General features: G+C 42.4%; 8 protein-coding genes across 12 annotated transcripts in view; 5 read left to right on the plus strand and 3 right to left on the minus strand.

Annotated features, from left to right (window-relative positions):
• Positions 1–2,036, minus strand: part of LOC140281890 (GTPase IMAP family member 7-like) — a 2,691-nt gene extending 655 nt beyond the window's left edge. Inside the window, exons 1-2 of the mRNA XM_072376392.1 lie at positions 1,950–2,036; positions 1–335 (exon numbers count right to left, since the gene is read on the minus strand). The exon at positions 1–335 is cut by the window's left edge and continues 655 nt beyond it. Coding sequence (XP_072232493.1) covers positions 1–335; positions 1,950–1,956 — 342 coding nt within the window. The 5' untranslated portion in view covers positions 1,957–2,036. The remainder of the gene's footprint in view (positions 336–1,949) is intronic.
• Positions 2,037–15,901: 13,865 nt separating this feature from the next.
• On the plus strand, positions 15,902–21,756 carry LOC140282042 (E3 ubiquitin-protein ligase TRIM39-like). The gene is made up of 8 exons (XM_072376588.1): positions 15,902–16,010; positions 18,315–18,905; positions 19,124–19,219; positions 19,764–19,997; positions 20,243–20,390; positions 20,565–20,591; positions 20,816–20,991; positions 21,086–21,756. Exons 2-8 carry the CDS (start codon positions 18,318–18,320, stop codon positions 21,461–21,463), a joined length of 1,647 nt encoding a protein of 548 aa, XP_072232689.1. The 5' UTR covers positions 15,902–16,010; positions 18,315–18,317; the 3' UTR covers positions 21,464–21,756.
• A 4,010-nt stretch (positions 21,757–25,766) lies between these two features.
• vbp1 (von Hippel-Lindau binding protein 1) lies at positions 25,767–32,425 on the plus strand. Its single transcript, XM_072376823.1, has 6 exons — positions 25,767–25,877; positions 27,129–27,253; positions 29,549–29,615; positions 29,992–30,090; positions 30,858–30,996; positions 31,512–32,425. Exons 1-6 carry the CDS (start codon positions 25,797–25,799, stop codon positions 31,586–31,588), a joined length of 588 nt encoding a protein of 195 aa, XP_072232924.1. The 5' UTR covers positions 25,767–25,796; the 3' UTR covers positions 31,589–32,425.
• Positions 32,426–41,360: 8,935 nt separating this feature from the next.
• Positions 41,361–52,580, minus strand: rab39bb (RAB39B, member RAS oncogene family b). Of its 2 annotated transcripts, none has more exons than XM_072376536.1 (4): positions 52,085–52,580; positions 47,540–47,817; positions 42,779–42,959; positions 41,361–42,196 (listed from the first exon to the last, which is right to left on the minus strand). In XM_072376536.1, exons 2-4 carry the CDS (start codon positions 47,752–47,754, stop codon positions 41,951–41,953), a joined length of 642 nt encoding a protein of 213 aa, XP_072232637.1. In that variant the 5' UTR covers positions 47,755–47,817; positions 52,085–52,580; the 3' UTR covers positions 41,361–41,950. The 2 variants fall into 2 exon arrangements, with proteins under 2 accessions (XP_072232637.1, XP_072232636.1); XM_072376535.1 differs by having other exon boundaries at positions 47,540–47,860.
• A 2,962-nt stretch (positions 52,581–55,542) lies between these two features.
• On the plus strand, positions 55,543–70,374 carry LOC140282002 (ras-related protein Rab-38). The gene is made up of 4 exons (XM_072376534.1): positions 55,543–56,340; positions 65,416–65,546; positions 67,468–67,617; positions 69,561–70,374. The coding sequence occupies exons 1-4, from the start codon at positions 56,148–56,150 to the stop codon at positions 69,768–69,770; spliced, it is 684 nt and encodes a 227-aa protein (XP_072232635.1). The 5' UTR covers positions 55,543–56,147; the 3' UTR covers positions 69,771–70,374.
• Positions 70,375–83,906: 13,532 nt separating this feature from the next.
• Positions 83,907–149,885, plus strand: LOC140281897 (phosphatidylinositol-binding clathrin assembly protein). 3 transcript variants are annotated; one of them, XM_072376402.1, is made up of 20 exons: positions 83,907–84,923; positions 85,042–85,204; positions 102,169–102,311; positions 118,590–118,665; positions 118,838–118,940; positions 119,327–119,420; positions 119,835–119,946; positions 122,403–122,509; positions 124,115–124,156; positions 127,826–127,911; positions 128,073–128,196; positions 130,521–130,654; positions 131,252–131,352; positions 133,084–133,191; positions 139,187–139,327; positions 139,725–139,752; positions 140,010–140,160; positions 146,537–146,593; positions 146,808–146,924; positions 148,135–149,885. In XM_072376402.1, the coding sequence occupies exons 2-20, from the start codon at positions 85,075–85,077 to the stop codon at positions 148,147–148,149; spliced, it is 1,869 nt and encodes a 622-aa protein (XP_072232503.1). In that variant the 5' UTR covers positions 83,907–84,923; positions 85,042–85,074; the 3' UTR covers positions 148,150–149,885. The 3 variants fall into 3 exon arrangements, with proteins under 3 accessions (XP_072232503.1, XP_072232504.1, XP_072232505.1); XM_072376403.1 differs by having other exon boundaries at positions 83,907–85,204; positions 140,028–140,160; XM_072376404.1 differs by lacking the exon at positions 133,084–133,191 and having other exon boundaries at positions 83,907–85,204.
• Positions 149,886–158,310: 8,425 nt separating this feature from the next.
• LOC140282179 (cysteine and histidine-rich domain-containing protein 1) lies at positions 158,311–166,663 on the plus strand. The gene is made up of 11 exons (XM_072376752.1): positions 158,311–158,593; positions 159,319–159,368; positions 159,446–159,502; positions 160,583–160,737; positions 161,040–161,143; positions 161,904–161,956; positions 163,625–163,695; positions 164,086–164,188; positions 164,414–164,533; positions 165,432–165,494; positions 166,008–166,663. Exons 1-11 carry the CDS (start codon positions 158,530–158,532, stop codon positions 166,464–166,466), a joined length of 1,299 nt encoding a protein of 432 aa, XP_072232853.1. The 5' UTR covers positions 158,311–158,529; the 3' UTR covers positions 166,467–166,663.
• A 2,866-nt stretch (positions 166,664–169,529) lies between these two features.
• LOC140281408 (diacylglycerol kinase delta) lies at positions 169,530–243,254 on the minus strand. Of its 2 annotated transcripts, XM_072375825.1 has the most exons (31): positions 242,876–243,254; positions 241,515–241,820; positions 239,140–239,244; positions 200,580–200,690; positions 200,340–200,420; positions 199,053–199,157; positions 198,232–198,364; positions 196,586–196,692; positions 196,242–196,367; positions 194,723–194,825; positions 190,823–190,982; positions 190,523–190,631; positions 188,026–188,165; positions 186,883–186,970; positions 186,068–186,159; positions 184,895–184,994; positions 182,306–182,371; positions 180,004–180,175; positions 179,795–179,893; positions 179,622–179,700; positions 179,438–179,545; positions 178,490–178,586; positions 178,269–178,376; positions 178,025–178,138; positions 177,497–177,631; positions 176,716–176,879; positions 174,806–174,911; positions 174,429–174,518; positions 173,715–173,828; positions 173,453–173,564; positions 169,530–173,178 (listed from the first exon to the last, which is right to left on the minus strand). In XM_072375825.1, the coding sequence occupies exons 2-31, from the start codon at positions 241,605–241,607 to the stop codon at positions 173,126–173,128; spliced, it is 3,270 nt and encodes a 1,089-aa protein (XP_072231926.1). In that variant the 5' UTR covers positions 241,608–241,820; positions 242,876–243,254; the 3' UTR covers positions 169,530–173,125. The 2 variants fall into 2 exon arrangements, with proteins under 2 accessions (XP_072231926.1, XP_072231927.1); XM_072375826.1 differs by lacking the exons at positions 239,140–239,244; positions 241,515–241,820; positions 242,876–243,254 and adding an exon at positions 205,907–206,171.
• Positions 243,255–243,793: the final 539 nt, after the last annotated feature.

Raw genomic sequence — 243,793 nt, forward strand, 5'->3', positions numbered from 1 at the left:
ATAGATTTTTTTGATGACGTCCTTCTCCTGGACTGTGTGTCGGCTCACTTCCAGCACAATGAGAAAAGCGTGAGGCCCAGGAGCGCACTCAACAATACACCTTGTGATCTCACGCTTCAGCTCTGTTTCGTGTATTTCAGTATCAAAGAAACCAGGAGTGTCGATCACTGTGGTTCGTATTCCATTGACAATTTTGGATTCTTTTTGACATGCACCTGTTTCAGATTTGGGAGACGATTTTACCTTCAACAGGCTGTCTCCCAATATGGTGTTTCCGAGGCTGCTCTTTCCACAACCTGTTTTTCCCAGCAGCACAATCCTCGTTTCATTTGACCCTAGGAAAGAGCACAAACATGTTTTCTTCAGATAATTATGGGTGACATTGCTGAAGCAAAGTTATCCTTTATAGTATACAGCCAATATGTAATATCACATACATTTTGAAGAATGTTCTCAGAGAAAAATACAATGTCTAGTGATTGTGAGAGCAACTACATCTGAACTGCAAAACTGGCATCCATGTCAATTTATTTTGGCCTAACCCATGATCATTTTCTAACGCTATCCAAGTAGTTTCAAAGACTAATCCTGGCAAAGTGATGTTTCTGCATAAACCTAAACAAGGAAGTTAGTAAAGTGCCTTATTAAAGTCATGTCATGTGATTGATTGAACCTAACAAAGTCGCAACAAAGCAATAGTTGGTGTTAAAAAGGTATCTTGAACACACAAATTATTAAAAGTGCCGCATGTAACTGTATTCAAGTCAAGCTCAAGGCCTACCACGTCATTATATGTGGCAGTCGGTGTCACGTTGTTGGCAACAAGCACTGGTCAACTAGCATTGACCTGAATTGACCTGAAAGTCTGTTGTTTCAAAGTATATGTTGCCCATAAACGGCCTCTCTCACAATGCTTGTCTAATTTGTGACCCACCATGTGAAAACATCCTCTACAATCACACAGATATCTGTTCTCTTTACAATATGGTGGTGGGGTGGTTAGCACTGTTATCCTCCCACCCAGCGACCCTGAATTGGATTGAGTGGATATTAAAAATTGATGGATGGAAAAAAAAAAGGGTTCATAGTTTGGGTTATGAGGCAGTGCCAGTGTTGAAGGAGTACAATATAGGTGAGTATTTTGACACCAAGTATGCTAAATTTTGTCTATGTGAAAAACAATTTGACTGTGAATTAAAAAGCAGACTGAAATCACAGCAGCTAAACAATAAATAAATGAATACAGAAACAGTAAATTACCAATATGTTATGGTGAAGTTACATATTTACAGTCTTACAGTTACAACTGGCCCTTTGAGAGCAACCATAATATTGCAGTGACCATAAGGGAAAATGACACCCTTAGTTTTAACAAACAACATGTTTGGTCACTTCAACTGGTGGACTTGATGGTGTTTTGAAGAAAATGTACCATTGCCCCTGTTTTATATATATAGAGAGAGAGTATATATATGTATATGTAACACACACACAGATACCAACATTTATTTGTTTGCGCGTAAGAATGCGAGAAAACTTATATACCAATAGTAGCTGCAGTTGCTTACATGGGCGGAAATCAGATTCTGGCAGACAATAACTTTTTGGCACGACATGTGCAAGACTTTAAAACAACTTCCACCCCTGACAACACACAATGTTTTTACGCAACGACGTCACCATGTCTGAAAGCATACGCATCCTCACTATTTTTTTTTTTTTACAAATAAGCAAGCTAAGATTAGGTTGCACACATCCAATACACAAAATGGAGGACCTGGGATCTGAAGTGTCAGTAGAAAATATCAATAAAAGCATGGCCATTTATTTTTGTTTCAAACTTCTCAAATTTGACCAGACGGGTGCTAAATTGATAAAGAGTAAATGTCTGTTTAAAGTTCAGTGTGAAGCGTTGACACAGAATGGTAAAATAAGTCAATGTAACTCACCGTTCATGATGAAGAAGAGCGCAACACAGAGTGAAGATTAGTCTGATAATTACCAAGTTTTTACAGCTTCGGTGCTGCGTCTGCTCCTGCAGTCTTCACGATTTAGTTTCACTTTCTACTTTGCAGCACACACCCTGCGCAATGCGCATTTCCACCAATGACGTACTGTCTTATCTAGATGTGAAATATTATGTTACAGAAACTGTAGACCAGAGTCAAAAGTAGTATATTTCACAGTAAAAGAAGCGGTACAGTCTTTTGGAGCGTGTAAAAGGTCTCATATGATGTAGTTGAAATTTAACCTCACCCCAGACACTCCCCATACATTCACACAGTTTTATTTTGGTTCAAAGAAAGAAGAGGAACCATCATGAAAGGTGGCATATACCAACAATTGAGGTAGCGAGGCAGATTTAATCACTCATTACAGTGTCTTTGTCTCAGTCAAAGTAGCTCCTATATAAAATAATAATGTAGTAAAGTAGCATTCAAGGCTTCTGTAACTTTAAAAATTTTCAACAGCAGAAATGAGATTTTTTGTCAGTGTCACATGCTCGATGGCATTCACGCATGTAGAAAATACATTTCCACGTATGCAGGTGTAATGTTGATACATTTTTATACATGTTGCAATCATGAAACGAAGAAGCTGAGTGGATGAACTCATGTTAGAAAATGAAGCCTGTGGTCATGCTGATAATAGACGTGTAAAATTGCGCAGCATTGCCAGAGCAGACAGCAGGATGAAAAAGTGATGCACAAGAACAAGCCTGGTGCCAACAATTGGGGCGGCTTGTTTGAAGATGATGTGGCCGAACAAGAGTTCAAAAGCTTCACTGAAGCAAAAATAGTAAACCAGTTATGTACAAATACTCTTTCACATGATATGCAATAAAAACTGCGACTCGTATATTTACTATAAAATACTATTAGATAAACTATAAAATGTATATCAAATTATTATATTTCATATTATATGTAAGGATGTAAATGTAATTCAATTCAATTCAATTTTATTTATATAGCGCCAAATTACGACAATTGTCACCTTAAGGTACTTAAATAATATAGTCCAATTCAAGCCAATTAGAGTTCAATTCATTGTAATCATAATCCAATGAAATCCAATTAATTAATTTCAAAATAATCCAATTAATTCATATAGAGCCAATTCAAAAGCAATTTCCTAGCTAAGGAAACCAACAGATTGCACCGAAACTTGTCTTCAGTCCAATCTCCCGCCCTTGAGCCCTTGAGTTCCTTGTAGGAACAACTCCCTTTTAACAGGAAGAAACCTCTGGCAGAACCAGACTCAGGAAGAAACCTCTGGCAGAACCAGACTCAGGAAGGGTGACCACCCGCCTCGACCAGCTGGGGTTTGAGAAGACAGAAAAGAGGGAAAAGAGGGGGGAAAAACACCATAACACCATTCAAAGGGTACCTGTTGGAACAGGGAAACACAAGTTAATAACGACAATGTCACATGTACATAAAATCATTTGAGAAATTAAACGGGAGGAAAAAGAGAGCAAAGTGAGGAAAGGTGTGACAGATGAGGTCCCCCAGCAGTCTAAGCCTATAGCAGCTTAACTATGGGATGTTTCAGGATCACCTGAGCCATCCCTAACTATAAGCTTTATCAAAAAGGAAAGTTTTAAGCCTAATCTTAAAAGTGTAAAGGGTGTCTGCTTCCCAGACATTTACTGGCAGCTTATTCCACAAGAGAGGGGCCTGATAACTGAAGGCTCTACCTCCCATTCTACTTTTAGAAACTCTGGGAACAACAAGTAAACCTGCAGTTTGGGAACAAATTGATCTGTTGGGAAAATATCTTACAATGAAATCTTTAAGATATGATGGAGCTCGGTCATTAAGAGCTTTATATGTGAGGAGAAGAATCTTAAATTCTATTCTGAATTTAACAGGGAGCCAATGAAGAGAAGCTAAAACTGGAGAAACATGATCTCTCCTGTTAGTTCTCATCAGAACTCTGGCTGCAGCATTTTGGATCAGCTGGAGGCTTTTCAGAGAATTTGTGGGACAGCCCAATAATGTGTGAGGAATCTCATGGCAGTAACAGAAATGTTTACGATTGTAATTATTCAGGCTTATCATTAATTACAGATTATTTTTTCAACTGATTGATTCAGAACTTCAGAAAATGATCTGAGCCAAGAGTGACCTCGTCAAAGTGTTTGATTTTTCCAAACCTTTAACTAAACAAAAGCGATCAAAGAAGTGTCGGCAAGTTCACATTTGAAAATGCGTTTCTGTCAAATTTATTTTTATTTTTACACACACATGCACAGCCACACACATACACGATTGACACAAATGAAGAGCGAATATGGTTTCTAAAAAAGGTGAAATACAACCAGCATGTTAGAGATTCTCTGTAAGCCATCATTTTGAGCAAATCCCACCTCATTTCATAGCCTCCATACATCCTCTATTATGTTATATCTGATTTCAGTAACTTAAGATCTCAGGTAAAAGAAGTAAGGTAAAGACTGCAATGTTTTCCTCTGAAATATAGTCGAATTGAAGAAATTATGGAAAACCACTGATAAAATGTTCTTTTCTTTACCCACTTAAAAGTAACTTTTTTTTTAATTCAAAACTCACTAAATCTTTAAGGAGTTTTTTTTAATTGAAAATGTAACTCTAATAGATGCTTGACAATCCACCTGAGACAGCAGAAGCCACTGCCTGAATTGTTTTCAAAATATATTTTTATTTGATGTATGATGAAATAAACAGATTTGAACTGTATAGCTTATGATAATTTAGAGCCACTGTCTTATTAACTGAGAAGAATTTCATAAGTTGTAATATGACCAGGACTTCTTAAAACAAAGTTTATTCATTTTCCAGATCTGCTTTATCCAAGCAAGTTTAGGAATGGTGAAGTCAGAGTACATAGCAAGAACCCACGTAATGAAATTAACTTTCATCTAGTCCCTGTGAAGTGTGAACCTGTATAACACTGCATTTTTTCAGAGCAGAATAATGAGACAGAACATGTGAGAGAAGAATCTCAGAATTTATTTCATGGTTTGAGCACTCATGTTAAAAGAAAACATCTCACAGTTTATTATGCAGCTCCTGTTAAAACAAAAGACTTAACCGCATTTACTATTAGTTTAGATGAGAATAGCACAGCTTGGCATCTCTTTTATATCTGACAGCGTGGAAAAATAAAGTTTTCAAGCAATCCAAGCTCCCATTAAAACAAAGATTTAACCGCATTTACTACAAAGTATATCAACACAGACCACCAGCCACTGAAATAAACTTGTTAACAGTATGAGATTGCAAACAATTTACATGATTTATTTGTTCCCTGAACCTAAACAATAAATGCTTGAAGTAAAAGTGAAATAATTAAATAGTATTTTACCTTTGCCTAGAACAGGGATCTCAGACTCTGGACCTCATGGGAGCAGTCCACTGTCCTGCAGCTTTTAGATGGTTCCCTGCTTCAACACACTCTTTCTTCAGAAGATTGTGAAATTCTACACAAACCAGCTAATGAGGCATCGATCTGAATTAAGGCTGTTGAAGCAGGGAAACATCTAAAACCTGCAGCACAGCAGCTCGCGAGGACCAAAGTTTGAGATCCCTGGACAACGATATAAACCTTAGAGACAGAACACACTTCAAGACACTCCCTAAATTCAGTTTGTGCTACATTTTGATTTGTAAATAGGAATCCATATCAAACATATGTTTGATTTTTCTTGTAGAAGATTTTATTGTCAGGCCTCTTCACCCATGTCATGTTAATCGCGTCAGTAATCCCCTTCTCTCTTAGCTTCTGATTCATCTGCAAAACAAAGACGATAACAAGGGAAAAATGAATATTTCCAAGATTTTGCCTTTTTTAAATTTGACTGCCTTGCCACACTTGCCAGAGTCAGGATGGCCTCCGTCACAACAGGGTCGTTCAGGTCAATCGTAGATTTCAGTGCCGTCAGCTTAATTCGAAACATCTGCTTTGGGCCTGCATGCAAAATAGAAATAACTTTACTTTGAAAGTCTGAATTCAACTGTGTCAAAGAGGGAAAATTAGTATGAGTTGGTGTGAAAAATAACTCACGTTCATAGCATATGAAGAAATGGGGTATGGGACAATTTTGGTTAAACAAAAATCCTTTGAAAAAAGTGTCGATCCTGGTGACTGCACAGTTGCCTGAGACTGAGGTTTTAGGGTATCCCTCTATCCATTGTTTGGAGGTGTGCACAGACCCATCTGACCACCACATCCAGGTGCGTCTGTACAAACCAATGAAAGTCTCCACCTCATCGATCACCACCTTCCTGATCTCCTCATCGTCTGCTTTCGTCTTCACGCTGGCTAGATCTGTGTGATGCAGCCTGCAGTAGGTCTGAGCTTCATGCCACGTCTTTGAATCATTTATCAAGAAATATCTCTTGGTGGAGGTGGTTTGCGAGCCTGAAAGGTTTTTTTTTAACTCATTTTCAATTTGACAAAACACAACAATACTACATCTGTTTCTTCCCACTTTTCTTTAGCATGCTTTGCAACATTCAGAAATATTTATTTTGCATAAATAACAAACTGTTTGCCATTTTAAAGGTCTTGCAAAGTCACAGGAAATAATGAAGGGCAAAAAGTTTGTATTTACTTTTGCATCTTATAAACTAATACAAATCTTTTACTCACCACCATCAGTGTTGTTGTAGCACACAAAGGGATTTGTAGAATTACAGTAAGCAGCACGCCAAGTGCCTTCATATAGAATGCCACATAACTCCCACTGAATCCTTAAAGGACCTGGTTCAATGTTTTGCCATAAAGTATTATAAGTTCCCTCTTGAAAGAGGTGACCCTCTGGCCACGTCCAGCTCTGCAGATTGTCATGCAGGCCTACCCATACAGTCCCTTCGAAGCTGCTGTTGATATCTGCCATCATCCTCTGTATGTCGTCAATGTTGTATAACGTGGCCAAGTCAGTGTACTTTTCTCTGCAGTAGCTTTGGGCTTCAAACCAAGTCATCAGCTCCTCAATTAAGATGAACCGATAGAAACATGAACCAAGCCCTGTAAACAAATACACACTAAATTTTACTATGTAAACAAAAAATTCTCCCCAATGAAGAACTACATCCGTCAAAGTACTGTTGTGTTATAATGATTTGCTTGGTTGCCATTAAGTTTAGCTTGAGAGGGTCCGCTCTGCCCTGATACACCTGTAGAGTACGATAGTAAGTGTGCGTGACTATAATAGTGTGTGTGAGAGAGTATGATAGTAAGTGTGCGTGATTATAGAAGTGTGTGTGAGAGAGTATGATAGTAAGTGTGTGTGACTATAGTAGTGTGTGTGAGAGAGTATGATAGTAAGTGTGCGTGACTATAGTAGTGTGTTTGAGAGAGTATGATAGTAAGTGTGCGTGACTATAGTAGTGTGTGTGAGAGAGTATGATAGTAAGTGTGTGTGACTATAGTAGTGTGTGTGAGAGAGTATGATAGTAAGTGTGCGTGAGAGAGTATGATAGTAAGTGTGCGTGACTATAGTAGTGTGTTTGAGAGAGTATGATAGTAAGTGTGCGTGACTATAGTAGTGTGTGTGAGAGAGTATGATAGTAAGTGTGCGTGACTATAGTAGTGTGTGTGAGAGAGTATGATAGTAAGTGTGTGTGACTATAGCAGTGTGTGTGAGAGAGTATGATAGTAAGTGTGTCTGACTATAGTAGCGTGTGTGAGAGAGTATGATAGTAAGTGTGTGTGACTATAGTAGTGTGTTTGAGAGAGTATGATAGTAAGTGTGTGTGACTATAGTAGTGTGTGTGAGAGAGTATGATAGTAAGTGTGCGTGACTATAGTAGTGTGTTTGAGAGAGTATGATAGTAAGTGTGCGTGACTATAGTAGTGTGTGTGAGAGAGTATGATAGTAAGTGTGTGTGACTATAGCAGTGTGTGTGAGAGAGTATGATAGTAAGTGTGTGTGACTATAGTAGTGTGTGTGAGAGAGTATGATAGTAAGTGTGTCTGACTATAGTAGCGTGTGTGAGAGAGTATGATAGTAAGTGTGCGTGACTATAGTAGTGTGTGTGAGAGAGTATGATAGTAAGTGTGTGTGACTATAGTAGTGTGTGTGAGAGAGTATGATAGTAAGTGTGCGTGACTATAGTAGTGTGTGTGAGAGAGTATGATAGTAAGTGTGTGTGACTATAGTAGTGTGTGTGAGAGAGTATGATAGTAAGTGTGTGTGACTATAGCAGTGTGTGTGAGAGAGTATGATAGTAAGTGTGCGTGACTATAGTAGTGTGTGTGAGAGAGTATGATAGTAAGTGTGTGTGACTATAGCAGTGTGTGTGAGAGAGTATGATAGTAAGTGTGTGTGACTATAGTAGTGTGTGTGAGAGAGTATGATAGTAAGTGTGTCTGACTATAGTAGCGTGTGTGAGAGAGTATGATAGTAAGTGTGCGTGACTATAGTAGTGTGTGTGAGAGAGTATGATAGTAAGTGTGTGTGACTATAGCAGTGTGTGTGAGAGAGTATGATAGTAAGTGTGTGTGACTATAGTAGTGTGTGTGAGAGAGTATGATAGTAAGTGTGCGTGACTATAGTAGTGTGTGTGAGAGAGTATGATAGTAAGTGTGTGTGACTATAGTAGTGTGTGTGAGAGAGTATGATAGTAAGTGTGCGTGACTATAGTAGTGTGTGTGAGAGAGTATGATAGTAAGTGTGTGTGACTATAGTAGTGTGTGTGGGAGAGTATGATAGTAAGTGTGCGTGACTATAGTAGTGTGTGTGAGAGAGTATGATAGTAAGTGTGCGTGACTATAGTAGTGTGTGTGAGAGAGTATGATAGTAAGTGTGTGTGACTATAGTAGTGTGTGTGGGAGAGTATGATAGTAAGTGTGCGTGACTATAGTAGTGTGTGTGAGAGAGTATGATAGTAAGTGTGTGTGACTATAGCAGTGTGTGTGAGAGAGTATGATAGTAAGTGTGTGTGACTATAGTAGTGTGTGTGAGAGAGTATGATAGTAAGTGTGCGTGACTATAGTAGTGTGTGTGAGAGAGTATGATAGTAAGTGTGCGTGACTATAGTAGTGTGTGTGAGAGAGTATGATAGTAAGTGTGTGTGACTATAGTAGTGTGTGTGGGAGAGTATGATAGTAAGTGTGCGTGACTATAGTAGTGTGTGTGAGAGAGTATGATAGTAAGTGTGTGTGACTATAGCAGTGTGTGTGAGAGAGTATGATAGTAAGTGTGTGTGACTATAGTAGTGTGTGTGAGAGAGTATGATAGTAAGTGTGTCTGACTATAGTAGCGTGTGTGAGAGAGTATGATAGTAAGTGTGCGTGACTATAGTAGTGTGTGTGAGAGAGTATGATAGTAAGTGTGTGTGACTATAGCAGTGTGTGTGAGAGAGTATGATAGTAAGTGTGTGTGACTATAGTAGTGTGTGTGAGAGAGTATGATAGTAAGTGTGTCTGACTATAGTAGCGTGTGTGAGAGAGTATGATAGTAAGTGTGTGTGACTATAGCAGTGTGTGTGAGAGAGTATGATAGTAAGTGTGTGTGACTATAGTAGTGTGTGTGAGAGAGTATGATAGTAAGTGTGCGTGACTATAGTAGTGTGTGTGAGAGAGTATGATAGTAAGTGTGCGTGACTATAGTAGTGTGTGTGAGAGAGTATGATAGTAAGTGTGCGTGACTATAGTAGCGTGTGTGAGAGAGTATGATAGTAAGTGTGTGTGACTATAGTAGTGTGTGTGACTATAGTAGTGTGTGTGAGAGAGTATGATAGTAAGTGTGTGTGACTATAGTAGTGTGTTTGAGAGAGTATGATAGTAAGTGTGTGTGACTATAGTAGTGTGTGTGAGAGGGTATGATAGTAAGTGTGTGTGACTATAGTAGTGTGTGTGAGAGAGTATGATAGTAAGTGTGTGTGACTATAGTAGTGTGTGTGAGAGAGTATGATAGTAAGTGTGCGTGACTATAGTAGCGTGTGTGAGAGAGTATGATAGTAAGTGTATGTGACTATAGTAGTGTGTGTGAGAGGGTATGACAGTAAGTCTGCGTGACTATAGTAGTGTGTGTGAGAGAGTATGATAGTAAGTGTGTGTGACTATAGTAGTGTGTGTGAGAGAGTATGATAGTAAGTGTGCGTGACTATAGTAGCGTGTGTGAGAGAGTATGATAGTAAGTGTGTGTGACTATAGTAGTGTGTGTGAGAGGGTATGACAGTATGTGTGAGAGCAAATATGAATAGTTTCCTAAAGGGCCTCTCATAAACAAATGCTTATATTGCAAATGTTGAAGCGCAGGCAGCAGAGAAGACATTTGCGGAGGTGGTCTGTACGACCACTGAACCGGTTGAGGCTGGGGACGAGTGATGTTACAACTCTGGTTCACCCTTTGAGGGACCTGGATGAACAAATGAACTTTCGATACTTTCGAATGTCAACGGGCCGATTTGACGAGCTTCTTTGGAAATCACGTTCTGAGCGGAACAATCACAGCCCTTGCGGTCCACGTCAATGCAACACGTAGTTTTTGGAGGTGCGCGTCAGGCTACGGCGTAGGGATCCGCGTCGATGTAGCTACGCCGTCGGTGTGACGCAGAAGGATAAACTAGGCTTTATGCTGCAGCTCCGCCTGGCTTGGGAATATACACTTCAATCAGATACTTTTTAAATTGTGTTAGTTAGGCTTACTTTTGATCTCTTTGTTGCCTCTTTCCTTCTTGTCCTCCTTGCCCCGTCTGTGAGTTCTGGTGGATCACCCTCTTAAAGGGGAACTCCAGTATTTTTAAACCTATATCTTTTTTCTGTTATGAAATACGTTTATCTACTCACCGAGAAAAGTTTGGTGAAAGTCGGCGTCCTTCGGGAAGATATTTAGATTCCTCGAGATCCATATAACGGAGTGAACGGGGGCGTAGAGGATGCAGCCTCTAAATAAGGCATTATCTGTCTTTATTTCACCAATACTTTAAGACGAATTAATGAATGAACGCGTACTATTGCACTGTTAGTTCATAGCTGCTGTGTTGTTGTTATTGGCGGCTATCGGGTTGCATATAGAGGGCTTTCTACACACTCGTCTACTGGGATGACGTGATTGATGCGCGCTGCAGCAGCACAGCTCATTTACTCCGTGCTCTGTGACAGTTGGCTAACTTCACACGTAGTTTGCTACAGACAGTTTTGTGCAACATGGCAGGATAGTTATCAAATTTTGACGACGTGGACAACAACTTTGAGTACGATGGACGTCCTTACCGGAGTGAATGAGCTGTGCTGCAGCGGCGGGCCTCGATGATGTCATCCCAGTAGACGAGTGTGTTTACAACCCGACCCTGATATGGACTTCTCCCCAGCTTTGTCCCTGAGCCGTTTGGAGAGTTTCTCAGTCTTCATGGTTTTGCTCGCTAAGCATTTAATAGTGTTGCAGACTCTGGGGCCTTTCAGAACAGGTGTACATATACTGAAGTTATGTAACACATGAATTGCACACAGGTGGGTGTGATTTCATTCATTTTGTGACTTCTCAAGGTAAACAGTTATTTAGGAGCTCCATAGCGAAGGAGGAACACTTTTTTTTCATTTTCCAGGAATCTTTCAAATCTTTGTTTTTTTCTTTCTATTTCATTTCACCAATTTCACGATATGATTATTACATATATTTTCTAATCTAACATAAAATCCCCGCCATAAAAATCTATTCAAACTGCAGGTTGTAACATGAAATGATGAGGGAAAATGCTGAGGGGGGTACGTCATTCGCAAACCACTCATGTAAACATTTTTTGATGCTCTCTGATGCCTTATTTATCATGTTGTATCTAGTTTTCATCAGATTTAATTGCATTATTTCAACCATCCATTGTAATATTTTATCCATATTGTATTTATTTACTGGAGGAATAATTGTTGTTTTATGTGGTGCTGGATATTTGACTTTCCCCTTGGAGATGAATAAAATATAAATCTATATATCTTTCTATGTAGTTAGTAGAAGTGGATCAAACAGATCATTTACTGATGAATGTGTGAAATATTGTTTCAGACGGATCATATAAAAACACGTTAACATTGATCGAGATTTCACTTATGGCACTACTACATTGGAGAGTCAGCGTCATCAACACTATTTGAATTTACTCCATTTCTCGCATGGAAAGATGCATTCAGTTTCAGTGACATTTCTCTGCAAATATTCGCCCCACATTTTTGATGCAAATGTGGAATAAAAATTCAAAGGTAGGAGAAGCATACACTCAAATTTGACTTTTTGCTTCCTGAAGTTAGCTATAACCCACGGAGGTCAGTTGTTTGCTGAAAAGCAGCATCTTGACCACAATAAAAGTATATTCCATTAAACTACCTAAATAAGTATACAGGGTAAAGAAGGTTGAAAAATAAAGCAGAATAAATAGAAAAAAAAATTACATCCCATTTGAAACGAATAATTGCGAAAACAATTACATTTACTGTTAAAAACAGGTAAGAAGACTTACCTGCTAAAAAGATAACACACAGTGTAGCACTTCCAGTGGCTGTGGATGAGAAATATTCACTATTAGCAGGTTAATCAATAGTCAATAGATTCTACATTTCATAGAAGTAAAACTAATTTGCTCTGCTATCCACTTATGTTGTAAACACAACATATACCTGAACATGCTAGCCTGCAGATGGGTGACATCTCCTAGCTCCCAAGTTTTCGATCTCAAGCTGAATCTGTCTTGAATTACTCTGGACAGAACTTGCAGTAATCAGCTTTTATTGACCCTTTGTGTTGTCGTAGCCTCCTGTTCTTGATCCCTTGATATGCAAAAAAGTGATGATCGCAGTTTTTATGAGACCATTTGCATCTTCTTTAGAGACAACTCCCTCGGGCTAAAAAAGCATCTGATGGTTCTGGTTCAGCCTTCTAGTAATCAAAAAAAGACAGAAAAGGAAAAAATATGTAGGAATTAACAAAAAAAAAGTTCAACTCATGGATGACTGCTGATGACTTTATGGTGTCAGGCCCCTCTCTTGTTCAGCTGAAAGAGTGATAAACATTGGTGTACAGTGTAGAAAGAGCGTTGGACAGAGCCTGTGGTCTGTCACTGGTTGAAATGAAGGTGACTTACTGTTATTTTCACCTTCTGATGTCGAAAACTAAACTGATCAAAGTTATAAATACAGTTCTTGACTGGCAGCTGTGAGAGAGTTGCCAGTCTTAACTGATAACTGTGACACCTTTGCCACATGAAGCTACATTAGAAGGTCATAGAGGTTTATTTGGTTTCGTGCTGTCTTCAGCAATGCAAAACTGATATAAAACCATGTCTTACCTGATGCAAGCAGCACACCAACATAAGGTGATGTATGATTCCCTGTTTGGTTAAGTCAGTGATTCCCTAAAAATATAGACTGTACATCTTCATATCTTTCTTCTATTTTTTTATATTGCGACCATAACCAAAGATTGTGGAAGGACCTGATTAAATTCATAATAGACCCTGATTCAAATTTGTACCAAGACAATTTTAAGTTTCATTTTAACAAAAGCAATGGTGATTGCAAGAGGTAGGGTACACCCTGGACAGGTCACCAGTCAATCACAGAGTCACACAAAGACACACAACCATTCCTCCTAAGGAGGAATGTAGAGTCACCAATTAACCTAACATGCATGTTTTTGGATGGTGGGAGGAAGTCAGAGTACCTGGAGATAACCCACTCATACACTGGGAGAACATGCAAACTCCACACAGAAATGCCCCAGGTGGGGATTCAACCTGGGACCCTCTCACTGTGAGGCAACAGTGCTAACCACCACAGCTAACCACTGTGCAGCTAAATATTATGATATATTTAAGGCGCTACACTAAGGATATGCTTGGCAGTGGAACTTTATTCCCTTCTCTTTTTTCAACATACTTTATTGATAAATGAATCAGTTTGGGTACCCCACTACATGCTTTATATTGTATATCTTATTTATACTTTGCATTTCAACCAATGAGGTCTGTCCGTTTCAAAAAGTGCACACTTATTCAGAAAATAGTTTTTTCAGAAAAACAGAACCTAAGCCAGTCTTGACTTTTAGCTTTTATCACACCAGCAAAGCCAGCACTGTACTGGTTTGTGCTCATAAAACTCCTACCACATGTCAGAGTGTCCTTGGGCAAAACACTGAAACCCACGTTGCCTACTGCCATTGGTGTGTAATTGTGTGACAGAGGAAAAAAGCACTGTGTAGCCTATAAAATTGAATAGACTCAGGCGGGCTGTATGAGTGTGTGTGTGTGTGTGTGTGAATGGATGAATGTGGCGTGTAGTGTTAAAGCACTTTGAGTAGTCAGTCTGACTAGAAAAGCACTATACAGTCCATTTCTAAGTACAATCCATTTACCATATCAGTTTGTTTTTGGTTTAAATTGCCCCCACATTTCCATGTACACTTGAGAAAAGCCAGAATTTTGATCACCTACTCAACTACTCAACTCTCTGAGCAACTGTTGCATGTAATGTCAAATTAAAAACAAGTCTGCAGACTTACTTGATAAAAGTACAGTAAAAATCATGGCCCCTCTAAACCCTGTTGATGAAAAATTTCTTTTCAGAAACTGTTCTAATGTTATCTGATTATATTTACTTAGTCTTAGTGATGTCAGACACTGATGTTGGACGAGAAGGCCTGGCTCGCAGTCTCCCCTCTAATTCATCCCAAAGGTGTTCTATCAGGTTGAGGTCAGGACTCTGTGCAGGCCAGTCAAGTTCTTCCACACCAAACTGGCTCATCCATGTCTTTATGGACCTTGCTTTGTGCACTGGTGCACAGTTATGTTGGAACAGCAAGGGGACTTCCCCAAAATGTTTCCACAAAGTTTGGAGCATGAAATTGTCTAAAATCTCTTGGTATGCTGAAGCATTCAGAGTCCCTTTCACTGGAACTAAGGGGCCAAGCCCAGCTCCTGAAGAACAAGTGAATACTTTTTGCTATATGGTGTATCTACTCTGCAGAAACGCCACTGAGTTTTCTGGGCATGAACTTATCTCAGATGGATAAAAAGAGAGTGGACACATTTCAACTTTCTCTGGGAAAAACTTAAATCTACTTCTTTGTGCCAAAGATGAGAAAGACCATCCAGGCTGAACACCCACACCATCACTGTGCATCGATGTCCATAGTATGGTTGGCTGGCAATAGTTGCACTATTTTATAACTTTATAATTTTATTTTTTAGATATCAAATCTTGAAATATTCTAAAATCCAAATCATGTAAACCATAGAGGAGTAAAAAGTTTCCTTCTGACATACAGTTGAGTAGAATCAGCGAGTGTTTCAAATTTGTTCTGTACTAAAAAGGAAGCAAACGTCTCCACCACTTGTAAAATGGTCCATCACGTGACTGCCTGTCACATGTGCTCCAAATTACAACTGGTGGGGTTCAAGATGTTATCTGATAGGCACAAAGAGTAAATAACAACTACTCTGACTTTATCAATAATAGTCTTTACTATACGCTAATGTGCATTGCCTTTATTCAAGTGTCAATAAGAAAGCTTTTAACATGTTGACCCTACTCTTATCTGGAGCTAAATGTGTCCCTTTAACCATGTAATGCACTGCAGCATTCCTCCAACCTGTCTGCTGTCTAAAGCAGATACTTCAGGTCTTTTGTAAGTGGAAAATGTTAACCATTGGACTCAAACGCCACACCCATGACGCAAACACACTCTTTCCCTGTATAAGGGCTATTATCAAGTATTTCCATGATCACATATACATGTTCACATCCATACACAAAATCTGTGCCACAACCTGCCAGTTCTGTTATGTTGATACGGCAACTAATGGTGGGTTGTGCTGTAAATGCTGCTATTTTAAGATTAGGTAGTTTAAGCGAAGTGGACAGAGAAACCGGTATGAGTGGCTTAGGAGAGGGAGGGCTTGGCTGATGAATAACTGTTGACGTTACATTTCCCTGTGTGACAGCTAAGCCTGTAATGTATTCATGCTAACTCATACAGCAGAGTCACCTGCTCTGCCGTCACACACAAGTGGCTGCTTCGACTGAAAGAAGTAAGTATGAGCAACATGCAGTATGAGCTAAGAATTATTTTAACAACAGAAATGTTTTACAGTGAAAAATGACTGAGCAAGTGATCAGTCCTCAGTTTTAAAGAGTCAGTCACAGATAGTTTAAAATAGGAACTGTGTATTAGCCAATTATGTCTGACCTGCTGCTCAGAAAAGCATAGAATGTTACAAATGCTAATATTTGTATTTACATGGGCTTATTTTTGTATTTCTTACTTTTATAGTTTTGAACAACAGTTTAGTGAATTTATGAGCTTAGTTAACCTTTTAATCACCTTTGGTGTCTTTGTGTTCATGTGTAAAAGGACGGTTCAATATGTGGCTGAAAACAGACTTGCTCTTAGTTAAGAGGACTGACAACATTCATTTGTATGCACGATGTAAATGAAGCTGCAGCTGCTTCAATCTAAAAGTCTGTATGAGTTTGGTCACTCAGCAGCCACATTGGAAACACCAGCGTGGACCTTTATACTTTGAATGCACAAGGATTTGCATACCAAGCTTATTCATGACTGAATACAGAGTGCCATAACGTGACCAAAGTGCTTAATATCAAATTCTTAGACTTCTTGGTAGCCCGTTGCATGCATGATGTCGTTTTCTTCCATACCAATTCCAAGCAATATCTGCAATGTCAAAATCTGCACCCTGCCACTAAAAACCACAGCTTTGATGTCAGGTCTCTCACTTTCTGTGACGTATAACGTAAACCACTTTTGAAAAGGAAAAAAGGACTAAAAAGTTTGTCTTGTTCTAGAAAACCACAAAATATTGTTCGAACACACTAGTTCATGGTGCTGATTAAACAAACAAGAAAGAATACTCGTTTAGAGTGAGGGAATAAAGAATTACTTTTGAATGTAATTGGTAGTATATGTGTACACTTTGATGGGAAATAAACAGAAAGATTTAGATTCCATTTCACAAAAATAACATGCAAAAATGTAAAGCAGTAAGATAAAAATAACTTGTAGTCTTAGTCTTAGCTAGATTAGCATGAAATAAATCCTGTTACTTAAGTCTCATTAAGTAACCTTTAAGTACTTAAGTAACCATTCCTAGAAATATTGTTACTGCTTATTTTCTATTGAGGACGTTATCCGGTGTTACATGCCTCTGAGTATACTTCTGAGTTAATGTACTGTAATATAAAGGGGTAGATAGTAATGTGTTTTCAGTCAGTGGAATGAGAGCTGGTTGTAACTAGGCACAATGTTTTTCCTACACTAAATGATCAAAGTTGAATCTTTACTGGCATAAACAAAGCTAATTTATGAGGAACTCAAATGAGCCATTGTGAAACAGTCTGTGACACACAAAGATACGTCTAAGCAGCAAAGGGCTGTTTATATGTTGGCTAGTGTTAATGTGTTAATGAGTCCACAACTGGAATAATACTGGAAAACAATCGAGTGCACAGCTGGACAGCAAAGACTGATATCCGCAAAGAACATATCACCATCTGCAATTTAACCAAGTTATGTTTGGGGAGAGGAAAACACTACGTTCCAGTATAGGGTGTGGAATAGGGTGGTGGTAAGTCTAAAGAAAATGCCAGGACAAATATTCTCAAAGTGAATTTTAAGAGATGGGTCGTCGTGCAGCAAGACAACGACTCTAAGCAAGCAGGATGTTCTGCCAGAGAATAGCTAACAGGAATAAAGTAAATGTTTTGGAATGACCAATTCAAAGTCTTGACTTCAGATGTGAGCAGTTAATGTGAGGAACACACCAATGTTGAGGAACCCAGGCTGTAATGTAAGGAAGAATTACTCCAAGTTGATGTGTAGGACTGATGTTACAGGACAGGTTTAGAGGAAGTAATTGCACACGAGTTGGTCACACATACTTTAAGTTCACAACTGGGAATGGTGTATTTACTTTTAGGATCAGATGTTTAGGTCATATTTATGTAGGACTGCAGGCATATAATTTCACGTCTGATAGTAGAGGTAGTTGTGTGTAAACAAGCAACTGTTGTTATGTTGTTATTATGACGAGGTATTATGTTAATCTGAATAAAGAATGGGTGGACCTTGTATGTGTGCTTTGTGGAGAAAGCTATGACTAATGCACTGATTAAACCAAACAGAGCTGGGTGTATGAATCCTGAATTTCAGGAAAAGTATATTGTACTATTGTTCACTAGTATCATTGTTACGTTTTAGAAAATTAGCAACATGGGTAAGCAGCTCTCTTTTTGCCCGTGTCAGTGATTTTTGTTTACTTCCTAGATTAAAGATCTTCCTCTTGCTGACCACAACTTCCTTATTTCTTGTCGTACAGATAATGGCCTCCTCAGGTAACATGCTGCCAGAAAAACAGTTCCAGTGCACCATCTGTCAGCACGTGTTTACCAACCCAGTGACCACTCCTTGTGGACACAACTTCTGCCAAGCCTGCATCCAGACTGTGTGGGACAGCAGTGATGTTTGCCAATGCCCCACCTGTAAGAAGTCTTTCACCTCCCGGCCTGAAATAAGCATCAACACCGCCTTCAAAGAGCTTGCTGACACATTTAAACAAATCATAGTCTGCTCGTCGGCTTCACCGCTGTCTGCAGCCAAACCAGGTGACGTGGTGTGTGACGTCTGTGCCGCTACATCCCAGCAAGTGAGGGCCCTAAAGTCCTGCCTGGTTTGTCTGACGTCATACTGTGAAACCCACTTGGAGCCACACCGGAGAGTCATCACCCTGAAGCTGCACAAGTTGATCGAGCCGGTGAAGAACCTGCAGGACAGGATGTGTAAGAAGCACGAGAGGTTGCTGGAGATGTTCTGCAGGGACGAACAGATGTGCGTGTGTCAGTTCTGCACCGAGACAGAGCACAAAGAGCACCAGACTGTTACTGTGGAGGACGAAAGCAAGGAGAGGAAGGTATATGGAGGACATTTCTGTATAATAAAAAAAAAGACTCAATCGTGTGAGATCATGTGAGACAGAAAGAATGCCCCATTTTAATTGTGAGAACTTACATATCAGGACATGATTTTAAAAATCAGGACTATGAATGCCCCACTGTAACTGAGTGACATTGTTATATATATATTATATGCTTTTTACATATAAAGTTTGCTCTTTTTTTTCCTGTTTAGGTCCAAATGAAGCAGACTGGGGCAGATTTACAACAGACAACCCAGGAGCGACTGAAGAAAGCAGGGGAGATTAAAAACTGTCTGAAGCTTAGCACAGTAAGTTATTTCGCCGATGCTCTCTATCAAGTTTCATGAGATTTGGTCAGGGTTTTTTTGGTAAGCTTGTGCTTTAAAACAAACAACACTGAAAACATACAGTATCTCCACATTAGCTTTCATGCTGGAGAAAGAAAGAAGCTCCTATTTCTCACTTTACGTTTAAGTTGTCATCATAAATGGGTTTAGAAAAACAGTTTAGGCTTTTGGAAGATGATGATGATCATGGCATCATTGTGTACTTGCTGTTCTTTACTCATATGAGCAGTATGCTGAGAAAGATGCCTGGTAAAGGCAGCAGGGATACAGATTTCTCCAACAGTATAGAATTCATTAAAGCATAATGCGGTGCAGTCAGTTCTCTTTGGTTCTTCAGATATACTAAATATTTCCAGCCCCTGCTATTTGGGTAAATAAAACAAGAGTGGACCCAGAAGTAGGCAAGTTTAATTGAAAGAAGTTCACTGAACTTAATGCATTGATCTGCACTGAAGTTGATACTCACGGTTACAGTTCAAACAGGCTTTCTAATATCTTTATCCAGCTGAGTGCAGAGAAGGAGATGACAGAGAGCGATCGTCTCTTTGCATCTCTAAGCCGCTCCATCGAGGAGATACGAGCTGAAGTTAACATAGAGATTAAGGAGAAGCAAGAGGCTACAGAAAGGAGGGCGGAGGAGCTCATCGGTGAGCTGCAGCAGGAAGTCACTGAGCTGCAGAGGAGAAACACTGAGCTGGAGGTGTTGGGGAACACTGAGGACCACCTGCATCTCCTACAGGTTAGCATCAACATCAGACTGTGTTGAGTGCGGGGTGTTTAACTCATGATTGACAAAAACAGGGAAGGAATATGATGTTTCCATCACATAGATTGTTTTTTAATCAGATGCAGGCAAGGTTTTGTGGTAAAAAAAAATCTATTTTGTAGTTTTGTGTCAGAAATAATTTTGGCCTTGATAGCACCCTTTTTTTTATGAAAATGTGACGCATTCATGCAAAATTTGAAATTTCTTCCCGGTGGCAGAGCTTACCCTCTCTCATGTCACCTCCACCCACCAAACAATGGATGGAAATCGGCATCTACCCTGAGCTCTGTGTGGGCACAGTGAGGAGAGCGCTGTCCAAACTGGATGTCACGCTAAAGAATGACCTGGACAGGTTGAAGAAAGAAGGTAAAGTGAGCTAAGACGTGTCCCTACCATCAAATTCAAGATGAACTAATATTTTTCATGAAATTAAAAAATTAATCTAACACTCTGTCATATACATACAAAGGTGTGTCCGTGTCCACATATTTAAACACATTTCAAAGCATTACTTCTTTTCTTTTTTTTTTCCTCTGACAGAGATGAGAAGGATGCAGAAATATGCAGGTATGAACATGTTTAACACTATTTTCTGAACTATTTAATCATTTAACTGGTCATTACCTTCTCAGTTATGCTGCAGGCTTTCCCATAAACTGGGAGATTCCTACTTGTGACCTTTGATACTGGTGGTTGTAGAGAGGGTGATCAATCCATGTAAAAGGCTGGCAGTGGAAAAAAAATGATGCCATTTGTGACAGTATTGTTTGAACAATGCCTTATCTCTGTAGTTGATGTGGTGTTGGACCCAAACACTGCCCATCCAAACATCGTCTTATCAGCTGATGGAAAGCAGGCGGGCCGAGGTGAGCTGCTGCACATCGTTCCTGACAACCCCCAACGCTTCGACCCCGTCATCTGCGTTCTGGGCAAGAAAGGCTTCCTGTCTGGGAGGTTCTACTTTCAGGTGGATTGCTTTTTCTTTCAACCATAGTCGCTATGACGCTGCACCAGTACTAATAGTGTCCCTAATTCTTAAAATTTGTTTGGCTTTGAATTAGGTTGCTGTGGGTCAGAAGACCTTCTGGGACCTGGGCGTGGTCAAAGAGTCTGTCAACAGGAAAGGTATGATCACCTCCACGCCAGAGAACGGCTTTTGGACGGTGCGTTTGAGGAATGGCAGTGAGTATCGAGCTCTGGACTCCCCCTCTGTCCTGCTCACTCTTCATGAAAAGCCACAGACTGTTGGAGTGTTTACAGATCATGAGGAAGGAACAGTGTCGTTCTTCGATGTGGATGCAGGCTCTCACATCTACACCTTTACTGGGTGTTTGTTCTCTGAGAGGATTTTCCCCTTCTTCAGTCCAGGAGTCTTTGATGAAGGGAAGAATGCAGAGCCATTGATTATCAAGGCTGTCAATGATGTGATGTCGACTTGAGAATGAGCCTCTAACTATATTTTGAAGATGGGATTGATATTTATACAGAGAGGATTCAGTGTTTATAAGTAATATGTTGTTTTTTTGCTATATGTGTTTTAATATAGAGTGTCAGCGATAGCCTCTAAAGCATGGCTTCAAAATTAAATGGCTCCAATGGACTCACGTTAACAAAATGTCTATTTGTTGAACTTCTGTCATGAAATACTATGTTTTTCCACAAGTCATTATGGTTTTAGTTTCCGTCCCTCCGATCAGAGTGCTTTAATGTGCTTAAAAACAATTTCATCCTTTATTTTCACTCTTCTCAGCTCCATCCTCTTTTCCAGTTTCAATGCTTTTGTTTGTTTTTTAAAAACAGGATGCGAACAAAGAATGACAAAGAATGGTGCCTGGTCTGTTTTGTTTTGTTGACAAATACTGACTCAAGATATGATAGAAATTACCAGAATTTATATGCACTAATCCTCTATATATGACGCACAGTTCACACATGGACTGTATGCAAAAGATGGATGTAGCCAATAGATCAACTTTTCCCGTGAATTCAGCAGTTAAATACTTTTTAGCCCTTGTGGAGGGTTATTTTTGTCCTCTTATGTGCAAAGTAGTATCACTGTCTAAATATTGTCATATTTTGCTCCAAAAAAGCTGACATGGCTAAACAAATCTCGCTGTCAAAAGGTTTCAAAAGGGCAGTTTATGAACCATTATAAAAGATCCTTAAACCTTTGCCCTCTGCCTAAACACAGCAACCTACTGACATTAAAAGTTGTAGTGTTTCCACTGAAGAACACATTAAGAGTGTATAAAAGAAGAACACTCAGTCTCAAAACGAGCTAGACTAATTTGACTCACTTTTTGTAGCTGATTTGATGAATGCATGTCACAAAGAGCCCTACAACTTTATCATATGAATGATATAGCTATACCATCAATTACACAACAGCTATCTCTATGTGCCTCTATATCTTATATTAGATCAATCAGACATCAGAGCAATATAAATTAGTATAGACTTTAAACCATCTGTAGTTTCTCCCTTAATTAACTTTGCACCCTATTTGATATTGTGTAGGATTGTTACACCGACACATATAGATACCAGCACGCACTGAGCCCCATTTTCAAGTCAAAACTTAATATTGTACTGCTGCGTCACAAGATATTTTTATAGCGCTGATTTAGGAAGGGTAAGTGGATTTAAATTTGATGACATGTCTTGGCTATCTGCTCTCATTGAGAGTTATTTAGATCAGGCCACTTAGGAGAAACTCAGAGGACATCAGGTGAAATCATAAAGAAGGAGCTTTTGATGTAGAAATTCAGCAGAGGAGAGACACAGTATAATTGGGGAGAAGGTCATATGTTCTGGCTGGACATCCTTCACTAAACTATTTATACCAAAATGTAAACTTTATGCAACATTCGCTCTGCACAAAGAAAGAGCTTTTGTTGTACAGCTATCAAGCCACCTGGTGCTCCTATGGTGCCCCTTCATCTCCCTCACATTAATCTATCCAAAATTGTGCAAGAATAATGCCATGATCCACCTGTTTTGATCAATGTTTCTATGGTGATTTTGTTTTTCAAATAAAGAAATTATTCTTTGCCCGGAAGGCTAATTTGGTTTGCAAGACTTTTGCATCAACTTTAAAAGACTATTTGTGTTTCCATGTGATTTGCATTTAAAAGGATTTGTGTTCCAAACCCATCGACTATCACTGCAGAAGAAAAGAACTATTTGGCACTTATTTGGAATATTAGTGCAAACTGTCTTGTAATGTTGATTCAACTTTAAATTAATCTTACTTTCCTGCCTCAAGAATGGTTCTGAAAGGTGATCAAATTACACGTGACATGTGACATAAAAAAAAGCTCATTTTAAGTGCTTACTTTAAGTTCTATTTATCAAGTCTTACGGTTATGCAAGATTTTGCAAACATGTTATAGCTAACAATTTTAGCCACGTTAACAACTTGATAAGCGCATTAAACCAACCAAATTGAAGGGACAGCAGTTCTCTGTTTTTGTGCATATCAAACAGACATGCTGTAAAAATACCTTTTAGTTTTTAGAGTCATGTTACTGGGAACCTGGTAAATCAAAGTCCAGCAACTCCTATGATACTTTTAGCTGGGTTACCCAGTGCTTTGCTAGCTAGTTAGCTTGCTGCTAATTTCAACATCTGTTTTCTGGATGAAAGACTTTTAGGGCTTTTTGTCTAGTTTGTCTTAATTTGTGGCTGAAACATGAGTTAATAGTGGTGGTGAAATTATAGGAAAGATTCAATTTTCCAACTCAAAGACACAAAAATAATCTGTGAAGCTGGAAAAAAAATACAGAGGACGATAATACATGTATCTCTTACGTCTTCAGTAGTAAACATAACTATTTTTATCCGTTATTAATATGAAATATTGATAAGTATAGCTTTATAAAATCTTGTGTACTACCATAAACCGTTTCTGAGTTTAAGCAAACATTACACTTGGAGGAACAGTGGATTTTTGTTAGACCAAGCAGGCCTTGTGCTCCTCATTTACATACATATAGGAAGACAAGACTACCCTCGGCTGCTCTCAATCGACCACCACCAAAGGTGGGTGTATAGCTATATGATGATTCTATTAATGATGCTTGAAATCTGGACTTTTTTTTACACTTTTTTTTTATCGAACTGAAACTTTCCACCATACAGAGGTGCTACTGAGGAGAGTCTGGGGTTGTTTTGTTTTACCCTGAGGGGAGTGGGTGTAACATGGATTTATGACATACTAATTTAATGAGATAATGTTAAAATTAAGCGTTGAATGGGCCAGTGCTGATGATGTCCCAATCGAGCATCTTGGTGTCAACTATTTAATTTACCAATTTATTTAGATTAAAAGTACTTTATGCTTAAGGAAACTATTATATTTGATTGCTGTGTTTTTGATAAAGTATCTAATCAAGAGAACTACACATGACCTCATGTTTTATATCAGCAATTTTGATGAACCGTGTTTCTAAAAATTGGCAAGAGGCTGCAAAAATGTATTTATAAAATGCTCTATAAATGTATTATACTTTTTTTTTTGTTACAAACAGCTAACTGCTGCCTCTTTTTCTAGGCCAGCACCTTTTAAGAATATTACTAATGTTCTATTGTTAGCCACATGTCAAACAGCTGTGGTTGAGACTATATACTTTATGACAACAGAAATATAATACAGTGTGACACTTTCCCATTTTGGACCTGAGGCAGCGATGTGTATAAAATTTGCAAACAGCAAAGAGCTGGAAACCTTTGAATATAAACCGCAGTCAAGGATGAATTCATACCCTCATCAACTTCAAAGAGAAACTTGGTGAGACTCAAGATAGATTTTATTTTTGTGTTTGTTTCAATTGTTTTTAAATCAATTCAACAATAGAGTGAAAAATGTAAAAAAGACTAAGACAGATCATTTTTGTTGTACAAAGATAAACAAAGAGGGAAGAAACACTCCAATCAAATTTGAAACTTTGCATCCTCTTTGCCTCATCAAGGAACAGTCATTTCAATGCGATTTGCATTCCAGGATGCTGCGATAAATTAAAAGATCGGTACAATTGACCATTTTAATAACAACAGCACGTCCAAGTTGGCCTTTTAACCATTTCATGTAAATATTTGCTCATCTTGAATTTGATGGCTGTGATACATTTAAAAAACAGAGGCAAAAAAGCGGTACTAATGTATACAGTTGGAGGAGCATGTTGAAACTAAGGAGGTGAATTGGCAACAGGTCAGTAACATGACTGGGTGTAAAAAAAGAGCACCATAGAAAGGCAGAATCTCTCAGGAGTAAAGATAGAAAATTGTAGAACAAATCATCAGAATAATGTTCCTTAACGTAAAATTGAGAAGACTTTGAATCATCTAAAGAACATAATGTCATCAGAGGATTCTGACAATCTGGAGAGCACATGGTACACAGCTGAAAATAAATATTGGAAGCCCTTTGCACCTTCGAGCAGCACTGTATTAAAAACAGGCATTATTTTACCATGGAAATCCCTGCAGGAGCTAAAAAAAATACTTCCAGAAATAACTGTATAGAAGTCCTCTCAAAACCTTATTTGGACCATGAAGCACAACATACACGATGAACAGCAGTGCCATCTGGTGGACAGAGTATCAAGGTTCATGTCCACTGTCCAGTAGGCCCAGGGAAACGAGTAAACGGGTAGCAATAGAAAGTGCAGTTCAGTCCATGACCACTAGAGGCAACCACGTCTGCGCTTTCCTCTTCAGACGACTTGTACGCATGATTTGAACGTCAGGAAGAAGGAGTATCCTCTCTTCAACATGGCGGCGACCATAGACAACAGCAATGCCGTCCAGGCGACAAAGAAAAAGCACCTCGGAATCCCCGAAGCAGTGTTTGTGGTGCGTTAAGCCTGACATTTCTCCGAGTGTCACTTGTCTGTTGTGGAATTGCACCGTTGAGTCGTGGCCGATGTTTACGTGCGTCATGCTTGCTACGAGCTAGTTAGCTAAGCTAGCGGTATAGCTAACATACTTAATCCTGCTGTGTGTGCATGTTGGGCGGCTGCTCCTGTCCATCTATGGGCATTGCTGTCTATGTGATAGCCGTTTCTTAGACTTAGTGTACATTTTCTCTTTTCTAAGCTTTAGAATATTATCTTGGTCAGTCTAACTCGCAGTTACAATGGGGTTAGCTTGCTATAATTTCCCCCTTTCATTGTTCTCTCAAAATATTACCAAATCCATGTATTTGAATGAGCAATTACATCTACGGAGGAGCAATGAATACAGTTTAGTCTCTTGGCTGTCAGCTCTCCTCTTTGGGGAAACTTTTCAGGTGCACTACCTTGCATTTTTTTTGTAGAAATAGATACTAGCAAAAACCTCACAAGGGACTACCTACAGTAAGAGTGGATTTTATTTTCCAACTGAATAAAAACTTTTCTCAGTTTGTACAAGTCCGCCAAAAATAAACGACAATATTTGTATAAATCTTCTGGTCACTACTTAAAGAGAGAATGGAAAGGAACGAGGATGCTGGAGGCAATTGTAACTTCAATTGTAATCGAAGCTTTAAAAAAAAAAAAGGAACATTTATCTGCCTTTCAGTACTTCATAAATGTGGAATATTTAGCCATTCAATACAGTGGAGTCCATTAACCAGTTGACAGAATGGTAATCATTTAAATGTCATTTTATTTTGGGAAGAACATCAACATTTGGAGACATTCCCAGCTTTTCACATTTAAGGAATGTCAACACTTCATTTGTAACAATCGGGCAAATTCAAGACGAATCGTTTTTATGTGTGGAGTCATTGCCAGTTTGGAAATTGGAAATTCCTTTTAAAAAAAAGCAGACAGTTGGCATTCATTGGTACCGGCTAATGTGGAGGAAGAAAAAAGCAATAAGATGTATAGTTGGTAAAGTCTTAATTATGAGCTTTTTCTTACAATCTCTTTATTACCGAATGTGTCCACCAGAGAGTGGACTGAGGATGTATCTTACCAAACATTCTTAACTGAGCAGTGTCTGCTTAAAATGCCACTCTAATCCAACCTGTCATTATTCTTAGGAATTCAGTTTAGTTTGATGTCCATTTGGGCTCACTCTTGGTGGATTTTTTCTTTTTTTTTTTTTTTTCTTGTATAGGAGGATGTTGACTCTTTTATGAAGCAGCCCGGTAATGAGACGGCAGATGCGGCGCTGAGGAGGCTGGACGAACAGTACCAGAAATATAAATACATGGAGCTCAATCTGTCTCAGAAGAAACTTAGGTAAGAACACTTGACCGTACGCACGGGTTCCGCGGTTCTTTACGCATGTCCAGGGCTTCTGACTCACTTTTTCTTATTATATCACTGGTACTCTGAATTGAATATTTTTGGTGCTACAAAATTTAAGAGCACTACCTAAAATCAACTTAAGTGTGACAATTTCATATTATCTGTCTTGACTGCCTTTCTCAAATGTCTTTGTAATGAACAAAAATATCAAACTACCATTTTTACTTTGAATTAAAAACCTTTCAGAGTGACATAAACCTGCAAGAGTAAAATATAAAGAAGTCTAACAGTGCATTATTAGAAAATAAATGTTAGCCCTTCCTTAAAAAAGGCAAACAAACAACAGTTTGGTGTTCCTGTAGATTGGAAAAGCATTTACCGTATTTTTTGGACTATAAGTCGCATTAGTCAAAAAATGCATCATGAAGAGGGGGAAAAAAACGTATATAAGTCGCATTTATTTAGAAAAAAACGTGTTCAGTTCTCACGAAAAGTGTCAACCTCGGCTTGGAGATCTGCTGGCAGGTTCTGACACACCGTTGTCCGTGCTCTGCTAGAGAGGCAGTTACGTTGCATGAAGTGGTAACGCCAAGAAGGGCCGCCTGCAAAGTTATTTATATTCCTCTCCCTGGCAAGTACCAGGGCGTGGAGACGTAACTTCACCGTTGACGAGCCTCTCTCGGCAGTACGTTGTTCAAGCTTAGCTTTCTTTGTTTTCTTCGTTGCAGTAAGGTTAACCTCTGCTTTTCACCAGTCCCTCACAAGTTTCTCACTCACTCCAAATGTTCTTTCTGCTGCTCGATTACCGTTTTCAGCGGCGTATTTTACTACAAGCAGTTTGTAATCTGCAGAATAAGATTTTAATTTTGGCTGCATTTTGTGTGTGTTCAATCTTTCTCAGTTGTTTTTAAGTTAATGTATCAGTTCATTTTTTCAGTGGCACAGGAGCAGCATATAGTTGCCACAAGCCTAGAGAGTCCTCTCTCGCGGCTGTAGAAAGCCATGCTTACTCCTTGGTTCATGTGAGTCAGTATGAATTAACATTTAAAAACATCCATCCATCCATTATCTACCGCTTCTCCGGGGGTCGGGTCGCGGGGGCAGCAGCAGCTTGAGCAGAGAAACCCAGACGTCCCTGTCCATTTAAAAACATGTTAAATTATATATATTTGATGTATAAGTCGCACCTGACTATAAGTCGCAGGACCAGCCAAACTATGGAAAAAAAAGTGCGACTTGTTGTCTGGAAAATACGGTAAATGGGATGTAGTCAAGATTTTTTTTTTAAATTAATCAATCAATGAATGTATTTTGTGTCATAGTGCTGTCTTTATGAGTTTCACGTCACAGTCAGCTAACTTGTCTCTCGCAAATCTTATTTAGAAGCACTACGTCTTCTGTGAAGATGAATTTTTTTTTTTTTTTAAACATGACACACTAGTTTCATCACAAATCTATAAAATGAAGCTAATTACTAACTCTTTTGCCACTTTTATTACCACGGAATTGGGTCCATATTCGGGCTGAGAACCAGGGCTTTTGCACACTTTTTAGCTGAGAGATAAATTGTCCCATCTCGAAGATTTATGCATCGTTCCAAAACTCGACACAAACCCAAAACTGAATTCGGGGGAATTATTAAAGAAAGCAGGTTGAATATAGCTGGCGTGTGGTGCATGTGCTGCTTCTAAAATCAGGATTTTATTAGAGCAGAGCGGCAGTCTGGAAATTGTTTGTGAGCACAGGTTGACGCAGTCTCAATGGGCTGATATTCAGTCACAAACTGTGATAGGCTTTGTTGTCTGACAGAAGAAACAGAAAACATGAATGAGTGCAGCTTCTTTGGATATTCATCTGGATTGATATACGCCACGCTGTTTTTACAAAAAAAAGGCAAAAAAGTTGGGAATTTGAAGCATTTACATGGCAGCTATGTACATTTGAGTCTGGCTGATTATATACATGCAGGAGTGGAATATCTGGGTGTGTCGGTGGAATTTAGAAAAGCTCGATTTCATCCAATTTTGGTCAGAGTAACACGCTTATGTGCATTTTAAAATCCAGTTTCGATGGGACTAACACAGTTAATTGTTTTTTTTTTCTTGTGTAATGTAAACATACTTACTGATTATAGTGTTCTATATTTTAATTATCTTCCTACAAGTATGCTGCTACTGGAATAGTACTCTTTAATTGGTTTAAGCAATAGAAGGTAGTTAGTTTTCCCCATTCCCTGAATGCCTTTCTTTCATTAGTCAAACTAATTTATTTCTCTTTTCTTTTTAGGTTGAAAAACCAGATCCCACAAATCACACAGACGCTAGAAATCCTACGACACATGCAGAAGAAAAAGGTAGCGCTCATGTGAACTAACTGTCCACTGCTTGTACAGATTCAAGTGTTTGGCAGCGGAGCTGGTGAATGTAACTCTTAGATTTGAGTTTACTTGCACAACATTACAAGCAAAGCAGGAAACTGGAACTGAGTCGCTGCTGGTTATGTTAATGTTAGCCGCTAATGTTAACGAAGGCTTCCAGAGGACGACAGAAATGTCCTAAAAATGAGTTTCATGATCTTCCTAAGCATGTTCATCAGATCCCGAGTGCAGTTAAACTTGTCCCATGCCCCACTTCTGGTCATATATTTTATCCAAAGTCATAAACAAATCGAACCAACCACATAATCTCCTTGACAGAAGTAATAAGAGCCTTTTTTTTTTGTTTCCACAGGAAACCACAGAACCCATGGAAACGCACTTCCTATTGGCTGACAACGTTTACTGTAAGGCCTCAGTGCCGCCCACCGACAAAGTGTGCCTATGGTTAGGGGTAAGTAACGATCAGGCAAAGGTTTTATTTCCACAAAGTGAAAGCAAGACTTCCCGATAACGTTGGAGTGAACGTCAGAGCAATGCCAGACGCGCCGCTCAGATATAACGTGGTGAAACCTGCGAATAGTTGCTGCTTATGAGGCAAACACAAATCAAACCTGTGACAGCCAGCGCTGATGAAGGCCTCGGTGCATCATCAGTCTATCATCTGCAAAATACTAGGATTTTAGAAGGAGAGAGCACGGGGGAATCTGTACTGTGTTTAGTACGGCACGGACACTCCTCCGGTGAGACCTCATGGCGCTAATACAGCGAGGACAAGTGTAATTACTGCATCCGTTGTCGAATTTATTGCCAAAAATGTACGATCTCGCATTGTGGTCGAGGGTGACGACTGTAGTGACGAGACACTGTACCGTGATCTGTATGAGATCTGTGGTAAAAGATGGCGAAAGAAGCTAGAAAGCATTTAACTTGTATATTAAAGTGAGACACTGACCACTTTTGTTGTGCAATATAAGGTACCAAAACATTTTTTTTATCATGTTAACTCTACATATATATATATATATATATATATATATAACAAGTGCATCAGGCTGCATTGAAGCTGCACAAGACAATTTCATTTCGGTGGATAATGCAGTCTTGATCTCATTTGAACCTTTCCAGTTGTTATGAGTGCTGTTGCAGGAATAAAAATGGCACCAGTAGAAAGTCCTTCTTATATCATTTGCTTCCGACCGCCCCACCTTTCCCTTAAAGGCCAACGTCATGTTAGAGTACGACATCGACGAAGCCCAGGCTCTCCTGGAGAAGAACCTGTCCACAGCATCTCGCAACCTGGAGACGCTCGAAGATGATCTGGATTTCCTGCGAGACCAGTTCACCACCACCGAAGTCAGTATCCTTCCACAGTGGGATGGTGATAGATGCTGCAGTTTTTCTTTTGCACACATACACTTATTGTTCAGCTTTTCCTGCTAAAGGGATCAACTAAACCGTGGTGAAAATGTCTTGTGGGCTTTGGTTGAGTTTTATGCAGCAGACAAATGGCGACACCTGCTGGGCAGATGTGTGAATGGAGCCGTGATCTCACAGTTAGTCATAGCAGAAGTCGTCCTCTTTACTCTTCTTTCTCTTCTTCTTTTTCTTTGATAAACACTGTGAAAATTCTTTTAAAGTCATTTGAAATAATTTGATAAACGTACTCCATATGAGAGCAGATGAGCGATATACTCAGTAAGCAGAAGTTTAATTAATCTGCTGTGGGGGAAAACAGATTGACACTTTAGAGAAGTTTCCATTCATTTGCCTTCTTCCAGCATTCATTCATTGTTACCTTTCAGTTGTTGCATGTGTGCGGTCTGCTCCTGAGGCCGCTGTTACTGTTTCTCCTTAACTCGCTGCTCCCCTCAGACATGGCACGTGTCTACAACTGGGACGTGAAGAGACGGAGCAAAGAAAACCTCCTGAAATCAGTTGAAAAGTCTTAATAACCACAGGACGCCAGTCCGCATCCACTTGTGCTTACTGTCTTTCCCCAGTCATTTAGAAATATATAATCCCCCCCTGAAGCCACGTGTATGGTCACCCCGGAGCTCGGCTCAGAGAGGACAGCTCTGGAATACTACTGGAAGTCTTGCTCGTGCTTGATTTGAACTCAGAGGTTATTTGGAGGTGCAGGTGCCATATGTGAGGTCGGAGGAAATCGAGCATACGTAATACTCCAGTTAGATTTTCAGTGTCCTCTTTGTCCAGCCAAGCTTTCCACCTTCCACCACCACCACTGTTTTCTGTTGATTTCTTACTTTTTAAAGTATTTTTTCAAGTAAAAACTAACAAAAAACAAAGGCAACGAAGCAGTTTTGTATTCTTTTTATTGACTTAGATATGTTCCTGTTGTTTTTTTTTTGTTTGTTTTGTTATTTTCTGGCAGATTCTGAGTGAGGGTTTTCTCACCCCATCTTTTCCTCCCTGCATTTTCCATCCTCACCTTCTCATCCTGCAACACGCTGTTGTTCCGAGTGGAGTCTGCTCAGCAAGTTGATGATTATCAACAGAAGACGAATACAGAATAAAATGGTTTTGCCTTTCAGCTTTGGTTTCCAGTTACTAAAGGACTTTTTGGGGGTTCACTTGGATCAACTTTGGTCCCGTTTCAAACCCGCTGCTCATCCTCCATCCCTTGACCTGCCACACTCCACCATCTCTTCTTCTCCTCCCTGTCTTCCTCTCCTCCTTGCTGCTGTTCTGTCTGTATTTATTTGTCTTTCACTGTACTCATTACATAATGAATGAAGTAAAAGATGAACATTTGGGCAAAGAAATGAGACCTTGAGGGGTGCTCTGTGTTTATTTCTCCGCTGATAGAAAAACACTTGATTTATTTTATTTTATTTTTTATTTTTCCTTAGGTGGATTGAAAGATCCACCTAAGGAAAAATTAGACTAAATACGATTAGGGTTATGTTGTGATTTGATCTCGGCTGAAAGAAATCCAAACATTATTTGCTAACGGGGTTTTGTGCAGTTCGTCTACTTTAGGAAGAATGATCCAAAAAGACAAATAACAAAGGTGGATGACTTGAGCAGCGCATGTTATTGGGAGCGCTCTGATGCCACGTAAGTAGGTGGTGAAAGTCTGGCATTGTGACAGTTTAGAGGACTCAAATGTCTTAGAGAAATATTTAAAGACCATTTGATTACATTTATAATGGCCTGGAAAATGTATATTTGCAAAAAAAAACCACTGAACTGCTAAAATAAGGTTAGATGTAGAATCTTAATGGCTTTCTGATGCGTCGTCCATTTATCTGAAATCGATCCTACCCCCCTGATGCTCCTGGACCCTCGTGCTCCAAACTTTTCCCTTTTTCCCCCAAAGGGTGCCTCCTTTCTTCCCCTCGTTCTCCTTCCTCCAGCATCAGAATGAAACAGTCCTGCACGCAGCTGACAGCTGCTCAGCTGACCTTGTGCACGTAGTTCAGTTAAAGTTGTCTGTCGGCTTTAAAGAGATCACTTAAGTTCAGTAACGATGAGATGGGGGGGTGTCTTCCTCTGATTAAGGGCGTTGACGTGTCATAACAGCTGAGAGGAAGCTTGCGTCTCCTTCAGCAACAGCATCCATGATTACTCTGCATGTGCCAGCAAAAGGGAAAAAAAACTCCCACTCAGATGAAATTAAACAGGATTTTTTTTTTCTTTCTGTAGACTGCAGCTCAGTAGCAGATGAAGGCATATTGCTATCTGCTGACGAAGGCATAAAAACGTAAAAAGTGCTCGTAGGGCAATAAAATCGTCCCTGTGACTGAGAGCAAAATAAACCAGAAGATGCTGTCCCTGCAAAACAGCGGCGTGAAGGCTGATTGCTAAATGGATGCACTTTAAGCTGCTGAAAAGCCTTTAAAAGTTCTTGCGTTTCATTTAAGTAGCTTTTTAAACAGGAAACCTGCTGCTAACTGTGAAGATGACTAAACGTGCAAAGTAGTGGCTTTCCTAGTCATCACAATCTTATCTATTGTTTTAAAGCAATTTCAAGAAGTGAACTCATTCAACAGCTGGCACACATGCACATTTCCCTCGTTATCATATGAATTATGCTTTTTGAAAGCTCCTCTTTCTGCAGATTTTAAACTTTAAACTGTTCCGCTCGTTGTGAAGATTTCTGCCAAGACAGCAGTGTAGGTGGCTCTTACTGTGGATGTCTCTGATGGTCAGGTGCACGAATCGAGGCTCGGCCAATCGTTTTCATGCTTTGCAGAAAAATAACAGGAGCTTGATATTTAAAGCACTTTGAAAGGCAGAAATTCCAAAAGCCACAGCATAAATCTCCAGATTTATCGAAACGTTTCGATGTCTGAATGGTTTAAGTCAATGGGTCAACTATGCAGGAGGAAGTAGGCTTTTAAAAGACATGCAAAACGAGACCAATTTTCCAAACTGCTTAGCGTGAATCCGTAGTCCAGGCAGTTAGAAAGATGGAGTGTAATGAGATGATTAATAGCTTTGTTCAGTGGACTCAAAAGAAAAATATATAGTGGAATTGCATAGATTTTGGAAGTTATACACGTGACTGGATTTGACTTCAGTCAACTACAGGTTAAATAGTCCTGATTTTGACTTCACGTAATAGTGAAATATCTACTTTTTCCAACATCCATATCGTGTTTAAATTTAAACCTTATCTTAACCTTTATCCTTTAAACCTTTTCTCGTTATTTAGTAGATTTAAAAAAAAAAAAAAAATACATTTCAGTTTGCTTGATGAGAACAGCCGATCAAGGTCAAAGGTTAAAATGTGAAGGACTGCCACTATATGATATTTGTCAACCTGGTTTGGTTGAGTCCCCAAACCTCCTGTCTGTGAGCAAAGTCGTGGATATGAAATGTCTAGTTGAAGTTTCAAGCTTCATTTTGGAGGTATCCTTTTTTTAATGTTGATAAATAACAGATGAAAATGTCTCAGAAACGGTGGACATTTTGGAGAGTTTGTTCATTCACTTCCTGCTGACTGATCGTTTGGATGTGAAGGACCGAGTGCCTTAAGTTACATGAAACTTCACCTCTAAAATACACATTAGTTTGTTCCATGTATCAGCATTTATAGGCGTCACCGTGCCAATGTAATGTCTTAGTTGTCCAAAAAAACAAACTAAAGGTCTTTTGTCAGTTACGATTTTAATGCAGTTTTGAAGGTCTTTTTTTTACAGAATCCTTAAAACCTGTCCCTATCCCTTAGATTAAACCACTTTCTGTTCACTGCATCATTTAAGCAGTTTTTTTTTTGCCATTTAGCCATCTGTGTCTCACTAAGTGCCTATAAGCTACCTGAAGAGTAAATATGTAAGATCCTCGTAATGTCCTCAGAGTAGGATCTTATTTAACAACCCTCGGGGGTTAAATGCAGGCTTAGTTCTGCAGCTTAATGGGACAATAACGCACGTGAAGCACAGACTGGAGGTTAATCGTTACCGCAGTTAGGACAACCCATTCAAAGTGTGTCAAATACTGCACTTCCATCAAGGCCCATAATGTCTCCGAGATGCACAAGGTGTCCTTTGGTGACAGGGACCTTACTTACGTCATTGTTGAGTCTCATGTGCAGCCAATCGGGTCCCTGTAAGCAACCGGAGGGGAAGTGAGAGAAAGGCACAGGACCAACAAATGGAACTACAGTTCTTCAGAAAGCATACTTTTCCACTTTCTTGTTGTAATAAGCAGTTGTTTGCATTCCATTTGCTGTTTGGTTAAGTGTCGGTATCACAACTTCTTGGTTTAGGAAACATCAACTTTAGGTAGTTTGACTTGTTTATCCTATGTTTAGAAGCATAAAGACTACTAAAACCAGCCACCACCTCAAAGAGGGGTGTTGATCCAAAATTGACAGTGTGGTTCTTTATTTTTTACTTTTTGTCTTCAGTTTAACTTTCTTCATCTACTACTGTAGCCCACTGCTTTATTGGGCATTAAAGAGTTCGGGTTAAGTATTAAAAGTATGAAAGTAAGTCTGTAATCCCCATAACTTGAGTCATTGGGCTATATAGAGGTGGGGACACAGATTTTGTCATCCTGAGAAATCCAGCTGGCCAGACTCTGTTTCCCCCTCCAACGTCAATAAAGATCGATTGAACTTACTCATATTTACTGGAGTTATTCAACATGATCTAAAGTATCAATACAATGAAATATCTGATGATAGGATATAATCTGGGCTACAGGGGACACACATTCTGACAGACTGAAAAGAATCTGCATCCCCCTTCAACTTCAAAGAAGAAAGATCAAACTTCCCTGTATTTACTGGAGTTATTGAGCATGATCTACAGTATATATGAAATAAATCTGATGACAGATTATGATCAAGGCTCTATGGACAGGGGATACAGATTCTGGCAGACTGAGAAATCCAGTCTGTCGGAAACTGTATCGCCAACTTAAAAAAAAAAAGATAAAACGTCCCCATATTTACTTGAGTAATGAAGCATGATCTGCAGTGTTTGCACAACAAAACACCTCATGTGTGAACATTGATTGGGGCACATAGAGGGAGGATATGACAGGCTGTATGTCCAGTATGTCCATATGCAAATGTCTGGTATCTTAAAAGTGCAATAAACGCATTAGCTCGTCATCGTTATAATAATTCCCATTTTCCCTTCTAAGAGGTGGTATTTTGTATCAGTAGCAGCATCTAAAAGCATGAAATTGTTTGCAATGGAAGCGTGGACTAACATGGAAAATGTTGCTTCTTGGTCCGTTGAAATGAATACAGTTTGATGCATGTACAGAAAAGTCAAAGCATGTATTTTGCTAAAAGCTACGAGTGACTTTGCAAGACCTCACTGTTAGAACATCAACGCTCAAACAGTTCATTAAAAATATCTACACAGGCTTTTTTTCCATTTACATAGGTGAAATCAAAGTGTAGTGATGTGGATCCAACTCTTCTGAGAGACTACACACTTCTCGGGGACACGCCTCCAGTCGGGGATAACTACCTCAGCACGACATTGGCATGGACTGCAAGGATTTAGTAGTTTTACAGGAGTGTGACATACCTATCACTGAAAATACTATTTATGACAATGTACTGGAGTGCACTCCTTCATGTGGACACTAGAACGGGAACAAGTAGGGTTTGTGCTGTATTTAGGCTTCCTCGAGCACATCGAAAACAGGATCTAACAGAAAGCTCGCCTTTCATTTATTCCTTTGATTGCAGCTGGAAAACAGATCTCATGGGAAAAGTCAAGGAACAACACGAGACACGCTTCCTGTTCTGTAACTCGGGGTCCTCGTGTATTATCATTAAACTGCTGAAATGACTTAATGTGATGTAAAAGTGGGAGTTTTTTCACAGACTTTTGAATGATTGCATTTAGACCATATTTCATTGGGTTTTACTGGGAGAAATAAAGAGATCGAACCATGTGCACCAATGTGCTAATTAAAATAAAAAATAAAAAAAACTCATTTTGGGCACACAACAGAATTGTGTTCATAGTTAGTCAAAGCTTAGCACTGTGCACTACCATGTGCGTTACCGTGGCGAGCACAATTTCAGTTTTAAAAGTCTTATTTTTTTCTTAGGCTGTCTGAAATATTCAGACTAAATATCCAACAGAAAATCTGAGTCTGAGTGTTCACTGGCTTGGAGCTAAATCCATAAATCCGTTTGTGGCTCTTGATTAAACACACCAGACTGCTGTTTGCTGCCTTTTTGCTCTTCTCCTTTGGTTATGCAGGCTCCCTGTCTGTATAACAGCATTTGTTGCTCTTCGTTATATGTACCAATTTCCAGTTTTCTGCTTTCGAGGTAAGTCTACATTGAATGCGCAATTTTACAACATTTCTTCTCTAAGCCAGATAGTTCAACACATAAACCTCCATGAAACTACTTTAGAAATTTTCACACTTGTCTAAAAGAAGCAAAGATGTCGGGTTTTTTCTCCCCCGAAATGTCAGACTTCTTTTAAATACAAGGTTGCAGCAAAGGGGCAACAGACTTTACTCAGAATCCCTTTTTCAGCTTGTGCAAGATTACAACTGCATTAATAACAACCGCTTTACTGACAGCTGAAATGAGTTCAGCGCTGTTTTGTATTCTTTGTGCGTGCGCAGCCTTGGTGAAACCAAACACTGCCAAGGATCCTGACAGAGTTCCCGTAAATCATCCTGTATGTGTTGTCCTGGAACTGCTTTCTATTGGGTGACTCCCCAAGGTCCCTTTCCTTGATCCATTCATGTGTCATGAGGTGACTTAGCCAGCAAATCTGAGACTTTGTACGCACAAGCGCTATTCAGATCAATTTCAGTTCAGATAGAGCTGCCTCTTTCAAGAACTGTGACTCTTCGGCATTTGGGAATTCACTTTACTCAAAAGTTCAAAGACTAAAAGATAAAGAGCCATTTCCAGAATGTAAGGCATAGACATGACGCTTAATGGATGACGGGCTAAGTGTTTTTGCTTATTTCACACACTGGAATTACTGGAATAAACTGACAGTTCTGTAAGCATCTAGAGCTAAGACCTGACTCAGATAATGCAAATGAAAATAGATTAGTACGTCACTGTCGGAAGAACAAGCCCACAATAAAAAAGTTAAACTATTCATCTGAGCTGCCCACTCAAAATGGCTAGTACTGGTCTACTGAGACTGATTTATCAACACCAAACCAATGGAGTGGATAAATCCCCCCCACCCACCCACCCCTCTATAAGTTTAGTTCAAACAAATGGTATCATCGGTAGTGGTCCACTTGAGCTACAAGCAGACTAAAAACGATACACAAAGGCAGACAAATTTAAGGTAGATGTAAGGTTAAACGTCAACTTTGCTTTCATTTCAAGTTTCAAAAAACACACAAGCATCAGTGAAAGACTTTTTTTTTTTTGTTTGTTTAATTCCCGGAAGGTCTTTTGAAGATCGATCTTCTCTGTCTGGCAACAGCATCTCACTCAATGAGAAATAATGCAGTGTGTACAGCCATGGAGATGGATTATTGTCATTAGGGTACTTTCCCATCAAGGCTTTTTGAGTGTTTTACTTCGACTGTAAATATTTCTAACACAACAAACTGTAAAACCTTCCTTCCCCGACAGATACATTCAAGTGAAAATGAAATCAACACAACTCAGCATCCTTCTCCCATACATGCAGTGTGGGAAAATGATACCGTTTCGTCATATGCCGTAACAGGAATGTAGAGCAGATTAATAGTTAAAGTGAGCAAGAAATAATCACATTTTCCAACATTTGCAGCAGCATCCCCATCAGACAAATTATTTCTTTATAATTAGGGAGGGAATATAAATAACCTACATGTAAATTCTGCAAATAATGTGTATGTATTGTTATCTAAAAACCAAAACTAACCAGGTGGCCAAACTTTGTAATTGTAGTTGCTAAGAATGCTACAAATCTACCGCGTTTGAATGATGTATTGATTTTTCTCAAATACAGCTAATATATAGGGCAAGATGAGCATGCTGTCATATTTAGTCCTGTATTGATACGTTGATTACTGGCATTGCACAAACAGCAGGCAAGCCACCCGATGAATTGGGATGTTTCTGATTTACTGCTGTCTTATTATTAAATTTTTCTTTTGTTTTCTGGCATTCGGAGGAGCACCGTGATGGGGATGATCTAAAATTCTAATAATACAAAGCAAAAGCAAAAACTCAAAGCAATATGACATTTTGGGACATATGTCTGTGCCTTTAGTTGAGAAGACAGACCAATAAGGCTACTTTAGCCGCTGTTAGCTTAGCACAAAAACTGACACAGAGAGTGGACAACTAGCCCTGCTCAGTCCAAAAATGAACAATGTTAACACATTGTATCCTGTTTATTTCATACAAAAAGTAATTGATTTTATATATGTGGATACCTTGTGGTTATTTCTTGACTAACAATTTCTGATGGCTCTCAGGCAGCTGCTCAGAAAGCCAAGCTAGCTGGGCTAGTCCTCTCCAAGCAGGACTTTCATATTAAAAGCCAACTCTGGCTTTCTTCATCGACAGGGGTACATCAAATATTAATCTTGTCGTCTGCCCAATTCTGTCAAGGCTTATTTGGGTTCCTCAGCTGACATACCCACACTTTTTGATTGTTCAGAAAGTTTACAAAGCAAGAGAGGCTGCTTGTTTTGGATAGGGGCTGTGTGAGATTTATTGTTATCAACACCTTTATAGTTCATCATCGAAAGGATACAAAGACACACAGGTGGCACTGAAGCTTAGGCAACGGCGTCAGACCCGAGATGACAGTGTATGAAAACCAGTACAGAGTTTGTGACTGATTTAATGAGACACAGATTGAAAGGGGTGCTAATATACTCCTTATTACAGCAGCCACTTTTTATCCAAGCGGCATCCACTTTGAATTTTCGGGGCTTTTGAGGTACTTCCGACTTTCATATTTGGAAATCTATTTTAATTTACACATGATTTTAAAACTGGAAACTTGGAAATTCAGACTTTTGAGTTAAAACAACACTACAAATGTAGCAGAGCAAGGCATACACTTATTCTGTTCGCAAATGGAACGCTGTGAGCCTCTGCTGTCCACGTTCAGTGTTCTACAAGTCTTCATCTGTCCGTGGACATGGAAACCACAAATTGGCCCTTAAAGCAAAGAGATTATCCTCAACTCAAACTGTTATTTCAAATATAACAATTATCAGAAAGCTATTGTTGAATCTATAGAGTATCTGACACTGGCACGCACTGATTTTTGGATGAAGGTGGAAACTATAATCAAAGTAGGCTAAATGTAGTTTTAAAAAAACTAACATTTTCTGCTCATATTCAATTTCAGTTTCAAAACCTTTATGATCATTTTAATTTCAGTGTCAGTTGGACTCTTGAGCTGTGCAAATCGAATTTAAGCTACCAAAAGGTTTGAAATCTGTAATCTTAAAAATCACATTTAAATCAGCTTTAACCCGCATGTCTGCTCTTATTGCCTCACACCACCATAATAACTTAGTTATCGTGGTATTAACATCCACCTGTAGAACTGGGGTGTACGAACTATAAATAAAAAGGTTGATGTGACTTGCGTGTGTTAAAATATTCAATGAAAACCACTTGCACTGAGCAGAAATGAACATTGTATATGACATAATAATGTGCCTTTATCTGTGCCGGGTGGATTGGTTTTCCAGTTGGACCTTTTTCACATGGTTTCATTGGGCTACATTTCTTACTGTCCAATGCGTGCATTGTGGGTAATGTGGTTCTTTTGTGGAGTCCATTCATCAAGAATCCTTCTGCCTGGTCGTTCTGTTGGTTTTGCCTTCAAGAAATAAAATATCCCAAGTTTGCTTATTTGCACTTTTCCAATGTCCCAAACGAGTCTCTGTAGTTCAGGCAGACTTGGCTGTTAAGGTGCTTTCTGGCTCCAACATTCCTATTAATCCAGTGTCCAGAAAAAGATAGAAGATTAGGAGTTCTGTTCTAGTCCACAAGTCCATCTGGTTCAGTTAAGCTGTACACATTTCTTCCTGCTGTAAAAGTCCATTAGGGTTGGATGGATGAAGCTGTTATGCTATAGTGTTATTTAACAGAATGATAGTGGATGTAATCACGTCAATGTCATTCAGCACACTGGAGGCCTGAATTTCTCCAAAGAGAAAATAGCAACAAATTCACAGGTCCAGAGAGTTAACAGTTCTTCCCTCGTTATATGTAGGACCTCCAGGACTCCTCCATTGACTTTTGGAATGTGGAGCAAGATATCAGCACAAGAGAGACACAACTTTACCAAGCAAGGGTTTAATTCGAGCGTGCTGAATATAAGTATATGAATAAAAATGCAACAAAAAAAAGATGTCTTCCCTTATGTGATCATGTCATTGCATATTGAGAGGCAGTTAATGGGAGGAGTGATGATGAAAAAAGAAAGGCAAAATAAGAGACTTGTCAAGTCTTGATAAAGAACCAAAGATGGATCCTCTTTCTAAGGCCTTTGCAAAACTTTCAGGGAGAGCTTTACAGATAAGAAGTCAAAGGTAAGAAGTCAAAACAAAGTTTAAATTGAATTCAATCATAGGTGCCTTCAAATGAGCATCTGCAAGCCCTCCCTTCTGAGCAAAATAACGTTTACAGAAGTGGAAACAAACTTCGGAGCCATTCACTCATGTTCGAGGTGTTTTTCGACACCACGTACCAGCGTTTTCACAGAAAATCCTCAAACATCCCATTTTGCATCCAGTTTGAAGGAAGATCTACAAAGGGTGACCAACAGTTTCAATCAGCTGACACCTCAGTCTGTCAGCCACCCACCCCCCCCCCTAATCCTTCACTCCCCTTAAAACCTTCAGTCCCAGCGTTCAAAACCCTTCCCAGATCAGCAAAGACAGCGGCGGTCACTCTTGGTCACCTCCTCTGACGAATGAACCACGTTGGGCACAAAGCCGCTCTTCACGCCCTCCCAGCCCTCCTGGATTGTGATTTCCCCGGACCGCACCAAGGCGAAGATGTCTCTGGTCAGCTCGGTGAAGGCATGCTCTACGTTGATGGCGTCACGGGCAGATGTCTCGATGTAGCGCATCCCGTATGCCCCCGCCAGCTTCTCGGCTTCTTGCCGGGTCACCTGCAAGATCGATTGTGTCTACATGAACCTCAACTAGGTGGAACCAATCGTGCTTTATTTGCTATGCATTGCCTGCAAAGAAACATTTATAATGGAAGCTGTACATGCAAATCACGTCTCCTCGATTGCAAAAAAACGTCTAAATTTTGCTTGTACTAAAAAGAAGGGAGACTTCACACTGCACTGAATAGCATCACTCCAGAATTTGATATGACAATAAAGCAGCTGATATATGAGCCTTCCAGTACTACATTAAATGATAGAAGTGAGCAGTTTTGTTTGGTTATAATCCTGCTACAATAACAGCAGTACATGAGTGCCTGCACACTGCTGTGCAGAGCGTTTTGCACTGTCATCTTGTAATATATTATTCCTAATTGTGATATTTTTGCTTTCTGGCTGCTTGCTGTTTTTCAAAAGACATTGACAACTCACCTCTGAGCCAAATGTGTGCTCCGCAAAAGGTTATTTTTAAAACAGCAGACTTTGGCAATGCTCAAAAGAGACACTGTTCCCCCAGAAAAGGACTTTTTGTCAAATTTGTGCTTTCGCATTTTTGTCCACTCCTTATGCTGTACACACCTGGCGCTGCGCCTCCAGGTCGCACTTGTGGCCCACCAATAGGAAGACGATGCTGTGGGGCTGGACGTGGCTGCGGGCCTCCTCCAGCCAGTCGTGGACATTCTGGAAGGAGCGGCGGTTGGTGATGTCAAAGAGAAGCAGCCCACCCACAGAGTTACGGTAGTAAGCCCTGGTAATGGACCTGCAGAGGACGTAAAATACATTTAATTCTCTTATTGCCACAAAGAAATATAAAAGAACAAATTATTTGTTACTATCAGTGTTTCCTTTAAGTTAACAGCTTGCACTCAACAACGCCCTGTTGTCTTTTCTTTGTTGTACTCATCTAACGTTATCAGAGCAGCTTCTGCCTTGCTTTGGATGGAAAATTGCTTTCCGGCTGTCAGAAGTAAAGTTTTAAAAAGTTGTGAGCTAACAAAGTGAGTCCTGGACTTCATTTTGGTTAGCAGTAATGCTAATGTTTGTGGCTTAGCTCTTACGGCGCCGAGAAAGACAGCGATCAGTTCAAGCTGCACATTTTCGCTCTTGGGTTTTGGCTTTGGAAAGTAAAATACTGTAAAAGGACAAAGTGCCATGACGGATAGAGGAGCAGTGGAGTTCATTCACTTAATAACTGTACATACAGTGAAACCTTTCATATAATATCAATATCAGCCATTAGGATGTGGTATAAGCTGAGCCTGAGGGGCAGCTAGAATCATGGTGTTACGTAACTGCTTCATCACTGTAGTCTGACTGGGAGTAGAAATGCTGTTAGAGTTTGCCACGATGTGACTCTTTCCATGCACACAAACATAAACCAGACCCCCCACGATGGATCTTGTGGATCTTCCCACAGAACCCTCAGAGACATGACGTGAGCATGAATATAATGAGAAGGACAATTATGGGCTTGAGGTAGAGTTGTATACAGACACGTGTCATGACAGACTAAGAGGGGGAGACTCTTCAGTGGAAAGAAGACTGTAAGAGAGGAGATTGTAAAAAAAAAAAAAAAAGTCAACCTTTTGAATGATTCATTTAATCTGACACACACATTCCTAATATATTTATGGAGGCAAGGACCACACAGATGAAACAACAATGACTAAAAGATCTGCATCACTGTTAGGGAGGAAGTGAAGAGAGGATATCTAAGTTAACCTTACACGACCTATTAGAGGATTATCTGGAGTTTTAAACTAGTTTGTGGTTCTAAATCAATACCACAGCAGGGATGGGATGGTGCACTTGTGGCAAACTGTAGAATTTTAATTAAAATATTATTAAGGCAGCACTATGGAACTATGGTTTATCAAATACTGCAAAAAAAAGAATAGAACAGAAATGGGCAAATGCAATATTTTTCTGTTGTATTAACCTGTTGCACGAGACTGACACAAAAAGTGAGTCATCACAGACAACAACATACTATAAATGCAGCTTGAGCTCCTTGTGAGATATCATGAGACATGATGCAGATCAGCCGCACATCACGATCATTATTGATTATTTTCTCAATGACCTTGCTTGTCTGGCACCAGTTCTCGCCTCAGTCACGTAGGAAGCTCATTCATGAGGTATTACATCTGATTTGAAGCATAAACTCAGAAACATACAGAGAAGAGATGAAGGGCTGCTCAATCACAGATTTTCTATTTTTTTCTCCCTATGAAACTCAAAATAGCATCTTGCGGTTTTTGCATTTGGGCTTAAAAAGCTTTGACGTGTCTTCTTCCGTTTTGGGACGTGACGCCGTTGCCATGAAAACACTTGTCCTACTTGCAGGTGAGATTCGTCTCCTTCTGTCACGATGACGAGTCAAATTGTGCGTGAATATGCAAGGTTGTGTTCTAACCTATGAGACACGCTTTCTTACGGCCACATCCTACCCACTGTGTGTTACGAGTTGTGTTCTGGTAGGCAACTATTTTAACTGCAGTCCATCAATGAATCAAACGGATAAAGGAACAGATGGCGATAGAGTAATTCAAATGAACTTGAAATTTCAGACTAAGTATGACCACAAGAGTGGTCATTTTACATAGATTGATAAAAAAAATTGATCTGGATTTTAAAAAGGAAAAAGAAAGATGAGAATAAGAAGATGACATACTGGGAAAACTGGGTTGGCAATGGAGGAAAACGTCAGAAATAACATCTTAGAGTAACAGCAGGCCAACGTGTTAGCATGAAATTGTGCTATTTTAACATATAACACACAGAGTTTTGCTGTTTGTAAAGATCACTTTTAAACTTTTCAGGGGTTTTTTTCCCATCTAAATCCAAAGTAGCCACATCTTCTTTGCCCTATCCCTCCAAAATGCTGCCAGCATTCAGATTTTTACATCAAATCCCATTTTCATTACTCCAACCAGCACATTTGGCTGTCTATCAAACAAGACAATGTATACAACAACCTGATCTCATGGCATTATGCATGATAGCTGCGTTGTAAGCTGTGCCATGGCCTGTACCAATGCTTCATTCTTTCCCTTCCCTTTGTCTCCACGAGGAAACGGCTCGTGTCATGACAACCCAGTCTGATGGCAAAACGTGAGATAGTCACATGGCAGAAAACGTTGCATTCGTGCCGATGAAGGTAGCGATCCCGTCAATCCAGCCTTGTTTTTAACATGTAACCCTCTGTCAACTGTCATTTTGCTTTTGCTTTCGTGACAATGCCCTCTCACCTGCCAGTGTTTGGGTTAAGACTTAACAGTAAATGGTTTGGGTTAGATTAAATGTATGTCGTATGGTTTACATGTTAGAAAAACTACAAGGATACATTGTCACATCTTCCAATCACTGCTACAGCTATCTACAGAATCTACTGCTTCGTTCTGGACGTATGGATAAACGTACCTATAGTAAATTTTCTAATGAGGCTTGACACCATTAAAGACTCCATTTTGAAAAAACTGAGAACTTCTTTTCACTTCAAAGCCACTTTGCTTGAGAGGCAGAATCGCCTGTGGTATCGCAAGTATGAATTTCAGGTTACACGAGTGCGGGCAGCTATATACGATCGACTGGATAGTGTAGTGGCAAGAATGCTGCCCTTCATGTGGGTGACCACAGTTTGAACCCTGACCTCCCTCGCTGCATATAAGGATCTGCCTCCAGTTGGGCTCCTTTGGCAAGACACCCTTACGGTACCGGCCTACCTGGGATATGAGTTTAAGTCACTTTGGATAAAACTGTCTCCAATGACCATCATGGGGCCATTTTCTAAAAAAAAGATGGATTCTGGTCTGAACCATGGAAATTTTCTACTCCTTCCCATGTGATGTTACTTCATAAAGCCAACCAGGAAGTGTCAGAGCTTGAAACTAAAGTTGAATTTACATTATAAGCAGCATTGTGAAAAATGTGGATATTAACCATAACCGCGACTGTTTTCTAACCTTAACTGAGCAATGTTGTGGCCAACCAGAAAGCGGGAAGTGAAAATAGTGTTTTAGCAAAGTGTTGTCATAGTACTGATGGAATGTATGTTGGTTTTGATCTAACATCACCCAAAGCCACATGGTTGAAAGTGCAGCTGCTCCATTCAGCTTTTTTTTTAAACTCCATTCTCAGGACTCCAGTGCATGTGTGAACCCAGCTTAGGAGCCCATTTAACTTCCCAAAGAGGTCCGAGGTCTGTTACAGTCTTCGCTGTGAAGGAAATCTTTGTGGTTCTCAGTTCTGAAAAAAAAAGGGAGGGGGGTCTGATTTTTTACTAGCCATATGCTATCATGTAATAATAAAAAAAGACACTTTCATGCTGGATGGTTGTTTCAGTTTCTAGATAAATCCAGATTCAAAGCTATAAACCACAAGTTCCTCATTCTCCTCCCTGCTGGGGACATGTGATGCTAAGTCGCTGCGATTCTACCGTTTTTCCCAGAAATCTTTTCTGTGAATCTTCTGCTGCTGAGGTTTGAGTTTCTCTTCTATGTGTGACACAGCTGCTCGTGTTTTCTACTCACTTTTCCATCCTGCATTAATTCCAATGAAAAGGCCTTTTAGAAGCTTATAACATGACAAATCCTACTGTGCAAGCCTGATGGATGGATATTCTGCTTGGAGTCTTCATTCCACTCATGGATCCAGATGCATACAGAGGTAGAAATGTGCAAACACAATGTTTTTGCCAGATTTATACAGCTGTGTACGTATGGGTCTCATTTAGCTATTACACTGCATGTGTTTACCTGAAACACTTTTATTATGCATATTATTTCTGTATTCAATAATTTAGAGAGAAATATTGAAGCCTCATTCTACCTATTCCTCATCTACTGTTGTTTACTTTTCACATTAAGATTACACACACACACAAAGCTGTTTTTCCCTTATAACATGCATGAGCTCCCTCAACCAGCACTGTTGATAAATGCATTCAACGCCAGTAACCATCCGGTATTATTCTAAGCAAGAATACACTGAACTTGAGGTCATGTTTGAATAGATTGTGCTCTTCTATTTACATGATAGGGCTTCTGTATTTGTTCTTAAAATGCAGAAGTGTTTACATGTGGGGTATTTTCACAGCAACTGATGGATATGCTCACCTCCACTCATGGCAAATAAATGCCATAAACTACAACGTTTAACCTCCCACTTGTATATTATCTTTGCAAACTGCTGATGTAAAACCTCTAACAGACTTGTTTTCTCCCTAAAATTATTTTAAAAGAAAACACATCCGCTTTTATCCTCTTTTTAGGGATCTGATCTGACGCTGCGGCGCACACACACACACACACACACACACACTTGGCTGCCTCTCCTCACCTGAAGCGCTCCTGACCCGCGGTGTCCCAGATCTGCAACTTGATCCTCTTGCCCGGCTCGATCTCCACCAGCCGGGAGAAGAAGTCCACGCCCACGGTGGGGTCGGACACTTGGGCGAAGCGGCCCTCCGTGAACCGCCGGATCAGACACGACTTGCCCACCGTGGAGTCCCCGATGACGATTAGCCGGAACTGATAGAGCCATATCGCCTCCATGACTAGGCTTTGCCTTTATGTTTGGTCCTCTCGCGCGTCTGTCGGTCTGCTGCCGGTCGAGCGCTGGAGAAGCGCGTGCGTCAGCACGAGCACGTATGATAGAGAGCTAGAGAGAGGGAGAGAGAGGAATTAGCACCGTTGGAGTATCCCAATTAAATCATTCGCAGTGTTTTCTTCGGTTTGGCTCAAGCATGGCTGCGTGACGCCGTGAATGTCACCACTGACCCGCACCCTACTGCTCCTTGCACAGTCTCCGTTTTTCTCGAGTTTAACCGTTTTATTGGTGCTATAAAACCTACAAGAAACTGTGAGGCTTAGGAAGAAGAGATTAGTATTCATATTCTCTGTTTTCCTGTGTACTGCAGTGGCTTTTTATGATCTTCAACGTGTTTATGATTTAGATAAGGTCTTAAATGGGAATGACAGAACTCACCTTCGCAATAAGGAAGTTGAGAAATAGTTTCTCCGACATGTAAAAATAATAATAATTATTGTTATACACATATATACACAAAGGTTGAGGGTGACTTACACGGGTCATGGTGGTGTGATTGGTGGCACCTTCGCCCCGTGGGCATGAAGGTACCTGGTTGGAATGTCCAATCTTGGTTGTCACTCTGGTTTCCTTCCGCAGTCCAAAAAACATGCATGTTAGGTTCATTTATGACTTTAAATCGACCGTGTGAGTGCGCATGTGAGTGCGCGTGTGAGTGCGCATGGACGTTGGCATGGGAAATGAATGAGGTTGGCTCATGCGCTGCTTTTTTTTTTAAGAGGAGTTGTGTGATGTACTTATGAGGAGTCAGTGTCTCATCTGCTGTAGGCAGTTGTAAGCTCTCTGTTTTTTTTTTTGTCATAAAGAATTTCAAGCTCTCACTTCTCAGATTCATTTATGTAACTAACCATCCGATGGTCCAGTTTACGCTTCAGCCTTCATACACAAAGATTCTCAAATGCCACTGCTGATATCATAGCCGACATCTGCATAATAGAAATGCTGTCGGCACACACGTGTTTGCTGTAAGTTCTCCAGACAATCCGCCGCCGTATTCGCACATGAACTCAGTCAGCTGTTACATGGACTCTGTGTGTGGTACCTGGCAGACGAGAGTCCATTTAATATCAGAAGCTAATGTCGTGGCCATCTGTGTTCTCTGATGTCGCTCCTCCGGGAATTGTTGAACTTGCAGTTGCTCGACCTTTTATCCCCCCCCCCCCCCCCCCCCCCGTCAGTGTCATACATCAATTATCTCAGGTATTAGATTATCGGTTATATCTATGAACACATCATTACTGATCCATCATGTAGCTGTCAAGGTTTAACATGTTTTACCTGTAGGTAACAGCTTCAATAACAGAGCATGAGCTGATCTGGCGTGTTCATGTTAGAATGTTGCTCCGCAGCGCTGTCAGATAAGCGCACTATATGGTATATTTGAAGGGAGAAAACCTCTGAAATGTTGTGCTGAATAAATATAAAGTGACATAAAACTGAGGCGACAGTTGAGAGGTCCTGTAATATCCAGAGTTTATAAACTTAACAGAATTTATGGAGATTGTAAGTCAGCACTCAATAATAACTTTATAGCTCATCTGATGTTGTTTTCACCCCCCTCCCCCCACTAATCCCTAATTCCAAAAACGAGCCTTTCTGCAATAGTGTGGACTTTGCTGCAGCCTAAAAGTCACAGCCAACAACAAACAGCAAAACAACACATGTTCTTAGATTGACTTGATTCAATTGAAATATATTAACCTTTTGTCCCTCATTGTATTCATTATGTGATTCAATTAAAACCACGAGGTATTAGAAAATCATCTTGTGCTTTTCTAGTCACTTGATGGCTTCCACTGATTATTTTTATATGAAAGGCTGCTTTTTGGATTATTGGCTGTAGCCTAATACCTTTTTTTTAATAAATTTTTTTATGAGGCTTTGGCATCTGAAGGTAAAACCCTCCAAATAATGAAACCGAACGTGTTTGGAGTACAGTAACAATATCCTGCTTTTATGTCAGGGTTTTGCTGCTATCGTTCACTTGAATGCTGTCCGTACAGACAGAGATCTATTAGTTAAAGTGCAACATCACATCCATTACCCTGTTTTCATTGACCTAGAGTCACATGAAAATGAGAATTGTCGTGTTTTTATGATCTTAAACAGGGTATCTATATCCAAAGATGCTACAGGTTCTACCATGCTGCTATAGTAGCCCAGAAAGGACAAACCAAAAGCATATGATATATTACACTGTGTCATTATTTAGTGAACAAAAACTAGGCCAAAATGCAGAGCCAGTGTGTGAAGAACTAAGTGCAATCTATGATTCAGCAGTTTGTAGAACCATCTTTAACCAACAGAACTTGAACTAATCTTTCTCTGTATGGCACTATCAGTCTGGCATTACTGCTGAGGAATATTCGGTTGAGGCCTGGGTGTTGACTATTGCAACACCTTGATTCTTTTCTCTTTCAGCCATTCATATGAGATGCGCTGCTGTGTTTGGGATCATTGTCCTGTTACGCGATTCAATCTAGTCTTAGTTCGAGTCACATTTGACGAGAATACTTTGGAAAACAGAGGACTTCTGGTTAACTCAACGACTGCAAGGTGTCCAGGTCCTGTGGCTGTAAAACAAGCCCAAATCATCAGCCCTCCACCACCGTGCTTGACAGTTGGTGTGAGACGTTTGTGCTGCGTTTGGTTTTCTCCAAACATGCTGCTGTTTGTTATGACCAAACATCTCCACGTTGGTCTCATGTGTTCAAAGGACGTTGTTCCAGAAGTCTTTGTTCGGATTAAACATCACAAGAAAGAAGAGGCTTTCTCCTGCAACCCTTCCAAACAAGCCATGACCTTTAACATTTAACATGCTAACTGAGGCCTGCAGAGTCTGAGATGTAGCTCTTAGGGATTTTTTTTTTGCTGTTTCTCTGAGCTTTGCACAATGTGACTTTGGGGTGAACTTGCCGGAACGTCCACTTCTGGAAAGATTTGCCGCTGTCTTTAATGTGTCTCTATATATTTCTCACTGTAATATGTAAAGTAAAATGTCATGTTGTGTTGTTAATCCGAGGCCTCATCTTAAGACAAAACAGTTGATCCAACATTCTATGATATTTGAGCCTTAGATTTGAAAAAGGTGAGAGTTTTGAGTGGCAGTGACATCAGCTTCTGCTTTATCATTTAAAAAGATATATATAGATATTTCTTCAATTGTAAGCTAATTTATAACCTGTCTGCTTTGATTTGATTTCATTACTGATGAACTTATACATCACCAGGGTAGATCCATCATAAACAGTATAGAGCAGCGAAAATGGCACTTCCTGCAAACATTTTTCAGAATATGTAGCCTATTTGGGCTAATGTAAACCCTCACTCGGACAGGCTGTTGGCTGCAGCTCCCTCTGTTCTATCAATTTTCTGTCTGTTTTTCAGTCAACTGTGAGAGCAAAGCTCTCTGGCACTTGGCAGGATTGGCAATCTGACCCTAATTTCAGATGCTGACAACACTTTGAGGTCATTACTGTGCGTTAAGAGAAAGATGCACAAGCTACGCTTGGTTAGCTCAGCGTTGAATTATTCAACATTTCCAGAGAGAATCCGAATAATACAAAGTGGTGATGAGAGGATGATATTTTAGTCTTAAATCAAGTAAGATGGCTCGTTAAATGTTTTAATCTAGGTGATTTTATGGCCTGCTCCTTATATTATAGTCTGTCTATTAGGGACAAGGCCATCAGGCGGGCAGAGAGCCAGACACATGCAGCCTCCCATCACCCCCTGCGCGCCTCTGTGGACTCCGGTTGCGTAGCTCAGTCGGTATGCAAACATAAGCGACCGAATCCCCGGTGAATAGCAGCCTGACAGGCTCTGACCCGGATGGGCAGTTTAGAGGTCCACCACGACAACGCGTGTCACGTGTCCGAAAACTGGAGTGCTCAAAACACGCATCAGTTCGTGCTGGGGTTGTGTCTTCCTGTTTTTATTTGGCCGTGTGAGGTGATTTCATGCGCCTATTATAACGGGCTGCTCAGGACACTGTGGAGTACAAATCCACCGTTTCATGGCACCAGATTATTTTGGGCTAATCCACATTCCTTCGGGTGGTTCTTTTATTCCAAGCATATGCACACAGAACACATTGTTTTCAGGGTGTCATAATGACTGGGATATAATATAAACACCTTTTCGGCTCACTTTAAAAAATAAAAAGTCCTATAGTTTTCTGTTGTGACAGAAGCTCACATGAGTGCAAACGGAGCGGTTAAACAGCGGCCTTAAACGGAGATATACTACGATTAGAGGGGAGGGGAAACAGCCTACTTGTAGCAGGAGTGGATTCCGCTTTAGGCCGGAGTTGTTGCTCTTCTCACGCTGCTCAGGACCAGGCTGATGAAGGCTCCATGGCACCGACGAGTCTGGCTGGATCGATGCTCGGAGCGCAGCTCTGTGAAAAGCAGCCACAAAGCCCCAGTTAGGTCGACGTTCGTCTCGAAACTCGATGACACAGGCTGGTGCGGCGACAGTAGGCCCTGGAGCCAAGGGCTGATTTCCCTGTTCACGTCGGGCCCGATGGAGAGCCGGAGAGGAAAAACGCATCCAGAGCAGGTGCAACAACAACCGGATCTTGCGCTTTTCTCGCGGAGCCACGAATAAACCGAGCGTCTGCTCTCTCTGTCGACAGCGCGGGTGTATTTGGGGGGGTGGGGGTGGGGGGAACAGGAAACAGGCTGTCAGAGGGGGGGACCCCGTTCAGTGTTTGCTGAGTGTTTGGAGGTTTTCGCCGCTGATGAAATGGCAGCAGTAGCAGCAGCATCATATAGCCTGACTCATCCCGCATCAGTACCACTACCGTAACGGAGTGTGTAAAGGCGCAACGCGAACGGAGCTCAGAGAGATGGCGGAGCGCGGAAAACACACTTTAACAACAAAACCTTCCAACAAGGAATCTGGTCTTTTTATTTATTCTTTATTAATGCTGTTAATTATTTAGAGGAACAAGTGAAAAAAAAAAAAAATGTCTTTATGTGACTACAGGACTTTCATTGTGGATAATGCACACACACATATATATAGTCTGTGGTAGATATATACATAGAGAGAGTAAAGCTTCAAACTGCAAACTCACTGCCCCTCAGCTCATCCAGCGCATGCGCAGTTAAAGAACCGTCGCAATTGTGCAATTGGGAATTGTAGTTTTGTACACCAACAATACGGAACAACGCCTTCACGTGCACAAATGTGTCGCATTGTGAGGATTTACGTTGTGACTTTTAGCATTTGGAGTATATACTCAATTCATCTTCAGTTTCGGGGCCGTGGTTTGGCCTTGACACACTGCTGTACAGTGCACAGGCTCAAGGACCCTAAAGAGACAGGGGTCTTTATCGAAAGGATGTGATATATGTCCAAAAAACAGAGGAGATGTAAATGAATAAATGTTAAAAGACTAGACTAGATTAGAAACTGCAAAAGTGAGGCATTTACAAATGAAAAAACTACAAAAAAGAGATGCAAAACAACCCAAATGAGACACATATAATACAAAACTACCTCAAAAACATATAAAAACAACACAAATTAGACACAAAGGGAGAAAAATGGGGCACAATTCAACCATAAAGAGATCAAAAATAAATGGTGACAAAATTAAGACACAAAACATTCAAAAGGACTAAAAGATACAGATTTACCAAAAAGAGAGACAAAACATCCCTAAAAAAAAGACAAACTGAGAAAACACCTCTGTATGTTGTTTTGCTGCCAGAACTGAGGCACAAAACCAAGTTGAGACAAAAAAATTTATCAAAATATTACAGTTACCAGAATAAAGACCAATGATAACATAACAAGATGTACAATGATGCAAAACACCCACAAGATACAGACACACAAGAGAAGAACCGTAAACATGTCTGTGTTGTTTGTGGCTCTTTTTCAGGTCTGCTTCATAATCCACCCATGTGGATGTAGGTGTAAGGCCACTGAAATTGAATGAATATAAGGTTGGCACTTTATTCTTAAATTTTTATTTTTTTTTAATCAAGAAAGTACTATAGTGCATATGGTGCTTCCCACTGTGGGAACCTTTTGCAATTCGTATAACCTTTTCAGGAATAGGGCCGTTTTTTCGCGCATACGGACATACAGGAACTCGGGACCACGGCCCTCAGTTCCTATAACCATTTTAGCTCCTTCTCTGAGGCAGGGTCTTTTCTGGGTAGGAACACATATGACGTAGGTGTTTGGTGGTTGGTAGCTACGTCCCTTGTCTGAAATGTTTACTCATACGACACGGACACACCCAGCGCATGTTTAATAAGCTTACAAGTCGTCTCCTTTGTCTGCGGCGCTCTGCTCTCTTTCTTTCCTTCATGAAACAAAGAAGTATCGCCCGCTACTCGACTCTTCGTCTCCTGACTCTCGCTGTGTGCTCTTCCAGCCTCGATCTTAGACGCCTGATGTGATCGTCCATGATTAATATTACCGTCATGCAGATCATGAACGCGGTGGCCTCCTCGCTCTCCACATTAGCTTCTTGGTGGTGTTGTTTTCTTCTATCCTTACTTTTCTCAGGTTTTGTTTTGTTGTTGACTGTGGCGCTAAAGTAACACGTCTGTCGCAGACGGTTGCATCACATCAGTTCTCATAATGAAATTTGAGGTTAACAGTTCTTAGAACTGCGTTCTTAGAATGTCTCTGTCTGAATGCGGCTAAATAGTCTTGAGCCACGCCTCATTTCTTTACATATTGCCAAGAAAAAGGCAAAATATGTACAATTACCTCTTGAAACATGTAAATCTGAATGGAAATACATAAAATGAGGCTAATGCAGAATTTGTACAATTCTAATGAGTTAAAAAGTCAATATTTTGTTTGAGCACCTTTATTCTTTAACACAGCCTGAATCCTGTTAGACAAGCTTTCTTGTATTTTCTTTCAGTAGTCCTCAGGAATAGTTCTCTCTTCTGTTCTCTGTCAAGATGAATCTCACACTGCTTCCATAAAGATGAGGTCCAGGTTGTGTTCTTGTGTTATTTGACATATCTCAGCCTTTTCTCCCCGTTTGACTACCATTTCTGATGAGGCTTCAGTGAACGATGGATGGATCAGCTAGTTGCATCTCTCAGGTCCTGGATTTTAACCCATGTCTCAAGGACATCCCTTTCAGGCATTGTCCAGGCCTGACAGTTCTGCTTTTGTCCTCCAATTGTCTAGTTTCCTCCATTTTTTTAAAGAACAAACAGCACAGCATCCTGAGATGTGTCAATTTTTTAGCTAATAGCTGTTTGGGAATATCTTTATTGATGCAGAAATACAACATTGTGTCTGTAAAACTGTAGTATATTTAGTGGTTTTCATAGATGCAACTAAAAAAACGGGAACAGATTATTTTTCTTTGCAACAGGCTTCTATTAACAAAGCGCCTAAAGATGCAACACACACACACACACACACACACAAACTTGTTTTTTCACCATTATGGTGGTTCATCATTGTTACGATGCCTTCCCGAAGCCCCAACCATCAAAGCTGAATGCCTAACCCCTAACCCTGACCATAAAACCAAGTTTTGACCTTCGCAGGTCCCTTTAAACATGTGAGGCCCACCATTTGGTCCCCACAAAACAGGTTGGACCGCACAAGTAAAGTGGACTCCTCCTTTTGAACCTCATGAGTGCAGAAAAACAAGTTCACAAACACACCAAGATGCGCAAACAGAGAACTTGTGGGCGTGGACGTCCGGAACAAAGTACTGACAGTCTGCGCTGTCACCGCAGGGTCCGCTCTGTGGACATGGCAGATGACCGAACTACAGGCGGAAAAGCGCACACGAACCGCAGACCGAACAGATAACGACACTTCGTTTTCTGCTGTCTGTCGCTATACTCTGCTATTGCAGCGTTTTGCATCGTGCAACTGCTTTTTCCTCTTTTGGCAAGTTTTGGAAGGAGCCGACTGCGATACCTAAGTACGTGAACGCAAATGCCTTGGCAAGAGAGAATCTGATCTAAAAACTGTAAGTTCTTGTTGCTTCGCAGACCCTTTTATTTGCATCTGCAGGAGTCAACAGATGCCTCATTTAGACTTTTTATAGTTTATTTACGCGGAAAGTTTCAAATCCTCGCGTTTTGTTTCAGTGTCTGTGCACAGTGGGGCTTCTGACGTGTGTAAAAACAGGATTTGAAATCTTATTTACAGGAAGACGTTCCTAGTTAATCACCCACTATTAGTGTTCAAGTTAATAGTCTGGGTTTCTTTCATGCCTGAACTCTTATCTGCCACCGGTCAAACGCTTCGCATTTTGCAACTCTTTCTCATGCGGAACCCATAATTGGAAACATCACTTTGCCATCAGTTTGCACGCGCGCCCTCAAACGGAGCAATGCAGCATGAGCGCCTGCTCAAAGTTTTGGTCATCGGCGATCTGGGAGTCGGCAAAACGTCCATCATAAAACGGTACGTCCACCAGGTCTTCTCCCAGCACTATCGAGCCACCATCGGAGTGGACTTCGCCCTCAAAGTGCTCAACTGGGATCACAAGACGGTGGTGCGGCTGCAGCTGTGGGACATCGCCGGTGAGTTCATGTGTGGCTGATTACATCGCGCCTGTGTGATAAGCCGGAGCACCATCTGTATTTGAAGAGTGGCTCGAGCTCGCTCCTTATCTGCATAGTCAAATATTACTCAACATGCTCAACAGGCGAGAAAAAGGCTACGAGCTCAGCCATTCTTTGCAAACAATGTCTGAATCACTTGAATTTGGGAAGCAAAACTTTGAAATATATTTCAAAGTCTTCACGTGCTCCTGACTTATATACATAACCAAACAATGTGCTCAAATGCGGCCAAATCACAAACTATTTTTAGGTTATTTACTAAATTAATTCCATTTTCTGCTGTTTTTCAAGTCAAAATTTTACCATTTAAATTGGACTGATAATAATAATAATAATAATAATAATAATAATAATAATAATAGAAATGGTTAACACATAAATTCTGAAGTGTTTCTCTAGATTGAGTCAACAGTAAATAGGATCAGTCCTGAAAACAGCTCTGATCAGTCAGGGCATGGACGTAGGAAGATATATCTTAGTGTGTTTAGGAGTGTTTGTTGCCAGGATTTTAGTAATAGATCCTTTGGGCCCTGTGCTTTGTGGCTTTTGAGATGAGATCCTGTCAGATTTATATCTGGGGATTGTTGAGGCTGGGTGAAAAGAAGCTTTCGAGTGACTTGTATAACATAAAATAACAGGGCCGCTGAACACAGAGTATTTTTCCGTGTTCATTGAAGCCTTCCTAAGCAGATTTTACAGGGGGGGGACCACTGAAATGTTTCGGTTGGTGGCAAATGTCAAAGTAACATCCAGGTAAATGTGAGCATGCAGGTTTTCCTAGCAGAACATTGTATTGTAACAAAATGGGCAGTCTTGCACACTTTACGTGTCAGTTGTTTTAATGACATGTCTGGGTATAATGCGCTGATAACTATAATTCTGTCATGGGCTACATGTTCAGCCCAGACTCTTATCAAAATGTGTAGCTATGTTTGTCCACAGAACCAAAGGTAATAGGCTCTAAAATTGTGAGATAGCTGTTTGTTTTGAGGATTTATCGTTGGAATGAGACTCATCACCGTGGCAACAACAGATATTTGAAAATGGAGCTTTGTAACATGCACTTTGCCTAAACTTTAATCTATTTTATTCTGAAAAGTAACAGCAGCACCACTAATACGAAACAAAGTTTGAAGCAGTAATTGTTCCAGATGGGACACAAACCTATGTTTCCTCAGAAAAAATCATGTGACTTACAACACCACCACACCCCCCTACATCCTTGTCCATTGTAATTTTTCTGCCAGTTAAGTAACTTCACAGTCATTTGACATCAACACAGGCCAGTAGAAAACAACCAGACCATAATGTAGCCATTTCCCATTTGCCAACCCTCATTGTGAAACTTTGACGTTATGCTCTTTCCTTTCACCAGTGTAGCTTTTCAATTGAATCGAGAGGCTGATATATGTCGAATGCAGATTTTGCTAACAACAGCATATTTCAACGATATTCATAGATTTACTGACTTAGTTAATGTTGAAACTACATTCAAGTGTTTTTTTTTAGTTAGTTCTACCTAATTCAAGAAAATTAAAAGAAAAAAAAGATGATGTACATTCAAACATTCATATAGTTTGTTGACAAGCTTGGTGCATTTCTGAATTTCATCACCTTTGCAAGACGTCAAGCTAAATGTATTCTATGCTTTATAACTACACAAATGACAAAACAGAATAAATGATCTCAAGATCATAGAAGATGAAAAACTGAGATGTAAAAGTCTTGCATTTAGAATGCTACTTCAGCAAAAGTAAAGAAGAAGAAGGACCGAAAATATTCATGCTGAATGTTAGCTTAATTTGAACTGTCATTGAATAGAATAAAGTTTCCTTTTAAGGTCGTAAGATAATTGTATTTCCTCTACATCAAATTGGGCAACATTTCATGCAGTTTACGAAAGAATAGGTATGAAGTTTCATTAAATGGGAGTGCTTAACAAAAGCCCTTGTGTCTTAGAATTGAGTACATAAATATGTTCTTTCATCATGCCTTTTTTTTTTGCAAAAGGTGGATGAAGCATAACACTTTGTAAAATCTGTTTGATAGTACTTCAAATCACACAGCATGTGATGCTGTCGTTCATGCATTCAGAAGTTTTTCTTTTAGTTATTATGATGAGGGTGCACTAACTTGCCATTTGCTTAAACATCTTTCTTTTGTTACTTTTGTTATCAGTCAGCATAACGCTTTCCCAACACAATGCGACAAAGACTCAAACCCTATAGTACACATTCGGTAAAATGTCACACTTGCTGGCTGCATATTGCTGACACATCCAACAATGATGATGCATGACATGACAAGTGACGGCCTTGAAAGTGTGGCAAACCGCCATTTCTGCAGATGCACACAACACTAAAAGCCCTTTGTATTCAGCTTATAAAACCACCGTGTCTCCATAATTGCAGGTAATTAGGTTTTTGGAAATTGCTTTCCTCCTGTCTCGCAGGCTCTCTTTGTCACATAGACACTGAAATACAGTCTCCTCTTTCCATGGGTGTTGAGTCAGGTGATAGCTGATAGAGGCCATCATTTGCATGAAGATGTGTGGCTGAGGCTGTTAGCCATGCGAACTTTAGACTGCCATGGATGATTTTGTCGAACTGCACACAAAGTTGTCACTTATCCTTATTAAGACATTAAAGGTTTTATCACAAAAAGTGTCAAGATAAAACTTAAAGCTAAAGTCCTTTTTGAAATTCATCACAATGTTTTGCCTATGGGCTACTATCAGGCTGTTTAGATGCTGTGTAAGATTAGGACACTTTTGTTCTTGGCTAATTTGGTAGATTTCCTGTGTGAGTTCCACATTGAATTAGTCACAAATAAAGATTATTTGCTCATAGCGGGTCTTTGCCATCTGGTTGATTCAGTAGCACATAACAGACTTCAAATAAAAACTTAACAAATATAGCTTATTCAAATTAAACTTTCCCAAGTTCTCTCACATAAGAAAACATAGTAAGCATGGAGCTTTCATAGTATATCACAGTGCCTCTCAAGTTAACACTACTAACTGTGTACAATCAAACAGAATGGACAGTCAGGACTACAATTGTTCTTTCAATTATAGTGCTTGTCTGTGTCGTTTCACATCGTATTCACCTCCGTGTGACACGGAAAAATGCTCCTGGCTGCAGACCTCCACTGTCAGGTCCCTACCTCCACTGTCAGGCCCGGAAATGCATGGGATACATTTCAAAATAAAATCACGAATGCACTTCCGGTTGAATCGTTTTCCTCACAAATGAATTAGTAAGTAAACAATATGACATAAAATCTATCAATTCCCAGTTTATTGTAGATATTGTTTTTATTTGTATAGTAAACTTGTTGTTTGGTCAATGCACACACCTAAGTACCACTAAATACTACCCTAACTCTTGATATCTACAGTATAATCCAAGTCAAATTATCAAGTGATCGATAAGAAAACAAAAAAAAACACACCAAGTCACAACATGATCAAATATTCTGTAGACCTTTACTCTCACACATAAACTCACTCAGTGCAACATTCACTAAAGGCCAAATAATTCTATTGTCCATTATTTCATCAAAAAATCTCCACATGCCGTCAGGGTTGTGAAATGTGAATTTGAATGGCTCCAGGATTGCTTCTCTTTAATTTTCGTTCAGTTCTTCATTCCACAACCTCCCATATTGTAAAGCGGCCTCTGCCTGTTCCTCTTCCCCCATGCCCACAACGTCAGGCAGGTCCACTTTGGCAGAGAACAGTGGTTTGTTGGCCTCAACCCACTCTGCTGCATGTCTGTAATTTGAAGAATGCAATCCTCAACCGAGTCCTATGGAAAAGACAGAAAGAAAGATGTCTGTACCATAGCTGCCACACCAACAGTATCTGACCAATAGATACTGTGAAAAAGCTTACGTCTTTCACTGGTGTGTCCACATCAGCAAGTCTGACTGAGACCTCTTAATGGCTGTACACGGCGAAACAGCTCGTCAAATCGGCCCGTTGACATTCGAAAGTATCGAAAGTGCATTTGTTCATCCAGGTCCCCCAGTGTTGTAAATTCACCCATTCCCAGCCTCGACCGGTTTAGTAGTCGTACAGACCACCTCCGTAAACGTCTTCTCTGTCGCATGCGCTGATATCAACATTTGCAATATAAGCATTTGTTCTTCAATATTGATGAGCTCCAACTGCAAATACAGCTGCTCCACCTCGGTTGCCATTGTTTACTGTTGTTAACTGTGACCGGAAGAAAAAGCAAGAATTCGTCTATAACCCCTGAAACCACCCCCCTAGTGGCATGGTGAATTGTAGAGCAACGCGATGCTGTCGACGTTACGGAGAAGCATAAACTAAGCGTTACTTTCACCCCTGGCAGGTGTACATATCCGCATGCCTTGTTATATCAAGTTTCACCATGTTTAGAGTGTTCAAGCCATAAAAGATAATATTAGTCACAAGTTTGAACAGAAAATGTATCTTGTACAGTTAAAGATTAAGTTTCAGCTAGCTTTTTGTTAGCTTAGCCTAGCATGGAGACTGAAAACAGAGAAAATTAGTTAGGCTCGCTCTGTCCAAAAGTATCAACAGACTGAATAACACATTCACCTACAGTTATTAACATATAACATGTTAATTAATGAGCTTTAAGTTATGCTATATTAATCTATTTTTCTGTCTTTAATTATTGTTAGATTTGGACAGAGCCAGCCTAGCAAACAGAGGATATCCCCTGGATGTCCATGTAACAACATTCCGAACAGAATGTTAGCGGGACGCTCTTGGCGAGTTCATGTTTGTCCTCTGTGTGATACTGTGAATGTGACATAAATTGAACCTTAAAGGAACATCCTATTTTTTCCCTCACAGTTAAGAATTTCTTTTTATAACCATGTGGGGGAACAATCAGGACTTTTCCGGGTTTCATTAGCTACACGTGCTGTGTAGGTGTTGTCAGGGCCTCAGGACACAGATGCAGGGTCGATTCAAAGAGTGTTTATTGATAATAACAAGGTCCAGACAGAACAAATCAAGAGGCTATGAAACTCCTGAAGCACTCTCATCAATGACTATGGTGGAGGTGAGTGCCGCTATGAAAATGAACAAAAACTCTCTCCACGCCAGGAGGAAAACAAAACAGACTATGAACGATTACACAATAAACTCAAGCTCCCCTACTGAGGCGGACTGAAAAAAAAAAACGCTCTCCCAATAACGGGGCAAAAATTTTCAAAGCAGAAAACTCCATGAAACTCCATGAAACTTAACACTTAACTATCAGCTCACCTTTAACGGCGGCGCAAAGATCTCTAAGAACAAAACACAAAATCGCTCTACTAGTGGAGGAACTATGAAATTTCATGTTCATGCTCCTCTAACGGAGGTGACTATGAAAAGATTACAAATCAAAATCACAAAATTTATTTCAAAATAAAAAAGGAAATGACGAGACAAGACATGAATCAAAGCATACATCGTGACAGGTGTTAGTGTTTTCACATGTACATACATCAAAATCACTGTAATAAGGATTTTTCGGTCAATGTGCATGAGAATATGAGTAGCAAAACTATTTCCCCAGATCTGCTAGCAAGTGATAAAATGCAGCTATGTAATTTTGTCCACCTAGGGGTATAGCCTTAACTTTCCGATTTTGCCTTCAAACAATGTCCTCGTTACGAAAAAGGAAAACGGTACATAGACGTATGGCGGATGTCCTATTCAACCAATTGTATCCTGGCTGTGGCTTCAGATTGTGCACAGTCACAAGAGTGATGTGAATCCACTTCTCTAAATTTCTCAAGAAAGCTTATATACTTCAGTGTAGGCCTTTTTACACTGTTTGACAAATCCACAGACATCTTTTTGGCTTTTTGGGTGCAAATGGAAAGGGTTTAATATGCTTCAGTCCTGTGTCAAATTGTGCAGTAGTTGCGGGTATTCACCAGCTCTGGCTCCAATTGACCAGAGTCAATAAATACTGGAAATCAGCATGTCTACATGGAAGTACATGCTAATTTCTAATGAATGTGCTGCACTGAGGGCTGTAAGAGTGGGCACAACTCAAATTTTCTTGACAAAAACCTGTTTGCCAACTGTAACTGACAATAACAACTTGAGGACAAAAAAAGATGAAATTGAATTTACCTGTCTGCAATACAGTTAGCGGCTCATTTTAAGTCTTACTATGCAGGTTGATGTCTGCAGTTGATGTCTTGCAATTATCTAACAAAGTTGTGATTACAGAACTTGCGGTCCTCCACTGCCTGCTGAATACGGTGTCATGCCATCTCTTTGTGTTGTTGTAGCTTCATGGTTTATCCCTTGGGGAGGCAGAAGTAGTTACTGGATTTATCTCTTATTTGGTATACATTGCAGCATTCAACAGAAAGAAGTTTACTGAACCAATTTCATTATTGAATATTGGTCTTGAGAGAATGTTAGCTCTGACTGAGTCCAGGAAAAGTCTCAACGTCTGTTAGTGGGTGAAAGAAACAAATAGCATCTGTTCTCAGGATATTATTCTCAGACAGCTTGTATTTTAAGTGTCTGGGTACACAAGTCCATCATCCACGAGTCTATGTCAACAGTTTGCTGTGCTGTGTAGGTCATGTGCAGCGTGTCTATCAGATGCTCACATGCTGATTCACCTCTATATTAGGATCATGTGGAGGAAGTTAGTAACCAGGATAGACTTATTCATGTATTCAGGTTGTGTGTGTGTGTGTGAGATGTGCAACACAAAATGCATCTTTCTGCATGCATACACTGAGGTTTTAACAAAATTTCAAAGTCAACAGTCTAATAAATAGAAGCCTTTTGGTCATTTTTACACCTTTTTGTGGTTATGTTGTTGTGCTGCTGACTTTTTGGACAAGCGTGCCAATAATTTCTACGTTTTTGTGTTTATTTGTTGCCATTATATCTTCTTGTGGTCATTCTGAGTCTTTGGATAGTTACTTTGTGTGTCACGTTGGCCATCTTTTATCTTGTATTGATTATCATATGTTTCATAATGGTCAGTTTGTGTTTCTTTTTGGTCACTCCACAAATTATCTGGTTTGTTTTGCTTTTTTCTTTTGGTACACACCTCAACTCTTCATGATCAGTTTAATTGTCTTGGATCTTTGTAACCAATTACAAACCTATTTGTAAATATCATCCATCCATCCATTTTCTATACCCGCTGGTTCCTAAGGACAATTTAGAGTCACCAATTAACCTAACATGCATGTTTTTGGATGGTGGGAGGAAGTCGGAGTACCCGGAGAGATGTAAATATCATATCTGTGCTAATTTGCATGCTGTTATATTTATTTTGTGTTTTATTTTTGGCAATTTTTGTGCTTAATTTGGTTAATTTAATCTCACATTTGAATCCTTTTTGCATTTTTGTAGTCATTCTGTGTGAATTAGTGCCAATGTCTGGCTGCACAATTGAATCATACAACTCCAATCAGATCCAATTAAACTGTTTTGGCTTAGTGGACAGGTTTGGGTTAGTGGGAAGAAAAAAATTTTCACAGACCAATATCTCATTGATGACCCAAACATACCAAGCCCAGGTAGAGCGCACCTTTTAGTAATCTAACCATTAACGAAACTCTGGATTTGATTTACTAAATGAATAGTCGCAGAGAAGACCAAAGAGGGCAGTCCTCGGAGCTAATTGAGTCATATTTTGTAAAAAGGAGAAGCTCAGTGTAGCAGAGTTGTGGCCTTTGTAAGTAGAGTTAAAAAATGGCACCATCACTTAGCTTTAATCCCAATTTTCCCAGTGGACATTCTCAACATTTCAATGAAAAAAAAATGCTGCTATTTTTGTTATTTTTTTCAATTAGAATTTTGAATCCACCGAGATCACAAATACACAAAACCTCTGCTGAACAGAAGAAAATAAAATTCTGTTTTTGTGATGTCACCCCAGTTTACAGGCTGAGTGAACACCAGAGTGTGTAACCAGCAGGGGGAAACACTAATGATCACGAGCAATGGGATGAACAACATGGACATAATCTTGGGAGCTTGAAACCTGCTATGGTCTTTGCACCAACAAAGGTCAGGAAGATATTTGCTTTTTTATCACATGTTGATCAAGGCAAGTTGCTCCATTATGGGCATAATTGTTCACACACTTGTCCCCACTCCGGTTCTCTGTGCAGGGATGTTTCCAAAATTGAACTGATCTCTCGCCAGCAATTTTCACAAGCATATTCGTGACTGCGCAGTCTATTGTAAAGATGCGGGTTATTGCAGACTTTCTCTATAAGTAGGTCTTCAAAACTTCAAAACCCTATGACCCTACATCCGCTTCAAACAGGTGCAGGATACGCCATGCAGCCATCATAAATACTTACTTAATATATTTCCTGGCCTAAGTGTTCACTTAGTAAAGGGCACCATTTCTAAGTTTGATTTACTTACTATGTCCAACATTTGTACATTCTGTATGACATAAAATAAGAAAAAACATAGGGGTCTGTCATTAGTATATGCTTTAAAACAAGAAGGCAACAATTACATTGCAATGAGAATCTTCAGATTTAAACTTTACTTAATCCTGAGCCATGTAAGTAAGTGGGATCACCTTTTTTTAACTAAACTGCGCCCACCGGCAAGAGGAGGTCAAGAAATGTGAAGATCTCTCACGAGAAAAACAGCCACAACTTTTCAGTCTGTGGTAGTTTTCATCTGTTATCCCATCATTCGTTGTAAGAAAAGAAAGACGAAATGTTTTTTGGAGCCTGAGGAATGAACTTAATTCAGTTGGAACATTCTTAAATTAAGTCATTCTGAGAGCCAGCCAGAATGAAAAATAGAAACTTGTCATGTGTTGAAAGAAGGCGCCTTTGTGCGATTAATTTTTTATCTTTTTTTACAAATTAAGTTAAGTTTGGATTAAGACCTAATTTCAGTTATGTAACCAATTTATTTTATGATGAACTTGGGTGTTGCAGATCACAAGGCTGATATTTCAGCTATCGTACGTGACAATGGTGGCAGGAAAACCACACAAAAAAGATAACACAGACCTCTTTTTTCCCTTTATTAAGGACAAGAACGCTATGGAAACATGACCCGAGTGTACTACAGAGAGGCGGTGGGGGCGCTCGTTGTCTTTGACATGACCAGGCTGTCCACATTTCAGGCTGTCTTAAAGTGGAAAGGTGATCTGGACTCAAAGGTAAGTTTGCCTAATGAGGTTGAGGATTGGGGAATGACAAAGGGGGGGGAGAGGTAAAAGAGAGAAGGACGAAATGAGCTAGAAGGCAACTACCAGAAGAAGTGAAAAGCAATTAAAAGATCAATCCTCCGCAAAAGGACCGCCACAAAGCAAAATACAAACGCCCCAAAGAAAGCAGTCTAACGTCACACACACAGATGATTTATGATGGTGTGTTTAGGGTGCCCTTCCACAACATGTCTAACTCAAATGGCCATTTCCAAAGAGTAACAGCTAACTAGGACAGGTTTTTATAAGACCTGGATTCACAGTATGAGATGAAACATTTGACAAATAGTCGGTCAGGTATTTAGGGTTATTGACTGAATTCACATGTTTCATGTTCTGTGAAGCTGTGAGGTCACAGTGACTGTTCACTCCCCTCTGAGATCTCTTTTGCTTTCACAATGTGTACAATGGTAGCTATTTAAAATCCCACTCCAGTAATTAATAATCACTTAAAAACTCATGTGTTCCTCAATATGGTCTATTTTGAAGTTTCCATTTTGCCACAAAGAAACTTCTGAATGGTCTTAAAATTTTATCGGGATACGACTCACCTATATCAGTAAATGGGAACCGGAGTCGTGCAAAGCCTCCTCCAGTGTTGGATATAACAGTGATGACGAGCCAGGGAAATTCAAAGGTAGCATCCTCAAACTGGAAGCACCGACAATACTTGTCGGGCAAGAATGTTTGTGTAACATGCACGCTATGCCCAGGAAAAAAGATTTTATCCACGTCGGCCTCAAGCAACTCGAATCTTATGAAGCACCTCACATCAACACATGCTAACATGACACTTGTTGCTACTGCTGCTAACCCAACCCCAAGCCCAAATATATAAATATAGTGTTCTGTTTATTGTGCAGCAGGCCTACAATAGAGTTAGAGATTTGCACGACTAAGATGACCATCACTGGTCTCTTCCAATTCTGCAAAGCTCATTTTGTATAAATCACAGGTTTGTATCTTTATACTTTGTATATAGCACAAAGACCAAACTGCAATAAAATAACAGCCAAGGCTGCTGACTTCCTGTCAGTGTGAGACTTCACTTGAGGAGCTGCTCCACTTGTGCTCACTTCATTTTAATTCATTACTAAGAGATTCGCAGTTTGAGCACCACAGTTGAGTGGCTGGTCATGTCGAAGACGACGAGCAGAGCACCCCCGCTGCCTCTCTGTAGTATCTGCGGGTCAAGTTTCCTTAGCATTCTTGTACTTGTTGAATGGGGAAAATTGTTTTCCTGCCACCATCATCATAGAGATAGTTAAAATATCAGCCGCAATTGTCGGCTGTGAGTTCTTGTCCACATTGTCTACTGAGAGACTTATCTGTCAATGCTGCGTATGCATTCATCAGCTACATTTGTTGCACCTTCCACTCTGCTCCACTTCAACTTTCTACATTTGTCCGCTGATTTGTATTTGATTTAATCTATCTATAAAAACGGCATATCTTTTATAATAGTTAATACGGCAGCAATATCATTTCCCTTCCGTAAAAGCAGCGGAAAACTTGTTAGAATTCAGTTGCCTGTTTGCGCATCTGGTAGTTAAACAGCTGCATGTTTTGTGCCAAACTTCACCCTCTTTCATGTTCGTTGTATGTCTCCATTAACTCTTTGTTCAAAAGATAGAGACTTACTTTGTTCATGGGTGCAATGTGGGTTTGATACTCTTCTCACAAGCTGCAGCTAAAACAGCAAGTAGAGCCAACTAAATAGGTACATTTCCAGATTGGCCACCTTAACAAGGACCTGAGCTGTAGATTCAGGTGACAGTTATTGGGAGATTTGGACAGTAGTGACCTGCTACAATGTATCATTTATATGTAGTGATTTTAATCGCATTTCATTATCTCTCTTCTGTTTTATCAGGTCGCCCTAAGCAACGGCAGGCCAGTTCCAACCGTTCTGTTGGCCAACAAATGTGACCAGCATCGCCTCGGTTTGTGCCCTAAACTGCCCAAGCTGGAGAACTTCACCCAAGAGTACGGGTTCGTGGGCTGGTACGAAACTTCCGCCAAGGCAAGATATGGTTTCATTCTCTTTTTGTTTCTGCCTTGCTGTCAGCGCAACATGACGTTGTCAGGAACTGTGGAGAGGTAGGACCCAGATGCAGCTCTTTGGATTCAAAAAAGGTTTATTCCAAAAACAGGGAGCAAAAGGCAAGAACGGAAAGCGCGGCAGAGCCGGATTCAAAAATATTTAAACGTTGACACAAAAATCAAGACTATGAAATACAAAACAAGACTATGATTAACTGTGGCTATGAATAAATAACTATGAACAGGACTTTGATAACAAGACTAGAGCTATGAAGCAGGAAACCAGACTTATCTTCACTGACTGAGGCATGAAGGGTTGGTGCGGATTCTGCAGTGAATGAAAGGAAACCAGGAGACTAAATACTGTGGAGGGAGTGATTAGTGAACGAGGTGCAGCTGTGAACAATGAAGCGGGTGACGTGAGTGAAACTAGGTGGCAGGGGAAAAACATGACCAGAACATAACCTGAAAACAAAACTATTAAAACATAAACTGTGACATGAACATAAACTGTGACAGAGAAAACCTAAACTGTGACAGACGTCGTCTTAGACAACACTCGATGCCCTGGATTTTCGATTAAAACAAACTCTTTCACAAATAAATTCCCGGCTCATGCAGTAACACATTTAGCTACTGCAAATGTGTACCAGGATTTTAATGTGGAGCCTCTATTCAATATGGTTGACCAGTTTTTTTTTATCGACTTATTAAAGCCACCCACCATCATGAGGAGTTCATCATAAAGAAACCTCATTGTCTCGTGTCTATTTTTTCCTCCTTTCATCACAGAAACGGCACACAAATGCTTTTTCTTGTTACCAGATAGAACATTTAGGCATTCTTCTGCTCATAATGCTGCACTACTGCACTCGTTTCCCCTCTGAACTGGCAGCTGTTGTCAGGAATCAAAGTTTTTTAAAAAGCACCATATTGTATTTGCCAACACAAAATGACAGTAACACGAGTTTAAAAACACGGTCTGCCCCTTACCAGGTCTTTGAATTATGTAAATTCCTCCTCTGATGAACATTACATGACATAATACATGGTTTCATTATTTATTTATTCTTTTACCACAACAATCCCAAAATGCAAAAGCTGTGTGTGGAAAAAGTCCACCTTTACTGCTTCCACAGGAATTAAGAGGGTAAAATGCACTTTATTAACTGATCATCAGCATGTTTGACAGTTTTGTGAGTTTGCCGGTCTGGGGCATTCAGATGCCAAAGAGGAAAGACATCAGCAAAGATCTTAGAGAAGCAATTGTTGCTGCCCATCAGTTTGAGAAGAGATATAAGGTCCATGGGCACCCTGTTGGTACACTGCCCCCAAGTGGCAGGATCATTAATGCTGCACAAATCTGAATATCAATGTTTTCCCCATTGTATTTGTTTCTTAATGCATCGGGACAAAAATCACTATTAAATTTCTTTTCAACATCTTTGGGTTAAGTGAAGATGGTCAGAGATGTTTAAGAAGATGTAAACTCTGCGTCTCTGTGTACATGTTGCACTATGATCACCAGCAGCTGTTTTTACTATGATTCATGTCTTTCCTGGAATACACAGACCAGCGTTTTCATTAAATTCATCTCAGGAATATTAATGTCCACTTTTTGATGTCATTACATAAGGTGTGGGCCTACAGGATGTCGTCTCATACTTCACAAGAAGAGAAAAGACAAATGTAAAATATTCAGCTAAACTGTAATCGTGTCTTCCCACGCTAATCCGGCTAAATTGAAAACTCATGCCCAGCTTCTTTTCAAGCCAAAAGAAAGAAGAAAAAGTTTAAATCAATTAAATTTCAATTCAAAACAACCTGAAAGTACTGGCCCACACTGCACACTCTTTGGTGTGTGCCTGCTCTGCCCCCCATCAACCATTTCTGACCTTTTTTATCTTCATCCTCTCTCTGCAGGACAACACCAACATCGATGCCGCCATCACATGCTTGGTGAAAAACATCATGTCAGTGGAGGAGGAGAGGGCCTTGAGCGACGCCGCAAGGAGCGAACCAGACGGCAGCATTCTTGTGCTGCCTCGCTTTGACTACAATGTGAAGGAGAAGGGACTCGGTGGATGTGCAGGATGCTCCTCATTTAAAACCAAACGTGGAGACAATGACTGAGGGAGGGAGGGAGGGATCTCAGCACGAGGCTGGAAGGAGGGTGAAGTTAACTTTGTTGAATAATGAATAGGCTGTAAACTGAAAGTTTCCCCCTTCTGTTTCACAATTTTTACAAATTTTTCGGTTTTCTCTTCAGAAAATCCAGTTGGAATCATCTTTTTAATCACAGACACCCATTAGAAGTAGGTCTATCTCCTTTGAAGGACTTTACTTAAAACATATTTCTTAACAGCTAATGAAAGTATTGTTTCCAGAGATGTTTTTTTTTTTTTTTTTAATGACTTCTTTGATCACAAAAACATTTTACGTGGGAAATGGAATAAGCAGTTTCTGGTTTTGACAGAAAAAAAATGAGAATCGTTAGAATCGTTGGAAAGACGATGACAGATATTTGATGTGGACACCGCTGCAATTTCAGGTTCCTCTCTGTCTTTGATTTGAACTTTTGTTGTGGTGTGTTTCAATTCGAAAAATTATTTTCCTGTCCACAACGGTTTTAAAAATAGAGGGTTTTGTGTCTAAAATGAGTGCTGATGACTTTGTGTATGTCAGAGGCGTTGCCATGATTTATTTATATTTTATTTAAGATAATCAATCATTTGAAACAGGCTTTTGTTGGTTTGTTGGTTCTTTATCAGTAAAAAGTTAAAGAAAAAATTAAACTTGTCCTCATTTTTTTAACCACTAGAGGCACTATAGATGTTTTCTGAGCTGGTTTGCAGTTGGTTCATTTTTCAAGATCTTCTGAAACGGAAGCATCTATATTGTGGTGCAAAAGTACTTTGCTTCCAAGCAGCAGTAGTCTTTGAAAGTGGTTTTAAGCAATAGTTCTCCATGATTTCTGAAGGTCTTTCACAGTTTTTCTTGGGGAATTTGGCTGCTTTTTTTAAAACTCATTTTCAGTCCAGTCCCTGACAATTTTCAGAAAAACGTGTTATTTATTTGTGGGGTGTGTGTGTGTGTTTGGATATTTTAGTCACGTAACACTGTCCAATGAATCCTTCAAACGTTAAAAAAGTGCAATTAACTCGGGGAATTGTGTCTACACATACGAGGCTTAACAAAGAACCAGTTTTAAATCGTGTCTTTAGGCACTCTGCTACCTGCAGCTTGTCACAAAGACAGACTTTCTTATTTGTTTTGTGGCTGTCAAGAAGCCATTCTTAAGGAAGGGAAACAGGTAGAATGTCACGTTTTGATTATGTTTTGTCTTGGTTAATTTCTTGTCACGTTTTTCTCCCTTGTCACCTTAAGTTTCACTCATGTCACCTGTTTCTGTTCCACAGCTGCACCTCATCACCAATCACCTCCCCACAGTACTTATTAGTTTCCAGGTTCCCTTATATCATAGCAGAATCCTCACCTTTCCTCTCATGCTCAAGCCACTTTGCTCACAGTTTTGTCAGGTCAGGTTTTTGCCTCATAGTTCCATAGTCTTGTCTTGCTGTCCCTAAATCCTCTTTTTTATGTCTAACTTTTCATACAACCATTTAATGTATCTAATATCTAATCAATTGAATTCGGTCATTCAATACCTGTTTTTAGGCATGACATAGCTAAATATTTGCACATTTATATTCAATCTCAAAATAGAACTTTTAGCGTGGCTGTTTGCTTTTAACCGTTGTTCTCCTTGAGACAATAAACGTCTCAAACGTCATAAAAATACCTTGTAATTAGTGTTTCATTGACTGAATTCTACATTATCATATAGAATCAGCCATTATCAGTCATTTGATTTTACGCCACTCTTAATCATAGCATCTGAAAATATTGTGTTTTGGTCTTTATTGCACATGCTTCTCAGTTAATGCAAATATCCTAAAAATAAGCAGGTAAATTGCAAATTCTGGTTTTAAAACACAATACTCTTTCCTATTCCCTGTGATGAAGGATTGTCAAAAGCAGCAATATGAGCCTTTTGGTGGACCCATCATTTTCTTGCTGTTCGCCTGATAGGTACTACAGTATAATTTTGCACTTTTTCACAGTAATAGTCGGTTTCTCTGAGGAGAGTGCTCCTTTGTGCCATCAGTAACGCTGTGCTGAGAAAGAAAGAAGTCACGTTTATGGCCACTGGTCACCCCATCTCTGTGTATGAAACACAGAGGACTACACGTGTCTCCACCAGATCGCACTCTGTAAGTCACGAGGCCAATACTCAGAAGAAATATGATGTTTTCAACCCCACTGTGATGTTACCTGATTTAACAATGAATTGTGAAGCAGTTTTTCCTTTTAAAATAATTTCGGTTTCTGCATAAGTAGATGTTGCTACAAGTTTCAATCAGTGAAAGAATCACAGATTGCTTTTAAAAAAAAAAATCTAATGGAAATATTTCAACAACCTGTGGACAGATTCAATGCAATGAAACATATTTGCAACAGCCAAACATCAATGAGCTATACCTTTTTTGGACTGATAAGAGCTTAATTAAGACATTGCACCATATCTCACTTCCTTTTTGTAGTTTCTGACATCAAATCAAAATTCCCACTGACATATGAAGCTATTTGATATGTTTATCCATCACATCACATGTACTGTAAATAGTTTTCATCATCATTACATCAGGGCACGCTACTGTCTTTGTGCTGTTTTTTTTATATATATCTGAAGCTGATAAAGGCACATTGTACTCCCTGGTGTAGGAATGTCTTCCTTTGTTTGTCCAGGGTGTACCCTGTACCCAATGACAGCTGGGATAGATTCCAACCGCCCCGCAACCCTAAATTGGATTAAGCGGGTATAGAAAATGAATGACTGAAAGATGATGATTTGGATGACGTCAGTTATTGTGTCAGTGTCTGTTGGTTTGTTGATTCGGTTTCAGGGTTTTGCTTTTCATTTTTGTTTGTTTACAATCAACTTTTCAGTTTATGACACCTTCCCACATAGTGCCTGTTTAGTGCTGAGTTTGAGTCCTCCTCTTCCCATTATGGACTGTGACACTAAAAGCTTTACAATCTTTTTTCAGTTCTATGGTTTATATGTCAGGACACACTGAAAATAATCAGATTCTTACCAGGTCTCAACGTTAGGAAAATACAAACTCATATGAATAGAAGCACATGACATATTATACTGTGTCATTATTTATTGAACAAAAACTACACTAAAGTGCAGAAACCGTGTGTGGAAAATTACTGTTTCCATCAAGGTGCAGATAATCAAATGCACTTTCTTAATTGATCATCAAATGTTAGCACCTCTATCTCTGAAAGCAAACATTTTCTTTAGTGCTCCGTGTCGTGACTAACAGGAAATACACGTCTCAACAGCAGCATATTCGTCTGTGTTCAGCAGATATTGAAACACAAGCTGTAACCTCATCGTCTCTTTCTCACAGACGAAGCCTCAGTTCTCTACCTCAGTTTAGTTTCTGACAAACTTGTAATTAGGTTCTTCTCAAGTAGCAATGTTTCATTTTTGCGCATTTCTCACCAGTTGTGGAATTTTGCAGTCTTTCAAAATGCAGCTGCTGTGTGCTGATAAGTGGCACTGTAATATATTCAATGAGGATTAAGTTGCACTTATGCTGATTTCATTGACTTCACAAAATGCAAATCAGAAAAAACAAACTACATTACAGATAACTAGAACTTTTGTTCGTTTTATCTTTTTGTCAGCATGCTTTTTCATCACATAGTATACAAAAAACATGCCCTCTTACTCTTGTTAGGTGTAACATATCTCGACCTTGTGTCTTGACATTTTTGTGGCTTCTGGAGGCGTCTTTTGCATGACAACAAATGCACTTGAATAGCTGTAGATGCGAAGGGCTCAGAAGGAGATTTGATTTTGCATCAGTGATGCAAAAAAAAAAAAAAAAGACATATATTTAAGTGTTGCTTTAAACGGACAAGGTATGGACAAGGTCACCCAAAGGTCAGACAAAATGCAAAAAGAGCGACATCTCAGACTCTACAGGCCTCATTTAGCATGTTAAATTAATGCATAAGACTGAATAAGTTTGGCTTTTTTTTGGATGGGTAGCCAGGACAAGGTCTCTTCTCTCTAAAAAGAACACGGCAGCTCAGCTTAGGTTTGCAAAGATGCATCTGAACACAAGACTTTTGGAACAATACCAAGTGTCAAGCAGGATGTTGGAGGGAGCTGATTTGGGCTTGTATTCCAGCCACAAATTGGGTCATCCTCCAGGATAATTCAGACCTCAATTTGATTGTAATGTTGTGTAATCACCCAGTGTAATGTGTCACGTGTTATTGTTCATCTGAGGTTGTATTTATGTCATTTTAAGACCCAATGAGGATCAGATCATTTTTTTTAAATGATAGCGTGATATATAATCCCTTACAACTAATGGAGTATACTTTTGATTCTTACCAAAGTGACTTAATTTTTTTTTTTAAAACAGTTTATATGCAGAAATGATCAGCTATAAACTGTGTTTGAAGGCAGAAAATGACCGCTTTTGATCTTTTGGGGTAGGCTCTATGTTGCAGACATTTCTTCAGCGTGGCATCTTCGACTCTCTCACTGCATCTCTCTCAGTCTCACTGCCGCTGATGGAGGAGGAAACGCACGTACCGCTTGTTCCTTGAAATGTACAGACTCTTCTTGCCTCATCTTTATCTCTTTATCACAGCATCACTCTTTTTCTCTGAGATGTTGATTCATATTATCACCTGGCTGCAAAGCAAAGCTGACTAAAATCTGTGAGAGAAGCAGGGAGGTGAGCATCAATGCAGAGTGAAAAAGGAGGGGGGGGGGTTAGTCACATCTCATCAGTGCATTTGTAATAGACTTTCTTTGTAATTCTTCTGGTGCAGAGGGGCAGTTGTCGACTGAGCAGCTGCAGGCTGGAAAATCTCCCTGACTGATTTGTTGTTTTTTTTCTTTGTCCTTGCGGAGGAAAAATGGATGGTGGGCATCTTTCCCTGTCTTTTTGTTGGGAAGCCTGTTGCAGCTTTGAAGGCTGACTACAGCAGAGGAAACATTTTCCACATTTTGTGCTGTGAGTTCAAACAGAATTATTATTTTTTTCTGTTAAAACAACCATTTCCTTCCTTGTTTCCTTGTTGCCCAGTAATGTAGGTTGTATATTTGTGGATGCTTCTTTGATTTGAATTTTATTTAGAAGCACAATATTCCTCAGAATAATTTCAAAATGCATAGTTCTTTTATTACACCTGTATGAATAAGGCAGCTTTTCTTGAATGCATTATGATATATCTGAGCTGAAACTCTGCCTCATGTTATATATGTATGATCACGTGGTTAATGGTGGTAGTTTTCAATAACACATTTATTGACATTCTGTTCACTGAAATTTGCTGCATCCATTCTCATTCTTTATGTTCTCTCTTTATTGAATCTATGGCAAAGCATTGATACAGTGTGATCATTTGAAATTAATTGTTTTCTCTCTAAGTTTCCAAATGTCTCTTGCACTCCCAGTAAACCCAATCCGCCATGAAGACGGCCGCTGCTGTTGGGACCGTCATCAGTTTGCTTCTAACTTTACACTTGAGTAGAGGTGAGTAAGCAGCTGCGTGTCCTCCAGGTTCTGACTTAGGTTGTTGCTAATATTCTCTACCCTGCAAGGGTCTTTCGTTCTGCTCTGCTTGTAGTTTGAAGAGAACTTCTTATAGTTAATCTACAAAGAAATGCAGATGCCCGGTTTCAAAGAAGTCCTTGAGGAAAACGTGCATTCGTGCTCTGCTTACACATGTCAGTGCATTCGGTATCATAGAAGTGCTCCATAAATGACTTTTTCTGAGAAAAGTGGTACTTCAGAGAGAAAAAGATGAAGGACTGCTCTCTGCGAATGATGGTCATTATTACTTTTTAAAAAGCCACCCATCTTGAGCATCGGCAGAGGCTCATTCCACCAACGCAGCACCACATAACAGAAAATTGCTACTCTCTGCCTGGCAGTGACAGAAGCAAATTAACTCACTTGCAGATGCTCATAAAGCTAATCTAGGAAACTGCAAAGGGTGGGCATTGTAACAGTCTGCATGCAACCGCTGGGGACTTGATTAAAGACCTCATATTATGCCTTTCAGTTTCACACTTTTCATCAGTATGGATATACAAATCTCTTATTGAGGTAAAAAAAAGATCTGCAAAGCCACAAAGCCCAAGTCCCCACTAAAGGGATTAATTATCTCCCGCATCAGACATTGCTCCTGACCTCCCTGACAGGGCTAATTTGTAGTCTGGGCTTTTCTTCTTTCTCTCCTCTACATCAGTGTGTGATACATTCGTTTATCGCCTGCTGTGTGGTTTCATGCCTAAATAAAGAGAGAAAGCAGCTGCCTTATACTCATTTTTGATCCACTGACTAATCGCAGTAGGTTGGCAATATTGGGAAAGGGACCCTTTAAGAGACAGAAGCTGCACTTGAGTGTTTCAGACATAAGGTGACAAGAGGCGCTGCCATATTGTACAGCAGAGGGAAAAAAATGTGTTTTTCCTTTTCTTTTATTTAACATTACAGGATCTAAAGCTACTGTAGCAGAACTCTATAGAAATCACCAACTGTTACACGAACATGAAATGTGCTCCTTAATGCAAGAGGAAGCAGCGATCCAATTGAAAATTGAAATGAGAGGAATGTGGCAGGTTTGAGAACACATCTGCTGCCTTTTGGATGAAAATATTCGGCAAATGAAAAGGTGTTGATGGCGCTAGATGAAACAGAAGGGACTGTTGCAATGTTTCAGTTTGGACCACAAAGTTATTTACCGCAGAGCCCAGAGCTAAACATTGACATTTTTCTGCAAACTGGTTTCTTCCGTCAGTTCGCTTAGAGACACACATTATTCATCCCTGCAGCCATGGGACAGTTAATTCTCAATGCTTCTACAAAGGCGATTAACAATAAGAGGACACTTAGCCATCTGAAACATCCGTTTTAAATTGTGTTATTGCCTCAGTAATGCGCCGTATTGAGTGGTACCAATTGGGTTTCCGCTGAATTGATGTACAAGCTAGGAACTCCAATTCAGTCTTGTGTCATGAAGTTATATGTGCCACTTGTGAGATGAGACCCTCTCTTATTCCTTTAAGCACTAACCACTTCATGTGTCCTTCAAGACTGTGAAATCAGACATAAAAGGAAGTCACTTGTGATGATCAGAGATCTGATGTTATGACAGTTAATCAAAAAATACATCTAATAGTTTGCTCTGACTTTTTATCCATATTTAGATACTGAAACTGAAATAAACCTTTAGTTAAAATGTGGATTTCAAGTTAACAGTTTCTTTTTGAATATATTGCTATGAAATGGGAGAGCCTGATTACTTCTGTGGTTTATGTACGCACTCTGTGCTCCTCAAATACCCTTCAAAGGCTGGGTGGAGGGTCTCAGAGCGGACTCACCAAGAATTTCAATCAGCCCTGACGAGGCGGTAGTGCATAAATCATATCTCTATTTATAGTTTGTTTTCCTCACTCCAAATCCATCTGATGGCCTTTATTGTTTCCATGCAACACCTCAGTAAACTGAGCTGCACGGTGGTCACTTTATCAATGGAAGTTCGCCTACTATCAACTATTGGTCAAAAGGCAATTAACATTGAGACATGGGGGGCTTTGATCAGCCTGAGTTTAGTGACCCCTGTACCCACAAAAGGGACAGCTAAAAAAATGGATGCTAACTGTGACCTAACCTGTGAAAGTGTGGTGATCTGACTTTTATTCTACTATTATAAGGCATAAAGTGCTCATCTATTTACTTATCTTGACTTAATTTCATGTCATTTTCAGCCTCTAAATTCAGTGGCTGTCAACTGTTCTCTTAAGAGTCTTTTAAACGTATTCATAGCCTCAACCTAAATGGTTTGCTTCTGTCACTTCCGTGTAGGCAATGGGAGATTTAGCTGTGAATAACAGTTTGTTCTGTGAAACAAAGCTGTGTCACCTTCAGTTGTCTGTGTGACATCAACATCCTATTTATAGGCCTTTCCACACACACACACATATATATATATATATATATATACACGTACATTTATAGTCTTCGGTTGTTTCAGGGGTTTATGTAGCTACAACATCACATGAACACTAGATGGAGATGTTTTTGTTTATTCAATACTGAAACATGAAGCTTCATGTTCATGTTCATGTTTTTGGACTAATATTTACAGCTTGGCTAAAGACTCACAGAGGCCAGCAGCTGGTATAATTTACCTCTATCCATAATAAAACTTATTATTGTCAGTGGTTTTTAATTTTTGCCTTTATTCTTTCAAATTTGTTCTAGCCCAGAAATCAACTGAGGACTCCACCATTGCCTCCCAAATCATTCTCAGCCCTCAGACACTCATCAGCCTTCTGCTGCTAGGCCTGACTGTCACCCTGTCCGGCAGCGTCTACCTGTGGATCCTCAGATACGTCTGCGTCGGCTGCTGCCAGCCAGTCGCTGTTGGCCCAGAGTCAGACGCTCTGACAGTGATGGTGTGAAGCCATATGTCTGTCTGAATTAGAGCACTGCTCTTTAACATCCTTACAATGGCACGGATTTTTCACAGGTAAAAATATGAACCGACCCCTTACTGAAGAGCTCAGACTGTGACACGATAAGGATGTGACCGTCAAGTCGTTTGCTGCTTTTGAAGGTCAAAGAATGTATTTTGGACAAATGGATATTTAATGTGAAAATGTATTAATTTGCAAAAAAACTTACTTCACTGAAATGTATGGTCCTTTCCAGAGTAGAAAGTATTAGTCAGTAAAAACTTTGTAGGTAACTTTGTGTACCCAAGTAAAAGAACTGTCATAAGTAAAAAAAATTACGCCAAAGAAAGCTGACAAGCATGATTGAGATCGACACACAGTAGTTGTACAGAATAAGTCAACGAAGAGAAAAATAATTAAATATTTCCATTTGTTTGATTTGAACTTGATTCTACAAGTATCGACTGAGGCTCAATGCTAGCTTTTGGGTGTGTGCTGAAAATGTTGCTGTATTTAGATGTATCATGAATAAGATGAAGTGTGGTGACTGAGTATGATTTTATTACACAAACTCAAACCAGTGTACTGTGAACTTGGACCAATATGGGGACACAGCATTTTGACCACCTGGGATATCACAACATCTGTGTCAACTGATTGTTGCTTTGGTTGTTTGCCAAATCATTTTTTAAAAAATTACAAACTCTGACGTCAGTCTTTTTAGCATTATGAGGACAATAGTAATATTGTCACCTTTAGCAAACAACTGCCTGTTTTTTTCAAACATCTAACTGACACAAGGGAATGTTAACATTCATGTTACCCTCTTTTAGCTCTAACTTTGTCTCCACCAGCTCTTGTTTAAAAGAATAAAAAAAACAATTTACTGCTAATGATGTGCTAGGATCTGGCTGTACTAGTTGATACCTGTTGTAAGGTTTGAAAACTGTACGTTAGCTACGTAGCTCAAATGGTCACTTTGAAATATGTGGAAAGCCCTGAATTCAAGGCCCCCTGCTTCATCTCCAGCCCTTATCTAAGATAAGAGAGGAGGACGAAAAGACCAGAACTGCCAATTTGAGTTCTAGAAAATCAAAACAATTAGCTGAAAGATGCTAAAATGCTTTGTAGCGGTAAAAGAAACTGAAACTTTCTGCTAATTTTCCATTGCATAAATACAAGTCATACATTTACATTGGTGGAAATGTCACTTGGAAATTAGAAAGGAGAAGGAGCATACAAAGAAAAAATATCTAGTTAAAAACTAAGTAGAAAGTTTGAATCTTCAGTGTCACATAGGTGGCTGTTTTTTTTACTTGGTTAGATCACCATAGTAATGCGCTGAAGTCATAACCTGCTCTGAAGCAGTTTATGTTCAGGGTTTCGGATTAAATGATTAAATCACAATTCCTGTCCTACACTATCTTCTCCACAGTCCTTTCGCTGTTCTACTTCAGCTTTACTTCTGCAATTAGCAACTTTTTTTTATTTGCTTCCCTCCACTAATGGTTAGGGTTAGGAGTCCAATGAGCAAGACTTAAGGACCAACAACAGCCCAATAACACAACCAAGAGCAGCACACAGCACAGATTATTTCTCATGTTTCTAATACTGCCCCCAAGTGGCAGCAAAAGGCTAAAACATGTAGACGTGTGCTGAGCTCCAGTGGAGGGAGCCCACTGAATCTTGTTTTAAGCTTGAAAGCAATTCAAGCCATTCTGAGAATACAAATTCAAAACCTTACAAAGCTTTGTTTTGTGTCTCTAATTACCACAAATACTTTCAATCCATATGATTCAAAATGACATCTTGTTAACCGTTAATGTCTCTTTAGTCGTGTCCCCATGATTTCTGCCACATATATACTTTACACAAGGTAATTTTATTTTTCAATAATGTATAGATATCAAAAGGTGCAGCATCATTGGTGCCAAAATAATTATTTGTGTATATAGTTTGAAATAAACAAGTGTGATAACCTAAGAATATTATTATGCAAATGTGGATTCGATATTGATAGTCATGGGGTATAGCTATAAGTTATAGCTGTTCTAATCAGGCTTCTTTCCATTTATTTAAAGATAAATCTCCTGTTACCACTTTATCTGACTGTCAGTACTCTCTGCATCTGTTCTTGAATGAATAAGAACGTAACAATTCAGATAAGCGAAGAGTCACCTCACAGACGGCGTGACTTATGGACTGAGCATATCTGCAAGACGACGACTATCAAGTTTGCATCTTAACAGATCCAATTAAACTTGGCCAGTCTCATCATTCATCAGCTCCCTGTCTCCAAAAGGCTGTCTGTATGAATAAGTGATCTGAGAGAATTTTGAGCAGCCCTCAAGCTCCACAGTGGCGGTGTGATATTTAGCGTGTAATTAGATATTCATACACAAACCCACAGCTTCTCCACCACATCTGTTTACTGAAGAATTTATCTAAGCGCTGAGGAGCAGTACATTCATAAGTTATGTTTTTGAAGTTTTGCATTGACAGTTTCTATTGATTAATACAGCTTTAAAGATTTATGGCTCAGACTGGTCTGAAACATACAGTTCTTCCTGACATAAGCCTGACAGGATGAGCACTGCATAGACAAATAGGAACCTTCTAGCAGTCAGTCTCTGCCAAAGTGGTGCAACTGGACAAAGATGCTGATAATTAGCAGTGTTGTTTTGTATTAGTATGCAGGTTGTGATTGTGTTGTTATTATCTTAGTGTCAGATCAGTTGAGACCAGCATATCTGTATCTCATCATCTGTCGTAGTGTAAATTTCTTACAAACTTCTACACACACTAATGGCCTTAAAATTAAAATATTTCAATTAAAACAATGATTTCATAATAACTATATGAGTTTTCTCTCTATGAAGTCAAACTTTGGATGTGTGAGTTTGCATCTTTTCTTTAGTAAAAAGGAAAACATGCTGAAATGTGTTAGCACATTTAGAGCCAAATGACCAACTGGACAAAAAGGGGCCCGTTTGTGTATGATGACCCCACACACTGCAGGAGCCCAAAGCACAGTAGGTGCTGAGGTACAGGGTACACCCCGGAGAGGTTGCCAGTCTATCGCAGGGGCCACATAGAGACAAACGAGACACACAACCTAACACGCATGTTTTTGGAGTACCCGGAGAGGACCCACGCATACACGGGGAGAACATGCAAAATCCACACAGAAGGGCCCCACACTAACATTTCAGACAAAACAGAAAATACTCAACAAAACATTATAATTAGGGATGGATTAACAAATAAGCCGGTGGGGCACAGACCCAGCCTGGAGCCTTAGAGACCCCTCAGCTGCAGGCTATGTTTAAAGTGACTGTTATAGACTCTGTTCTTTGAAGGAGAGCCAGAGAAGCCAGTCATTTTTATCAGAATATCTAATCTTAGTGCTGTGAGGTAAATGGTCTTGTCAATCTTGACATACTATCAGCCTCAGTGAGCACATGACTTTGTTACTGAAGCATAAAGGTCAAGACAACCCAGAGTGTTCATAACAGTATAGCTCTGTCGTTGCTGAGCTTCTCCATCGATCGTAGTCATTGTGATAACACTGTAAATTATCATCCCAGACATGCTAGAGTCCATTTACACATCATGAATGAGGTGTGTGTACCTTAGGGCCTCAGAGCTCTCCATCTTTCTCTCTGCCAATTCTGCCAAGTGACCCCATCCCTGTCACCTGCCCAGTAATGGATTTACTCCTATCTCTCAGAACACACTGGCCTTGGGCTAAGCATCGGCTCATCCTGTGATTGACAGCTGAGAGCCTGTTGCCAGGAGCTACAGGGAGGGTGCCTGCATCCACACATGCAGTTGCCATGGAAATAGGGAGTTCAGGCCTTCTGCCTGCAGATGGCAACACTGCACTCTGAGTCTAAAGGGATTGATGAGTTGAGTAGGAGGTCTGCAACTTCACCCTGGGCTTACCTCTGTCTCTTCTGAGTGCTGCAGTTGCTTTTGATTACATGCAAGTCAGGTGTAGATCCCCTGTAGGCATAGATGTTACTGTCAGACACCATGCTGCGCCACATTAATTCTGCATGTTGCAATGCTCGTTTTTACTTTATCCCATAAAGAACTGCTGTTCTTTGCTAAATCTTGTGAGATCTGAAGTAAAAATGAATTAAATGACTGCATCTGCTGCATGACCAAAGCAATGAGTACAGTAATCTACTGAAAAGCAACTAGTGTAGTTTCATACATGAAAGAGCTGAATCTGGGAACTGAACTCTGAGATCATTGCAGACTTAACCACTTCCATCCACCGCGGCATTTTTTGGTTTCCTTTTTTTTTTCTTCTGCAGCATTTACATTTGTCAGCACGCTTATCAGATCTGGCAGTAGAAATAAACCATATAAACAGAGTCTTGCTGATGGCGGCTCATACATAGATGCATACAGCATCAGCTTCCAATGCTAATAACGTTGTTTTTTTCACATTACCCGCTTTGACAGCTCGGTGGATCAGACATCAATATCTTCTAAAGTCTTTTTTCCTCCTGCTGGGAAGGAGTGTGGGCGTCAGAGAGGTCAGTGGATGCTGAAACCAGACCAGCGGTGGTTCCCAGGAATTCGCTACCTGGTGCTGCTGCTGGGTTCAGTTTGCAGTATTTCTCACCGTGGCGGGAAATACTGCAAACTACAGCTGGTTCTCTGAAACTGAAACTGACAAGAAGCTGCTTGACACCTCACAGGTAAATTACCCCACCGTGACCTGGCTCTCCATCTTTGAGGCGCATCACTACACTGCTGCCTGGGACTCTCAGGTTATGTGCAGCCAACTCTAAACTGAAAGGAGCCACCACCGAACAGACAGGCTGAGTTTATTGCATTAGGACACACTGCTTACATGAAAGCAGTTGTAATGAACTGCTTATGCTGGCTGAGAACAGCAGCCTGGCATTCAGTTACATCCTATGTGAAATTCAGTTATGTGCTGCCAGATATTTGATTTATTCAGCTGCTCAGATCCGGTGTGAGACCCGCTGGGCTGCGCGCTGATTTTTCTGCACACCGTGTTCCATATAGTCTGGAGTCAAACAAGGACACGGCGGATGAGGAATTATTTAATAAATTTCTATCAATGTGGCTCGAAAGGGGCGTTTTCAAAAGAGCGAACACTGAGTATAGAGTCGGTTTGTTTTATTAAAGCATGAAAAAGCACCACGATGTAAAAGGTTTTGAAATTTGATGACTTTGTCTCATAAATTCCTCTACAGTTGAAAGGTTTCACTCACTCGTTAGTTTCTGGCCAACAGACACGCGAGACGTTCAAAATCTGTCGAAAATATAGCAATTACACTTTGAACCCACATGTGGTGCGGAAACAAGAAACAAAACCGGCGATTTTTGTTTTAAAACTAATGTTGTCTCTCATTTTTGTTCTTATTTATCTTATTTTGAGACGTATTAACAATTTTACAGATATAAAGCTCTGGTCCCAGGGTCATTAAAAAAATTAAGCAAAGTAAATACTAAGTGCAAGTTTTCTGCATGGCTGCGGCAGGAAGCGTTTTTTTAACAGCATTTTAGCACACCAGCTCTGTATGAGAAACATTTGGAAACCGGAAAACCCAGTACTTGAACGCACAGGAACACGTAGATGTATGCAGATTTATGTAGATGTCTAAATTCTGAGGCGAAAACGAATGTTTGAATGCAGCGCAGTTGTGAGATCAGCTGATTTTTTTACGCTGCCATTTTGTCCGGCAGAGCAGCAGCCAGTCAGTCAGTTCGTAAAGGGAAACCACTGAAGTGACTTCACAGACATTGACACCGGACAGGACTTTCGGAGAAAAACCCTGCCGGTAATGTGGTGGCGTCAGACGGAGGACAACACCAACTGAGCCTGAGGACCGTCAGGGGAAACGAACGAGCAACTGGAGCTGTCATTTTCAACTTACCGGGTCTGCCGGCTGGGCTTGCTCTACTGCTGGCTGGCACGTTAGCTAATCCCGCTAGCTGCTCGGCTAACACCAATCCGCTCGTTGCATCTTTTCTTACCGTGAGAAACTGCGCCTGTCCTGGCTGTCAGTTTTACAGTCTCCTTGTTCAAACTTCAAACAATGTGCTGTCCAGTTCTGAGTGAGTTTTTACATCGGAACTGGGGTTTCGCACACACTTTGCCGAGCGAGCAGTGATAGCTTAAAAGCTCAAGCTAACAAGTTGACGTGGAGGAAGAAGTCAAGATTTTTTTTCTTTTCTTTGGATTGTTGCGTTTGTTCGTGGTGTTCTTCAAGCTGTGATTTCACAAGGATTACTCCTTTTTTTTCTTTCTTTTTTTTTTTCTAAACCGTAGGTGGACTTGTCTCTTTGGTGATACCAAATAAATTATTCAGGTTACAAACCAGCCAGTTAGCTATGTTAATTTCTGGCCATAAAGTCATTTCAAGTGTTTGCAAATTCCACAGTGGGACTCTTTCCTGGTTCGAGTACTGCAACGGAAACATTAGCTAACACAGACTAGCTCTGACTAGTGTCGTCGTGCTTTTTTTTTTTTTTTTTTCTTTCATTCTATAGTGAGACGGAAACAGTTGCCAAACAATTTAACTCCAAAGAAAAAGTGCAACCCGGCTGTTGATTGTAAAAAAATATATATATATTATAATAATAATAAGACGTTACTTTTCTACCACGACTTATCTGACGTTGCGGCAGACTGCACAGGTCTTTCCACGCACCTGGAAAAAGAACTTATCTGTGGGGTGTGTGAACCAGCCCTTTACCCCCCCCTCCACTTGACAGCGAGGTCACGTTGAGCTGTGTCCCCCCTGGGGAGTTTGATCCATTGATCGGATCGTCATTATTGTGCTATTTTGGCAGATTGAGGAAGAAGCGGAGGCAGGAACAGAAGCGATGTCTGGCCAATCTATCACGGATCGGATCGCGGCCGCGCAGCACAGCATGACTGGGTCTGCGATCAGCAAGGCTGTGTGCAAAGCCACCACGCATGAAATCAGCGGACCCAAGAAGAAACATCTTGACTGTGAGTATGTCCTCTTGCCGGGCGTTTTGCGCGTCGAACGCGGGCGCGCCGCTCTCTTTCCGGGCTGCGGCGCTCACATTCCTTCACTGTCGCTGTGCTGCTTGTGGACAGCACCAGCTGAACCCATCGGGGTCAAAACGGGCTGTAATGTGCACACAGGAAGACGAGCGTCATCGTTTTTCCCCTCACTTACAGCGAGTCAGCTGCGTTTAAAAGGTGACACAGCGTGGCGTTTTCAGCCGCTGTGAAGCAGGAGTCGAGTCTAAGAAGTCCTCTTTGAGTTTGAGCGATTTATTTCATTTTGTTATCCAGTTCTTAGCCAAGGTGGCAAGTGTCCAGTCCAAGTTTTAGCTATTGATCATCTTTATAAATGGGTTTATCAATGATATTTTCCTGGCTCCATCTGCTTATTTTAAAGGGTTTGAAATATATTTGAAAAGAAAAAAAGGGTCTATGTCACCTCCCAGTGCCCAAGGATATGGGATTATATTTCCCGAAGCATTGATTTGATGTGATTGGTTTCATTTCCAGAAGCCCTGGCAGATTTCTGTTGGCTTTGTGCGTCTGTGAGAACGGAAAAGCCCGTAAGACCCAAATATATATCCCAACCTGTCCCAGTTATCACAAAGTCGCCGTGCTGCACTTATTTTTAGCTGCCAGTGGTAATTTTGCATCATGTTCGGAAAGCTTGATGAAACCGGCAGAAATATCATAATGAGATGACACCTTCTGCCTCATCTTCTGCAAGGTGCCCCCCTCCCCTCCCCTCTTTTTTTTTTTTTTTTTTAATATCTCTCCCTCTAACGCTCAGCAGGTTAGTTGCAAAAGGTAAAGGCTGCATAAATCCTGTGGATACGTTTTCGTCGTTTAGTTTTGTATCTGAAAGCTGGTGGTGGTGGTCAGAGGTGCCAATACCTCTCATCTCAGACTAATAATGGTGTGGAAGTCGCTGATCAAGTGTCCATGTGCCAGGGACTTTGTTGTGATGGTGCCTGTTTGATTCATGCACTTAGTATCACTAACTTTAGACATCAGTCTATTGCATATGTGGTCCTCTGAGTGGAGACCAACATGAGACTGTGGTCCAGTTTAATCAGGCCCATAATACACAGCAGGCATCCATTAGCTTCATAAGCACCCACCCTACTGAAATGCAACCTTTAGCAGTGAAGCCTATGATGTCACTGCTCAGTCCAGGTTATCCGCCTCAGACCAGTTAATGAAAGCGTTAGCTTCACGTTTCTTTTGTTCAAACCGTTGTTTCAGATTTGCTGGTTAATGGGAACCCATCTGCTGCCTTTGATGAATCTTCCTACCTTGGTGAATGTTCAACCGATTATCCAAAACATTAAGAAATGCAGCGTCGGCTCTTTTCGGAGTCGCTTGTTTTTCAGAGCAACGTCAAAAAAGTGGAAAGGTGCTTGTTCTTAGATAAGGCAAAATGTCAGAAAGCTCTGAACTGAGACACAGAAATGAGCAAATGTTTGTCTTTTGTGCTGATTCTGAGGATGAAGTTGTTTGTTGTGGTTTTTTTCTATCTTTGGAGGCCGATGTTTTCAGGGCAGATTAGACCAATTTATCAGTCGGACTGATTGTTTGGTGCCATTCTGTCGTCATTATTTAGAATAACGTCAGCCTTTAGAAATCAAGGGCTTTAATTGCAATGTTGGTCCATCTACTGATTGTTTTCTTTGTTAATCACTGTGAAATGTTGTTATCGCTGTCAGGAAGTTATCAGTTAAAGTCATGGCCCAGGATGACATCCTCGAATATCTTGTTTTGTTTACAAGCCAAAAAACCAATCCGTTCATGTTCACAGAGGAGTCAAAAAATCAGAAACAAAGAAATCAGAAAACTTTCACTCCCTCAGAAATACTCAAACCCGATTAACTGATTATCAGAACAAGTGATGACAAATTCCAGTAATCATTTATTCGCTTAAGCTCTTAATAATTGTATGGAGATTGAAGCCGTGAACCAGCGATTGTCCACCTTTATGGGTTTTGTTCTGTTGCAAAGTCCTGGTAACAGGAGCAAGTTGGAGAAATAACAGAAAGCTGGCGTTTCAGCAGTCCAGGAAGGACAAAGTGTGGCTGAGCTCCTTTTCACAGGGAGACAGATGGACTCTCTCTCACAGATCATGTAAGGAAAATCATATTACCCCATTTGGTACCTTTATTCGTTGGGCAAACCTCTCACAAAACACTTACAGGTTTGTCAGCTGAGACCTGAATCAAATCTTTTCCGTCCAGCTGTGATAATGGAGTGGATTATTGTGTTCCATTGCCAGCGCAGCCCACTCAAATTCAACTTGAGTCACATTGAAGGTGGCATTGATGCAAATGGTTTAACAGGAAAAGCAGAGTGAATAGATGCATGAAAAATACGAGTGAGTCACACACGGTGGGCATGTGTGCGGCTTTGCTGGGACTAAATGTGCTGAAATTCGGTTTCTGGGAACTGCCTCTGACGGCACGGGACGCCGTCAGAGGTTTGATGGATGCTTGGGCTCAGCTGCCTCGCATCCGTCAACGCCTCCTCGCTCACAAGACTCAGCTGCTGACGTTCAACAAAAAGTCACGCATTGTCTCCGCTCCTTTGTGAACCTGGCCAGACCTTAACAACCAATCCACCATGTCAAGCTTAATCATTGCAGGTTATTGATTTCTTTGTGAGAGCAACAACCCCGGTGCCGTAGGGAGGGAACAGTCAGCAAAGGTCTGTTTGTCTCGCTCACAATCTTTACCGTAATCTCGGGAAGTAAAACCAGCAGACGGATTGAAAGGCAGGTCGTTTTTTTTTTGTTTTTTGCTCATAATATAGTCTGGCATGTTGTCAGTTTGTCCAGATTTGCTCATACAGAGACTAAAATGATCTGATCACACCTCGAACAGCTGTGAGTGGTACCTGAATGTTGCACTGGAAGTCAGAGAGGTTGGTTCACTTGGACTGTGGTTATATGGGGATTTGTCCGGCTGTGATATAGGGTGTTATATAGGTAGCCTGGTGTTATATATTGGTCTTTGTCTATTATTACATTGAGTGGACTGCTGGGGCCCCTCATCTCTGCACAGGAACCGTTCCGTTTGATGGAAAATACAACAGGGTGATGGAAATCCAGATTTCTAGAGAAGCTGCACTAAAATGCCAGGGATAGCGATGGAGAATGGCTGGCTGTGGCCAGGAGACCAATGACTCCATCTCTTTATGATGGTCCAAGTGGGAATGCTCCTAGGAGTGATGCTGCAGGCAAGCTTGGCTGCTAGATGTCTGATATCAAGGCTGAATGCTCTTGTTTTTATTGAGCATTTATGTGCACTGAATCATGAAGGAAAACGAAATGAACACTGAAGGGTGACAGTTGTCTGGCATCCGCTACGGTTGGTCTGTCAATACCGAAGTGCTACAAATAAGCGTTATTGTGACAAGGCTGCTAGTTGGTCCATGACTGAGGTCATCTTGAAATTACAGCCCAGCAGCCTTCCAGAGAAGCAAAATCCCTCCAAATACAGCCACGGCAACAGGGTCGAGGAATAAAAGGAGGCGCTTGGCCCCTCAGATAGCCACCTGCTAATAAGCTATCAAGTCCATCATGCGTGCCGAGTCATCTATCAGTGGAAAGAGAAACATGGAAACCTGACAGGCTTCACACTGGAAACTTCTGCTTTGTTTTTGTTTTTTTCTTTCCTCCTTTTTTGTTTTGTTTTTTTAATGTCTATTATTCACAAGGCCGAGCCGCTCACCTCTGCTCACACATGTAAACACCCAAGCATCACTTTCCATGACTCTTGGCAGAGATTCACCCCGAGCAGCTGCGGCTGTGTGACACCAAGCTGTATTTCTATTGAGACCTAATAACCGGATAAACCTGGCAGCAGGCTCCGAGAGCTGCCAGCAGCAGGCAGCGTGGAAGAGTTCGGGGGGGGGGGGGGGGGGGGGGTTTGCCGCAGCGGCCGTGACCTTCACGCGCCGCTGGTGAAAACGAGTGTCGTTTTAAAGCCATTTAGTGTCATGATTGGGACTGTCCACCTCTATTAACCCCACCAAGTGAGTCGTGCGGCAGGAATGCCAAATCCTTCCCATCAGGTTTGAAACGCTCTTCTATTTATGGAGACTGTTGTCATAAAAGCCAATGAGGGAGGATCACGGTATACGTTTCACCGTTTGCACACGTGCGTGAAGTTTGCTGGTCGTCGAGCTGAGAGATGCTGAGCGTTTGATCCAGCCTTTGGAAGCAGCCAAGCGGTTGCCACGGCACGTGTTCATTCTCACTCGGGAAGCCGTTTCTTCACTTTGGCAACCTGAAGACGGTGATTGTTTCACCATCTTTCTTTCATCTGTTAGAGAGAAGTTGTGATGATTGAACTTGAAGCCTGGTTCCCTCTTCACCTGCGCTCTGTTGTCAGGGGAGCAACCGGCTTCTCTTCTCTTACATTTCCCCAACCCACACTCAGTGATGGTTCCCAGTAATTCAGGTGATAGAACATGTAATAATCCCAACTTGGTGGCAACTAGAAGAATTACTTGGTCCTCTTGGCATTTATTAACTCTACCAGTTGCCTGGAGGATTTTTATTATTTTTTTTCTTTCCAGCACTTCACCTCGGAGAACAATTCACACCTTGATGTCACATAAGAGGCACTTGGTAGTCATGCGAGAGTCACTGGAGTTGAATAAATGGAGGTGTAAATGAATTCATAAGTAGCCGATAAGTTGAGCAGTTGTGGATACCTCTTCCAACTCCCAACTGATGTGCTGACAGCACGCACATTAGCATGACAGCAGAAAAAAATGAAAGGATTGCCTTAAGGTTTGTGAAGATGGAACTCTTTGTGTCGCCAGAGCTGATATTCCAAAACGGCACATCCTTGCACTGCAAGGTTGATGTCCAGCTGCTGGAAGATGGATTTAAAACCAACCAACCAGCAGAAACCTGATCAGTTGCGTTTGAAGCATTTTCGGTGGGTTTATGTAAACAAAAAACCTTATTTTTTTTATAGCCACCGTGAGAAATCATGTGAGAAAACCAGCTTTCAGGTAACTTTAAGACTACATCTGTGCGGTTAATTTGGCTTATCTTGCTTGTACAGTGATCTCTTCCAGATAAAGTTAGAAGCAGCAGAATGGCTTGAATGTTACTCAGGATATTGGTTCCAGAGTTGTAGTTGTTAAGACTGTAACGACAGTTGCCTACGTTTCCCAGCGTCGCTGCACAGAAATATTTTGTTGCCAGGATACAGTTGACATGCTGCGACGCTTTGGTTCGCTCTGTCAGCTATTACCAAGAGTCTTGTCCTTGTGTTAAAGAGTGCGTTTTCCCACTGTTCTGCTCAGGGGCCGCTCAGCACATGGTCGCATAACACAGAATGCCACATCATTTTTACCAGCTGGCTGAGCTGCTGGCCCACATGTCCTTAGTCATCATGTTGTGTTGGGCCATTTTTAGCCAAACCTTAAAACTAGCCTACACTTGCATGATGAATCGATGGGATGCTTGAGTTTGCTCCACATAAACACTAGCGCCGTCCGAGCAGTTTCTGGGTGCAGTGAGTTATTGAGCTCGGTGGGGGGGGACTCAGATTTTACAGCCCTAGTTCAGACCAAGCTGGCGGGTCACTTTGACGTTCATTGTGTAGGTGTGCACACATGGGGCTGTGTGTGTGGTGGGATGTGTGCACTTTCAGCTGGTAGTTAAGGAGTTGAAGAGCTGTTGTTTTGACTGATCTGATCACCTGAATTTGATCCCCGAACAAAGGGTGCACAGCTTGATTTTCCGTTGAAGTGAGACGCAATACCCCCCTTTTTTTTTTATTCTTTATTATTTAAACAACAAGTTGTCCTGGGTTTGTGGACTCTGTGTGTCAGGACACAGTGATACAGCGCTGATCCGCTTCTGTTTGGCACGGGTGAATTATGAGGAGGAACAGCGGCAGGTTAACAAAGACATCTTTTTGGGTGCCGTTAAGACTCAACCAATGTCTGAAGGAGGCTGCTGAGGAAGAGGCGAGCATAATGTGGAGAGTTCATCGGTGTGGGCTTCTATAGAAAGCATTGCCACGCAACATTGAGACAGAAATGTAAAGAAAACATGCCTCCAGGTGCAGTGATGGTTACCGACACTTTGAAATTTCCTGGTCAATAAAGCAGACTAAATACTTACTCAGAAATATAACCACAAGTTGAGGCCACAGTCATACGACTGTGATTGGTCCACTTGACATGCTGTATTTACGTGTGAGACATGCAAGGGGAGGGGCACGGCCCCCCCGTGCAGGTGGCCGTTTCATCACTGGACTCGTACCTGGAGAAAGCCAATCATTCATGCTCTCACCCCCAGGCAGTTTAGAATCGCCAAGCTTATTTTACACACCTTTCGATTTGACACTAGCCTGGAGAATTACCTGTTTTTCTTCTTTTTTTTTTCACTTTCACAAAGATTTTGTGCTATTGTTGATCACCATAATCCCTCAGCCTGACCTCGATGTAGTTCAGGGGCTGTAGTGTTTTCTGTGCTGCGAGCTGGTTCTTTAGCTTTTGGTGCAAGGAAGAAAAAAAAACCCCAAAACTAAATGGAGGTCATGCATTTGGCTCCGAACAAACGCTGGAAATGCCTTAATTAAAAAGCCATGAACCGGAATCGGTGCCAGCGTTAACCAGCGAGGCTAACTAGCTCCCTTTTGTTTGTCGAGGTTGCTCAATTCTATTTTCTGATGTTCCCTCGCATATGTTAAATGTTGTTAAAGGACACATGTTTTCAGTTACTTATTGTTGGTAGCCAGTGCTTTGTGGGCTTAAAAAGGAAGGAAAGGAGGGAAGAAACTTCAGACTGCAGTGCAGACTGAGGCTGAGGAGGAAAAAAAAACTGCACATCTGGCCTGAGGCTTGGAGACCGTCTCCACAAATATGTCCAAAATGGTTTTTATTCTCTTTTTGAAAACTGGTAACATATGTACGTAAGCTGCAGTATGATTACAGTTCGTCTTCTGCTCCCATAAAAGCTGTGAATAAGTGAAATTACAGTTTGACTTTCAAGCCCTCTCTGTCCTGCCATCACTCTGTCCCCGTATATACTTCCTTTTCATTACACCGCGTACACACACGGGGTGATTTATTGCCATCCAGAGTCTCACTATAGAATGTATTCGGTGGATTGAAGAGAGTTGAGGGCAGTTTCAGGACATATAAGGATACAGAAAGGCCAGCTCATTTCCTGCCGGTTTGTTTTGCTTTGATTCCAGCCCTGATAGACCTGCTGCTGGGTGTAGCTGGTTAGTGACATAGTGGTGACGCCTGTGTCTTAAGTAATTGTAGGTGATTCTAATGCTATCTAAACAGAGCGGGAAAGCCCCTCCCTGACTGCAGAGCAGAGATAGGCCCAGTTTGGACTACGAGGCAGGAAAACGGCTTACTGCTGACTGCTGTCTGGATACGTCTGTTTCAAGTCGTGCCCGAGGGAATGCACGTGATGTGAAGTGTTAAGTGTGTGATGCTCTGTGTGTGTGTGTGTGTGTGTGTGGGAAGAGGGTGAAGCTGCACTGCAACGGTGTCCATTTGTCTCATAGCAGTGCTTCATTTTTCTTTCTTTAACACGATGCTTTTGTGTAATACAGCCATATTTCAGGGTTTCGGGGTCCACGATGAGTTTGCTATGACGTTAATCTGTCATTTAAATGAGCTGGTTGTTGTTGTTTCAGTCCCCTGCCATTCATTTTGTCCTGCATTTCACATGTTTTAGCCCTCGTTTAGTCATTTGTTATTGTGAAAATAAACAAATCCACGCCATCTTCAGTTATTTTTCAAATCCAAACCCCTTTAGGAGGCATCTGGCGCTCTGGCTCTCATCACTTACTGTTTCTGGTCCAATTACTAGGAGCAGGATCAGCCGAAATTGATCACATGGTGCATTTGAAGTCTTCGTTTTAGAATGTAAAACTATTTACTAAGGTTCTGTTTTTCTAATAGCAATTTCTATAGGTAATAGATTTAGAGATGGCTTCTTAAACAGCACCTGCTCTTGGTTATTGGGAAGAGCGAAGAACTTACCTAAGAGCAAAAGTTAGATGAGAAAAGCACCAAGTTATCTAAAATCCTATTAAATCCTATTAAAGCTGACGAGTGAGGGTGTTTTTCTTCCAACCAAAATGTGAAACCAAGCGTTAACCGTCCCGTATATGGGATGAGTAATGGCCGATAACGGTTGGTGACCAATCAATCGGGGCGCCCTGACTTTGTACTGCTAAAAGGAGAAGGCGAGTTCACCTGTCCATACGCACTGAACCACCGTTATAAAAGCTACTTGGAGATCAATGATAATGAGGCGAGTTAACGTCCTGACTTTAATTTAGTGCTGTCATTTGGAAGCGGTGCAGCTTGGTGGTTTGAGGAGGTCCACGTTAAAGCTGCGCTGATCAATACCTTTTACAGCAATAATGGATCAAACCATCTTTAGGGAAATAAGGAAAAAATTATCTCATTTTCCAAACCTTCTATCGGCCATTTTCATGTTTCTAAAACGCGTCGTTTTGGTTTTTATTGCCCACAAGCTTCGGCTTTTTAATTCCTCTTCCACCGCTCGGCAATGCGTTCACAGCTGTTGCAGGAGGGGGGGGGGCTTTATCGACCCTGCGCCAAGTGGTTATAAGCCTTTCTGAAGCATTTAGGGTCCAAAGAGTTCTTAGAAATATGCAGCTGTTGTATTTTGACCTTTCACTGGTTATCCACTGGTTATCCACTGGTTATTCACTGGTTAGTCACTGGTTAGCCACTGGTTATTTACTGGTTATTCACTGGTTATTCATCGGCAAAAAAAAAAGAACAAAACAGCAAGCCAAATGAGGGCATCTTATGTTAATGTAAAAGGAAAGAAAGGAGTCAAGATCTGTGTAAAATGTCCCCGTTATAATTAAAACTGGATGTTAGAAAAAGTTTTTTTTTTTTTTTTTTGGCTAATGCGTCACAAGTAAGATTTTAAAATAAAATGCCCAAAGAAACCTCTCTCTGTTTTGTCTGAGCAAAGATGCATGTTAAAATGGGATTGTGACTAACGAGTGCCCCGCTCTGGAGTCGATGCAATCAGAGCATGATTGGAGAGTCATGATTAGGTGGTTGAGATGAAAGCGACTCGTTCTCAGTTGATCAGCTTAATCGGTAGATGACATTTTAGAGATGAATTGCTGGCTGAATCAAGAATGAAACGCCTGGATTTCTCCCACGGTTAGATGAAGAAAAATTGAAGACATTACGCTTAAAACCAGGGAAACCTCCCTGACCGGTTTGTGTTAAGTGTCCTTCTCAGGAGAACCCTTGGCTTCACAAATCCAATGTACCGTACCATACAAGGGGAACTCTGAATACTCATTTGACATCACATATTGGGTAATAATAGTACATGGTTTGAAATAGGCTTTGTCTGCGTGTGCGCGTGTTTGGGAACATTCAGTGCTTCTGTTCCCGTCCTGTTCTTATGTCTGGTTATTTTTAGCTGTGCTGCCTCGGGAGTCTTTGACTGGGTTCAACTGCTAATACTTCCTCCCATACTCTACCTGTATACATGTACAACTGCCTGATGGTGACGGAGATCAGGCCACCAGATGTTGCATCGGAGCTGCACATTCGGAGACTTCAATCCCACTCGCTTGGCGTGATTTCCTGAATTCCCCCCATAAACACGGTGCAGTTGGGAGAAAAGAAGAGGGGATGTTTGTCTGGCTTTCTGCGACGAGGGTTCAAAAGAGAGCAGGAACTGCTTTTTTAAGACTTCAAGGGAAGAATTAAAGCTACATAACTGAAGCCGGTCTGTTAATCAAGCAGCTTCCGGTGACAGTCCGAGATGCCACCCTCCAATACTTCCTCGTTCATGTAAATGTATGCAGAATCTCATCTGGGTGGACACATTTTCTCCTGGACTCCCTTTCATACTGGTGAAAGGCAGTCATTGTGTCACGGAATGAGGTTTTTACTCACATGAAGGCAATTTTAACTGGAATTTAAATGGCTACAATTCAGCGCTTTAATTTTATTCACATTGTGCCCAATGCACAGCAGAAGTCATCTCAAGGCACTTTATGGAGAAAGTGAACAAGTTAAATGCAAGTCCAGTTGGATGCAGTCCTATTATAATCCACTTCAGCCTAATTTCATAGCATTGTTGTAGTCACATGTGGGGCAATCTCAAAAAATCATTGAGTTTTCCTTTGGAGCTATTTTGATGCCAAGATCTCTCGTTACCAGATGCCTTAAAAGACAAATCGAGGTGCAGTTTATGACCGTGTCTAGTCTAGATGATGGGTTTGGTTTGTCTTCCATGAGCTTTTGCTTCCAACCTCTACTTTGTAGTAGTCACCGGTGAACTAGCTAATGCTGCCACCTTGAAACAGTAGAACGTATGGGCAGAGATCTGTGAAGCACTATTTCAGTCATGCAGCAATCCGAGTTCATGTGTCGTCGTTTGATTTTTATGTCGTGCAGAAACAGAAATGAAGCCTGAACAGAGGCCGCCTTTGCGCTGTGGCGGTCTGTCAATCGCAGCTTTACTCTCCGACGCCGTCAATATGAATACGGATCAATGGCGGTGCGCCTGCTGAGAGTTAACAAAGTTAGAAGTTGCCGGCTCGGTGTCGGTTTAAAACCAAAGAAAACGCTGGAGACTTTTTCACATTTCAGCAGGCTCGCGTTTCGACCAAATTCTTCCCACCTCTCTTCTGTCTTCTCCGCCTGTCAGGAGGATTTTAGAGGGAGGGAGGGAGGGAGGGGGGGGGGCATGTAAGCGAAATCCTCTTTGGAGGCAAACCCCTTTTTTTTGCAGTCACAAACACAAAGACAGACAGAGGAGAGAAGGAGATTACTCGTATCCCAGACAAGGTGCTGATACTGGGGAGTGTTAATCTTTAACAGATTGGGGCCTCGGGGTGCCTGCAGTGTCTGGCTTTTATCCGTCTGATGTCTGTTACTGTGCACATCCGTACCGGTGCAGCTTTTGAATGAAGGTCGGTCAACTCTGCGGCAGCGCTCGTGTTCAGGGAGCTGCGCTATTACATCTCAATAATCTCGCTTCCTCAGGGATTGACCGGACCTGCAGGATGGCTGAGTAGTTTGAGGCTCTGTGCTTTAGCTGGATCACCAGCATTCAGGCCTCTGAAAGCACCCAGTAGAAAAGCACAAGGGGAGATGATCATACCGCGAAGTCCTTAGGAAGCCAAAATGCATGTTCCATGACGATAGAAAAGAAGGATGGGGACATAAGTAGTCTCACATTCTGGTGTTTTTGGAGCTGCAGATGTCTTTAACTCTCTTTAACTTCGGTTCACTGAAGCAGTCGTCTAATCTGAACGGTGAAAATACCAACTCGTAACTTCCTGGACATCCTTATCTGAAGACCGGTAAGGCGGCATTGTTTTTTTTAATGATATATCTGCAGTCATATGACTTTTCAAAAATATTTCGACAAGGAAAAAGATGCCACCCCTCCACATCTCTTCCTCCTCGTCCTCGCTGCCCCGCAGAGCAGCTTCAGCCCGTGTGCCTGACATCTAAGCCAACGTTCACACACGTCTTTTTACTGGGGAGTGCGACCAAAATCAAAACGCAGACGCTGTCAGAGGGGATTGCTATCAGAATTAGGCGTAACAGAAATATTGATTTGGAATTGAGCAGCGTCAAAGTACAGTATGTCAGAGGCAAACAGACGCTGCCTGAAGCCTCAATGCATTGTGGGTTGAGTTGTTTTGACAGACAGATGCAGTTTAACAATCAGATTTGCTGCCAGTCAGCAGTAGTTGTTCAGATAACTACTTTTTTTCTTTCTTTTCTCTATAGTTTTTGCTCTTTAATCGGACAAAGTATTTCTACACTTTAATAATTGATGGAATAGTCAATAAAATATTAAATTGGCTCTATATTTCTCTCGAGTGACGTTTGCCAGATTCTCCATTTTCATCATTTCTAAGACTCACAAACCTTGAATTTGTTAAATATTGATAAGAGATGCCCCCCAGATGGTGTTGTTCAGAATGAAAAGCATATGTTTTAAAGCTTTAGGAGGAACTTGGATCTTAACGACTTAAATATTTAAAATTTCCTGCATCGATTTGTCCAGATGAATTTCTCTGCACAACCGTCCTTCAGGAATTCCAGCTATGTGAACCTGACCCCCCCTGTCTGGGGTCTCAGGGGGGACTGAACTGTCGAGAGAACAAACCGTGACAAACATGTCCCATTGTGTCCTTCTTAAAAAAAAAGTCAAGTTTGGACTCGAGAGTCTGGTCTGTTAGCTGGTCTGTTAGCCGGTCTGTTAGCCGGTCTGTTAGCCGGTCTGTTAGCCGGTCTGTTAGCCGGTCTGTTAGCCGGTCTGTTAGCTGGTCTGTTAGCGAGGGCTAATCCACCTCATGTGGTTCTGCACCAGGAGGAGGCTCGATGAATCATCCAGACCCCACTTTAAAGCTTTCGACAGCATCGACTGTCAGGGCCTCGTATTCTTATCCTCTGGTGATCAACCGTTTTCATCTGAACCAGACAGCTGTGTCACCTTCTTTGTCTGCACCCATAGAATCCGACCGAGGTGTGCGGTGGCTCCGTGTCTGCTGAGCTTTCTCGCATTTTTCTGACTTGGCTGTGTGTTCGCGGTGCTTTTGTAATGCACGCTTTGGGCAGAGGGGCGCTGACGTTGGCCAATGAAGTGAAAGCACAAAACGGAGCGGTCGGTTCAGATTGCTGCCTCACACACACACACACACACACACACGGATCTGTACTCCACAGGCAGAAGCCGGCGGTCACTTCTTGAAGATCGCTGATGCTCTGCCTGAACCGATTTAACAGTAACTGCTTAATATGACTGTAGCTGTCATAACTGCAGCGGAAAAGAATTAGAATAAACAGCATCCTCTGTGTGACCAAACATGGCAACAGCTTTCATCAGCAGCAGTGAGCACTTCCTGGGGACTAGAATGCTGGAAAAATCAAACTGCATTTAATTATAGCGTATTGTTTAGATGCTTTTCTTTTTTGGCAGCATTGTTTCATTTATGGCACAGCAGCTTATCCTGTGTGTCTGAGATGGATTAGATAAGGGAAGTGGGGGAGGGGAGGGGGAGAAGGAGGAAGGCTGAGAGGGACAACTGGAGTGAGAAAAGGCAGACGGATAGTATGGTGAACTTTTTGTAAGAGTTTCTCTGCAGATGGGAAGAAGAAAGTGCAACATACAGAGAAATGTGTGTGTGTGTGTGTGCAGCCCCTTCCAGCAGGTGGGTATGGGGGGAGTTAAAGGTGGATCCAGAGAACAGAGGCGAGCACAGATTGAAAGTATCCAGCTGGACCAGATGTGATCTCTGCTGCCTCCTCCTCCTCCTTCTGCTGCCCTTCTTCCTCTTCTTCTTCTGACCACCTGCTTTCTCTCACACACACAAACAAGGCCGTCCTTCAAGCTCAGGGGCTCCCATTTAATACCAACAACGCTTTCCCCGCAGCACCAACGGCAACATAGAACACTGATGAATTTCTTCCGAGTTTGCAGCGAGCAACAGGCCTCGTGATCTAATGCCGAGCCTGGTTCCTCCGTCTCCCACGCCGGTCCCTCGGTACCAGGAAGCCTCCGCTTGGTTGTGTTTGAGCCGAAGAGCGGTCAGCAGCCGACGAGTAACAATGGACCTCAGATCGGAGAGGAACAGAGGGGGCCTCTGTTGAGAATGAGATCATTTACAGAGCAGACGCTCCTCACACGTTAGTGAGCGAGTTACTCAGGTGTCCCCTCTGCTGATGTATTGGGGAAACCGTACTCGTACAGTCATTAAAGACCTTTGTTTGCGTCCAGGTTGCAGTGTCGTCAGGTTATCCCTCATCCCTCTGCTTCATACGGAAGGTTTTCCTTCTGAACAGGAGGGTCCTCATTAAGCTGGAGCTTTCTTTCGGGCATATATTGGAAGGAAGTCCATAATTTCTCCTCTTTACAATGAGGAAGGTTATTTATGAGGGGAAAACATTCAGGACAGTTGTCAGAGACTTCCTTTTCCCCTTAATGTAGGTGTTCTGGATGAATGTCTTACTAAAGCTGGGCCGCAGCTAGCAAAGCACACAGTTTCCAGAGGCTGAGGATGATTTTAGAAAAAAAGAAACGGAGTGATTAATGAATGAGCTTTGGAGTAAGTGCGGTTTTTCACAGTTGCTATGGAGCCAGGATAATAGTTGCTGATTATTTACACTGAAGGTACGACACGACAAACCCTTGGCAAGAAAGCGAGTGAGGTTGTTCGCCACCGGGTTGAGTCGCAGACACGTCACGCCAGAAAGGATCATTCAGACGATGAGCAGTTGTTGTTTTTCTTCAATTGGAAATTTACCCAAGCTTGTGTGAAATGAAATAAAAAAAAAAAAACCACTTGATTTGCCCCGAAAGGGAAATTCTTCCCTTCAAAACTCCCTTTCATAAATCAAACGTCTCAGATGCAAGAGGGATGGAGTGTGAATGTGTTTGTTTCTTTGGTGCTCGGGGTGTGCTGGAGCATCCCCAGCAGAGCTGCTGCTGGAGACCACACACAGAGTTAGAGTCGGAGGAGGAGGCTGGCGCAGCCTTGAGCGGATTCCTCCAAATTGTCTGGACGGAGAGACGCTCATGTCTCGCGTCTAATCATTTCTTCTCATCTCTTTAACTCTTCATCACTCGTCTCCTCCCTGTGTTTTTTTTCTCCCCCCTCATTCATTCCTCTCTGCAGGACTCTCTCACCACTCACCTCTCCGTTCTCTCGCTCTCCCCCTCTCTTTTTACACCTTCCTCTCCTCGGTGCTGTATGAATGTCTCGGCTTCCTTTCTCTCCCCAACGTCTGGGAATCGGGGGCATCTGATGCGTTCCACTCTGCCTGATTAAGTCAGCGCATGTACCCTCTTTACATTATCACTGGCGAGTGTCCCCAGCAGACCTAATCAGTCCCTCTCTCTCACGCCACCGAATGGAAAAAACATGAGCTGCGAAGGAAGGGAGAGATGGACGGATAGAAGGAGATGCAACAAATTAAAAGTTAGAGTGGAGGGAAAGGAGGCGAGTAATTCATTAACAGATCCACCGATCGTGCTTAATGCCCGTTCCACTTGGGGGATATTAATTGTTTCCAGTCAGGCGTCAGAACATCAGCTGGCGATGCAGGAGGAGGGAGAGGGCGTGCAGAGAGACCGAAAGGCGAGGGGATGCCAGCGGTCAGGGCAAGGCTGCTATTGAAAAGACACATTCATCTTGCTGATGCATTCAAGTGGCTGGAACATTTGAAATTCATACACACTCAGCCACTAAACGCTCCGCTTGGCTGTCATTCACACCACTAAATGCAGCTAAATGGATGGATTGTGCTGTAATGCAGCTTTGTATTGCATTACTTCGCTCTCATTTGTATTGACAAACCAGCCACCTGCCTGGTGGGTTTGTGTGTGTGTTTGTGCGTGTGTGTGGTTGGGGAGACGTGGGAGAAACGCCGGGTTGAGTGAATGATTTAGAACAATGCTGGACTGGAGGTCTGCTGTGTTTTGCTTGCGGGAGATGTTGCATTAAGAGAGCGAAGGCTCACCTGCACACGCTCAGACATGCGTGCGCACACACTTGATTGTCTCGTGTCAGGAGTCTCCCTCCGCCTCAGTCCACCGGTAGCCTAATGAGAAGCTGTTTCCGTAGTTACCAGGTGTAAGAGCCGGCAGCTCGTAATGCCCTGTGGCGAAGAACAAAGGATGGGTGGAACAGACGCATGAAGAAGAGACAGAGAGCGGGGCTGGAAGTGGAGGGGGTCAGAAATGTATAAAAAAAAAAAGACCCTGATGTCTGATGAGAATGATCAATTTAACTGTGTGTCTGTATTGATGTTGCATGCGGTGAGTGGGGACGCTGAATCTTTCTAATAAGCCGGGGGACCTGAACACTCGCCGGTTAAGATCGATCGCCATTAAAGTGGAGAACAGTGAAGAGCGGCCGAGCTGCCGGCCTTTGGTCAGATTGTATCGGGCACCTTTTAGATAAAGTAAAAACTGAAGAGGTTTTTATGCATTAGGCCCACATCGATAGCTCAATAAGCACTTGGGCTTTTTTCTTTATTCGTGCTGAGGAAAAGAAACAAACATCTGTCCTCCTTTTGTCACCACTCTGAAATGGATATCTTTCCATTTTACAGCTTATTTGGGGAGCCCTGACCATGTTGATGCAGAACAAGTAGTATTCTTTCCTTTCTAGGGTCAGTGTGAGATCTAACAATGAATGTATGACACACAACACATTATTCTTCCTGAAAGATGACGGCTCACCTCCATCCCTGCAGGTTATGATGATGTTTTCTGGTGATTGTTTTGCTGCCTGCTGGAACATAATAATCACTGCAGTGCTTTTCCACCCGGTCAAACCCAGATGGCGACTCTTTTTTTGGCCGAGCAGCGTATTTTCGACATTTCTTTAATGTTTTAAAGCCTTCTCTGTATAAAGGCGTCCAATCCAACACAAACACGGGCATTGGCTCCTATTACTTGGGATTCTTCTTCCCGGCTTTTCCTTAGATCAAGTTGTTTTTGGCGTGTGTTAAACTTGGCGACTTATTGATTATGATCCAGAGTATATCAGCAAGACGGTGAAGCTGAATCCAGACCTGAGGACACACACTGTAGTCTGTTTCATGCTGTAAAAGACTCGCACTCGTCGGTGTCATGACATAATAACGTCTTATCGAGTTTCTGCTGTCTGAGGCTGCCAGTTCTGCAGCTTGATAGTCTTGCACCTGAAGGTTCAGTTTCCCTTCTGCTGAGACATCTCGGGGGAACAGAACGAAACCGGGTGAGGTGGGAGATGGAGCCGCTGAAAGTGGGCTCTGCAGGCAGCACATCCTGTGATCTCTTCGAGCGCCCGAGTGTGAAAAATGAATTTTCCCCTGTTCTTGGGGGGTTGTTGCTTTGTGTTTCACCGGTGTGTGTGACTCTCTGCGCGTTGTCTTTTTGTGCACGCCAGATCTGATCCACTGCACCAATGAGATGAACGTGAACATTCCCCAGCTGGCGGACACGCTGTTCGAGCGCACCGCCAACTCCAGCTGGGTGGTGGTCTTCAAAGCCCTCATTACCACTCACCACCTCATGATGTACGGCAACGAGGTAGGAGGCACACACACACACACACACGCCCACCCAAATAAAAAGAAAAAAACCCCTCTGGGGCAGTTGGTGCAAGCTCCATCAATAAGTGATATTATTACCTTAGTCTTTCTGGCACTTGTGCTCATAAATACAAACACACAGGTTGCAATCTTTTATTCATGTCCACATCAGCCTTATGATCAACAGTAGGGGGTGATTGATGCGTATGGGATGCAAACGGCACGTGGAACTCCAGAGGATGTATGTATTGGACACAAGACATGAATGATTGAAATAGCTGCGGAGTGCGGAGAAATTAATTGGCTCAGAACGAGCTGGAGGCGAGATGAGAAGACGAGGACGGCAGCAAATGAATAATCAAATGAATTGGCTGCTTGAAAACGGGGTTGCAGACTGAAAGAACAACAGCCTCTTTGTGGGTTTGCAGACGTTAAAAAGAATACCCGACATGAAACATCATGTGGGGGGAGACTTTATCATCAGGAGTTCAGATCAAGACCCTCGTCAGCAGAACCGTCTCGCTTTGCATGCTCGAGCGCAGCCTCTGAAAGGGGAGACGTGCGATTTGTGTTCAACTCTCCCAAGATTTATTAACTGCTAAGTAGACAGAAGCAGAGCGCGCTTTGTTCTTCAAACAAATTGTTCTGGTTTGCGCTTTTATTGATCCTTCAGTTTGCAAACTTTTAATAATTCACAGCTCATTCCCCTTAAAACGCAACTGATTTAACACAATACATTTTACATGAAAGCGTGCTTTGATATTCAGATGGGCTCGTGCCCTTTGGTGCTTACTGTAGTGTCGGAATTCTGAGTGCATATTTCATAAAAAGCAGCAGTCCGCGCACAATGAGGCCGCGCCTTTTATCATCACATAAACTGTTTGATTGCTGAACTATTTGCAAACATGCACTATGATTACTACCACAGCGCTTCATACGACTTCATCACTCAGTTTGGTTTTTTCCAGAGAAGCCTCCAGTTTCGCGTAGCTTGGCTCTAAGGTTTGCCCCAGCGGGAAAACGACGCTTCGCTTACTGAACAGGGTCAACCAAGCCGACCTAAGCTGTAGATCGGTGGGTGTTGGAGATGCTGGGCGGTAATTGTTTTACCCTCTCACAGATAGGTCTGCTTAGATCAGCCTGCTGCCGGCAGTTATTTCATATTCGTTAGTCAGAGAGGCAACGAGCTTTAAAAAAAAAAAAAACGAAATGTTGAACTATCCCTTTAACAAGCCAGCCAACTCTGTTTTCACAACCTCTCCTCTGCTTTCTCTGCATTGCCCTTTAAGAAAACATCCCCTTTGCTTCAGAAAACGACAACAACCTCCCAACTACAGAGGCAACCTACATGCTGAGACTGTGAGGTTTTGACAGATTTGGATCATGCAGTAAGGCGGATCTGCTCGGTTCTCTCAGTGAATTGATGCAAACGGTTGCTCCAGCAAAACTATCTCCGCCGTGAAGCTACGTTGCGGCGGGAACCGTTTTTTTTTTTTTTTTTTTAAATCGTCCGAAACGAGCCTCCACACATTTTGTGCTTTATTAATCAGACCAGCAGTAGGCCTTGCCCAGGAGCTTCTCACCCCCAACAGTTCTACAGAGTGAACGGACTCGGAGGATTTTAAATGGAAATGGTTAAAAAAACTCAAGTTTAGATGCTTGCTTAAGGTGGTTTTTGCCCGTTGGCAAAGAAGACCTGATGTGCGGGAATTGGAAGCACTTTAGTTTGAATACGTCTGTTCTGGCAAAGATTAGAACAACGCGACCCGCCAGCTGTTTCCGCTCTGAGCTGCTAAAATATAAACTCACACGACTGGCGGGCTTCTTCCCAGATGGGACGTACTCTCCCAGATATTCCCAGAGATTACAGTAATTCCTGAACAAGGGCTCTCTGCCATTTCCTCTTGTGGATGTCCACTGCGGCTGTTATTTCCTCCTTGAGGTTTGTTTCTGGCCGGGACAGTTTACTTCTTCTGAATTCCAACCGCAAGCAGTGGAGCAGAATACATGCTGGCAACGCCACGGGGGGGTGGGGGCCCGTCTGAATCACCCGTCTGCTCTGCAGCTTCTCAGAAGATCACTTTGAGTTTGTTTGGTTACTCAATGGGAAACCAGACTAATATTACAATAACTCAATTAAAAAGAGTTATTTTGCTTGTTTGGAATAAAAGAACCTCTGTGCTGCGTTTCTTATTCTTATCTTCGAGTTCAAAGACCTGACTTTTTTTTTTTTTAACTTCCATGTATTTAACATTAACGGCACAGAATGGAGGTAGCTAATGATTGATTGACATAGGTTACCAAAGGCTGTGGGCTTGCATGCAGAGAACAGGTTGCAGTGTGTGTTTGTAGACTTGTAGCAGTGACTGGTGGGTGTATTTGCTCATGTGGACACTTAAAAGGGAAAGGTGAAAGTAGACGAGGGGCGCATCTGTGTTAAATGGCTGATGTTAGTGGAGCCGTGGCTCCCGCCGCTCGCTGTCCCCTGAAAGAGGCCACGGGGAGTTACAGGCCGACGTCCCCAGACGTGATGAATACCTGAGATTCTGGTCGGTGCAGCTAGGCCGTTCTCTGCTGTGCACTTTGGTCTTGGAATGCAAAAACCCATCGAACTCAAAAGCAGCTTCTAACAAAAGCCGAGGAGTCGTGTTCCTGAGCGAATCAAACATGCTGCAACCACTGTGCTCTCCTGCGTTACAAAATTAGGTCAAAACATCCCCGTTTTACACAAACACAGTTGACCAACCCAGCTTAAAGCGCTTTCCTTTTAATTCCTGTGACTTTTGGAGAAGCATTGCTTCCCCTTTTAGCCAGGATCACTTGTTTCAACATTACGTAACGCTTCCTTTTGGTGGGTCATTGTTTGTTGCGTTAACATAGATTTCCTCTGAAAAAAGGAAGAGTTGGGTGTGAGATCACTGCCATCGTTGTTTGCCCAAATGGAGCCCCTTGAACTCGCCGAAGAAAACCAAACGGCAGCGACCTCTAAATATTTCCAGTGCAGTGGATCAGTCAAAAGTGGCACCTTCAGAGTTGAACCACTTCCCACTCCGATAAGAGGGCCATGACATTATCAGGTGGCTCCATCCTAAAAGCTGTGGAAATTCTGTTTTTCATAAATCAAATCAGACCAAGTGGGTCACGGCGGCGGGAAGTGGATGAGAGGCATTTCCCAACTCTGGGCCGATGCATCCGAGTCGTCTCTGCAACCTTTTAGATGCTGATGTCCAGAGTGTCGTCACGGCGACAGCAGCACAATGCAAATCCCCTACTTCTGCAGCACCAGCAAGCAGCTCCTAAATCTCCGTGCCTAACTGTGTTGATTTCCAGTGTGGCAGATCATTTCGCTGCTTAGAAGACTCTACCGGAATCTTTTTCCATAATTATAGCTCAATAGTATCACTTCCACCGTTTTATTGATTCCAATTCATTATACGGGCCGATTTTTAAAGTTCTACACATTGTATTTTGTTTTGTGCTTGCGAACAGGCTGTTAATATATATTGTGTATTTAACTTTGCCCGGTGACAGGTCCATGACTAAAGCTTTTGATATAAAATGTGTATTGTGCCATTCTGTAATCCTGTTCAACAAATTAAAGGCACAGGGCCGTGCGAAGCATCAATAATTCAGATGCAGCGGACATTTAAAATGCAATATTTCATCGCCTATATGCCGCCGCCGCTCACAGCTTATTAAATGTAGAACCCAAGTGTGCCGAGCCGTAATTGAATATCTCGATAGTGCAAACACACCCACAGTGGATTACGGTGGAGTGTCTTCCTGTTTTAGGCCCAGAGAGGGATGATTCAGGGTGCGTGCATGTGCTCGTCTGCCTGCATTCATCAGGCCTGTCAGGACAGGGGTGCTGAGTGAGGCTCGGAGGCCAGGTGTCCACGCTCCCTCGCGGCGCTCCCATCCGTTATAGTCCGTATAGCCGAGAGAAATCCAGCTGTAAAATTAGAAACCTCAGATTCACAGAATCTTTCAGATAAACACAGAGAACGGGTGCCTCTTGGCTTGGAGCAGTGTCTAAGAAACGCTGAAAGACGCTGCATGACGTGAAATCTGCATGTGCAGCGGTGATTATTTCCTGACAGGAGCTGTGGTGACGAACGCACAAGACTTTTAATCGGAAAGGAAATGCCTGCTTGTCACAGAATCTCATTCAGACGCCAACCACAGAATGTTTCATCAACTTTTGATGGATACAAACCTCATACGGCTGACGTGTGTCGCTCCACATCTGAGATAGCGGCGGGTCTTATCTGAAATGTCGAAGGCTTCACCCTGACACGTCTTTTTTTGGGGGGTGGGGTCATCCTGCCTAACAGAACTACGATAAAGAATTTCAGATAAAGCAATTTGGACTCCCAAGGACTCGTGGCTGTGCTTTCTGCATGAAAATAATATAATCGGCATGTGCAAGAGAAGAGGAGCGCTTTCATTCCAGAGGACACATTGGAAAAATAAGTTTGAAATAAGTGAGGACAGGAAGGGATGTCAGGCGTTCGGTTCCAATATGCATGCTCTCAATGAGCATTTGTGACCCCAGAAATCCTCCTCGGGTATAACCCGAAACCTTTTATCTCATTCTGTGAAGGTGGGGATCCATTCATTCGCTTATGTGGCCCCACCCACCAGCAGTCCACGCCGCCTGCATCACGTTACGCTTTAATCGTGGAGAGAATCGGGCTGGTTTGGCAAGCCCAACCCTCGCTGCTCGTGACCCACAAGTTTGTTTAAAAAAAGAGAAGAACCTGCATTCATGGTTCCACTCGCGCCATTCCCTGGATGAATGACTGGAGCAGACTTAATGATTACTCGGGTGCAGCAGCTGCCTGGAAAAGGAAGACCGCAGACCCCGATCCTCTGTGGTGTTTTGGACAGAACACGGCGATGTCCCCGAATAAACTTAATCCGCTATTGTTGCAGTTTAATATCTGTGGAGAAGACACGAAGGCCTACAGAATGTGACTTTGTTCCAGTACACACAAAAACAGCACGTCATGTCTGCTGTCTTTGCACTAAAAGCAAGACCCCCGCCCCCCTTTCTGCTGTCTTTTCCAGCCAAACTTGTACTAACTTGTCCGGCAGCTTGCGCTCGTTCCTTATTTCATTGATTCCCTCACAGCAGATTCAAATCAGCTGTTAAGCCCCATCCTGCATGGAGTCAGGAATGGCTCGCCCTCTCCGAGTCTGTATAAATCCTTGGCCACAGCATTATTGGCTGATTATTTTTATTTTTTTTGCTCAGATTACGATATAAAAAGCTGTCGGGTGAAAACAAGGTGAAAAACTTCCCTTGTTTAGGCTACAGCAGTTTGACTTTCCTCGCTCAACTTTCCCAGCCTGTGGCCGACGTGAAATTAATATAAACCGAAAGTGAGATCTGATCAGATTTGAATAATAAAGTCGTTTGTTGCGGTCCAACTTGTTGTGGATGCCAGCAAAAAGCAGCCGGTTTTGTTCTGCTGAAGGTGTTAATGTATTCAGCACCAAGCTTTCAAAACAACTGTGGGGGGTTTATCATTCAGAGCAAATAGCAGGTGAATTAAGTTTTAATATCTCTCCTTTGCCTCAGCTGCCATATTCATCAAAGGCTTTGGGATTGGGGTGAGAGTGAAAGTGTGTGTGTGTGTTTGCAGCAGGTATTGATGCTCATTCAGCTCTTCACCTCTGTTTTTTCTCCTCTCTGCTAAGACTCGGTCTTGGCTCACTCCTCAGTGACGCTCAGCATCTTGCATGCAGGTCAGTCAACATCTTGGACCACGATTTGACTCCCGTGGTGCTGCGAAGGCGCTTTAATGCCCAATCTCACAGAAACACAGCTGCAGGACCTGGAGTTCTCACCTAACACGATCTGCTTATAATACACAAGGTTTAAATTAGTCAGTAACTACGGTGACAGATGTGATGCCTGGCCTGACCTGGCTCTCTGTCTGGCCATTGTGTCAGTTGTTATCGTTTGTCAGCATGTGCCTCTCCTCCCAAGTCTTTTTAATGAAAGGCCAGTATGTACCAAAAACATTCCTGCAGGAAACCCCAAACAATGGCCGAGAGAGCTATTTTCCAGCCACGGTGCTCCTCCGCTGAGGCAGCCGGGGTCTCTCCTTTGGGACCGGTTGGTGCTTTGAACACCCAAGACCTTGGAGGAGATGGAAAGGAAGCAAGGGGCACAGGAGAAAACGAGGAGAATTGCACCAACAAGGAGAGATACTGTTGGATATGATTGCTCAAGAAGGCGGGAGAAATGGGGTCATATGCAGGTCAGTGACTTCCTCAATTACTGTGTGCAATCTTCCTCATATTTAAAGCAGCACTGTGTGGGAATTCCTGACATCTTTTGGTCATGTTGGAGATGGCAACCAGCTCAAATGCCCTGCAGGGATTTTTCTTTATGGTTCAAAGGGCCATTCTGTCGCCAACAACTTGGAAGTGTCTGAAATGTTTGCAGCTGGTTTTAGTTTCTCGTGTCATCCGTCACCGCAGTCATGAGGAAAACCAGCAGTTTAGACTGCGCTTGTTGTGTTTAAGCAGCAAAAATCAGTCCATATTAAGCCTCGAATTTGGCTTTTGTAATGGAGTATAAAAATATTTGCAGGTTCACAAGTTTCAAACCCTCCAACCTTAACAGCCTCCAAGAAGATCTTTTCTAATCAGCCCCACGGTTGAGTTTTTCCTCAGTGGACTGTGACTTTGAGGAATGTCGCAGACCACAACGTGCAGTCTTAACACAGCTCTGTGAAACCCTGATTTATTTATTTATTTATTTATTTATTTGGTGAGTTTGTTTTCAAGGACGTGCTGTAAAATACTACCCATCATCCCTTTCTTCCTCTGGGCAGGGTAGTTTTAAGGAAAGGAAATTACAGTGCGACTGATCACGCTTCAGTGCACAAGGAATCGGTCGCCGAGGTTGTTTGCATCAGAAGTGGAATGCGGAGATTGGAACAGAGAAAAGGATGGAAGGAGAGGCCAAAGAACAGTCACTGAGGACGTGAGAGGGGACGGTCTGATGGAAGTGCTGATGGTAGCAGGATACACTCCCGTCTTCATTATTTTGTGTGCGAGGGCGCCGTGAGGCGTGCGCGAGCCAACACTGCGTGCTTTTACGAGTGTGGAGTCGCAGCGTTCGCGTCGGCACCCACCGGCGCAGCTCGGCGCCGCTGGCGTCCCAGACAGCGAGCGTTTTTTTTGTTTTGGCCACGTCACAGAAGCCCTCTCATCGCCACCTTCCCTCTGCACCCTCGGGAGGGCGAGGATTCAGACTGAGGCGTTTGACCGAGCAAGAGGAGGCCGACTGGAAGGAGAGGGGAGAGAGGTGTAGAAAAGTGCTGACTCAAGCTCTGTCAGACGGAGGATGTTATTTGTGTGCATGTGTTTGAGGGGTCACCATGACTCTGAACAGGAGTCGCTGGTAAACTGACAAAGTCACTGCACATGTGCTTCATATCAGCCGCTGGCATGCAGACATAAAGATGATTAACATGGAAGCTGAGAGTGCAATCCATGACCAGAGTGTGTGTGAGTGAGTGAGTGAGTGTGTGTGTGTGTGTGTGAGTGAGAGCTTCAGACGGCCTTCTTATCTCCGATATCCGAACCCTTAAAAGTGAAAACTCCAAGGTGACCCTCCGTGTTGCTGACACACTTCCTCAAGCTTCCTCTGGCAGATGAACAGGTTTTTCCAACTTGAGTTAAAGTGTGTGTGTGTGTGTGTGTGTGTGTGTGTGTGTGTGTGTGTGTGTGCTCAACACTCAACAGATGAAAGTAGTTTGCGCGCGTGTAGTTGTGCTTGTAAATAGTACCTTTGTCTTTTTGTTTTCTTCAGTTATCTTGGTCTTACAGCTTTTTTTCTTCTTTTTTCTTGTCCCTAAAGCTACTGCCTGTGAGATGCATTACTCCCTCTGCTAGTCTGTCCTCAAGTGCCAAGTTTAATTAGTAGAACTGTAATTAGCTCTGCTGGTGCCTCCGCTCTCTATAATTGCTCTTAAAACACCGAAACGAACTGTACCCGCTGCATTTGATCTCTGCTTAATTCTGAAAAGAGCCAGGATTCGATAAAAGAAGAAATGGTGATTCAGTTTTTCCAACTCTGTGAATGATCTCCAGATAAAATCAGTAATTTGTTGGCGAATAGCTCTTCAGTTATGCTATGCTTCCAGGATGGGACTCAGTCATTCACTGATGTATATTCAAAATGGAATTTGTTTTACTTATGGTTTAGGCGTTTTAAGTGGGGTTGAGGTTTAAGGCTCTGCTCTTACTGTACCTTTTTAGGTTTTTGTTCTCAGATGACATGGCTGCATTTGTACACTACAATACCCATGAGCCTCAGCCGTTGCACAACCAAGCTGCAGCTTGAAGTTCAACAGTCCACACCCAGAACATTCAGATGTAATGGCGATAAAATGCTGGATTTTCATGTTTGTGCGATTCTTCGGCTTTAGCTGCATGCCATTCAGGCAAAGAACTCTGTCTGCACGTCACGTGCTCTTTTTCTCACAGCTTTCTTTCCTGTTCCATGCCAGCGCGAGTTTTAGAGAAGCTCCGACTTCCTGTCATGTGATAGTTTCTGGGCAGCGAGGCAAGCTTCACTTGTTAGATGTTGGAAGCACAGCCGTTTCCACCCTGCAATTTTGAAAGCAAACGCACTTCCATAAAACTCACAGTGGACTGGAGTCACTGTTCCTGGACTGTTTGTGGCTGTCGCTCCTGTGGAAAGTTAAACATGAATACCTCTCGGATTGGAGGTAGAAAAACGGCCCAAAAAGAAAATGTGTTTGTGTGAACATTAGGACTTCAAACGATGACTCGTGTTGCTTGGCTGCATCATTGACCTCGCAGACACTCTCATCTACCAGCAAGACACAACTGCTCCCAGAGGAGCCGGAGCCCACACACTATTAGCCTTTTTACCTTGTAGGCACAGGCTCTCAGACACACACACACACAGGCTTTGCTGCAGTGGGCGTATACTCACACGTTTAAATGTAGACGCATTTATTTAATCCTATCATCATCTGCACCAGTGCATCGTTTCTTTGCGACTTTGTTTCTTTTACACTTTGATTGGATTCAGAGGCTAAATGGGGATTGCGTAAGAGGAGGATAAATCCGATAAGGGAGGAGGAGGAGAAAGTACAAGATTCAGACCAGTTGGAAGGCAGTTAATGTGTACACACATGTTTGTATCTATCCTTATGTCTGTGTCCTTGTGGGTGTCTCTGTGTTTCTCTGCTTGCATAAGAGCTGCTTTTATGCAGCGCAGCCTCATCACGACTCATTCTTCTTGTGTGAGTCACCACCTTTCAGAGGAACTCTGTTGCAGTCGGTTCTGGTGATTTAGTGCATGTGCGAGTGTTTTGACAGTAAAGTGGAGCACAGCAGCCAGAAATAGTTTTGCTGTGGACTCCCTGACCCCCGTTTAGAGAAAGGTAGCCCTACGTGACCCATCTCTTTTCCATATAAACAGGTGCTACAGCGGTCAGTCTTTAGCCTTGGGTTATTAGGGATATTTTGAGACCTCTACCACAGGAGCTGGACTACATCCTGGCTGCTGAAGTATTACCAAGGCAGCGAATCTTAAATAACTTGTAGGTATGCGGGCATCTTCTGAAAGCTGAGAGAAACCTTCACTTCTCTGCGCGTTTACATTGTCGGGTTCAAAGAGGATTGAGCGGAAACAGTTTCAGGTTTCCAGAAATCCTGTAATGTGACGTTAGTTGGCTGCACTTTCATGTTTACGAGCTAAGCTGGTAGGATAGGAGAGGTAATAGACTAAGAACAGATTTCCAGGGCCAGATTACAAAGCTGTGCATTCATTACTTCCTCGAGGTAGGAAAATGAAAAAGTTAGGAGTTCATTGTGAGAACTTTACAAATAAAGGAAATGTGTTGAGGGGCGGGATAAAGCAGGGTCTGGACTTCTTCACCAGGCTTTTTTTTGGCAGTATTCATCCAACTCCTGTTGTAACTTTTCTTCATGTCAAAACAAAAAGTGAAAAACCAACCAAAGGTGTGCACTGCTATGACTCTATTTTTAGACTTTTATTTCACCTCCCATGATGTGTGTGACGTAGCAGTTCACTACAGCTCGCCGGCAGACACTTTCAGGCCCAGGTGGCTCATTGTGGATTTATTTGTCTTTATTTTGAGGTTTATTTTGAACTGGCAGTACCTTCAGACACCCAAATCTGTGCTCTGAAGCACAGATTTTAAAGATGATATTATTTTGTTTCACATTGAAGCCCTTTTACCTTATGCCCAGTCAAGCATGTGCTGCTCTGGGGGGCCAAAAAAATGGTATGTTATGAAAAATCAGTCTAATTCAGATTCAGATTCGACTGATTTCTGTGTCTTTACATTTGATTTTTATTGCCTCATTTTGGATTCCTCTACAGTTTGTTGTTGGACCAATCCAACGAGGTCCAGCCTTGGCTTCTTTTCCAGCTCACCTGACTAATGAGGCAGTGGTGTTTGGGTTACTATGGTAACCACCGACTTGTTTTGTGAGAGAAGTGGTGATACGGAGGGTGGATGATGGGTCAAAGCTGGATGCTGCTGCTCTACGTTTCACAGCGGAGGCTCGGAGAGGCAGGGGGAAGCTAAGATCTTAATTCATCAATAATGCAGGAGGTTGTTCTCTAATATGCTAACATGAATTATTTTACAAGCCAAGTCGACCAGCCCCCCCCCTCGAGTCTCTGTTCATCTTGTTTTTGTCTTCTGCTTTTGTTTCCCTCTGTTCTCAGACCTTTTCTCAAAATCTGGCTCTCCTCTCACAAGTGTGTGTCGCTCTTCTTCTTTGGTGAATAATCTGAGCCTCAGCGGGATTCTCAGTCTCCCTCTGTGTCTCCCTCCCCGTCTCTCTGCCCCTTTATAGATTTTCTCCTTTTTAACTACATCCACGCGTTTTGTGTGGGTTCTCTCTGCCTCCGCCTTTGTGTGTGCGACTGAGGGAGAAAGGCTGGGTCTTGTTAGACGGAGTTTGGATGAGAAAGAGAACCGTCGGCGCACAAGAGGAGGCAGAAAATGAGAGCCTGTGGAGATTTGGATCTCTCTCTCTTGCTTTCCTTCATCTGTGACCATCGTTTCTGAGCTCCTCCGTCTTAGCCGCAGTTTATCTCCACGCAGGCACGACCTCCTCATCCAAAGTCACGAGTGTTACTCTGAAATATTCGAAGCACAAGTACATGAGCAGGTGTTGTGCTGCCTCGGATTCGCTCAATTTTTTGAGTGCAAGATAACGATTTGACAGCCATTTAACAAGCAAGTAGACAAAGCTGACAGTCGTAAGTGGATCTGTGAGGCTCTGTGTAAACGGTCACGATTTGAGCTGAAAACTTCGCATCCCCACGGTAACAGGCCCTCAAAACATGCTGAATTTTTCTCTGTTCCCTGCCAAGATTTAGCATTTGAGCACTAAAAAGTTTTGCTCATTATCAATAAAGAGAAATCACAGCTGAGGCCGGGGGGGACTTCTTGGCGTTAAACTACTGAAATTGACTCGTACAGATGTGCCCAGCAATCTCGGGCCCATCTCACGAGGAGCGGGAATACGCGTTCGGATTGCATGAACATCCACGCTGCAGTTTTCCCAACATTTTTTACTTAAAGTCAAAGATGTTCCGTTTTCTGGAAGCCGCTCAAGCTGCTGAGATATCGCAGTGCTTCACTGGCAGATGACCAGAGGCGTCCTGCTGGCAGAGCTAAAAAAAAACCACACGTTTGTTATCTCCAGTGTGGTATTATCAGTGTAGATTGATGTTTTTTCCATGTTCAAAGCCACAGAGGAAACGAAACGGTACAGAAATTTACCAAGTGGATGACTTTATAATAACGGACCAGTCTCTCAGTAACGTTTTGAGCTTTCTGAACAGGCGGTATTGGGAAAACATACTGTATGCAATGGGATTGTTGAAAAATTGAAATGAAGGTACAGATTTTGAGCTTTGGAAACAAATACTTAGATTTAAGGTGCTAATCTTAGGTGTACCAACAAGGGCTGGGTTAGGGTTAGGGTTAGGGTTAGGGTTAGGGTGCAGGCCAGTTGTAGAACATCCACCAAAGTGGAATTTTCCTCCAATTGGAACGCCATCCTCATAAATACACCTGCCCTTAACTGTATGTTTTTGATATATTTCACAGAGATATACATCTTATGAAGATGTAAGACGTTGACATGATTATGACAATTAAAAGCTGACACATTTTTCACCATCTTCGAGAGAAACAAAGTCCGTGTTTGTTGTCCAATGTCGTCACGCGGTTTAAGAATACCGGTGCCTACGATGTCACACTGACCCTGGAGCTTTTCAGGTTTGATTTTTCTGCTTTTTCCTCTTTTCCTTTTTTTTTTTTTTTTTTATCACTCACTTGCTCTGTAAGTGGTGTTTGACCTGCATACAAGCGTCACTACTCACAGCGTCGACTGATTCCAGGAAATGATCAAGTGTTTTGTTTTTCTCAGCAGGTAAAACCTAATTTGCTCTTCACATTACAGCAGATCTAGCCGAATTGAACTTTTTAATCTTTTTTTATTTTTTAAATTTACTTTTAGGAAGTGAGAGGACGGCAAAATCCTCTTCCCTGCCCGATGGCTCCATTTGGCTTCATGCTGAAAATATCTGAAATGGATAGATGAGTGAAACACATAATGACATAATGAGTAAAGGGCTCTACTCGAATTTGACTTTAGAAACAGCGTTTAACACTCTCAAAGCAAATCTTAAGGGATCTCTTGAAAAGGGGCTAAAAAGAAGCGTGAACGAGACGCACTTCCGTTGACTGGTTCTAAGCGAATAAATGAGGCTGCCTGGCGTCACCAGAGAGTGGCGCCACAGGGCTTGTGTCGGCGGTTGTAACTCGGAGGTGGTTGACGTTCTATCTGAGGAAACGAACCCGATGCAGACCAGAAACCACTGCGGTGGTTAATGAAGCAGGTTGTTATTCAGGAGTTACTTTATTCTCTGGAAATATCTGGGACACTGTATTATATCTGGGAAGATGCCAGCCAGTGGTGTGAGTTTGTTTGCCAGTTTAGACCGGTGCAGACTGGTTTCATTAGAACTCGTTTTGAGCTATTTGTACTAAATATTAGGTATTGGCCATGAAAAAAAGCCACACACATCGGTTGAATTCTTCGCCCAAGCCACATTGCATTCACTTTTCTTTATTTGTAACTCTGTCCATCTTCTTAACGCTAAATTTCTGTCCATATTCAAAAGGTTTTTTTTTTTTTTCAAAGCTTTTTTTTGCCCACTTTGGGTAAACACACAAAAAAAAGGACAAGAAGAAAATTCTTTCTGCCTTTTTAAATAGTCCCAGAGGCCTTGGAACCGTCAGTGCAGCTGAATCCAACACACATGCCCGCAAGCATGTTTAGGCTCACACACACACACACACACACACACACACACACACACACACACACACACACATGCACACACACACACACACACACACACACACACACACACACATACTCTTGCATGCTCCAACTAGCCAGTGAGGCCTGGTTCTCTGCCATATTGGGAACTGGCAAACTGGCAAATCTCAGATCACTTTAAGTCAGTCGGACAGAGAGGGCCTTAACGTTAAGATGGTTTTTGGAAGCCAGAGTTCCCAGAGCTGTGGATTAAAGCCAAGACTCACTCCACTGCGCCCTGCAAGTCAGCTATGTGGGAAAGAAGAGGCAGCAGACATTGTCAAGAGATGAAATACAAATTCATGTCTGGTTTTTGGAGATAAAGTTCAGATTAGGTTTCAAATCTTTCCAGTGCAAAGTTCAGGGCACGTCTGTAGCTTTCTTCCTGGTTTGACTTTAGAAAAAAACCAATAGAATAGTTACTGCAGTTGGACTGCAGTATGCAGTGTTAAATATTTACTGAGAACATAATGGAACCAGACTTGTATTGACTTCAAACTACTGCAATCATTCCCTATAAACCACATCACCAAAGGTTTTAGTGACTTAACTCAAAAGAAGTTGTTGACCAATAGAAAACTGAAAAGCCAAAAAAGTGGAAAAATGATCTTGGAAGAAGTGAACTCGACTGTTTAAGATTTAAGTTGCCGTTCTCTCATCCCAGCCGTGTGAAACGACTCTTAGATGTTTGCAACAGAGCATGGGAGGTGGAGACTGTTCGTATAGTGCAGCTGTGATTGATGTCACACAGTCAGCTCTTAAGTGACGGTAGAAATGACACCCTTAGATTAGATTTTGACTCTTTTTTTGGAAGTGAAATCCCTGAGAAGACTTCAGGATGTGCGAATAATGTGCTTTGTGCGCTGTTGATGTAAGAATGACTAACATAACAGTACACCTGAATGGACTTTTTTGCTTTTCAGTCATGCAGCAGAGGAGGCTCAAGGTTTAGTGAGCAGCGTCTGGCTCCTGTATAGAAATGCTTTCTGAGTGCACCAACGAGTGCGTGTTTCTCTGCTCGGCACAAGGTCCTTAAACTTCTTCAGAATTGTGCTCCATTTCACTCAGTTTCGTGTGACTGTTGGACGTGGCTGAGTTTGACAGCAGGGTGGAGTTTCGGTTCTAAATCTCACTTAACCTCGACAAAGCAATTCTAAGGCGCTAGTTGGCGATTCAGGTTCTTCTCTTCAAGAAAGAACGGATTTTTTGGGGGCGAAAAATTTGGATCAGCGGCCGATACCTGCTGCGTTTCTCCCAAAAGTCTGGAAAAAGCTCTTAACTTCAGGCAGAATATCAATATTTTAAAGTTTAGGTTCTCTCCAACATGTAGGGGGAAAAGTCAATATAACGTAACCAGGGAAAAGAAAAGAAAAATACAACTTTGAGCAGCGGCCAACAGCAAAAGGCGGCGGTTAAGCAGGCCAACAAAGCGAGAGCGGGAAGATGTGTGAATCTGCAGAAAGGTAGTGCTCGGCAAAGGGTAGACGTGCTGAGCAAACCTCCCACAGGAAATTGGGAAGTGAAACGCTTCCAACACCTGCTCCGTGACATCAGATCCGTCAAAGCGAACAAGCAGCTAGTGTTTAAGAACTGGCAGGGAAGAGATGGAGGGATCAGGTGTCTGCTGCGGCGCACAGCAGTGGTAGAAACGTTGAAATAGAATCAACATTGTCAAGGTCGGCTCGTGACATGATTGGTTACTCTCTGGACAGACGTTTTAGCCCAAGATTTGATGCGGTCAAGCTATTCGAAGATGTTATTACTTACTGTATACATCCCAACTTCCCAAGGGTGTTTTTATTTTCTTTTATTTTTTTGGTTACGGCTTCCTCCTGCCAAGTTCTCAAAGGCGTCATCATAAAGTGTCAGCAGTGAAAACAACAAAGAGCAGTTAATGGTTCAACCTCGCTTGTGCAGCCAGCATGATGCAAGCAGTTGAGGTTGCACCGTCTGCAGTACAGCAGCAGGGATTTTCCCCTGCCACGATGCTTTTGAGCCAGAGAAGGAGCCACACCAGCGGTGCTTCGTACCAAATTCCCTCATATGATCACGTTAATAATGAGCATTATAAATGATATTATAATAAGCATCTATATCCTTCAGCACATTGTTACTTTGAGCACGGGATTATGCTAATGTTGACATTTGGCTGCGAGCTCGTCTCTCTCAGAAAGTGCCATCTCAGAGCTGCCGTCGGAGCTTGGCTGTAAACTCTCCGGGCCTCCTCTGTTTTCTGTTTTCGGCGGCGTTGGGCTTCACACCTTAAACGTGGTTCGAATCCAGTGCGCCACTTTTGCCCGCGTTCGCACAACGTTTCCATTGTTAATCTCATCGGCGTTTTATTTCCCCCTGCAGCCAAACTTTCACAAAGCCTCTGAAAAACAAATTCCAGCACACAAATAAAGGCTTATCCCCGAATGCAGCAAATCCTCTTAGAGTTAAAGGCCAAATGTGCACAATGGAAGGACATCTAGTGGCACAAATTGCACATTGCAGTCAACTGACTGCTACAGTGTCCACCAGCTCTAGGGTTTGATCTGTAATATCAAGGCAGGGCATAAACAACATGTATTTGGATGTAAAATGCTGGTTCTGGTGTATGCAACTTCTTGTTTTATTTTTTTATTGGATTCCTGTCCGCAGACGACCCAAAATGTGACACACTACGACTTTTAATTTGCCGTTTGTTTCTGAAAGTAGCACCAACGCATAAACTCTCATTTTCAGGCTTCCTTCGTTTTTTATTCATGCGCAGCCAGTTTAAACCTGATTTGGATCGACAAATCTCCGCTTGATTAATTGAGCACTTTGTTTTCTCTCCCTTCTTTCCTTGTCTGTCTTATCGCAGCGTTTCATCCAGTACCTGGCCTCCAGAAACACTCTGTTTAACCTGAACAACTTCTTGGATAAGGGAGCTCTGCAAGGTGAAACACTGACTCTTGTTGCACGGTGTGAAAGCCCTGCAAGAAACGGATGGGATAGATTTGCATGATGTTTCAGACAGTTTGGAAGAAATGATTTACTAATCTAAATCTGTAATCAAACCCTTATGTCACTTCATTCTAAAAGTCTGCCCTTTTTTCCCCACTTTTTCAGGCTATGACATGTCAACCTTCATCAGACGATACAGTCGCTACCTGAACGAAAAGGCCATGTCCTACAGACTGGTGGCTGTGGACTTCACCAAGATGAAGAGGGGGTAGGGGCGGGCACCCACATAAAATGTCAACCTCGCTCTCATTTCACACTGATCACAGGCAGGAGACCGAGCTCGTCTTTTGACACCAAACTATCTTCATGGCAGCCATCGTAGGCGAGATAATACAACCTGGCAGGAGCCTTTGTTTAAGAGTTAAAGTGGCTGCGTCCTTGGTTATTGAAAAATCGTTTCAAGTCCCCAAAAGTGAATGAGATGATGCTGAATCTGTGTCTGTATTTCAGGCACCATTTGTTGCTTTAGCATGTAAAATGCTGGTTAACATTTTCATCTCTACATAGTTTTTTTTTTCTTAATTTGCATTAAAAAAATGTCCTCTGTCAGATACCTGCTGTATTTGTGAGTGTCTGTGTTTCCTGTTTTGTCAGGATTGACGGTGTGATGCGTACCATGAACACAGAGAAGCTGATTAAGACGCTGCCCATCATCCAGAACCAGCTGGACGCTCTGCTGGATTTCCAGGTATGAAGTCTCCTTTTGTACACCTGTCGACGATGTGGTTCACTCACTTTCTCATCAAAATGTAAATTAAAACAAGAGCTTTCACAAAGTTCACAAGTACAAGGAGCAAATCACGGTGACGGATCGCACATTTTAGTGTGTGCGTGCCGAGGGAAGATGGGGATTGGGTCGGGATTTGCTGAAATTGGTGGGTGCGTTGTGGTTTGTTCCCGTGAGCTTCGAAAGGCAAAGCAGGAGTAGAGTTTATTAGACTGCTTAGAGAGTGAGTGAGTGTGCTGCTTCATTATGTCGTTGGTGCTTGCTTCAAGCCAAGGGGGGGGGGAGGTGACATGATTTGGAAGAAGTTGTTTGTGGGTATATTGAACAAAATGTTTTCTTTTCATCACTTTCCTTCCCCCTCTCTGTTCTCTGCAGGCCAATCCTAACGAGCTGACCAATGGGGTGATCAACTCAGCCTTCATGCTTCTCTTCAAAGACTCCATAAGGCTCTTTGCTGCTTACAATGAAGGAGTCATCAACCTGCTGGGTAGCACACGCACACAATTAAGCACCTTTCAGACTTGCTTGTCTTGCTTATAGGAATTATTTGAAGAAACAGAGACAGTGTTCTATTTCCTGCAGCCCTCTTTTCAGAAAAGCCAGGATGTAAAAGAATTAATTGGAAGCGTGTCAGATGGGAGATGTGAGACAAGGGCAAGAAAACACTGGAAAAGCTGTGTAATTCTTAAAAATACAAAAAAAAATAAGCACTTGTTGGAGCCTCAGCAGCCTGAGAAGCTGGATCACACAAACAGTTATTTTTGACAGGTTCCTCTCTCTCCTTTGTTCTTAAAAAGAAAATCGCATCCTCACAGCAGCATTTCTGTCCAAAAGTCTTTGTCCCAAAAGAAAAGCAGAACACAACCAGAACGCCACAAAATTCCCAAGTGACCTCGAACTGTAAAGTGGGTCCAAGTCGTGCATACTTGCCTTTTTTTTACCCAAAGTCTTGGCAATCCAAAGGTGCTCGCTGTCACACTTGACCTCTCCTTGCCTGCAGTATACACTTCCAGGCCAAATGAAAGTCGCTCCTTGATTTGACTGACTGACAGATGACGAGTGTTCATTTTAACCAGCAGCGCCCTGAAAATGAGGCCAGCGGACTGCTGGAAGGCTGCCACGCAGTTTAATTCTGTGTGCAACAAAGCAGCTCAAAGACAACTGAGAAAACTACGTTTTTACTCTCAAGTTGTCCATGTTATGGAAGTTTTCAATCGCTTCCTTCCTAATACCTCTGATGAGCAATGAAATAGAGAAACTTACTTTTTCTGCCGGCCGGCTAAGTTTTTTATTCTTCGTTGCAAGGAAAAAAAAAATCAGTCCACACCATTCAGCAGCAATGGTATGAAAAGATACAGACAAAAGAAATACAGAGCATTTATACCTTTAGATGTGTAACAACATCTCCAGAGGGGGGCAGGATGCAGTCTTGATGATAATTAAGAAACAGGAGGTTAAAACAATTATCTTGTCTGAGTGTTAATTAAGAGGCAAATAGTTTAAAACAATTAGCGTGTCTGGGTGATACAAATGGTTAATGTGGATTGGAGAGTCTGTCAGTCCTGAGACATAAAATTTACCATCACATCCAACAACTGGGTGTCAAATGGCGTCTCATCAAAACCTAGCGACGGTGGCGGCTGGTTCTGTGCTGGATTACATGGTGTTTATCTCTGTATAACACACCGATGCTTCGATTCGTCATTATACTCTGGAATAGATCGAATGTATACTCCGTTGGCGTCTCACATACAGACGTTTGCATGTTTTTAATGTTTTAAGTCCACTTGGAAGCAGTCTTATAAATATGTGGGATAGTCTGAGCTGGGGGCTCTTGATTGTCTTAGTGCTGTTGTTGGTCCTTTAGCTTTGGGATTTGGAAGTTGGCAGAGCTCTGCTTTGTGATTGAGTGAAATGAAGAGTTCTTAACCTGTGCTTCTTTGCCATTTGTGGTTTTCGTGGAAGACTTGAACGTCTGTAGATCTCGTTTTACGAAGGATTAGTTTTCTGGTGTCGTTTGGATGCAGTAAGTCGGTGCAAATGCTTTGGAAAATCTGCCGTTCTCTAAATATCTACGCATGTATATGCAACCACAGGCTGTGTGTTTCGAAGGAAGCGGAGTTCACCACCCTTTGAAAGATGGCGTGGGAAGATAGTTAAACAAATGAAGAGTAACGTTTCTGCGTGTAAATATTTAACAGTTCAGGGGTTTCATCATCTACTGTTCACAATCTGAAGAAACGTCTGCAGGCCTACACAAGGAGCAACGATGAGAGCAAATGTGAGTGGCTGTGTTTTTCCCGATCTGCCTTCAGGCAACTCTGCATTACAAATGGACAGAATTCTGTCGGGGGGGGGGGAAACCACTGCACCGGCTCACTGACTCTCCCGCTGTTCACCTCGGTGTCCACAAGTACTACACGTATTAACAAATCTGGCCTTTCTGGGTGTGAGCTCCTGCAGTTGGACCGAGGCGAAGTGGGAAAAGTTCATCCCGTCGTCACTCAGCCAGGATTCACCGGTTTTTCAGCAACATTTTTCAAATAACTTTTTAAGCAACGGTGCCGATGTGCCAGAGATGATGTGCTATAAATATAGCGTGTCCACTCATGCAAACCCTCATGTCTGGAAGATGTGTAAACACAGCTGCAGCACCAGCACACACACACACACACACACACACACACGAGCGTACGTGCGCAGTCTGCCTGTCACAACAGCACAGTAGGTCTCGACAAGCTGTCATGTACCTGCCAAAAGCTTTTTCTTTTTTTCCTTTTTTGTCTCCACCTGATCATGTTCCAATGGTTCCTGCCTCCTTCCTCTTTCTTTCTTTCCTTCGTTCGTCTGACACATCCCTCCAACCCTTCCCCTCCTCTTCCTTGGAAACCTTTATTTGTCTCTGTAATAATCCTTTTTCTTCACTCTGCTCTGTCTCGATAGAGAAATACTTTGACATGAAGAAGAACCAGTGTAAAGATGCTCTGGACATCTACAAAAAATTTCTTTACAGGATGACGAAGCTGTCTGAGTTCCTCAAAGTGGCAGAGGTACATCGACGCACACACACACACACACACACACACACACTGTGAATAAATCTACACACTTTGGGAATAAACATGTTTGAGGGTATGTTTTCTTAGATTTGACCTCCAAATCTCCTTTTTTTTGTGCTTTGTTTCGTCCTTATCAGGTCCTGTGAACACACACACACACACATATTAATGCATTATAAACACGGTGTTCCTGTACACACGGATGTATTCAAACAGCATGTAATAAGTGCTTTTCTTTCCACACGAAGACTGCCTCAGTTTTGCTCACTCAGCTACCATCAAACGAGCGTACGTGCCTTACCCTCGCTGCCCCACATTCCCTGCACATACACGCGTATACGTGCATATGTACTCCCCAAAATAGCCCTAAGATGGAGGATGTGCTTAGGTGCTCCGTTAGTTCCCTCTGCCTCTGCTCCTCCGTCTAATCCTTACTCCTCCCTCACTCTTCCCTCTGCCCCTGACAAAGATAGATACTCGTGTGGCTCTCTTTTGCCCAGTGCCCACAGATCATCCCTCTTCCTTTCTTCTCCTTTGCGCCCAGTTTTTTTTTTTCTTTCTCCCCTTTTCTTCTCTTTTTTTCGGCAGACTCGAAACGGTTGGAATTGGCCACTGTAATTTCAGCAGAGGAAATGTCACCGGGGTGTTTCGCATTCTCTGCAATGATTTCCACAGGAGATGTTCCCACACGGCTGTCTGTGTCGTTTTGACTTAATGTTTTAAAAGAGCTCCCCGGGCAGCTAAAGCTTAAAAACACATAGCTAAAAAAAATGATTACATGATACATTCAGAGACTAGTTCTGTTTTACATTCCATTCTCAAACGTGTTCAATGCAGCAGCTCAGGAGATAAGGAAGAGCTGTCTTATGACAAAGCACTAATCTACATCTATGACAAAGCATCTCTTTTACTGTACTGACATGATAAAAAGGATCAGGTCCTCAGAAGCACGACAACACCTGATCTATTTCACCGCGTCATTATTAAACAAAAACCAAGTCAAAATGCAGAAACGGTGTGTGAAAAAGTAAGTACACGCTTTCTGCAGCCATTGGAATTAAGAGGGGGAAGGAGCAGCTAGGCGGTGCTAATCATTGCCCTTAACCGATCATCAGTAAGTGTGAGCTCCAAGGAGGAAAGACATCAGCAGTGATCTTAGAGACGTTCTGCTGAGAAATCCAACACTAAAAGCAGTTTCAGCAGTTTGTGTGTCCTGAGGAGTGGACCGTTAATCCGTCTGGGTTGTGAGTCCTCTGGAGTCGACTGTGGAGAAGTGGCTGTTGTCTTTCTGAAACGTTGAATGTTGCCGCACCGTGGCTCATCCCTGCTCTCCCTCATTGGTCAGACATATTTATCAGTGTGCAGTCATCAGTCATCCACTGTTGGTCATGGGTTGCTTCATCAGCCAAATCACACGTCCAAAACGTTTGCTTGTTTATTTCTGTTGTCGTTTATGTTGACACTGCCGCTGCATGAAGTAACGATTCCCCTGTTTTTGTTTTTTTTTCTTTTGTCATCTGTTTTTTTTTCTTCTCCATTGTATCCCCCCCTCTCCCCTCTTTTTATTTTGTTGATTTGTTTTGCTTTTGACGACAGCAAGTTGGAATAGATCAGGGTGACATCCCAGATCTCTCACAGGTCAGTGTACATTCCACCTTCCACCTCTCCCTCTGAATCCAGCTCTTCTTTTCGTGCCTTCTGTCTTTCTCTCTCTCCACGTTTTCAGACCCATTTCATTTCATTGCTCCCTCTACGCTTTGATCCAGCGACTCACACATGCATATATCTGTGTTCCCCTCTAAATGAACCCTCCTGTTCCCACTCCACCTAGTTGTTTTTACTCCATCCTATCATCCAGTCTAGCCTGACATTACTGTTCAAATCCGAGAAACTCTCCCCTTAGCGCTCTCTTTATTCTTAAATTCTCATTATAGATCCACTGGCTGTCAGCAGACCTGATTCAGGTTTCATCATGTGTTTGTTTTAAAGCCCTGAGCAAAAGGCAAATATTAAGCTCAGACCTTGAATGTAGAAAAACAAGGATGATGGCTACAAGAAAGGGCCTGAAAGGTATAAAGCAGCAGCACTGTAAGAGGAAAAGGGATTTCTGTGTTTAATTAAAAACTATAGTTGCCTTTTTAGTCTTAATAGGGAGGCAGTTCTCTGGAATTGCTTGAATCATGAATTCTCATGGCGAACAGGTGGAATTTCAAAGAACAGATTTTCTAGATTAGACTTGTATGCGCAACAAAGAGGGAAAAGGAGAATGAGTTTGTATAAAATTCAGCTTGATGCTTTTGACGATCCTTTTCTAGTAGTCTTCCCTTGTTTAGTTCTTGGCCAGCAGTTTAAAAGTGAGACGTTTGGCGAAGTAAAGTCACAAATCCTCACAACTGAGAGGCTGTGTCTCGAGAATAAATAATGATTCAAACTAAGTCAAGAAAATCTGAAACGATTACGTTTTCACTTTGGAATCCGAGCACCTTCGAATGCTGGATAAGCGAGCACGCAAAAGTTGATCGATTTCTTTCTTTTTTTCCTTAAACACCTCGTTGGAGACGAGCAAATTAAGAGCAGCATTTTAAGATGAGCTCGCAGCGAGGGGTTCAGGGTCTGTCTGTTCAGCCGTGGGTTTATCTTTGCAGGTTATTAGTTTGATGAGCACACATTGATGATTCCAAGTGGATGAATTTCAGTCCCACTGATGCCGTCGGTGGGAGCCTCTTTCAGTTCTAAATGATAAACTGTGACACCTAAGCGAAAGCGAAAATGCTTTCCGGCGCCCTAAATTTTACAAACTGGACTTGAACAGCACTCCGATCTGCTCGATCCGATGTAACGGTACCATTGTGCAGCCTCGGTGAAACGCGACCTTGGGTAACGCTTTCTTAAAGATTTCCCTTTTGTGTGAAGCTGGGAGCAGACTGACTGACTGTGTGAGTGTCCTTTTCAAGCAGCACGGTTCGCTGTAGCCTTTAAATGGAGGTTTTTCTTCTCCCCCTTCTGTCGCAGAAAACAAAAGGATCATACATTGTAGGTGGTGGGTTGCAACTGTACCGCTTAACCTCTCCAACCCGCTTAAAGGAAAATTCCAGCATTTAGCCGAGGCCCCCGTTCCCCCCACTTTTTAATGGGGACGGCAGTCTTTGGAAATGGTTGAGTGGGAGGAGTTCTGATGTGACCCCGCAACGCAAGACTGTTCCTCGCTGGCGTTTTGTTAAGATGCGCCAGGCTTTTGGATATCTGACCGTTGAGTTTGTGGTACTTTAGGGGTGTTGGCAAAGCGCTGGGAATGGTTTCTGATCATAAATAGCATTGATTTTTTCCAGCTAGCTGCCACTGCAGGGACGTTCTCTTTCTTAATTAAACCAACATTGTTCTGCCTCCTTTCCAGGAGTCTTAACTTAAGTCATACTTCAGAATGTTCTTTTAAAAAAAACCCAACTTTTGTAGCTTTTGTAGCTGTTGTGCAGTTGCTGTGAAACAGCCGATTCTAAAGATACTTGTCCTTGAAAAAAAATAGAGAGAGAGAAGGGGGGTGGAGGTTAAAAATAGTGGAATTTTCCTTTAAGCCCCTGCACGAACATCATACTCGCTATTCTCGTATCTGTGTGTGCAAACATACAAAGTGACACCTGGAGCTCCCGCAGGCATGTTCCTCCCCTTTCTTCCCAGTGTGGAGCGATCTGATGTCGGCTCGGTGCAACACGTGTGCGCCTGCCTCAGGTGGCTTGCTTGGAGCTGTTAAACACACGCATGGCAAACCGCGCACACACTGCTCCGGCACAAAGGCCACGGATGCTCATGAATGAGAAATGAGGCTTCCCTCCTCCACCCCAACCGACTTCATCTGCATGAAAGGATCTCTGCACGGAGTTTTGAGCCGCTCGACTCCATTCCCCCCCCTCCTCCTCCCGGGATGTTGTTTATTTCATGTTTGTCATGCACAACATCACTGCTTCCACATGCATGGCAGAGTAGTTTTAACGGGGAATGACCAGGGCGTTGCTGCGGAGTCATTGTTGGGAAAGGTAACATGAGAGGAGGAAAGTAGGAAATAAAGCGGACCTTTTTTTTGGTTGTTTTATTCGTTGAAACATTCCTTTCGAAGTTTAACTGCCCCCGTTAAGTTACTCAAAAGTCACAATGGGAGACGGTTTAGAGACCCACTGCTGGGCGTTGTTGGAGCTAATATTGACTGGGCATACACATGGACATCATTCACCTTTTCAAGCCCACCGACAATTAAAGATGGAATGTTTTTTCTTCTGCAAGTCACTGTTTCTTTAACAGCCAGGCAACAGTTTGGCAAGAGCGCGATGTTTGGCCAGCCGCGGACGCAGAGGAGTGCGTATGTTTGCGTGAATGTCTGCAGCCCCGCAGACGGCACACTTTGCATTCCTGTGGATGGAGAGACAGACGTGACGTTGTCATACTTTCACAGTGGAAGAATTTCCCCTCCTCTGTGTTTAGCAAAAAGAGAGCTGAGCCGGTTCTTCACTTTTCTTCCCCCCCCCGCGTGTCGAGTTGTTGATGTGCCTTAGAGAGCTGAATAATGCAGCTTTCTGGCTCGCTTTTTGCCCTCTCCTCCTCTCCTCCCATGGTCTTTGGAGCATTAATGAGGCACCTAACAAGCACTGAAAACTTTGTGTTTTGCAGCATGAACAACTTGGCTCGAATTTGCAGCTGAGCTGTGTTATCTGTGGTTACGTAGCAACAATCCCTTAGTAACATGCCTGCTAACTTTCACTCCCGAGCAGTTTCACTTCAGTTTTGTGCAGCTGTTCATTGTTAAAACGAAGAGCTTCTTAAAACGCCTCGGCCTCACTTCTAAGACTATAAGATTAGTTCCCGAGTGCAACATTTGCAGAGAGTTTTAGTAAAGCATCGTTTAAGTCTGATGAGACCTCACAGAGCGAGGGGCTCTGAAAGATGAACAAGACAAAGGCGAACATGGTAAAAGGGCGGAAACCCTATGCTGTTGGTATTGGTGTCCTCTGCCTGTGTGAAGTCAGGAGAAGAAGGTGCAATCTCTCCTTTGCTCTTCACCTTTTCCCTCACTCTTTGTTTTCAAACCTCCTCCTTTGTTCTCGCTCTCCTTTGAGTTTCCAGCTAACAATGTGAGTGTTTGCTGCATGTTGCCATGGCTATTCTTGGAGCCTGATGCACTCTGTTACCTTCCTGTGAGACCAACTAACTCTGGGTGCTGTGTTTGTGTGTATAAAACTGTGTGTGGATGGGTTTTATATGAGAGAAGAGAAAAAGATGAGATTTTCAGAAAGTTGCTCATACTCATTCCTCTCTTAGGCCCCCAGCAGCCTCCTGGAGGCTTTGGAGCAGCACCTCGCCTCTCTGGAGGGCAAGAAGACAAAGGAGTTGAATGCAGACACCAGGTAGATGTTTAAATTGCCTGTGGATTGCGTCGGGTTTGCGTCTGAAACGCGGTTCAAAACTTTTCAACTCCATTTGAAAATCTAGGAAATGTTACTGTTCTTCCTGAAAACGAACCCGTTAAACATCTGCTTCTTATCCTCCTGTTTCCCCTGTTTTCCAGAGCGTCCACCTTGTCCAGCGCCGTCTCATCCCTCTCCTCCACTGGCATGTCCTTCAGCCGCATGGATGAGAAGGAGAAGCAGCAGGCCTTAGAGGAGGAACAGGCCAGACTGCAGGCTCTTAAGGTAACCGAGTCTTTAAACATTTAGGCCATATCACTTATGTGTCAGGTGGTTGGTCTCAGAGGCGTAGCAGCAGAGGCCGGTAGCAGCAGGTCAAATAGTTCCTGCTGTCTCTGTTCCCAAGTGACTCCTAGAGTGGCATGTTTTGAAGCTCTCTGGAGGTTTCATGCAGCTGCTTGTTGAAACACAAAAGGCTTGATAGAAGCGCCATCCACTCATTAGCCACCTTCGCTTTGTTATTGAGAGGCTCACAGGGAGGGATGCAGCCTGTCTCAGCAGACATTGGGCAGGAAGCAGCGTACACAGTGGTGTAGCTGGTCCATAGCACATCCACAATTCCAACAAAGGAATCTCCTGCTGGTGGATCGTCCAGCAACATTGCTTGTTTGAGGTCGGAACTCCAGTCGAGGGTAAAGGGCAAGGGCCTCGGTGGCGAGTCGAGCAATAGAAAAGTCGAGTGTAAAATGTGTTGACATTTCTTGCTGTGGGCCTGGGAGGCCCGCCTCACAGCAAACTGTAATTGAGTAAGATCAGTGATGCTATAACAAAGGCCCACAGCAGCTCGGTGTGACCAAGCGTGCGGGCATGTTTAGCATGCTTCCAGTCTGCCAGAAGAGATACGGCGTGTGTCAAGCAGCGCCGCCATGAAAGCATGTGTGTTTATACACAGTTTGCATTGCCAAAGCGTCTGTGTGAGCGTTTTGATTGGATTTTAGCGCGCTGTTTACTCTGTGCCCTTGGTTGCCCCGTTTCTGCCAAGGTCCACTGATTACCTTTGGGTTTAGTTAGAGAGGAGAAGCAAGATAAAGTGAGAGCGAGAACACGGCAGTGAGAGAGCTGGGGTTAGCAGGGGTCGTCCAAATACTCCAGTCCAGCTGTCTGCGCTCTCTGGTGTCCATATGGACTCTGCACACACGCATACAAAAACGCTTACACACTCAGCTACTGTCCAGCTGGGGCTTCAGCCCAAACAATAACAGCAGTTCCCATTTGTTCCTCGCTACATTCTGAGAATAGCAATGAGGAGGAGTCGGCCGGCTGAGGCAGGTACAGCAGGGGAATCTGTTTATTAATCCTTTAAATGTGACACAGGTTATAAAGAGACTTCCTTACTTTGAAAGTTTTCCACTGAGTTAAAACCCCTCGCTGGTCATGTTTAAATAAAACCGACAAAGGCTCTGCGAGAGGCTGTGTTTTCATTCCCTCTATGGCAATCCACACTATTAATCTGCCCTAACAACACATGTTCTGAGAAGGAATCTTTCTCTTTTACAGAGCAGTGTTCTCCCACAGCCCCCTCCCACATGATAAGACACAAATGTATTGATCCCTGTGGAGATATTCAGTCACTGCAGCAGCAAATAATAAGATCTAGAGGGAAATGAAGGCAGATGGTGGATGTACCTGAAATAAGAAATGGAAAAAAAAGCAAGAGTGGTACAATCAGCCAGGCTCACAAATAACTTGCTCAAGGGATGATGGATCAATGCTTTTAGCTTTGACATATTTTATGAGCTGTACAGAGAAACTGTGTGGACAAGTGAAATGAATGTGAAGTTTTATCATCTAAAGCCACAAAGAAATGAGCATTCTTTCCGCCAGCTGTCCCTGGTATTAGCAGCCTGCGAAGCGGGGAGATTTTTACCACTTCCAGTGTGTACACTCACCCTTGAGGTGTGTTTGAAGTGTAATGATCCAGTCGGAAAGCAGCACGACCTCTGGTGTTTTTACTGAGTCATCTCAGCGAGTTTCTTACTGTGGAGCAATCCCAGGCCTGTTGACTTGGAGCCGCCTCGCAAACGTCCGCAGTCTTTTCCTGCTGTTTCAGCTGAAACAAAAGGGTTCATATCTACTGGGTCCATCCACTTAAATCAGCAAAAACATGTTAAAACTCATTGGTGTTTTGCCTTTGGCCGTGTTTTTGGATCTAAAAATGACGGAAAGGGTCAGATATTACATTAACATCCCAGGAAATAACGAATGATTTTACAGTTCTTTATACTGATGCTGCTGCGTATTCCTCATCCCACACCTGTCAGCGCTCAGCTGACTGAAACTGCATCTGGGAGCAGGTCTGGCTTTGAGTCTTACATTCAAAGCCAAGAATTAAGTCACTATCACTGAAGCACAGTGTGCAGCTTTCACCTTTGTGTCTTGTCCATTTTTTTTTTTTAAACGAGTTGCCAGACAAAAATTTGAACCCAACACGACTCTGAAGGACTCTTAATAAGAAGCTGCCAGATGTGTGTTCCTCATTAAAAATGTGTTGATTCCTGGACTGTCTTTTCTCTGAGATCACATTGTACTGTTCTTTGTGTGTGTTCTAGGACCAGCGCCTGAAAGAGATAAGCATGCATACTCCACCCTCGGCCTCTCCCAGTAGCCAGTCGATAGGCAGCGCCAACAACAACCACATCACACAAACCCCGGAGTTGTTCAGCTCCGCACTGACTGCCAACAGGTGCAAACTCACAGCCCTAAACGTTTCACTGCTCTCGCAGTCACATATCCGCCATGTTTACCGTTGATAATTAGCCAAACGAGTGCTTTAAAGGCGAGGTTATAGGAGTTCAAGTCACCCTGACAAACCTGCTGAGAGAAATCCTTGACGGGGTCCAACAGAAGCAGTCGGCCGTCTCTGATTTCTTCCCGAGCCAGACGAAGCCTAATGTTGCTTTTCTGACTGGCTCCAGCCGTTACAGACTCACAGTTGGACTGTTTGTTTTCGGTAATCGGAGCAGAATTCGCTCTCAATACGCGCGCACCGTAACACGCTGTGAATTTATTGCTTTATTAAGTGTTTTATTGCCGGGCGGAAGTTTTTACAGCCCTACAGAGAGCGGAGATTAATCTGTATCTGTGACAAATGATCATTTTTAGTGGTTTTAGCTATTAATGCTCAGCTGATTGAATATTAATGCTCGGTTTCCGTCTTTCTTTGAATTCCTCTCTGTTCCTTTTCTCTTCTTTCTGTTTTTTTTCCCACCGCTGCTCTCATCCCTTCTCTCCCGCTTTCTGTTGCCTACCTTCCCTCTCTGTCTGTCTCTTCGTCTTTCAGTGTGCCCAATCTGAACAGTGACCTGTTTGACCTCCAGCCAGCCTTCATGCCCGCTGTGCAGAGCAATCCTTCCATCTCCACCGCCAACAGTGCCTGGGGAGGTACGTTACCTACACACACTCCCTGACTTTGCATACATACGCAGCTCCTTGTACACACACGGGTGTACACAAGGGAATTTATCGGTGAAATACCTCCGGCTGTCCATCAATCATCCACCCACCGTCACTCTCCCCTTTTCTTCCCAACAACCCAGCTGACGTTTTTAAGTGCAGTTTTCTATGTCAAAAAGCCCCAAAAAGGAGCAAAAAATCAGATCTCTTGTCGCAGTAAGTCCAGTAACTGTTGGGTTTTCACACTGAGCAGCTCCCTGTACCTCTCAGAGGAAAAGTCAGTTGAGATTCGACCTCCTTTCCTCCTCTTTTTATTTGTTGTTTGCCGATTTGAAAAGTGTCGCCTGCATAACCTCTCACACACTGGCTTGGCTGTGCAGTGCGCCCTGCGTGTTCCTGGGAGGAAAAAAGAAAAAGAGGGCTGACATTTCCGCTCGCTATCGTCCGTCTCAAATCAAAGTGTTGCACAAAGATGCATCTGGAAGCGCTTGTGGTGTGGAGTATTAAAGGCTTTATGTCACAGGATTATGCTGAAGCCACTTAAACAAAAAAGAAGAAAAAAAGAAGAAGAATTTGGCCAGATTTCACAGTCTGAGAGGCTTCTTAGCATACCGCGGATGTCATTATCGGTGACACTGACATGGAAGCTAAGATTAGCTCCCCCTGTTCTTTTCATAGAAGAAACAACACAAAGGACATGTTGGAAGCTGGGCCGTGAATGTTGACTGCTGCTCTGATAACTTGATCCCCGTTGTGCGCAGACATTTTTAAAACAGTTTTTGCTCCTTTTAAAGGAATTTTTCGAAAAGTGAGACTCTGCTCGTCTGCTTTGTGGAGGAGAAAGAAACAGATGCCCTGCCGCAGCTAGCGTCCATTAGCCTAGCACCTCATTTGTAATATGGTAATTAGTGAGCTTCTTTAGAAATGCTGAAAGCAGGATTCTGTCCCCCACAGCAGTGCGAGCTGTTGCCCCAGCATTTCATGTCTTTGTGATCCAGCTAATAACAGGAACACAGATGGGAGTTTTCCCCAAATTTCCTTGTCAGTCATCAAGTAAGTTTTTGCTCATGGCAGTTATTAATCACCAGAATTAGCATAATTACTAGATGCAACAACCAAAAAAGAAGAAAGGTATGATTGCTGGTTGTCTCAAACTGACAAACTCCACCCCCCCACCCCCCGTACAACTTTTTTGATTTGCCGTCACTCCTTGATTATCTTTGTAAATAATATTTACCTGCTGTGACATCACGTCTGATAGTAATAATTATGGCGTTCGTGGCATCGAAAGACTGCCAGTCACCGAGGCTTCAATCCATTTGCATCTCCTGCGAAGGATGAAGACAAAAAAAGCACTAAACAAAAGGTGAATCAATGGATTTCTCTGTGCACGGGCTTAACGCTCCCCTCAAATCCTGACATTCCCAACAGCCCGCTCACAATCCCAAGTTACTGAGCAACATCAATGGAAGTACACGGAGGCCTGTAATATCCATCTTCCTACTCTAATGGGATTAGTTCAGCAGGGGGTTGGTGGAATCCTTACCAGAGCAAATCCATTACTTTAGGTCCCCACAAAAACAGTCTGTATTCATCTACAGCAGTGTCCACTGTCAAAGTATGTCACATCAAGCTGCCCCTGCAGCTGTTTAAGCCGCATCTCATGCGTCTTAAACAGCACAAACACCTTAATCAGTGCTATTTAACTGCATTCCTCAGGACTGGAGAGCCAGCCGCTGCAGCAGACCACCCCAGCCATGACTGTAGATTTCGATGCAGTGTTCGGGAATAAGGCCGCGCCCAGTAACAACGGCCCACAACCAGCCGGTAAAGCCCTCTCTGTCTGACTGTCCAGACAGAGCCAGACTGAAAACTAAAACCTTTTGGCTTTACTGGCAGCGCAAGCGTAGCGTTGAACTAACCCTCTGATTTAGTTTCAGCAACCTGTCGGGTTTTTTTTTCCCCTTGCCACTGGGGTGGGCGTTTGCAGCTTTCTAACCCTGTTGCATCGCTTGTTGTTTGCCTTTGTGATGACAGCAAGCCTAATTCTGCCGCTTAAGGCCAAACACCACAGATTGGATTTCACTAAACTTTCACATTCACTTGTTTTCCCGAAAACCCTTTAAACCTGGTTCCAGATTTTCTAATCCACAGATTTTATTTTATTTTTTTTATTTTTTTTGTGGCTGCTAATTGGTTCCTGCACACTTGACTATCAACAAATCCAACGTAGCCTTTGAAAACGTTTCCATGGCCTCTAATGGCTTAAACTTAGCGGTTTAAACTTGTTTTGCTGAAACCAACTGATCCCAGGCCTTGTTTTCCTTAGCGCCTCCTCTTTTTAGCAGGGTTCCTACACAAGCCAAACAAAATGAGCTATTATAAGTTTTAGTTGGGACTATTTTGCCAGTGTATTAGCAGTAAAATCACTAAAAGGGATGGTCAGCCTCGGGTGAAAAGGAAAATAAGGACATCTGTAAGTCTTGAATAGAAGAGACGATGTGAAGGAACCCATTCTCTCGCAAACCTCAGCCCCTCTCGTTGCGCTCTCTTTTCTGTTCTGTTGTGGTAACCGCTTTCCGACTGATGCCGGAGACTTTGGCTCCGAGCCCTGTTATTACCTTACATTCCTTTAACCTCTCAGCAGCTGACGCCATCTCTCTGAGCACCTCTCGACTCTTCCGGGTCTCGAGATGCTCCTGCAAACTTTCTCCTTTCATCGCCTTTTTCAGAGAAAGGCACACACATCCTGCTGAGATCACCTAAAGAGTGCATTCATTCATCCATCGCAGAGGCAGGGCGAAGTGCAGGGAGTTGAATGGGGTTTAGATCGGTTCAAATGTCTGTGGTGATGTTTGGTGAGCAGTGGCAAACCGGCGCTCCTTTGCTGCCCGGCTAAGCATAGTGTTTGACACATCTGTTGGCGTTAGACACATTTGTTTCTCCTTTTTATTTTCTGGCATTTGAATTCCACTCAATAAAAAGGAAATTGAAAAATCCTGCATTAAGCGAGGTGTCACTCCAGCCCCCCCCCCCCGTCTGCATGCCGTCTGGGTTCTGTTCACCGCATCAGAGCGTTGCACGTGTGAAATAGTTCCTGTTGTCAGAACGTTAAAGCAGAGCTTCCATTCGGAGACATTTCTCCAGTCGAGTCTTTCAAATGAAACCGTGAAACTGTTTTTCTCTCGTAGTCCAAGAGGCCGGATGCTCGATGGAGTTGAGGAGGCGCTGCGTTCCGGCTTGCCTTCGCCTCCTGTAACCCTGTCCGTGTCCTCGGCTCTGCTCTGACTGGAGTTGGGCTTGAATGTGCACTCTGGTTCTGGCTTTGGAAAGACTAACTTCTTTCTATTAATAGCACTAACTATCAATACACCATCTGGGCAACTGGCAGCATCCCACAAATATCCATGTGTGTGTGAAGCTCCTCTGTGTCTGTTTCCTTTCATGTGTAAGCTGTGTACTCCTCTGCATACACTGCGTCTGTTTGCACATCCTCCCTGGTTTTCCTCCATCCCATATGTCTGCTTCTGCTGGTCTTTTTTTGTTTTGTTGTTGTTCACACCACCCCCCCCCCCTCCCGTCATCTAATCTTTCTCTGTCTTTGCTTCTTCATCATCTCCTCATCACACTTCACGAGGCAAGAATCACCCAGGCAACTCCTTTCCATCTGCTCTCCTCCTCCTCCTCTCTTTCTCTCGCTCTTCACGGCCACGATTAAAAGGCTTTTCTTTTGTCTCCTTCCCTCCTGTGAGACTAACATTTATTCAATTGCAGGTGACGTGATCGCTGCATCTTTTCTCTTTCCTCATCTTCTCTTTTTTTGGGTTGGTTCTGAATAGAGTTTAGCAGTTTTCACTCCTCTGCCTGGTTTCCAAGTCTTATCCGGATAATCATCTCTTCTGTTGTGTCCGTTTAGTTATTTTTAATGTAGTGTCCGCTGAATGCCGACCCCCTTTTATAGGAAACCTGAACTCGGTTAAGGCCACAGAATTTATTTTTTTGTATCTTTTTCCAGATGGTACTGTTACACTTGAGCCATTTTGTGTGAACTCGTTATTGTAATCTAACTGGAGGAGACCGACTATGTCTTACACAACTCTTGATTGAATTTCATCACATTTGTGTGAAGGAAGCACAGAGATTAAATACATATCATGTTCTTACTGATAGCTCCAAGAGAAATGCATCTTCAGTGCTTTGCTGTTGGGCAGAGAAGAAATATCAAAGAGGTTGGAATGACCGGACTTATTATGACAAGTCTTTTCGCCATCCTGATATTTCTTCTGTGTTTGTGCCCATCGCCCACATATTAATGCAGTTTTGGGGCCTGAGACCGATCTTTTTGGAAAATCTCTTCCAGGGGTCATCGACTCGGACCGTAACTTTTATGCTTTATGGCTTTTTTGGGTTGCAGTGCCAGTTCCCCAGGCCTTGTGTCAGATTATCCAGTCTATTGCCCTCTGTTGACATGGCAGCGAGAGACGCCAGCAAGTCAGTGCAGATGCTAACCTTGTTAACAGCACTTTTTACTTTAAAAAGGTGTTTGTTTTTTATCTGAACTGACCCCTCTTTGCTTCAGGCGAGCAGTGAGCACCTTGTGGCGAACCATTTTTCTCTTTCAACTCCTCTTATCGTAGTTTCCTACCATGTTCTTTCCTCTTTTTTTTTTCTTCACCCAGAACCCACCAAACTTTTGATTCTGCCACTCAGAACGTTCCTGCTGTCTTTTTGGTAGACTTGTCTTTGAGTGCGGGGGGGTCCACACCCACAGTTTTCTTCATGCAAATGCCACAACATCCACTGATGAAACGGCTTTCAAGTCCAAGTCTATAATTCCGTGTGCCCCCCTTAAAATGGATAGTGCTCACTTAAGAGCAGCAATTCCTAAATGATTTCAAACCCCCTCAAATTAACACTTGGAAACTGCACTTTAAGTTAATTTAACTTGGTGCAATAATAACACAATTTCTTTCCAAATATATATTCTATCAATCTAGTGGTAATTAGCCCCCAACCTGATGTTTATTGGTGAAGGAGCAGACTTGAAATGGGCCCTGTGATGTAAATGGTTACATTAATTATGGATGTTTTTCACTGTGAGACGAGCAGCATATTCTCCCTCAGCATTTAAACTGGTCATCTCGTAAGGCCTCAACATGTTCTATTCCATCAGTGCTGCAGCCTGTGAGGAAATCCCCATGATTCCTCTGTCCCTCCCTCATATGCCAGGTGATTGTCACGTCTCACTCCTGGTAAAATGGGATGCGTGCGTGCAGTGAAGCCCCCTGGGTACTCGTTTCTGGAAAGAGTTTTCCGGTAACGCAGCCTTATTACGTTTCAGCTCAGATCTGTTAGTGTTTTGCTCTACAGAGCTCTGACAAGGATTTACGTCCTTCCTTCCCTTTGATCTTAAATCATATTGACTGTCAAATCCATTGCTGAAGCACCTAAGCTAACACTGATATCATTATCCTCCGGGTTCAATACAGCTCTTAGTGCTCGCTTCATCACTTCCCTCTCCTGACTCCCTCCATCCTTGCCCCCCCCCTCCCGCCCTTCTCGCCTCCCTGCAGTGCGTATGATCTACTGAGAGCTCGTTTCACAGTGGTCTTTTTTTTTTTTTTATTTCCCCTCAATCTCTTTTCCTGGTGCTGCTGTGGTTCAGTCTGACTCTCTGAGCTTTACTGACACGAAGCTTTAAGGAACAACAAAAGCAAAGGGGGAAAAAATCGCCCACATCGATGGTGTTTAATCACAGCAAACAGCAACGGGAGATAAATTAGAGTCGAGAGATGTGAAAAGATTATGGGCTACACTTGGTTTCCGTGTGCTCTTCTCGTCTCTTTTTCTCTCTGTATTCTTTCCGTTCTCTCCCTCTTTCTCTCTCATCTGCTCAGCGAGCAGGAAAAGTCTTTTCTGAATCTCTTGTGTCAGCACCTCTGTCAGACATGCACACCGCTTCCTAACTAAATATTATTCCTCCCTCTTTTTCCACCATCAGATGCCTCTCTGTGCCCCCCCCCCCCCCCAAATCCTCCTCTTTGTTGTGATAAGATGTTGTACATTTACAGCCGTGCAGTTTTTGTTTCTTTCCTGCTTCGTTGGGCTCCACAGGAGTTGTTTTCTTATCACCTTTAACACTGGTTGAAGTTCCACTTAGTCATAAAATCACAGGAAAACAGAAACGAGCCACGAGGCTTTCGGCTTTTCAAAAATCTGCTCTTCCAGCCTCCTTTTATTTGATCTCTTTTATTTTCCCCAGCCAGCACACACACACACACACACACACACACACACACACACACACACACACACACACACACACACACACACACATGCACACAGTCACACGTCCAGGTTTCTACAGGGTTTTAACAACCCATTAGCTGAATGAGTGCTGACGTGGGGAGTTGTTACTGCTGGCTCTTACTGTACACACACACACACACACACCAACGCGGGAAATTACTGTCATTTGCACCTACCGGCCATGGACAAACAGATTTCACACACTCACAGAAACGCACTTGCATGTTCTGAACTAATCACCGTGCAGATGGGGGAGTGCGAACATGACAGCTAAGAACAGATAAATCAATCATCAAGAAGAACTGCTCCAGGCTACTGAGTCAGGGATTATAGGCTGATGCATGACAGTAAGGGGGGGAAAAAAACAAAAAGAAAAGGGGAGGGTGGGGTGACTAAATCTGCTTTGAACAAGAATATCTGCTGCTGTAGGTGAAAGCTGAAAACGGGTCAGGATGAATTTAATTAACAGAGAGTCGAGCAGTCAGACTGAGGTTTGAATTAAAGGAGCGCAAAGAGATCTCCTCAGATCTGCTTCATTAAAAAAAAAAAAAAAAAGTCGACGTATTTGAAGAAATCTGGAAAATTGGGGCTTAAACTTGCGTGAGCTCTCATTAAGTTCAGTCGGAAAAACCTTTCCCTGTGTCTTCTGCAGAAGAAGCCTTTTAACATATTTTAGCAGTCAGTCTTTTTGACATATCCACAGTGTTTCTGAGCAGGTGGAACGGCTGCTTAGAGATACCCGCCGGTCAGTCCTGACTCGGTGTTCGCAGGCATCCCACATGTCGCTGGCCCAATAGAAACTGCGTAAACGTAAGGTTTCGGGTAGATTTGGTCATCTAGATGTGAATCTAAAGCTTTTGCTGATCTGAATCTAGTTGGTGCCACTGATGATGGTAAAAATGGAGGAAACGACTCTGTTGGGCCCGTCTAACGTGGGCTGAGCACCTTCTGATTGGCTATTAAGCACCTTAAGCATGTCCTCCATCTCTCTCTGTTCATCCTGCTGTCGAGATTCAGCTCAGCAACAACCGAAACCCACACAAACGGCAACTTTTAGATCCACATCTGAGTTTTAAATGTATTTTAGGGCCTTTACTCAATCAGGAAACATCTCGTCTCTGTTTTATTTTCTGTGTAATGTGCGGGGTTGTTTTTGTTGTTGAACTTTTTTTCTTTCCCCCCTCAGTTTTACAAATTCAGAACTTAATATTCAGCTTCAGTCCGTAGCCGCAGTGCCCTGCAGCGTGTTTGAATAGCAGGTCGCTGCTTCCGCCTCCCACTAACTGCAGCTTCTGATTCAGCTACTCCAAGGTTGCTAAGTTGTGAATTCAGCAGAAGTCTTCAGCAAAACCGACAGAAAATGAAATCCCAAATGTTTTTCTCTCGCTTTCCTCTCAGTCTTGGCGCCTGTTTGTGCTCGTTTCTCCGAACGACGTCGTTCCCGGCCTCGCTATCGAAGATGCGCGGCTTTCTTCTGGGCTCACTCACATGTGCGAGTTGATTTCTCCTCCAGGTTTTGATGCTCTGGGAGACCTGTTGAAGCCGACAGTTCCCACACACAGCGCACCTCCTCCACCTCTTCAAATGGCCATCCATCCCGGAGGAAAGCTGCTCGCCAACGACCTCGACTCCTCTCTGGCCAACCTCGTGGGCAGTGAGTGTTGATACACGTGAATGTGTTGACGAAGGGCAGAAAGCTGCTGGAACAGTTACATAAGTTTACCCACGGCAGGCCTCGAACGTACGCACACACAAAGTTTTACAATCCCTCATATTTATGGAGCGTGGGACTCCTGGGAGCTTCGTCTGATAACATTGAGACATATGTGACTCTCACAGGAGGTGATTTTCCTCCAACTTTTACGTTTTAATTTGTTTTCTGCAATAGTACATCTGTTTTTAGCAGTGAGTCAGTTTGTTTTCATCCTCAGCTTGCAGAATGTTAGTTAGATTTATTATGAATGCTTCCAAAAGATGAACAGAGTCTGGTAACATTGGCTTCACGACTATCTTTCAGTTTACTCTTTTTCTTTTTTTCTTCCCCTCACCAGATCTCCAGTTTGGGACCGCAGCCAAGAAGTGAGTTTCCTCGACTCCTGATGACACATTTCCAAGTCTTAAGGGCTGAATTTCTGCATCCGCTCACAGGGTCCATATGCAGCTTTGAGTAGTGTTTCGGCTTTGGATAACTGTCAAAAAAAAAAAACATTTTCAAGATTAAAAAGCACATTTTTTACAAATGACTTCATGAAGGAAAAAGTGATCTTATCTCGTGGTTTATCCTCCATTATGCTTGATGATTTTGATAGAGGTTGACCAGGCTCAACCCCTGACAGCGATCTACTTTTTCACAGGCCAGATATGCAGTGGAATCAACCTGGCGAGAAGAAGCTCACCGGTGGCCAAAACTGGCAAAACAAGACCATGTCGACCACGCAGTGGAGCCCAGCGCCCATGGCCCCGCAGCCCATGCCTGTGCCACATGTGGTAAGCGCAATTAAGCACGCTCTCATCATGCAGATACACACCTCACAGGATCCATCAAGGTGTCTGCAAGTCTGGAAAGGACTGGAGAAATTCTTCTGGGCATCGTTTCTCTTAGCTGGAAACTGAAAACAAGGATGTATGGACACGTTTTATTAGGTGTCTAAAATCTCAGCTGATCTTACTGTATCCGTTGCTGTGGCAACAGCCCGTCTTGATGTCCCAGCCGACTTTTTGTTGATGCCAGATCTGAGAAATGATGCCCAAAACTGAGCAACACTGGAAGAAAACTCGTTGAGCGTTCTGTAAACCCTGAAAAAGTCTCCAAGGTTTTTCTTGAACTGAGGTCGGAATGAAATTCAGTGTTAAAGGAGTTGGATATTTTCTGGCTGCTTGGATAACAGCAAGGGTTTGGCATTTAGGGGAAATGTGGGAAGCACATGGTTGGTTATTTTAGCTAACCGCTGTGCCTGGAAAAGGGGAAGAAAGTTTCTTTTTCTGGTTCTGTCCAGAGGTTGGAAGAAAAAAGAAAAACCCAGCTCACCGGCAGTTCTAAAGATCACTAATCAACCATTTGTTCAGCGTCTTAAACAAAGAAAAACCATATTTTTTGCTGCTTTGTATGCAGTTATGAGAGGAGCTTTTTCTGGGCTTCCAGCCAGCAGCCGCTTAGCTGCAAACAGCGCGACGGGCCCCTGTCCAATGGTAACACAATCCATCTACATGAAGCTCAGAATGTGCATCATCTTGTAATTTTTCTCTTTGAAAGACAGGAAGTCTTTTGAGAAATATTTTTCCCGAGGCTGAATGAGTTCACATATTTAATTTGGCCTTTCCTAAAGTGAGTAGCTGTGTTACCTCCAGCTGACTGAAGCTTGCAGACACCTCGCCAGCACACGGAACACTTCAGAAAGCACCGATCTCGTGTGTGTGTGTGTGTGTGTGTGCATGTTTGGCTGTGCTGCCTCGGTGCAGCACAGAGCTGTGTGTGCATGCCGTGTGTGTGTGTGTGTGTGTGTGTGAGCCTGCTGATCTCTGCAGCTCCTCATTGTCCTCCTGATCTGTGCACTGCAATTTCGGCTGACGAGGACAAACTGTCACTAACCCTCCACTTCCCCTGTTTCTCTGGTTTTCTCCTCCTGTTGATCCTTCCTTTCCTCCCTCCGTCACTGTCCTCCTCACCCCGCTGGCATTCCCTCAAATCTCTCCTTCCTGCTGTTTTGCACTGTCATCGACTCGTCTTCCTTCCCTTTGTCGCTGGCGTTCTGCTTTGCGGGCGACTCTTGTTTTGCGTTGTCATCTGCTCGTCCCGTTTCCTCCGCTCTGCACGTTGGTGTTGTGTGACCCCTTCTTCTTTTTGCTTATGTCGTCGTTGGTCCCTTTTTTTCTGCTGCTCTGTTGCACTTTTCTTCGTGTTTCTTCACTTGATCTTTTCACCCGTCATGTTTCCACTTTGGCTCGCACCCTTTTTTTTCCCACCTCTTTCTTTCACACTCTTACCTTCTCCTCATCTCTCTTCCATTCTACTTTTATGCCTCCCGCTTTCGTCATTCTCTGCTCAAATCCTTGGATTGCAACTTTAACCTCTGCTTGTTCACTTCTTTGATCTTCCTCTCCTCTTTCTCTCTGGCTCTCTTTCTTTTTGTCCTCCTCCCTCCTCTCTGTCTTTCTCTGTCTTTTGTCCTTTTTTCCTGTTGCGTCCTGATGCAGAATGGAATGTTCTATACTAGTTATGTAAGTACTTATCTCTGTTTAGTAAGACAAGTCTTAACGAGATGCTCAGAAATGTCTGCTCTGAGCTCCCTGCTCTGCTTATCTTCCTCTTCATCTCTTCCTCACTCACTTCCTCTTCTTCTCCTGCTCCCAGGAGACACTTGTTGAAAAAGACTTTTTCTCTTTTTGCTCAGTTTCCACAAATAACTTTCCCATTGCTTGTTGTATAAGCACCAAGCAACCTCAAGGGCACCAGGAGGTTAGAAGAAAGTTCTACTTTTCCCTCCTCATCTCTCCACATTATGCGACTGCTTATCTTAACAAAGGGATGCTACAGATGGACTGTTATATCTTAGTTGTCAGTGCCATGAAGCATCTTTGTGCCCAGAACCTATTAGAAACCCCTTAAAGATCCACACTGTTGCGCTTTATTACAACAAACTTGGGCCACTTAGTTTATTTTGAGCCTCTCACATACCTCCCTGCTCAAAATACTCCCCGGAGCAGCGATCTGTCCTGCGCGAGTAGCATTTACACAATTATGATCGCTGCTCAGGAAATTGCCGAAGCTTTATCAAAATGACGTTTAGGTGTCATTTGCAAGGATGTCCTGAGACGCATTAAGGAAGGAGCTGCATTATTCAGCTTTCACTTTGTCTGGCAAACAAGCGAGAGCAGAAATTGCCTGTGGAGATTAAACCAGCGCAATCATAAGTGCGGCGGCTGCTTCCTCTGGAAAATAAACTCTTTTTTTCATTTTAATCTTCTTCATGGCACAAGCCAACAAATCCCTACCTGCAACGCACATTTAGAGAGACAAGCAAACACAAAGAATGCATCAAGAACAAAGCTTACAGATGAGAAAAGCTAAGAGCCAGTAACGGAAACGGGAAAACTGTAGAACCTCGGGCTGCTTTTAGTATAAATTACCAAAAACATAACCTCCATAAACCCTAATAGCAAGTGGAAGGCATAATTATGTGGTGTGCCTGCCTAATTGTGCCCTCCACATGCAGCAACATAGATACATTACAGTTAGCAGAGCAGCCATTAAGTTGGCTGATGTGCATCTTTGATGCTGAGTGAAACTCCCACATCTGTGAGGATGGCAGGAGGGCAACGTTCCAACAGTCTGTGCAAGGGTTTGGCTGCCGTTTAAAGCATCAGGCCAGGAAAACATCTCACTTATTTAACCCACACGTAGCTTTGCAGGAGCACGTAAAGGTAAAAAGTGGAGTCTGGAGGGAAAAAAAGAAGCCGGTAATGGCAACGGGAACTGCAGAAGGTGTAGCTCAGAACGCTGAAAGATGCAGAGAAGAGAGATTTAAAAACATGTATCCAAAGGCATGGAGATGTGACAACAGCTCAGGCTGACAGATGGACACAAAGGCTGGAAAAAACCCTCTTTATTGGTGCATAACAGGTGTCTCACCTTCTGTTTTTCTCTTCAATACGCTGTCACGGTAAAAGAAAATAATAGATAAATGAATAAAAAGTGATGCCTGCTGTTATTTTGCACAAGACGGACACACCGATAAAACACAAAGAAATGCGTGCTTAAGGTGTGGGCGACAGTAAAATCAATTTAATCTATGAGTACGGCTTCAAATACTAAAACCGCTGGTGTATAACCGAGCGGGCAATAAATAGATGTGACAAATTCAAGTCTTTTCGCTGAACTGGGCTCTTTTCTGTGTGGGAGAGAGAGTTTTATCAATGTTTATGAGCAACGGCTCGTTCTCCAGAGGCCAGAAGTAAAAGCAGATACTGATCAGTCATATTGACCTGTCTCCTGAGACGAGTTCGCAGCTTCACTCGACCTGCTCTCAGACCAGCTTCTGGCCATGAAATCGCTTCCGTTTATCTGGCCTTTGAAGCTGAGATGCTTTGGCTCAGTCATCACAACGCGGCTCTCAACACAGAATTGTTGCTCTGGCCGAAGTCTCACCAACCCGCCGGATGAGCTGATGAATTATGCTTTTTCTGATTCTAAACGTGTCTACGAGAACGCAACGATCCCATCGAAAAGCCCAGCTCGCAGTGCTCGTTTCATCGATTAGTGTGCGAGAAGAAAAAAGAGAGAAAGCCGTTTAATTTTTTAGCTTAATTCCGGTTGCTTTGGGTTTGGGAATGTTTCCTTTTAAAGTTTTCCACGTGTTTTTGTGTCAGACACGATTATCAATCGATTCTGTGCATTTTGGCTGCCATAACGTTTGGGGAATTGAATTTGGCCCTTGTGGGACGACGAAAGGTCTATTTTGTCGAATCTTAATTGAACTTTTTTTCCCTAATAAGTCTCCAGACAGCAAAAACAAATGGCTGAAGTCTGAAATATTCCATTTGCATAATTCCTCCGACCCGCTGAGATGACGCCTGCAGCTGAGCTCGGCTGAATCTCATTCCGTCAGCGCTACCTCTGCACCTCGGTCCGCCTGTGTTTCATTGAATTTATGGGATGTAATTAAGCCGGCAGAGATCCAGCGACACAGGACTGTCGAAGCATAGGTCTGAGGAGGGATATAAGAACTCATCTGCTGCATTTAAAGAGCGTTAAAGCAGGTGTCCAAACAAGCACGATTACCACAGATAATAACCAGAGCTCCTTAATGGAGAATCTTTCCAGAATGCCTCTATTGTAGAGTGTTAAACGACTCTCAAGAACATGAGAAGTTAAATCCCCTGATCTGTTTAAACTGGCCTTAGTTTCCAACAGAGCATCGTTTCATTGACATGATCGCTGCCTTCAAAGAATGCGATGGCAGCATCATTATGTGGGGAGATTTTATGTTTGATCGGGGATGGAGGATCAGTCGAGATGGAGGCAAAGCTGGATGGACAAACCTTGTTTCTCGGGACTTCTGGCCAAGGCTTACCGAGCGAGGCCAAGTCAACGACCAGGACCCTGTAGAGCGTCCAAGGACAGGCCTGATAATGGCAGCGCGCCGACTCTCCCCGTCGAACCCGATTTGTGTAGACATTACTGACACCTAGAGGTCAAGTTGGGCATAGCGACCCTTTCAGTAACCGTCCGCCCACACGCCACTGAAATGCTGCATTTATATTAGCTGGTTTAATTCCACGATCGGGTGAAAAGCAAGCAACTTTAGCATCGCTCCGGAGACCTTTGCTCTTCATTCGCAGCTTTCCTCTGGGTTGATGGTTCTTGATTTAACTTTTCCTCTTTGTGCTTTTTCTTCTGCAAGAATGTCAGATCCACGCTCCGCCACCTGCTCTCGCTTTACATAATGAGTCTAATCTACCGTTTCGGCATCCACAGCCACCGATTCCTCCGCTTTCTCCCTCTTCACCCCCCCCCTCTGAGCGCTCCTCTCCTTCCACCTGCCTTTTATGGCCGTAGGTATCAGAGGCAGTGCTCTCCAGTGTCGGACCTGCTGCACAGATGCACGAGGATATGAATGTTGTTTTGTTAGTAGTAAGGTAGTAAAAACAATTAATTTGGCACAGCTATTGGATAACGACTGAAACATTTGTATGGAGCTCGACCAGTTTAACATGCGCTGTGTTTAAAACATTGATTAAAGGGTTGATAGATTAGCAGCAATTAAAGGATAATGCTGGTGGTTTTATTTCTCGCCATTAAGGCTTAAGCCCACCATCGCGTTGCCTTGATTAATCTAATCCTTCACGTTCTGTTCGACTGCTCAGGTAACGAGTGGCTTCACAGAGAAGCCGACTACTGCGTTTGATAGAAACATTTCCTTTTCTGCCCCTTTTTTGTAACAAGATGTGGCTGAAGATATTCCACTATAGCAGAAAAGAGGCAGTATTATCAAAGTAGGAGTGATTGAGGCTCTCGGAGGTCTTGTTAAAGCGCCACAGTTGTCTCATTTACAGTGATGGATTAGGTCTGTGAAGGCAGCAGTGTGTTTCTGCAAGTTGTTTTTAATGGGTTCTTGAAAAGAAGGGGATTTCTGGGGTGACCGGAATGACCTGCAGGAGATCAGTCACATCTTCTGACCAAAGCAAATACTAAGCAGTTGTACAGGACGGGGCAGGGAAATAGTCCCAAAGCTCGTTGAGAATTCCCGAGCCTTGCTTGTCATATTTAAGAGAGGCTGTCAGGGCCCCTGCCTTTGCTGTGTTTGTTGTAGATCTCTACAAATTGATAAAGGACTGCAGGTGTTGTGCAAGAGGCATGCTGCACTGCATCAACCTGCCTCATCCTGTACACTCAAATCCCTCCAGGACATCCACTGATGCACCCACTCTCATAAATTACCAATTCGTTGAGCAGAAATCAGCAGGCACGGTGCGGGTTGCAAACAATTGCTGCAAATTGCCCATCAAGTTGAATTTGAAGCCCACTCGGGTTGTAGTGGAGTTGATTTGTGAAGGACGCGGGGCCGAATCAAACACTGTCCTGTCGTGCCACTCATTTTCTAGTGGTGGTAATGATTGCTCACAGTGGGAAGCTACTCGGTGCCTTTGCTACACGCTGTGCGCTTAAAGTCCACATTCTAAGACACGCTTGTTTTCCTAGAAATGCTCAAACCGAGTGTTTTGGGGTTTTTTGGCAGTTTTTTTTTTTTTTTCTCCCCATATGTGCTTGATACTGTTTGAAAATAGAATTTAAAAGAAAAAAAAAGTCTGTAAGCAGTTTGAACCTGGTCTCATTTTTGTTCTGAGTCATCTGTTTTTCTTTCAGGCTCCTGCTCCGATGGCTTTCCCCATGACCACACCGCAAGTGCCTGTGTATGGAATGGTGGGTATGCTCAGAAAATGGTCGCACTGCACAGCCTTTGTCCAATTAACCTTTTCTTTACGTTTGGCTTGGATGCCCGTTCCGGTTTCTTCTGACTCTTGGAGTCTCTGTCCATCATGAGTAAAAACAAACAAAAAAATCTGCTCACTACTTTCTTTCATCTTTTTTTTTGTTTGTTTTTGTAACTCCGTGTGTGTGTGTTGCCTTTCTCCAGGTCCCTCCCCAGATGGGTCAGATGGGTGGGGTACCAGTGATGGCTCCACAGCCAATAATGTACAACCAGCCTGTTCTCAGACCCACTAATCCCTTCGCACCCATGCCAGGAGCCCAGGTAATTTACACACAGCCAGAGAGGGAGGGGGGGGGGTTTCATGGTCACATCCCTCTTATTTTTTATTCATACAAAAACGGACTCTGTACTCTTGTAGAATAGATGTTATGCTGTTATTGCCTGAATTTGGAGTCAGTATTTAGTTGTTTATCTTAGTGCAGTCATAGCAGCCTTTCAAAAGTAATATAATATTTTATTGAATCTTTAGACAGGAATCGACTCTCTGCAGCCCTTTTTATTGATCTGTCTAAGGCTGATTCACAGTGGATCATGCAGTATTACTGCAAATACTCAAATATGCCACGAGAAACCGTCTACACACGCGATGAGATGGCTTAAAAAATACTGATGGCCTTTATAGTTCAACCAGTTGGCGTACCCCAGGGCTCAGTCCTTGCACCACTCATGATCACGTCGTAGATAACAAATCTTAATGAAAATGCTTCTTTTTTCAACAAACTGAAACTCACAATGTTCCTAAGTAGTAAGAATGAATCCACTGCACCTAGCATCTCAGGGCACTGAGATGGAGTCAGCATCTCAGTGCAAACACTCCCTGTTCTACAGCTCAGTTTACTTGTGTTGTCGTGTGTTTATTGTGCATTTACTGCTGCTGCTTGTCTTGGTCCGAAGAGCTCATTTTCCTCTTGTTGGGACTGGATTAGATGCATTGATTAAATGGTTGTTTGCATACAACATGCCGGCTACATCATTATCATTTTGAGCACTGCAACCGCCTCTCTTTCGCTTAATTTTTCGGAGCCGATGGCAAGCCATTGGTGACGACTTCAGTTGTGGTAGCGGTTAAAACACGACGAGCTCTCTGGACATACAGGTGTCCTGACAGGCGCTCCCCACATGTCTCAGGAGCTCGTGTGTTTGCAAGAGATTGTCAAAGTGCAACAAATGGGAAACTATTCCAGATTCATTTGAACAGGTTTCAGTACATAAAATCTGGTGGTTCATGGAGCAATGCAAAAGTTTGAGGCCTGAGGAGGTGAAATGATTGAGTAGATCAAAAGAAAAACAGCAGAGCTTGATGGAGGGACAAGTGCTCTGTGTAGATTGTTTTTCAGATTTTTCTCATCCTGTCAATTGTCTCTCAGCCCTCTTTTTTTATTCCGCCCCTGGTGCTTTCTTTTCATCTTTATGTCAAAGTGTTTTTCACCGATCAAAACCGTTTCTCTCATCTGTTTCCCTCTTTGTTCAGATGCAGTTTATGTAATCCAGTCGGGGGGGTAAGCAGAGTGCCAAAAGCGACAAAACAGCAGAGGAAAACACACAAGAGGACGATCAGATGGACGGAGGAATGATTTGATCAAGTGAATCAACTCAAGAGACAGACAGACGACAAGATAACCGATCAACAGCAAAACCGAGGAAAGAGGATGAGAACGGAGCACAGGATGGAGGAACGTTGGAGGGGAGGGAAGATGTCATGGCTGCTCATTGTCTGAAACAACTCCTTTGCGTGCGTGTGTGTGTGTCAGTGTAGCTTCTAGCCGTTTGTTGTCGTATTTCAGATGGAGGGATGTTTCAGGAGAGGGAACAAGGATGAGAGGGATAGATGGAGAAGGAGGGGGATTGAGGAAATCCTACCTCTGGCTCGCAGTCGGGCTGGATTTACAGCACCCGACTGCTGAGAAAGTCTGCTGCAGAATTAGCTTTATTTCATACTGGTGCTATTTTGTCCTCTCCTGGTTACCGTATGCCTGCAACAGCAACTTGGAGCACTTAAGCAGGACAAGTGTTGGCTTGTTTGTGTGTATGTAAGTGTGTGTGTGTGTGTGTGTGCGCGCGCGCAGAGCAGTTGTTTCAGACAATAACCTCCACAGTGGACCTCTCCATCCCCACCTCCGTCCGCTGTTTGTGTTCACGTTTACCCAAAGATTCAAAGGCAAATTTTCCCAACTGTGTTTCCTGTCATTTCCACTCTGTTTGACTAACTTTGTATTTTTCAGTCTGTTAACTTTGCCAGCCTGTCACGAACATTATCGCAGCTTGTACAGCAGTCTGTTGAAGCGGTAGCCGAGCACGTCACGCCATCGGTTTTAAACTGAAGTGCCTGCTCCTCTCACCGCAGTTTTCTCCCCCTGAACCTACAGATAAAAACGCAGAGACATGGATCGGGGCAGACTATATTAAGATTTATTCCCTTTTTCTTGGTATTTGGTTCTAACAGCCTGCGTGCTACCTGTGCTATAACATGCTAATAGTGCTATTCTGTCGCAGTTATTCATATGGTCCCACGTTACCGAGTCAAAGGGCTTGTGTGTTGGGGCTAATAAACCTACTTGTTTTGCAAAAAGTAGATAAATAAATTGAGACTTTTCTCTTGAAACCAATTAAATTTGATCCTCTAACGCAGTAAAAAACTGTGTGCTAGCTAAATAATGAATGGGAGAACCTGTGACCAACGGAACGCACATACAGTCCCTTTGCTCTACATTTTGACCTTCCACTGGCACCTTATTTGTGGGAGTTGTACAACCGTAATGAATAGTTACAAGCCTGTTAGGACTGGATACAGCAAGTGGGTGTATTTATCCTTAAGACGGGATGCTGTGTTTGAGCGTGTCTCCGTTAAGAGACGGACTAAACGGACTAAAGATACTCGTAAGAAGGAGAAAAACCTCAAAAGCGCCTTTTAACGGTGTTCTCATGAAGCTCTTTACCCATGTGGTCATTTTAACACTCATGCTGCATCCAGTGCTAAATGGAGGGGGACGCTAACATTTGCACCTGGTCTTAAAGGGACGTACGCGCACATGTTGGCAAGATGGCAAAAAGGAGCCCTTTAAGATCCCACTCAGCAAGTTTGTTAGCTTGACGGCTAACATGACAGAAAGTTCATGCACTGCATTGAAAAGCTGTATTGTCTGCTCCACATTCCCCTTTCTCTGTCGCAGCTTATTCTCCATCTGAGGACGCTGAATAAAAATAAACACTGCTTATAAGCTTCTTATATTTGGATTCAATTAACCCCCCCACAAAATTTTTTTTTTTAAAATGCCATCGCTGTAAGACGGGCAGCCTCTGCTGAGCCACAGTTAGCGGGTCAGAGGTCAACGGCGCAAACAGAGAGAAGAAGACGTCGGTTTTGGCTGTTGGTGTGTAAAAACGAGGCATTCTTGTGAGCCGGGAAAATGGAAGAAATGTGTGTTTTTTGTCTCGTTAAGAATGTTCTCGTTAGGAATATTAGCGCATAATTTGCCTGATGGCAACGTTTGTGAAATTTCTCTAGATTTTTTTTCTCTCTCTCCTCACCGGCTCAACAACCAGATTCAGACTGTAAAGAATTTTGAAATAAGAGCTTTTATTGGGCCGTAACCTTTTTAGGGTGGACCCCACGTAACGTTCGGGGGGAATCGATGAGAGCGGCGTGAGGGGGTTTCGTGTCACTGAGTCGAGTTGAGTTCTCTTTAAATTGCACTGAATCAAAGTGAGAGGCTGCAGTTTGACTCAAAGAGCCAAATCGCTCCGAACTCTGCGGCTCCAGCATGCGTTGGGGTCCAAATTTTGACTCGTGGAAGAGGCAACGGCCGCTCCTCAGCCAAAACCTCCGTCCAGAATTGTGCGCAACGCACTCTGGCTGCGCTCGCGCATTTCCGCGAGCGTTGTTCCCGTCGAGGGCCGTTTCCGAGGGGGTCAGCTTTTTGGCCGAGCTTGTGCCCGCGAGTTGGGCACAAAAATGTCTTTGGATTTGTTTTTGTTTTGTTTTTTTCTAAAATCAAAGCTTGTCGCGAAAATGCACATGCAAAAACGTTGCACTGAAGTGGATATTCTGCAGTCTGTCAGAAAGCTGAGAGAGAGAGATTTGAAGTTTGCGCGCACAGTTGGGTGTTTTTTTTTTTTTTTTTGGTTTGGTTTTTTTTTTTTAAAGAATGGAAGTCTGACTTATCCACTGGCCACTTGGTGGAGTAACCGAAAGTCTTGAACTTGAAGCTTTTTGTAGTCCCGTCCCCAGTCCAGGTCAAGAATCCAAGTCATCGTCCACTCTGCCGTGAAATCTCACTTTAGTCTCTCTAGTCTTGGCGGCTTATCTCTAGAGCGCTTATTTGTCCTGTTTGGGTCTCTTCTTAATATGTGTAGATAGATATTTAAAAGAAAAAAAAAAAAAGATGGGTATAACTTCCAGTTTCTGTCTAGATGGTCCCTCCTGTCGCTGTTGGTAGATGCTGCTCTTAGAAGCTTCTCGTTACAGTCTTGTTCTAGCTTAGCCTCCCTTCATGTGAGGAAGACCTTCCCCAGCTCGTCTTCCCTCATAGCTCCATCTCCATCCGTGTCTCCGTCCTTTAGCTGTAGATGAAACCTTTCAGAGGCCGTCTGGCTCAGTGCTTTACCTCTCTCAAGCTTCTGAGTGTGTTCTTTCCACTCGCTGTTAATGTTGCTGCAGTGTTGCGCTGGTGAGATGCTTTCACCCCGGTTTAGATGACATCCATCCCTTCATCCACTTCTGCCCCACATTCTGACGCCGGCAGCCTACAAAACTGTCTGTACTGAGAAATCTAGGATCAAGTGTAGTCTGAGCGGTTGGGGGGGGGGGGGTGAGCTTTAGCCGAGTGCTGGTTGGTCAAATGAACTAAGTTTTAAAAAGCTTCCCACCTCCATTATTCTTCTTTCCTTTTTTTCTTTTCAGTTTTTACGCTGAATCTTTGAAAAGTTCCAAAACGCAGAAGAAATATTCAGCTTTTTTTTTTTTGTTGCAGAAAGTGGGTCCCGCTTCCACTTTTGCCTCATTGATCATAATCGCAGCCTCAAAAGTGATGTGTCCCCCAACGTGTCGTCGTACAGACACGGTGCAGGCTCGAAAAATCAAATCGGTTACGATAAAAAGCACAAATCTCAAGATGACTACATGAGTTAGTGGCTCATATTAAAACCGTTTGCATTCCGAGTTTTCTGAGGGGAAATTACCGTAAAAAGAAAAGGACAAAGGCAACACTTTGAAGCTTTTATAGCCCTGAAACTTCCTCAGTCATTTCGGTGATGACGGTTGATCTAACCACCGTCTGGGGGATGGAGTTCAGGGCTTCTGCAAAACTCGGTATGAACATTTTTAAATGTGGCGCGTGAGTCCAGTAATCCCCTAACTTCGACGCCTCGTCGGACTGTAATTGTGCTTTTGAGGGTTTAAGCCTACACTAGAGAGATGTGATTATGAACCAGTGGCGACGCAGACCTCAGTAACATGCTGCTGACCCACGTGATCCTCTGACTCCCCCAGAAGGCACTTCCTGTTTATTTTTTCCCGCACCGTTGCCCGTCCGTTTTCTCAGATCTGCTTTTTTGTTTCCACTGAGATGAAGCTCAAATCCCGGCGTTTTGAGTGGCCAAAATTTAAAGAGGAACATGCCCACCCGACGCTCCCTTTGTCCCAAAGGACAAGCTGCTCGCTCTTCAAAAAGCACTTCTCCTCCCCGGGGTACCTTTTGATCCCCGTCTTGGACATTGATGAAGCCGTTTTCCTAATGGGTGCTTCCGCCTTGGCTCCAAATGAGATCTAATCAGTGCTCTGTGTGCTCGGGGGCAGCTGTCTGACCGTCTCTAATCTCATGTTGTAGACTGGCACTACAGCCTCTGTTGTGGTGTCGAGTTCAGAACCAGGTCATCGTCGCCCTGAGACTTGAAATAACTGGTCTCTTCAGGTCTAACAGCAGATTCCTGATGTTGGGACGCAGAGTAGGGTGGGCTTTGGTGTGAAGAATTCTGCAATGCTGGGATGCAGCGCCTCTTTCAAGCTAAAGCTACTCGTAGCGTTCTTGTTCCCCTTTCGATGCTCGTCTCTCTCCTTCGGGGTTTTTCCCGCTCTGCTTTGTGGAACTTTTCTCTGCATGAAATCCAGGCTTTCTTCGGTTGTCGTGATCAAAGGTGAAGGGACAGAGATGGCGAGGAAGAGAAGGCCGCCATGTGAAAGCTTTCTGGCTTGTTGATGCAACTGTCAGTAATTATTCCAGCTTTATTAGTTTTGTTTCTCTGGGGGGTTTGGCGAAGCATGCCGACTCCTTTTCAACGCCTCCATCCCTTAAACTCCTCTATACTGCTGGGAATTTCCCCACTGTTTCCAGTGTTAGCCCCGTCCGTCTGAGATCAGTCTAAGTACTCTGGTACCGCCTCTCTGCATCTTGTTGCCTGAATTTGAAGGAAGAGGAGACGAATAAACCTCGACGTCCCGTTCAAATGTCTGCTGCCGCCCGATTCTCATCGGAGAGCTCGACTCCTTCTCTTCGCGGTGTCAGAGAGAGTGCATGGTTGTGTTGTGGCTTGTCGTCCAAAAAGCATGATGCAGTGGTGATCTCCCTCCTCTTGTTGTCCTTGTTTTAAGCGGTCAGTCGGGCGCCTCAACAAGACGGAAGGGACAGACTCCAAGCGGTTGTTCGCCATTCCAGGTCAGCGGGCTCATCACCCGTTTGGGCTGAAACTGAAGGAAAGTGTTTGTGTGGTCGATAAAGAACCACTGTAGCAAAAAAAAAAGAAAGAAAGAAAGAGAGGAAGCGCCAAACTTTTTAAGTTCTCCTCCGCCCAAAGATCTTGCGCGTCCTCAGTGGCCGATTTTTGTCCGTCTGCGAGTCAAAACCCGCAAAACTGGACTGAAAGGCACCAAGAGAGGTGCTGCGGTAGATTTCCTCGTTTTGTCCGTGAGTTGGTTTGTTGAATTGAAGATCTCTTGTACACGTTCTGTTTTTTCTACATTTGTGTTTTTTGGTAAGAACCCTCGGATTGCTGCCTCACTATTCTGTATATAAAGAAACACACACACACACACACACACACACACAGCTTAAAGACATACCCACGTAATCTGCAACAGCATTATTGTCATTTACTCTTCTTGTTTATTTTTTTTCTTTGTTTTTTTTCTGATTATGGAAGATATTAGCACCATTACAGCAGTATATAGGTATGATTACTAGCCAGTGGGGGCGGGCTAAACAGACACAGTGCAGATTTGGAGGGGGCTGCAGACCTCCCTGTACACCAGGATCAGCCATGAATTCTCAGCGATGCCAAATGTTTTCAGAGCAGAGAACACCTGTTAATCTGCCTCTTTCTCTTCTGTCCCCCCCATCTATTTGTACATTTTTTTCTATTTATTTAAAGCAGAAGTATATGGATTGTATCAAGCATGAAAAGGCAAACAAATGTTACAGTTGACAAAGACTTCAGGCTCTTATTTTACAGCAGTATATTTGTTTATCTAGGGATTTGTCTTCTTTTTTTTTTTTTTTTCTTGAAAGAAATAAAGTCATTTTCCATTCCTAAACATTCGTCAGTCTTTTTTTTTTTTTTTTGGTTGTTGTGGTTAGTTTTCTTGACACTCGTGACCATTCGGAATCAATGAAGCATCCTGTAAAATATCAGTTGGTGATATTTTGAAATGTCAAATGTCTCAATTCAATTCAGTTTTATTTATATAGCGCCAAATTACAACAAATCATCTCAAGGCACTTCAGTAATATAGTCCAATTGGAGCATCCTGCTGGTTTTAGATGTTTCACTGCTTCAACACACCTGACTCAGATCAATGCATCATCAGCAGGCTTGTGCAGAACTAAATCTTTTGAAGAGATCCATTTCATCTGACTCTGGTGTGCTGAAGCAGGGAAACATCTAAAACCTGCAGGACACCGGCCCTCGAGGACAGACTTTGGACATCCCTGCTTTAGACAAAGTACCAGACAGTGTCCATCAGCTTATTTCTTTGATTTCTTTGAGTATTTTAACCATTAGTTTACTCATCTAGTTTTTGGGTGAACGGTGACCCCCTCACTCCTCTCTCCCCCTTTCTTCCGAAGGGTCTGCCTCTTTTGAGATCTGCAGTACTCAATAACCTCGAGCTTACAGCTAATATCGTGCTCTGACCTGTATACACCGAACTGAAAAGGACTGGCAATACTGTGAAAATGAATGAAATCTGACTACGGGAGGAAAAAAGGAACCACACTATATGACCTTTATTCCTTTTCCCACAAGCTGACGCAATTTCCTGAAGTCATGAAATGTCTCCTCTCATACTCGAGACCGTTTCAGAGCATTTAGCTGACCTACTCGACTCCATGCCACCCCTCTCTTCCTCGGGGTCTGCCTCTTTAGAGATCTGTCATTCTCAATAACTCTTGGAGCGCATAACAACACGACAGAGCACACATTAGATAGCCTTAGGGTTCAGATCGCACACCAAACTGATTTTTGATTGTCACTTACTCAACATTTCCGTCATCTGCAGTTGGGGCCACGGACAGCTGGTCAGCGACTGGTCCCTCAGTTAGGAACACCAAAGTTTATCTCTATCCCTCTGTCTAAAGCTTTAGCGGCTAACATTAAGAACTGCTGCTCATATAGGTTTGAGATTTGATGTTAAAAGCAAAGCAAAAAAAAAATAAAAAATGAGCTAAACGGTTTCATCTTCTCACTTCAGATCTGAGCAGCTCATGGAATGTCTCGTTTTCAGATCTAGGGGGGGGGGGGAACAAAATATTGAGTTTTTGAGTTGGTAGTGACCTCAAATTTATGCTCTCAAGCCCATGAAGTCATTTTTACACGCCTCCCTTTGAAGAACACGGTCAGGATAATAAGATGGGGATAAAAAACGTTAAACGAAGTACCAGCAGAGTGAAAGTGAGCTACATAACTGCTGATGAGAATTCAATGTTTCTAATCTGAGCTGTGAGTGTGACGTAGAAATGAAAATGTAAATGTTCAAAATGTTTTTGGTACTCCGTTCGATAGCTTTTGTCAATCGATGTGTTCTGCCACAGGCTTAACCAAATCCCATTCGACTTGGATTTGCAATGGTCCAAATAATAAGAGCTGTGTTTGCACTGAGGCTTTGCAAAATTACACGGGAGGAGCAAGCAAAACAAAACCTGTTTGCAAAGGTAACCTCAGACCTCCTCCAGCCCACTCACAGTCACACAAAGGGCCTCGATTACGACCCTTCGTGAGCGTTTAAGATTTACGACGAAACCACTGTAAACAAAGCAGCATTAACAGTATTTTCTTTTTTTTTCTTTTTTTTTTCTTTTTTTTTCTTTTTTTTACACACTTTTGACTCTTGGAATACACCCACAACAATAATTTTCAGGAGCTAAATATTTGATCAACAGTTTGGTTCAAAGAGTTTGGACATTTTTGTGGTGGATCTGCTGGACTGAGAAGCAAACAGTTGAACATCTTTACACTTGTGAACCACACTAATGCCACCTGCAACAGCAAAGGAGACACTTGCTGCTCATGATGCGCATTTCTAGAATGGAACCAGTGACACATGGAGCATGCTTTTGGTTTCGGGTTCAAGCTGCAGGAATTGAACTGATTACGGTCAGATAGGTCCGAGTTCTGTCTTCAAACTGTAGCATCCATCCATCATACTTTCTTCTGAGGTGATTTATACTGTGAATAAGATTAGGTTAAAAAAATACGATTGAAATGTCATTTAAAAGCATCTATATAAGAGCACGAACTTCACATTTGATCCACTGCTTTTACAACCGTTTTATCTAATATACATCAAGTGTGTACTTGGAAAAAGTCCCAAAGATCTCAAAACTGTGGGAAATATCCACCTCCATTGCATACTTGTGTATATAATCTGCTCTTGTTGCATCATGTTGACCTCAGATGGATCTTTTTCTCCGTTATTCCAACAACACTCCCACGGTGAGGGAATTAAAATGAGGCTCCCACCTCCTGGCTGCTGTCGAGCTCTGACTAATGAAACTCTTGGTGCACATTTGTTGCTCGATCAACACCAAGGGGTTGTCTCTGAGCAGCGTGGAGCTGATGCGTTTGGTTGCATTTCAGGGTTTTTGTTTATGACAAAGTAGTTTTCAGGTAGAATTACATCACTCAAAATGTCCTATGTCTGACAAACAGCAGCTTGTTTTGCCTGCATGAATAATGAAGCATCTTACCCTGCAGTGCCTGGCAGTTTGTCTCTGCGTGTTCAGGGGGAAATAGGCCTATGTAGTAGAAAACTGAAATATATCAGCATATACATAAATATCTCTCTACAACATTTGATCTCAAGCTCTCTTAAAAGACATCAGTTGGTCAGAAAAGATAATGTCAGGACACAAGCATGTTACACTTTTGGTTTACAAGCTTATATCTGTTAGCAATGTTCATCTGTCAATTCTCCTTTACCTCGTTCGACTTGACAGTAAGTAATGAGTAATTGTGGAGCATTCCACTTGAACTCAGAAGTAGAGATGTAAGAGTTTCCATTTGGAATAAATCAACTGGAAAACAGATTTCCGACAGAGAAAGTCTAGGAAACCCCATTAGCCGCAACCTTAAACTCCGACATTGTTGCCCTGCACAATAAAAATCATGATAATTGCAGTAAAAAGTGTCTTTTTTTATGTTAAATCCATTTCACACATACTACTTTGTAATCTCCAAGTTGCTACTGTGTTTATATGGCCAAAATACAGAGAATCTTTGTCAACTTGTATAGCTGGTACCAGCTAGCTTGGTCCGTTAGCACAACAATGAGGAAATCTTTCTGGTTTTCTGACTGGAACAAAGTCAACTCAGGTACAAAGTCTTCCAAGCTTAGACGTCCAAGGCAAATGGAACACAGCATTTTATTCATGTCCTTGCCATGAAGTGATTAGCTGTAATTAGCTCACCAATTACCATGCTGTTAACACAGTTAGCCCCAAAAAATGGAGGTAGGTTTCTATTGGTATAGCCTGTGGTTGTTGTTTTTTTTTCTCTTTTTAAAAATCATTCTCAGTTTGTTGGTTTTGTTCCTTGGCATAGCTATTATATATATATATATATATATATATATATATATATATATATATATATATATATACCTTTTTAGCCACCATTTAACCAAACACAACAAAAACTAAACTGGTATCCACAGTATTGCCCAATACTGATGACATGATATCATTGGGCATCTGCAGTAAAAACTAAACCTTCCTCAAACCTAAAACCTTCCTGATTCACACGTTGTGCACAAATGACACAATGTTATGAATAAATTCAGACTTCTACATTCCGATAGGGTTAGAGCTCATATAAATGCTACGAGTATCAGCAGGCTTCGTGTGGGGGCATCCAACACGACATTGGAACGTCTGTGAGCATCTTGAGCAGGTGAAACAACAAAGTGCGCCGCTCCTGGGAACACCGACCCCCGGTGTCACCAGTCTGCTGCAAATCCAGCAGGAAAAAGTGACTCAAATCCAGAAGGTGTCTGCTTTATTTTGACGGCCGCCGACCGCGCCACAGCACGTCTGTTTGTGACAGCTGATGCTCACCAGGAGGAATGTCAACCCCCACCTTCAGATAAGTTTTGACAGCTGTAAATTGAGAGGGGGGAGGAGGAGAGAAGGGAGGCGAGCAGCTATTTTTATCTTCCATTCAGCCAGGCCTGAACCAGACTGGAGAAACCATCCGTCCTCTCTCCAGAAGGCAATCGGTCCTTCTGGATCTCTCCTTTCTGTCTGACCAGAGAAACTTCTGGAGCTCTGACAGCAGCATTAAGACCAGGAAGCACGGCCAGTTTGGAAGAAGGTGTCCGAATAGGAACAAGCAAACACAGGAAGAGAAGGAGGAGGAAGTCTTAAAAAACCAACAGGCCAACATGGCTCAGCTGTGCTACAACAAAGGCTGCGGACAGAAGTTTGACCCTGACAAGAACAACGATGGTAGGCTCCTTCCTCCTGTTTTTGTTCTTTTCCTTTGAAATTCTCCTCAAGACACTTTGAATCCCTTAATTGGGTTTATTAATTTTCTGTTATCAACTTTTTAAGGCCTTGAACAAACCGCCTTCCTGGCATGCCTCTTTGTCTTAACCACATATAGCACATAATTAACTTGCTTTTAACAGCAAATAAATGTACCCCCCCCCCTCTTTTTTTCTTCTTCTTTTGATAAAATGACATCAACAATTAAGTGTAAACATTTTTTATTTATTTTCATCTCTACCACGAGTGAAGCAGCTGCCCTCTTTTCTTTTTTTTTGAAAGTGAGCGCTTGTGACCACATTTGTGGAGCGTTTCGGCCTTGATGTGCAAATCAAATGTAAATTGTCGGAATAAAATATGCTAATTCATTATAAAAAGATAGAAATATGTACATTGGAAGTGATTAGGCATGAATTTGAGAACTTTGCGTCGCCAGGGACGAGGTTTATGATTAGAAGTTGTATAAATAAAGTGCTAGTTTGTGTGTCCATATGATTATACAGGCTGCATGTGAGAGGGAGACGGAGCGTGGTCAGCCAGGTTCAACGGCTCAATCCTCCTGGAAGCAGCCTCCTTATATGGGACATGCACCATCTCTGAACTCCAGTGACAGTGTGAACAGCTGCTGACTCTGGGTGTGTGTGCCTATATGTAGACTCACTTTCTTTTTTTTTCCCCCCTCACAGATTCCTGCCTCTTCCACCCAGGAGTCCCTATCTTCCACGATGCCCTGAAAGTAAGCTAATCAGTTAGGGAAAAAAAAACCCTCACTGTGTCTGATCCACAACACGACAATTAATGTTTGTTTTGCAGGGCTGGTCCTGCTGTAAGAAGAGGACAACGGACTTCTCAGAGTTTCTCTCCATCAAGGTAACAGCTCAGGGTCAAACACTGCAGATAATTCAGGATCCTCTAAGTGTTGGAAGTGTGAGGAGAAAACACAGAGCTTCAGTAACAAATCAGAGAGAGTGGGGATGATGTGAAAATATTCAGCTCCTTTGATGAAAATTTAATCAAGTGGAAGGGGAAACCAGCGGCTTAAAACCTATTTAATATACAGTGCACTCTGAATTGGTGCTGTAGGAGGCCAATATTTAATATCCCACTGATACGTAGCTACGCAGGAGTAATGTCATGAAGTATGGAGACACAAGAGTTTGGATATTTGACAGGATGGTTTATTTATAGGAATCTGAGAGTTAATAACATGCAGATGTTTGTGTGTGTGTGTGTGTGAACCGTACCAAAACACAACTCTAACAGCCCATTTAACACAGTTTGACACACAATGGTTTGTGAGAAACAAACAGCTTATGTGTTACATTTAACAGATAAACTTGTTTTTTTTTTCTCCCTAATCCTAACCTAGTGTTATTTTTCTAAACCTAACCAAGTGGCTTTGGCGACAGGACTTACTGTACCACAGATCTACATTTAAACTAGGCTGGGCCATCGAACTGCTGCATTTATAGTCCGAATGAAGTAAAATGATCAAGAGTTCACTTAAAGATGTGAAAGTATGTTTCATGTAGCCGAAGCTTTTACTGTTAAATGTGTCCGAAGCTGAGGTGGAACTCATTTCAACAACTTTTTGATGATTTTGGCGTGTCGCTTCTTTGAGCTCTACTTATTTGTTATTAGTTTCAGACCTGAGTCACTGTTTTACTGTAATGAACCAAAAAAAAAAAACCCAGTTAGTGTCAAAATGTGAAAGTTGCTGTGTAATTTGTCAGCTAGTATGAAATGTTAATAGTCAAGCAAAGTGGAAGTACCTCTGAACTGCTGTGAGTGTTTAAGTGCAGCTGCTGTAAGATTCCCACTTTAAATATTGTGCCGCACATATTTTTCTGCTTTAAAACACGGCTTTAATGCTCGAGCAACCCAACGCATCCCACTGACATGGAGAAATTGCATCCTGACCTAATATGACCTCCCATGCTCTGAACGCAGGGCTGCACCCGCGGGCGCCACAGCAACGTGAAGCCCCAGGAGCCTCTGAGACCGGAGGTGTCGTCAGATAAGGACAAGATTAAACACACCAACGACCACGAGATCATCTACCAGGGCCCCAAATCTGCTGAGAAGCTGCAGAAAGAGAGACCCAGGTGTGTGTGATTCACACTCGGCCTTCGTTCATATCACCATCCCTCCTTTTCTAATCTTCATGGACTAAGTGGAATTTGTCAGTTTGCATATACATTCCTGTTAGTCTCATTCGACCCGCCGCTACTGTTCAGCTTTCATCCAGAGAGGTCAGGGTGAAGCCGGCTGCTGCATCGCTTGAATGAATAATGCAGTGGGTAACAGCCTGTGTCAGTCAGCAGGCCTGTGCTGAGCCCTCTGTGTGATCCGAGCTTTGATTTAAACCGTGTAAGACAAACGTGCGCGTGTTTGTTTGTGTGCGCAGCTCAGACGAGCCCGTGACCGAGCTGCCGCACAAAGTGTCGGCGTCGCTGGCTCAGGTGCTGGAGAAGCTGGACATCAGCATGAGAGTGGAGAGCGAAAAGAAAGGTCAGTTCTCAGGCTTTTTTTTAAATCTCGCTTCTTAACACACCTCTGGTGCCTCCACTGCCAAAAGTCTCGGTGTTACAGTCATTTCTTATTAAGGCTGAATCCCAGAACATCTGTCTTTAAAAGTGTAGGAGGACTCCATATTCCATCAGCTATGCATTGTGTTTGCTAATGTACAAGTGCCATGGGGGGGGGGGGGCGAGTGTTGCAGATAATCAACAAAAAATCCTCTTCAAGTTGCACAAAACCGAGACCAAAAGCTGTCTTACCATTTTCTAAGTATTCCTGGTCTCTTTGTATTTTTGTCAGCTGCACTTTGACTGGCAGCCGTTGTGATTAAGAATGCTCTTGGTGCATAAAATGTGCCAAAGCATGAACTTGCTCTGCCCTCTCTAAAACAAGAGACTGTGCAGGGAGGAGTAAGTTAGCGTGACAGTTCTCTTAAAGTGAGTGCCTTTCGTCTTCCGTCTGCAAGTCCAAGTGTCTTTATCTTGCCCCCACGTGTGTCTATGATGAAAAACGCATATTTACAGTCACTGCATGAACGTGTCACACCGGCTGAATGTTAAAGCTCTGAGTGGCTGAAAAAGGTTCAGGAAGTTTATTTAAACTGAAAACTTGTTTTGATAACCTTGCCTCTGTTGTGGATTTTTCTCACTATTTTATAAGAGCACACATCTTCAGGAACATTCTAAACTGATTTGATGATTTGAGGTGTTTCTTTGGCCTCATCTCGCTTCTCCTCTGTCTTCTCCAACAGAGAGTCAGGTGACAATGCAAGGGACCCGCTGCAAAAACGCAGGCTGCAAAACAGTGAGTCTTGTCTTTGTCATGCGTTTGATAGTGTGTGTGTGTGTGCGGGTGTGTTTAGGGTAACTTCTGTGGCATCTGTGCCCAGATGATATCGGCAAAAGCAGACAAATACGTCATCCGAGGACACAGCAAGAACCACAGAGTAATAATGTTACATTAAGCCTGAAAAGACCTGTGCTTTGAACTTATCAAAGCAACACTCGCCTGTTAAAGCTTGTCTTTGATTTCTATCTAAAGGCTTCTTTCAGATAGTCTTGACTTGAAAAATGTCAGTTTGATCCTTTTTAAAAAAAATATCATGTGCTATGATGACAGCCTGACTAACTTAGATCTCATGAAGTAAATTTCACTTACTGCACTAAAATAAGCCAGACAAGACAGTGGAAATCCTATATGTTAACATTTCAAGATCCTCAAACAGCTGTTTGACGGTGGGGTAGTTAGTGAGGCCCGGAAACCTTTTTGCATAATCCATTGCCCAGACCCTTATCCTAAACCTAACCACCACAGCTGGATGCCTAACATAGCCCTTGTCCTAAACCTAACCCTAAAATCAAGTTTTTTTATTTTTGACCCTCAAAAATGCCCACTAAACACGTTGGACCCAACATATATAAAATCAAGTTCACACACACACACACACACACACACACATACACATACACACACGCATGCACGCTGCTGTGCTTCAGTTTGAAGGCAGGTCTTCTTTCCTCTGACTCACTCCTTGTAAACTTTAATAGGAGCTCCATCTAGTGGAGGAGGCCGGTAACGACACTTCAAGCTTTTTTCCTAGTCTTTTTTCTTCCTCTACTCTTTTACACATTCGTTATTTAACACATAATTACGCTACACGCACATGAAACATGTGATCAGTGTATATAACACAGGTTGAAAAGTAGGTCCACAATATTAAAGTGCTGTTGGCATATTGATCAAACTGAACTGTTATATTGACAGTAGGCAGTTGCTGCCTTGATATTTACTTATTTAAGACTTTTGCATGTTGGATTTTGATCCATTGCTTTAAAAACTAAATATCACGTCAATTTTGTTGTCAGATGTTTACATTTTCTATAGAAGGAAGTCCAAATAAAAAAGATCTATCTTTTTAAAAGACTTGAAACACATCAATCTTCTTTTTTGAGTGCCTTGTGATTAGTTTTGTGAGTTGAATCTCTAATAGTTTACACACAACGACTTCAACAACTTCTAAGCTGTTAACCCTTTCGATACGGCTTGTGTACACAGAAAAACTGAAAAATCCTGCAGCTCTGTGCAGAAACATTCAAAGTGATCTGCGTTGCTGTCACATTTTTCATATTAAGATAAGAAAATAGAAAAAATAACCCTACATCCTGTAAGCCAATATTGTGCCACTGATAGAAGGACACCACAAAACTGCTGGTCCCAAAGTTCGACATTATTGACTATAAAAACGGGCCAAAATACGAACAGGTTCTCAAAGGTCCCGAAGCACAACTGGATCCACACATGCATCGTCCTGATGCAATAGAGGCTTTTGGCTTCAGACCTCAGGCTCAAAACACGCTGGATCCGAATAAACACACTTTTGACTGGTGACCTTATCATGTGACCGGGGGCGTAATCTTTATCGATCGGATAATCTTTACACCGTGATCATTAACGTCTTATCTGTGTGTTTAGGTCTATCAAGGTCCAGAGACCGACTCTGAGGTCTGCATCCACCACCCAGGAGCCCCCGTCTTCCATGAGGGGTAATAAGAAAGAGCTCACTGCTGCGCGTTTCCTTCTGCTTACCAAACATATCATAAAGGCCTGGTCCAATAGTACAACACTGTATTTTAAATCTCTGTTTGCACTGTTTTGGGTTCAAACAATAATTAGACGGATTCTTTACAGGAAGAATGCAGACAAACAAAAGTGAAGGCCATGAGAGTAATGCTAGATAAGTAAGATCAGAGGGTTTTCAAAGAAAGTAATTAGAACAAGCCTGCAACGTGAGAACCAAATTTCACGTGTAAAGTAAAGTTAAGAGTGTCACACGGCTCCCTCACCCCTTCATTTCGACACACCCTGAGTTAAAACCACAACTTTGGTATCAAGATTGCACAGCTGTTGCCAACAGAGACTGTTTCTTTGTTTAGGTATAAATACTGGAGCTGCTGCTGCATAAAGACAACAGACTTCAACGCTTTCCTGGACCAGAAGGGCTGCACAACAGGAAAACACCGCTGGGTTCCAAAGCAGGTAGGTGCTTTCAAAGTCTAGTTTCAAAGCAAGCTTTTCGAATAGACTGTGCTGCAGATCACCTGTCTGAAGGAATCACCTCTGCAATGACATGTAATGCGGAAGAGGAAGTTTTATTGCTTCTTCATCAGAAAACAAAGTGTCCTCTAAATACTGTATCTTAGACCCCTCAGATATGTTTCGTTGGGACTGACTTTGTGTGTGTGTGTGTGTGTGTTTTTACAGGATAAGAAGAAGGTGGCATGTCGACATGACTGGCACCAAACTGGAAACAATGTTGTTGTTACAATTTACGCCAAAAATGCAAACCCCGAATTGTGCAGCATACAAGCCAACCGTACAGTGGTGCGTAACATGATGTATTAAACACATATACATCCAGTAATGTGTTCAGCTGTCAATAGTTCAATAGTTGTCTGTAAATGTGACAAACGTGTGGTCTGTAACAACCACACAAGGGGTCGCAAGTTGTTTTAATTGCGGTTCCTTACAACTCTAGAAAGCATAACTTACTGTAGCCATGATGCAAAGCCAATAACCAGATATCATTACCCTTTAAAGATGGTGCTTTGTCATAAAATTAATGATGTATTTGAGTTTTAATTTGAATTTGAGACAGATCACTGTTAAATAAAGTTAGCTTAAGGAAGCTAAAGCTAGCTTAGAATTAGCAGCATTAGCTAGTGGGTGACAGAACACTACAAAGCATGTCAGAGATTTTGCAATAAGACAAAAAACTTAGCTTAAGGTAATAGAGATTTTAGTTTACAGCATTCACATGGGGTTAAAGTCACTTGTTACATTTCTAACCTTTCTACTTTTTTGCAATGCTAAGTTACATCAATAATTAGCGTCACAAAGGGAAGTAGTAGCAAAAGTTGTTTCTTAATGCTCATTTATGGTTGAACATATATAAACAGCTGGAATATTTCTGCATCAGTTTATTATTTCAAATGACAAGCAGCAACAAAAGTTTTGTAAGTGTTTTAGGCTCGGCCCAGAAAGATTAGCAGAAAGTAGCAGCAGACTCAATATTACATCACCTATATATTTCAATCTTATCTGATGCAATCTCCAAAAAGAGGCATCTTCTTTAATCTTTCTTTTCTTTAACCTTTATTTGAAGGGATTTTATTCAATCAGACTATATGATCGAGAGCTCTTTGAAGCAGAGGTTTGCCTTAGAAACGTTAAAGACCTTTTTTTTTCACCTCCAGTCTTCTTTTGTCTTTCTCCTCCATAGCTTTCATGTCAAATCCAGTTTGAAAACAACAAGATTTTCAAGAGAGACTTCCACCTCTGGGGGGTGAGTATAATAACTTCCTATACAAATTTATTACCTTCCAATTTTGTTCAGATGCAGCTTAAATGTTGAAATTGAGTCTTTCCTGTTAACCATTGCTACAAATCATGTAAAAAGATAACCTGGAAAACATTTTCTCCAGCTATATTCACTTAACATGGTTGAGTGCGATGTAGAAGGGTTTATATATGTCAACAGAATAGTGAGCAGGGGAACATTGACACACTCCTAAATTAACTGTGCTCAGTGGGAAAGAGATGGTTGGGGCAGATGGTGGGTGTACGAAGCAGATGACAGTAGAAATGACGAGGTTGGCATCCAGAGTCCCATCTGCCACTTGATAAAAAAAAAAGTACTTTTATCAGTACTAGCATACCGAGCCAAGGTTTTTTGGAGGAAAAAACATGTAGGTGTACATTGGTTAACAATACAAACCTTCCTGATAAGTTTCGTTATCTGCCCCCACCGGGAGATTCTGTGAAATCTGAATACGATTTTCCATTCTCTTGCCTTCAGGTGATAAATGTCAAACTGAGCTCAGTCAACATGGTGCCGTCCAAAGTGGAGATCATCCTCGCAAAGGCCGACCAGGTAGCCTGGGGTAAACTGGAAGACCCCAACTACAAACCTGAGCCAGAGCCCATAGAGGAGGCCTCCTTCGAAATCCCGGAGTCGTACCAGCCTGACTGGGAAATCGACGATGATGACATCAGTGACTCAGATGAGGAGTGGGCCTACGACACAGCAGAGAACAAGAAGAAGAATGGAAAGGACAGTCAGGAGGGTGGGAAAGATGAGGGGAAGGAAAAGGAATTTAAGATGAAGGAGGTGGAGGAGGACATGAAGAGGGCGATGGAGGAGAGGAGGAGGGCGGAGGAGGAGAGGAAGAAGTTGGAAGAGCAGAGGAGGCAAGAAGACGCGGAGGGATATGAAGATATGCCTGATCTTGAGGACCATGGCACTGATCAGGAGTGATTTGAAAGAGAGACAAAACAGTTTTAACTGAAATAGAATTTTGTAGCAAGGAAAGACCGAGTTTCTCTTTTTTCTTTTTAAACCAAGCCCAAATGAAAAGGCCCGTTCTGCAGTCACTTCCTTTGAAAATTAGATTTTGGAAAGAAAAAAAAAAGCTTGACGTCCAATAACACGTTACTTAGGTGTCCGGGAGATGAACACGTTGCAGTCTTCGTATTTTATTACGCCACTTTTATTCAACAATAAACTTTTATATGTCTATATCTGCTTGTATGACTCTGTCTGTCTACAGTTTGCCATTCTGCTGAGAGCTTAAAAAAAAACCAAAAACATACACAAGCAGCTTTGTCAGTGATGTAAAGTCTTGTTCTCATCACCCGCATTGGTAAAACCTCAGTGACTCATCAGAATATCCACAGTGCTATAAACCTGTTTAAGTCTTAAGCTTATGAGTCACACTTGAATTGTGAGTCCACGCTTTGTTTTCATCACTGTAAGCCTATTGTGCATCTGTGAACACAGCCTACACTCTATTACTCACTAACAGCTTTTACTACAGCATAAAAAAAAAGACTGACACGTGTAGTGTAATTATTTACACTAAAAGTATTGCTCGAGTAATTTACGAGGCAGAAAAATTTGCATAAACTCCTCGGTATACTGGGGATTCGAAATCTGAATTATACCTCACAGAAATAATCAACTGGTGCCTTGCATTAAAGTCACACTTCAGCAGTTATTATGCCCCTAAAAACTTCAAACTTCATATTGTCTTGACTGCATAAAAAAAGAAAGTTGACCTGTCAGACTCCTCTGGGTTCCCACCAGGTCTCAGCTGCTGGTATAACCTCAATGTTTGACGGCACAGTCGTTGTAAAAAGGCTAAATGGTGCTGAGGTGAATATCTAATGCTAATGTGCAGATAGCAACTGATTGTATCAGGTTTATACATTTATACATTTGATTGAGGTGGTTTTTGACCATTTCAAAGAAGAGAATGAACAAAAAACACTTTGCAAATCACTCTTGTTGATGTCCACCGCAGTTGTTTTTGTTTTTTTCACCTCAAGGTTTGTTTCTATCACGATAACTACTTCTTCAACTGAATTACAACCACTAGCAACATGACCGATACTGTCACCAGTATCTGGCATCACACGACAGTTCAGTTTTTTCATTTTAAAACCAGTCAATGTGTCTGATTCGCATTTATTTCACGTCACTTTTTGAAAGATTGCAGATTTGCTTATGGCTTATTAATAAATGCAGAAGTATTAAAGACAATACAAACATTTCAATGTAGAAAATAGCTTATTAAGTAAATGTCCTATGTCTACATCTGTAAGCATTTTACTTACACTATTTAGGCATTCTTTTGCATTATTTCTGTAATGTAGGAGCATTTATTCCACTTCCATTTCACTCATTCATAGAGTCACACCTACAAGACATTCCAAAGATATCATACACTTAAAAAAAGGTCTCCAAAATAGAAATGTTATTCTTATCAATCCATCAATATGCAGTGCCAGATATATTCACTACATATTGATGGAATGAGGTACAGGCTTTCATTGCCTCCATGACGACGCCATTTCATTGCAACTCAAACAGTATGACCTTAAGCTGAATCTATGCCTCAATGTCAGACTGAAGGAGCCTATGGCATAATGATGCTCAAGCATAGTGCTCCTGTTAGTTTGCTCATATCTCAACGGCCATTTCCCTGCCTGCAGCTGTCTGGTATTTTAAAAGCTCAGACGCTGCATAGAAACCCTCAATCAATCATTTATTGTAACTACTTTCTGTTGTAGCAATTTCAAAAGCTCAAACATTATCAGCTCCCGGCACAGTCACAGAACAAGAGTTACATCCTGTAACTATTTTTTTTTTTAATCATCACTGTTCAAAGCAGTGTCAGAAATCCAGAAGCCAACTAAGGGCAAACTGGCACCGACACACGTTGCACAAGCATGAATACTCATTAGATGGTATTTAATGAAAGGGAATTACAAATGTCCTGAACTGTTGGCAAATCGCCTCGTACTCCAGCGCTCTGCAAAAGAAACAGAAAATGCAAAAGCTTTTAAGTTTATCCCAAAGCTGTTTCTGCCTCACGTAACAATTGTTACATTTAAGACTGTGGTAATTATCTTATATTAACTTGTTCATTTCAATTAGCTAATTAGCCTAAGTTTTGCATCCAGCTACTTATGCAGCAATCTCTGACAGCTCTTCAGTTCTCATGCAGCAACTGACCGAATCTTAGCTTTCACTGCACCTCACCCATATCCTCAATGATCAATCTTGTATAGCTTCAGGCTGCAACGCGTTACAATCCGTAATCGTAGTATAGGACGCATCCTCTCTCAGTTCCCCAACACCTTTACTTCTCTTTCCAAGTGTAAGTCCTCACTAAGACCAAAAAAGTGGAGCACATCAGTCCAGCTCTGAAGTCTTTACACTGGCTGCCTGTCCATCAGAGGATAGACTTTAAAGTTCTGATGCTGGTCTATAAAGCTCTGAATGGTCAAGGACCAAAATACATCAGTGACCTCCTGACCCACTATGAACCTTCCAGACCCCTCAGGTCATCTGGATCCGGTTTTTTATCAGTTCCCAGAGTCAAAACCAGTCAAGACATGGAGAAGCTGCATTCAGCTTCTATGCTCCACATGTCTGGAACAAACTCCCAGAAAGCCTCAGATCAGCTGAAACACTCAGTGTATTTAAGTCCAAATTGAAGACACACCTATTTTCAGCTGCATTTGAATAAGCTTGAGTTTCAAAACGGAATAATGTTTTAACTATTGATTTTATCTTTCATATATATAATTTTTTCTGATTTTATCTATTGTTCTTATTTCCTTCTTTTGTTTAAATTTTAAATCATGCTTTTTATTTCTTCTGTTTTAATGTCTCTGTGAAGCACTTTGAATCACCTTGTTGTTGAATTGTGCTATACAAATAAACTTGCCTTGCCTTGCCTAAGATGTATAAAAACTTATAAAAACAGCAAGAGCAGCACACAATCATCAACGTTTGACATAAATGGACACAACGTTCACACTTCAGTAATTCATTTAATCTCCAGAGGGTTGCACTGACTTTGTCTTGTTACACACTGCACATGATAACACAATAAAACACCTCGCAATGTACAAGGTCGTGCGACATCTAATCCGGCTTCCAGGATTGAGCACAGGGTCTTGATATATTGGCTGCTCAGAAAAGGGGGGGTGCGTTCACAACGTTGTCTATTCAATACTGTTGCGCAAATGTGTAATTCCTGTAAGTTCTTCTGCTGTCATTTTTGCGTCCAGGTAAGTCCTTGGAAGAGTTTCAGTCCAAGATTACATATTTGCAGTTTGAAAGAAAGGGGGAAAAAAAGCACAAAATTGAGCAAAAACATGAGCCAAAATGATGATGCCTTTTTAAAGAAGAGAGGGAAAAATATATGAAGAAATCAGGTTAAAGACATTTAAAAACAGGCAACTTGTTATCGAAAAATGGCTTTCGTATGTGTATTCCTCAACATCTTTGTGGTCATTGTCAGTACAACGTGATAATTAAATTAAGATACATAAAAATTTACCCAAACATCGGCTTAACAAAGGCTGCAATTCTCTTTTGTGTAAACAATTAGTTAAAAGTCTATAAATAACAATGAAAAATTTCATTATGTTGGCTTAAAGTTTTAATCATTTTAAAATTACCTTTACTTTTAGATTACATGTTCAATACCGATTGGTCCAAAGACACTTTTATAACGTTGTGACAGTGACACGAATATCACATGTATTCCCATCATAAGCATTATCGTTTAATGCAAGGAGTCAAGCTACTGTGGATGTAATTTCAAAACCACCAATGTCGTAAACATTTGTTTTTACAGTTATATATATTTATCATTCTTTTACAATTGGTTAGATATATTACATTTTACCAACACATTTGTCTGTATACATTTTTCATAAATAAAATAGTTTTGTAATCAAATCAATTAAAAAAAATGCTCATAGACACTCAAAAATCTTAACACACACACGTACGTCTTTTTTTTTCCTGTTAAGTTTGCTTCTTTGTAAAGTGCAAGGCAAGATACAGTAAACTTTGAAATGTACGTACGACACACAACAACTTTCGCATCTGAAGCGCATCATAAGCTCGCACACTCTCACACATACCTTGTAAGTCTCAAACCTGAAGGACAGACTTGGCACAAAACCACTAAAGCCTCTAAGGTGTAAAGCGTATAGCCGGCACACTATGGATACAGTAGCACAATCCTACCACAGCTAAATATCTACAGCGCCTCACAGTGACTACATCCCATCTAGGGTTCGCACAAGAAAAATGTGAAAATAACAGAAATTAAGGATCACTTCCTTTAACGTCAACAGGTAGAAGCACTGAAGTGGTATCTTCATATGCTTTAAAAGTTCTTAAGCATTAAAATTTAGCTTTGTCCATCTTCAGGAAACAAAATAGTGTCCTTGGTCTCTTTAAAACTTTTAAAAGTCCCGGCTAAGTATTACAAATCCGGTTATCAAAAGAGTTTCCGTAAAGTAGCTAAACATTTTAGCTAGCAACATTCGTAGCTAACATCTTAGCTAGTATTTGACTGCGATTTAACCTTTGAGTGGATATTACCTCTTTATTACATCCTGCCAATTAAAATGTTAATACTAAATAAGCAAATTTCACATTTTTGCTGTTTTAAGTTTTAAGTCTTATTGTCTTGACATGTTTGTTGAATGCTGTTCAATCAGAGTGGTGTTAGCCTCACAACGAATTTCACCCAGCTTCTGACACACTTTAAGAGGGATCACTACATTTTGTCTCATCTATTGCATGTGACCATTTAACCTAACACCTTTGGTCAAGAAAAAAAAAGAAAGGTTTTGTAACTGATAACCAGCTTATATGTTGAAATTTGTCTCTTTTATGACTGTAGTATCTCTGTCCCTTTGTTTAGCACATCTCCATACTCTTCTCTCCTTAATTAGCTGAAAGATGATCTAAACTTTGACACGAGTTCTGACTATAAATAACAAATAAGCATGAAAATTCTGGTGCATTCCTTAAAGGATTGTTTAGAGAAAAAGGGTAGGAGTTGCATCCCGAATTCCAAATTTTAGCCATTGCAGAACAGCAAACAAATTCCGATATTTAACCTTTGTGGTTTATGTAAATCAACGTACCCTCAACATTTTTTCCCTTCTCATTTTCTCTTAGTTGGTGGACTTTTCGTAGCACTTTACAAAAAGAAAACAACAAAACAAATCAATGTTGATGGTCAGCGCAAACAAGCTAAAATTCACTATTTTGAGGCAATTGCCACTGTGAGGCAAAGGAAGGCTTAGTATGCATGCAAGGACACACAGAACAGCATTAATCATATGCACAAGAGTGCCAAGGAGAATTGCCAAGGAGTTTATCAAAGGAGGAAGCAACAAGGGCAAGGCCAGCTTGACAAATTACCACTGGGAAAATAAGATATGCAAAATATATATATATATATTTGTAATCATAATTATAGCGAGAGCTTTTAACCACAAACAAGGCAAAATCAAAAACTCTTTTCTTTTTATATTACATATACAATCATGTAGTATGACAAAGTACGAGTAATATACAGAGAAGCTGTTTTGTTAATGCGTCCTTGATGCTTCCTCCTTCAGTAAACACTTTCACCAGAAAAATATCAGACTTGAGTCATTTCATCTGGTGCTGCACCTCAAGATGGTTTAAAAAATGCACAGCGGGACGAGTTCTTTTGGACTCCCACGCAAGTTACATTTTAAAACTTGGTAATGTTTTTTTTTAAATCCGCCAGGCGGATAATTTCACAAGGCTTAATTACAAAAAAAAAAAGAGAAATGACTCATGTTTGAAGGTCATTACTTCTGCAGCATGGCTGCATAGACTCAAACCACAAAAGTCACACAACAGCCTATTAAGAACCACTTTAGAATCACAATAATAGAACCTTCGTGAAATCATATTGAACATCATCATTATTCACAGGTTAATACAAGTTCACAGAAGTACATTCCTCAGTATATTTTTTGCAACATTTAAAATATTCTCCAGTTTAGCAGACAATAATGTTGAGACATCTCAGTTTGTTCATTTTGTTGATTTGTCGCCATAGGAGTTTTTATGGCAGTAGCAACACAAAATAAATATGCAGTCTAAAGGCTATTCAGAAGTTAGAGCAATAAAAACAAGTAAGAGAAAAAAAGAAAGGTTTTAAAGATTGTAACAACTTATAATAGTACATATAAAATAAGATGGTTGCACATGGCATGCAAGGAGAGCACCACGTAAACATTTTTGTCCTCGTTACGTTGTTGTTCCAAACCTCCCTGCTTTTCAGTTTGATTTCCTGCTGGCCGCACTCACAGAACCAAAAGCAGAACGGCAGTGGTGAAGAAACGCAATGCAAAGCCAGGTCCCTTCTCAAAATTCAATAAAAACAAGAAGAAGAAGAAGAAGAAGAAAAAAAAATCCTCCTGCGAGTCTGAGAATGAGTGATGACATGAAAGTTGGGAGGAAGGTTTTACTTCTCTGTCTAACACCTCCGTCAACCACAGGGCTCCTGTGTGCTCCTCACCTCTGGTTGTCATGGTAATAAAAGAAACTGGTGCAGGACTTCAGTTGCCTGAAGAATCCGCCTCAGCAGCTCCACCTTTGATATCCCACGCTCCTGCAGGGGAACATGTTGATGAAAAATTGCACATCTGTTCTCTGCTTACAAAAAAACCCCAAACACAAATATTTAAAGAGGAAATCGTGCTTGTGATGCTTTGCCTACAATGATCTATGAGTAAGTAGCAGTAAAGTTACATTCCAAAGCATACATTAGAAGTGTTCCTTGTCCCAAGCTCAGGGAATCTCAACAAAATTCCTGAAATGTTACCATCCCAGATAGCAACTTCTCCGCCTAAAGTGCTGAATAAGGCCGTGTCGTGAACTTTTACCAGAGAGAGAGCTGTTGGACTTCTGCTTGTGGAGCTTCTCTTTCTCCTTCTTCACCTTGGGGATTATCTTCAGCTTCATACTGCTGCTCTTACTGCTGCTCCTCACCGTGTCCTAAAATACAGACAGACGCCGTTGGATACGAACTGGGGAATATTTTGATATCATGACACCGGTTTTCAGGCAGGCTAAGACTTAGCAAGCTCCAGTGCCGCCTGGCTGTCTGTAAGCCTGTGATAATACAACACTGCGCCCCTTCCCCACCTCCTCTGAGCACTGCATGTGCGGACAGATCCAGTGGATGTCGTCCAGCTTGTGGAGCTCAGCGCTGAGGCTGTTCAGAGTCAGGCGCAGCTCCTCTTCCTCTGGAGAGTCCGACTAATGAGGAAGACATGAGAAATGCTTATTTGTGAAATGGAATTTCAAAAGCTTGGTCCATCTGTACACCTGCAAAAGGCCACCATCTGTTCATCTTTTTTCCTGCCGTCTGCGATGATATATACACCGTGTATTTTCTCACTGGTATTTAACAGTGGACATCTGTTACTCTGTAAATGTGTGATGTTCATTATTTTCTCTCAAACTAAAGGAAATTAGCATGTTATGTTCATTTATGCTCCTTCCTTCAGTCTCATCTGTGTCGCACAAATGGTCCCAGAACCCATATTTCATCTATCAGTGAATAGAAAAATCAGTCAAAGTTAAGCCCAATTTCTGCAAAAGAGCAGACAAAAAAGAATTAGAACTTCTCCAGAATTACTGAAACTTGCTGAATGGTCGTCATGCCTGCTCTTCTGTACAAAGGAGCTGTTCTGTTGTTACAAATGCTACACACAGGCTACATGAAGCCACAGAGAACCCAAACTGAACAAAGACAAGACAGCAGAGACTGAAAGATGAGACGCCAAAGCTTAAATGGCTTTGGCAGAGTCAAAGAGACAGAAAGTGGAGAAGAAGAGAACGGGGATGACGTTGTACCAGTAGTTTTCCATCCAGCAGCATCTTGGTCTCAGCCTGAAGGACTTTGCTGCTGTTGACGATTTCCACCGCCGTGCTGCGACTCAGACACTAAAAACACAAATTAAATCACTTCACTCTCCATCTTATCGTGTCCACGAAAGCTATGGTTTTAAGCTATTCGCTGCCACAGTAACTGTATATTTGAGCTTTATTTGTCAGTGTTATTTCTTCTTATCATTATCAATAAACACACTGTATCCTTCAGGTAACAGGTTGCAAAATCAACAGCCTCCAAGATGACATAAGACTCAGGCATATTGCTGAAAATCTACAAGCTTTGCATCTCAAACTAGCCATCTGTTCATCCGTCTGGCGTCTTCGCCTCCGTGCCTTACCTCAGGGTTGGATAGTTTGGCCTCTGTGAGCACCAGGGCCGTGGCATTGACTGCGTGAGCCAACTCCTGCTCCACCAGCTTGTGGGTCTTGGCTGCCTCGCGGATCCTGGGGAGGACACCAGAATTAAGAACCAAAATAAGCCTGCGAAAGGGCTGTAATTAGAATTCCACCAAACTGAAAAGGCACAGTTCTGGTGGTTATTTTAGCCTGTTGATAGGACAAACGCTTCAGGTCTCCCTCTGTGGTTTCCCACCTTTTGACGCTGGATTTGGAACGTAATGGTGAGACTTTATCGTCTTTTACAGATAATAACAAACATCTCCAGCTTTGCGTTCTACTACATGTGACTTCTGAAATAAAACAGCAGAGGGTGAAAGGTGGATGTCTTTCTCAGTGCTGTTTTCTATCGCCGCCATGAAAAGAGGTTTGCAGACAAGACCGAAAACACAATAAATCAGAAAAACTAACAGGATGAGAACAGTAGAGGGCCACCGATTCTTTAGAAATGCAAAAAACAAACAAACAAAAGAAATTAAATGTCTCATCGCTGCAAAGGAACAAAACTTCAATAAGCTTCTTAATTGCAGTGGGATAAAGGCATCCCATAATTCACCTTCTCTGGTGTTTGAACTCACACCGCCACCCATCATCAAAGAGGAAGGTTGCTGCAAAGCAACATGTGAGACGTGCCCTGAGGTTTGGATTCTGTTTGTTTTTGTTCACCAACTTAAATGACCCCCCACACCTGACGTATTCTCCTGCAGCGTTAGAAAGTTGTTGACATGAAAGCAAAAACGCATCCAGACCTCAGCGTATATTACAGATCCTTAATCTGAATCTTCGCAATGCAAATGTCAAGGCTGAGTGGTGACAGGCCGAGTCTTTGAGGGGGAAAAGATGGACAGAAGATCTGCAGCTTGTCCACAAATATGTGATAGAAATACAGCGTTCCTCAAAGAGAGATCATCAGCTCATTCAATTGGAATCACCTTTCAGTTCAAGGAATCTGGAAGGTGCTAAAAGCCTAACCAGGGCATCCGTGATCACTTCTCCCTGAGACACATAATGCAAATTAACCTTCATTCATTAACAGCTGAGATAACCACACGGATAAGAGACTGTTAGTTCTGTTAGGCAGGAAAGGCCTGGAGGCCTGCACACCTTTCACACTCCTTTGCATCACACTTATCTTGCTTTTAGTACCAGCTGGTTTTGTTTTGCTCATTTCACTGGATGAAACCATGACAACCGAGAACATGTCTGTGGACAGTGTGATTTTTCAAGCTTTTCCCTTATTGTCAAGCCTTGACAGTGTTGGAAACACAGCCTTATGAGGTCTGGCCTGAATAAAGCGCTCTCACATCATTCATACATTTCTCTGAAAAGTGTGTGTTTAATTTCCATGACAAGATCTTCAAGATGTTTTGGTCCAATAGAAGTCCAACAAACTCAACAGTCCAATGGGACGGGGTTGTGTGGATGCAGAAAGGTTGGCTGAGATTTTAGAGCAACATAAGCTGTCTTTGAGACATCTTTTCGAGGGCTGTCAGTGTGTTTTTCAAGCAGACGACAGGAAGTATCCTCGCTGTCATAAGGTCAGTGAGGAAAGGCATCGTTGCAAAGTAGTAAAAACATTACAATCCTGGCTTTTTTTGGAATGCGTTTGTAGGCCTGAAATCCAAAAATGGATGAATATGAACATCTAAAATGAAGCTGACCAGAAAGATGTGAAATATCTTCAGAACAGATATCATACGGCCTGCATCTTAATTAAGTTTTTTCATTAGCGATTTCCATACCATCTCGTCTGTTTCTGATTTGGTGCGATGTGTGACTGGATTTGTGGTATTTCTCCTTGACTCCATCCAATAACAGCAGATCCAGTCTAGGCCGTTTTTGTGTCACGTACTTGTTGATGAGCGTGTCGGCCACGATGCCCAGCTGCTGCACCTGAGCGCACTCTTCCTCGGTCAGGTACTCCATGGACTGCTGGGAGTTAAGGCGGGGCCTGGCGGATCGGTAGCTGTCAATCTTCCTCTTGTCCTCCCACGACTTCAGCGTGCTCTCGAACGCCTGCGTGCACAAAGGTGGAGAAACATGAGGCACGTCAGCTGTAACAGCTGCTGCTGAACATGAGAAGGGAAAACAAAATAATGTGTAGACATCAAGTGAAAACTTAAGGTAGCAAAAGGAAAATCAAGTGCATTTTGTCTCACGTGTGGCCGGATTTACGAGAGAAAACCTTTTTAATCGGATGAGGCTAAAGCAGCAAAATGTGTTTCATTTCATCCACGTGAAGCGCAGGCATCCAGCAGCTGAGCACAGAACCTAAGTGTCAGTGTTTTACTCAGTGAGAGCCACTTTTAAGAGGATCAAAGAGTGAGCCAACAGCCTTCACTCTCCAAGGTGCTCAAGGAGGGAAACCATGGAAACAAACTGCCCGAATGTGCTCGGCTGAAGAGGGCTCTCAAAGGTTTGAGCGGCAGGAGGAGAGGACAAACACAGTGGGGATGGATTTGATTTAAGAAGCCCCAGAATAGAAAGAGTCCACAACATAAGCAGGGAGCCCAGTGGAGTTCCAGCTGCAACATTTATGAAAGGAGGAACGTTTCCAGCAATCTGCAGCTTCTTGTACAGCAAACGTGGACGCGTGCGTATCGCATTGCTTGCATGTTGGTGCTGGGTCTTACCCGGTCTCTGGTGAGCATTTGAGCGCGGTTCTTGTGGACGATCTTGACGATGCCTGGAGGCTGGATCCAGGCCTCTCCGTCCACCTGCACGGGAACGCCCTCCTCTCCCTGGATGGTGATCTTTACCTGCCGGCACTGACAACGTGACGGAACAGAAAGCAGAAGCAGGGTGTGAGACACGGAGCACGTGCGATAATTCTGTTCAAGGTGCCACTTTATGAAACCCCATCAAAGGAAGCAGGTCACAGAGGGCAGGTTAGGAGTCGAGTGCTTCGCTGTACAGGGAACGTTTGCTCTGCTGAGTTTTATGACCCTTTCTGCATATAAACCAAGATCATGTGACACTTTTCAATCTTTTTTGAATCCATTTAAACTACGTGTTGTAATGCAAAAAAAAAAAGTAAAAAACACCAAGGTGGATGAAACATTTTGCAAGTACCACAGTTCTACACATGCCCCAGCTCTACAGCCCTGCTAACAGACCTTTGGCAGGTTCATTTTCAGAGTGTGTGTGTGTGTGTGTGTTACCTGTGCAATGCGGTGGTGCTGCAGGTTGATGACTCGGGACACGGCCATCTGCATGCTGCCAAACACAGCCACCACCTCCAGCTTCTTATCGTCAAACGACGGAGCGCCAAAGTTCTGAGCGAGCAGACAATGCACATGAACGCCACTTTCAATCCGCTGAGTTCCCCATTTTTAAACAGAAACTCTGGTTTTATAAATCTTTTGATACGGGGCTTCTTAAAGAGTGTGAGTACACAGCACTCACATTGTCCTCCTTGGTGCCTCCCCAGAAGTTGATTCCTCCTGCATAGCTGGGGATGTTGAGAACAGCTAAACCCTGCAGACTGGGCAGAGACATGGGAACCCCGTCACACTGTGGACACAAAGAAGACGAACTGTCAGGGCAGATCAGCTGATGGAGGCTGTTACCCACAACAGAACACAAGGAGCCACATTTTATCAGCTCTTCGTGTTTGTGTGTCCCACCTCCAACTGAACTCTTTGCTCCAGGTTTTTGTAGGTCTTCTGGAGGAGCTCTTTGGTCCCCAGGACTCCGTACCACATCATGTTCTTGGTGCGACTACTGCAGATGGAGACAGCAGGAGACCACCGATCAGATCCCATTCATTACACCACAACTTTATTGATCAATGAAGTCTATCAACAAATGTGGGCTCAAGTTACCACTGATGGTGACAGAAAACTCTGCGTCAGTTTTCATCCGTATTCTAATTACCAGGGAGGCAAGTCTCCACTCTAATGCCACAGCCATCTGTCTTAATGCGTTGAGTTTCGCCAATTAAATTTTACGCTTGGATGTTGTTTTCCAGGGCAAAAATGTGCCGATCTGTGGCCCCCACCTAAGTAGCTCTTCCACTTGTGCCTTTCCAAAGTGACAACTGCCTGCAGCAGGTGAGACGCTGACAACTCATTAGTACTTCACACAGCCCCTTTAAGCTCAAAGTGCAGCGCTTTAGATGCACAAGCTCCGGAAGAGCTAATGGAGGATTCTGACCTGCGGTCGCTTCAAGGCTTTCTGGAGTGTTTCTCTTAAGCAAGCTTCCTCTGGTTAATCACTTACGATGTGGAAGTGAACAAGTAGTTGGAATGCAGGGCTTGGATAGCCTTCAGGCATATTGGATCAACTTGATACTTGAATTTTTGGGGTCCATTCTCTCCTGTCTGTGTATTTCTTCAGTATCATTCACTCCTGCTTAAAATGACAGCCTTTCTACATCATCACGTATGAATGATGACTCAGATCTGATGTTCCTGTCATGTGACGTGTGACATAGTGACATAATACAGAGGCAGAATAGCACCGGTCAAATGTCTGAATGGCTCGGAGTCCAAACATTTACTGGTAGCGTATATTAGGGACGTTAAATCGCCATATTATCAAAGCGCAACAGCAACATTTCCAACATTTCACACCTGCATTTTTTGGGGTGCTCGTCTCTCTTGTTGTTGAACTCCAGGGAGATTTTGGCGTCCAGGCCGATGCCAAAGTAGTTATTCATCACGCACTTCTCTGAGCATTGTCTGAGGACACATGTGTTAATTAATGCACGCTGACACACGCAGGTGTAGAAAAGCAGGTGCACCCACTCAGACTTACACAGAGTCCTCACTGAAGGTGATGGTGTTGAGGCTCTCGGGTTTCTCCAGGACGATGGGGGTCGTGGGACTCAAGCCTCCTGCACCGGGACAGATTCATTTTTGCTTAATCACATAAGCCGTGTGTAAAAACAGCTCTTTTGGGGTACGTCTCGTCACTAAAAGAACACTTACGTGGCTCGGCATCCTTCAGCTCCTCGCTGTTCTCTCTTTTGATGGAGGATGAGGACGGCATCCTCTGGACCTGCGTGTGTCTGTTCTGCTCGTCCACCACTGAAATGATGACGCGTGGTCAGTGAACTGCACACAGCATGCCCATATCTAGACGTTTCAAAATGACAGCGGCATATAAAGGAGGGGAGGAACAAAGGCTGCTTGGCTACCTTTCTCGGCCTGCTCGATGATCTGCCTCAGAGCTTTCTTCAGACTGTTGGCCCTGAGCATCAGCTGCTCCTTGGACCGATATGTTTTGCCCTCTGAACCCGACTCGCCGCCGCTTTCGCCGGGACTCGAGCCACCGCTCTCCTGGCTGGGCACTGAACCTGCTGGCACAACCTAGATGAAAATAGAGTGCAAATGTGCTTAGTGCAGGAAAACCCACGAGACCCATAAAAAGATACTCCTTTACGTTCCTGTTAAGAGACTTTCAGATGGAACTCAACTCCCCCATAAGATTCCATATTATATTCATTCGATTCCATTTTATTAACAGCTGTATAACCAGAAAATCTCTTTGCATGCATTCATTTTTATCACTCCTGCTTAACCTTTTGTCGGCTCGTGTCTGACAACAAGACACCGCACTTCATATAATTTATGGACAGACCTGCAGCAGGATGAGTGGCTAAAATTCAGAGCACTTCCAGATTTACTAAGCGAGAGCATTAAATCATACTGACATTTTCAGGGTTTAGGGTTTGAGTTCCTGAAGAAAGAACAAACGGTATGTTGAAAACGCGGCAGGGGGGGGGGGGCAGCGTGATGCCTCAGGCATTTCTGCTGGGAAATCCCGGGCCCCACCTCTCATGCGGATGTTATTGTAACACATACCTAAACATTACTGTTGTACCAGTAGAGCTCTTGGTGCAAACTGTATTTGATGCAGTTCCACATTATTATGCACATTGCATTTAAGTGTCATAAAGATTCCATCTTTTGTTTTCCATTAAACACATGGATGTTGTTGTGTCTCAGGGCTCTTTGGATCGCTGAAATCAATCTCAGACAGCTGTAAAAATGTGTTTGCCAGTTAAAGGAAAAGGAGCCCAATTAAAGGAAAACCTGCAGACGAACGACGTTCCACATTATTAAGCAAGACCACCATTTTCAAGCAATATGGGAAAGAAAAAGGCTCTCTCTGCTGCTGAAAAGCGTGAAGTAGTTCAATGCCTTGGATAAGATAGGAAAACCTCAGATATTTCACAAAATCTTAAGCGTGATCATCGTACTGTTAAGAGATTTGTGGCTGATTCAGAGCACATAAAGGCAGAATGAGGAAGGTTTCTGCCAGACAAAAGCATCCGATTAAGAGAGCAGCTGGAGTCCCGCGAACATCACGGTGTAGGATCCTCCAGAGGCTTGCAGGTATGCAGAAACCTTCTACTCGGCCACCTCTGACCGATGCTCACAAGCAGAAACGGCTGCAGTGGGCCCAGAAATACACAAAGACTCTTTTCAAACAGTTGTTTGCTGATGAGTGCCATGCAATCCTGGATGGACCAGATGGATGGAGTAATGGATGGTTGGTGGACAGCCACCATGTCCCAACAAGGCTGCCACGTCAGTCATGAGGAGAGAACTGGGTGGGAGTTTCTGACTGAACACTTTCTTCCATGGCACAGAAAGAAGAACCGTGCTTCCCGTAACAAAATCATCTCAAGGAATCCCTCTGCATCACTGGCTGCTGTGGGCATAAGAGGAGATAAACTCATGGTGGGGCCCCCATCCTCCCCCGACCTCAACCCTAACTGAGAAGAAACTTTGGGAGCATCCTCAAGCGACAGATCTATGAGGGTGGGAGGCAGTTCCCATCCAAACAGCAGCTCTGGGAGGCTATTCTGACATCCTGCAACGGAATTCAAGCAAAAACTCTCCAAAAACTCACAAGTTCAATGGATGCAAGAATTGTGAAGCTGCTGTCCTATTTGTTAACATGTAACTTTACCTATTAATATGTTTTTGATTGAAATAGCTTTTGAATTTAGTAAATATGACCTCAACAAATGACCATTTTCAATTCTTTACAGCCTATAAAATCTTTTGAAACTCTGTTGACGACTTGAAAATGATGCTGACTGTGATTTGCATTGACTATTTAAGAAAATCAGAGACACGCGGTGTAGAGGTCTAGCAGGGTTCAGGGCTCTGAGATTCGGGGCTATCTGGTGGAAAACGGGGATCTGCTCAATTTTTAGACAGGTGGTCATGATGTTATGGCTGATCTTTACACATTATAATAACATGGAACAAAACTAACACAGAACAAAAAAAAAAAACAGAAATTCTAAGTGTTAAAAAACAGTCAGTCTACATTGGAGGGTTGCTAATTGCGACAGCAAAGCATTTCATATCTTTTGTGATAAAAACTCCTCCACTTTGGCTCTTCTGCATGCTTTAAATCGGCATTTACGACGACTCCGATCCCTTTGACCGCTTCATAGCGATAAAAAGAGGAAACATCGTTACCTGCGCCTCTGCCTCCTCGCTCAAGGCCTTGACCAGGGAATCGAGTTTCTCATTCAGCAGCGCGCACTGGGAGAGAAGAAGAAGAAATAGAGAGGAAGGAAGTGAAGAAGTCATTTTTATTGTTTATATTGCTCCCCTGCCCACTTTAGACTCACATAAAAGGAGTGGAGATTTGGAGATAAGAGCACGCAGAACTTTGTGAAATGCTGCTCATTGTGTGGAGCTGCAGTAAAACCTAATATCAGCCTGAAATCAATACACGCTGTTTTACAGCTCAGAGACGGCCTCTATTTGGAGAAGTAATGGGCCCATTTCCTGCCAGGCAACAATGGAGCGTCACGTTATTTGGAAAAGAAAACCGATAAGTGGGATGTGACTCAGAGAGGTTTGGTGGAGGCGCCTCTGCCAGCTGAGAAGAGTTTGATTAGTAAAAAAACTGGTGAGACAAACAGCTTTATTCCAGTCAATTACTGGGTTTAACCCCTAAACATCAGGGATAATGTTTTTCTTATTTCATTTTAGTTGTTTGTTTGGCAACTAAATCGAATTCTGAGTCAGACTCAGTATTATCAAATACTTCCACCAGTACAGGTGGGACTTTGACATTTAATTCGAAAAGATAACACAAGTCATCTTGAACTGTAAAGGAATAAAGTCACGTGTTGAAGTTGGTGCAAATGCCCGAAGAATGCATGTGATGGGTCTCCACCCATGGAGTTAAACTCCATCTTTTTCCAACAGGCAGCTAGAAGAGGCAGCAAAAAACCAACGCAGCCCCTCCTCAGCATTGCTTTCCTTTGCCTTGGACATGCGCACTCTGATCCGGTCCCATTGTAGGCAGAATGGATGCTACCGTACTATTTGCATCTGTGAGGGTTTGAGTTCACATTTCATCAGCAGGTGAGATCCATTGCTACCCACACCTGTGACTGTAGTCTCTGAAAACTGTTTCATCTCATTCATCAGGCGAATTTCAATCACATTTTTTAAACTTTGCTGAAAAGAAAATTCTAATTAAACATGTTTCCATTCACACAAAAATGAAAACAGGCTGCATGGTGTTGTCAGAGGGTGGTGGTTTAAGCTACCCTTAAGAGTTGTGTTGTTGTTTTTTACCCCAGTTCAGCTTATTTTGATGGTTCTTTCATATCATCAAGAGACAATGTTCATTCTCTAAAAACAGAAACAGCTGGATGTTTTGTGATCAGTCATATTAACCATGTCAGAACTCGTTTCATGGTTTCTACCTCCTTTCAAGACCTTTAGCACATTAAAGGGGACATATTATTGAAAAAAAAAAACATGTGTTGTGCAGTTATGCCAAAAGTCCATGCTGGTGCCGAGTCAGACAGTCCATATGTGCAAATATATGCAAACATCTGTCAGGAATCAACGCTGACTACTGTACAGTTAATCTGCATGTGCTGTGAGAAACCGCTAAAACCATAAGCTAGTAAGCTACAAAGAGAAGTTGGAGAAGAAAGCAAGAAGCCATGGCTCTTTGCCAGCTGACTTGGGTTTGCTAAGCCACAAGTTTGGCCAGGAGCTGGCAGTGAGGTTGCCAGCCTGTGAGGCTCGCTGTGAGCTAGGTGAACTAACTCTCTCTCCAGCCCTCCTGTGGGACTTGTGGGCCAGCCAGCTGGCAGCCAAGAGCTGGGCCTGCTTGCCAACTGAGCCGAGAACCTGCTCGAAGAAGCTCTTGACTACTGAGCATTGTCTTTAAATGGGAATTTAAATAGATATTACCATTCTGATACTTGACCGTGTACAATTTAGCTTGGTCCTCTTGAGAATCACACTCTGGTTTTAACACGCACAGCTAAATTAACCCAGTCTGAGAGATGCTAAACAGAACTTAGGCCTTCACACACTCCTTTCAGGCTGCGCCTTCATTTGAGCATCAGTGTCAGGAGCCAAAGCACCGGGGTGGAATCGGTGAGGTTAACAAGGAGGTCGTAACTGCTCTGTGAAACAGGGAGGGTCAGTATCAGATGCTGGGGAGTGCGGTTGTGGGTGAGGCCGATTAACATGCTCATAGATACCCAATGAATGGGGAAAAGCTGCAGAGTCAGCGCCAAGTCACCTAAAGACCATGAGATGTTTGAAATGTAAAAGGGATCAATAACTGCTGGCGTTGGACTTTAAAACCTCATAAAAGTGTGTTTTTTTTTAAATAAAAAGCGCATAATACGCTTATAGAACTCCAAAAGGTAAAGCCACCTTGAGAAATATTCTGGAAACGGGAAAATTAGTCACAACTTGGGGAAAATAACAATGTGCGTGCATAAAATTGGTCAAGAATTAAGTTATTTGTCTTGTTGAGTCTGTCACAAAAAGCAGCCTTTCCTCTTTACCTCTCAAATTCAGCCTCTGAACAGTAATGTCTCTCGAATTCTTGGAAAGAGTCAAATAAGTAAACAGGCAGAAAACAAAGGCACAGAGCAATTACTGTGCAGGAGGGAGTGGTAACACTGGACCTTCAGCTGTACACCTTACACTTTATACACACACACACACCTACACTTACCCACGAGTTAGAGTTATACAAGTGCTTACATAACACACACACACACACACACACACATTTACCTTCTTTGCCATGGCATCTGCTTCCTCCTTGTTCTCTGTGGCTCTCTCGTACGCCTTCCCCACCTCCGCCACAAAATCGTTCACAGTCCCGCACAGAAACCTGCCAGATGGGGAGGTAGCGAGCAGAGAGGAAACAGACAGAGGGGGGAGCGAGAAGGTGATTAACATCAACACAATTAAGACTGACAATCACACAGATTATGCGGTTAACATGTTGAAGATTCAGTGATTCACTGCGGTAAAGTTAACAATTACACGCACGCACCCGCGCACGCACCCGCGCACGCCTGCACCCGCGCACGCACCCGCGCACGCCTGCACCCGCGCACGCCTGCACCCGCGCACGCCTGCTGGTGTTTCATTGCCGCCTACCTGCATGTCAACTACATCGCCTCCACACTTTCACCTTTCACTGACAGCTGTTACACCGCAGTTGCATGACTCAGCTTTGGAGGGTTGTCCAAACGCACACGCTCCTGCTTTAGGAAAATATCACACTCTGAAATGAAGCGCGCCCTCAGCAGCTGCACACAAGTTTCATCTCCCGTTAGAGTTTCAAGTACTTCCCTGCCCATGTTTTGATCAATATCTTGTTATGCTTGAAAAAGGGAAAAGGTGACGCTGACATTGGGTTTTTTGGGGGGATCTATTAGAGAAAACTGCAGCCTTGAAGCTAAACCTGTTAAAATGTGTGTCTGGAAATTTACGTGGTAGCAAAATAAAAAACAAAGCAGCTACACTTTTTACGTTTCCATCAAAGTGCACATATCCCAAAGTCCCTGAGGAGCTCCAGATGTGATCCGGGTCTGATTGCCAATTAGCGGTCAGTTGAAAGCACACGGGAGAGAGGTGGAGAAAAGTGCTCTGTGATGCACTTTTCCCAACGGAGGACGGCTCTGCACTAATGCACCGAGGATGACCCTAAATACTGATTCGTCCGTCTCTCTCGCTCTCAGGCTGCTGCACACACTCGCAGGCTTAAGTGTTTGTGCATCCTCAGGATGAGGTAGAAGCAAAAAAAATCAATACCTGCTGAACAGACACTCTTTCTGTGCCCATTTCTCTCATCATCACTCTTCTCTCTCTTTTTTTTTACCTCCTTTTGTCCTGGTTTTATTAACCCTTCATTTTCATCTGAAATGAAATGTTTCTTATAGAATTCGTGGCACGTACTTGGCAGAGGAGATGACGTCACTGTGGTTGTCCGAGTCCAGAATCTTGGCCAGGTGAGAGGCCACGGAGTCTGCATACTGAGTGATGTGGACCTAAGACGTAGAGAGAGAGAAACAATGAAGCCGTAGAAGGTTTTTTTTGCCCATCCCTGCGCCATGAACTAGTACCATCACAGGTGCAAACACCTTCACTTCACTTCACTTCTACAGAGAGGTGTAAACAAGCTGAATCTGTCCGGGAAATTGTCTCAGGGCTCCAAGCAGAGGTGCGATTTCTTCATCTGGAAACCAGGAGTTATGCTGATACACCCGACCAGTTACAGTTATGTGAAAAATAAACTACTCCACTGTGAATTTTGAGGTTTTATGTACCAGGACAAACAAACAAACAAAAAGAAATCACCTGGTCTTAAAATGAGGTTAATACACCCTCAGATGAACGAGGTGTTACACTGTGTCATTATTCCTGAGCCAAAATACAGAAGCGGTGTGTGGAAATCTGAGTAAAAGGTGGGAATTTAGTTATTGTGGTGAAATATCGCAGAGACGTAACCATTTCCAACCACATCCTTCATATTAGGCAGTTTGAGAGGCAGAGATCGGCTCTCTTTCCAATTGCAGCCATGCTCTTTGTCAATATCAACACCACTCCCTGTGGTTTAGGTCTGATTGCTTTGGCTTCCACCTGCCAGGATCAATTGATTCTCAGCGGATGTTTTCCCAAATAATTCCTCTCCACTTTGTGAGCCCCGGCTTTTATGGATGCCATCTGTCAAAAGGCAGACAGCCTCCCCAAAGCCGTGCTGGGTGATTTACCTGAAGGGGAGAATCCAGGCTGTCGTCTTCCTTCACCATCAGCGTGTGTTTGTTGGTGGTGGGCACCTCGTATGTCATCACGCTCCATCTGAAATGCACGACCAGATGAAAGACTTGATCAGTTGGAGAACAGAGACCGGCTCAGAGGCAGGGACTTTGGTGTAAAAGCTGTGCTGTGTTAGTTATTCTCAGGTTTGATTTATTTGCATGTCGTGAATAGAAAGCAGTTGCAGCAACATGTAAAATGACCATTTGCATCCTTAACTTCAGAAACTGAGATGTTGTTTTCTAAGATGCTGCTGAAACCTTTCTTTGGGTCTCGTTTTGCAGCTCTTTGGAAACTTATCTCAAAAGTTTCCTTATTGTGTTGTATTTTCTGAAATGGAACGTCTTTGATCTTTCTGATTTTACATTACCAAACCATCACTAAAAAGAAGGAGCTGCTGAAGAGTGAGGAAGAAGATGAAGCTCGTGATGGGAAGTCTGCTAACTGAGCGCGTCAGGCAGGTATGTGTGGCATGTTCCATTAGTTTCACATTCCAACATGCGAACAGAACAAACAGGAAGTCTTTGTTGAAGGCTTTGTTGTGACTGAGTAGCAGGCCTCACTGTCATTTTACATGGATTAGCTCAAATTTACCTTGAAGACTGTCATTCATCAGCAAAAGACAGTCGACATAGGCAGCGAAGACTCAGTGTCTCATGTACAGGTGAGAAGAAAACTCCAAAAAAACAGTTGGCTAAAAATAACTCTTTGGGCCTGTATTTGGACATATTCTGTACTCAAGCTGCTTGATTTTGCACCTATCATTGCTCAGCCCCAGAGCATCAGAAGTAACTTTTAACAGTATGAACTGAAACAGAATGAAATGAATAGCCTTTGGTAGAGGACTTTCATCCACTTATCTTTATTGCTTTCACTGCTGCTCGCTCCTGGCTGCTGCCCTTAACTAAAGTAAGTAAAGTGAAATCTAAAAAAGCCCTTTTATTTGGGAATCCCTCCAACAGCTTTCAAGAGCTCACTCTGAACCTCCTGGTCACAGGTCACCTGAAACTCACTTACCGTACTCTAGAACGGGAAAGTGAAAGTCACAAAGAGAAACTAACGGAGAATCCTCCACCCTCGCTGTCTTTGGGTCTCACCTGTCCAGCATTTTGGTGGTGGCTCTCTCCAGCTTCTCCAGGATCTGCAGCAGCTGAGCGTCGTCATCGCAGAGGCCTCCCCAGCCCAGAACGCGAGCCAGGTCGTTACCAGTGCCCAGGGGCAGCACGCCGAGCTGACACTGTGGAGACGCCGCAGAGTAATCAGAGACTGTGATAGACATCAGTGAACAGTAGCATCAGCACAGATTTGATGGAACACATTTTCTTTTAATGAAATTCCTCCTGGAGCCAATTCAGAGCATCAGTGATTTGGAAAACTCTCCCATCTACAACTTTTAATACAGAACTATACATTTTAAGGCTGCCAGTAAAGTATTTCTCCCTCTGATGTCATGTTTTAGGGTTTATAAACTGCATTAACTTCTTTTGCCATTTTTTCCATTACCTGGGACAATAGAGTGCGGTTCGACCTGGCTGTTCTATTCTTTGAGTTCCGGGGTGGGTACAGCTGTTTATCATCGAGGCGTTTCTGAGAGACTCGCTGAGTGTATTTATTTCATTACATTGATTTAGCTGACGCTTTTTTCCAAAGCAACTTATACTGGGTGTAGAGTATGGGATGGCGATGGCAGTGAGTGAGTCTGAAACAGGCTTTTAGTCCAGAAGGGTGCGGATGTCTTTTAGGAGTCGTAACGACTTAAGCACTCCAGAACTCAACACCGTCAGCAGAATGAATAAAAGAAAAAAAATACGATTAGTCTGTGGACCCGGCAGAGAGGATGCTGTTTACACCAACAAGTGAGGCTTCTCTCTGACCAATCAGCAGTCTGGAAAGTTGAACAGTCAACCTGCAGTATGGGCTCTGCTCGCTTGAAACGTTGGCTGAAGTGGTGGCAAAAAAAAAGTTTTGCAATCAATTATGGGGAACTTCCTCCAACAAAAAACTGTACCGTTGATTAATGGAACAAACCCATCCTTAAGTTTCACATTTCCAATCTGACGTGTAGGGATGGGAAATGTTAAGAATTTCGCAATTCCGGCTCCATTATTGATATCGCTTATCGATTCAGTTCCTTATCGATTTCCTATCGATTCTCATCCAGTTATATATAGAACAAATGGCTTTGGTTGCAGTAACCCTTTAATTTCAAGTATGCAACAACATTTTATCTATTTTCGCCTTTTCCCTGCCCCGATGAAAGGGGTAGCTACAGGGAGCCTGCCTCTGAGCCTGCCTCACTCTTGCAGTCCTTGTCAACTAAATGTTAATGGAAATTATTCATACAGTACGTCTCTAACATTATTACAATTAACAGGACCTGGAAGTTTTACGTTACAGGGCTCTCAAGTTTTGAATGCAGGCAATAGTGACCCCCCCCCGTTGGACGGATCGCAGGAGTGGGGGTCTTTCATTATTAGAGTTGTTATTAATAACTGCTCTGCTCAGACTCATGGGAGACGTGCTTGTTTCCTGCCGTTTCCATAGCGATAGTGGCGGACGTTTTCAGTTACCTGGGACCAAGCTCCCCTGCAGGAGTTGCCGCCAGTTTGTAGTTTGTCAAAGACAAACTACATTTGTGCAAAGTAATTGCATGCTGTGTGGTCAAATATTTCAGCATGTTGAAGGTATTTCCCCCCTTTGATTTTTGGTGAGACATAACCAAACTTTGGAGCGCTTCTGCTGCGACGCCATGTTGGAATCATTCTGAGCCTAAAGACGAAGCGTGCACATGACGTCATCACGTTAGCAGAACCTATAAACGGGATCGTTAGGCAGGCGGATTAACGGTTCCACGGAATCTAACTACTGGGAGACGGTTCTCGATTCCCATCCCTACTGACGTCTCTCTATTTTATGCAGCAAACACAAACAGGACATCATTCAGTATCCATAATCAGCACCGTCATCACACTTTCTGTGAAAGTATCCACAACAAACTGGTCATTGGATCTTAATACTGCTCTGTACTTCTGTCACATGCAGATTCTTACATAGCTACATGCAAATTAGATTTAAAAAAAAAAAAAGAGTTCAAATTACAACATTTTGTACCACACAGACAGAGATCAGCTGCTGGAATTGAGCCTGGTTCTGAGTGTTTAATGAGTTTAGTTCAACATGACCTAAAACGAAAGGGGATCAAACCTGATTTGAAACAGGGCTCATTTATCAGTTTAAAATAACAACCATGTTAGCATGGTGTCCATCTATGGAGATGAATTCCACAATATTAATGACTTAGTTCACTTAAGCACAGTAACATTGCTATTTCAGCCTCTGGAAGGGTGCTAGATCAGATGATTTACATCCATGGAGTTCAGATGAACATTATGATGTAAATTAATTCATGTTCATTCTTTTAATTCATGACATCACACTAAAAAAACATCAACGAGACCCCAAGTGAGAACATATTTATCTGCAATGCAAGAACAGCTGTGATATTAGCTTCTCCAGAGTCACCCCACACATCAGACGCCTCCTCCTCCTCCTCCTCCTCCTCCTCCTCCTCCTCATCCATTTAGTTGCTCTCACCTGTTTATGGAGGTTGAGTTTATCCAGCTCTGAGAGCACCCAGCCCACGCTGCCATCTCCCCCGCACACCAGAATCCGAAAAGTAACAAACTTCTGGAAGAGCCGCAGGCTGAGAGCGGAGAGAGCAGGATGACATGGGAGGAAAACATGAGGAGGGAGACATCATCCGAGCAGCGAGAGGTGAAAACTCCCTCTTATTTCATTATAGTTTATTCGATTCATTTAAATAAACAGTTCATAACGGTGACACAGAGTCGACCTTTTCCAGACTCCAACAATGATTAGGAAAGAAAAAGGTACCCGAGCTCCGGTCCTCCGTTCATCAGGTCAAACACTTGAGCTGGGTTGAGAAGCTGCTTGAACTTGCGCAGGAACTTGACCCCCTGGTTGTCCCCACTTTTGGAGTTGACTAGGACCAAAAGAGGGCTGGAGCACGACGCAGAGGTGGCCTTCCAGAAGCCTGAAATTAAAGGTTGAAAATAAGCAGCTGTGTTTTCAAAACTGACTCTTTTTAAGAAAAGCAAAACACAAGCAAAGGTTCTTGATTTCTTTGAACGTTTCTTCAACTTTCTGCAAGAAGGATTCAAAGTAGGCTAACGATTCAAATATGGATTTCACCTCATGTTTCCTGCATCATGCATGTTGGGGATGGAGGTCTAACTTGGATTAAAATATGGATTTCACCTCATGTTTCCTGCATCATGCATGTTGGGGATGGAGGTCTAACTTGGATTAAAATATGGATTTCACCTCATGTTTCCTGCATCATGCATGTTGGGGATGGAGGTCTAACTTGGATTAAAATATGGATTTCACCTCATGTTTCCTGCATCATGCATGTTGGGGATGGAGGTCTAACTTGGATTAAAATATGGATTTCACCTCATGTTTCCTGTATCATGCATGTTGGGGATGGAGGTCTAACTTGGATTAAAATATGGATTTCACCTCATGTTTCCTGTATGATGCATGTTGGGGATGGAGGTCTAACTTGGATTAAAATATGGATTTCACCTCATGTTTCCTGTATGATGCATGTTGGGGATGGAGGTCTAACTTGGATTAAAATATGGATTTCACCTCATGTTTCCTGTATCGTGCATGTTGGGGATGGAGGTCTAACTTGGATTAAAATATGGATTTCACCTCATGTTTCCTGTATCATGCATGTTGGGGATGGAGGTCTAACTTGGATTAAAATATGGATTTCACCTCATGTTTCCTGTATCATGCATGTTGGGGATGGAGGTCTAACTTGGATTAAAATATGGATTTCACCTCATGTTTCCTGTATCATGCATGTTGGGGATGGAGGTCTAACTTGGATTAAAATATGGATTTCACCTCATGTTTCCTGCATCATGCATGTTGGGGATGGAGGTCTAACTTGGATTAAAATATGGATTTCACCTCATGTTTCCTGCATCATGCATGTTGGGGATGGAGGTCTAACTTGGATTAAAATATGGATTTCACCTCATGTTTCCTGCATCATGCATGTTGGGGATGGAGGTCTAACTTGGATTAAAATATGGATTTCACCTCATGTTTCCTGTATCATGCATGTTGGGGATGGAGGTCTAACTTGGATTAAAATATGGATTTCACCTCATGTTTCCTGTATCATGCATGTTGGGGATGGAAGTCTAACTTGGATTAAAATATGGATTTCACCTCATGTTTCCTGTATGATGCATGTTGGGGATGGAGGTCTAACTTGGATTAAAATATGGATTTCACCTCATGTTTCCTGTATGATGCATGTTGGGGATGGAGGTCTAACTTGGATTAAAATATGGATTTCACCTCATGTTTCCTGTATCATGCATGTTGGGGATGGAGGTCTAACTTGGATTAAAATATGGATTTCACCTCATGTTTCCTGTATCATGCATGTTGGGGATGGAGGTCTAACTTGGATTAAAATATGGATTTCACCTCATGTTTCCTGTATCATGCATGTTGGGGATGGAGGTCTAACTTGGATTAAAATATGGATTTCACCTCATGTTTCCTGTATCATGCATGTTGGGGATGGAGGTCTAACTTGGATTAAAATATGGATTTCACCTCATGTTTCCTGCATCATGCATGTTGGGGATGGAGGTCTAACTTGGATTAAAATATGGATTTCACCTCATGTTTCCTGCATCATGCATGTTGGGGATGGAGGTCTAACTTGGATTAAAATATGGATTTCACCTCATGTTTCCTGCATCATGCATGTTGGGGATGGAGGTCTAACTTGGATTAAAATATGGATTTCACCTCATGTTTCCTGTATCATGCATGTTGGGGATGGAGGTCTAACTTGGATTAAAATATGGATTTCACCTCATGTTTCCTGTATCATGCATGTTGGGGATGGAAGTCTAACTTGGATTAAAATATGGATTTCACCTCATGTTTCCTGTATGATGCATGTTGGGGATGGAGGTCTAACTTGGATTAAAATATGGATTTCACCTCATGTTTCCTGTATGATGCATGTTGGGGATGGAGGTCTAACTTGGATTAAAATATGGATTTCACCTCATGTTTCCTGTATCATGCATGTTGGGGATGGAGGTCTAACTTGGATTAAAATATGGATTTCACCTCATGTTTCCTGTATCATGCATGTTGGGGATGGAGGTCTAACTTGGATTAAAATATGGATTTCACCTCATGTTTCCTGTATCATGCATGTTGGGGATGGAGGTCTAACTTGGATTAAAATATGGATTTCACCTCATGTTTCCTGCATCATGCATGTTGGGGATGGAGGTCTAACTTGGATTAAAATATGGATTTCACCTCATGTTTCCTGTATCATGCATGTTGGGGATGGAGGTCTAACTTGGATTAAAATATGGATTTCACCTCATGTTTCCTGCATCATGCATGTTGGGGATGGAGGTCTAACTTGGATTAAAATATGGATTTCACCTCATGTTTCCTGTATCATGCATGTTGGGGATGGAGGTCTAACTTGGATTAAAATATGGATTTCACCTCATGTTTCCTGTATCATGCATGTTGGGGATGGAGGTCTAACTTGGATTAAAATATGGATTTCACCTCATGTTTCCTGCATCATGCATGTTGGGGATGGAGGTCTAACTTGGATTAAAATATGGATTTCACCTCATGTTTCCTGCATCATGCATGTTGGGGATGGAGGTCTAACTTGGATTAAAATATGGATTTCACCTCATGTTTCCTGTATCATGCATGTTGGGGATGGAGGTCTAACTTGGATTAAAATATGGATTTCACCTCATGTTTCCTGTATCATGCATGTTGGGGATGGAGGTCTAACTTGGATTAAAATATGGATTTCACCTCATGTTTCCTGTATCATGCATGTTGGGGATGGAGGTCTAACTTGGATTAAAATATGGATTTCACCTCATGTTTCCTGTATGATGCATGTTGGGGATGGAGGTCTAAATTGGATTAAAATATGGATTTCACCTCATGTTTCCTGTATCGTGCATGTTGGGGATGGAGGTCTAACTTGGATTAAAATATGGATTTCACCTCATGTTTCCTGCATCATGCATGTTGGGGATGGAGGTCTAACTTGGATTAAAATATGGATTTCACCTCATGTTTCCTGTATCATGCATGTTGGGGATGGAGGTCTAACTTGGATTAAAATATGGATTTCACCTCATGTTTCCTGTATGATGCATGTTGGGGATGGAGGTCTAACTTGGATTAAAATATGGATTTCACCTCATGTTTCCTGTATCATGCATGTTGGGGATGGAGGTCTAACTTGGATTCAAATATGGATTTCACCTCATGTTTCCTGTATCATGCATGTTGGGGATGGAGGTCTAACTTGGATTAAAATATGGATTTCACCTCATGTTTCCTGTATCATGCATGTTGGGGATGGAGGTCTAACTTGGATTAAAATATGGATTTCACCTCATGTTTCCTGTATCATGCATGTTGGGGATGGAGGTCTAACTTGGATTAAAATATGGATTTCACCTCATGTTTCCTGTATCATGCATGTTGGGGATGGAGGTCTAACTTGAAATGACCAACAGCGTCAACAGAAAAAAAGCCTGAGGGCAAGTTTTGGCGTCGACCCAAAAACATTCAAAGAATTTAGACCACTGGAGGTAAAGGTTGACATTCCTGAACTTTGAACCTGTTACTGCAATACTGCCTGTGAAAGAACCTGTGTGAGTCTGTTTGTCTCACCGTCTGAGTCGATGCTGTTAAGTGCAGTCGGAGGGATGATCGAGACTCGACACTGACCCAAGGGACACACCTTTCCCATTTGTTCTTTACAGCTGTTGTGAACCTGTGAGTGTACAAATGCACGTGTAAAATAAATAAATAAATAAATAAAAATAAAGCACACACACAGAGTTACTGGTCTCTATAGTAATTCTATATTTCAGTAGAGGCAGAAAGGTCATTACATCCCTCTGAAACCCACCAAATGCCAGTTCTGTAACCTTTACAAATGCCACTCTGATTCATTTGTGCACGTGGACCTGCGTTATTTTTCTTCTTTGTGTTCAAGCCACGAGGATTAGACTTTGTCACTGTGCAGTATACTGTAAACAATTAGGAAACCTTTGCTAAGTGTTTACGAGACAAAGTTACATCACAGTGACCGCAACTTAAACCTATGACTCAGCCGAACCTTTCCGCTCGACTAGTTGAGATTAGCATTGGTACATTTCAGAAGGCAGACCATGAAAAAACACTACGCCACGTTTACAATAAGCTTTTTTTGTCTGTGGGTTTAAAGTGACAATAAGAATCCACATGGTAGAGTGACAGTGAAATGTCTCTAAGATCCAACTAACCGGCCACACCTTCCCTGCATGTCATTCTGCTGTTTGTTTACCAGCCTTTCATGTCTGCCTCTCATTCCACTATCCAAAAAAAAAAAAGTAACGGTAATTCTAGAGAATATTCAAAAACCGATCAGTCAAAGAAAACTTTGAGTATTCGAGTAAATATTTGACCCCTTCAGTGTTTTGTTTTTATGATTAATACACATAATACTATTACCTCATATCTTTTGGCCACTTTGGGGGCAGCATAACAAGCTAAAAATAGTAGAATCTGACATATTTACTCCTTAAGATTTCATGAGAAACACGGTAACAAATAAACATTTATCACATGATAAATGTCCATTATTCTCTCCTCTTAGCTCTCCACTGCATTTCAACTCATTTTAGTTGTCCCAGTGCCATTTTCCATACAAGATTAAAACCCAACCTGTAAAGGCTGTACTAAATATAGCTAATATCCTTACAAAGGAACATCATATCATCTGCAGCCAACAGGAAGTCATGTTCTCCTCATGTTCCTCTTCCCTTCAAGGATCTCTGCTGCTGTCCTAACAACCATCCCATTACTCTGATTACTCCAACGAACCTTTCAGACCTCAAGTGTTTGTGGGGCACCAGAGGAAATCATGGAAAAAAAATGGAAAGTTTGGGAGATCTCCCGTCTCCTCCGGATAAATCGGCACACCCCACAGGCAGATAAGCAAATAAAAAGTCATGATTTGGAAGTTCCGATTAAAATCTTGCCTCGTAGCAGTCGTATTTTTTTCTCAAGCCGGAAAAATAATCCTCCTGAACTGAAATTAAACCCGAAAATAACTTTCAGCTGGTGGCAATATCCTAAATAAACAAGCAATGATTTGACACGACAGCTTTGGACAAGAAGAGAGGCTAAAACCAATCCCACTTACGATGGCCTTGCACCAGAGGCAGCGCCAGTCCTGCAGCCGCCTCACGCTGCCGCAGTTCTTGTCACACACCACGCATTTGGCACTAACAGGCAGGTTTCCTTCCAGCCACTGGTGTGGCATGGACACCTGGAAAAAAAAACACATGCATTTAAAAAATAAGGTAAAACACAGAGAAAATAACCAGACCCAGAAAGTAACTCACTTTCCATCAGTGGATGTTAGTTATAGTTATATTAATATGTTAGGAGTTAATATCTCACAATCTGCTGTTGCAACTGCAGTTTAAAGTCAATGATTGTTATGAGCAGAGCTGGAGTTAAATGTTCTATAGCTCTATGTCTCACCCCTTCCTCGTCCTCGATGATGTCATTTCCTATGGAGGCCAAAGTGGTCCATTTGCAGTTGTTGGTGGAGCGAACAGCACAGCGCTTATGAGCCTTAAACTTACAAACTGCAGAGAGACAGACAAATCATATTAAAATGACTAATTCACCAAGCACTGACTTGCATCGTTGGTGATCTGATCACAGGTGGACAGCTGTAAGCACAGGAGTTAATGCATGCAGGATGCATCGTGGGCATCGGATGACATTTTTGGGCCATACTTTTTCTTAGCAGTTCGAACGCAAAAAAGTCCTCAGCTAAGTACTGACTTAAGCTAAGTACTGACTTAAGCTAAGTACTGACTTAGCTGAGGGTTTGTTCTTCTTAAGGCTTTTGGCTAGTTAAAACACTTCAAAGTTAGGGTCAGGGTTAGGGTAAGTTTGTCAACTTCCCAAACTAAACTCTACTCTATCTGCTACTTTCTAATCAGGATTTGTGTCCGTAATATATTCAATTCAACTCTGTTGGTCTGACTGTGACACGATGAGCACCATCTTTGTGTAGGGTTTCTGTTTGGACTCTCACTGGGTTGCGGGACTTGAATAAATTGCTGCAACGGATCCAGATGTTAACTTAAGGAAATGGGTCACTGACTTATTGGTGGATCAAGGTTTGCCAGACTGAACCACAAGTGTTCTCTGCAGACACACTGTTAAAGGGGACATATGTAAACAGTATAAAGACTTTTCACAAGGTGATATTATTTCCTGAGCTCTTCATGAAATGTCTGTGACATGCTTTGGTCAAACTGCAAAGAAAAACAGAACAACAGCTTCTTTTTCAACCATGAATTCCCGCCTCTGGCTTTGGACATGGAGTAAGCCACTCGCTCCCCTTTCTTTCATAAGTTAAGTGAACTATTTAACTGCCGATGAGAATTTGCCCGGCAAAAGAAAAAGCAAAAAGAAAATTCAACTTCCCACTTTCAAGGTGCCACAAAAGCAGCATAAGATTTAAATTTTTGGAGTTAACAGTGCCTTCAGCCATAAAAGTGAACACTGCCAAGCACACAAAACTGATTTTTAATCATGTCCCCTTTCACTAACGCAATGTTATCACACACACTTTGATGGGCCATAATGTAACAAGGCAGTTCACAGATGCGCAATGTGTGGGGTCAGTGAACTTATAAAATCTCAGATGTTGTTTTTATGCAGATTTCCCCCCATGCAAATATCTGGTCAGTTGCCAGTTTGAGATGAAGTGTGGCTAAAACATTTAAGACCGTTTCTAACATCACAAGGACATGTACAGTAAAGAAACAAAATCTTTACTGGAGTGTCACCTTAACATTTTTTATTGGACATAAAGGAAGGAAATACTCTTACACAACCGTTTCACTGTGTCTGACCTACAAAAAGAGCCTCATCGTGTAATACGGAGCTATAAACCTTCTTCTTTACTGCCATGGTTGTACATGAAGAGGAGAAAATAAATGACCTTTTAATTATTTGAAACCAAACGGTCGTACTTAAAGGTTATCTGGTCAGGCTCAAAGTGATGGCTGTCCAAAGTTCATGGTTGAACGATTGAAGATTCCAACGAAAGGGTCAATAAAATGTGCACAAATGAGCACAGATGCAGGACACAGTGTGCATGTGTGTACCTTCACAGGACAGGCCGTGGGAGGTGACGCCTGGCAGCGCTTCTCTGCAGACATTGCAGAAGGTCGGTCTGGCGTGTGAGCAGGCGTACCAGTTGTGCATCCCAGAGAAATGTTCCATGTTGAACTGACTGGCCTGTTGGATGAGAAACGTTACAGGATGGGAAGACTATTCTTTTTGTTCTATGCTGAACTTAACAGACTGAAAAAATATGAACGCAAGGATACAATGTATAATATACTAGACTGTATATTGCTTTCGGACCTGAACATATAAGAAGGTTCAACAGTGATATTGATTCAATAGATAATAAACAAGTTGTTTTTTTTACACATAGAGCAATAAACCGTAGCTTGACATTCACATGAACTGAGAATAACCAGACATGAGCAAAAGAATAAAACCATAAATGCACCACTATGAAAGCTGAGGACCTTTGAAACCCTAAACTTGGGAGAAAATATGCTCAGCTTGGATAGCAGCTTACGGTCTTCAGCTCTCTTTATTGCCTATTAAAACAAAGGCTCGGATTTTATGAGTGAAATAAATCTGTCAGCAAAGACCTGAAAGGAGACGCAAATAAGAAAGAAGAGAAAGGCCGAAGGGACGGAGAGAGATGGAGGAGCAAGAGGGAGGTGTTTATACACATCAAAAAAGAGAAGACATGGATCCAAATGTTGATATAAGAAGGACTGATGTGTTAGCAGCTTGTTCTCATGATCAGCTTTCATCTAATGTTCATTAGTTAGATCAAGTTTACTCTGATGGGAGGCAACAGCATATATATTGATGTAAAACTTATAGAGAGAGGAGAAACATTGACCTCATAGGTTTCCCATTTTTGGACGGATTTCAGAGCAGTGATCCAGTCCTCCATTTCCTTCCTGTTCTCGGCACACAGCATCAACTTGCGAAATGGCGTGATAAGCTGAGAAAGAGAAACAAAAAGAAAGGGAAAGTCTGAGCTTAGCAGTAGATTTTCTCAGAGTTGTAAGAAAACAAGTGCCACATGTAACATAAGTCACATATGTCACATGTCTAGCTAAGTTTTTGCATTTCTTTAATTCAAAGTTCAAATATTGCATTACATTGCTGGGAAAAATGTTTAAACAACTCAAAAAGCAGCTTTGTGAGCCTCTTAAACACCTCCAACGTGTGCTAGCATGCTAACATATCATGTGTGCTCTACTTGGATACTTTCAACATGCTACGTTAGCATGATAGCATGCTAACAGGGTATGCAATTTTGAAATCGTTAGTAGTACTAAAACTACTACTGATTTTTCGTGTGACAAAGTACAAATTGGACCTTATGGTGATGCAACAAGAAAAGTTATCACAAGGATAGATGAATTTGTTCGAACTACTTCTGAGCGACAGCGTCTTATCTGCGGTAGACAGCAACCAGAGTGCTCTCAATTTGAAGAAGCTGGGAGAAATTTCTGACGAGGGAGCTAAGCTATTAGCTACACAGAGCGAGGAATTTTTTTGCCATCTAAAATAACTCAAACCTTTACGATTTTATTGCAGCTTGAGAAAAAGCTATCTTGTGGATTTTTATACCACTGCCATTTATACTTTTACATAAGACAGTTATTTACTTTACCACCGCATTTCTTTTCCTGCAAAATGTTCATGTCTCAACATGGTCTATGATCTGTGCAACAGATGCAATAGTGACGTGGTAAAAGTCCGCAATACAGACTTTGCTTGAACCACAATGAAATTTGAGGTTCAACTTATTTTGGGTGGCTAAAATTCCCTCCTCAGTGGCCCCTATTTCGAGCGACTTTTAGCTTAGTTCCCTTATCGGAATTTCGCCCGGCTTCATCAAACAGAGTATCGACCATCCATAGGTACATTTCACAACCGTGCTTAAAAAATAAATAAATAAATAAAGATAGCTTGAACATCAGGCTACAAAAAGGTTGTCCGCAAAACCATCACGACATCAGTGACATCACTGTCTGACTCAAAGGCCAGTACTGCCAACCACAGATCAAAAATGAGTTGGTCTCTGATGTAAATGTCGTCAAAGCTTTAGAGCATCTTTAAATATTTTGGCATAATTTCAAACAAAGCCCGCTGCACAGGTCTATGCTTTGCTTACTGTGAAACTGTTGTTGATGTTCTTGGTGCTGGTCTCAGCCACACTGGCATCTGAGAGGTCGACTTCATCAAAAATCAGGGACTGACAGGAAAAAAAAATCCCTTCAATCATCATTTTGTACCATATACATTTACAATAAGTCACCCATTTCCTGACAACTATAACGGAATGCTGTTTTCTGGACAGAATGTATTTTTGGTTCACATTGATTGTAATGTGCAATTCCGCACATTTCGGTACCTTGCAGTCTTTGGCATAGTAGAGGGTCCTCCCTCTGAGTTTGAAGTACCTCCTTTTCCATCTCTGGAAAGAGCTGGTCTGCTTTAACAGGATTCCCTCCTTCACACTTTTCTGTCGTGAGAGGGAAGTGAGGCAGAAGTGGAAAAGGGAGGGAGGGGAGGGAGAAAAAAAAAGAAGAGAAAAAACAGGCATTAGCACATCCAGATCCCCTGAAAAACTAGTGTGATAGATATTCTTCTCCAAGTTCACACGTTAACAGAAGGAGATCGGTTTGTTTAGTGTCACCAGGATGGTTTGCTTCTGACAAACAAACAGCAGAGACATAAAAGCTATACACACATTGTGAATCTGTCAAGACAATACACAAGTTTAGACACTTCAAAGCCTACGCCATTATTTCTAATGCATTTTCAAACATTATAGATGTTCTTAAGCTTTTTTCAGGGAAATATGATGATACACATGAAATGTTTTCTGGAAATAGAACACACAACTAAGCAACTATGCATTGCAGAGTTGATTCAGCGCTAATGTCTCACAGTTGAGCAACAATGTTGCAGAGAATGGGACCAACCATCCGCAGCAACAGGGAAATTATGAACAGGATTTATTTTCATACAGTCGATATGAAGAGATGATATTCACCACTGATTCTACTGTGGTGGCGGGACTTGAATCAGTCCTCCAGGCCTCTGATTATCATGCATTCACTCCCTCTTTCTCTTAATAAGTACATGCCCTGAGAGGACAGAATACACTATGGGTAATCGGTCTCCAACAGGACGTGGATGGTCACCATGGAGATTGACATTTCTACTGAGAGATGCTGGTGCAAGCGCAGACACAGATATGTTCTTAAAGACACCGATGACTGCCTCTATACTTTCCCGTTTATCACCTTGTGTTACAACATTTCTGCCTGAATTGCCACGGCAACGTTTATCAGTCCTATGACAAGCCTAGGACTTTTCACAGAGATAACAACCGTGTGTCACCTTGCATAATTTCATGGGAGAAACCAAAGTCAGGGTTTTCAAACATTCAGTACAGCATTATAGAATAGAAATGGAAAACAGGAACCGATTCATTTCCCAAGATCCAACTGACGTCACGAAAACCTCTGTTTTCTACTTTTTTTCCCCGAAGAGAAATGCTGAGAAATATTCAACAGTAAAAGTAACATTTAACTTTAAGGCAGTGAAAAGTTGAAGAAAGTTTTTTTTTGTTTTCTACAAATCAGGACACAAACAGCTGAACTGCACTATAAAAAAATAAAACTATAAATAAATTAAAAACAGGCATTACGGGCGGTAACAAAAGACTGCTGCTTTGGATAACACAGGTATGTTGTTCTTCTAATATAGACAAATAATTTCCCCAGCCCCGAACAGTGTTGCCTGAGAGCAATTGGCTCAGCGGTGGCTTGGCGTAGTCTCCAAATCAGAGCGTGGCCCGGAAACCGCCCCGAAGGGAAATTCAAGACTCACACAGGAGGTTCATGAACTGCATAACAACAACCAAAACCCCACAAGCGTGTGTGTGTGTGTGTGTGTGTGTGTGTAAGCTTTTGAATTTAATGTCAGCAGGTAAAAACAATCTCAAGAGTTGTGCATTTAAGTATGAATAGAATAGATAGAAAGAGATAAAAATATAAATCCTGTCCATGTTCTGCAGTCCTGCTGGTTACCAAACTCATTCAAAACAAAACTTCAGAACCTAAGAGCATAACTTGGTAAGAACTTTAAGAACAGGGTATGTTAGAGAAAATCAGAGACTTTATATATCACATCATATATATTTACAGCCTGGTCACAGAACAACAGCAAATGACCATGACTTTGTTGTACTACATGATGCGGTGATGACCTAAAGGTTTTTCAAAAACAAGCAGTTTGAGAGCCTAAACCTAACCGAGCAGATCCATGACTAAAGCTAGCCAAACGCATATGGAAAGTGAGGGTAAAACTACGTACCGAGACCTAAGAAAAGGGGAACTGATCAACTACCTCACATTATTACCGTAGTATTTAATGTTGTATGCATTTTGTCTCCTGTATTTTCTTTTGCATTATAGCTAGTCAGATGGCTAATTATATCTAAATTTAACAGCAAAGTTTTAGCAATGACTGTACAGCAAAACAGAAAAAAACAATGTTTACACTGGGGAAAAAGGTTCATCTTGTTGATGCAATTGAAGGCAGTTTGCTCATACGTTCCTAATCCGTTTTAAAAATTCTCCACATCTACGTTCACGCTTTAGAACTGTAATTGTCTTTCTCTCTTTGTATTTGTTTCTCTTTTTAGGTAAATTCTCTCTGTTTAAGATAAAAAAAATGAGGTCCAACAATCCCAGTGTAATAGCCATTGTTTTGCTCACTTTCTGTGTCATATTTCTTTGTTCCTGTTACTATTTCTGCCCGTTTTAAAGTATTGGCCTTGGCTGTCTCAACAGAGGAAGTAATACAAGACAGAGACACCACCGAGCTACTGATGAATCTAATCCGTTGCTCCATCGCTGTTTTATTTCCCCCGTGCAGTGTGTTTGTATTTGTGTTTGGATATTTGTAGGACCGTGAGGTGGCACATCTCGTTTAAGTTTATTTCTCAGAATAAATGCACCGTTATACCCTGAGGGAAAGAAGACCTCCTACTGTCACTATGTGAGTGACAAAGAGAGGGGACGGAAGGGACTGACGGCAGAACTGTGACAGATAGGCTGCTGGTGTGGATCATTAGCAAGAGGAGGTGAAAAAAACAAACCATTCATCAACATATGGCACTAGAAAGTTGCCAGAACAGTAAGATAAAAATAAATGATGAATCCCTTATAGAGGAATAAGAAAGAACAAATCACACAGACAAGAAGGTGTAAAGGTCACGCAATTTAACCCTCTGACGCATCGGCGATAACGTCGAGGTGTGACAACCCTGTTCCACTAATCAAGCCTACCTGTGGTTGCTACAGCAACGCTAACAGGACCTGTCAGTCAAAAAGCCAATCAGTGCTTTTGTTTGATGAAAGCAGTTAATGACTTAGCAACCGCTGATATAGCTGAATGGACGAGCCAAAAGTTTAACCCGATGTGGGACGGTGCAGGTGTGAAACTTACTGAGGCTTACAGAGAAGTGGTGCTTCACCGGAACGCCGACAGGCAAAATGACCCAATAAGAAGCTCAAATTTTGGCAAGGCTGGCTAAATCTAAGTACAGGCTTCAACTTTATCTACTTTAAGGTGAACGAATGTTGGAAAGAAGGACAGAAATCAAAACTCCATTAACACGTGAAGAATACAGGTCACAGTAAGGTTTTTACACATCACACGTGAATTCTGACCTTTTTGAGCCATTTAGCTAAATGGTGACATAAAAAAAAAACAGCTAGCAAATAAAGTCACGATCTAGCTGAATCTTTGGTTTTAGCTTGGAAAAGTTGCATTAGAATGGCCTGAATGCTAAAACTCTCTCATAGCTATTCAGCCATGCTTGGTTGGTCTAAACTAGATTTTCACTAAAAGTAAGAAGAAAAAGAAAAAATTCCATTCCAAATCCAAATTTTCCAGACAAAAATCAGACTTCTGACACATGCACATGGTGTCCTTGGGCACCATGACGCACCTGCTGCAACTATAAAGGAGGAAATGCTGCAGCAACATGCTTCAACTACTCCCTGTCTGAAAGAAGTGGTAAGTGGGTGGAAGTCACTGGACTTTAAGCTGCGAGGCCTTTGATGGGCCTCATGCACCAAACTACATGGTTAAAATCAGACTTTGTCACTGGGTTCAGATACACCTGTTGACAATGAAAAATAACGCGAAAGTGCACGTAATGCGTGCCACCAAGTGGCCTTGATTTAGAGTCTACACGCAACAGATTGGGAGTGACAAAAGGCTTTCCAGTCCTACAATCTGGGTGCATAGTCCAAATTTAACAATCTTAGGATTACTATGAGGAGGGAATCAGGCCGGCTTTGTATGACAGTGAAATGATTGCAATCATCAAAGCGTGACCTTCACATGAACGCCTCTTTCAGGCGGTTTCTGCACTAAACAATGTGTTCTTAGGCATTTTGCCTTACTGAATGAGTCTTGCTGATGGAACTGAAGGCCAACTCAAGGTCCAAAAGGAGAAAAATGTCACATGTTGTGTAAGTCACAAAGCCCTGTAAGGCCAATTTGTTATTTGGAATTTTAAACTCACCAGCTGAAATTAGGACAGTGGCATACATTATCTGCAGAGCAAACAGTACACGTGTACTGTACATACATAAGCAATATTTACAGTATTCAAAGGTCAATATCTCCACTAGTTTGTAGTCACAGTGTAGCACCACCCAGTCTCTTCTGCTCTCCTCTTCTCACACAGATCAGTGTATTCATTAGTGCAGGACTAATCACATCATCACAATCATCCCCTGCAGACCTGATGTGTGCAGGCACACACACACAAGAGCAGCCAAGTGGATGTGCTCAAAAGCCCATTAACACACATACTTACTCATCTGCAAAATGCACACCATCACCCATAGCTCTGAATGGCAGTCTCACACAAATCTGACCGATTCTACCCTTTTCTTCTCCCTTTGTGCTCGTTGCTCATTTTTTGGCCTTGCATTCACACAAACTCCCTCCTGCATGAAGGATTCACCTTCGGTGTTCACACCGTACGTACAGTAGGATCAACATATCCATAACAAAAAAGTTTAAAAAACACCTTCAACCTGTCAGAAATACCTGCAAAGTAACGTCTTCCGGCTGCGTTTCAAGTACCCAGCATGCAATTCCCTTAAAAGACAACAAATCTTGTAAAAAGGCCAAAATATTTAATCAGTTGCTTTCATCTGTGTGGTTATTTCCCCCCCGCCCTCTCTCAGTTGTTTAAATGATGTTCACAAAGCAACTAACAGTACCTGCTGTTGTAAGAAATGCCTTTAGGGCTATTCTTAAGATATGGTAAGAATGTGAACCATCTCCGCCTCCGTGAGGCTGAGGCCCTCCGAGCTGGATATGGAAGAGCTGTACTCATATTGTTAGCTTTGGTGTTTTTCGTGGGTATTTAAACAGGATTTTGTCTTGTCTTTCAGAATGAAATGGTGATGAGGATGTACAAATCTTTCACGTTTAACAACTGATTTTCCCATTTTTCAGTAGTGACAAAATGACAAATAAAAGTCCTTTCCTTTCAGACAACCAACGAATACAAGCCATTGAAAGATGAAACAACCCCTTCACCTGCGCAGTGAAGGGAAAACAACCAAATATGCTCATTGTAACGTCCCGTTTCCATCTTTGAGATCATCAACATGTTTGGCACCGTATTTTCTCTCTCACCTCTTCTCCCAGCTGACTCTCCTGAGACTTGTCGCTGCAAATGGACTCCAGAGGGTCGTCTTGGTTGAGCTGGTCGTCGTACCCCAGCCTTCCTCCAAACAGGGGTGCCATGCAGCACCCGCTGGGCCGACACAACCCAAACATCTGCGCACACTGATGACCTCACTTTCTACACTAGAAACCTGAGAGTACAGCAAAATCTGCCTGAACAGAGTCTATCACCAGAGTGGTGTTGCAACAAGAAGGGATCACAACTTTAGCTTCTTTCTGAGTCCTACTTGGATTTTCTCCCAATCCTTTTCCTCTTCTGCAACTTCCAAAGGCTCAGTGAACTACAGTATATCCCTCTGGGATATACTTTTCTCTCACAAAGTCACCCTACCTCGGCTGTTAGTGCCTCCACACCAGCAGTTCTTCAGAAAATGCAATCCTACTTCCTCCCTCTCCAAACCTCCCTTGCCAGGTAGCCGCGCCCCCTCAGGTGTGCTTTTCTTGACGCGTCTGTAAAGTGTGTAAATGTGTGTCCTTCCCCCATGCCGTCCCAGACACACGCTCGCGCAGATCCTGAGGACAGGACAGGGCGGAGCATGCAAATGGAGCTCTTCCTTTTACAACACACACCTGAGCATGCAAGGGTGTGTGAGTGTTCATGTAAGAACAAGCCTACTTCCTTAAGGCTATAAATAGAACTGAAAGAACCTGTCTGGCAGGCAGAGAGCAAACATACACACACACACACACACAAAGAGAAAGGATAGCTCATCCAGGCTGGCTGGAGTTTGAATGATCTCAGTGATGTTTCCAAGTCTCTTCAACAGATCAGTGTGTCAGCGATCAGTGATAAGTGTCATAAGCCTCTCCATAAAAACACCATGCGTGTCTCAGTGTGGTCACTTTTTGCTAATCCCTCCCATAAAATGGCTTGGGGATGACTACAGGTTATTTTCCTCGTTCAGTGGATGGGGATTCATGAATATGCTCAGCTGGCCCCTCCCACATCTCCACCCACCATTAGATGACGCTGCCTGCACTGTCTTGGGTACACTATGCAATGACCAGTTCTAACGATGCGCTCCGTTTGAACCTGGAAGAGGGAATTTCTGTTTGAACCAGTGGGCAGGAAGTATCAGAATGGCAATGTATTCCTTTCCTACTGCTTTCAACAACATTTGAAATGCACACCTTGCTTTTGCTGTCTTTTCCAACTCGCTTTCGCTGACTTGTCTTTAAGCTCGCACTAGTTTCTTATCTCATCAGGTCCTCCCAGAGCATTGCAAACTCACCAGACAGCACCACCCACCCAGCAGCCGAGACTGGATCACACAGCGCACTACGGGCTGCGTGGCGCCACCTTTTTGAGACTGTAGGTGGTGCCTTTTTGGGAGCAGTGGTCCTCATGGGTATCAAAGCCCAGTCCGAACAAAACAGGGGGCCATAGTTTGGGATAATGTGCAGATTGAGCTTTGGTAAATGTTTACTTCAGGTTTAGCTGGGTTATGGTTGTACACTGAAGGCAACGTAGTACCCTACTAAGGACAGCTTTGCAACTGTGTGTGTGTGTGTGTGTGTGTGTGTGTGTGTGTGTGTGTGTGTGCACTCACGGCTGCTTTTCTGCCTACGCGTAGTCATCAAACTGCTTACAGTGTCACATCAGCGCCTCATCAGCCAGAGCAAATCACAGCAAGTGCATGTGCGTATGTGTGTGTATGTTTTCTGCCAGTCGGCATATCATTCTGATTTAATGAGCAGACACATTGTTCCCCGCAGACTCATCCACTGACACCAGCTCGCTCTCTTGCCGTCTTGTCTCTTTTTGTCTCTCAATGTGTCGGTTTTTCTTCTCCAGCTCCCTTTACTCTCTCAAAACTTCAAAACCCAACTCTTTGTCCAAATCGGTTGCCCTTTCATAAGTCCAGAATCAGGTCAAAGAGTTTTGCTGGCATGGAGTCACGCTGCAGCTACTGGTGTGACATGACTCTGATAACGGCACGTCACCGTACCAGTGTCTGCTCTATTTAAACTGTGCTTCCCCTTACAGACGACAACTCGGAGAGGAACATGCCAAACTGAATCTAATTACCGCTATATAACACAAGAGTGTATGACAAAAATGTAGTGTTGACTGGCAGGTTTTTCACATGACCGGCTGGGAAGTTTTTGCTTGATTTATGGCAGAGCAACAGCTCAGCTTTGCACAGATGCCACCTAATTTGGTTCAATGACTAATAAGCGAAACGGCACTAATCCCTAAATAATAACGGTCGCCGAAGGCCATGTTTCCATCAAAACCAGGGCCTGTAGCTGGACAACTAACACCGGGGTTTATGAGCAGCCAGGCGTCAGATGAGAGTAGGAGCAGGATGAACAGGCTGTTCTGGTGTAGGTGACATGCAAGCCTCTCTGGGTCAGGCCAGGAGTTAGCTTGTCCCTGAGCACCCGGCGCAGCAGAATCATGACGAGATGATAACACAATTAGCGGCAACAGAGCTTTCAACATTTTCTAACCTGTCTTCGTGAGCCTAAAAGAAATCGGTGGCAGGGAAGAGCAGAAGCAGGAGAGGCTCACAGTGACATTTAGACTAGTACAGACTATCCACCAAAAACGCAGGGCATCCGTGCCGAGCTGCACCACTAAAGCTTAGTTTATGGTCAACAATGAGGCCCTCATGCGCCGTGGCTTTCAAAAGCGATGATTGCTATCCCAGAGATGTAGGAGAGAACTTTTTTTTCAGCAGGGACACCTATAGTATCATTTAAAAGATTGCAACAAGGCAAATGCCCCTTAAGCACTAAAATCAAAGGTTGCTGTGCTGTGACGCTCTAGATTCTCAGTGTGTACATTCTTTGATTCCTCTCCTCACTTCCTCTCATCATACCTCAGTACTTAGACAAGTGGTGAGGCTGTTAAACAAGTAACCTGCTGTGGAAGTTTCCAGTTAAGCAAATAACAGGCTTGTTTACTGAGTTGGTGCAACATTTGCCAGGTCATTGAGGTGAAGGAAGATAAGCGGTCGGATAGTAAATGGCTACGAATTGTAATGGCATCTCGTCTGCATTACTCATAGATGAGCGGCAGTGCCCTTGCAGCTTTGCTATTACTTCACCAGCTTCTGCAGCAACATAACCCAAACAATGCAAACGTCCACCTCAGGACGCTAACATTTAGTTTCTTTCATTGATTTTTTGATTTCAAGCCAAAAGGGTTGCATTAACAAATGGATTAATCAATTAAAGCTGTGACTCCCCCTGAACTACCGGACTCATCTTTCAAAATAAAGGATCGTTCAGAATCTTGTTTAATATTTCTCCACTTTTCAGACGGAGGTTTCTAAATGTTGCATCAACGTGCTTCTCTAAAAGAAAACAATGGGCAATTGTGTTATTCAAAAAATAGGAGAAAAAACATACATCCTCTTCTCTGAAAGGAAGTAAAAGACAAATGCCTGAACTTTAGAGAAATAACGGCCCGGGAACAGGTTGGAAATATCACAACATCTGGAAATCTGCTTTGTTTTTCTTCAATTGTTGCCCTAATGTTAAGTTTTACAAAGCTGCTGTTTCTGTTGATCGGTGCACAGCAGCTGGTGATTTGTGAGTTGTTGGTAAAGGGCGCAGAAACCCTCACGCTTTCAGGTGCATCTTTCTCAGAACTAATAAAGAAACAGACGCACGCCAGCTGGTGCAGTCACTGAACCGCCTGACCTTTTGAACACAGCCGTGTTTTTGTAATCATGAGGCCACGCCGTTCCTGGACGGACATTGTTGGAATGCCAAATGAGGCTCTCCTAACGCCACCAGCTGGGATGCCGAGCTGCAGTTCTTCTGTTCCTCCAGCAGAGGGCAGCCTGGGAAAGAGATAGGACGAAAATGGAGGGATGGCGAGGTGATGGGGTGCAGAGGGAGTGACACAGCATGGCAGAGGACGAAATTTAGGGAAACGGCCGAGAGGAAAGAGGGACGAGAAAGATGAAAGTGGAAAGAAAGAGGACGAGAGGATGAGAGAGTACTGCAGTCATTTCTATCAGATTTGGCATAGCTTTTAGCCTTCCAGCTGTGTGTGTTGGTTTATTAATAGAAACATACACTGGGTTCCCTGTGTGGACATGCAAATCCCTCAAACACCCAACAAATGCAGGCTTCTGGGAGGTTTCATCGTCTGCAAATGTTTTTTTCTTTAGCATTTCATTTCAACACTGCAGCATCATGCGAGCGACAAACGAGTCACAGTCATTTACACAACACAAACATCTGCGAGCGGCACAATTACCCGCCAAAGCCACCTGGATGGAGCTGAGGCTGCGAGCCCCACCCAGGCGGTGCTCAGAGGTGGTGGAAATAACCCAAAGGATCGTCTGCGGGTAATAACTGACCCGTGTCTGCTGTGATTAATCACGCAGATCTTCATCTGCTTTCTGACACTCGAAGTTGGCAGTGCAAAGGTATGTGGGGTTGCCATAGTAACAGTCAGACTTTCAAAATCAACCTTCAGCTTGGAAATGTAACTCACGTGCACAAACTCCTCTCGCCTGGACATCTTCACTGACTTCATCAAACAGGAAGCAAACTATGCTTCATATGCATGTGTGTGTGTGTGTGTGTGTGTGTGTGTGTGTGTGTGTGTGTGTGTGTGTGTGTGTCACCAACTCTCCACAAGATAACTTTCACTGTATTAAACTGTGAGATCGTTTGAAAGAGGAACAGCTTGCATCATCTACCATGCATAAACAAAAGGTCTGACCACACACACACACACACACACACACACACAGAGTCAGAACAAGGCGTGGGAGGACTTTGCACCATGGCGACCACATCCTGTCTTATGTACCTCTGTGCATTTATTAATAGACACACACACACATGCACGCACGCACACCCACGCAGCGGTGATATGTGCAAATAGCCACCAGAGACAAACTGATGACACCCGCTTGTACTTCAGATGGACAGATGGGTGGAGGGATCCAGACACAACGCACACACACACACACACACACACACACGCATATTTATTCAAGTTAAGCCTATGTTTTGCATGTTAGTGTGTTTTTTCGAAAATCATCCAGTTTTTGGCTTCGGTCCGGGAGGTTTTTGCGCTAAACAAAGCGTAATCTGCTGCTGCTGGTTTTGGGGGGAGCGAGCATACGGAACAAATCTGGATTTGATGCCGCATAATCCCCCCTCACACACACATATTTGGCACACGTGTCCAAGCACCCACACACACACACATAGAGAGACAAATGGTAAAAGACAGGTGGAAGGTCTCTTAATGTGCTGGTGCGAGGAGCTTGTTGTCCCCCCGCTGTCGATGATTTATGATGTTAATCACGTCGGGGGGGGGGGGGGGGGTTTCTGCACTGTTGCTGAGCTATCGTGCAAACAAAGTTTTAACATCTGAAATGGAGAGAGGAAGAAAAGGGAGGGAGGTCGAGGAGAGATCAATGGGAAGGGAAGAGAGGGATGCAAAAGATGAGGAGAGGACGTGATGTAATGCAGGTGAGGCAGAAAAGGGAGGCGCAGAGGAGATATGTTGGTGTGTCAGTCTGCTGGTTTGTGTGTGCGCCGTGTCTGGAGATTATCCCCGAGGATCACACCGTGCTGTTTCATGTCGACTCTTCACACTCAAACACATCAAACAGCGTGCGGTGGATTTGTCTCTTTGTGCATGCTTGTTAATATGTCAGATTGTGTGCATGTTAATGTCAAACCACATGTGCCTGTAAGTATGTCTGTGAAACCCAATAACCGTGTCACCGCAATTCATTGGAGATGAGCAAACAAACCCAATTTAAACCAACCGACCCAATGCAGCCTGAATGAATGGAACTGCACGATCAGAGCTGGCCGTCGACGCCAGCGTCAGCATCAGTCTGCAGCGAGGAACAACAAGAAATGAGACAGGAGCACAACAACATGAACGCTCGGTCTGAGGAAAGACTTTCCAACAGAATCACTGTTAGTTACACCGTTATGCCCGAGCAGGGGAAGCTTCAGCGCTGCTGACCCAGAAGGTGACCCAAAGGAACGTATAGGAGGGCGAGCCCGTGCACAGAGTCCCGCTCCACCTATTATCCCACCTTGGGGTTACAGAAAACAACATAAATGCGCTGGTGTTGCAAAATCACACATTGTTAAAGGTTACGTATTTCATTATTTATGGTTTGGGGTTACTGTCAGGTCATGTGGATGCTGTACTACACAAAACAACATGAAAGGAATACGCTCCCATCTCCCTCTAACCATGGATTGTGACACCTCTTACAGGCTTGTTTTTTTTTTTTAGGTGGCACCGGCCTGCCCTCATCTGCCCCCAAATCCTCAACCAAAATGTTCAAGAATAACATAACGAGGAGTTGTTTTCTTCCTCTAAATGCACAGAGGTCCTGAGCTGCAAGACTAAACGGGAAAAAGGACAGCAACGAAACCAAACCAAAGCTTATTCTCGAGCACAGACACAGCGTGCAGGACTACACAAAGAGAGGACCTGCAGAACGTCCTCAACTCCGACACATCGTCTAAGACTTACAGGAAGTGGACCACCCCCCCCAACTTATTCACATATAACAGCTGCAGTAAACCGAAACCTGCTTTACTCATGCAGACAGTTATATTCATTTTAAAATGCCCTGGATTTCACTCTTACGAGCAAATCACAACCTGCTTTTTCAGACTTTATCGGAACAGCTCTGGACATATTCTGCAATTTTCCCTTCTTTGCATGCAGTGAACTGACATTAGTTTTATTTCTGAGAAAGTCTACTAGTTCACTGTGCGCGTATCGTCTGTTTCCTGACCCCAAGCACAAAAGTGCACGTACTCACACCAAATATCAACCACCAGGAGCCCCACAGACTGAAAAGAATCTGTCAACTGAAGGTTTAAAACTGAAATGACCCGACTGTGGATTGTATTTTAAAAGCAGAAAAATGACGCACGCACCTATTGAAACAGAGATTTTTGGTTTTGCACATGACGAGTCAAACTGTAGCAAAACGAACGCCTCTCGTCCCTCTTTAAAGAGCCGCACGTCTATGACGTTTCCCCTTAAGATGAGCCCAAGATTACAAGCAGTGCGTTTCACAATGAATCGCTTCATTGTTCCAGTGTGATAACGGAGCTAAGCTCATGTTATATCTAAATGTTTCACGCTGATAAAGGCGCCACCAAAGTGCTTTTTAAATGCAGCTCAGGCAGCAATACAGAGTTGAGCTGCTGACTCACTGGGACCCCAACCCCGAGACGGAAGGAGGGGTCCTTTTTAATCACCGTCTGCTACAATAACACTGACACCACTGCAATAGCGTCATTTCGGTTTGGAGTCGAGATGTTTTTCAGGGCAACAAATTCATTTTCTCTAACAGTTCAGAGAACCGATGCCATCGTAGTTCAATCAATTTCTCAACACTCCGACATATGAAATCAGATTATTTCCATTAGATAATAGAATAAGAATAATAAAACTCTCATCCTTTTCTGTTTCTAACAACCAGGAGTATGGTGCGAACGTTTGGGTTGTGTCTGTAAGAAGCAATGAAACTTGACAGCTTTCAGCGGGGATAAAAGGAACGGGAACATCTGCCAACGTTGATGCTATCCGACTCGTCATTTAGACTCCACCGAAAGAGACTGAATTCTATGACTGAATGACTTTCACTGAACGATCAACACAACGGACGTGCCGCTGCATTGTTTGGCAAAAAGTTCCCACAGCTGTGGACCTGTAGGTGGGTCGGCTCCATGAAAACAGGCCGGAAGAACGGAAACGCTGCAGGCACAGGAGCTCGTGCAGCTCGGATTCTTCTGTGCCGCTAAATGTGACGGGAAGAGCCTCTGGACTGCAGACCAGAGTACAGTCACTCCGGATCAAGTCAAATAACGGGAATCGGAGGATTTGTCTTGTCGCTGCAACGTGTGCTTGAGTCACTGCAGCTGGTGGGGATTCACCCCGTCCCTAAAAAAAAGAAAAAGAAAAGGGACGCCGCTTTCCTTTAACAACCATAACTCTAATAAAAACTCATTTCACAGCAAGTGTGTTCCGTTCCCATCTAATTCAATACAGTCGTGAGGCCATTTGCAGCAGCTGGTGGTGATCAAGATTTAATTTGTGCTGCTGCACCTGCGTTGCAAAGACACCCGATTAGTTTTCTTCCAGGTAACAATCGTCAGGGAGAAGTCTAACTTTTGTCTACTTCTCTTAGTTTTGGCACCGTTTCACCGGGACCATCTCTGGATGCACGGAAAAGCGATGTAGAATGTTGAATTTTACACAACAACACTGAAACTGTAGGAGTAACTGTAACCCTGCTCAGGACACGAAGCAGCTAGATTAACATTAGCATGCTGTTTAACAGTCAAGGTCGAGGTGGATATTGCCGTTAGCAAGCTAACACACCGATGCATCAACATACACAGAAAATAATGAAGCCAGCCCTTTTAGCTGAGTTTTATTTAGCAGAAAAGTCAAAAAGCACAGTGGTACTGCATTTAAAATAGCTGTGCACTATTAAAATAAAAAAAACAGTCTATTTTTAAATGTTTGACCCTAATTCATTGTAACGAAAAGTGCCGTTCAACTGTTTAAGCTGAACAAAATCAACAGAAGTGAAAGAAGAAAATGCGGTATCTAAACAGCATAAAGAGGCCTCAGGAGGGGTGAGGCGGGGTTTAATGTAAGGTTTTACATCAGAAGCAAACATGAAACCCTCAGAACAAGACAGCACAAGCTGTCTGAAAACTTTCCACAGATCATAACTGATGAAAACTGATAAAATCTCCCTCGTGGTGCCACTGCACGGCTTCTGTTGAGCACGGTGTCGGCTTACTGGGTCAACAAACCCGGCCCTCAGCTGCGTCACCGTCTCATTGATGCTCGGTTTACAAAGCTTACGGTTCAATATCATTTTTCAAGTTTGCTCAAGTTTCAGGAAAGGAAGTGTCCCAGCTGCTGGGAAATCAGACAGCATACGAGCGCCGGTCTTTAGATCACATTCCTGTCCAGCCAGCAGTAATGGATCATTGCTTCAGTCACTTGGCGTCTCATACAGAATAATATTTTATACCACAAATAATGATGCATTTCAAGTAGATGCAGGAACTCTTTTAAGTTCGAGATAAACCACACATTAGATTAAAAGCTCGGCACAAGCTGCCACATCCACTCATATAGTAAGACCTTTTGGACAATATGATGTATGACGCCTGAGCCAAAAAACAGCCTCACTGATGAAAATTAAATGCATGCATAGAAAGGCCACGTTCCACTATGATGCTTCCTCATCTGTATTTAGGAACTGAAAAAATAAAACTCGCCTTAAACTCAGGTTTCGTGATTTAAAGTCCCGTGACGTTCCACCACCACCCTCCCAGCCTCCTTACGAGGACTCTGTTCACGAGTAAGCGGTTTTGAATTATGTCAAGCTATTTCAGACGCCACCTTGAGCGGAACTCAGGGATCCCATGGCCTAGGAAAAATTGGCACTATCTGACAATGTGGGAACGAGTTCTAGGTAAGAAATTGCTATGGAAACAGCACATCAAGAAACCTGTGGTTAAGTAGTGTTTGTTCATAAATGTGTATATTTCTGTCACATGAGGTCAGTAAAGGAAACAACCAAAGAGTATACAGTTTGTTTGCTCTTTTCTTGGGCTAAACAAACGTACGTTTTTAGTCAAAATCCCAAGAAAACCAAGAACTGGGTTAAAGAGCAGGTCGAGTCCCGACCCGCAGCCCTTTGCTGCATATCACCCCCCTCTGGTGGAACAACCACAGCAGTGTTTATTCTAGTTTTCTGCCTACGCATATCCCACATTTGCTTCAGCGCTTGATATTTTTGTGTCTTTCATGAGGACAATTCCCCCACTGTTGTCTGCTCTTGCATTACGCAGTCAACACAAGCCTCTATTTCTTTCATTTGTACCACAAATGTTATCCGCAAACATCGATTCTTCTGCTGTCCTTTTCTTCATTGCCTTCTGGTCAGAACTCTTCTTCTACATGCCTTTTATAGCAATGATATACACGTTCTCACGTGTCGAAGGAACTTCTGAGCACATGGATATAAATACTTCCTTCTAATGTCGGTAGGATCACCGTTCATCAGCATCTTGATTATGCTTACTATTTTTAACATTATTTTGTTATTATTTACACATTTTCCTTTTAAATCCCTTTGACTGCAGTATCTCAGTGCCACAAAGATGAAGGATGCAGTGGCTTATTTCAGTATACATGTTGTCACTTTAAAGAAGCCTTGGTCCTGTTAAAGCCTGTTTGTATATAAAGGTGAAGTATAAGTCTTTCTATCTGTCTCCTTTCTCTCACTGCTCTTCCTAATTCTTAATTTCTCTTTCCCCTGCCTCCGTCAGTACTTTTCTTCCCTTCCTCTCACTCCCCATTAACTCTCATTCTTTGCCTTGAATCAATATCACTCTTCCATCTGATCCCCCTCAACCATTCCTCCTCCATCCAGGCCGCCTGTTCACAACCCAGATCGATACCTCTTTCTCGCTTCCTCTCTCTTATTTTTTTGGGTTGTGATTTCTTCTTTATACCCTCTCCGGCTTTTCTTTCTGCCTCTCTTTCAACCCCCCCCCCCCCCCCCTGATGTTGTTGCCTTCTGTCTTCAGTCGATTTCAATTCATCTTCCCACCATCCGCTGGAAAAACCTGCCTGTTCCGACTTCCTCCCTACCTTCTGTCACTGTTTATCCTTTTTTGGCTTCTCCGCTCTGTCTTCTTTGTATCTCCTTCATGAACAAGTGATTTATGCCTTCTCTTTCAGTGCATCTTCTTCTATCGACCGATATTTGCTCTGACTGTAACACATGGAAGCACTTTGGGTTTATAAAACAAAACAGAAAATCTAATATTAGCTCATGCTAACTTAATAAATGAGTCCATACAAAGCCGATGTTGGTGTACAAACAGCTGCTTATCGCACAAAGCAATAAAACGTCCAATTTATCAGAGCTGATCCTCACTTGTGGCACCACCCTCCCGTCAAAATTAACTTGTTCTTTCATTTATTATCCCTCCGCATTTAATAAATAACTCAAGTTATGCCAAGACATCGGAGAAGGAAAAGGCGTTATGACCTTAATGTTTTCGCACTAGCCAACTCAAATGGGGCACAAATACATCTTCATTAGTGTTCTGTCACTTGTGTGAGCTCGGAGTTTTCGTCGGACAAAAAAAAAAAAAAGATGACCGGCCATTAAGAGAACGGAGATGAAGTGAGTTGAGGGGACATTTGTTATCGGCAGGTTTGTAATGTGATGGATGGAGCCAACCTCCAAAGCCCAGACTGTATAATCTGCTTTTTCACAGTGGCGATTTGACCCCCAAAAAACTCATCGGCCACAGTCTGGTGGTTAGAAGGGTTTGACCTAGAATGTCACAGGCACATAGCTTTGTAATGGAGGTGTGATACAGCTGCGACATTTCATTTTCATGAAGTTCTCAGAGCAGTTATCGTGTTTCAAAACGTGTTTTCTTTTGATTTAAAAAAGGCATATGGATTCGTATAGGCAACAAAATTCGGGCAGTTTGATGCTCTGAGGATAATACACAATGCTCAAAATACAACATCTTCAACTTCTACATGATTTTTGTTACATCTGACTTTAAAAAAAACTCCAAATCCTCCTTAAACCTCATGCTGTTTGTATTGAACTGATGCTGAAACAAAAAAAAAAAATCTTTTTCTACTGACCAACAACAGGCTAAAGGTTACCACAAGGTCACCTGTTTGGTCAGATTCACCGGTTAGCTAAGAATGTGCCGAGATGCTTGCTCCACTCTCGCTTTAATAAGTCTGAGAAAAGATTCCTCTGAACAGCTGCAATTTTCAAACAGAACTTCAGCTTCTGTTGAATTTTTTTTTCCAAAGAGCTCAAATAGCAGCACAGGTTTTAGGTTAAAACACAGAGTGGGAAATTTGGGTCTTCTATGAACGGGCATTAGCAGGCTAAAAGGTGACACTGGAAAGCATGTGTGGTGCAACAACAAGATAAGAAAGTTAAATATAAGAAATATATAATATATATATATATATAAATATAAGAAAGTTAAATATAGTAACACCATTTGCGTAAACTCGTAGCTCTTAAATGAACAGCGTGTAACGAATACTGACATCTTGTGGTGAAGTTGGAGATGGCAACCAGCTCGAATGCTTTTTACTCGAGCAACAGATTTATTCTACATAAAAACAGATTAAAGTATCTGACAAAGAGAAAACAAGCAACTTCACCTCCACTCTGAAGACTTGTGGTCATTCTAATTTTCTGCCTTCGCCTCTCCTGAAATCTTTTTCATGTTTTTCGGCTAACACGATAAGCTCAAATCACACACTGTTTTTGTTTTACATCATTTGTATGACCCTCCATTTCTAGAATTTGTGCCTTCAAGTGACTCAAAAAGCAGCCTCCACAGCCACTGATTTAATAATAAATGGTAATAAAAGACATAAAATATAAAGTTAATAAAGGAATTAGACACAAACAGAAATTTAACTCTATTAAAAAATGTTTTTCTTAAACATCTCACTGTATTATGTATTATCACACATAAAAACTTTAGTTTAACTTTAGTTATCTATAATAATGTGGAATAATGGCGACTTTCCTCGCACAGCCTCGCATCAAAACAAGAACTCAAATCACTCTTGTCACAACCTCTGCTTTTTATCATTGTGGCACATGCACAGCGGGGGAATCTACTTGGACCCTCCATGACTTGAAGGACTGTCACGTCACGTGGACCTCAGCAAGCAGCAACACCATGAGTGCATCGGTTGGCCTTTAGCGGCAACGTGATGGGACTTCAGGCTCCTCTAATGTACACTGTTTTACCATGAAAGCCAAGCAGAGAGAACGATTATGAAACGATAACCTTTGACCCGGTTGGTAAACAGCTGAAAATTCTGCATGTCGAAATACTGAACTGTGGGGACAAATTACACTCTGGGGACTTGCACAAGCAGAGCAGTTGCGATTACAAAATCCATGTGTATTCATGTAAAAAGTGCGTGTGCTTTTAAAAGAGCTTTCCTCCTATCTGCCATGCTAATGAAACTGAACTCCTCCTACACCTCTCCATCTCTCTCTGAGCACTTTTTGTTTTCCACTACTTTCACACTCGCTTCTCTTCCTCCGCTCTCCGTCTCGCTCCCTTCGGCTTTAACCGCTTCTACAAAACACACAAAGTTAACATAACCTTACACTGCACACGCATGTAGTGTCCACGGGAATATAAATCTAACTCACAGGAGCGCGGACACACTTAGCCAGTGTAATTTGACAATATTCCAACATGCTAAAGCCGTATTTGTTTAACAAAATGACCGTCTAAATTTAGACGCTAAAAATGGGCCCAAGCCTTTCTGAGTGTGTGCTTTTATCATGTGTGTATGAGAGCAGAATCCATCCTGTAAAGTACAACTCTGGATACTTGTGGGTGTAAAAGAAATACCTCTGGTTTGGAGTGTTTTAATAAAAGATGAAAAAAAAGCAGCGGCATCTGCGGCCATTTGTCAGACACTTGAAAGTGAGAAAAAGGTCACTCCTTCTCACCAGAGTGTGTTTGTTCTTTTAAAAACACCCGCAGGCTGGAAACACACACGGTGACGAGGCTTTCATTCCTTTCCCCAGCCACATTTTTCACACTTTCCAACACTTCCTCAAACTGTTCCTCAGGTATGACAGCGAGCACTCCGCTCCTAAATGTAGAGGCAACAACAGCACACAATACGTAATTATACGTAGGAGGCTTATTCTATGTGTTTAGGTGGGTGGCTGCTCCACAATAAGTGGGATGATTACAGCTTCTCATGGCTGCATCATGTAATTGAAAGCATGTCGTGTAACCACAGAAGAAGTGATGCTTGTTCAAGTACATTAAACGATGTTGCGTCACAGGGTAGGTAAACTCATTTTGCTGCTTCCTTTAAAGCGACAGTTGTGAGGTACACTGAGAACATTCTGCACATTTCTGGGCCTGAGACTGTCCCGTAGATACTACACTCCAGAACTTTGGTTTCCAGCCTCGCACCGCACCAGCTTGACAGTTTTGTGGCCTTTGTCTGCGTCTTTGTGGCGTCTTCAACCTGACAACAGATAGATCCGTATGGCTGCACATGTGCAGGATTCACACGGAGATTTACACATTTATCTATCTCAGGAGAACTTATTTCAGGGGATATTTTGTATATGTATATATATACATATGTAGTGCCACATTCAGCTGTTTCAGGAGGGTGTGTTTTTCTAATGTTACTCCCCAGGTTGCTTGATTTGGTGGTTATTGGAGTCAAGGCGAGCAGCAGCAACATTCCAAAGTGTCCATGGCCAAGACACTTAATCCCACATTCAGTTTCACTGATGTGGGTAAGCATGTCTGAGAGGAATCCATCCATTTGCTGTCAGTTTAAAGAATTAAAAAGCAGACTTTACGAGCGCTATTGGGAAGACTTAACAAGACACATTCACTGTCTATCTAACCGACTTGTTATCAAGTTCCAGTGTGTGAGTATCTTAATAAATGTAAAATATATTCGAGGTTCAAGTTTAAACAGATTATTCCAACCTGTAGCACTTTAAACTTTATCTCGCAAACATTTTCAGGCAGTTGTTACTTTTCTTTTGCTGTTTATTTCTTCCCCTGCATTTACTTCCCAAGAGGCATCAAACACAATAGCTCAACTTCAAACTAAAAGAGGGATTTGAATGGAAATTTGAAAAAGCGGGAGAGGAACAAGAGATGAAAGGGGGAAAAAAAAGCAGAAGATTTAGGCAGATGGTTTATGTTGATTGCCTCTGTGTGCCTCTTCCCCCTATTGCTTGAATAACAGGTGGGTGCATGCGTGTGCGTTTGTGCCAGTGTGGGTGCTCACATACTGCTTATGTAGCGTATCCCTGTGTTTATGTACGCGTGCTTGCATGTGCGTTCCTGACGAGCACCAGATTGCTGCGCAGCATGCCTGTACAGTCATAACGGCAGACTGCTGAAGGGACTGAAGACGGGAAGAAAAGTGGGCAAAAGTGACTCGAATTAAATGAAAATGCAACAAGAGATGAGCAAGCAGGAGGAAAGAAAAGAAGACAAAGAAAGCAGAAAAGAAAGAAACACTTGGAAGGTAAATTAGGGGGAGAAAAGTGAGAAAACGTGAGAAAAAGTCAAACAGACTAAATGCAGAAAGGAGGACAAAAAAGGAACAGAACAAAGAACAAAACACCACAGGAGAGGAAGTAGAATGAAAAGAAACTTGATGCATAAACAAAGCGAGAGGACATTTGGGGATTTACCATATACAGTAAGGCTCTGTTTCTAGAATAAGCTCAGTTTCTCAAACATAGACATGTTATGACAAAAATAGACTTTCCGCAAAGAGTTGCTGAGTGGTTAGTGGTGGTGCAGAAAGCATGACAAACATGGGTGTGTGCCTTTGTGTGTGTGTGTGTGGTTTTACACAGACGCAGCAGACTCTGCACTCCATCTGTGTCTGATTCCTGCGTCTGCTCGTCAAACTGAAGGGAATCCTGCGCTCGAGCCACAGCAACACGTTGCTGCACACACACACACACACACACACACAAAGTGGGGAATCTGTCATGATCTTATCATGTGCACGCATTCATTCGAATTTCTGCAGACGTGCTGCACAGCCGTGCACGCAAAAGCTGGGAACACACAAGTGTCATAGTTAAGTTCTACAGTCATTCTGAATTTATTCTCCACAAAAAAAGAAGAAGAAGAAGAAAAGAAAAATGAAAAAGCATCAAATGCAAACCGTATAATGAAGCTGACAGCCTCACGAGAGTGTGATGCAAAATCGGTGCCAAATTCTGTTGTACATGATGCTTTAATCACGGAGTCAGTCGGGGCCAACTCTCTGCTCTCATTACAAACTTTAAAAGTCTTCAGATTTCCTGAATTTCCGGCGCCAGAAACGCTGCATCCTTAAAACGGTGAAAAATGGATCGGGTTTTTCATTCATTCAATCGACTAAAGAGTTATTCACTGTTTTTGTCAATTTGCCATATTTAGACTTGGATTTTAATGGGTCGTAGAGATGCCCGCAGAGGTGAACCTGCTCAAACAATCCGTGGGATTGTAAGTTTTAGTCTGAAACGCCAAAGAGTTGAATATTTGACACTGATTAGAGTGCAAGTCCAGGCCAAAAAAAGCTGGAAAAAAACAGCTGATTTTTTTTTCAAAATCTGCTAAAAGAACATTCTCTACAAGAGATATCTAAATGCAGTTTCTGGTCTGAAATTACTTCGAAGTTGACCTGATTATTTCCATTAGGTTGCCAGCTGTGGCTGGTCACAATAACAATGTTATTGTAGGTGCTTTGCCATTAAAGCCACACAGTCCATTCATGAGCCCACTTACAGACTATGTACAAGTATTGACTTCTTTTATCTAGTTATGATATGTCAAAATGCAGAGATAGGCCATGTTTAAGTCTAACAGCTCTTTGGGAATCACCTTGTTGTCGCAAAAACTACTTTTCAGTATCGGTCACATTGCGTTTGCTTTGGCATTTTCCAAAGATGCAACTAAAGAAGTGTGAATGAGCCGTGTGTGAAAAAGCAGCCGATGCCCAAAGAAAACCTTTGAAAGATCCCAAGAAAGCCTGAAGAACGGCTGCTCAAGACAAACATGAAAAGATTACAAGAGAGTCTGGCAGTTTGGAGGTAAAATATGAAGAAACAAAAGGGGTTGCTCGAGCACGAGAAAGAGGAACCCCCCCCCCAAACAAAGCAAACATTCTCATGGAGCATGCGGTCTAAGACTTGAGCTGTAACATTGAGCTGTTTGATTAAATGGTGTTTTGTTCTGCTGCTATTTAAACACTGTACACAGGGGGATAAATCATGCTGCCATTTACATGTGTGCACTTATTTGCATACACACTTCCACGTATACTCACTCAGGAAGCCACATGCGGGCTTGGATGTTGACCCGCACTATTCGGGGTAGTTTTGGTCACGGCAGAAAGACTTGTCAGGTCATCGCAGGGGTTGTGACACGCAGACAATCCTGTTTTCTTTATCTGATCTCTGTCACACACACACACACTGACTTTAAACACAAAGGGGCCTTGCTCCCACTTCTACACCCATTCGTAAACACACACTCGTTTCACCACATCTACACTTCCCGTCGGCTCCTCTGTTCTCCTCTCCATCACCCCTTTTTCCTCTCCTCCTTCTCTCCCTCCGTATCCAGTCTTTATTGTTAGCAGAGATATTCAATAAGCCCCTCTGTTTAAACGACACCATGCTCCCTCGACCCCATTCTTCGTTACACAGGGGGTGGCTTTCTCTTGCAAACGCCGGTTTCTGTCTGAGAGAAACCTTTTGTTCAAGTCAAGAGTTCTGGTGTGTATTTGAGTGCATCTTGGTGCACATTAGGATGACAATGCATGCAATTTGGGTGTGTTTGCACATATGAGGCCAGCTTGCATATAGTATCATTACACAGAATCACAAGCTGGGGAAAAAAGGGGGGGTGTTATCGGGGGTATATGCTGTCTTTCTGATAACTTGCCAATATCTCTAACTCCTAATGTGATTCACTGTTTGGCTCCGGCTCAGGCTTGATGACTAAGGAGAGAGAGAGGCACAGGCTGTGAGACACAAAAAGCAGAGTCAGGGAGACGGATGGTGATGGAGATGGAGAGAACTTGGCGTTTGTGCGAGTCGAGCCTGGGTAAATGCTCCTTCCTAATATGATTATATATCATCTTGTCCTCATCTCTTTTGTGCCAGTTGTGTCCTTGGCGTGCGTTGCAGGGGGAGGAAGCCTCGCTCCAAGTCTGGGAGAGCTTCTGCCGGCTAACTGAGCCGAGTGCCCATTCAAAGGGGGGAAAAAATGAAATAAACAAGAGAACTGCTGACCAAGGTTAAAAGGACATTTTGAAGAATAAATAGACGGCATCAGCAATCAACGAAATGCCGCATGTAAGAGCTGGGCTGAGCAGAGTTTGTGTGATAAAATCTGCCGGTCTCATCAGCTGCAGTCGCAAAATGGAGCTGGATCAACACAACAGCGTCCCACCTTCACTCAATGAGATGGTGGAGATTTGCCCGATGTGCTTAAATGAAATTAAGGTGCGGCAGATAGAGGCCAGGAGGAAATAAGAAAGCTAAAATGTACACAGAAAGCAGAGATTCAAAAAGTCCAGAGTGGGTGAGACTGTTAAGTAATGCCTCTAAGCCACACTTATACCACTGGCATGGAAATTAGCTCAAAAAGTCCTCTTACTTTCATAGCTTCTTTTTCATTAAATTGCTTTTAGAATATTGAGTGGTGGTTACCTGCAGCCAGACCTCTGACTGACATGTAAATGTGTCCGATGCCAGGCAGCGGCCTTAAACAACCTTAAATTAAAAAAAAACTCACAGGTAACCCGTTCATTACTACTTTGCCTGCTGAACCTGTGATCCTCCAGCTGGGCTGTCGCTTTTCCATCAAGGTTTGAATATTTCTTCAAATGGAGAAAATTCCAAAACTTGAACTGGAAAAAAAAGGTCTGCGAATGCTTCAGACCTCGGGTTGCATCAGCTTGACCTAATGCGTTCCCGGCTAACATCAGTCAAATAAACTGGTGCAAGTTCGCTAAGCTGCTCAATAAAAGAAAAGAATAGCTGGCAAAGCCCTCCTGAGGGGACAATCCCAACAGCAGATGGTCTAAGAAGCAGAATTTGAAGGATTTTGCAACATAAACGGTGGAGTAACAAACAAAGATGGGGCTGTTTGTTCACTTTGTACAAAGCAGCTGTCGTCCTCAACAACAACAAAGCAGTGGAATCACCTGTTAGCATGCCGCCATGCTAACAGCTGCAAGTCATGACAGAGGATAAAAGTCCAACTGACATTACAATCTCATCACACATAGTGCAGCTGCACAACAACCGCACGGGGTGGACACCAGCAGCCACACATTCTGGCACCGCCGTCACAGCTCTGTGCCTTTCAGATTCGTGCGAACTTCAGTTACATCCTGTGTACTTCAGAGGTGAGCGGAAGCGACACAGCTTCCTCTTTCAAAGAACTTCAAATTCATCTGATTTTTATTTTTGGAAAGTGACACCCCCAATATCACCGCTTAAAAAAGAAACCCGTGTTGGAAAGTAAGCCCCGCCGGTTATTGGCTGAGAAGAGGGCTTTCATTTGGAGCTCTGGAGTAAGCTAACGTGACAGGTCACTCACAGATCAATAACTCTGGTCTCCTGATCAGCGCCAGAGGACCCATCTAGTCACAGGAAGCTGGAATCTCTGCCTCGGATACAAAGGTGACCCTCTTCGACTCATCACCCCGAGGACTCATACAGTGAATGCTCACTGAAGGGGTATAAATAAGCGAGGCACTCGCCAGCGCCGCTTCGTGACAAACACAAGGTCCCTGGCTGCACTTTCCTGCGGTGCTGTTCGCTTTAAAACTGCAGACCTCGGACAGGATAAGTAAGGGTTATTATTATTTGAGAAAGGGAGAGGCGAGGGAATTAATATTTCAGACCAAGTGTGTGCAGAAACAAAATGGAAAGGGGGAAACCAAGCTACACTGAAAGAGAGAAAGACGGATGGGCTTTTTTCCCCCTCTGTTTGTATGTGCTGGAATCATCCAAACTCACACTCATTCCTGCGTTAATCAGTTGAATCTTTTTCTTTTTTTTTTACATTCTCAGTTTCTCAGTCTCTTCAAAGCCATAATACCTCAGTTTTAGAGATTTTTTTTTCTTCTTTTTTCCTCTGGGCTGCTGTGCAACTGAGTCATTCTGCACCATAACAGGGTAAACACCAAGAGAGAGATAACAAGAAGAAGAGAGAAATGAAAGAGATCAGGGAAATACACATCCTCAGTAGACTTGGAATGCATTTCTTCTTCTTCTTCTTGTGTTCTGTCCATTTAATCAATCTCCTAATTTGTCTCTCTCTTCTATCCATTGTGCTCTGTACTTTCATTGGTGAGAAAATCCTTCTCAAACATCAAACACATCTTCACAAAAATTAAATGTGCCACTTTTAGAAAAGGGGGAAGCCACATCTTTCACGTGCCGTCACTCTACCTCCAAATGACCTGAAGTTCTCTGGCTTTCTCTTGGGTTTGATTCGCCGATACCTCTGGATGGATTCTTGCACGTCAGCCTCTGACTTGACCTTGTGGCAAGAACCAATGTTTTGCTCTCTGACTCTTTGCGTGTTCTGGCTAAAAGTGCTCTACTTTCTGTTTCCACTAACATTTCCTTCCTGTGCTGCTTCGTCACTTTGACTGACTCTCTCTTTCTACCTTCTAGAACAGTTAAGCGAACAACTTAAGCGAAGGAACGCCATCTTATGCCACTCGTATGGCTAATTAGATTAACGCTGGCTATATAGATGTGATTATTGCAAGACTCAAGATGCCTCTGTCTTTGTTAATGTCAGGAAAACAAAATGACTCATAAGCTGCCTTTTTTGTTTACACTGCAATGCTAAAGGGTTAGCGAGGTACATCCTGGGCTCTTGACCTTGCGGTGACAAACATGACTTCTGCTCCTCTTATTCAGCTTGAACCCGAGTGCAGCATAAGTGGTGAAGACTAAACTCGAGACCTCCCTTGAAATAATCACTAAACTGCAGGAGATCAGAGAGGCTGGAGGGCGAGAGAGGGGCCACAGTCGAAGGGTGTCTATGCGGCAGCTGCCTTTCAATGCCTTTTCAATTTGTTATACAGAATTCCTCCTTCTACCGTAATAGGACGTTAGTTAGCACAAAGTACTTCACTTGGGATGCCGCTGTGGCTCAGTTGTGCTGTGTTTAAACTTTCTTTGTAGTGTTTGTTTGGTGTGAATGGCTAAGAAATGTGTGAAGTTGAACATATACACAGTAAGACGCCCTAAATTTGGAGCGATGAACACTCGACTGAATCTATTTGTAGCAGGAGGCTACATCCCTGCCAAACCAGCTACTGAACTGACCGATGGTCAGCCAGCACTGAGAGGGCAGCTGCTAATGCAGCTACTTGATGGCTCATCTATTGTCTCGGCTGTGAATTAGCTTGGAGAGGCAAACAACCTCCTAAATCATCTACTGCTTAGCATGCCCAAGCAAATTGGGTTAGCTGCAGTGTGCTTTGTGTCAGTCAACCAAGGACACACGCTCTGCTCCATGCGCAGTTTGATGGGAGCTACAACTACAGTCCGAAGCTGCCGTTTAAACTGGACCACCGCCCTTGTCCCAGCCCCGCATGCACGAGAGAGGAATCGAGCAGAGCGAGATGCTGGAGATGCTTCAAGCAACCGCGAGTTGGTAATCAGTCACAATCTCTGACACGTTCAGCTGATGAAAGAAACGTGCGTGAATGAGAGCTGCTATATTGGGAATTCCGTTGTATTGATATCTACTGATGCTACACTGTTTAAATGAAAAGATTTAAAAAAAGATGGAACTTTGGAGCTTGTGAGGAGCACCTGTTTGAGGCTAGTTGAGCGTATACAGGCATTATCTGGATTTGTTTAGTCTGGCTTTGGGGAGTTCCATTTTTTTGTTTGTTTTTCCTTGCGTCATATAAACTTTTTACAGAACGTGCCGTCTTTTTACTGCTGCTGTCGTAAACAGATGAGTCGTTTCACGCTACTGAATTAGACCATCACCCCTGATTTTACACATGCATATGCATGAACACACACACACACACAGAGGTTTTGCCATGCAAGCTGCAGTCAAAAAGAATAAACTGAAATCAGAAAGTCTATCCGATTCCTCAGGACAGCTGGATTGCAAAAGCGGCGCATGTGTGTGCGTATTTCTGTGAGTGTGGGTTGCGGTGACTGTCTCTTGCTTCCTGTTGAAGAGGTTTGAAGAGAAGCCGACAAAAACCCTGAGAGAGTCTATTTTTGGCCATACACCGAGAGAAAGGCAGATGAAGAGATAGCTGGGTGTAAAAAAAAAGAAAATACAATAGGTGCAACGCGGAGTTAAAACAAAACCAGAAGAAAAGCATGAAAGAGTAAACCGAACGGGGAAAGCCATGACAGAAGAAATGCAAAGCACAGCGTGAATGCGTCCTCTGCGTGTTGTCTTGTGTTGAAAGACCCTTACCGGACAAAGTGTGCCAGTAACAGCAGCAGAGCATCAGAGGAAGCTTTGTGGCCTCTGTGTCTCATTAATAGAAACAAGCTACGTTGACTGAAGAGCCCCATGTGCCTGACATGCACTGTTGTATAAAGTGCCACCTCCAGCCTAAAATAGACGCATGCATTCTCAGCTGAATGCTATAAATCTAATAGACGACGTTTTAATCCAGTTTAACTGCCACTGACAATAACCAAACCTCAAACCCGGAAAACAGTTCAAACACCGCCGGGTAGTAAAAGTAAATTCAAATCGCTTATGTAATTCAAATCAATGTGCAGCAGTTTCTAAACTATTTCTCCTATATGACTGTTATTAGCAGGGCATGATGAGAATAACTGCAACTGGTTCTTATGTCAGACCCAACTGAATCCTTGTAGAGGTGTGAATCATGAGAGAAAAGAAAAAAAACAAAGAATAGAAATAGGCTGCTTAAGATTTACAAATGCGTGTGTTTATTTGAAAAATGTTACAGTCCTCACATTGCTTTGCACAGATGAAAAGTTTTCCTCTGCTGGTGCCGGTTCAGAGGGGCAGAACTAGAATGCAAAGCAAACATTTAAACGCACCGATACTCATTTTCATCTCTTTTAACCAGAGAATTAACTGTGTCGTCATTAATGACGAATAAATACCAAATCGCAAAATTATGTTGGACAGAGCCTTTGACTTACGTACAAATAAATTATTAATCTTATGTGGGGACCTGGTAGAATGTGTTTACACACATTACAGTTCAAATTGTCTTCCCGTTCACACAATTGCAACTTTTCTTGTCATCTTCTGTCTCTCAGTTTTTGCTCCTGTCTCTTTAAGAACTCCCTCCCAAAAAGCTCGGCTGCGACTGGTCAGTTAACTCTTTAAAAATCGAGTATAAGGCAGCTGTTAATATTTCTTTTCAGGTGCACAAGAGGTAAATACTTTCTATGGTGATGTCAAAATCCAGGCAGAAAACCCCCGACTACAAGCGTAAAGCAGATTCACCTTCAAATGTAAGAGAAAATTAAAGAAACGTTCACTCATTGGTGATGTGATTCTGAAGCGATGTACTGAAAAGCTGCAAAGAACAAAAATCAATCAGACACTGGCGTTACAGTTGTGTTTAGTCACAAACCTAAAACAAATCTTAAGGAGGAGAAAGAATAAATACACAACAACAACTGCGGTGGAAATTCCCAAGAGGAAAATTTAGAGAGCTCAGCTTCAGGAATTACTTTCACTGTCTTCTGGGAACATCTGAGTTGTTACATAAACATGCTGCTTCATGGTGTGAGTTCATTGTTTGGCCATAAATGGCTGGTGAGTCCTGTCCTTAACCTCTGACAGGTCAGACGTAATTCGCAACGCTGTGCTTCAAGCCTTCGAAAACAGACGGACAGACAACCAAAATTTGTTTGCGCATTAGTGGAAGTTTTTCCCCGATGTTTACCCTCTCCATTCACCTTTCCTTATTTGCATTTTCTCAATGCGCATCAAAAGCAAGTGACGGAAGCCCAGGTACCGGAACACTGAAAAGCTTATCGGTGCCTGACAGAAACACACTGAAAGTGAGGCTGTGAACACACGTCTGGTTTCACACAGTCGCAGATTTACATACACACAAATATTAAAATGCACACCTGTCAGAGTCTGAAACACATTTACACACTGATGATAACACACACACATTTGTACAAGATATTGCTGTCTCCTCATCATCATTAGCACATTTCCAAAGTGTCACTACAGTACGTTAGACACAGTCACAGTAGATGGCACATCAACTTTGTCTTTCTGTCTCACACACACACACACACACACACACTTTGCTTAATAGCTTGTCAATGGCGGAAGAGTTTACAGATACTAGGGAGAAGAGTAGATTAAAAAGAGGGTGAAACTGGAAGAGCAAGGTGGAAAGAAAATGGCCGGCTTCAAGAGGAATAGAATGGGGGGAAAAAGAAAGAATGGAAAACCAACACACCAAAAGTAAGTGAACCCATCAAAAGTGTCACAACCAAGCCGGCTATCTGTTGCTGAAGCCCGTGTGACATGACTGGAAGCTCTGGAACTCAATTAGTCAGCTTTTTTTTTTTTTTTCTACCCTTGAAACACCTTTTCGATGGTTTAACTGATCATTAATCACGTGGAACAACACCAACCTAAAAAAAAAAAGAGGAATTCACATCGAAACAAGATTGAGCTTTTCATGCACCAATTTGGTCCGATGATGAATTCGAAACTACGGAAGTAGGCAGTTTTTTTTCATCTTCCATGTGAGACGGTCCAAAAATGCTCTAAGGAGACAATGGGGGGGCAGATGAAGAGATGAAGGAGAACGGGATGAAAGGAAAAGGAAAGAAAGATGGCACGATGAATGATGGAGGTCAGCGGCGAGACGTGAGGGAGCATGTATAGATCAAGGCGGGAGAAATAAAGCCCAACCAGGTGGCGGTTAATGACAGAGGAATCGATACAAGAATGAACACAAAAGATAAGCAAAAAAAGCAGGCTAAAATAGAGACAGGAAGTGAGCTGAGGAATGAAACTATGCTATAAAAGGAGACTTCCTCTTTTTAAAAAGTAATACAGAAAGTATTCAAAAATGGACAAGAGATTTCTGCTGCCAGTATTCATATTTCATTCAACTCTACTAGAGAAAGATAATCATTTCAACATTTACAATTTATCAAGAGTCAGTGCCACCTTTAATGATTTGATTCTTTTAAGATTTCAAAGTATATACAGAAACATTTACACTTTCCACAAATGCAAAACACCTGCTTGTGTTATATTTAAAATTCTCTGCCAAGAATAACAACAAAACCTTTCCTTTAAACCTTTTAAAGGACTTCCTGCTGTCTTTGGTTGTAAGAGCCCCCTCTGAAAAGCGGATGGGGCCCGTTTACAGGAAACACAAGGTCTGATCAATAGAAACTGAGTTGGAGGACTCCAATTAACAAACATTGGGCAGGTGAAAGAGGCAGACTGATGCAGCTTTTAGACTCAGAGTGTGTATCGAGTTACTTGAGTACCTTCATGTATGGATGATTAACAGCTTATTGAAAGTAATTTTATTAGAACAAATCAATAACAGACTGTGAATCCATTTTGGAATACAAGTTGTCTGCCTTAGCATAGATAACCCATTAATTACTAGCAGTAATATTGAAGTGCTTTGATGGGTGTGGAAACTATAATTATGAATCAGAGAAGAAGCTTTATAGAGGACACAAAACATTCGACTGCTACATCTTTACGGTACAATAGTAATTTCAATGGATATGCAGGGGTTAGTTGATAGTATAAGTTTGAGTCTGTGTTTATGCACAGAGTTTCTGATTAATATAAAAAGCGTGATGTAGATTCTCACCTGAAGGAACACTTTATAGAAGTAAATGTGCTCAGGTGTACCTTTGTAATGCCACCAAAAAAAGACGTGTAGTTACAGCAGAAGAAACCGGAGGCATTGTCATGGGGACTTATATGCCTCAGAAAACAAATGGGTCTTTACTTCACTTCTGATATTTTAGCTAACTAAGCATGGATTAAAAAACATAAATCGGTAGGCATAGGTTGAAGCCACTTTGAAGGTGCTGAACACCCCAAAACTTCCCCCCACATTGAAAAAGTTGAAGGCTCTTAAAAGAGACTTTGTTTTTGAAGAAAGGAAAAGTAAAGGAGCATGACCCATCACCGGTTGTTAAATACAAGGTAATGCTGTCTTGAAATAAATGTTTGAAGCCAACTATGAGAGTCAGCTCATTTAGCATTAATGAAACAAATACCCTGCTATGGGTTAATTGCGGAGGCAGATAACACGGCTAACTAGCTAGCTAACATCAGATAATTACCATTACCCTCCTAACTTTACTTCACAAAGGGAAGAGGATAAGAGAGACACTCATTTTCTGTGCAACTAAAACTTTTATCAAGTATCACCTCTAAACTCTAGTTTAAGTCTTCCACCTTTTTAAATATCTGTTCAAAATAGCAACATTTTTCACAACTGCTAGCTTGTTCACAACCTGATAGCATTGCTGAGCCTGAGTGTGTGTGTGAGTAAACGGATGAGTCTCTTCCTCTGTTTGTCTCTCTTTCTCTATTTCCTAATGTTCAAATTTGCAGTAAATTGTATTAGATGAAAAAAAATGTTTCCATCCAAACTTTTTCAAAATAGCACCTAGAGAGCTTCAATTGCTCGATGGTATGATGCTCGAGGACTTCATACCATCAAAATGTCAGCTTCTGCCTCCACTCCTTTCTTGACCTATTCACAATGTCATACGCAGCTTTTTGCGGTGGCAAGGAGAGCCTGAAGAAGAAAGCCCGGGTTAACAAAGAAAGTTCAAAAGGGCCACCATGATACCCATTATCTCAATGCTTTTGCTGGGTCGACAAAATCTAAAGCTCCACTCAGAACCTGACAATGGAGCTGTCAAAATTGCTTCATAGTGCGCTCCTTGCACTCAGCTGGTTAATACATCTTCGCATTTATTTGACAGATCCACCATGACAATCATGTTAAGTAGACAGTAACAGCTGTAGGATGCCTCTTGGATTAAGTCAGTTCCACAGAAGAAGCTCAGTGAGTAAAGTGCTGTTGAAGGTATCGACAAGCCAACAAAAGTGGGAAAGACAGAAAGGTGATTTAAGCTGTCAAAACTTCTTCAGAACTCTTTAATATATGATTTGCTGAGGGGAAAGAAATGCGACCAACATGTTTATTGACCCTTTAGGATACAATGTGCTTTGTGCGATCTTCGCATCAGAGACTGAATAAAACATTTTAAATAATCCCACCGCCTCCTCAACAGTCCTGCCAACCTGCTGTGATGGTAAATATGGATATTAGAGCCTGTCTGTTGTTCAAATTTCTTACATAACTGACTCTGGATCTGTCTCACCGCTTTTCCACTTTGCCACCTCTCTTCCTCTTCCACTTACTAATTTTATCCCCTTTGTCCACCTTCATCCCTCTCCCCACAACTTTTTCCATCTCTCGCTCTTGCCGATATTAACCCACACACTACTGCAGCTGCATCACATCGAGCCGAGGGCATAAATCAAAGCACACACACAAAACAGTGGCCATCCCACACACTTATGCACTCTCTTCAAACCGTTTCTTTCAGCCCCGCTCCCTCCACACACACAAAAGCACACACACACATCTATAACTAGTCCTCATCTCCATTGCAGTGAACACCCACACAGATTTCTGCACTGGGAGCAAGATGCGGATAAAAAAGAACATAGTGGGTTTGATTCCAGCAAAGCATCATGGAGGAAATCCACCGGAACGAAGAAAAATAAATAAATAAATAAAGTGTTACCTGTTGGTCACCACTCAAAATGCCAGAAATATGAGTGGTTACATAATCTGAAGCTATGCTGCTATTTTAAAAGGAAAAGATGGTTTGGTTGGGAATAGAAGAAAAGTTTCCTCACTGCTCACAGCAAAAATAATAATTACAAAGACAATGAGAAGCTATGAAATGTTTTGAAACAAACAGGAAGAGGGCAAAAATGCAGAAGCGAGTCATGAGGAGGGAAAACAGAAAGAAGTGAACACCCAGGTTTACATGATAACAGGCTTTTGACGGGACTGTGTGTGTGTGTGTGTGTGTGTGTGTGTGTGTGTGTGTGCACATGTCTCCATATCATGAAGGGGACCGTGCGTGGCAGGACACCTACTTTATGAGGACTTCCTGGAAACATGACAACCAAATTGTAGACCCCCTGATAGAAAGTGATATTTGAGAGATAAGAATTGGTTTTAGGGGGAATTTTTTGAATTTGAACATATTTAGCCCTGACAGTCACTCTTTGGTTATTGTGCTAGGCATTGCATAAAGTCGATGCTAAATTATCTGTTGAAAAAAAAAAAAGGCGTGTGTGTTCACGTAGATAGAGCAGTTTTTCTATGATCTGTCGACTTAAAGCCACAGAAGTTGCACATACACAGAAATCACACACACACATTTCACAGAAGCCGTTTGCTCTTCTGCCTCATTCTCTCCCTGTGTTCCTTTATTTCCCACACAGTAAATGAGAGAGAGACAAACGGGGGGGGGGGGGGGGTAGCACGGGAGAAAAAGAGAAGTGTGAGAAACCTTACGTAATTCAGCCTAGAGGTAGAAAGGGACGGGGAAAAAAAAAAAAGAAGGGGAGACAAAAAGAAACATCAGAGAGGTCATGCAGAAACGAACTGCCTGAGAGCACATGGAGTTACAAAAACAACTGACAGACTTCTGCTGTAGCATGTGACCCAGCTGACATTTGTCTTCAGAAATGACTGACAGAGCAAAACCTAAAAGCCACTATGTGCAAAAACTGTTTCTCAAATGTCGCACCACATGCTGATTTCCCACAAGGCAACTGCTTCTTGTGGCAAACAAGCTGTTGCTTGATCGTCCACATAACCGGTCAGAAAACCAGATTTTAGCACACGGCAGCATAAAAGCGCAACAATGCCCCCTTCAATCTGCAACTCGGCTCGCGTGACCGAATCATATTTTTCTCAAAAAGTTCCTAATCAGCGAGCAGTAAAGCGTTGCCAGAAACAAACGAGCAGGGCATTTCGACGGCGCTGACTTCTCAGTCAAACAATATTTATTTACCTGTTTTAAACCTAGTTCAAATATTCACTGGCTCTGCATTTTGAAACATGGGGGTCCCAACTTTGTACTTGGTTTGGTGGGTCTCCATAAACGTAGCTCTGGCTGACTTCAGTGTTTTGGTTTTTTTTGTTCTTGCTCTGGCCCAGCAAAGAGTTAACGCTGCTGTAGCATCAGTTTGTTTTTTTATTTGGGAAGCCAGGGAACTATGGCAGTTGAAACAGAAAGAACTGGTTTTAAGTTGAGAAACTGCCTTTAAGCCTGCACTGGAATCGTTTAGATTGGAAAATCCCCAGAGGGAAAAAGAAGGAGAGTAAGCTTGCTACAGTAGCTAAGGTAACTTGATAGCTTTGTCCTTAATAAATCAGATATTTGGCACAGTTTTTTCCAATCAGCTGTCTCAATCGATCTATATTTCCTTAGCTGCTTTTCTGTCTCAATTGCAAAAAAGTGCCCCGCTAATTCATGCTCCTCTTTTCTTTTCTTTTTTTTTTTTTCACTGACTCTTAGCTGCTAATTGGAGTTGCTTAACAACCTCTTCATTGAATAAAATTAAGTTCAATACAGACAGCAAATGCAGACGGGGAGTAAACAGGGAAACCAGAAAGAAGCTCAGAGAGAAGCACGTCGGTACGTAGTTTGCTCACCAGCTACAGCTTTCTACCAAAGAAGAGAAGTCATCCCCTCATTGAGCTCTAGGAAGAACACACAGAAGTCTCCTTCTGTGCTGCTTGAAGCACAATAAGTGACATTATCACAATCGCATAATATCAGGTCTGATGGCTGACAAGACTTCTAAAAATAATGGCTGTTGAGTCCATTAACTACTCATTATGGACACCTTAAAGGACATCACCCCACTTATGTCGCGCTCACTTGACAAAGGAAACAAAAGAAAAGGATACGAACTGACACTTTTTAATGTTCTGCAATCAAGATCGAAAAAACATCTTAAAAGACTTGAATTCAGTCTCCCTGGTGACACCGGAAAGTTTGACCGAAAGGTGCGAAGGAAAGGTTCGCTTCTTCAGCACGACAAACTTTTGATAGAACTCAGCAACAGATTCTTCTAAACGATGGCATGGTGACGGTAAACTGCACGCCAAACTTTCCTATTTACTGTTTTAACCCAACCAGACCACCAGACCTACAACTTTCGAAGACGATGATGTCTGATAAACCTTAACGGGCAAGTGTGTTTTTCTGTTGTTTTTTTTTAAAACTTCTTATCAAAGGTCATGGGCATAGTTTAGCAAACAGTTATCTGCATGAATAGAGGCAAAGATGTCCCACTGAGATAGGGTTGCAGATAAGCATGGTGTGCTGTCACTTAAGAAATGACACAAAAAGTTCCCGCTTTGTAAACCGAGTCATTACTGTCGGGCCCACATGTGCACATGCCATCTCACGTTAGTGCTGATCGTGATTCGAGCTGTTCTCTACCAGAACTACTGAAAAAAAACTATATTTTGATCCGATTTGCTGTATGTTCTCTGGACAAATAGCTGTGAGGAAATTGAAAGAACAGCCGAAAGGGACGAGGCCGGGCTGCCATCCTGTGCAGAAAAGAATTCTACAAAAAGTTGAAGCTTTCCCTTCACTCTCTTTCTATTTTGGTCGTGTAGGTGGTTAGATAACAAACGCATAAACATCCCTAAAATTAGAATCCGTCATCATTGCTCTGCGAGTGTTATGTGAAAAGTAATACAATCACAGCAGCACTGAAAGCCCAGGCCCCAACATCTGGTTAGTATCTGCTGCTGGTGGACTTTAACTCCCATGACGTCTTCTTCTGCTTACAGGCTCCCCTAATTCCTGCTGATGACTATCTTTTTTATTCTTATTTCTTCGCATCCACTGTGCACACATATTTGTGACATATTTTTCAACAAATCATAGAACCACAGAGGTCCTGAGGTAGAAAATTACAGCAACGTTTGCCGTTTCTGTCCTTTTTTTCTGAAATGTTTCTCTATTTCGCATCTGTTTTTTTGTTTTTCTGGCTGCGACATTATGATCTAGTTTAGTCTTTTTCCTGTTATCTGAAATGTTATATTAAACCTGACATATTTAGTGTTTTTTGTTTCGTCGCTTTCTGAAATGTTGCCTTTTCCGCTCTGTTCGATGTCGCTGCCTTTTTGCACACGAGGGCCACCAGATCACCAGAATAAAGCGAGAGGCAGACAGGAAATGTGAGGGGGAGGCTGGAGATGACAGGCAACAAAGCCTTGAACCGGGTAGCAACGGTGTGTATCAGGTACTCGTCTTAGTACCAAGGCCACTGTGACAACTTCAGAGCATTTTCTAATGCTAAAACAAACCAGGATGGGTTGTTGTCTGATGTCATTTTCCCTGTGTAATGTGTTGGGTGGCTTTTTGTTTTTTTTATTTTTAAATTCTGCACAAGCAGGCTGGTCAAAAACTGAAAAGGATTTCCCACCAAGACAGTTAGTAAATCTCCAAGGTCACTTCCATTTCGATTACAGAGCAGACTATGAAAAGAAAGATCACTTTTTGCTCTACAATTCTGCACACCTGGCAGAGAAAGGCTGTGAAAACAGCATTTAATTCTAAAACTGAAAATTAAATGTTTAGTCAGTAAGAAGTTCTGTAAGGAGTCAGCTCCGCTGATGCCACCAAAATCAAATATTTCACACATATCTAATTACACCTACGGGGTGAAATGGATGTCTGAGGGCTGTCACAACATCTGTAACGGAATTAATCTATTACTGCGTCATAGGTGATAAGAAGCAGCACCTGCTTAACAAGCGTGCTAACAGACTGCAGCTCCAACAAGTACGGTAACAGGCAGGGGACAAAATGAGCCACGGCAAATGAGAGGGGGGGCAGAGGAAGCAGAGCTAAACACACACACACACAGTGAAACACGGAGTGTGGAGTCAATGCACCTTAAAAAGAAAAAAATGTACACACCGACTGTGCATGACAAAACAAACCAAAAGGACACACAAACGTATTAATCCCGCTCAACCTATTGTTGTCACTCAAGCATAATCCTGTGGTCGATGGATAGCTTAAGCCAAGTCACATGACCTGTAGGTGCATACAATCTAATCAACACAAACACACAGTCAGGTAAATCCAAGACCTACAGCCCCTTCCAGCAGGTGCTTTCTACAGCCTATAAGAAAGACTCACTGAGCGTGACAAGACTGGACCAAAACCACAGACCGAATACTGTTTTGTTGACTTCCCTGTTGAATACAGAAATAGTCTGGAATACCATTCCAAATTCCATATTCAGGTCGAGTCCCCTGTCCCTCTTCAAGCCTCTGTCACCATTCTAAGCTACATAACGGTGCATAAATAGAAAAATTAAAGCGGTGACACCATCGCGCCAGGTCTCACACCCATAATAGTGACCCTGTAACCAGGGAAACCCTCTGTAGTGTTCACACCACATTGTGTCGGAGTCCAATGAGATTAGCCAATCAATTCCAAGCTGATATCCATTACCATTATCCCCCCGTGAGCAAACAGGGTATTATGGGATGCCGTCCCAATGGACACAGAGCTCACCTGGTGTCCCGTGTCTCCCATTGATCTGAGTGTGTTTTACAACTGACAGTCAGTGCAGCTGATGGATAATGATTTCAACACACACACAAACACACACACACACAAATATCTTTGTTTTTCACTGACATAATGCAAACCTTTACACAATATCCTAACCCTCCAACTGAATGACTCAATCTCACAGCAAAAACAACATCTGCATGGTTCAGATTTGACTCTGAGAAAAAACACACACACACTTAATCTACTTCTAACCTTAAAACAACATTGAAATGTGTACACTTCAGACAGGTTGTTAAACTTAAAATTCTAGGACCCTGGAAACACAGGGGATAAAAAAAAGCATACATAGATAAAATGTTTTCTCATTTAAAATAATATATATCTATACATATGTATAAGTAAGCTACTCAGAACCAAATTAGACACACTTGTGTGCGTGTGTGTTCATATGGCAGTAAGAAGCCAATCAATACCAGAGTCCAGAGGTGCAGTAAGAAAAGAAACTGCTATAGTGTGATCGCATCCTCCAGAGATTCAAAGAGAACCTGTCACAATGACTGTAAGAGAGGAAAGAAATGACGCAAACAGGAAGTGAATCGAGCGTCTGCTGACCTCAGCCGACTCAGACAAAGATGTCAGATTAAACTGCAAGTCTGATTTAGTTGTCGAAGTTACACCGAGAGACAAACGGACGGAAGAGAGCAAGTGAAACATTCTTCGTGGGGCAGAAAGATACAGTTGGACAAGTTAAACGCTGTGACTATCGTGCGCGAGGCCAGACAAAAAAAATAATTAAACTAGATTTTAATGTTGCATCTGAGCCTGGAGGAGTCGGGTTTAATATGTATGAGGTTCAGAAAGCTCTTCAAATAAGCACAAAAATGTCCAAAACGATTCACGAAACTCGCTGATGTCACATGACCTCGCCTTTTACATGCAGGCTTTCACGCTGTCTTATCCTACCTTGGCCCTTATCTGTCCCGAAGTGGAGACTTTGCGGATCAACTTGTGAGACGTCTCTTCTTGTTCTCCATCGCTGTCTGATGACTCTTCTCCTGCCTCTCCAGTCTGGAATTTAAAAAGAGAGACAAGGGGAAAATGACCACGCTAGTTTGAGCCCCACAGAACGCAGACATACAGGAGAAATTCAACCCCCAACTGCATTTTCTGACATTCAGTTTAGTGGGATTTCATTCAAACATGTTTACCTGCATTCTATAACTTCAGCTTTAGTTAGACTAGCCACTTCCTTAAAGTCGTGCAAACATACCGACTGGTGCAGTCAGATAACAGCTCAAACACGTTTAAGCATAGTTGTCTGACGTTGCAAATAAATTAAACGTTTGATCCTACAGCAATTATCGTAAATTGAGGACATGCAGCAACGTGAATTTCAAAATGTTTAGGAGTGTGGGAGAAATGCTTCATGTCACTAAAAAAGTCTAATCAGAAGTACAATATAACCACAACATTTTCTTGGTAACATCGTTTTTTGTTTGTTTGTTTTTTTTTAAAAACTCTTTCTTGCAACTCAATCTAAAAAAAAAAAAAAACACAACACTTTACCGTAAAATGAGTCACGAGACAAAAGTCTTCTCCAAGTTCTCCGGTCAAGCTTAAGTTAAGCAATTAACAAACAGGTTCCTGCACTCCTACAATTCCAATGTTTTACATGCCAGGGCAGAATTAAAAAGGAAAGAAAAAAACAACATCTGGTCCATACCAGGTCTTAGAATTAGGCAGATACACGCGACATATCGCACCGTGTTGTCTGTTTATCGAACAAAGACGAAGCCGAACTGCAGAAGCTGTGTGTGAAAGGCTAAGTGTGCCTCGTTATCCAAACGCCTGCAGAAGCACTTTTAGCTGCAGTCACCTTTGTGAATCATTTTCAGCATGATGCTATCATTCTCTCTTATCAATGCGGAGGAATTTTTGTTCCACTCTTCTTTACAGCATTGCTTCTGTTTATTGAGGTTCGTGGCCGTTTGTTTATGCACAGCTCTCTCTCTCTCTCTCTCTCAGTCTCGGTTTCTATCTGGCTGAGGTCTGGACTTTGGGTCACTGCGTTATTTTCCGTTTCAGCCATTCTGCTGGAGATTTGCTGCTGTGTTTGGGATCATTGTCCTGTTGACGACCCTCTCTCCACCCCTAACGTCTCCACTTTGATCTCATATATCCAAAAAAACAACGTTCTTGAAATCTTTTTGTTTATTCAGATGTAACTTGGCAAACTTGGAGAAAAGAGGCTTTCTCCTGACAACCCTTCCAAACAAGCCGTAGGTGCTCAGTCTTTTCTAACTGTACTGTCATGACCTTTAACATTTAACATGCTAACTGAGGCCCGTGGAGTCTGAGATGTAGCTCGTGGTTTTTTTCTGCAGTTTTTCTGATCGTTGCCTGGTCCGACCTTGGGGAGAACTTCAACTGTCTTGAATGTTTTCCACTTGTAACACATCTTTCTCGCTTTTAGAATGATGGACTCCAGATTGTTTGGGAACAGTCTTATAACCCTTCCCAGATTGATGGGCAGCAAGGAATTGCTTTTCTAAGATCATTGCTGATGTCGTTCCTCCTTGTCGCTGTGTTAACACACACATGAATGGTCCAAACTGAAAAAAAAACGTGCTTTTATAGAGGCGCTCACACTTGTTGATAATTTTATCAGCAGCACCTGGCTGCTACCGACCATCCTAATTCACATGGAAACAGTAAGGCCGTCCCTAGTTTTGCACACACCACGTCCGTATTTTGACTCAGAATTAGTCACTAGATGATTTTCTTATTCATCCAATGTTACAATTACCTCATGTCGAGACCTGGCAAGAAACAGATGGTTGTTTTATAATGTCCTGATATGTAAAACCTCAGAATTTATGGAGGGGTTTTATTCTTTTTTTCATTGACAGGAATGCGCAAATCTCTAAATGCTACTGATAAAACTAAAGTCAGTGTGAAAGCAAAATGTCCAGAAATACAATGTAACAACACCTTTTTTTGGCCAACGTTGAATTTCTTAAAAACGCTCTCTGGCTAATCGACAAGTCTTGTTGGAAATGATTGAACTTCTGCGGGATTTTTTAGCCCCGATGTCATTGCCTCCTGTGTTTTGAAAGGATTTGGCCTTGTAATTAGTTAAAATAGTTAGGTAAGTTTAAACAAAAAGGTGTGTGTAAAGATTTATACAAACATCTTTTCAATCTTTAAATCCATTAGTTATGCCTTCTGTCAGTCAGCATGTCGAGTTAGGTTTCATTTCTTTTAGTTGAGCTGGACAGGAACAGATCTTTTGTTTTTGTAGGTTTCAAACATACACTTGGGACTGAACAGATACTCACGATATGAGTCCTTTCAGAGTCTGCTTGGGGCGGCCCCAGAGACTCGCCGGGCCCCGCCACATACAGGACGTTTGGGTTCAGTTTGGATGCCATGGCGAGCGTGCAATCGAAGGGCAGAGCCGAGGGAAGGCAAGAAAAGGGAGGTCAGGAAGATGTTGCAGAGGGAGAGGAGAAGGAGTGGAGGAGGAAAACGGGGGGAAGGGGCTTGGCTGACTGGAGTAAGAGAGGAGAGGTCAGCAGATGGGACAGCAGGACTCCGGGATGCCACACTCGTCCCGATTCTGATCTCTCTATCCAAGTCCAACTCTGAAAAAGATGGAGGGATGAATTATTGATTAGGAGAGAAAAGCTCACAGGAGATATTCATTTTTTTCCTGGCGGTGTGGGGTGCTGACAGCTCCTCCGCTGGAAGTTCAGAACACATAAGCAACTATCTCTCACAAACTCTCACGAATCTATTCACATCTTCAGCTCGAGACCTGAAGAGAGCCGCTTCTCTTTCTCCGTTCCTCTTCACTTCCTCAAGCGAGTTTGTGTGAAAGCGCTTTGACGCTCACAGCTCACGGGGCGTTTTTACAACAGGGCCGTTCCACCAGCTCTGAGTTTTTAGGCAGACATGGTAAACATGAAAGTGATGAGAGGTGTGATGGTGGTGGGTGATAGCGCGAGGAGGATGATGATCTGGTTCATTACAAGCAAAGCATGCAGCATGATACAGCGTTCCTTTCGAGACCGATGAGATAAGGGAGAGTCGGTCAGCTTCATGAGTAACCCAAAAGCACGAGCATTCGCACGCGAGCAGCCGATATGCATTTCACACTCGTGAACCACGGTTCGTCGTAATAAGCGCCTAAAAATAAAGAAAAGAGACTGGCGCGTGTGTGAGCGCGCGCGCGTTTCCTTGATTACGATGTGACCACGTTATTCAAAAACCTGTCTGCACCTCACTTCCCCGCCGCCCCCGGTGACACCGAACTTCACCGCACGAATGTTTAAAACACTATAAGCACCGTGCGCGTGCGTGCAGGTTTCCAACCCACGTGCGGCTCACTGTTTTTTTTAGTTTTTTTTTTAAAGATAATAAACAAAAACGGGTGCACAACAGGCTGTCGAGCGCGTCAGCTCTATCATTCATTCAGTACATGTCGCCGTTCACCGTAAGAGCTCGCGGCGGACACGCAAACATCAACAGTCCATTAAACTCTTCTGTAGTCGGTTCAGCTGTGCTCAGCTGTCATTTAATGCAGAGAAAATTCATCAGCGACCCGGACGGCCACTGCCGCTAACGCGCGGCCACCACCTCCGCAAAAATAAACCCCCTCTGCGCTCGCATGTGTCGATAAAATTAGGCTACCATTTACCTTCGCTTGTCAATTGCCTCCCGCTTCTCCCTCCGCCGCCTGTTATTAAGTGGCGGTGTTTCCCACTCCTGTTGCCCGGCCCGAGTGGCTCGTCAGCCGGCGTTGGGTGTCTCGCGGGCGGCCGGCGGTCAGCAGCAGCGTGCGGCTCTCTCCGGTGGTGCTCGCCTTGCAGAAAGAGACGCGGTCATACGCATAGCGTCGGAGCGGATCTGAATAAGGTAGGAAGAAGAGTAGGGGGAGGTGGAGGTGGAGGTGGTGGTGGTGGAGGAGGAGGAGGAGGAGGAGGGGGCTGGAGGCGAGAGAGAAAGAGAGAGATTTGAAAAGCGGCCGTGTTGAGTCGCCTCGAAACGCTGTACCGAGGTTAAGCGGAGAGCAAACAGCGCGTACACGTATGCAAGCGCGTGCACGGGGGGAGAGCGCGAGGATACTACAGACAGGCCTCACAGACGCGAGAGACAGAAAGAACACACATGTGGAACAGTAGCTACCGCAGTGACCGGTGGGTAAGGCAAAAGACAGCTGAAGTCTAGTTAACCAGGACGAAAAACAGGTCCGGTTCACACTAGTTTGGCTGAAATGTAATATTCTTTTTCTTGTATGGATGCATTATTAGATAGCCATCAACAACAGGTGTGTAGGTCCGTATTAAAGCACGGCGAAGCATTTATTTGAAAAGCAGAAATCGATGCTTCCTTCTGTTGCTGCACAGTCTGGTTCTGACTGGCTTAATAAAGATGTTCTACACGGTACATCCAAATGATCATTTTTCAATATGCCAATATTATATATAGACATATATATATATAGATATACATATATTCATGAAAATAAGAGTCAGATTCAGAAAAGTTGCATCTGGTGTTCAGGAAAATGCAAAATTCATATTCTTCTGAGAAAAATATTCAGATGTTTTGGTTT

Source organism: Leuresthes tenuis, unplaced genomic scaffold (assembly GCF_036924035.1).
Source record: "Leuresthes tenuis unplaced genomic scaffold, fLeuTen1.0.hap1 SCAF_22, whole genome shotgun sequence".
Taxonomy (NCBI): domain Eukaryota; kingdom Metazoa; phylum Chordata; class Actinopteri; order Atheriniformes; family Atherinopsidae; genus Leuresthes; species Leuresthes tenuis.

What these genes read in the sequence shown, in the direction of transcription:
- LOC140282042 (XM_072376588.1), top strand. Translation starts at nt 18,318, where the DNA reads ATGGCCTCCTCAGGTAACATGCTGCCAGAAAAACAGTTCCAGTGCACC. An exon ending in ACTGTCTGAAGCTTAGCACA is followed by an intron (nt 19,220 to 19,763) that starts GTAAGTTATTTC and finishes ATCTTTATCCAG; the next exon opens with CTGAGTGCAGAGAAGGAGAT. An exon ending in CTGGGAGGTTCTACTTTCAG is followed by an intron (nt 20,992 to 21,085) that starts GTGGATTGCTTT and finishes GCTTTGAATTAG; the next exon opens with GTTGCTGTGGGTCAGAAGAC.
- vbp1 (XM_072376823.1), top strand. Translation starts at nt 25,797, where the DNA reads ATGGCGGCGACCATAGACAACAGCAATGCCGTCCAGGCGACAAAGAAA. An exon ending in TCCCCGAAGCAGTGTTTGTG is followed by an intron (nt 25,878 to 27,128) that starts GTGCGTTAAGCC and finishes TTTCTTGTATAG; the next exon opens with GAGGATGTTGACTCTTTTAT. An exon ending in CTGTCTCAGAAGAAACTTAG is followed by an intron (nt 27,254 to 29,548) that starts GTAAGAACACTT and finishes TTTTCTTTTTAG; the next exon opens with GTTGAAAAACCAGATCCCAC.
- rab39bb (XM_072376536.1), bottom strand. Translation starts at nt 47,754, where the DNA reads ATGGAGGCGATATGGCTCTATCAGTTCCGGCTAATCGTCATCGGGGAC. An exon ending in GCGGGTCAGGAGCGCTTCAG is followed by an intron (nt 42,960 to 47,539) that starts GTGAGGAGAGGC and finishes CGTCCTCTGCAG; the next exon opens with GTCCATTACCAGGGCTTACT. An exon ending in ACCTGGAGGCGCAGCGCCAG is followed by an intron (nt 42,197 to 42,778) that starts GTGTGTACAGCA and finishes TCGATCTTGCAG; the next exon opens with GTGACCCGGCAAGAAGCCGA.
- LOC140282002 (XM_072376534.1), top strand. Translation starts at nt 56,148, where the DNA reads ATGCAGCATGAGCGCCTGCTCAAAGTTTTGGTCATCGGCGATCTGGGA. An exon ending in GCAGCTGTGGGACATCGCCG is followed by an intron (nt 56,341 to 65,415) that starts GTGAGTTCATGT and finishes CCCTTTATTAAG; the next exon opens with GACAAGAACGCTATGGAAAC. An exon ending in AAGGTGATCTGGACTCAAAG is followed by an intron (nt 65,547 to 67,467) that starts GTAAGTTTGCCT and finishes CTGTTTTATCAG; the next exon opens with GTCGCCCTAAGCAACGGCAG.
- LOC140281897 (XM_072376402.1), top strand. Translation starts at nt 85,075, where the DNA reads ATGTCTGGCCAATCTATCACGGATCGGATCGCGGCCGCGCAGCACAGC. An exon ending in CAACGGCCCACAACCAGCCG is followed by an intron (nt 133,192 to 139,186) that starts GTAAAGCCCTCT and finishes TTTCTCCTCCAG; the next exon opens with GTTTTGATGCTCTGGGAGAC. An exon ending in TCTGGCCAACCTCGTGGGCA is followed by an intron (nt 139,328 to 139,724) that starts GTGAGTGTTGAT and finishes TCCCCTCACCAG; the next exon opens with ATCTCCAGTTTGGGACCGCA.
- LOC140282179 (XM_072376752.1), top strand. Translation starts at nt 158,530, where the DNA reads ATGGCTCAGCTGTGCTACAACAAAGGCTGCGGACAGAAGTTTGACCCT. An exon ending in CTGCAGAAAGAGAGACCCAG is followed by an intron (nt 160,738 to 161,039) that starts GTGTGTGTGATT and finishes TTGTGTGCGCAG; the next exon opens with CTCAGACGAGCCCGTGACCG. An exon ending in AGTGGAGAGCGAAAAGAAAG is followed by an intron (nt 161,144 to 161,903) that starts GTCAGTTCTCAG and finishes CTTCTCCAACAG; the next exon opens with AGAGTCAGGTGACAATGCAA.
- LOC140281408 (XM_072375825.1), bottom strand. Translation starts at nt 241,607, where the DNA reads ATGGCATCCAAACTGAACCCAAACGTCCTGTATGTGGCGGGGCCCGGC. An exon ending in TAACAGCATCGACTCAGACG is followed by an intron (nt 190,983 to 194,722) that starts GTGAGACAAACA and finishes CTTTAATTTCAG; the next exon opens with GCTTCTGGAAGGCCACCTCT. An exon ending in ACCACCAAAATGCTGGACAG is followed by an intron (nt 186,971 to 188,025) that starts GTGAGACCCAAA and finishes CGTGCATTTCAG; the next exon opens with ATGGAGCGTGATGACATACG.